Source organism: Diadema setosum, chromosome 16 (genome assembly GCF_964275005.1).
Source record: "Diadema setosum chromosome 16, eeDiaSeto1, whole genome shotgun sequence".
Classification (NCBI taxonomy): domain Eukaryota; kingdom Metazoa; phylum Echinodermata; class Echinoidea; order Diadematoida; family Diadematidae; genus Diadema; species Diadema setosum.
The window spans coordinates 10,694,432-10,982,789 of NC_092700.1; the positions used below are offsets into that span (position 1 = coordinate 10,694,432).

General features: G+C 38.5%; 9 protein-coding genes across 9 annotated transcripts; 3 read left to right on the forward strand and 6 right to left on the reverse strand.

Moving 5' to 3' along the window:
- Positions 1-20,410: 20,410 nt before the first annotated feature.
- LOC140240316 (prolyl endopeptidase-like) lies at positions 20,411-42,498 on the reverse strand. Its single transcript, XM_072320099.1, has 17 exons — positions 42,365-42,498; positions 39,568-39,695; positions 38,518-38,613; positions 37,459-37,627; positions 36,347-36,448; positions 35,099-35,241; positions 34,205-34,320; positions 33,316-33,461; positions 32,486-32,590; positions 31,640-31,744; positions 30,833-31,027; positions 30,051-30,199; positions 28,414-28,530; positions 27,084-27,179; positions 26,262-26,363; positions 25,250-25,475; positions 20,411-23,330 (listed from the first exon to the last, which is right to left on the reverse strand). Exons 1-17 carry the CDS (start codon positions 42,425-42,427, stop codon positions 23,265-23,267), a joined length of 2,124 nt encoding a protein of 707 aa, XP_072176200.1. The 5' UTR covers positions 42,428-42,498; the 3' UTR covers positions 20,411-23,264.
- A 3,113-nt stretch (positions 42,499-45,611) lies between these two features.
- LOC140240007 (uncharacterized) lies at positions 45,612-55,085 on the forward strand. The gene is made up of 8 exons (XM_072319817.1): positions 45,612-45,795; positions 49,316-49,385; positions 49,957-50,065; positions 51,029-51,107; positions 52,280-52,362; positions 52,958-53,014; positions 53,742-53,879; positions 54,521-55,085. The coding sequence occupies exons 1-8, from the start codon at positions 45,772-45,774 to the stop codon at positions 54,735-54,737; spliced, it is 777 nt and encodes a 258-aa protein (XP_072175918.1). The 5' UTR covers positions 45,612-45,771; the 3' UTR covers positions 54,738-55,085.
- A 4,821-nt stretch (positions 55,086-59,906) lies between these two features.
- Positions 59,907-65,544, reverse strand: LOC140239534 (uncharacterized). Its single transcript, XM_072319369.1, has 6 exons — positions 65,503-65,544; positions 64,297-64,524; positions 63,426-63,780; positions 61,830-61,877; positions 61,272-61,400; positions 59,907-60,184 (listed from the first exon to the last, which is right to left on the reverse strand). Exons 1-6 carry the CDS (start codon positions 65,542-65,544, stop codon positions 59,907-59,909), a joined length of 1,080 nt encoding a protein of 359 aa, XP_072175470.1.
- Positions 65,545-67,540: 1,996 nt separating this feature from the next.
- On the reverse strand, positions 67,541-71,103 carry LOC140240291 (uncharacterized). Its single transcript, XM_072320074.1, has 6 exons — positions 71,035-71,103; positions 69,792-70,202; positions 69,487-69,490; positions 69,081-69,215; positions 68,312-68,455; positions 67,541-67,794 (listed from the first exon to the last, which is right to left on the reverse strand). The coding sequence occupies exons 1-6, from the start codon at positions 71,101-71,103 to the stop codon at positions 67,541-67,543; spliced, it is 1,017 nt and encodes a 338-aa protein (XP_072176175.1).
- Positions 71,104-80,059: 8,956 nt separating this feature from the next.
- LOC140239999 (gamma-2-syntrophin-like) lies at positions 80,060-199,590 on the reverse strand. Its single transcript, XM_072319807.1, has 18 exons — positions 199,454-199,590; positions 113,270-113,410; positions 104,257-104,286; positions 103,001-103,057; positions 99,306-99,363; positions 97,871-97,914; positions 93,079-93,120; positions 92,362-92,446; positions 91,313-91,401; positions 89,688-89,842; positions 88,189-88,318; positions 86,501-86,539; positions 85,305-85,421; positions 84,130-84,201; positions 83,104-83,256; positions 82,225-82,317; positions 81,358-81,468; positions 80,060-80,809 (listed from the first exon to the last, which is right to left on the reverse strand). The coding sequence occupies exons 1-18, from the start codon at positions 199,460-199,462 to the stop codon at positions 80,687-80,689; spliced, it is 1,548 nt and encodes a 515-aa protein (XP_072175908.1). The 5' UTR covers positions 199,463-199,590; the 3' UTR covers positions 80,060-80,686.
- Positions 199,591-210,152: 10,562 nt separating this feature from the next.
- LOC140239490 (transmembrane protein 18-like) lies at positions 210,153-218,641 on the forward strand. The gene is made up of 5 exons (XM_072319324.1): positions 210,153-210,287; positions 211,573-211,690; positions 212,641-212,695; positions 214,048-214,141; positions 215,232-218,641. The coding sequence occupies exons 1-5, from the start codon at positions 210,216-210,218 to the stop codon at positions 215,376-215,378; spliced, it is 486 nt and encodes a 161-aa protein (XP_072175425.1). The 5' UTR covers positions 210,153-210,215; the 3' UTR covers positions 215,379-218,641.
- A 5,742-nt stretch (positions 218,642-224,383) lies between these two features.
- LOC140240292 (uncharacterized) lies at positions 224,384-233,725 on the reverse strand. Its single transcript, XM_072320076.1, has 2 exons — positions 232,702-233,725; positions 224,384-224,653 (listed from the first exon to the last, which is right to left on the reverse strand). The coding sequence occupies exons 1-2, from the start codon at positions 233,723-233,725 to the stop codon at positions 224,649-224,651; spliced, it is 1,029 nt and encodes a 342-aa protein (XP_072176177.1). The 3' UTR covers positions 224,384-224,648.
- Positions 233,726-241,261: 7,536 nt separating this feature from the next.
- On the forward strand, positions 241,262-257,285 carry LOC140239454 (26S proteasome non-ATPase regulatory subunit 14). The gene is made up of 7 exons (XM_072319290.1): positions 241,262-241,317; positions 245,229-245,397; positions 246,397-246,516; positions 247,595-247,816; positions 250,663-250,845; positions 253,103-253,228; positions 254,896-257,285. The coding sequence occupies exons 2-7, from the start codon at positions 245,275-245,277 to the stop codon at positions 255,055-255,057; spliced, it is 936 nt and encodes a 311-aa protein (XP_072175391.1). The 5' UTR covers positions 241,262-241,317; positions 245,229-245,274; the 3' UTR covers positions 255,058-257,285.
- A 1,787-nt stretch (positions 257,286-259,072) lies between these two features.
- LOC140240293 (solute carrier organic anion transporter family member 4C1-like) lies at positions 259,073-268,496 on the reverse strand. Its single transcript, XM_072320077.1, has 10 exons — positions 268,358-268,496; positions 266,548-267,114; positions 265,859-265,955; positions 264,723-264,844; positions 263,578-263,838; positions 262,830-263,028; positions 261,560-261,800; positions 260,910-261,103; positions 259,824-259,888; positions 259,073-259,278 (listed from the first exon to the last, which is right to left on the reverse strand). Exons 1-10 carry the CDS (start codon positions 268,494-268,496, stop codon positions 259,073-259,075), a joined length of 2,091 nt encoding a protein of 696 aa, XP_072176178.1.
- Between the last annotated feature and the right edge of the window lie 19,862 nt (positions 268,497-288,358).

The window sequence follows — 288,358 nt, forward strand, 5'->3', positions numbered from 1 at the left end:
GAAATTATTTTGAATGGAAAGATTTTGTATATCACTATGACGCTCATCTATGGCTCACATCCAGCAATAGAAACATTGTATATGACTGCCAAATTCCTATCTGCAGCTGATGTCAAATCGACTCGGAGAGAGCAATAAAGATCGATTCTTCGTGAGCACAGGTAAAAATCGTTAAGCTACAGAAATCGATTAGGATCTCTCCTAAGACTGATCATCTCAATCTCTTACAAAACACCTTGGCCCATTGGAAACCTCTTCCTTCAACAATGACGTCTCTCCCTCTCTAATATTTCCTTCATGGTGCTTCCGTCAAACGAACAAACTTACATACTCAGGCAAAACCTCAACAACGATAAAATAATTTTATTGATCATATTCGCTGATTTCTTACAGATCGGAGCAAATCAAATATTGGCCAGCATAATTATGCTCAACAATCACAGTCAGTCGCCTTGCGATCCGAAGAGGTTCGGCCCGACAGATCGTCTCGAATCGTACAGACCACATTGTGACAAGCGCCAGGTGGCGGATAGCCGAGATGTCATACAATCTCAAGAGGATATCCGGTTTCAGGATCCGTTTCTCAGCTTGTTTTGTCCCACATTTAAACCGCTGGGAAGTTTTAGAAATGACAAAGTGTGCTAAATGGGTCAAAGTAGAGATGGTTTCAAAAAAGACGCGGAATCGGTGCGACATATGAACACCACGGCACCCTAGCCACCGGGGCAGCGGAACAATGGCTAGATCTGGTGTCATCCATTGTGACCAGGACAGGAGGGACGGTCTCAACCCTGACCCTATAGAACCACTCTTTCTTTCTGGAAAGTAATGCAGAGGGTGTTTGACCGCATGTAACTCAGGGACCGAAATTAGCTCACGTAGAATGTGGGTTTGTATGTGAATTTGTGTGTATCGCCCACTCCGTATCAAGTAGATTCAAACAGAAGCTTTGACAATTCTAGAAAACGCCGAAATAGCTCTTTTGTGAATAGGTAGTCCGACCACATCTTTCATCGAGTAAACATGCACATACTATTTGTAACCCTATCACATGAATAACCATAAGCTTTCTAACAAATCTAAGGTTAGTCCTAGAGTTGAACATAATCTTGAGGCAACTGAGTATCTCTTCTTCGGCGAGCCCACAATGATATGATAGAAATTACAACCAAATAAATAAATGAACGAGTACAACATACCTACATACATACATACATACATACATACGTACGTACGTACATACATAAACCCTGCATATAGGAGCCTATAGATAAATACATAAATAAATAAATAAATAAATAAGAAATTAATGTAAATGAATTAATATAAATGAATAAATAAATAAACCAATAAATACATTAATAAAGACAAACATAGATGAATAAATGATAGTTATACGTCAAACACATTTTCAAATTATTTATGACTCTGATATGACACCATAGCTTCTTATACAAACTAGACATCAATCCAAAGGCCACAATAAGAAATTGGGTATCTCAAGCATTAAGACCATGAGATGCAAAAGGGCTTTAAACATGCAAAGACGGAAAGTATACACGATCGTCTTCGAAGTGGTCCCGACTGTACAGACAGTTTTGATATCCACAGTCGTATAGCCTTGGACAGAGATGCAGGTAATATTGAACCTTGTACGTATAGAATGAATCTCCCATACCAGGAGTTTATACTATACATCCATTTTGGAGAGGAAACAGAGTCTGGAACTGAATATAGGGCAATAACATGCCTGCGTTCAGTATCGACCTAATCGCATACAAATTACAGAGTGATAATTATGTGGTGTGGTGTTCGCATTCAATTTTGCGTTTCTGGCATTATATACTTCTTCTTCAGAATCTTACCAAGGGTATATTGACAGTGCAGGATGCCATTTAATCAAAGGTGTTTTAAAAGGGAATGGAAACCCAAACATACGGCTCGGGTGAATGCAAAAATATAATGAAGAGAATCTGATTCCCTTTTTTAGCATATGGAAAGATAACTTTGCTCATCCTTTATAGAAGGGGAAGGGGAAGGGGAATGATAGTACCCATAACACAGATGACGTATGTCAGTATATGGGGAGGAATAATGCGTGTTTTTTAGAAAAAATGAATAAATTTTGTGCAATTCTCTGCATATTTTCTTTGTACGACTGTTTTTCTTGACTTCTTCTTCTTCATCCAGCAATGGCGATATATACGGAAATGCGACAAATGTATGAAGTTTTAAATTTTGAACGGATTGTCCGATTTTTCTCACACTTTACTGACAAGTTCTACTGGTATCTGCATTTACCTAATCAACGTAATATAGTGTATGTTTTTTATTCCCCTTTAAGTATCGTTGCTCATAAGGATGAAAGACGAATGCCGAACTTCAAATCTTGATCCAAAATGATTACCAAATCATTTAAAATGGACCGTGAGAGGGACAGAAAACGAGGAAGAGAGAGGGAGAGAAAGTGGAAAAGAAAAGAAAAGAAAAGAAAAGAAAGAGAAAGATTGAAAGAAAGAAAGATATTGAGGGGGAGGGAGAGGGAGAGAGAGATCTAAACGTATCAGTATTCCCCATGGTGCCAGGTGTCACAAGAAAAACTGCCAATCGAATTCTTCCTGAAGAGCTATCCACATTTCAGCTCTTACGGAATTGCTGTGGTAGGCATATGTCCTATAAAATAAATGTTGACGAGTCTATGATATGAATACCTAATCATCTTGATATACTAGGATATTTCTGCGCCCGCATATTATAGGAATTGGCGTATACTTGATAACTTGATACTGCAAATATCAATGGGGCGATAACTTTTTACTGTAACAAAATCAACAGCCTCAACGCCATAGTAGAACATTATAGGGTTCAAGCGCTTCTTCGTATTTTGAAGATATATCTTTACACCGCACAAGATGTTGAAACCACCTATATACCTACGAGGCTTCATAATTCAAATAACAAAAACACACATGTCATTACCGCCAATCACATGAACTGAAAATGAACAAATAGTTTGAAGCACACATCATGGAGCTATTATACTTGTGGTAACTCCATGAGTACACATACCTGCAATGAAAGTAGACGTCTCAGTAGACGCCAAAGACAATCTGTTGATATGCGTCCATTTATCCCTTTTAATTTCTGCAGATGGCTTCCTGCAATGCTCAACGATATCATTCCCAGGTGAAATGGTAACGACTCGCCTAGCAGAGGAGAGGAACACCCCTTTCCACTGCTTCCAAAGTTATAACGGTTCAACCAGAAGAAAGCTAAAGCCAGCTAAATCAGTAGGGGGCTTGTTTAAGCGGTGGATAATCGGGACAGATCCTCCTTGACTTGAGAAAAGCCAACACGCCCTCGTATTCTTTTCGGGCGAAACAATCATGACAATGCTTCCATCGAGGGTCAATCAACGTAAACACTCTAAAGCAAACCCATTGTTGAAGCCATCTCAGCTTACATGCAATGAGCACCGCGGGGCCATGTAACCAATACTCATTGGACAAATTTGCCGCGCAAAAGAACATTGTAAAGTGTCAAGGAGCATGGTCTGTTCTTCTTACAAACAGTGGAATGAAGGGGAGTCAACCGTATTCTTAGTCATCTCATGTGACTGTTACTATTGTTTATCAACATGTGCACGAGGTCCTTGTCAGAAAGCATCGTATATCTCTTTGGGTGGGACTGAAGCAACGTACGATATCGATCTATATTATAAGCCGGAATTTCGTGTTGTTGTTCCCCTTTAAATCAAACCTCATTATATTGAGTTAATACGTTTTTGTTTCTAGACAGAAATCGTTATGATATAACTACGTATATGATGAAGAAAATATTCACATTTTGTATACTGTATCTTCACCTTCGTGTCCGTGCAAAGTCGATAGATACACTTAATTTCTGCACCCCAATCATTGTAAAGGATCTACAGTTTGCTTTGTCCATAACCACCCCTGTAAAGATATAGTTCCGTGAAGTTTCGATGTTTAGCCCAAAATAATCTACACTCGCTAATAGCAGGTGGGCAATTGATTTTAAGTGTTCTTACTTGGAAGAGCTAACGATTGCTGAGCAATGTTGGCTAAACAACCGATAGAATTGGAATGCGAAGAAGAATACAGCTCACTGCTTCCTTTTGTTTCCTTTTAAACGCTGTGTTGGTCAATAAAATCTCGAGGGGTCGGATTATTAAAGCGAGACAGAAGATTATCTCTCTTGTTGGTCCACGTAGGATGAGCTCATTCTTGGTGAAGAAAAGGATCTAAATGGCTTGGATAGAGAAAAGAAGGATTAAGAAAGGGGCGTTGATGCCTGTTTGGAGAAACGCTCTGCTGTCCATGATAATGCCCGACGAAAAAAAAAAGTAATAAAACGGTCCGTGAACACGTTTGTATTAGAATCGTCTTTCTCCTTGCCAGGAAAAAAATCGATCCGCAACCACCTTATGGTCAAGGAGGTAGACACATCCACATCCCTGGTACCAAGGGGTACAAGGAAGAACCACCTCCCTGCTGGTATGGCCCCAATTCCCTGTGGTATGGCTAAACCTATCTCCGGAACCTTCCGGAGTTAAGAGTTAGGTTTGTCACATCTCATAGATCTTGGGCCAAACGACGGGACGCCTTTATGCAATGGGGGTTCACTTTATTTCCTTTACTGCAAGTTTATCACGTATATATTTTTGTTGTTGTTATTGTTGCCGTTGCTGCTGCAGCTGCTGCTGTTGTTGTTGTTGTTGTTTTGCATAATGTTCTATTGTATAATACTGAATGTGTAATGATTGCATCTTTAACCTGTGTGGACCCCTTTGAAAACCAGCCTTTGACTGACGAGAGTGTTCCACCCCATGAGTGGTTTGTTGTTTAATTATTCAAGTTCAATGCAGTATTAGAATAACATGTATACAAATAATCAGGTCCATCGTTTCATTCCAAACAAGTGGCAGGTAAATAGGGGTACAAAAAAACCTGTTGAAATTACATTATTGAAACACAAAATACATACATACCATATCATACACAAACTGTTAAATATTCCTAAACCAATCAATATCAATAATATTACTGCGTTCCAATAACAACAGTGGTATAATAAATCTTCCATCATATTTAATAAAAAAAAAGTGATGATAAAATGATACGAACATGTAATATATAAACCGTATCATCTTCATCATCATCATCATCATCATCATCATCATCATCATCATCATCATCATCATCTCATCACATCTTCATCAACTTAATCTTTATTTGACTCTGTGCCCCTACCCCCCACCCCACAACCACCAATTAACAATCAAAACCCATCTTTGCAGCTATATCATAAGACATTTCAACATAGAAATTGAATTGAATTGAATAAGAGTATATTTACCATCATGTTCACAGATGCCGTGAGTATGGAATATACGTAAGAATGCATATCACATGTATTAGTATATGATAGAGAAAGAGGCTTGAGAAGGGAAGGTAAGAAAGGAAGAGAGGGGAGAGATAGAAAGAACGAAGAAAAGGAAGAAGTATATAGAAGGAGGAGGAGGAGGAGGAGGAGGAGGAGGAGGAGGAGAAGAAGGGGGAGGAGGAGGAGGTGGTGGTGCATAGTGGTGGTGGTGAGGGAGGGAGGCCGGGAGGGACGGCGATGGGCGCCAAGGGCCGGAAGGATGAGGTGTCAGTAAATATACTGCTCGATTCCAAATTGCGTGGATTCCCTCCTTGGGAATTGATCATCTCTGTACACTGTCTGTGGAAGACGCTCGAATTGCAATGACCTTTTTTTGAGTGAGGTTGTGTGTGAGATGGAGAGACAGCCGTACGAGTACAAGCATCCGATTTGTCGCGCCTAACGAGATTCGGAACTATAACAAGATTCCTTACGCATCGCACTTTCATCCAAGTGAAAAAAAAAACAACAACAAAACAAAACAGAGTGGGAGAGAGTGAGTGTATGTATGTGTGCAGAGATCTGAGATAACACTGCGCATACGTCAGTACGTATTGACACATTGTCGAGACATACATAATATTTTGAAGTGTAATTCCACGCGTTTAAAAAAAAAAGATAGTGAAATTTGCCCACGGTTCAGTGAAAGACTTAAGTTAATTGTTAGCATCATCACTTCCATTAATGTGCATGTGGTTGCTCCTAAAAGCACTTTGTAGTGAAAACATGTATAATCTACAAAATTCGGAGTTGTTATGTCGTTGTTTTATTAGTAACGAAGTTTATCTAAGCCTTCTCCCGTTCTCTTGTTCTAAATTCATATTATTTATGTAAAACCAAGGAGGTATCTACGTAAGCTCGCCTGGTAACTCCTTGGTAAAAAAAAAAAAAAACAAAACAAAACAAAACAAAACAAAACAAACAAACAACGGGGACATGGTGTTGAATACAGCAGTGACTGACCCGTTATCGATCAACCGGAAATAAAGGTGCAGGTGACAGCCTGTTTGGCAATATTGTATGTACACCAAGTTTACTCCTTCTTCCTCCTAGACAGACAGACAGACAGACAGACAGACGGACGGACAGACAGACAGACAAATTGGTGGACAGTCATCTAGACATTTTTTTTATCAAAACAGGGAGAAAAGGGGTGAGGAACTGTTTATACAAGAGTAAACATGAACGAGCATGATAGGACACTGCGCTGGAAGGTTCTTATAAATATGATATCGTGACGAAATACGACACACATCCATAGAAACCCCACATAGTCGTCTATGTGAAACATTGTGGACACAAATGAACTCACTTTATATGGAAACACTGTTAGAACACTGTGTGGGACACTGTGTTCTTTCTACCAAGGGTAGGCCCTATACACGCGCTTTCGTTTGTTTGATTGCCTGCTTTTTGTGAGTTTCTGGTATTCTCGACGGAAAATACGAATTGAATCACTATCTAGACCCCCCCCCCCAAAAAAAAAAAAAAAAAAAAATCTGCATGGTCATTATCAGAAATTTAACAAGTATTAGTTAGGTATGGTGCATAGAATATTGCCTTATAATATTCTTGCTATGAGGCAGAATATCATTACGATGAGAATGTTGATGATGTTGACAATGCTGAGAACACTTAAAGGACAAGGCCACCTTCATATATATGGGGATTGAGTGAATGCAACAATAATTAGTAGAACACATCAGTGAGAGTTTGGGGAAAATCCGGCAATCCATTCCAAAGTTATGAATTTTAAAAGTATCTCCGCAGTCATTACTGGATGAGAAGAGTACCACAGTGTATGACGTCACATGCGTACAACTACATAAGGAAAATAAAAAGAGAATTTCACAAAACTTTACTTTTTGAATAAAGTGCACATTTCTTCCACTCGTTACTGATGACGAAGGCATGGGAATATCATAAACGTATTAAGGTACCCAAACAGAAAATGGTTTCCCACTTTAAGTAGAAAACAACAACAACAACAGACACTTAGATCGTCTTACTTAAGCATAAAATAATCATGACCGTAAGCTTCATTTGAGCGAGGTCGATATAAATAAAGATGCATGAACATTCCTTCACACAGGAATAGTAAGATGATGCGGGCAATTTTGATCTTACGAAATGACTTTAATGGACCGTGATGTCATTTGATGGGATTGAGGTTCACGCTTGTTTGATCTAAGTACATATTTTGGTATCTCTAATAGGCCTACGATTCGCGCTATAATAGATTGCCCATATACAGGACAGTGGAGAACTGAACTTGTTATCGGCATTTAAGTCGTCTCCGGAAATATCGAATAATTATTGATCGTGCAGAGTGGCCTCATTTTCTGAAGACTCATAATGATTTCGTACAGTAGCCCGGGAAAGTATAGTCCTATATAGATTTAGTTCAAGAAGAGTCTTAGGCAGGTGCAGTAATGTTTGGTGTTCATCCTTTGGCATGATGGAAAAATTTAATCATAGAAAAGTCAACTAAAATGAGAATATAGTTCAAGCAAGAGAGGGGGTTTAGGCAAAAATAGAGTTCTACAGTGAATAAGTTAAGATCCTCATTAGCGATTTATAGATAATTAAATGTAAACTCTGATGTCATCTCCAGCATGTCTAAGTACACTGCAAAAAATAAAGAGAAGGAGGAGGAGGAGGGAGGAGGAGGAGGAGGAGGAGGAAGAAGAAGAAGAAGAAGAAGAAGAAGAAGAAGAAGAAGAAGAAGAACTGATTAGAATCTCATTGGCATAGATGCAAGGCTACGCTTGATATTCTCACTGGTTCTCTAACCTCCATGTCAACAACCTTACAATTGATGTAAAAAAAACCCCAACCCAAACAAACAAACAGTAGTCCTCAAAAAAGACCTTATTTATGCGTGAAACATTGTCTTCTCACCTATACATATTAGATAGAGAGGGACAATGCTGTTGCCATTGCAATCGTATCGTTAATGCCTGTAATATATAATTTAAAGAAATGACGAGAATAAACATTATATTTCTTCAATTAATGGCATATCCCAGTATAAGATTAGGATCCAGCACTGTTTTATGAATGGATGTAGAATGTCACATCCTGGTCAGACTTTCATTCAGTGAAGACCCCCCCCCCCCCTCTCTCTCTCTCTCTCTCTCTATCTATCGATTTATCTATCTCTCTATCTATCACTCATAATATCTCCTCTCTCTCTCTCTTTGCTACTGTGGCTTTCTCTTTTTTGCTCCATCTCCGACTGGGAACGCATCTTCCTTCCTCTGTCTCTCTGATGTGAAACTATTGATCACCTGACACCTTTCAGCCCAGCCACTCGCGTCTCAAGTGATTTCATTCACACTGAATTCTCCGCTCGTGGCGCCCTATATATTTCTCTTTTTTTTTCCCCTATAAAATCTTCTATTTTTCTTTTTGGTTTGTTTGTTATTCCCCCGTCTCGTCTCTGCCAGGAATCCAGTTTCTCACGTAAATGGAAACACGGCGTGGATTGCACGGTGTTGAAAGATCTCAAAAACCTAAGAATAACTCCTTGAGAGTTTCTTTTCACAATCATTCGTTTAAACTCTTTTCTTCTGCAAAATTCCATAAAGTCGGACTGGTAGATATTTTAGCGTTGCTAAGCCGCAAGGAGCCACGGACAATGATTCAAACTAACCTAAAACTATGCACAATGGTGCTATTATTTCTTGTTAATCCATTAACATACAAAATAAGGATTAACTCAATTAACGTTGATCGTTTAGATGTGAGATGTAAATGCTATATGCAACCAGTTTGATGTGAAAAGGAAGCTCAATGATCCAAGACAATTACAAACAATAAGTGAATGGTGAAAAACTAAAAAGATAAATGTGCGAAGGTGCAGAATTTCTAACGGGGAAATGGTGAGGCACTCTGTTTAACGAGGTGAAATTCAGTGAGTTAAATATATACAGCGCCTCATGTTTCACCAAATTCGAATTCGTGTATAAAGACCATTCATTATTTGTTTTATACAACACCTCGGACGGTTTATCGGCGTTGGCCGTGCCAGGGCAGGAGCACAACAACAGCCACTGCAGAGCAGGGCGAACGGGACACTGCGAATTTGATGAAGAACCCATGGGAGTCATGTGATATTACTTACATGGTTGATGACGTCATTTCGTGCTATCCACGGCTACTCGACGGCATTTGCGCGCACTCTCTGGCGAAATTGTGCGGCGGTGTTTTTGCTTTTTAGCGAATGATCACGTGATAAACAGTATAGGATAGAAAGGATCTTATCAGGTGTCGTACAAATAGAAATGGTTGATCGCAGATATTGTGTGTGACCAACAAACCATAAAAAAGATATGACATTTTTTACCTGGAAAATATTTCTTGTCCAATCCTAATGAATGTTGAAATGAGCGAATTGATGATGTCATGCTCTCACAAACTTTCATGTATGGTATATACATGGCATTGTGAATGGCTTTAAGGCAAGTTTTATATTCATACAGCTGAAATATGAGACTTTTGTCATTTCTGTATATATGAAATGAATAAGAAATTGTGAGAGCATGACATCACCAACTTGCCGATTTGAATATTCATAACGACTGGTCAAGAAGTGTTAAAAAAAATGAAATTTCAGAATGTCATAACTTACTTATTTGTTCTCCGATTTTGATCATTTTCCATTGTTTCTGCGGAGATTTTTTCCTCATCCTCATGAAATTGGTAAAATTCTGGAGTTGATTTCTTCTTTAAGATGGCAGACACTGTGTTGTGCATGATGCCAAGCTCCAAATGCAAAGTAAAACGGGACTTCAATCCAGTCAAAAATAGTTCAATATCTTAAACGTCCTGGCCAGGTATAAGAATACAGACACAAAACTCATTTGATGCATGTTGGTTAAATCATTGTTGCTCCATGGCATGGTTGTATGTTTGTGTGTGTAGGCCCAATACATGTACATGTGCGTCTGTTCGTGTTTGTGTGTGTTGTAAGTGTGTGAGAGAGGAAGACATGTGCGTGCAGGTATTCAAACACAACCTGCTGAAATAAGCCCTTTTAGATTACTAGTAGTTTCTTTCTATTTCAGCATCGAGTACCATGAGTCTCTGTGTAGGGTTGTGAGATGTACTCTCCACTCCCTCCCTACGGTGGTTTTGGGTGTCGTCTGCGATATCCCCACAGAGAATTGGCGGGAAAACTTGAGATCTTCAATGCGGGCAGCATCAATGGGCGAACTCCTTAAAAATAGCTCGCCCTGAACATTGCTGGCCATTGTGAATAATGCGGTCAACTTGCATTGGTCACTCTCAGATGTCACGAAAGGTCACCGATTGTTTGCCTCCACAATCGGACAGAAAGTAAAAAGATCGAATTTTTCGAATCCTGCCTTTTCGCCGTTATTCTTAACACTATTCCTAATTGCCTAAAGGGTGATGAATCTGCAAAACAGAACAAGAAATAAACTATTATAATCTAGAATTATGATATAAATGTTTAATATAAGAATTATAATGTAAAATGTATCTGCAAAACAGAACAAGAAATAAACTATTGTAATCTGAAATTAACTAAACTGGGACTTTAATGGCTAAGTTAACCCAAACTAGACCAAACTTGGCTTTCATAACCTACCTGAACTACCGAAACTAGTTTGGGCCGAACCAACCCCTGTTCAACCTGGTACCGCTATAGATGCAAATCACTGATAATTATTATATGCAAACCTTACGAATTCTTCCATTTCATGCAAAATGCATCTGACGTACGAGTTTGCGTCTCCATCAAAGTCACGCATTAGTCCAGGCTAGAAGGCACCCAACCTTGTTTTTTGATATATACAATGTTTTTTGATGGGTTCTTGTCAATTCGAGGGTGCTGATTCCAAATCCGATTGATGCCACTCGCGTAACCTTGAGCATTTTCGGCAAAATGCACAAATCCAAAATGGCCGCCAGATACGCTAATTCGACCGTGATAAACACAATAATGTGCATTATATGACCAATTATTCCACCAAACTTTGTACATTTCTGTTCCTAGAGTTACTCCATCTGCATTTGCAAGCGAATTTTCATTTCATATAGGTTCATTTAGCATTTAAAGCTCATTTTTATTCAAAATGACCGCCATTCCTATGCTTATGTACAATATGAATGGCAAAACATCTGCATGGAAATATAGAACAAATTTACTGTATTTCCAGTCCCGTACCTGCGCTATCATAAAGTGTTGCATGTGCAATATGTTGGGTGTCACTTACAACATAAGGGGGCCTACATATATGAGCATTTGATATTCATAAACCTTACGATGTTGAACACAATTTCTTATATATTTCATTTTGTCTCAACAAAAGTCTCAACAATGTAAGTTCACTAAATGTCTCGCAAGGAATCAATATACCATCATACATTATTCTACATGCCGGTTGAATATAAAAATGTAATACTAACACAATATATTAAGGAGCCTAGATACATGGTATTTATCAAATAATGTTGAAAATGGAGGGGTAGCTAGAAAGCAAAGCTTGTAATATGCATTCCCCTAAAACCATATTAACAAAGTACCGAAAAATACAGTAAGTGCAGAGATACATGGTTGCAGACAAAAACACATCGGACATTAATGACACAACTAAAAACCCTTTACATTGTAAGGAAAGGAGGGAGCAGTCCTGCACTCTTAAAACATCCGAGTCAGAACTGACCCGGAACTGGGTCCGTTGGAGTCACACACCGTTCTGGGTCAAAAATGACTTGGAATTTGTCATGAAGACCATGAATGGGGTCACCCTGACCCAATTCATGACTCTGAATGGGTCACATCTGACCCCATTCCTCGTCATTTCTGACCCGGAACGGTGTGTGACCTCAACGGACCCAGTTCCGGGTCAGTTCTGACTCGGATATTTTAAGAGTGTGAGGCGAGTTCGAAATGGATCATAACCTCCATCACTTTGATATGATTTAATTTAGAAGTGTCGCCTTGATTTATCGAGCAAACCTGAATGACTTGGAATTTGTCATGAAGACCCCGAATGGGGTCACCCTGACCCAATTCATGACTCTGAATGGGTCACATCTGACCCCATTCCTCGTCATTTCTGACCCGGAACGGTGTGTGACCTCAACGGACCCAGTTCCCGGTCAGTTCTGACTCGGATGTTTTAAGAGTGTGAGGCGAGTTCGAAATGGATCATAACCTCCATCACTTTGATATGATTTAATTTAGAAGTGTCGCCTTGATTTATCGAGCAAACCTGATTTTCTTCTTGAATTAAAACAACAACAAAAACTGTTGAAGGCATAAACGAAATGGTCCTAATGCAATACCGTACAAACTATTCATTAAACATCAACCAAGGAGCAATGTGAGATACCTCTTTCAGTTCTCTCACAGTTCCCAGGTGTTGATGATATACACTTTGACATCATGATCTCATTCAGTCTTGTCTTAAAACTAAAACTGTCATTTTTATTGTCTTTAAAGAACCCTTTAATTGTATGTTTAGCAGCAGGCGACATCAGCCCCAAATTTGCACAATTCTCAGGTTAAAGATGCATATTAGTCCTGCAATTGTTTTAATTGCAACCACATCTGGTGATGTTCAGCACTTCCTCAGGGGTCAGAGGGCGATTATTTGCCATAGAAACAGGATGAAGACATGAAGACTTGCTTGATCACAACCCGTTGAAGCCCTGCGGCTTTGTTGCCAGGCCAGAGACAGTGTTGTAGGTAACTTGGGTGGTATCAGAGATGACATCAGACCAGCATCTGCACCAACCTGTTTTGGGGTCAAAGCTTTCAAGTTACAGGAGGGAAATCTATATAGGCTTGTGGGATTTCAGGCGCATTGATGGCAGGTTGTTCAAGGGGGCATTTCATGAAGTGTTTTGTCAGATCTTTTCTTTTTGACAAACTGTTATAAGCTATTAAATCCTTGCATATGATTGGCTGAGAGCAAATTTGTCAGACAAATTTGTCAGACAAAACGCTTCATGAAATGCCCCCCGCCCCCATGCTATCAGTGACGTATGGAAGGTCAGGGTATGCGTTGACGGTACTGGTGACACTTGCCATCCTTTCCTTCCAGTGTGAGGGAGAGTGATCGAGTGCCAGTGAAGGAGGGTGGACTTCCTTAGCCTATGCTTGGAAGGCTTGCCACAGAGGGCTACCTTGAACATAGCGTTGGCAAGATGGTTACTAAGATGGAAGGCATGGGTGTGATGATAATCTAATAAAGGTTGGGGCAAAGTCTCCAGAAGATGAAGTACTCCACTATTGTCTTGAGATGGGTCGGTACTCGGCTCATGTCATCCAAGGACTTTCTATGAGACGTAAAGGCAAGATCATCTGCAAACTTCCTACGTGAAGTGAATATAATGTCACCACATATATGTTAAAAAGACCTCTAGTGGAGTTAGTTTACAGCCACCATTTAGGATGCCATCATTAAGAGTCCTAACACAGCTGGTCTGGTTACCGAGAGCAATCCTGAATCTGCAAATGCTGAAGATTAAAGTAAAGCAGTGTGAAGTTGTTATAACACTGCTTTCAGAATGAGGCAACACTGTACAGATCTCAGAGTCTCCCTCGACATCATAGGCCTGAACTGAAACACATTCACTCCGAAAAAAAAAAACGGTGGTAAAATTCATCTACCATATATAATTCATCTGGGTTAACATTAAAAACTTTGGGGCATTGTTTTCATTTCAGAGATTTGACAACAGGAAGTGAGGTGGTCCCTTTTTCCACTTTCCCCTGCCTCATGTTCTTTCTCGGATGAGGGGACTGAAAAGTTTGTATAATGTCGCTTTTAGATAATGTAGAACAGGACAGTTATAATAATCGGAAATTTCATTTGTGTCATCATCTAGGATTCAGCCTTTTAATTCAGTAAATCAGAATTAATATTTTGATGTTGAACATCTCAAGGCAAGTAAGTATCAAATGTTCATATCTAATAATTCCTGATAAACGATCTTGATGTTGGCGTCAATTCAAGTTTTGGTGGATTTTTCCAAATACCTATATGTTATAGGAAAAAAATTCAGATTGAGGTAGCAAATTTGGATGTTTGCATCAAAAAATAAAACAGCCTTTGTTAGTAACAACCTTCTGATTTATAATCAGCACACAAATTGCTAAACAGTGTACCTGAGTGACAGAAAAAAAAAGAAAATGTGTTTATTTCACACGCTCTGCCGTTCATATTGTGCAGGGGTATATGAGTGGCATCCATTTTGAAGTTTTGTATTAAGAAGAATATGATAAGCCTAAAAACAATAAACTTTCTGGTTTTTTTTTTGTTTGCTTGTTTTGCTAGTGGCACTCATCAGATTTGCATTACACATGCAAAACTTGATAAAAGCGTAGGTATGTGACTGAAAATTCGTCTTCTATTTCCATGCATATTTTTTGCCATTCATATAGTACATGAGTATAGGAGTGGCGGCCATTTTGAATTGAAAATAAGCTTAAAATACTAAATGTACCTCTTCAAATGAAAATTTCTTGCATGTGCAAGTAGAATTACTCAAGGAACAAAAATTTAAAAAACTTTGATGGAATAATTTGTCATAAAATTGACATAACTGGGATTACCATGGCCAAATTAGCATATCTGGCGGCCATTTTGGATTTTTGCGTTTTGCCGAAAATGCTCAAGGTTACGCGAGTGGCATCATTCGGATTTGGAATCAGCACCCTCGAATTGACAAGAAATCATCAAAAAACATTGTATATATCAAAAAACAAGGTTAGGTGCACTTTCTATGGAGCCTAGCCTGGACTACATGGTGAGATGATTATGGGGCGGGATCGTAATCAGTCTTTGCCAAATAGGCCTAAAAATAAATACTTAAAAAATGGTTACAGTTCGTTATTCCGAAGGTTCGTTATTTCGAAAATAAAATAAGGTTCGTTACTTCGACGGTTCGTTTATCCGAAAATGAAAATAAGGTTCGTTATTCAATTCCGAGTGTTCTTTTTTTCCGAAGGTCTATTACTCCCAAGCTTCGTTAATCCGATAACGCAATGAGCACCGATGAGGTTCGTAATGTATTCTGAAGGTTCGTTAGTACGCACCTTATTTTCGTTCTCGGATTAACGAACCTTATTCGCAATAACGAACCTTATTTCATTTTCGGATTAAAGGGGATGGCTAGTAACTGATCAGTAGAAATCAGTCGGAATTCTGGAGGATGATTGTTCCAATCCTTGTGGGATTCATTTAAGAGTACATTATATATCTATTGTTGTGTGAAAATATTATTTGCTTCAGAATGGTCTCATATTCAAGTAATGTGCAGTTTAATGTTTCCAGGTTAGCGTGCCTGGTCAGTGACGGGGCATTAATCTGCACATTACTTGAATATGAGACCGTTCTGAAGCAAATAATTTTCACACAACAGTAGATATATAATGTACTCTTAAATGAATCCCACAAGGAGTGGAACAATCATCCCTCAGCATTCCCACTGATTCCCACTGATCGGTTACTAGCCATCCCCTTTAACCTTCCGAATAACGCCATGATATTTGGATTAACGCACTCTACAAATTTTCAGATCAACGAACGTCTAGGTATGGGCTATTTTCATGTGTTCCTGATTAATAAACCTTCGGAATAACGAACTTGGTATCATTTTCGGATTAACGAACCTTCAAAATAACGAACATCATCCCCCCCTTAAAACAAAAAGACTGAAGGGTCGAAATCGGCGGATAAAATATGGTGTTCTCCTCGAGTTGTCCACATGATGTGGAAAATTAGTCTTTTCTTATCAACAAAAACAAACAAACAAACAAACAAACAAACAAACAAGGATTACCGGAACACTCTGCGAATGGGAGTTACACAAGCTAGCGACGCCGTCTTTCACTACAACATTTTGCGTTCGATATCAGATTCTGTCCCATGCAAAGCGTGCCTCATATATCACGGCGATATTAGCCCTACATTTAAAGTAAAACTGACGGTATAGTCGTTGAGCTTCCAAGAGCGGATCCACAGTTATCTTTCAACGTCAGGATTTCCTTGCACAAACTCCAATGCAAAGAATGCCATCGCCCGTCCATTCGATACTCGGAGATTTTTCACTGACCGCCTTAAGAATGCCGGAAAAAGGGGAAAAATCTCACGGCCGAATTTATAAGTGTCGAAAGAGAGAGTTTGCGTCTTTTTTTACAAGTGCACACGCAGTCTTTGAAAAAACAATTTCATGCTAAAACCCATAAAGAATAGTATAAAAAGCAACAAAAAACAAACAAACAAAATAGGCCCTAACTCTATGAAAAAAAGACAACACGTCAGTGTTGCAGCAAATGACATGACTGAAATCGCACGAAATTACACATCCCAAATCGTGAGGCGACTGTCTATACAACCTGTACAACTAAACTATTTGATTGTTACGAGTCACCCTTGTGAGGGATGGGATGAACAATGGTGAAAATTGGGTGCAATTAAGAAATACTATAGGACTTTATTCAGTTGTTGTTGTTGCTGCTGTTGTTGCCGTTGTTGTTGTTGTTGTTGTTGTTGTTGTTGTTGCCGTTGTTGTCGTTGTTGTTGTTGTTGTGTCTGAGCGTGTGTTTTAAAAAAAGTCAAAACATTTGAGTGGCGAAAACTGGAGTGAGATACAGGGCAAGAAGCCCGGGCAAAATTCAAGCAAGAAAGTTACTAGTACCACAGCTTGAATGTTGATAGGTCGTCTGGTGTACGAGGACTGACATTATTTACGTAGAAGTGTTCACTTCTTGTATAACACAAACACACCATTGATAAATTTACCTTAATATGTGTTCACGAAGGAATCACATCTCTTATTTAACAGGTATTCGCATCATCATCAATAAACTTTACGTATCTCCTGCTGACTTAAAGAGAAGATGGTGACATTTTGTTAGCGACATCCATTTTACATGAACTCAGACGGACTAATCTCCTAAATGACGTCACAATCACGTGACAAACTCCTGCAAGAAGTCTATGAAAGTCAACCCAGGCACGCAGACAATTCTTATCTGTGTTTTACGAGAACATCAGCAGAACGACAAATTGCTCGCTTTTGTGCCTTCTTTCTGCTGCTGTAGTAGTAGTAGTAGTAGTAGTAGTAGTAGTAGTAGTAGTAGTAGTAGTAGTAGTAGTAGTAGTAGTAGTAGTAGTAGTATAGTGCATGTAGTAGTAGTAGTAGTAGTAGTAGTATAGTTGTTGTAGTTGTTCTTGTTGTTCAAATATTCTCTAATCTATTCTTTGAAGCATCATTGAATATGTTACACATGTTCTCTAAGAGGAGCATCCTGTTCTGAAACTCAAGTAGACTGCACTTGTCACTTTCTTCTTTTTTTTTGGGGGGGGGGGGGGTGAAGGAACAGAAGAAGTTGCTAAAAGGGCAAAGCAACACAAGGGCGTCACTTATAGATTCGATATCAAATAACATGGGTCAAAATAGACATAAAGTAGAGATTCTTCGTGAGATGAACCACATCACTCATCCGTAGAGACAATGGAAAATATACTAGAGTCGAGTTTCACAGACAAAACCAGTCAAAGACTCATAACTGCACGTAATTCTTTTTTCTTTGTATTCTTCTTTTTCATCTGAGCCGAGAGCGGAGAGCGTTTGTTATTTCAGTGTTCTCCACAGCTACCTTCCAACAGAGTAGGCCTACTACAACAATTCGATGACTAAAACAGAGATTTGAAGTAGAAGGCGCGGTAGGCTCCCATAACTCTTTACTATGCTTGTTTTGATTGTGTTTTCCGATTCGGTTGTACTAGCGCAATTAGACAAAGTTTCGGCTTATTTATAAGGCCAACTCAAGACCGACTTTCGGCCAGCATGAAGCCAGCGAAGATCATTAAGGAAGTCGTTGGCTCCAACAGACTTACACCGGCTTGCGATGCTTGTGACGTCACGTCCTAATCACAATCCTCAGCAAACTGTTCGTTCTCCTTTAAAGGGGAAACTCCACTACTATGTAGTAGTATTAAGATATGGGGTAAAAGCCAAACAGAGAAATTTTTCCTTCGATTGGACAAGATAACAGCGTTATCGAATTTGAAGTCTAAAGTAATTTTCTCAAAGCGGTTATATTGATCACTGTCACAGTGTGTATGGTTACAGCTCGTTATTCCGAAGGTTTGTTATTCCGAAGGCTCTTTATTCCTAAGATTCGTTATTCCGAAGGTTCATTGTTCCGAATTTCATTTTCGGATTAACCAGTCTTCGGAGTAACGAACCTTCGGAATAACGCCACAAATTTTCGGATTAACGAACCCTTTTTCATTTTCGGATTAACGAACCTCTAGGTATAGGGAATTTGCGTGTTTCGGATTAACGACCTTTCGGAATAACGAACCTTCGGAATAGCGAACCTTCGGAATAACGAACAGCACCCGTGTGTATGACTCAAGACGATATCTTGACATTAACTGGAGTTTAAAATTCTTATAACTTTCTCGGTTTTTTTTTCCGCTTCGAATAAAACTTGCGGTTTTTGGTACTCTCCAGAATGGTGTACATACGATGTATTGTAATAAAAGTGATTTCTTCGTTTTGCTTGCAGAAGTTCCCTTGCAGATGTTTCCCCACCAGAGTTTAAACATACGCACACAAACGTAATCCTCGAAAGTTTCATTTTCTGAGATGTCTCATCTAACTTTTTTTTTTTCATATAGATCAATTTGATACAAGAGCTCAACGTTATGAAATCCACTTCTATAGATATTCCACATTATTCAAATATATAATTCTCGTAAATCCATCTTAATTATGGTAAATAATTTACCTACTTCCCCTTCCCCCCCCCCACCATTCCCATGAAGTAAGTTCGTTTGTTTGTTTCCCAGATTTACGCAAGATGCCTGATGTATGAAGTATGAACATTGAGATAACATTGCCAAGGGATTACAGCGTTTGGATGTACATACACAGTGTCAGCAGGGCAGGTATTTTCGCCTTTTCCAAAGGCCTAGCTAAGAGTTAGCAGAAACCAGAGGGAAAGGTTGACAAACGGACAAACAAGAAAACGCAATCGACGCGCATGAAACCAGATTATCATTGTGAAATGAACTCTGTCAACGAGCCCTTTCACGAATCTCGAATTTTGCGCCGCTTCAAGCACTAAGAGAAAGATATCGCGTCGACCAACCCGCACTAATCAGACGGCTGTAAGCCGACACGCCGAGCGAGGGCGGCTTTTACACCGCTGCCAATACGAACGTGGAAGGACGGGGAAGTCATTTCCTGTCCTTTGCGTATATCTCCTGCATCTGAAGTTTGAAGTTTCCAGAGGTGTAGCTGTATGATAAGATTGGTCAGACTACAATGAAAGATAGACTTGAATTGAAGCAAAGCAGACAGGAGTTACATTTCATCCTAAACCACAGGCCAAGAAATTTGCGAGTCACTGATTGATAAAATCAAGCAGTGTATATTATACATGTACATGTAACTCCATCTTTGTTCATAATTATGTGCTTTGTATGAAATGGTTACTCAGAAATGCGATACGGTGATGACGGTGCTTCGTTTTAGACTCTATGCACATCTACAACACCAAAGTCAGGCTGAAAGATTCTTCCACCCTATTTAACGAAAAAAAAAACAAAAAAAAAAAAACAACAACAACAAAAACAAACAAAAAATCAGCTGCAATGGTCTCCATACCAACAGAGGAGCAACTACATGTAATGTGTAACCGCAGCTGTACAAAGTCATAAAAAAAAAAAGTTATAAATCCATGAGATTCTGTGAAGTTTCCGTACTCCATATTCCACATACATTGTACGCAGATGATAGTGTTAGACAAAGCAAAGCAAAAAGGCATTCTGTTCTCAATTTGTTAGATGATTAGATGATACATGTACTTGTTCAGAGATATCCGACTCTTTGACAGTATAATTCTCCAAAACTTGTGCATGTTCCCGTGTTTCTTTTTGCTTTATGTCCTGGAAATGGAGCTAAAAAAATGTGAGTAAAAAAATGTGAGTGTCTTTGCATGATCATTTGATCCAATGGGATCATCCAATGACACACCCAAAAACACACACCCAAAAACGACATCAGAAAGTCACCAATTGTTATTGTGTCGTCAGAAAAGTGTACAGTGATTTTAATCAAGGCGGCCAAATTGGCCAAAAACAAACAAACAAACAAACAAACACGCAAAATACAAAAAGGTGACTCGTCGTCACGATGGTAACATCCACACAAGGAATACGGTCTTCCACAAAAATAGAGACAACCACATTTGTGTTAGAAAGGACGTATGAACAATGATTGCTTTTATGTCAGTCTCAGCATACTTCTCTATATTCCTATAATACTCTAACATTACTGTGCTACTAACAATTTTTTTTTTTTCATTGTACTTACACCAAGTAAGTGTAAGGGGTTACTACAAGTATTTCCATGTGAGAAATATGAAAAGAAATTAACAAAATGAAGTGAAAACAATTTTCTGGTAAGAGCATTACGTGGAGTAATCAATTGGTTGATAGTCAATATATTTGCCTTGAGTGTAAATTTTCAGCCATAAGTCAACTACACAGCCCATTGATTTTTAGGGACTATACTGACCTTAGCGTAATTAGCAAAATATACCCGTAAACATGGTGGTTGTGCAGTGACCATTACAAGAGTGAGTGACCAGCAGGTGACCAAAACAACTGGACAGAATTCATGGCAGTATCTAGGAGTAGGCAAGACGTCAAACTTACTTCAAAGACGCATTGCATGTATGAATACAATTACTGTCTTCTCCTACACAAAGGAAGTACATTGTACCAGTAAATATTCACACATATCTTTGCCACAAAGATGAACCTCGGTACATGTACAGTATTAGTACCAATGCTTATGGAGCAGAACTTAAACACGTGGATCACTAGTGCCAAATTGTTATAGAGATGTGACCTGATTTATTGAAATGTGTATCCTTTCAGGGGCTGTCACAGGTGAATTATGGCTGGTCTTATTTTTCTGTGTGTATTCTAGCTGTACACAAATTTGATTTCTAGGGTATTGGTATACTTAAGTGCTCCAGGTTAGTGCGCAACAAAATTCCATATAAAATGGCCACAGACACAGCCAGTACAAAAGTGGGACACGGTATAGACCCAGAGTATACACAGGACATATTATGATCACTATCTCACAATCTTTGTTTTCTTATTTTATTCACCCAAACTACTTGTTTAGAGTAATGTCAAGGAGTTGATGGGAGTTTTTACAAAATTTTGCCACGGGAACAGGACACTCCACTGTTTCATGATGTTGCGTTGGGAAATTAACCTTTGACCCTCTACACCTTCATCAAAATGAGCGTCATCAGCAAACACGCTCGATCAGAACACATTTCTGCACATGATCGGTGGGTTCCTTTCAAAATCGGTCTTGAAAAGCACACCAAGAAATAATCAAATCATAATCTCATCAAGACTGATACTCAACTTTTTCTCTGCTCTCCCACACTAGGCCCTAATATGGATGGTACACAATATACCATTAGAGGTGGCCACTATCTTGATGTGGTGGGTCAAACTCTGGACATTTTAAAAGTTTGCTAAGAGAAACACAGAATATTGTGCAAAGACTTTGAAATGTTCTAGGAGCACTCGACTTAAAGAGATTTTATATATTAACCTATTTCTGAAGAAATATGCATTATCCGACAGAATTTACTAACATTTACCATACAAAACTAAATCCATTCTCACGCCGAATGCACATATGAATCTACAAGGAAGGGAAGTGTTAAGTTATAGAGAAACAAAAATGTAAAGCATAACATAGCAATCACACTCGCTGAACACATTAGTATGATTTATATTGGATTACTCGCCTTTAAGTAGAAACTCTCTGCATGTTCTTCTCATATTCTATTCATATAAACGTGAGGGTATCACGAGTATCAAAATAATTATTTTTCTCTTTTAAGCTGTTGAGGACGGTTTGATTTTGCTACAACACGCATTTCTCATAGACACCTGCCCGAGTATACTCGGGACTCGTCCTCAATGGGATAATCTGAGTTCAAACTGCATAGTGAATTGTTCAATTGATCCATTACATTACAATAGCAAAATCTATAAGAAACCGCTATCAGTATTATCATCATTATTATCACTGTTATATTTTTCTGCAGTCCCAGATGCAACGTCTCACTGCATTATTGCAGATCTCCCTTTCTTTCTGGTTTCTTTCAGCCAATGAACTGAAGGGATGATATGTGTGAGATCACTTGACATGTTTGGGAACAATATTTGTTCTATATTCCATTTTCTCTCAACTTCTGTTCCTGTTCTGTGAGGTTTCTCCTTAACAACCTCACCCTCCCAACCCAATTTCAAACAATGCAAAACTCACAGAACATATAATTTATAAGGACTCACAAAGTTCATCCATAAAGTAACCTTTACAGTAATCTTTAAGGCTATGGCTTTGACTGAGTCTACCTACAGTTGCTCCCATGCACACCACAAGTATGACTTTGGAAATATACTGTACACGCCCAATATTTCACGAGGTGTTATTTTCACAAATTTTGCGGGTTGGTTGCTATTCGCAAAAGTAAAGACACGCTAAAATATTGACTCTGATCCCGATATGAATGTGACATGCACGTATACATTTCTCCATTCAGTAGTGTGCTGCACGATCGCAAATCTAACCACTCGCAAAATTGTCGGGAAGTCCCGATTCATGAAAATTTAGACTCGCTGAATATAATGTGTATACAGTAGATTGCCTCCAGTGTGAACGTGGTCAGACAGAACTGGCCCATGGGTCATCGGTCACGATTTGAAAACGTCCATTACATCCTAGTCCTTCCATTTTAGCTTGAGAGCGGACGCGATGAAAGCATAGATGTCAGAGTACTCCTCGATCTGTGAGAAAAGCGGGGATGGGGCGCCCATTAGCACAGGCACAAAATATGAGAGTAGAGGGAGGATACAATACACTCGTAAACTTAATGGCTTCATCTGAAATCAGGGCTGAGCATTTCTTGGTATCACCACTTAATAGTTAGTAGTATACTGCCCCAATCAAGGTCAAAGCAGGGAATGTGAGCTGCAAAAGGATACTTAAGCAGTAGCAGGACTTTCTGCTGGTTGGTGCTTAAATGGAAAGTTAAACTTCCTTGACTTGTTGGTGGCTGTTCAAGGATAGTACCAGGAAAACTAGCCTCAGGAATAGACAGTTTCACACAAGATCCTGATCACTGCAGAAATCGTGACACGTGTTGAGTGTTTTCGTTCATTTTGTCACAATGTCACAAACTCCGGGTTTAATTCATTTTGCGTTTTTTTTTAATTTGATCTTCTTTGTTAAATTGACATTTTACACCAGTCCTCATTAGTGAGTTGCTATGAAAATAGACTGGCCTACAGATGGGAAATTACTTCATTATTGAGTGGGCTCCCACAATAATGCAGCATGATTTCAAGATGGTCACATCATCAGCACTAATATACTTTTCACAATTTTCGCCATTTGATATCATACAATTCTTCATCTTTCAGTGGGGCAAACTGAGTAGCTAAATAGAGTTGATATGAGGGAACTGCCACATTATTTCTAAAATAACTGAAGCAGAACCTGGTGCAGTGCAGGTGAATTGTGCCATTGAATGGGTTATGTTGTAAGTTTGCACAATTTACGCCAAGGAATTTTGGGTGGAGGTAAGGCAGTTAAGTTTGCAACAAATGAAGTGACCATTTTGAGTGGTATTCAATTCACCCCATGCACACGTTTCGATAAATGATGGGATATAGTGGTATTATTGCTTGCTATTTTAAACAGTGCATTTTCGGGCAAGTGACAAATATTCCTGGAAAAGAGGGTATTGTGGCATAGTACATAGACTCACAGCAATATTCCAAATCGAGGAAAAAAAAAAAGTGGCATAAAGACAGCACCCATGATTGCAGTTGCTATTAATACTGGCTCATATGAAATGTGATTTTGATTGTTCCATCCCTGTATTAATGATCAACCTAAGACATGACCATCACTTGCAGCAACCGGACTCGTGTATGATGAAAAAAGGTTGTGTGAAATGTACATATCGTTGGTATGATAACCAGGAGAATATTATTGTGTTCTAAGATTTGAGTGTAAAAAAACGAAATGAAAACAATTTTCATGGAATAAAAAGTTAATTTGATCAAAAGTGGGCAGATCCAAAAGCATTGTTCCAAACATTGGGTAAAATAACATCCTTGTGGTTTTGGTTTCTAACATTTTTCTGAAAATCAAAATGATTTAAAACTGACACCATAATGCAGAGAAGATCGGACTCTACAATGTGATACCAATAATCTAAGACCCCCCAAATTTGTGATTACGCCCTTCTGGTTCTCAGCTGACGATGTTTATGTGGAATACCTCCTACGTAGGATAATTTCTGATACTGCCTCCTCTAACCATCAATGAAGCATCATGTTTTCTTTTGATCATGTTCTTTTAATGTCATGATGCCTTAATTTGTTTCTCAATTGTTTAGAGATGGATTACATAACATCATCCAACGAATCCAACATTTTTTGCCCGACTCTTTCTCCCATCAACACTCTGCCATGGGGTAGAAAATTTGAAACACATCTGTCATGCATTAGAATTTTCAAGATTCATTCTTTGCTCTCCACCTCCAACCTTTATTCCAACAAACAAAGGATATGTTCACATTTCTTGAAAATCCCCCCTGAAAAAAGCAATTCAAGTGAGACACAACTGTAGAAGGTAAAAAAAAGGGCAAAATTTGGTCTGGGTATAGGTGGTGAGATGTAAGGGGGGTTTGACATACCACTTTCTCTGTTGGCTTGCCAAAGCCATGGCCGGACTTGGTGTCTACCCTGATGAACAGCGGGTTGGTCTGGCGGCTCGCTGAGCCAACAACCTCCTGCAGGGTGGCGATGTACTTAAGGGAGTGGAGGGGAGAGACGCGGTCGTCATGGTCACCCGTTAGCAGGAGAGTGCTGGGGTACTGGGTGTCACCCTCCGGGAGCTTGATGTTGTGGAGCGGGGAATACCTGGGGAGAGGAAGGGTCTCCATGGTTACGATGGGCCAGTGTATGAAAGAGCTTTCTACGATGCACCGGTGAATTTAAGAGCTTTCTACGATGGACCAGGGCATTAAAGAGCTTTCTACCATGGACCGCAGAACATCAATCATACCAACACATGGTTGGACAATATTGCAACAATTACTGCTTCTTGCACTTGCCCAAACATATATATTACTGATGCTGCTACTTCTACTTCTTCCACAGCATCTACTACTCATATTGATGATTTTAATGATATGATTATTACTGCTATCATTACTGCCAATACCACTACTACTACAGTCAAACCTGCCATATCGACCACCTGTGCCGTATACCGCCCCCCTCCTCCCGAAAGAAAGGCCTTGTAAACACCACTGTCTATAGTGGCTACCTGTCTACAACAGCTACTTTTTTGCCTCCCTTGGGTGGCCACTATAGACAGGTTTGACTACTACTACAACAACTACTACTACTACTACTACTACTAATACCACTATCACTGCTACTACCATCACTACCAATACTGCTACTACTAGTACAACTACTCCAACCACTACCACTACCACTACCAGTTTCACTACTACTACTACTACTACTACGACTGATACTACTACTACAACTACTACTACTATGACAATGACGATGACGACGATGATGACAACAACAACAATAACAACAAAGTCCATCATATGAATCAACAGACCACAAGGACTTTGTGTCCATGTGTACAGGAAGCTGGTATTCAGTGTTCCTGGATTTCAAACTCACTTGATAAGCCACTCAAACTCCTCCTTCTTGTCCGAGCATCCAAAGTCCGTCGTCCAGGCATGACCAATGGTGAACTTGTGGAACTTTAGCATGTCCATCACACTATTGGACACACACAAAAATAGGAGGTAGACAAAAGTTATTGCAGCTGTATCAGAAAAGTATGAATTTTCAATCCAAATCCAAATTTCAAATCAGAAAGCTCACATGAAAGACAATGCACATTTATCAGGCTGTCTCCATTGTACGATTTTAATAAAGATTACTGGAACTCTTGCTCAAGGCAAGTTTCTTTGAATGTGTATCAAAACTACGAAGGTTTCATCATGGACAGGGAAGGCCAAAGTTCTAATAAAGGTATCTTTTTAGTATCCAACATAATTTAGTAGAGGTAATTTCTACATCATGACTCTCTAAAGGAAATTAGCTTTTTGTTGTTGATTAATTTAGAATCATCGCTCTGAAAGACAAATGTGGCGGCTGAAAGTTTTGCTGTAAACCTTCATGAGCTCTGTCTGCCAAAGACAGCAAGGACGTTCTGAAGTAAGTGGTGAAGAACAGGAATCAAATAAGATTATTTAGACCTACTGTGTACAAAAGCCTTTACCTCGGTCTGTAAAATTATTTCAAACTGCTTTCTCCAACTCATAATACTTAGTGCGCCTCTTTGAATAGAGTGCCTCTATCTTTCACCTCGCGCGAAATCTTGTACCATCGCACTCGTGACCATTCACTATTTGTATATTGACTGAGAATAGGGAATCAGTTCTCCCCCTACACCATACACACAAACGGATGGGGACTTAAAAGTCTAGAACTTACCCCACTTGATTGATGACACAGCCAAAGAGATCAGGCCTTTGGTTGGCACACGCTGCCACCAACAGACCTCCATTGGACCCACCATTGATGGCTATTCTGAGAGGAAGGCAAATGAAACAATGAAGAATATTTTGGTAACAAAGTACATTACAAGTAACAAGTAAACTACTTAGTGCATAAAAGGAAAAGTTATCTGAGCAAGCCTGGAAGTGTCCTGACATTTAGCACTGAAAAAAAAAAACACAACAAAGATAATAAAGAACGTAAAAAAGTAAAAATAAAATGAAATAAAATGTCCTGACTTTTCATAAAAATTATCCTGAGTGACACAAAGCGAGTGATAAGTAGAATATGTGCCAATTATTTCACAGTTCACTGAAAGTTTGGCATAGAGAAATAATCCTTTTTGCTTTCCTGTCAGAGTAGTTGTATAGACGTCACATGGTTACTAAAATTAGATTTTGATTCTTTCTCTCTTGCAAAGATTTCATTATGACTGATTCATACAGTGACGTACAGGGATATTGTGCAATCATGAAATACTATACAAATGATGCACAGGATAGAGTGTGTTAGTGAAGGTGCGGCGCGCTCGAGAGTATTGACAATGGTGCGACATGCACGAGGCGCAGCCGAGTGCATGTTTGCAACCATTGTCAATACTCGAGAGTGCGCCGCACCTTCACTAACGCCACGAAATAATCCTGTGCATCATTTGTTTTATAAAATGGGTCGAAAACTAACAGCATTATTCACGTACCTTTGTGGGTCAATACCAGTCAGCTACATGTAGCACGCGCTCAAAAGTCAAGATGTCCGAAGATGTTCGTCCCAAACATTTACGCACGTCGCACTCGGAAATCCCGCACATAAGTACTGTACGTACGTATAAGAGTATACGTACGCCACGTGTTATGCACAAGAAAGGCCGCTGGCTGTTGTGGCAGCCCGCGGCCCGAACTAGAAGTTGTTTACAGGATTGACAGCGCGTATAGTAGCGCGTGACGCACTTGTAACAACTGATTGAGTGCGCACTGCTAGTGTAAACATTGTGACGTACGTCAGGCCAGGGAGGTGGAAGAGAGACTCTTCTTAGTGCATTTACTAAGAAATTAATGCACGCACACGTGACTCATTTCAGCGCTTCCAATTGGCTACATTCTTGAACCCATTTTATAATGCCAAATAAGGTATCCTTTGAGGTGATTTCCCAAGTAGGCCTACTGAAATTGTTAACTCCAGCTTAGAAGAGTGCACCACAGGTGAAAGACGAGCTAGCAAAAGATTCTGAAAACATCAGTATGCCATTTCCACTCCACAAGATACTTACTTCTCTGCCGCAGTGTACTTGTTGTCTATGAGGTACTTGGCTGCGTACTGGAAGTCATCAAACACGTTCTGCTTGTTGGCCAGCATGCCTCCCTTGTGCCACGTCTCACCGTACTCCCTGCAGTGCAACAAATCAGACGTAGCAGTATATGTTGTCACACGATCAGGTCTCTCAAAAGATATGAACTCAGCTTGGCACTTGTGCTAGGATCAAATTTAACACAAAGGGCTGATACAGGGCTACCAACATTCCCACATCAAAATTAGGCAGATTCCACAAAGTAATCACGGAGGTACTTGTGTGTGTTCTATGCATCTTAACAGGTGATGATTATTTGCAAATCATGCAAGGTTTTTGCCAGGACATTGAGATAACTCTTATTTAAAGGGACATTCCAGACGATTTTCATAATTTCACATCATGTAGTACATAAATCGACAACTCCATGTATAGATTTGTGGAATTTACTGTGGTTCTTGAGCAGAGAAACAATACTTTGAAAAATCTTCAACAAATTACACTGAACAAGGATGATGACATAGGAGGTTCACATATTTCAGAAATGTAGCAGTGTAATTCCATTACAATACCGCTTGCTTGCGAGTTCACCTGTGTATAATTTATGCATGCCTTCTTCTTTTGTTCTGCTTCCTTGAGCCCCAACTCATGCGTTCTTATGGTGACTCTGCCATGTCATCATCCTTGTTCATTGCAATTTATTCTAAATTTTGAAAATATTCTTATTCTTCATCCCAGTCATCACAAATTCTGAAACTCTGTCCTCAGTATAACTAATTTATAGTTGCTCAAATGTAAAAATCTGAAAAACGTCCGGAGGTCTCCTTTAAGGAAGCCTTCTGCAGAATCAGGGACAGACCTCCCAGCTCTGTTGGCATCCAAGCAATTATGTTTCATTTTTTTTCTCTGTTAATTATTTTCCTTCAAAGAGACCTATCAATATGCTGATAGTCACTCATAATAATCAACTAATATCAATTTGTTTTCACCCTTACATGCTAAATTTCAATTTCAACTGTGTAGAATTCGCCAATCAGAGAATGCCTCACTATTCCCTCACCTTTGAAAATTGAAGGGAAGAGATTTTGATGTTCGGAGTGAAACAAGTGAATTGTTTTAAAAATAAATGTGTTATCTTTACTATCTTTTCTACCTCAATCACATTCTTTTAACCTTGCTTCTTCATAGCCTCTTTCAAATACGTCTCTTCAATCATTTATCTGTGGTAATTACTCAAAAGTAATCAAAGAAAGAATGAAATTTTCAGGTCAAGCTCAAAGACGTCAAGAGCTGACGTAACAATCGGTCGTTCTCTGGGATCCCCTCCTCCATGGATATGTAAGAAGAGGGAAAGACCATTTGTTGAGGATGGACATTGGTCTTCAGGAGATGCAAAACACTGCTGAGATAATGAAAGACAAAGACTGCTGAAAAGAACTTTTTTGTGGATCTCATAAGTTTTATCCAACTTGATTGATTGATTGATTTGACTGACTGACTGATTGATTGATCATTCATTTATTCATTCATCCATCCATCCATCCATCCATTCATTCATTCATTCATTCATTCATTCATTCATTCATTCATTCATTCATTCATTACTCTCATCCACTCACCCTCCACCTCGTATATTTGGCACAGCCAGGATGCCTCCTAGATGCTGGATAAAGACAAGTCGGGAGACGCTGAAGCCTGGAGTGATGGAGATGTTGAATCCTCCGTAGCCATAGAGAAGGACAGGGTGGTCTCCTGTTTTCTCCAGACCCTGGACAGATAATACAACATCAAAGGGAGAATTGATTAACATATCTTGTGAGTGTCTGGTTAGTGGGGTAGTATAGTGGACTCCTATTATAACAAAGTCCTCGGGAATGGCAGTTTTCTTTCATTACATCGGAATTTCGTTATAACCAACCAAATAAACAATAGAAGAACATTGAGCCGATAATTTTGCGACCTGGATTATTTCGTTGTAACTGGAATTTCGTTATAACTGTGTTCATTATAATGGAAGTGCACTGTAGTTCTGTTTTGCATAGAACAAATTATGCTGCACATAATGCACAGAATCCTCTTTTCTGACTGGTTTTCAAGACTAATAATGCATACAGTGTTCCTGCTACTTCCTGACAAGAGGTAAATAAATGCTTGTAAGCAAGTAACCATAAAAGTTTCCCTTAATGTCCCCCCTCCCCAATATGACTAGCCCATGGGAAATAAAAGTCTTGCATGAGAGTGCTACTGGCTGCTGATGCCACCAGACTTAAAATTTGGGGCTTCCAATCTCAGATCTCAGATCTTGAAGAAGTCTCCACACATCTGCCGAAATTCACAAGAACACACACTCGTACACATCCCCAAAGACCCAATGCTACAGTACATAGAGAACACCGTTTACCTTTTTGTGAACCACAAACATTGGAATCTTTGTGCCATCCTTGCTCTCGTAGAACAGCTGCGTGGTCTCGAAGGCACTGGTGTCAAAACCTTTGACCTTGATCTCGCGGAAGACGGAGGGTTCAAGGGGCGTGGCCGTCAGGTCACAGTGGTAGATGATACCGGGGGTGAGGAATGAGGTAAACTGGTAGAAAATCTGTGTAAGAGACAAATGAATGCATGGAAGAATAAAAACATGCATGAATGAATATATAATGAATGAATAAATGAATTCATAATGAACAACAGACTGATTAAATGAATGCCAGAACCAACTAATGAGCAAATAGATACACAAAATAATAAAGATGTATGACTAGATAAAGACATCATAACGATGATAGCAGCTCTTTATACATCTACTCTGGACAGACCCTTCTCGTATTTGTACAACTGTAGCTTTAAACAAAAGCCACATTTCATGTTCAATCACAATCGGCACGGATCACTAAGATCCTTTCTCAGAGGTGTAGTTAATCATGTTGGATTCCAGAAATGACTGTCCATAGTAAGGGCTACGCCAGTTGACAGAACTCACAGAAAACCTTATCAACATGATAGGACAACCCACATCTAACCAAAATTTGCATATTTTTTCGTACTGAGCTGATAGAAATTGGTATCATTTCACTGGATTTTAAGGCAAGGTTTGAAACAACCTTACCACTCAAAAGTCCTGTGCTTTAACACGAGACCATCAATGAGATGATGATGTAGGGCAATTTGTCAATTAGTTACCATGACACCTTTAGTTCTGATCAAGACTTACTGCACTGTCTTTCTTTTTCCCTGAGTAGCCAGTGATGGTGCCCACATCCAGTGGGAAGGTGGTCACTTTCTGACCGTTGGAAAGCTCGTTCAGTTGGAGCATGTTCTATAGAAATGAACAAACATAACACAAGGCTAGATGCATGCTATTAAAAAGTCAAATGATGTGGCATACACATACATGTCATCATACAAATTATTTGCAAACAGAATGTTATGTGCACAGATCAATGTCTGGTACTTTCATATACCTCCTGGAAGACACTTTCTATGATTTAATCATTTAAGTTGACATTTGATATATTTTCAATCATGATCAAATAATTTTCACCTGAAATTGACCACTGTATATAATAATAGTAAATTCCAATTTATATCTAACTTTGGGTAGCTGACAACCATCTGGAAAATTAGCTATTACTTCAAATCAAACAGTCAAAATCCTTCCACGTCCATTCAAGTCTTTACTTTTCATCATTATAGATTATGTTGCAAATACAATACTGTATAATTTGTGTGGAAATCTAAAACTGTATAAGCTGTTATTTTCGCGAGGGTTTAATTTTCGTGAATTTTGCAAATCGCAGTTGGATCGCGAATTTAACGACACGCGAAAATGTCACCAGATGCTAGAGTAATAGTACATTTACATTAAGCTTTGGTGTCAATTTGCGAAAACAACATCTTGCGAAAATGTCTGTAACCTCCTCGTTCGCAAAAATAACAGCGTGTAGAGTAAATGAAATTAAATGAAATAAATTGAAGTCTACCATACATCAGAGACTGACCACAGTAAACATGATTCACTGGACACTAGTCAGTAGTCCTTTAATCAATATCTGCCTACCTTGACATCATGGAGATAGCATACGACCAGCTTGTCCTGGTTGACACACGCTGCCCACTCCAGAACGTCCGTCTCGGACTCCGCTACCAAGTCTTGCCAGTTAGCCTGTTGGGTCAAGCAAAGGTCTAGGTATCACTTGTTGTTGATATTTGTGGTAGCTGTGGCTGCCACCTCAGACAAACACTGTCTGGCAAAGTTCTTCCAACATAGACCAACCAGCAACCGATAAAAATTATTTCACATTTAGATCAAATTTCCCTCTTCTTTACAAAACGAGAAATTTGAACAGCATCAGGACAGTAACAGTTTGATAAATAAATAAATAAATAAATAAATAAATAAATAAATAAATAAGTAAATAAATAAATAAATAAATAAATAAATAAATAAATAAATAAATAAATAAATAAATAAATAAATAAATAAATAAATAAATAAATAAATAAATTCTTATAAATAAATAAATAAATAAATGCAGTAAATACAAAATAGGCCTCTACAATCAATAACAAGAGATTAGGTGGACCAACCAGAAATTATCCCAGCAGAAACAACTTGTCAAGCATCACTTCCAATGAGAGCAACATACACTCATATCAATAATTTGCACAAAATATAATTAGTTGCTTTCTTTTTGCCATTGACAATAGTAAAACATAATAATCTTCTGACTTCACTGTTGAATCACTTTTCCACTGTACTGATAGTTTTAACACATTCAAAAAGCTTTATAATGACTTCCTTACAATGATGACGAGACGAAAAATGAAAACTTTACATCAAACATTAGAGCAAAGTGTTCTGAGTTTGATGGTGTATACACTGCCTACCATCTCTGGTTTACTGAAGTCAATGTTGATGAGTTTGTATTTGGGTGAATTGAGGTTGGTCTTGAAGGTGAAAACAGTGCCCTCGTTGGTGATGTATTCATACTCTGCATCAAAGTTATCAATCAACTTGACCCACGGTAGAACGCCTGCACAGGAAACAAACAGAATTTAAATCAGACACTGTATACACAATAACTGTTCTGCAGTATTTATATCTTCATAAACTTTAAAAGTCAACCACTATCAACAAAATCAAACAACTTACACAAATTAGATTGCCTCCAGTAGCACACTGACATGAGAATCAATCAAGCATTAATACAAAAAGGGATATTCTATATTTCTCCTTCCTATGCTGTGGTTCTCCACTATATATTCTATCACTCTTGTAACTGTCTTCGAAGTCCCAATTCATTAACTATCAAACTTGCAAAATGGATGATGGCATAACCAGTAGATGTTGACTGGCGAAGGAAAGACTATAATAACTTTATTATTACTCTGCGAAGTACTGCTTGTACAGCAGACCAAAGTATTGCCTACTCCCTTTCTTTTATCTCAAAAGAATGCATGCCACATAAGGATAACCATGACAAAGGTCAACCTCTTCTTTCAAGAAATACTGAAAAATATTGCCTCCCTCCCCACCTTCCCGTCACTTGGCAACTATGATAACCCCTCCCCAACCCCCTCTCAGCGCACAATATCAATACACACCCCGTAGATTTAAATACTTCTGCTGCTTTTATCATCTTGTACCAAAACAATGACAAAACAGCAGCAAATAGTCTTTCAAAACCTCAAGGCAGAATTGCAGGAGGAAAAAGAGAAAAAGAAGTGATATTCAAGTACATTGTACTTTAAGAAGGCATATGCCCCATCTATTTACCATTGATGCCATTCTCCAGTGTTTCTATGTCACAGTAGTACAGTCTGTTGACCGGATCACATCCCTCAGATATCGTCAGGAGAATGTATCGGCCATCGTCACTCACCTCAGCTCCTCTGAAGGGAGGATATTCAATTATATAATTGGTAAACATGTACAGAAGATCAGTGACAGCAGCAATACAGACAAAAACAGAATAATTTTTGAAGCTAATGATAAATTTCTGTGAGGCAAGCAGGACTGTAAGCAGGTTTCATTATCTTAAGAAAGGATAGGGGGATAGGGGTGGAGAGCACAGGTTTAAAAGCCTAGTTTCATGCAAAATTCAGAGTATTTTGCTTCTGGACATGTGTCTCATATTTGTGACCAAGCTCCATGATGAAGCAAAACACTGAAGGATCATGTACAGTCCGACCTATTTTATCTGGCGAAGTTGGGACGTGTGCCCATCCGGATAAACAATTTGGCCACATATGGGAGAAACCATGTTCATGTACAAGTACATGCAGCTGCTCGGCCCAGTGGTAGGGTAGCTAAGTAGGCTGTACAAGGCGATATCTTTATGGAAATTGAAACATTTTAATGTAAAATTCATAGCATGTTCCCATTTGGCCCAGCATAGGTAAATTTTGTGAGTTTTATAGGAGTTTTAATTGAGTTTGAAATCACTTTCTTTTTTTGTTCACTGTGTGAACGTGTCTTGATGACAAGTTGCCTCCAGCAGTCAATGCATAGTGTAGACAAGATCTTTAGCGTGCATTTAAATTTTGCGAAACTCGGCTCTCGCGAAATTCTCGAAATCAAAATGCACGCAAACATTCCTCGTTTTACAGTAATATGCCAGAGCAAACTGTTCCTATATGAAGACAGACTCCAGAGGGAGCCCTGACTCACATGATCCACTTGGGATTGTCAGGGAACTCTGCACACATGACGTCCTCTGATTGGTCAGTGCCCAGGACGTGGTAGTAAAGCTTCTGGTTCATGTTGGCTGACGTCTCAGTCCCATCTGCCTTTGATTCAGAATCTGGGAAACGCTGAGAGGACAGGCAATTTTACTCACAAATTAGAGCAGAGTCCAAACTGTATTGTACCAGCAGAGCATGGGGGGTTTTATCTGAATGGAACCATAATCACTAATCCGTTTTAATCATGGAAGTAGCATAAGTATAACATTAAATGAAAAGAAAGAGAGAGATAGATTAGGATTATCATTACAATCATCGTCATCATTTATATCTTTAGCACCAGTCATAGTCGCAGTAATATTACAATGTACTGAAGGGATTGCCACATGTGGTAGTAATGTAGTAGCTGAGTAATACCACTATTGTTCCAATGAAACCTACTGATAAAGCTATCTGAGCGAAACGGCAAAATGCCAATTTCATGAGCAGGTGGTCTTTACACACAGGTTCAATATAATAAAGTATGCTCTGAAGGAAACAAATTTAGTGGTCTTTATAGATGCATGGTCACTGAAGCAGGTTTGACTGAAGTACACCTAGAAGCACCTCCATTATTAGTATCATACTCATTACAATCATCATTCAGAGGTTTTGCATCACTAGCACCAGTTGAAAAAACTGATGAAGGGGAGAAAAAATGCACAGCTGACAAGAGATAGATAGACAAATAGATAGATAGATAGATAGATAGATAGATAGATAGATAGATAGATAGATAGACAGATAGATAGATAGATAGAATAGGTAGATATATAGATAGATAGATAGATAGATAGATAGATAGATAGATAGATAGATAGATAGATAGATAGATAGATAGATAGATAGATAGATAGATAGATAGATAGATAGAATAGGTGGATAGAATAGGTAGATAGATAGATAGATAAAAAGATAGATAGATAGATAGATAGATAGATAGATAGATAGATAGATAGATAAATAGATAAATAGATAGATAAATAAATAGATAGAAAAATAGATAGAAAGAAAGATACATAGATAGAAAGATAGATCGACAGAAAGATAGAAAGATAGATAAATCAATCGATAGATAGATAGACAGACAGATACTTCTAGATAGGAAGATATGCCACCATATCCTGCTGGGGATGGAACGAAGGGCAAAAAGCACAGTAAGTGTGGAAGCATGATCATACGTGTAACAGCTTACACTGTAGAAGAAGCCCTTGTTGTCGTGAGTCCAGCCGATGCCGCTGAACTTCACCCTCTCCAGAGTGTCTGGAAGCTCTTTGGCGCCCTCTACCGTCATGGCCTGGTCAGGAGCAAAGAAACAAGAACAGGGTTGCCAATAATCACATATGAAACACACGGACATTTCAAAGAGCTATCATCTCACATAAACCTCAGAAAGTGGCAGTCATTCCCAAATCAGTGAGGCTTTCCATGTGCTTATGTAGAAATGTGTAGCTGTCTTTTTAGGAAGTCTTCTTCAGAATGTTGGAGGCTTGGCAGATCTGCAAGTACTATTCACAAGTCTATATATTCTGCATTCCCAAAAAGTTCTACAAAGGAAAACCAATAACACTCCTACGAGATTCTTCTTTTCAGTCACATTAGGTCAAGAATGGACAACACTCCTCTTTGAAGTTTAAAGAATCTACCAAAGGTAATTGCACTACTTACAATGTGTAGATCATAGAAATTGCATCGTTTCACTGCTTTTCGGCTCTCTCCTTACACAGGGCATATAATCTGATTTCTACACTGTATATTCCGGCTCTGTCAAGTTTTAGCTAAGTATTAAATTTTTTCACTTACAGCCTAATACTAAATTTCACTTTTATAAGTTTGGTTGCAAAATATCTCCCTGATAGCTTCCACATTCAATTGATGAAATACTGGCCCAACCTTATCACATATCATATTCTGTTTCTCAAATTCTTGCCAGTCCCTTTTAGTACAAACTAGATAGCTAACTGTAACTGTCTGTGAGAACTATAAAGAATGTATGCATTTGTGTCATCATTATGATAAGTAAAATACTTATATAAGCCCTGTTTCAGAGAGTACAGTATATGATTAAAGTTACAATATGACAGCGGCTTGATTATGGCCATCAGCAGTGCAAGTTTTGAGTCATTTTTCACAGAAACTGCAGTTATTCACGGTTTAAGTTGCAATAAGCTGTCGTAACTCCAAGCACACTTTGAGTGCCAGTTGGCACAGAAAACCCCACTGCATTGTACATACTGTCCAAAGCCACTGACACAGAAAGGGTTAGAAAAGAAAGAGAGAGAGACTAGGATTGTTCTTAGGACTGACCTTGATGGTGACCCAGTCAGAGCCACTCTTGCTGAGGCCATAGGCAAAGAACTGACCATCCTCGGAGAAGGCCCGGCCCCGTAGAGCCACTGTGCCATCGTCGGACAGCTTGTTTGGGTCAAGAAACACCTGAGCCTCCGAGTCTAACGTGTCCTGCACATACATGACACTGGCAGGGAATTAAACGCAGTACTGAAATCAGAATCACAAGCACCATTCCAGCAAATTATCTGTAGATATCCAGTGATATCAAGTGGCTTGGTAGGTAAAACCATCAATCTTCAAGCACTGTACATTTCTGATTTTGAGTTTGCTTAACTAAAGAATTTGAGGTATTCATAAATATCATAACGAGCTCCCCAGTGGAGACCTAATGAACTCCTTTGTGGAGACAATATGAGCTCCCCCATGGAGACTTAATGAGCTCCTTTGTGGAGACAATATGAGCTCCCTCATGGAGACTTGGTACATACACATATATATCTAATAATCTTGTTTATTTTTCTAAGATTATAATGTCTGTTTTATGTTAAGTGCTGTCTGGGGCAAATTATTTGTATAGGGCCCCAGTTTTCTCTCTCTTCTTTCTTTCTAAAAAAAAACAACAACAACACATTTCTGATGCCTGATATAACCAATATAGAAAATATTTGTTTATGATTTCTTTTTTTCTGAATCCTTTCAATTTTGATCTCTAGCAAGCAGAAATATCAGCTGTCAAAATCAACATATTTTCTTTGTTTTCCCTGACCTAGTCAATGACATTTCATTCCGTAAATTATTCAAAAATAACTGCTTCAAAGCAAGTACTGCCAATGCTTAAAGGTCCTGTTTACCTTTGGGAGCAGTGATTAAAATTTTTTTCAAGATATCACATTTGATGCATAGGTGTTGGTCTGTTGTGTCACAAAACATCTTTTTTCAATTTTTTACTGGTCCATTCCTGAAAAATTACTGGTCCTGGACGGTGGGACCAGTGCCAGTGTGCAGTGGTGTCCTAGTCTACAGCGAGTTATCAAATGTCTTTTAATACAAATTTGCCCTTTCTGGCAACAATACCTTTGGTTCTGCAACCCTGTGTTGTAGAAGTAGAAGTAGCGGGATCCTCGCTTGAAAGGGCAGCCATACTTTGGAAAGTCCCACAACTCTTTGAGTCTGTAAACAAGTCATAGATCAACGAACAGAAATAAAGTAATGATGGTGAAGAATACTTTTTTCAGACAAATACATGTATACATGTTGTGCTCAACAGTGTCATCTCCTGGTTATCTATATCAAACTGTGGCAAAAAAGAAGAAAAGACTAACAAGGACTATCATGTACTATGTCAAATGGGGCCTTTTACAAACAAGCGCGATATGATTTAATTGGTCTACACACTCTTACATTGTTCAATTGTCACTTTTTTTTATATATATACAATAATTCTATGTTACATGGCAATAAATGAAATGAAAATGAAATAGGTACATACTAGCTGAGCATGATTGACATTCAATGCATGTTTGTTTCCCGCAACATTTACATGTTGAGGTGGGGGAGTTGCCTTATGACTTCACTATCTTTGTTTTTCCACATCATTTTAACACCCTTCTATGGACAAAAAGTGTCACATCTTGAACAAATGACTAAAATACTTTTGCATGATGCACAAATGAACTTAACATCTCTGTGATATGAACCTTGAACCCAAGTTTCCTTTATGTGTCACAAGTTAAGCCTAAATGTAGGCTCCTTTTGCAATCGTGCAATATATCAGAGTAACCCATTGCAAAGTATTAAAGCGATGTGGATTCATTTATATAGTCAATTTTTACATTTTCTTCATGGCAGAAAAAAAAGAGTAATTTGCATGCGTCATACATAACTCTCTACGCATCAACGACAACATCATTGTTGCTTATTAAGCACACACGTCCCTTATTTATTTTTCCTTATATTGTGACTCCGAATGTAAGCGGACAGTCCAGTACAGGGGAATTGAGAATCCTTGTACGTGAACCCTACCTTTAGAACTAGATAGCAGATTTGCACTGTAATTGTTCTGATTGGTTGCAAAGGAAAAAAATTGTCCTTCACAGGAGTCCTGACCGCCTGGTTTGTGATTACCTGTCATGGAATGGTTGCCTTATGTTCACTTCCTCCAAATAAGGCATGGTGATCTTATTCTGAGCCTCGACAAAGGCCTTAGTCTCATCGCTGTCTGGATCCTCCAGCCATACATAGGGGTCAGCGACCTGTATGATGTTCAGGAAAAACAGGCTGCCTGAAAATGCTCTTGTATGCTCTCATTTTGTAAAGCATTATCTCTTGTGTTGTGGTATTTTCACACAAGTGATGAAAAATATATGGGGCCTTGTTAAAGCAAGCTGCCCATAATTCAACCACAACACCATCCAAAATTTGACCGCTTGTTACATCTACATGTAGAAAGTAAACCTATGCTTTTGTACGCAGTCTAATTTTGGCACAGGCGGTCAAACCTTGGTGCTGGTCTATAAAAAAGCTAGCTGCCCATAATTTGGTTATAACGCCATCCAAAAATGACAAAATTCATCCGCTGCGCCAACTATTCCATGGCCTGCATGGCCCTTGATGGGCTTCATTGTAGATACTTATTACTTGAATAACCCTTTCCCTGAGGCTGGGGCGCTCCTTCACACAGTTCTTTGGATCGTGTTCGGGCTGGTTGCAGTTATTGAGTCTAGAATTCTAGTAGTTTCAAATGATACCACATAATTTTACTTGAAATGCTTTTGTGTACAGTTAAATTTTGGCAAGGGAGGTCAAACCATGGTGCAGGATTTTTATATACATTGTAAATCTATTGTATACACACTACACACTTGCACACTATGTCTGTACTCTTGCACATAGAGGTCTAGCCCGACCAGACACTGTTAGTACGCTGTACTGTGCGAATCTACGCACAGCAACTGGGCTGTGTATAGTTAATAGAGGTCTAGATCTCTAGGTTAGAGTCTCTAGACATTCTCTATTTCTGTTTAATTTATGCATCTACCATCTAGCGGTTAGGGTTGGGGGTACCACGTATCGTCACCCTAAGGATCTGTAGCTTGTTTATTCTAAAAATATAATACAAATCCGCCTAATTCTTACCTCATATATGACATAAATACTGCAGTTTTGAATGTCGTGACCGTCTCGTTGATTGTGAATCTCCGTTTTAAAATAGCGCAATTTTAGTGCGTGCGTTCCGTTTTCTTCGCGCAGAGAAAAAGGGAACCTTGCCGCTTGCGATCGGCACCCCCTCCCCTCCATAAATATACAAGTGAATTTCACAGCATAGGTAATACACGTGAATTTCACAGCCATGCGTCGTTACTGAGCGGATGTGTAATTTTTAGCTTGGTTTGTTTGAGTTTTATTTTCGTTTCTTCGTTTTTATTGTTTTTATTGCTAATGACACTTAATCCCGCGCGTACTTTTTCGTTCTATACGCAAACAGCCATGATATACGCAGGGTGCCGATGGGAAGGTGCCCTGGCCCTGCCGATAGGTGGTGCCCCAACCATACAACAAAAATCAATGATCAACATCTCACACAATGTCAATGTCACGACATAGGAAAGACTTCCTTTTGAGACAGCCACCCCAATCACACTAATACTAAATAAGTGCAGATCTATACAACTCTACCTAGCCTAACCTTGCTTGCGATACGCACGGATGCACGCACTCACTTTTGGGTGGCCGTCTCAAAAGGAACTCTTTCCCACGACATAGAGTAAAATATCCCGTTTGCGGCAGTTTAAGCATTGTTAAGAGTTTTTCCAACTTGTAAACAAATCAGGCAAATTATTTTCAACCATTTCATATATCATAGATAAGATTATTCATTAACGCAATTGTTTTCATGAAAGAAATTTACCATTGACCAACGCAGTTTTCATGATTTACCATGGCAAAACCCGGCACAATTTTCGCCGATAAGGGCGATTTGCGACGTAGTATTTCTGCTTGCGGCACGATGTACAATCCCTATGCAATACGCGCGTGCTCCGCGATCTTTAGCTGAACGCCTTCACATGTATCGCGAACATTGCGTAAGCGCCAATTCCCATTGCGAAAGCACGTGAAAATAGCGTGCGCACATGCATTGGCCGCAAACAAGATCGCACTTCTGGCGGTGCTGTTGATGTCTTTCTCGTGTTTTTCTCATTTTTTTCGATGGTAACATCCACTTTCTGAAAAAAATGGCGGCCCACATCGGCTCGCGAAAATTCTATTTTACGTGAGGATATGTTTTCAAAATCCATGAACATCGAGAAAACGAAAAAAAATCCAGTTTCTTGGACCATTGTTTCTTAACTGTTATGTTAAGAAGTATGGAAAATTTCATTTTGGATGCGATATGTTGTCATTTAGGTGAGAAAATTTCACTTTCGTCAGAGATCGTGCCCATTTTATCGGTTGGTTTTTGTTGATTGCTAGTGTGTTAGTATATGTGTAGTGTGCATGTAACAGTGCAATGCTGTGTTTAGCTGTATATTACCGTGTATGTTGTAACTGCCGCGAACGGCTGCACGGCCGCTTACTGACGCAGTTACTCTAGACCATGTAGACCGTCTAGTTTACTCATGTCATCGTTTTCCTATAGTAAACAGCCCTTTGGCATTCTACAATTAAGCCACACTTTGACCTATAGTATATGTTGGTACCATCAATTTAGGATGGTGATGAAAGTAGACACTTCTAGAGATTAGAAAGTAGCAGTAGATCTAATAACCTGCCCGCTGAAAAAAGGTCTTCTTTGTTTACACAGCACAGGCGTACACGTGTGGGACTGACTCCATCCGGGCGTAAAGCGCATAGAAATCTATTCGGTTACAGAGCTGGAGCCAATAATCCAGCGACTCAAGTTAACTATCATGAAATCACATACCTTTTGACCATGATAATCATCGACTGCAGTTTCGTCTTTACGGAATGTTTGGTACTTGAACATGTTTACTTTTAGGTGCCTTAGTTTTACGCTGATTTTTTCAGGATCTGAGGGAGTCCACTAACGGTTACAGGCCAATTCCACGATACAGACACATGCAGTTATGTTACAGGTATACAGGCCACGCACAGCTACTCACGCCACTGATCTGTATTAGAAGTATCTGGATATCTCATTGGCCCGTCAGGGCTGTGCACGCTGACGTGTCAAATAAATGAAGCCACTGTGCCGCCATGTTACCACACAAATTCTATGGGGACGTGCACGCCTTTTCCAGCAAAGTGAGACTGTCACCTAGATCACGCGTTGCGTACGCACAAATCTAAGATGGTGTAACAAGGGCTTCAAAGTGATTGACCAATAAGATATCTAGGATTCTTTGCATAAACATCAGTGAGTCACGCGTGTGAGTCGTGCGGCGAGCTGGAGCTTCCGTGGACGCTCGACGCCATGCCACCGTTCTCTGGTCGAACGGCCAACGAGCACCGGCATAGAATATAAGATAGGACACTGGTCTGGTATCGGAGACAGTTTAGCTATAATGTTGCAAGAGCATACTTTTCAAGAGAATAACCGAAAACAAAATAGCATCGCGAAGACCTCTTCAACATGTTCGTTTCGTTTTTGGTATATCCATGCATGTGCGTAGATCATTGTTGTTACTACAGTACTTCAAAAGTTTTATCATTGGGAGGTCTGCAACGGTCAGCTTATTCTATAACAAAGAAAAGATATATTATGCGTTTGATCATTATTTACTTGTAGTACCTTTGCACTTTTATTGCTTGCGTGAAACAGCTTCAGCAGTTCATGATTTCGCAAGATATACAGTATGTCCCCCCCCCAAAAAAAAAAAATACAATCAGATTTTTGCATTGATAACACCCTATAATGATTAAACTGTCTAAATGCTACTTCAAGGTCTTAAAACATAACATCTTAGCTCTATTTTGCAGAAAACCCCATTCAATTTGGTTAAGCGGTCACAGAGAAATGTGGATTGTTGTAAAACATGTCATGAGTCTGATTCTTCCAATTTAAACACTTCGATGCTCTTGTGTGTGAATACAATAGACAAAACTTAGAGGGAAGAGATTCCTGACATCCTCTACAAAATTCCTCATTTCTCTTTGACCACTGAAGCAAATCGAATGGGATTTTCTGTAAGATGTGGGTAATGAGTTATAGTTTCATACCCTGAATTTGTATTTGGATTGATTAACTATTTTAAAAGATATCATTGCGGAGCTCCCGTTGTAATTTTTTATTGGGGGACAAAATCATATACGGTACTTCTAAGTGTGTCGGCCTTGTATTATCGGCACTATGAATTACGCCGAATACTATCCTATACAAGATGACATTTATCTAGCTAACATTTTATAGGTCGGTTGATATACTGAAATAAACAATATTTGCCAAAAAGAGCACTTTCAGCTTCCTTAAAAGTGATCGAAAGTCATTGTGATAACATAAATGAAATTATCCAAGTAAAAACTTAACCAAAATATGGACATCCAAATTCATGAAATCCGTCGAGGTTTTTTCATTGCAACTGATTGACAAATCTTATTGCCCTACAGTACATCGACGTAAATAAGCATTGAATTGATCAGTGTTTTAGTATTTACGTCGATGTAGGGAAATTTGTCAATCAGTTACAATCTGGACATCCTTTGAAAGGAAAACAAATAAATATGTGAGATTCCTTGACACCTATTCAGACGCACTCAACATTTTGAAACTTAATTCGCTATTTCTTAGAGAATGTATTGAACTATTTAAAGTGTGTCTATCGCAGTACAAAAACATCATAATCCCATTCTTCACGCACTGAGCGCTTAATCTTAATAGATTTAAAACAACCATTTTGTTAACAAAGTTAGGTACAGTATATCTTTTATTGTGTTTTATTGCACGTTCTTGACCAGGTGCAGAGTAAGAACTATACGCCTTAATGGAGCAACACAGTTTTAAGGGCCCTAACATGCTGTATTGCCAGGTTTAGATTCTTAAGTTGTAGGGAAATATTTCCTAAAATTCTGACGCTTATGTTATATCTTCCTTCTTCACTTTTTTTTTTCCATGGCAGTTTTCATGACTTTCATACTTCAAGCCAGTTTCATTTTAACGTCCCGTTTGAACGAAGTTTCCTCTTCTGATGATATTTCAGTCCTGTGAGTCGGGAACAAAAACAAACAAACAAACAAAAAACAAAAAAAAAACGACCCCCATGTTACTGCAAGTCAAATGTGATGCACAATCAGAGTGTCTTCTGTCTCATATTAGAAGAGCCATGACGCATTACGTAAATATAGAAGAAATAGAAGTAAAAGAAAAATAGGGTAACGAAAATTGAGAAGATGGAGAATAGAATGACAGTATGGTATACTGGAAATTATAGAAATAGTATACAATGTATAACAGAAAAGTCTACATGATATCTTTGAAATGAAGTGGGTGTAAACTCAAGTAAATTCCATACAATAAAGGAACATCGGATTTATTGAATATCCATTAAAAGTGAACACTGTAACTTGTATCGTATTCATCATGAACATTATTGTCATGACATGTAACACAAATGTAAATAGTTTGTATGTTTGTTTTCGAGATCCATCACTTTATCTTTTAGTTTTAAGTTATGCGAATACATATTTGACCAGATGATCACCTGTAAAGGGAAATAACTCTTCATCAGCACACCCACGACACTCCAAGTATCATGTTCTTTGTATAATCCCCCACGCATACCCACAGTTTTCAGGTTTCATGTGACGGCGGTAGCTGTCGTTACGGGCAACCTTAATTACTCCCCTGTGCAAAATTTAATATGTGACGATAATGCATGATTGAAAGCACAAATTAACACGCGCATGTGATCTCAAAATTAATTGAGCTAAGGAAAGTGGTTAATGAGCCAAACCAGAATACATAGAAGCTATAATAAGCCGGTAGTGGCTAATAGGTCAAGAGAGCTCTTTGCGCTATGTGTATGTGGGGAGTCAGCGGGGTTGGGTAGCATGCAAGCAGCTACTGAAGTTCCGCCCGGATTGATTATAACAACTTGTCAATGGGCGCGCCGTTGCTATGGCGCTACCGCTGCTATTGTTTACGTCGGCATACACGCGCACCGGACCTATTCACCACAGCAATGCTAAATCACACGCATCGCATGTAGGGTAATCTCACTGGAACTTTGCCCCTGTTTCGCAGCATCGTAACGCAACTTTACCCCTACCAACAACTGCAACAGGTGCACGAACCCGGTATATCTTGCAGTTTAGGAACACGATTTCGAGGTGTGGACAAATAATTGCATCGTGTCAGACGGAAATATCATAAACATGTCAGATCAAGAAAAAGAAGAAGTAAGTAGGGCTTATTTCTTTGTCTCTACGCACTTTTTTTCTTTGTGAAGTTTCAGAGTGTTCGTATGTGGAATAGACGGTCCGCAGTTCTTGTGCTGTGTAGCTTTCTGTTGTATAGAACTAGTGAATAGTGTATGAATGAGTTATCCTGCTCACCAAGTAAACAGAAATAAGTGGATAAATTGATGCTTGATTGCAATGATTACTTATCTAATAAAGAAGCTCAAAAGTACATGTACAATTTAATGTATGCCATGTTCTTCTTAACATACAATTGTACATGTATATTATGTACTATTGTGTAAATATCATGTCTTGCATGCACCATCACTTAGTGGCCTCACACATGTCCCAAAGTTCAAATACACGCTCAATCAACCAGCTCGTCAAATTGATACTTTGCTGGAAAAAAAAAATGGGTATGGGTTTAGCAAGTATTTCTAAAATGACACATGTGTACCAATTGTTTTACTAATACCAGCATGTATATAGGAATACATGTAATATTTTAGATTGAATGCCCGGTTCCAAACAGTGTGCACGTTTACAATTGTGCTACATGTAGGCTACCACACTTCTTTTATTATAAATACAACCTGTATATTAACTTGCACTTTTGTGTATAGTATTGCAGCATGCTGGTCCCAATTGCATACATACAGTGTACCAGTATAATGTTAACATCACTGAGCATGTTCTGTATAGTGATGGGTCTATGTTTAAACAGAAAATGGGTTCAGGCTGAGATACAGTGTACTATGCACCTGTGGAACCCTTGATGCCCAATTGAGGTACTGTAGCTTAAAGAGCATGCATCCATTACGTATGGAAAGTACACATTTTGAAGCATTACTATTTATAGCAAAGAACCAAGATCAGCATGAAAAAGGTAAATTTTGTATCAAAGTCCAACAATAAGGAAAAAAAAAGTGTGACAATCAATCACAACCTTGTACTTCAATTCCTAGCATGACATTAAACACTTGCAGAGCAACCATTACTCCTATTTATATACACTGTATGTCAGCTGATCATATACTACATAGTATTAGTGCCATCATTTCTTCTTCTTTTTTTCCCCCCAAATACTCTCGAATATACACCTTTGTAGTTGTATGATGTATATTAGTATATCTTGTTTCGTTACATTCCAGCCATTCTACTGCATATCAACCAAGTTAAAAATGTTCAGAAGAACTAATCATTTGAAAGGCATAATTTACCATTTGCAGATGAAACAAAAACTCAGCATTAGTGCTTCAAAATAGTTCTAAAATGTGAGTTTGGGATAGAAACAACCAGTGTAAAAAATGAACCAGTATAATCGATGTTAAATATTGTTAGTTATACAAAATGTGAACAATAGTTACAATAAAAATGTTTCCAGACTAAACTGTCAACATCAGTTAGAGATCAATAAAAATAGTGATATCTCCATATTTTAGGCTTTATTGCAAACATTTTATATATGGTAGGATGTTTTGTGATACAACTGACCTACAAACTGTACACATACAGTTGTATGCATCAAAAGTGATATCTTGAACATTCTTTTAAATCACTGCTCTCAAAGGTAGACAGGGCCTTTAACTGATAGAATGCATTGCCATTGACAAACCATGAAGCGTCCTTTAAGTACGGTATGGGTGTTGCTTTGACAGTAATCACTCTTAACAAAGTGAGAGATATACACTTACAGCTTGTACACTCGTACATACTGTAGTCCGCACAGGTGTGAGAGAAGAGTACACTCAGTCATCACAATCTATTATTAAGTGAGCTTTTATAATGGGGGCTTGATTACGTGTACTGTACTTATAATGGTATATGTACTCTTTCTAATCGGTTAATTTGCTTATCCACTTGACTTCCAACTGTATTGACAGCAATTAAAGGTACATATCAATAAAGAATATATGTGATCACTCACGAAGGGATGGATTCCCAGGTTAGCTATCATCTCTGACACCTGCCATTTAAGCGATTACCAGGATCTAACAAGATAAACCTCATGGATACACTGCTATAAATTTGACAACACTATGCTTAACATGGGAATTCTGTTGTGGTTTAATGAATGAATAGCTGACTACGGTCTGTAGCAATGTTTTGAATATAATAAGTCTCATAGATTTGTACAAATGAGTCTTTTCAATGATGGATACGTATAAATTTACTTTGTGCAAGTTCATCAGCCATTGTTTTCCCTACACATACAATACATTGTATGTACAACGTAGGCCTACCATCAATATACAATATTACATGTACAAATTTTTGTACTGTATATCCAAAGTGCACATTGTACATAATGAGCAGTCCCAGACTACACTAATAATGCTTTATAGTTTTGCCAGTTGTATGTTTAAAGAAGGCATTAGATTTTGATTGAATTATCTCATTACCAAACTTTGCAAGGGAATTATTGAATGAAAAGTGAATTCAAAGTGGATAAGATAGGGCTGTGATTTTTTTAACAGTTATTTTTTATGTAAATCAGCGACAAAATATTGAATAAAAATTGGTTGGTCGTCGTTCTTGTATTTCTTCTTGTCCTTTTTCTTGGTGACACGACATTTGCGACAATTGCTCCGGTCTTATTTTCTCCAAGGACTTATATCGTAGGGTTAAGGTTAGGGTTAGGCTTGTGATAGGGTGTCAGGTAGAGTTTGAGGTGAGGAATAGGATTGATGGTTAGGGCCATGTTTGTGATTAGAATTTATGTTTGATACATGTTTGATATTTCATACAATGCTGTACATTGTAGGAGCAATAGTTGCAGCTGCAAATGTCATGGAACTATTTTCCTTTCTTTTCTCTATGTTTGTTTTATATGATTTGTGGGATCTCTTCCTCTTTCTTTCTACAACTGAGTCACTGTTCCTCTTTCTCCACTATCTCTATTCATCATCTGTTTCCACTGTCTGTCTGTCTGTTTGTCTGTCAATCTCATCTCATATTTAATGTAAGTCTCATCAGCTTGCTTCTGTGGTGTTTGACATTTCATGTATCATTAGCTGTCACACTATAGCCATGTACATCCAACAATTAGTAAAGGCCATGACCGTGTTTATATAGTAGCAAAGCACTCTCAACTTTTAACTGCAGCATGCAGTTACCATAACGACAGCAAGACAACAATGGATTAGCTGTGTAGTCACAATAGATGCGACATGTATTCATGCACTATTAATAAAATGCACAATGTACAATTGTATGATAAAGAATATGCCCCCCTCTCTCCACTTGCTCTCCCTCTCCACCTCTCCACCCCTCCCCCTCCCTCTCCTCCTCCCCCTCCCCCTCCCCCTCTCTCTCTCTCTCTATCTCTGTGTACACTCCTGTACACGATTGAGTCACGACTATCCTATCAAAGAAATGTTCAAGTGGGCCAACTGTTTGAAATGAACTCTTAATGCATACATATGTAATAATAAGAATCCTGATACCATGTTGGTATATAAAATGTGCAATTGTACAGTCAGTCAGTGTATGTATTTTTTCAATGTTTTGATTTCAGGTTTCATCAGAACAGCAGGCAGAGGAACAGCCTCCAGCAGAGAAAGAGAAGAAAGATGAAGGCGCAAAAGGTGAGTGAATTCTTTATTTGATCACAGTGAAACTCATTCGGTTATGCTGCCAAGTGCTCTAATAATTCGATAACTTTGGTATGAAGTTTCAAAAATTAGATGGAACTGATAGTGATACAAGTCATTTAATTTGCTCAAAATCAGAAGCAAACAGAAAGATTTGCTGTATATTGCAAAAATATATCTATTTTCAATCATCTAAAATGTATTACCAGTCCATGGATCAGTTATGAATTTCAGGATTTTACAGATTTTTGATGAAGTGTTCCTTAACTCGTATGTTGAGAATGAGAAGGGCGTTAAGTTGTCTTGAACACTATGGGTTTAGTGGCAACTTAACGCCCTTATCATTCTCAACCGACGAACTTAAATGAACAGTGACCCGTTATATGACCAGAATAGAGCTCAATCTCAAATATTGACATTGGATCATAAAAATCATAAAAGGAAGAATACAGCATGAAAGCACAGATGTACAATGTATGGTTGCTCAGATTTGACAGGTTAAATATGTTTAGTATTTGACTAATGTTTCCATTTAATTGTTTTTGTTTGATCTACATGTAATCAGATGAAGCCAGCCCAAGAGACAAGAGGAATAAGGCTTTCATTGCAGCAGAGTTCAACCGTCTTCGTGACAGCCTGGATGTGGAGAAGACGAGGATCAAACATCCCGAATAGTGAGTCCCTTTAATTCTGATTGCTAGGGTCTAACTCAACAGGTCCACTGACTTGTTTATGCCTGATATCTCATACGCAGGAAAAAAAAAAAGAATCAGTGAATCTAAAAAAAAAGAAGAAGAAAAAAGATCCATTATCCATACTGATTTGACACTGGGATAGATTCAGGGATTCCTAAAGGGCTGAGTGCAAAGCAGTTTATATTTCTGGTGCCACTAAGCAAAAAAAAAAACAAACAAACAAACAAAACAAAATAAAACAAAACAAACCTTGACAGGTATTTTATCATACCACTTCCGGAATTAATCACCTAACAAGGAAAAAAAAAAGGCTTAAGTGCAATAGAATTGGCTGTCCAGAATGGTTTCTTTAAAAAAAAAGAACACAAAATTATAGGGGCACATACATGCACCCCTTTATTCTATTTCTGTTTATTTCTTTTGTTCAAAAACAAATCTAAAGGGGGGGGGGGGCACGTATCCAGTGTGCCCCCTCCTGGATCCGCCACTGTTTGACATCTAGTGGGTTGCTTTGGTGTTCAAAGTAAAAGGCTGCCCATTAATCATGTGATCATCTGGTTATGACATTTGACTCTGCTTCTGATTTCTGACATTGAAACAAGAGAGGTGTAGTCATATTCAGTGTCAATGTGATTTTTCTCGTAATGAAAGATAATCATACGATATTAGTTACCCTTGAGCGAGACATTGAAATGTTGCCCTGCCGTGGTCCATATTGTGGTAGTAGAAAATGAGTGCAGGATATTGTCCTCAACAAAGGCAATAGAACTCCTGCATCACCTAATAATGGCCTGCCCATATTAGGTTGATATTTTCTTTCTTTTTTTTTTTTTTTGCTCAATAAATATACTATATTTCTTGATATTTATCCGAGTCTTTGTAGTTCAGAATGCAAACTTTTACAGATGTCCAACATTTTATGTTTTCAATTTTGTCTTACAGCAAGGAATACACCCCCTTCATCTGGACCAGCTTAGAGCCCTACTACAACACATACACTGTCAGCTTTCTACTGGATTATGTGAGTAATGTGTCATTTGATGGGCTGAAACCTTAAAGGGATTGTATAGTTTTGGTTAAGACCTAATTTCAGGTCTCTAACATTTTTTGCTGTGATAATGAGATACCTCTTATGAAATATGAAAGAGCTTGTAATTCTATGAGGAATTCAACGTTTATTTGATGAAAATTGGTTTTGAAATGGCTGAGATATCCAAAAAAGAGCGATTCTAATAAAGTGTGGGACCGACACTTTATTACAATCAGTTTGTTTTACTTTGTTTTTGGATGTTTCAGTCATTCAAAACCGGATTTTCATCAAATAAACTTTGAATTCCTCTTAAAATGGTACTTTCTGTACTATATCATAAGTGTTTTCTTGGTATCTCGCAAAAAGTTAAAGCCCAATTCTCATCTCCACCAATACTGTACCATCCCTTTAAAGAGGATTTATATCCAAAGACCCAATGCAAGAAAGCTATCCAATATGACTGTTAACCCCACCATGGTCTTAACGAACAGTATTGGCATTTACTCGTAGCAGGGGAACATTACATGTTCTTTGGAGTTTTAGAGGATGCCTTCTTACTTCAGAAGTTGTAAGCTAGAAATGAAGTACAAACATACAGCTTTAATACTGCCAATGCTTCAACCCCTCCTAACATTTTCAGTGTATTATATTTTATTGTCTGTTCTGTTCCATATAGTCTGTTAACAAAGAATTGTTTTGCATTTTCCAGAATTTTGCATCAGTGTGCCATGTACTGGAGTTAATGAAAGTTTATCAGCAGCTTTAAACAGACCTGAAGCCATATAAAATGTATTTCATTGATGTTAAATTAAAAAAAAATGATGCATCACCAGTGTGACACTCACAATTTGAAGCAAAGTTTTGAGATAGACTATGCTGCCTGTCTGTGTAGTTTAGTGCAGTTTGGGATGAATATCTAATCCATTTGAACTGAAGACTACAAGTGTACCTCAGACCATCTGTACCAGTATTTGCAGTTTCCTGTCTAGCAGTGTGCGGTTGAATTTGGATCCCATTTTTATTTTTATTTTGCTATAATTATTTTTTTCCCCGGTTGTTGGTGTCTAAATTGAAATCAGGAAAAACAATAAATCATCAAAATTATGTCACGTATCTGAAGGATATTTGTAAACGGAATATATCCAATTTTCCCCCATTTTCAGCCGGAGCATGTTCGTCATGGCTACATCACTAGGAAGACAGCGATTGGTATTGTTGATCCAGAGATATCCCACAATATGGACGAGTGAGTATAATATATAGATACCCTTGCCACAATCATATTTTACTTTTAAAAGTGGCCATGCAGTCACCCACTTCACTTGCTCATCATCATACACACAAACAGATTAGGGAAAAAATATCACAAGAAATGCCGTAGGCTGCTTTTATTATATCATGAAGCAAGGTTTTACCTGCATACTGATTCAGATCAATCCTCATTGGGTTAATCCCTTGGAAACTTTTGGACTTTGCTCATGTGTGATGATCAACACGCACTAAACAGCCAAGGTACGAATATCGATCATTTTGCATTTAAACAAAAGAATGCTGTTATTCAAGTAGGCCTACTGCACATACATGCACACCCTATACATTGTAGTTCATTTCTATAAGCCTGTATAATGCTTGTGCATATATAGGTCATTGTTGAGCGCACATTACCAGTATAAGCATAGACTTTCCCCATGGTACTGTAATACATCACAAGCACAACTTTAATAATGTCATCAACCGTTTTGTTCATCATCCAATTGGGACGGATCATATGTCATCATACCATTATCTCCATAATAGACGATATTATTTAAGATGATGTTCTCTCTGTTGCCATTCTACAGGTCCCTGGATGCAGTACCAGTTTCCACACCCAGGTCTCCCAGGGAAGAACATGTTGTGTGAGTTCTATGATATACACAGTATCTGTAGATTGTATATACAAGTTGATAGGCAGGACAGATGCATAATGTTTGATTAAATGATGATGATAATGGTAATGCCGATGATTGTGATGATGATGATGGATTGTACAAAAATTGATAAGCAGGACAATTATGATAATGATAATAATGGTGATGATGATAATGATGATGATGGTGGTAGTACTGGTTTTGGTGGCACTGATATTGTTAAGGACAAAGATAATGTGAGTATTTATATCTACCTTAATGAGGACGAGTCCCGAGTATACTCAGGCAAGTGTCTATGGGAAATGCGTGTTGTAGCAAAATCAATCCGTCCTCAACGGGTTAAAGCTGGGTGCTCAAAGTGCCTTATTACAGTACAGTTCATAGTCAAATTGCAAGAACAAACTAACAATAAAGAGCAGCATGAAATAAAGTAAAAACAAGTGAAAAAAAAACAGGTAGAGCAAAAATAGAACAAATGTCACAAATATAATTTCGGATTTGATATGAAAAAAATAATCCTAAAGATGGACCACTTCTTATGTACATGTATGTGTATGTAGTCAAGTCCAAAGATATGATCTGGAATGTGCAACTTATAAGTGTATGCATGACCCTAAATAGCAGTTGTATATGCAGAAATATTTACTGAATCAAAATATGATATATTGTGTATGTGTTAATGGAGGTATCCCCGGTGCTCTGACTTTGATTACAGTCCGAAGATAGTCCGTGGAGAGAAGGCCCGGGAAGCCAAGGGGAGCACCAGGCTGCCCAGGTGGCCAGTGGTCAAGTTCAACCGACCCCAGATGGCAAAGGAAAGACAGCTGAACTGGGGGGATGTCCCCAAACTGAGGTAAGCCAAATGGAGCCACCATAGAGACAGTCTTGAAAATGTTGATGATTGATACTTTCTGTAGAATTTCCATTTCCCATTTCAACTATTGAGTCACAATTTGGAACATGGTATTACTTCTTTGAGATCAATTGTAACCCGGGAAGCCAAAGTATAGTTGTAGAACTCAACTGGAAAATGCTTGTCAAGGAATAACAGATTATAGGCACAAGCAGGGAGTCAAATAGGCCTGTCTGATTCAAATTGATAAAATGCTATCCTGTGGAATTCAAAGAAATGTTTGAAAATGGACCAGTATTTCAATGATTTCATATATAGAAAGTATTAAAGCCCATGTTTGAATGGTGTTCCTTATTGTGAAGCTTTTTGGGTTTTTTTTTTTACAGGTGTTCTGTTTATTTTATTCATTCATCAGTTATTTCTAATCAGTGCAAATACAAAACAGTACAAATGTAACTAGTCCGGAACTTTTAAAGTAGAATGAAACAAGAAAAGCATTAATTTCAGGCGATTATCAGGCTGATTATGGACAGCCTGATAATCGGCAGGTTTTAATAGCGCCAAAAGTCCAGCAACAAAGAGCCATAAAAGAATAGATTTTTAAGATCTGGATTGGTGTTTGATACTTTTGACCACCATAGGGAGGATCTGCATACAAAATACAGCAGCAATTCCCAGGACAGGCAGAAGTACGATGCCAACCGCACCAAGCACGACTGGTACCGGATGGACCTTGCTCAGCTAAAAGACATCAATGAAGTCAGCCGAGCCCACATGAAGATCACTTGCCACGCCTACCTGGGCACCTCATCGGGCTCCAAGAAAGCCATCTCATCTTTAGCTAAGGTCTTAGAATGATGGACATTCCATATCCAATCAAATACATGTATAATGAGAACTGTTCATAAAATATATATTTGACGATTTCCCATCGGTTTCATCCTGTACATAGCAAATGGCAAATTCATATATCGCTTGTTTGTGTAACTATACGTTTAAATCTCAATATGAATTCTGTGCTGTGCTCAGAGACAAGTTTGGGATGTCTGGCAGTTGTTTATTTGCTTGGAGAGTGATGGTGCAGCTGATGGGAGTGCCAGTGATGAATATAGCTTTGCGTTGCTATGGGATACAGAGTGGGTGTAGCACGGGGCATAAAATGGGAGTGACTTTTGTACTGTTGCTTTGTCACAAATCCGTCCATATGTTACTACCCTCTCTGCCTTCCCCCATATATTAGCAAAGCTTCTCCATGTTGAGAGAGCCAGTGAGTACATTACAGGTAAAAGTGAATTGAAACACCCTTTTTTTTGTGTGTGCTCTTGTATGGGAAAAAAACAAGTGATTGCACACACATCATACTACAATCCACTTTATTTCTCAGTCATGCTTTTTGTTAAGCGCAAGGCAAAAATAATGCAAGGATAAAGTAAAAGGAACTGTGAGGATCTTAAAATGATCAGTGGCATCACTCCAGTAGAGTTTTAGGCATTCTTTTGACTAATGATGGAAGGTACCACAAGGAACCGATCCTTGTTGGATTTGTCTTAGAAACCATGTGTGTGATGAGACTTCTGAACCCCACCTTGGATGTAATGTATATCATAAGTGTTTGTCAGTTTTCAATCCGTTTGTCTGTCCACCCATTTGTTGGCGATGTCAGTTGTCTGGTAGGTAACTGAATAAATATTAGATAGATTTTGCAATATAGTATCAGATATGATATGAAGCAGAAATAGTGACAGATATGGTTTTGAAATATGACATGCAAGTGTCTGAAAGGGTAAAGGTCAGACTGTACCATTATAAGGATAGTGGAAGTCAAATTAAAGAATACATAGGAGTTGATATAGTCTGCATACTTATGGACATGGGTTTGTGCCTTTTTTGACCGTAACAGTATCAGATTACTCAAATCTGGTAGTGTATATTCAGAGAAAAAAAAATTCACAAATGTCCACACTTTCATAGTATTGTCAACCAGTATTAGATATGTCAAGTTGAAATCAAGAGTAAAGGTGCTTACTTTTGAAGATATGCTCTACATAGCTTACATATCTGTCCTCTTTTATCAGGACAGGTTTGTGTTCAACAATAGCAATAATTGGTCTATGCAGGGTCTACCACCAACAGGAAACATATGCAAAAGTATGAGATCCAATATTTGTGATTTCATATCCCCCAAAGCCAGAGAAAATGAATAGCAGATTATATTTCTATTACTCTTTCTATTTGTCTTTATGTGTATATCAAAATAAGTGGGGTGTGTAATGTTTGCTACCAGTATCAGAAGAGTAACTGTTTGACTTAAGGTGCTTCCCATGTGGTACTGTTTTTGTTGTACAAAATTGACTTTACAAAAACAGACATACATGTATTTTTGTGGTGTAGTTTGTGCATACTGTATACCCAGAAAGAGTAGCAGATACACAGATTTGTGCATCCAGCTGCATATATAGATAGGGTCACTTTAATTTTTTAGCTGCAGTGACCATCCTCAAAAACAGTTACATCTGAGAATTTAAGTTCAGGATTTTTTAATACAAAAATACAAACATATAGATATGGTACTTCATGTAAGGTACACAGAACTTATAAATAAGTTTTTCAGTCAAGCTTGTTTTATTTCACTTTTTGCACTTATACAAATTATAAAGTTCCACAGGCCATTTAACTGAACTTAATACAATGAATCAAAGACAAAGCAGTATGTAGTGAATTGTGGAGCAAAAAGTCTCATGCCGTTTTTAACATGGCAGAATATTGTAACTTGACTACAATAATGCTACGTGTTTTCTTTTCCTTTCAAACCGTCCATAAGCGTTTGGTGCTTGTAACATCATACTGTGCTGAATTTCTTTGACTTCCAAAGCGATTATGTTAGTCAAGCAATATACAATATCTAAATGCAAAGGGATGAAATGTTTACATTGTCACATTAAAAAAAAATGTCAACACATACAGTCTTGTGTTTACACCTTGATGGTTCTTAGTTGACAGACTATAATTTGACTGTTGACCTGTTGATGTATGGTCTATAACCTCTTGAGAGTTACAATGTGACAACTGTTACATTCCTAGTGGTTTAAAGGTACACTTCTGCATTTAAGTTATTTGGGCATCACTTGTCAAAGGTGGTTTGATATATCATAATGAATTTCTAGTCATATAAAGGATGGAATGCATGGCTTAGTTCTTCAAAGAAAAAAAAATGGTATGTACATGACAGCAATCCTCAAACTGACATTCTCAGGGTGTTGCTTCTTTCAAACTCTCTATTATATAGATTTCTTTGGCAGTTGGCTCTCTCTTGCATATTAGAATGTCATTACATGATCAAGATTGTTTTAGCTGGTGAGTCACATTGTTTGCATTTCTAAATTGATCAAGTGGAAAATGAGATGCAACTACGATGACTATTTATCTTTTGAGTTTGAATTGTATTCAAAAAGCGCATTGGAATCAAATTTTGATACATCGATTGAAGTGATATATGTCTGAGTTGTGCTAATTTTTCACATCAGTTCATCATTTTCTAAGATTTGATCAGAGTTGGCAGCAGGTTGCATAAGGTGGTGAGCATTAAACATTGATGACAACTTCTGTGCAGAATAACATATCACATCCATTATCTTGGTGTAACTGTAGAGAAACTGAAGAAAACAGGAATAAATGACCATCTTGTTACTGTTACACATAATATACAAATAGTGTGTCAAGTTAAACATGGATGCAGGTCACAATTCACCTCTTACTACAATACATAAAGTACCAAGTCTGCAGCTACTCTTTGTTGCAATCTCACAAACTTGGGCACCAGCAACCAGTTGTACGTCAGGAAAGTTTTGTGCTGTGTACCAGCCCAGATTGGAATGCATCAGATTAAGTGTTACAACTGGTTTTGTTTGTTTATCATTGTTTTTGTGTTATGATGTTATACCAAGTTTTAAATCAATAATTTATGGTTCAGAAGCAGAAAAGCATTTGCCCACGGAATTTTGTACAGTAATAAATGCTTTTCTGGTTTTGAAATTTTTAAATAAATACTGCATATATACATTCACTGTATACTTTCACATGTGTATTCATACTGGCTTTGATTGGTTTGTATAGCTTGTATCGTGTACGATGATGTATAATATTTTTGAGTGTTGGAAACTAGATGAAATGCTACAGCAGCTTCTGACATAGCACTGGAGAAACATGCAGAGACTCACAGTTATTTACCTTTTTTTTTTCTTTTAATTTGCATCAAATAGCAAAGGCATGAGCAGCCTCTAGATGGAAAAACAAAACAAAAGCATGTCACACGGAATATTTGACAATTCCACACTAAATTTTTTAACACGTGTAATATCACACAGTTGAAAAAAAAACCAAGCCAAACACAATCATTTTCATGTTGATAGCTTTTAGCCTGCGAGGTCTAAGTATTTAGTGTCTGAAATCAATTTTTCTTTGTAGTTTGCATGGTACAGTGAACTTTTCACAGAACAATCATCAATTCTGTACTGTAAGACAAAAGACATCACTGTAAATGTACCTTGGCTCGGGAGGGAAAGGAGGAGAGATATTTTAAGGAATAAAGGAAAAGAGATAAAAGAAAGAAATATAGTATATGATTTGTAGAAAGAAAGTGAGAGATATGATATATTGAGGTATATATATATGAAGAGTTTGTTTGCAAAAACCGATAAGTCCATTTTTTAAGATTTTGAAGTACGGTCTCTGTCATAAAGTGCAAAATAATACCTTTTAAATGATATATTGGTCACTACATATAAAGGTACATTTTTGAAGTTATGGTCAAAAGAAGCAAAAATTTTCTTATTATTCTCTTTATTTTTCTTGACCTTCAATCGCAAATATCTCCATTTGACAAATATGGACTTATCGGTTTTTGCAATCAAACTCTTCATATGTAGAGAGAGAGAGGGGGAAAGAGATGAAGCATGAAAGAGGGAGGAGAGTAATACTACCGTCTCATCTATCTATCTATCTATCTATCTATCTATCTATCTATCTACCTATCTATCTATCTATCTATCTATCTACCTATCTATCTATCTATCTATCTATCTATCTATCTACCTATCTATCTATCTACCTATCTATCTATCTATCTATCTATCTATCTACCTACCTATCTATCTATCTATCTATCTATCTACCTATCTATCTATCTATCTATCTATCTATCTATCTATCTACCTACCTACCTATCTATCTATCTATCTATCTATCTATCTATCTATCTATCTATCTATCTACCTACCTATCTATCTATCTATCTATCTATCTATCTATCTATCTATCTATCTACCTACCTATCTATCTATCTATCTATCTATCTATCTATCTATCTATCTATATATATATATATATATCTATCTATCTTTCTATCCATGTAATTATATGCATATATCTAGATAGATAAATAGGGCCTAGATAGGTAGATAGTATATAGATACATATCAAGAGGAATAAACACTTTTCTGGAGAGAACAGTTTTAACTGGAGCATGCACTGAAATCTACATGATTTAATCAGGGAGAAGTGAAATCTACATGATTTAATCAGGGAGAAGTGAAATCTACATGATTTAATCAGGGAGAAGTCCCATCTCCCTGATTTAATGAAAGTGAAAATTTCAAACAGAACGCTGTGATAGAACGAGAGAATGAGAGGACAGAGGGCTGGAAAAAGACAGAAAGAGAGAGAAATAGAGAAAGAAGAGAACAGAAATGAGTATAATATGCTGTATCAGTCCTCCAACTCTTTTCTCCTCCAGGACTTCCTCCAAAAGAATATCGATTGAATAATAATGATGACAATACAAGGCCCGAATAAATCAATTTCGAGCGGACCCCACCCCATTAAATTGTTGACCCCAAATACCATTCAATGCAAATTACTTAAGCTCAGTCAGATAATGTTTGTCTTTGCGCGGTGTGATTTTTAATTTCCTGCACAGTGAGAGATATATTACGTATATCATTATTATCTCACGTTATTCACCTGCGAATATTACGCCGGGCAGCTAATAAACAACATGTCGTCGCTGATAATGTCCGCCCCCATAAGTGTGCCCGCCACTGTTCGTCCATTCCGAGTGTCGACGCACCAACAGCTCCGATTATCGACAGTACACTGTTGTCGCAGCCACAGTTTTCCGTCCGCCTGGCACTGGGGGATGTACCCGCAGCGATCAGGGTCGAGTCCTCCTCGAGTACACGACTGGTTGAAATTTTCGCGTAGATTTTTGCAAGAAATTGCCCTTTCCACGGAGAAATCCAATGTGGGACCTGTTGAGTATTTAGAGGGCAATAACATGTTCAAAATCAAGTAAAGAAAAAAAAAAAAACCCTCAAGAAAGAAAGTCAAATCTGACAAATAGAGTCCATAACTGAATGAAGTTTCAACCGAAAATTCGACTTATAGAATAATGGAAGTCATTAAATGTTATGTTTCAACAGGGATATCGGTAGCATTCTTATGGATGGGCTAAGGATATGAAGTAATCAACTGAAGAAGTGTATGCTCTGATTTCGAAAAATGTAATATGATGTTTGTGATTGAAAGCCGAATAAATAATAATAATAACAATAATAATAATAACAATAATAATAATAATAATAATAATAATAATAATAATAATAATAATAATAATAATAATAATAATAATAATGATAATGATAATAATAATGATGATAATAATAACAATAATAATAACTTACTTTCTGCACAGTGAATGTCATTAGAATCTTGTATCTTTTTAATAACAACTATGCTCTATTTCCCCACAAGCTGCATCACGACAAAGATTTGAAGCGAATGATTTGTTGTTGTTGCTGTTGTTGCTGACATTTACTGTAAAACGAGGAATGTTCGCGTGCATTTTAATTTCGCGAATTTCGCGAGTGCCGAAATTCAAGAAATCAAAATGCACGCGAAAGTTTCATGCCGCGAATATATCGTGTTTTACAGTATTTCATATCAACAAGGGGAACATAGAAAATGATTTGTGTGCTAGTCAATAGCAAGCTTTCGATTCATTACTCTACTATAATTACGCGCCTGCTATGCCGGATTGGATGACGGTCGAACTCGACTGGGAACAACCAAAGGGAACAACTCCATGGCGCATTTTTTTTTTCTTTCTTGCAGGCGCGTCGTAAGATTAGCGTAGTGATTCGAAAGCTCGCGCAATTTGAGACTTTTGAGATCACGACATTATTGCGTCATCTAATTTGCATATAAGGCTGAACTTTCTTTCTTCTTTCTTTCTTTCTTTCTTTCGTTCTTTCTTTCTTTCTTCTACTTCTCCTTCTCCTCCTCCTTCTTCTTTTCTTTTCCCCGTTAATGACGAAAGTTTGTAGGTCTACTTCTTACCGTCGCAGTCTCGTTCGTCTACAGCTGTCGAGCAGTCCAGCTCCCCGTCACACCGCCATGAGCCCGGGATACAGTGTGACGATTCGGTGGGAGAGCCGCACCAGATTTCATCGGCAAGGCACGTGTGCACTGGAGAATGGAGAAAAAAGAAGAAGAAGAAGAAGAAAAAAAAAAAGATTGTCAGGACACGCGGAAACGGATAACGGTCGGGAAAAGGAATCCAAGAAATTGTGACGCAGTCTGAAGATGGAAACTTTCCAAGCCAATTATCAATCCGAAGAACATTAGTTTTTCATTAATATCTCCCGTCTTTCGTTAGTTCGTGATAATAACGGCCAGTTTAAAAAACAAAACAAAAAACTACATATAACACCTTTCCCAATGTATTACACTAATCACAGTCAAATCCAAGTGATGAAAGTTAGCTCGGTGAGCGTAAATCAATAATTTACAAAACGGGTAGTCACATGCAATGCATGCCTAACATTTTCGAAAAGTGGACAAAATGAAATTATTGTACAAAACGAAATGAAATACAATATTGAGTTATCATCTTACTGGTTTCCGTAGAAGACGAGTCGACAGGCACTTCTTGAGCGTTGTGAACTGATATGAAACAATCATGAGCACATTCTTGTCAGGTTTTAATCATCAAATTTGCAGTCAATTCACAAGGATTTACCCATATATATATATATATATGTGCTGTGCAATTCTGATGAGTTGCTACCATCTTTGTCAAAATTACGTGAGAACTGGAGGTTCAGCATGAAGCTGCCACTCTGAGAAGAGCGCCCTCTAATGTTCAGATAACGAGACTGCAGTCACTGCTTGTAGAGATCATCTATTACAATAAGTCAAAAGAATAATGAGCGCTGTATCTATATCTCAGTTGACCTTTCGTCACCCCTATGGAGAATCAGAACTCTCGGTCAATTGTAACGCTAACCCCTTCAAATTATCTTTAATCAAAAGGGCGATATCAGACACACAGAATCAAAGTAGTTCTATGAAACTTGGACAAAGCAAGAGAGTCATGAATATTCAACAGTTTCCCCTCCGAACGAAGCCATTTTACACTACCATAATACGGTCATGATATCTTATACAATTTAGTTAAATCATGATGTCACGAACTCTCACCTCCCAGATCAGTTTGTGCACACGAAGGGTTGTTGATAAAAAATAATAATCACACTTTGGGTAATGAATTAACAACTATGAACATTTCCTCACTGAAAATTATAATTGCTACAAGATTATGGGAACACAACATTAATCTGACGCAAAGGATAAACTTTTTTATTACCTTTTTGTTGTATTTTATGTGACAACAAAAATAATTAAGTGAGATGAATGTAGGTCACTGAGAGAATTGGGTTTCTACGACGTCATCATCTTATCTATATTTGCATTAAAAATATGCGTTTACAACTACTGTCACTCTTATTAGAACCTTTAAATGGAGGGTATAGTATTGCTGGAGGTGATGATTCAGCCTTTAACTTTTGCAAGATGCTTATAAACCACTCTATGAAATGCTAAAGAGCATATAATTCTAACAGGAATTCAAATTTCATTTGATGAAAATCGATTTTGGAATGGCTGCGATATTAAAAAACAAAGTAAAACAAAACGATTTTAAATTAAAGATGAGTCCCACCTTTTATTAGGATTGCTTTGTTTTCGATATATTAGCCATTTCAAAACCAAGTTTCATCAAATAAACTGCGAATTCCTCTTACAATTATAATACTCTTTCATATTTCATAAGGGGTTTCTCATTATCTAAAAAAAAAAAATCCTCATCAAAACACATTGGAAACCTGTGGCCCCATCTCAACTGAATCTGTAGCATCCCCTTTAAGTTCAATAACTTTCTTTCGGTTAATTTTGCAGTTTGGCATCAAACCTTATCTATTCATTAAATCTATATTGACCATCGTGTGGAACTGAACTTAAAATTAAAAAAAAAAGTCCTTCCTTCTTAAACACAAGGCGCGGTGTTCACAAAATATTTGAAAGCAGCAAATTTCGTGGAGAAAGAAGGCATTATAATGAGTAAGATTTCGTTCCTGTGAAAACACTGAAATCAGCGTTCTTTCAGCATCTTTACATCTAACTATACATGTATATGAGGCCAACCCTACCTACCTGCGTGGTACGTAGTCAAGAAAACAAGTAAGCCGCACACAGCGATAATGAAGATGACTAGGATGACGACCACACAGCATCGGTTGAGTCGATTCCCCTTTTTGCATACAGCGACGTCATCATCGTCCTCGTCCTCGGTTTCCTGACTGTCGACGACCTGGCTTGTGTCGTCATCCTCCCCAGCACCCTGCCGGGCCTTGAGCGAGGCTCCGCGCACGTTGTACGACGACCGATTCGAGTTTACCCAATGCATCCAAGACCCCCTGTGTTCAGTCGTTGGTAACTCCACCAATTCGACGCCGAGGCGATGGGATGAGTCGCTGGCAAACCTCTGCAGGGGCATGTCCTCTCCTTCCTGGTTTCATATCAAACAAGAAATCGAAATTCAGGATCGAGTCGCGTATTTCAGCTCTCTTTTACGTGACGTCAGGAATAGTTTGCTCATCAGTCTCAGTGTATCCCAACAATGGTCAAACACAAAGGCAAGATAATAACAATTATGTCTTCTTGGTTATAACGCAGTATCATCATGCATGCATTACTATAAAAGCAATACAGAAGTTACTGTAAGTGAGTGCGTAAGCGAGTATATAGCCCTGTTGGTTAGGCGGTATGAAAATGGAAAAAGGAAAGAAAGAAAGGGAACCCATATAGTTATATCCGGATATCTATAGCATCTGCAGTTCTCATGATCATTACCAATCCACGTGTGACAGATTGACGGTGGTCTACCACATCTGGAGTCGCTCCACTGTCCCTTCAGTTAGCAATCATTAACAGGTGACATTAAAAAGGGTCAAATCTGCCTTTTGAAATTTGTCATGCAATAGCAATAAGACCAGGTAGAAGGACTGCGTAGCAGACAACAAACCTTATTATTCGGAGAAGCTTCAGCGAGGAGCGAGTTAGCCTGAGCCTCTCCCACGTCGATCCGTAGCTCGCCCGGTGGCTTGTCCTGCTCGAGCCGCTGCGATGCTCGCTGGACGTCGTACGACGACCTCTGCCGTGGGCTGAAAAGTTGCTTCAACGAGGTCCGGTGTTTCGATGTCGGGTCTTCGTGCATCCCGACGTGGAGTTTACCAGGTTCGGGAACAGAGCCCTGCAAAATGCAGAATATTATTGATATCTATTTTAAAGAATTAACACTGACAGTTGTGCATCATGGACGAGAGTAGCAGTATACAAAATGAGGAGCATTATTATACAGGTATGCCTTTACCTGAAAAATAATTATTGAACGGAAACTCTGTATCTACATGTTTGTTAATGACATTTATTGAAAGTCTTTTTATTTAACAATTTTTCAGAATTCCTATACCATTTATATTGTATATTTTGCAATGTATGAATTCAGTAACAAAATTTGACTGAAATTTCAAGATATGCGAGGCCAAAAAGAGATCAAAATGAAACACACACACACACACACACACATACACACACCCGGTACACGTATGTAAGAACTCATCGCGGCCTGATGGGTCACTGTTACACTGCTCTTATATTTGAGTGACTAAAATAAGTAGAGCTTAAGGTTAAATCTTATGAATTACAAAAATAAAAATGTCATAATCATTGATGTGGAAACTCTTGCCCGAGCCAAGTCTTTTCAAACGAATTTGTCTCAACTTCTGGAAATTATTAGTTTTTGTAATAACTTCCGTCTATAGAATCTTTGGCAGGAAAATTAACCGTCATCAACCACCGACTAATAGGTTCGTTACGCCCAAGAATAGAGTCAAACCCGGAATCCACGCACTACCTTAACTTGTCACTCCGAACAGAGGACTGTGTGTCAAAAGTCTGTCTTAATTCATCAATCGACCAATATGCTTGAATCGTGACTCCGTATAGTCATAATCTACGAGTTCCTATATATTTGCTCATGTCTGAAGTGGAATTGAGAGAATTGCTCATAATGTCGTCGACAAACCAAGAGAGGGTAAAATACACATAAATTTTGATGCTGCAAATATTGACAGCACACAAACATGGCAAGTTCAAGGACCACGCCTTGCCACTGTGAATCGGTACTATACATGACTTTTTATATCACTTTGAATCAAGGCGAACATACCTTATTGGAAATTGTCTTCAGCTCTGTGGAATCCGAGTCCATACTGTTCCAAGCCGTTCTATAAACTTCACGCGGTAACAAAGCGGTCGTTTTCTCCTGTTACAAGGAACTGTCGCTCGTATGATATCTCACCATTGTATTTTTGCTGTTGCTATATTCACTGCCGTATTCACTGAACTTAAATGGTCAAGTGTTCTCGCAAACCCACGTATAAATTGAACAGCGAGAGGTGTGATATATCTATAAGTATATTTCAAGGAAGCGCAACACTTCCTACACCCTGCTCTGTCCCCCCCCCCCTCTCTCTCTCTTTCTCTTTCTTTCCATACTAGTGGCATTTTCCCCTCTTTCCGCACTGTATATTTTGACACTTTTATAGAAAAGCAGGATGGAACAATAACAGTCTGGTGTTCTGTCGAGAGACGGCGTATTGTTAACATCCAGATAGCCTCGCTTCAAAATGTCCTCTTATTTCATTGCTGTATTAAAAAAAAAAAACCAATAGCATTCTAATCATATTTTATTCCATCCAACTGACGTAAACATTCTTTTCAATATCTTCTCCAACAAATCATTTTCTCTTAAAGCCCTCAATAATCGTATGATAAACTAAAGCGATCAGCATAGTCTAAGGCTGTTGAAATTCGACTCTGAAGCCGACAACACCGTGTTTGCGTTTGCACTGCGTTTGCAAGTTGCACGGACTTGTTGAAGAACAGCCTGTGGCTGAAACAAGTGACCGTGTGGAAATAAAATGAATGTATGAATGAATGAATGAATGAATGAATGAATGAATGAATGAATGAATGAATGAATGAATGAATGAATGAATGAATGAACGGACAACCAGCTGGAAGTAAGGCTAAGATAGTTGTGACGACACCATAATTGATGAACCCTACTTTAATCGAGGATTTCCCAAGCTGTCCATCCTGTCAAAAATACATGTGCATAGATTTTGTAGAAAAACCACGAAAACCACGAAAACAGAAATGACGGACGATAGCGTTTTACGCGGGAAGAGGAGACACTGTGTTTGTAAGTTGCACTCGACGTGATTACACTGTAACCAAGGCAATAAGGACATGAAGGAAGGAAGAAAATGAATACAATAGCACCCTGTACAACATACTCAAGCGTTCAGTGTACACATCAACCTTTCTTACCACTGCGCGAGTGTTTGCAATAGACGATGCACAGAGTAATCCGTACGCTGCATTCTTTTTATCTTCAAAATATATATGTTTTAATTTGCCACATGAATTGTGCCATTTCATGCCTTAGCCTACAGGGTAAAATTCAAAAGTTTCGACCAAGTGTCCTTTCTAAACTTGTGAGAAGAACAAGTAAACTGGACTAATGCTAGCTAATGCTTTTATCTCTTCAAAGAAAGTACAATTTGTGATAAGAAATGTTTCCGACCTGAAAACTGTTTAGGAGTCTAGACTTGCCTTCAGATGTTTAATTGTCATCTGGAAAAGAAAACAACAAATATTTTCAATAGACATCGATGTAACATACAATCATAAAGACGCGAGGATGAAGACACTAGGTTAAAGTATTTGACGGTATGGAGAACATGATTTTCCTAGCTTCTTCTCTGGCCATTATATTAGGCCTATGGTTTGCTTTTCCGTCATATCCCCTGCCATGACAGAGCTTTCTCTCCAAATCCACTTTTTCCTATTCATACAGCAATTTTAGCCACTCGTACAAAAACGAACAACATTGACTAGGCGCAGAACGTGAGTCACAGCAGTGAAAATTAATTCACTCATTGTTCCATTCTCCAAGGCATGTCCAGGATGATGCTATAAAGCACACTGAGTTTCGCGACTCGATGAAAAGGCAGTATATAGAAAATATCTATCGCTGCTATATTTTAGACTTTGAAGCGGGACCGATCATTACGTGTCGAATTTCAGTTTGATTCCTTCCTTCCTACGCAAAATCCACTCTTCCTGCTAACTTCCCGGTTTGTTACAGTCACCATCACCGATCGGTTAACGAATGGTGTTTGTCTAATGCACGTATAGCTTTACTGAACAAAGTTCGCGCAGTTGAGAACTTCATTGTCCTCAATGATATCGACGCCAGTGAAACTTCCGGTGACTGTGCGTCCGCTATCTGGTTCCACGCACCAGCACGTCAGTCGGTCCAGGGTGCACTGCAGCCTCGTCCACTGGATTCCGTCGGGCTGGCAGGTGGGGACATAGTCGCAGCCGTCACACGATTGGTTGAAAGTTCGTTGCCAGGTAACGCAAGTGAGCGATGTATCTGGCGTAGCGGAACCTGTTGAGAAATCAGCATGATCTTTAAATTTTATTTTTTTTTATGGTTGTCACAACAATAACAATTCCATTCATTGTGTGTGTGTGTGTGTGTGTGTGTGTGTGTGTGTGTGTGTGTGTGTGTGTCTTTAAATGGAATCGCTCTAGAATACTGTATTGAGTCCAACTTACTATTTGCTTGATTCAGTGCCGCTTGCGACACAGCATTTACGTTTTCTAGTAAACCTATGCATACAAGTGCGGAGAATAAAGTCAGATACGTATACCAACAAAGATTACATATGAACAAGTCGCATAGTCATGACATTGTGTTGACATGCTTAATTCCCTTAAACAAAAACAAAAAATCACTTTCTTTTCTATGACATGACACTCATGTATGATGTATAGGGAAGAATAAAAGTACCTTTTGATGAAAGTCACGATCATGTATAATGTTTAGAATTGTGAAGTAAGTCGACTTTTTACAGATAAAGTTTTAATCGATTTCCAAATGGTGTTGACATCCAGACGCTTACCACCACAATCTGCCTCATCTGCAGCAGTGGAGCAGTCCATCTCTCCGTCACACCGCCACTCTCCCGGCACGCACTCTGCGAGATCTCCGGGGGATTCACACCAAAACTCGCCTGGCTGACACTCATGTTTGAATGGTGCACCCTCTGTTCAGCAGCGGAAAGATTTTTAAAGAGGCTATGCGGTGCGAATGCATGTTGACTTGCATCGAACCTTAATACCCTGTTCATCACTTATGTGAAAAAAAAAACACAACAACAAAAACTAAATATGCGCTACATATTTTATATCATTTTATATTAATTTTCTTCAGATTACTTGGATATGCCCACAAAAAATCCAAGGCAAGATTTTGTCAAATTTTGTCAAGAACATCATCTGTCAATCATTGATTAAGTTTTCACGTGATTATCAACAGATAACAATTGGAATGCTCCTTCCCTATAGGCTGAGAAAAACTCACACGTTTCGCTGCAAAGTCTTTTCTTAATCGTATATTAGTAACATGGAAACACGGACATTCTCTAATGTAAGATTAATTACGAATGTACCGAAATTCAATTTCAGAATTCAATGGATGTTCATATCTATAGGTCTCAAACTAGCTATGGTGCTAATCTAAGAAAAACTTTCTGAAACCAGAACGTATAGGGAAAAGGAGTCGTCAGAAAGACATATTCTCACACTATTACGAACAATTTTAGAACGCTTTCAGATCTACGCTGACATAGATTATTTTTCTTTCAATGCTTGGCGAAAAGCACTGCTTACCTGTTGAGCCAAAAGTTGTTATCGGTGCTGTGGACAATGACGATGTTCCGGACGGTGGCGATGTTGTCGATGGTGACTGTGTCGTCTTAAGAGCTGGGGTTGGTTCGCTGGTCGATGTCGAAACTAGGTCGTTTCCTTCATAGATCACGTGACAGCATTGTCAATGAAAAGAAAGTCAAATTGAATGTGATGGTATTATGACGTAGTTGACGTTTATGATGTAATGGACTGTAATCAAATATAATCATATAATGGCATATTTTCATAGTCAGTAGTTCTCTTTTCTTGTTTGTTTTTCTTGATTTTACTGCAGAAATGGTCATTGACGTAATATTAAAAATCCGACGCTTTTTTTTTTGCAAGCCTACAATAATATGTAGTTTTAAATTCTGGCTTTACGACTTACCTGACTTACACGTAATACCATTGTTTTCCTCTATGTTGTCACAATCATCCAATTGTTGTGATCATATCGTGTCATATCTTGTCTCAAGAAAAGAATAATTTTCCCAAAGAGAAAACAGTTTTGACAGAATCAAAGCTTCTACACACAAACAATCTAAGAGATGTAACTACATAGACATGTGCTGATGCATTATTGGTTTGTTCAGTCTTTCTAACGGTAGCCTGTTTCACAAGTGAAGTTGTCTATACCAACGAACAATTCAAATCTGAATGAATATTGCAGAAAACAGGTCGATAGACAAGCACTTCCAGCCGTTCTGTCTCCACACCATAATACTCACTCGACAACAAGGACACGAGGAAGAAGCCACCCGTGCCGAGAAAGGCGACGATCATGAAAACGATCACGATGATCATGCAGCATCGAAGGCAGCGCCCGTCAGTACCCGCCGCCGTCGTTTTCACGTCGACCTTCTTCGCGTCGTCGTCTGCGATGTCGGTGGCGAGTATTTCCATGTGCAAGTCGTCCTCCTTCTGTCGCTCCTTCAGGGACGATCTGCGCACGTTGTACGAGGACTTTCTTCGTTTGGACCCCGGCTTCAGCTTGCTCAGTTTTCGACCGGCGCCGTGCCACGATGAGGAACCACTCTCCACTTTGATCACGACTTCGCTGGGGTTGCTGGAGTACCGTCGCAAGGGGCTATGCGTTTCTTGCACCTGTTTTGAAAGGAAAGAAGAAATTGCAGTGGGGAAGATATACAGTGTGAAAGATTGCAAAAGACAGGGAGCTGTAGAAAATAGTAATCGATCTCTATCGTTAGATTCAGGCTCTGCAAGGCGATTTGCCATTCGCTATTTTACATGAATGTGAAATAATTTTTAGATGACACTGGATAATATGGAAACGGCAAGTTAAAGTGTTATTATTTTAGGGAATACACAAATGTGTAAGAATAGCTAACAAATCGAAGTAGAAGGATACGGAAAATAGTTAACACTGGTTAATGAAATCATATGCATGTGCTTTGCATATTTTCAAAATGTATATTCTTGTTCGTGTTTGTCATATAGCCCTATATGTATTTCAAGATATCTTTGACGTTCAAGAGACATCTCTGTCCGTTGCAAGCAACAACGGAAAATGTAATGTTTCCTTAGTGATTGCGGGAACAGCCAATCAACTTGCAGGATTTACAGCGGCTGCCATGGTAGTTACAATCCTTGTGGGTCTTAATGAAACTAGTTTTTGAGTGTCTTTGATGAATGTTTATTCATATAGGATACAAGCCAATGAGAATGAAAAATGAAGTAACGACGTATCTTTTATTCATTTGTTTATTATTGTTATCATTATCATTATTATTATTATTTATTATTATTATTATCGTCATTATTATTATTATTATTATTATTATTATTATTATTATTATTATTATTATTATTATTATCATTATTATCATTATTAACATTATTAACATTATTAACATTAAGAATATCCACCCCTTAAATTTTCTCAACAAACAAAAGATGATAAAGTGCCGTATCATACCATGTCGTCATGCTCACGATGTTGATTCTTGCCGTTCAACGAAGAGTCCGCCGTTGCATCTTGCTCCATGGTAATACAGAGTAAAGTCCCAACGATCCTTACCAAATACACCAAACACACCAGCACACTTTCCAGTGACTTGTGTGACTTAAATTAGGACTTTCATTGACTCTAAACGACGCGCAATATCGAAGTCTGATTTTGTGCTTTCCTTCAGTCCAAAAATGTTTCCGCCTTCCACTTCCGACAGGGAATTCAGGGATTAAAACTGTAAACTAGATTCATTGGCCTAATACATGTCACTTCCTATCGAATGAACGTCGAACCTTTCGTCAGCAAGAGCTTTTGCTGAACATTATTTCGTAGATTCCGAATGAGGCATACAAACATTTGAATCCCAGCATCATGACGCAAAGAACCCCTCTAATATTCGATCTATAAAGTGATAACTTCTCGACTTCTCTGAGCTGCGACCCACAGAAATATGACACAGAATTATGGGAAAATCTATTGTCAAAGTTGTCACAATTTGGTCTCCCCTGCCACATCGTAGGCGGTGACTGATGTCATTGGACCTTGCTCGAAGCCTTTCATCTACTGTTCATGGCGGAATAATGCCACCAAACTTGCCCAGGCAAACAAAGCGTATATAGGCACAAAAGGCTGGTCTTTCTTTTATTCTTTTCTCATTTTCTTTGACTGTTCTCATAATTCTCTCAATATTGACACCGTTTCGCGGCAATATTTGCGCAGAACGGATTGATATCTATGGAGAGAATGAATCCAGGAAGCTCAATGTGGATGCAGCATGGCGCGAAGAAAAAAAAAATGTCTGAATACTGAAAAAGGGTTTTAAAGTTACTCACGTATCATAATCTTAAACAAGGTTCAGTCACACACCTTGACATAAAAATAAGCTGCAGAGATATCATGCTTCCATTCCCTAACAATTTTCAGTCATTCTTGGTATCTGTTAACACTTCTTGGAACTTACATCGATATCTCAAGCACATTCCTCTAATGTGTATATCTTGTGTAGCCTTTTGACTTTGATGAATGATGAAAGATGACTTATAGCATTCGTATATCTCGACAGCAAAAAACCAAAAAAAAAACCCCAACAAAACAAAACAAAACAAAACAAAAAAGGGGAAATAATACAAACTTTTTACATAAGTCTCCTGATGACACGATGCAAATACTTTAATTCAAAATGCCAGCGAGAGTGAAAGCATCAGAGCAAAATCAAAATGAGTAAATACCGCAGATGTTTTTAAGCACTCTCTTCCTCTGTATATTTAGTCTGTCTGTCTGTCTGTCTCTTTCTTTCCTTCGAAAATTGTAGTTCAGAAAACGATAGGAATTTTGTGAGGAAAGGCATAGTTTCTGATAATAATAATAATAATAATAATAATAATAATAATAATAATAATAATAATAATAATAATAATAATAATAATAATAATAATAATAATAATAATAATAATAATAATAATAATAATACTAATACTAATAATAATACTACTAATAATAATATTAATAATAATAATGAAACACCCTTTAACTTACCTGTAATTCAGTCACAATTATTTCATTGGGTCGTGTCAAGAATGGAGACTTCAGAAATGTTATCACATTGGTGGTTTCAACTTGCCAAGTGACTGGGAATGCATGGTGTGTACACAAACATTTTCTAAAGGCTGCCTCTTCCACGGAGAGTACCGGCAAAATATCACTGCATTTCCTTTAATCATAGATGGTCATCTACACGAGAACTCACCTTTTAAGGTGGGTTACATACATGTGTATCTAAAAGCCCTAAACATGATGCACTCATATATCACTTATACAAATCAGATATATTTAGAACAACTTCACACAGAAATAAACAGTGGGCAAGGCAAAGTTCATGTCATGTTTCAAAACCTTTTTATCTTTTATTAGATTGAAAAGTTAAGACCAAAGCACACAGTTAACAATCAAATTGCATGTTTGGTGCAATATGGTATCTATAAAAAAGAATGTGATATTCACAAGCACATGAACACTGAATATTGTCACATTATTGATAAGTACTATCATATGAAGCTGTTATGGTACCCTTCAGTAAAAAAAAAAAAAACAAAAAAAAAACAAAACAAAAAAAAAACAACCCCAAAACAACCCACAAAATCGTATCCAAGTACATAAAAGTCGAGCATTTAATACCATAGAGGTAAGAGTACTTTTGAGAGTACTTCTACACGGTGAATAGGAAAAGAGACTTAATGCTGTTCCTGTAAGTACAAGATGTCAGGTTTTTCTGCTCCAATCGGGGAAAGCATACATGACTGAATACAAGGCGATGACGTAAGGTACATTGTATGTATAAACCCTAGGCCCAGAATTGAGGCAATACTGGAGAGGCAGTCTTTTCATCTATAACAGTTCTACGTTTTGCATGATTGCTGAATGCAACCTAGCCTGCAAAGAAAAAAACAAAACAAAACAAAACCCCCCACACAATATTTATCATCTGGACATATTGCCATGAAACTATGCAGAGAATAATGTTGAAAACACTGACATTTAATGTGAGCAAAACTGATTTCAATTCAATAAGAAAATTTGTACTTTTCATTTGAAAAGACAGATAATTTGCAATCATTTCCAATTGCAGTGAGTTGCTTCTTATTCTAAATTGAGTTGTCTGCTTAACCTATTCATTGCTGGAATAGAGTGTGGTATACAAATACTATTATGAATCACAATTTCTACGAGCAGCAGGTCTGTATGATCATAGATTTTTGATGTGTAATTGTGGGTTCCATAATCCGCATTAAGCATTATTGCAGACATTTTTGGGGGATCTGCACACATCTTTGAAATCTTTCTGAGGTATAAAGATTCATGTACAAATACTATTTTCCCAACATTTCCTCACCACTGTTATGAATGATAGATAGTGTGTGCAGTGTGTGTGTGTGTGTGTGTGTGTGTGTGTGTGTGTGTGTGTGTAAGTGTAACTGATTGTGTTCGACTTTTCTTTTCCTGGGGAACTACTCCCACAAGTATCTGCTTTCATATAGGTTCCCCTGCATATGTGACCATGCATCACAAAACGAACAAAAAGTCGCACCCCTTGATTTCATGTGAGGACTCAAAAAAGGTGAAACGGGTCAACCAAGTCAATATTGAGTTTACCCTTCTTCTACATTATTCTTAAGTTTGGGATCATAAAATGAATGTGAAAGTGCATTTTCAGTAGTTTTTCTCCAACCCTTTTTTGTCAAGTAGTGAGATCAGGTATGTCTTAGAGGCCCCTTTTCATTTCTTGATAACCCTTTGCACACTCTTCACTTTCAAGTCTGATAACTTATGAAGGGATAACGCTACTGCTTTGAAAGTTGGTGTTGATCATGGACAGAACATGTTAATAGAGCAGGCTCAATTTCAATTTAATCTGATAATCCCGTCATTGTTGTTGCTCCAGTGGTTTACATCCTGTTTTTTGTCCCATTCATCCCACAGCTAACACGGATTGGTAAATATTAAGCGCTTGAATAGACAGATAGACCCTGTACTTCAGAGCCTCTTTTCTCAGTTCACACTTATCCAGAGTGTCAGCTTTCTTTCCAATATTTAGATAGGTTAGGAGAGTCCATATGAATTGAGTTATACATCATTTTAAAGCTTAGAGTCTGCTCTTTCAGAATCTGTCCTTAACTAAATATCCATGTCTGGCGACTTTTTGTTTGTTTTGTGGTGCAGGGTCACATATAATCATGAATATCATCCAATACGAATGTAACATACTTAAGACTGATTACATTTATTTTGTGTCATGTTACAAATACAACACTGTATTATTTGTGTGGAAACTTATTAAATGATATTGAATGAAATGAAATTGTGTAAGAACAAATTAATACAAGCAGGTGACTTTTAAGAGTACAGAAAGTGTTCTGAAATTGTAGTCAACAATGACACAATGGGGGTGTTAACTACCATCATTATTGGAGAGAGGTCTTCATTTTCCTTTGAAGAATTCTTGGTGCATATTAAGACTGCCAAGTCACCAAAAATAGTATTACGATGAAATGAGGGATAAATGAAATGTAAAGATGATTCAATATGCATTCTTGTTTAAACATTCAACCACTAACACAGCCTGTCATATACCTCCTTAGCATGTTCCCACCCCTCTTGATTACACAGTTACAATACCACGGATGTTTTATAACATTATTGCCCTGTAAGTCTAGCATTCATGCTGGAAATACCATGACCGCAGAGTGCTAGTGCATCATATATTCCGCGGGTGAAACATACACTAAAATAAACAAACATTACATACACAAATGAACATAAACTGACTACTATACAGTACAATCGTTGAATAATACAAATCTACAGAAACTATAACGTAACATGTGATAATTTGGTATATTCATCGCGTAAAGGCTGATCATGGTAATGAAAAATACAAGGAAACATAGTACAGTGCTCACTGAGCTGGTTGTGTACAGACCCAGCCAGCTTTATGTGGGCTAAATAAAGGTTATAGAAAAAAATGAACATAGTAGTGACAAAGCTGAATCTACTCACAAACATAATCATAATACTACGTACAATATACAAGAGTATACAGCATAAAAGGGAGCAGTTACCATGAGTTCCTTGAAAGATTTATACGTACATCAGGTACAGATTGGAGTTTGCTTTTTGCTCACTGTAATTCTGTCTGTCTCTTCATACTATATCTTCACTAATTTAGAGAACTAGGAAATAACACTGAAACAAATCGTAGAGTATTATCTTATGTTTAGAAATACTACATTCTCTCCCCCAAGAAAACAAGCAAACATGTATTTCAAAAAGAATGAAATAGAGTTGATTTATGTTGACAGTTGCCATGGCAAAATTTTGAAATAATCCTGAGTACCAAAAAAACAAAGCATATCCACTGATATGCAGTAACACAATGACATGAAAAAATGACAAGTATTACATAGACATTGCAACATATTACATTAAACATATTATACAAAAACACAGTGACTTCAAATATAACTTTGACAGCACAACTAACATGCTGTAATATCTTTCCAGTTTAATTGCACTGTGTTTCCTTGGTGGGTCTTAAAGCAGGTGGATTTTTCTTTGTCTTTTTCTTCTTGTCCTTTCCATAATAAATGATAACAACAAATACAATTTGTGAATTCATTGAGCAAAACTTTTATACATGATTGATCATCCCTGCTTCAAATCTAAGTGACGCAAATGGAGATACAAGAGAGATAGTAATGGTAAAAAAAATGATGACTATCTCATGAAAAGAAAAAGAAGGATCTTTCCACATCCTCAGAGTGATGAAAAAAATTTAATAACTCATCAGTACATCATTGAAACCTAAACTTGGTCTCATATCAAATTTTATACCAGGTATAAGGCAACCCATCCTGTATAGCTAGAATTTTTCTTTTTTTTAATGGAGGTAAACGTAACTAAGCAGTGTCAAATATGAAAGAACACATACATTACAGTAGCTATGAATACACACATTATGATTTCTCCCAAGCAACTTCTAAGTAGCACTGTTTGTGAATAGCACACTGCAGCAAATATAATATCTAATAAATACTGACAAAATGAAATATAGTTATATGAGAGGTAATGTATTTCTTTCCAATTCCAGTATGAGGTCATTTTGACACCTAAATATAACCTGGGGAAAAATCTGGATAAATATATTGACCCAAATTCATGAAAGCGGATTTACATTTAGACTATGGTTTAAATTTGAAATGGTTTATTAAGCGTGAAATAGGCGTACCTTTGACAAGCGTGTATCGACGCACTTTGGTACTGGACGTCTGTTGGCGTGCACAGTCTGTCAATTGTATTTACGCAGAAGAAATTTTCATAAACCATCGTCTAAATCTTTAACCATGTATGTGAATTCAGGTCATTTAGTGCATTTCTGCATCTTGTAACAGCAGGATATGTATGCTTGTACTGCCCCTACACACATCGGTGAGCATTAGACATGGATATAAGGGGAAAATATCGAAAATTACAGAGAATAAGCACACAGTTGTCATGAGAGTAATCATGGCCTCAAATAGAAATAAACACATGTTCATTTGCAATGAAAAGTGGACAATATGCTACGATATGTACGGTGTGAAAGACAAACCATGTACCAAAAGACTTGCAAACACTCGTGTCTTGGTATTCCTGTGACCTTTTTGAGTCAGAGGCTCACCAGAATTCATGTGTCAGATTGAAAACTACATGAGCTGTTTAAGTATATTGCATCAATTCTCCTCAATCTACACAGCACAATGAAGAAATCCACTTTTGGTTCCATCACATGAATTTGATGATGTGGGACTATTAATAATCACAAGCTTCTCTCAGAGGTGTGTCACAAATCCGCACTAATATCATCCCTATACTCATTATCATAGAGCTAGGACAAGAATTAAAAAAGAGAGAAGAAACAGAAGTATTCATTCAAACTTTTAGATAACATGGACTATCATCAGTCAGTTCCTTAAAAAACAGCAGACAAAAACAAAAATGGGTTTGGAAGTTCGATGAAAGAGGATGTGAATACTAGTTATGTTACCATATATATATTTGACAGAAGATTCAGTTTCATTTGTTTACTTCCAGGTACCCCTTGCATATCTCAGGTTGTCGTGGTAAAAACATGGCTAAACTGTACACAAGTGACGACACAGTGTGTGTTTTATCAGCAAACTTTCTTTACTCGATGTGAGTGGAATATACACATATGTACAACATTCACAACAATGTCATGATATATACATCCATCCTAGTTTATTGAGATGTCTTTCTTTCTTTCTTGTTAACCAATGGATAGAATGCTACACTGTCCAGCTGAAAAAATATTTCAATCAGTATTTCACTCAGTGGAGCCTTGCTCTACTCCAGAGTTTAAAGAACAGCCGCTTAGATGTGAATTTGCAAGTCATATGCAAATGTCAAAACTGCAAATATTTGTCAATTTGATTAAGGCAGATACAGCAGAGATATGCACTAGTATTCATAATAGGTACAATAAAAGTGTTTTTTCCCCTTATGCTCATTCACGTCAAGTCTCGTAAATACTTTTTGGAGATCAATTGAGTACATAATCATTAGCGACTGGGATGAAATCTTGCAAAGAATATTTACAGTCATGAATTACAATTACAAATTTGCAAATTAATACAAAGCTACAAGAGGCCTAATACAAAACTACTGATGTATGGTAATAAAACTTGTATCAAACCACCCACAGTTAGCAGCTCTCCCTCGTAGAAGAATCAATATCACAGTTTTTCTAATGAAATAATATTCAAGGAAGATTGACTAAAGGTAATATTTGTTGACATTTCTGGTTATTGTTGTTGTATGGCACAGAGGAAAATGCTGAAAATCTTGGATAGCACACAGACCTTTGTAAGAATACTAGTGATGTATCAACAAATCATATCGTGGTTAATCACGCTATTGTATTTTCCTTGTCAAACTCAGTATCACACAATGACCAATGGTAAGGACAAATGAAGTACTTATGGACTGTGTTGAAGAGAAATGTGCATTACACCCACTTCTTTAGGCACAAAAGAATAATAACTCCAATAATATCACAAGATGTAACTTGTATACTGACAACATTTTAACCAAAACTCACATACCGGCATTCATTTGTGACTGCATGAACATATTATGTGTGCCAAGATTCACTAATCTTCCGCAAGTAACAAGCAGAGTGCAGAGTTTGAGATGCAAGAAATATTTTTTCCCAATTTGTCTTGGTCTTTACATAGTTTTACAGCTTCTGTTTGTGGGGCTACGTATTCCTGATAAACAAAAGAATGACTTTCCTTCAGTGCCAACATGAACATGGTTATTGCTGATTTATTGTCGCAAACCTGAAGATAAAGTAACCTGATGACGGGGTAAAAGGTTTCCCATAAAAATGAACCTACAGGGTCGTGTGACACTGAAAAGTATGATAGCATTTCTTTCTCAACGGCCAATTCCGCTATTTTAGTTTGGGTTAAAGTTTGTTTGCAAGAACTTCAACCCATGAGTATAGTCTGGGTTCAAGTCACAGTTTGTTTGCGAGAACTTCAACCCATGAATTTAGTCTGGGTTCAATCACACTATGTTTGCAAGAACTTCAATCCATGAGTATAGTCTGCGTTCAAGTCACAGTTAGTTTGCGAGAACTTCAACTGGACAAAGTACCAAAATGAGCCAGCAGTCCACCTCTGCCAATTAATCCTTGGCAATGGCATGATGTTTTGGTACCTAATTTGTTTAAAGTGCAGACTAACAGTTTCAGGGTATGATGTGCCATAAAAACTCAAACACGCATTTCGTTAACCCGAGTGCATATTGTCCGAAAGTGGACCCATTAACTGGTGCAGAAACAACACTCTCCCAACAGATGACATTGTGGCAATTCCTACACAGCTTTAAATACTAGTTGTCTGTCCCGTTTCATTCGCAGCATGCTGTGTTGTGCACTAAATCCAAAGCAGCAGTAATACAGTTCTGGCTACATGATGACATGATGAAAAATGTTATCCCCACCACCACTGTCCTGATCAATATGATAATAATATTCATGGTAGTAAAGTTCATAATACTGTTTTCATTTTTCTCTTTTTCTACTCCTCCAATTCATTAGTTTAACATTAATCCCATAAGCTTAACTGATGTGTTACACCATGTTATCCTCCCATGAACAACCTGTCACAAAGAATGATAAATAGGAAATATACATATCACTCTAACTTCTTAGAACAAGGCAAATCTTGTTGCGGTTTTCACGGGAAATCATGAGATTATGTGAGCAAGGAACAACTATTCACACTTCCTATAGAAATCTAGGAGGTGCTGCCAAGGTGACAACAATATCCTGAACATAGGCTAATGAAAATATTTCGTTCCCGGTCAAAAAATGTGACACATGGATGGCAGTTTTCACTGCTAGTCAGTTAAAACACACCACACAAACACTGGAATAGTATGCAGTGTATCCCTTAATACTGCAAAGCTTTTGTGAACAGCTTTGACAAATTTTCATCTTATTTTACCAAACAAAGTCAGCAGAATCGGACTGGCCTGTGACGTTAATCGATGTAAAGAAATGAAGAAACACAGAGAAAATGAGGAGGTAGGGGTAATCTATACAAGGAAATTCCTTCACACTATATACTTGTAAGTTACAGGCAAACCTAAATGCACACATTGTTAACAAGAAAGCCTTCTATGTGACCTTGTGAAGCATAAAATCCTCTTGTCTTTAGGTGAGTTGTCCGTGGGTGATGGCAGGAACGGACTTCAAGCCATCCGCCATAGGAGTGCAGCTGCAGTAAGATGTACCTATCTAATCCCTTGATATCCTCTGTGAGTTTCTCTCTCAGTTCCGTGCAAGCCTCTATTCTCTGCAAAATGTTGTAGTCTTGTGAATTTGTAATAGAGTATAAAAACTTTATCCAAGTCTCTCCATAACGCAAGAATCCAGCCAGTAATGTGAGCTGTCCATGGAGAGCTTTTGATGACTGACAAAAACGTCGAAAACCTGACACGACGCACACCAGAGGTGGGGCTGGATCGGAGGCTACACCGTCAACGCCCGCCGGTGTCACGAGTCGCACGGCAGCTGAGTCGTGCTGCGGAGAAAGATGGGGTCGAGGGTCGCCAGCTTGCTGGCGAGGAAGGCATGGGTGCAGTGGAGGAGTTTTCGCAGGTTGGGACACTCCAGCTCCTGGCAGGGTAACGGGGAGAGAGAAGAGAGTGACACAGGAAGTGATTAAGACAAGTTAGGGTCAACAACTGCATCACAAATCATAGCTTGCTGTAAATGCCATCTGTGTGTGTGTGTGCATGGAAGTTTAGGGTCCTTCTCAAAATGGCTTGCACCAAAACATATCTCAAGTTCAGCAAGTCATGATATAATGTATCTCTTGTAAGGATTGCAGATCAGGTGCAATGGATTTCATCAATATTCCTTCCTTATAGATCTTGACCATAATCACTTAATCTATCATCATCATTATCATCATTGTTTATCATCATTATTTTTATGATTATCATCATTATCACAATCATCATCATCATACATGTATCATCATCATCATACATGTATCATCATCATCATACATGTATCATCATTATCATCATATCATCATTATTATCATATCATCAAGAATAATAATGATGATGATGATGATGATAATTCATTTCTGCTATTATCGTCATCATCACCATTACTTGTGTAATCCATACTGTAGTTACTACTGTCATCCCACTAACCTGAGTCTCAAGTTGTCCCGTTGTGGCGTTGGTGAACTGCAGCTTGGCCTTGGCATTGCCGTCGTCTGAGGAGTTCTTGAGTTGTGAGAAACGATATCTCCACAGCATGGCCTGGGAACATCAACAGAAGATAAATTTAGATTGGGGCACACTGTAACAGCAGTCTACTTCTTCGTACGATACAATGTGCCTGGTTGATACAGTTTGATGACTGTTGCTAGTCATGGGGGGGGGGGGGGGGGAACCACGCAGGGCTAGCATCATTCACCCATTTCTTGGTTTGGGTACCGGTACCATGGCATATGGGGCAGACCATCTCACTGGGGTAGCACTCTGCTCTTTCCAAGGGAGTGAAGTGGGACCTTTTACATGCATTGAGCGAGTTGTGATTCTCTTACACACAGGACCTCCATTTTGTGTCCTATCATGGGACAGTGCTTTTGGCTCTTACACTAGGGGACGGCATGATAACAGTGCTCAGCTAGACTCACTGGGAATGGAAACCGAGCCTTTTGATGGCATGGCAGATGTGCCACAGACTGAGAGACATCAAAAAACACTTTTTCAAGCTCTATCTCCACTGTGCCTCACAAACAACTTAACCTGTTTGACAAGACATTCTGGCAATCAAAAATAGAAAATCAAACAATGAACAAACTGAAGGAGAACAATAAGAAAAAGCTAGGATCTTTGGAAAGTAACGACTGTGGTCTTAACCCGTTGAGGATGGAATGATTTTGCTATATCATTTTTCATAGACACCTGCCCGAGTATGCTCGGGACTAATCCTCAACGGGTTAAGATACCATACATCTCCCAACGGTGATGTGTAGAGCAAGGAAAAAAAATGCTTGAATCTTCTCTCACCTTATTGTGTGCATCAAAAAGAGTGAATCCCGTTGCCAGGTCAAGGGTCAAGCCAACGACTCTCTTCCTCCATGTACAGCCGTATGTTTTAGTCTTTAATAGAAATTGATACAGTACACTTATGAACAATGAATGAAAGTATTAATTTGAAGGTGTAGACCTATCAATAAACCCGTTCACATTAATAGCGCACTAATGTGGTATATTGCAATATGAATGCAAATACAATGCAAAATAGATCACAAATTACATTTCAAAATACATTGTATATTTAGGATGGTAAATCAAACTTCATATGAAATATGCACGCATGCATTTCATGTGAATCATGTCACAATATAGAAAAATACTGCATTGCAGGTTACTTCTCAAGTGACCTGACATACTTTCCGTAAGAGATATGTGTATGTACAGTGCCTGCCTCAGAGAGGTGGAGCTTTGGGAAAAATATCACGGTATTTCATGAATGAGAATCGTACCAACTAAAATACCGTGGTATCTATTACATAAACCATGGTATTTTGCCAATAAGAATGGTGCCAACAAATTACAGTGGTATTTGATACCAAGGTACTTCTACTGTGGATGCACCTAATGTCAAAACAAAAACAAACAGCATATCGAAAAGCACCCTTAAAAAAAAGATTAAGGAATAGATATGAAATTAAGAGTGATGCAAGCCAAAACAAACATGCAAAATGGTGCGAACAGGAGCTAGAGGTACAATACTCACTGTCAAAAAGCTAGTAATCTAATGTGGATTTTCCCCAACTCACTATTAGAAATAGCACATCAACAAAGAGGGGTCTTGAGGTCCTTTTGCCATCAATTTCTAACAATCACTGAGGGTTCCCCGAGAGCTGCCAAATGTCAACTTACACCGAGTTTCGTGACGGCCGTGTGCGTTGCTCGGAGCACGGCGCTTTGCCAGACGTTGAGCTCGCTGCGGTTCTCCACGCTGAGATAGTGGCAGTCATCCGCCCCGGACTGGAGGAGGAAGCAGTGGGCACGGTCGTCTTGGAGCTCGGCATCCTAATAAGAGAGAACATTCATTTATCATCGATCTTTCCATTGCGACAAAAATCAGCACACACACATTGCCCATGACATAATCTAAACATCCGTAATATTTTTTTCAAATATTCTCATTTATGTTGAATTGTACTAATTCATACTTCTGTATGTGTGACATCAGACTATTTGCTATAGATCACTAAATAAAGCTCCAACAAGCAATTTTTTTGTGTGTACATATTCCTTAAAGTGTCCTTAGCAAAAGAAAGTGGAAAAAAATTGTGCCATAAAAAGAAAAAAAAAATAGGTATTTTATTTCTTTTTATTTCTTATGTATTTCTGTTTTTTGACTCTTTGTTTTTCATTGTTTTTTCAACGAAATTTGTCAGCGATATTGTTGCAAGCATGAAAATATGTATTAATTGATAATTGATTTTTATCAATAAAAAATAATCATGCCTTTTAATATGAAATTTGACTGTATGCACATTGCTGAATTTTCCCTCTTCTGAGGGTTTTATTTCAGAGTGTCTTGAATTAAGTTGGTGATTAGTGCAGGTCATCATTCTGTTGCATCGGTGGATGTTGCAGTTCGTCCTGTTTTGCCAAATTCTGTTCAGTCATCTGGAATCTGCAACTGTTTCTTTTCCAGTTGTTCTAGAATTACTAATTGGTAGCCAAGATTTAGATGTATTCTTCTAAATGCATTTGTATCGTCTTAAAAGACTTCCCATTTTTCGAGAGCCCTGATGTAGGAATTTGGCCGCGGAAATTGCTCGAACAACATGGGTTTAGTTTCACTGCAGACGTGTCTGATAATTGAATTTCTCATGTAACATGATCTCAATGCCGGCGTTACATGTCCAACTGCTTCCAGTTTTTTCGTCTTACCTTGAATATTCTTGATACCACTTCATAGAGCTTATAGCTTCTTTCACAGCGAGACCAGTCTCTTGTATTTACCTGTCGGTAAGAGGAGTAAATGTGATTTGAAAGTCTATTCAATTCAACAGTCTAAATTCTGAAGAGCCCTTGAATATTTCAGCATTGTTTCACCAAAATCCTTCGGAAACAAGAAGTTTTGTAGACTCTGGAATTCCTGTATATTTGACAAGTTACAATGTACATTGTAGTGTTTGAGTTTAAATATTTGACATTCAAGTAAATTATTGTAAAATTGGAAACACTCGCGGCATGAAACTTTTGCAAATTAACACCACACTAAAGCAACAATCACAAATACTGTATAGGTCATACATTTCATGAGGATAGTTTGCAAATGTAGACTTGCATGACAGTTTGGCTGGTGATCAAACTGGCTAAGAAGCACCAAAGCAATCATACAAATTTTTGGGTCCTGTTTTCCAAGGGTAGCCTCTTCAGTGTTGGTGCTGATCTTCTAGCAGGCCCTGGCATTATCACTACCCTCGCATTGCCAGGTGCCCATTTATACACATGGGTCAAGAGGGACATAGTGGGTAAAAGTCTCATCTTGTCCAAGAATGTAAGCACTTGGCGGGATTCAAACTTTGGGACATCCTTTAGAAAATCATGAAATAAGTATTATCCCTCCCCCCCCCCCCAAAAAAAAAAAAAAAAAGTTGTTCCCCACTGTAGAGATGATGCAAATATTTATGTTACAGGACAGCAGTATCTTTGTACAATGCTCATTTTGGCTAATGCCCATCACCTTGCAAAATTATTGGAAATACAGTCACCTGGAAATATTTGGTGCATACAATAAACACCCACCATACGGATTGTAAACAAAAGACTTGTAATACGTACTGTATATGCCATATATTTAGCAAGTCTAATCATTTTTCCCAAATCTGGACTAACCATCATCGCGAGTGGTTAGATTTGCGATAGTGCAGCACCACATTATCACACACTTTGTTTCTGAACCGTGTCCTGCAATGTTGGCATCAGATTTAATATCTACATATATTCTTAAATTCGTGAATAGCACCAAACTCGCAAAATTTGTGATAATAATATCCCTGCAAAATGCAAGTATATGGCATATACAGTTGTAATAATGAATCCACAGAAAGAGAACTCACAGGAGGGGAATCAAATATGATGATATCCGCCCCTCTTATTGCTAGGAATTTAGGCTTCCACACGTTGTGATGTGAGTTGCTGGCCAATCTCTCCTCCACCCAACCAAAGTGCATGATCTGCAAAGGGTTCGAACAGAAGAAATATAAAGATTGCATCATAAAGAGAGGATTAATCTTGTCATTTCTTTTATTTCACAGCTAGAAGGATAATAGCAACACATCTAACATCTTAAATATGTCTGTGGTTCATGTGGCATGTTCAGACTGGGTGCTCTGTTCACTAATATCCTTTTGTGGTCATGCAACAATTTTCAAATTTGTAATCTGCTCTGCATGTAGTGGGTTGAGAGTCCGTCTCAGAGAGCTACTGGCTGTGCACACATCCCCACATTGTTGGTTTACATAACACAGACAACCGACAACAGGCACTTCCTTCTCCTCCAGCAAAACATGGATTCATGTAACCTTCATCAATGGCATGTCAGCAAACACACATTAGAGGCGGAGTCACACATTCCAAGATACAAAGTGTCATTAACCCATTGAGGATGAACTGATTTTGCTACAACACACATTTCCCATAGACACCTGCCTGAGTATAAGGGAGTTCACGGTTGTGATTTGCGCATGTGCAAAACAAAGGTCAAATGAGAATGTCTGTGTATTTGCCACTGACTTTAAAATGTAAAGAAGTCTCAAGCAACTATAAGAATCTGGATTATGTCAGTACAATGTATGTGTTTCGGACTAAATTAGAATGTACAGGTGTAAGTCATTCATCAACACTGTTTAGCAAAATCTCTCCATGCCTTTTATCAACATTGATTTAATAGAAGATGCCATGCTTCAACAAGGAATTCTTGATCACAACACATGTCCATGCTATTTCAAATTCTGTGGTGTAGGGGTCAAATGAGACATGCGCTAACCATGAACTCCCTTATACTCAGAACTTCATTATCCTCAACGGGCTAAAAATGCTAATCTTTGCCCTTTCAGTGTTGTGCATGCAGTACAGACAGAGACAGTTGTCTCAGACAGAGATTGAGGTTTGAGTGAAATCAAGTCTTGGAAAATCAAAATATGCAACAATATTATAGGCTCTCTTGCTAATTGTTTCATTTCATTTCATTTCACTTTCACTAGAACTTGCATGTTTTTGTTCATCAAAACTGCTTTAATTGCTTTCTGCTTACCTGGTCGGCAGGAGATAACAGGTCATTGGACAATTTCATCTGCAACACAAAAGAAATCAAAATCAAGTGGAGTTCTATACTGTGGTATAGACAATAATAATTTATACATTTCTACAGATTATGTTTATGGGAAAGCAAAAAAGAAAAGAAGTAATATGGTGAATTATCTTCTGTAGTACAAAAGATTTATGAGCAGTTTTGATGCTGTGTTCCCACAAACAAAGCATTCATTCATGCCAGTAGGAGATTTCAAACATACACAGAGACTCCAACTCTCCCGTTTTCGACGGGAGATCTCCCGCCGAAAACCCATTTTTGCAAAATCTCCCGTTCTCCCGCTTGAGATTTAATTTCTCCCGCCCTGGCTCTGTGTCTCCCGTTGGAGAGGATTTTTTACTTATTGCTATTGTATGTTGAAAAAATAAGCCTTAGATAGCACCAGAGAGCATCTAGAACCATAGGAAATTCGCGCTTCGCACGCATCAACTTAGAGTCTCCCGTTTGCTAGGGGTTTCGGGCGGGAGAATCTCCAGATCAGAAGGTGCTTGGGGTTGGAGTCTCTGCATACACATGTCCTTCCTCAAAAGTCTACAATGAGGCTCTTTGACAAATGAGGAGAAAGGGTGCCTAACTGGGTACTTGAGTGTTTTGTTCTTCACGTAAAAGGCCAAAATATCACCAAAGTAAAGTTTGGGGTGTTTGTTGTATAGTGTCCAAAAGTGATGATGTCTTGGTCTTTTGTTCTAGCTTGGGTTGGAACCAGGTGTGCACATAGACATTCAGGCCAGGTGAGGTTGTTTAGAACCAGTTTCCATGGCAATGAATGGCTATGACATCACACTTTGATACCCTACGGGGTTTGCAGGTAGGGAAAGGGAGGGGAGGGGGGATGGAGGGATGGGGGTGAATGAGCTATAGAGTGGGTGTCATTTTGAATGTTACCTTTTTGAATGTTACCTTGTGACACATTCGCTATTTATTGAGACCAACTATTCAGCAGTGACAATGAAGATACCAAAGCGCCTCAGGCAATGTTTCTATCACTTATACCTCCTTGCTCAGACTGAGACTCTTATGGCAAGGAGGTGGGACCTCCCTGCTCATAGGCAGTCAATTAAAACCATAGCAAATGATCACTCTTGTCACCGACTGCACCCGACGGCAAAAACGCGCACAAATCGAATCATCAGTCACGTTTTTGTTTGTTTCTAACATCACAAGAGTTGCGCCATACGCAAGAAACAATGAAAGTTTTAATTCAATTCAATTCAAGTTTATTTCCACAAGTACAGTTCAAAACATACAGAGAGACATATCAATCAAATACATACCAAAATTATTTCAGGCAAGTACAGAGTCATAATTAAAAAGTGTGTGATGGAGATTGACATAACAATTTGAGTAAATGGTGGTGGAAATCAGCAGTAGGCCATTGGCCGTTTGAGGCTGATCCCATAAAAAAGTTCACAATGTTAAAGCTGTATGTCATTATATCATAGATCGGGAATCACATAAAAAACACACAGATTTGCAATGAATAAGGACAAGGAAAAGAACATCCAAAAGAAAGGGACCCAGGCATACCAAAAACAACTACAAGGGAGTGGGACAAATGGGCCAAATCATAATTAATTGTACAATGTAATTAAAAAACAATTTGTGCATACAATATTCTGCTTTTTGCTTACCGACTGAGCATTAAGCGTTGCCACACCCGAGTTGATGACTTTCAGCCAGTCCATGAGCTCGGTGGAGCTCTGACAGAGAAGGCTGCCGGAGGACACCCCATCCACTCCTATCACCTCAAAGGTATTCGGCCTGCAAGGACAAGGTAGTGTCAGATGCTATCTTTACATACAGGTAATTTGAAATGCTTATGACAAATTGCTGCAGGGATGACAAAAACCAATAATGTCATATGTTCAGGACAGTGAAAAAAAAAGGCATGGCAGCTAAAGCTCTATAACAAATGGATTCCTTTAAAATTTCCTTTGACATGCCATGGTGGTTTCACCTTAGGGTACGACAGAGCCCAGGCTTTGGATAGGACCTCATTTAACTGATTATCTGACAATTAATCAAAATGAAGTGATTTCCATCCAAATTTGAGATATCACGTCCTGTCACCTCACCAACGATAACAGCAATAACAATTACAGAAATAGTAATAACAGAAAATGCAGTAAAAACGGTTAGCAGTAGACATTGCAATTAATCTACTAAAATGTACTATATCACTACTAGTCCTGCAACTATCATGCATAAAATTACAATACACGATACTTCAACTGATGCATAACATGCTGGTAAAGACAGAGATTCAAATACACTGTATATGACAAGGCATTTAGGCACAGTATTTCTTAGTTGAATACACTATGTCCCTGTCATCAAAACTTGAAGGATAAGTCCATGTTCACATACACATGGATTAAGTGAATGCAGCAATATTAGTAGAACACATCAGTGAAAGTTTGGTGAAAATCTGACAATCCATTCAAAAGTTATGAATTTTTAAAGTATCTGTGCAGTCACTGCTGGATGAGAAGACTACTAGAGTGTATGATGTCACATGCGTAGAACAATATAAGGAAAATATAAAGAGAATTTCACTAAAAAATTACATTTTTTGAAAAAAGTGCAGATTTCTTCAACTTGTCACTGGTGCATGATAAGGGTAATATTACTCTCCCTGCCCTCTGTAAGAACCAAGTCAAGTGTTCTTTTATTATGCAAGAAAAGTGAAAATATGTTGATTTTTCTTTATTTTTTCTTTACATCATTGTAGACATGTGACATCACAAGCTGTAGTAATCTTCTCATCCAGCAGTGACTGAGCAGTAACTAAAAAATTTGTAACTTTTGAACGGATTGTCCGATTTTCCTCAAACTCTCACTGATGTGTTCTACTAATATTGCTGCATTCACTCAATCCACATGTCTATAAAGGTGGACTTGTCCTTGATATGCAAAGATAAATCCTGTTGAGGATCATTATGCCATGCATTATCAACACTTTGGTCCATGAATGAGGCAAGCCAATCAATTTTATAGGTGATGAACCATTAAAACCTTCACTGGGAAAATGAGTACGCAATCGCAATAGTTTCTCTGAGAAAAGTAGTATTCATTTTATTGTTTAAAGTCACCACAGTCCACACAAAAACATAAGGATAGATCAACTCACCTGATTTTGTCGGTCCCACTTGCGTACCTGGTGACCCGGGCCATGAGCAGCGGTATGGAGAGCATGTCCACCCATCTGGTCTGAGTCTTGGGCTGGGGTGAGGGTGACTGGGCTGGGCTGTGGACGGTCGCTGTCGTGGAGGAAGCATTTCTTGTCTGCATGGCAACAGTAGCAAAGAGAAGACACTCAGACCGAATTCACGAAGGTGGTACAAATTTTACCCATGGTTTATGCAAATTTAATCTGTGTAAATACGACTGACAGTTTGCATACGCCAACAGACATCCAGTAACAAATATGCATTGATACATGCATGTCAAAGGTATGCCTTTTCACACTTATTTTAGACCATGGTCTAACTTTGCAACATGGTCTACATTTAAACCAGGTTTAAACCACCTACTGTACGTGAATTTGGACCTCAACGTCTGAAACGGGGCTGAATTCATGTGCACTGCCAAAGTTTATTCACACTACTACTATTACCATGCATGACATCAACACATATGTATATCCTCCAGATTTGATTTTTGCACAGAATGTCGTTTGTTTTAATAGAAACTTGTCATCCTCTTTGCTGGTGGTTTCCTTTTGGTTGTATAAATATGTATATAATGCAGACAGCACCTTACATTCTACAACATATGCAGAGGCAGAGAAAACCACTGTCTCACTGTCTGAGAGAACCTTGTCAGTCATATATGGTGTAAGGACAGATATATGATACTATGAAAGAGATATCACAATAATGTTGTCTAACCATGGTGATTCATTTCAACAACATGGGGGATTTCACAATGTCTGATGTGTATCAACATTTGAATCAATCACAACAATAGTTCACACTCATATCTTGACTCCATTCCTATTTTCAGTTCTGATGCCAATCAGTCAAATTTTGTTTCCATAACAACATTTCCCAGAAGAACAAATCCTCCCATGATTAATGCATCATCATAGTATGTCTGAACATTACATTCGATGAAAAGTCACAAGATTTTTACAAACACAAACATAGAGGAAGAAGGATAGATATAAGGTAGATAAACAAGTAGATTATATATAGAAACATATTCATATTCTGCAGATGAATAAGAAGGTATGATGATACATGTAGAGAAGAACAGAAAGACGCAAGCACATGTAGATGGACATACAGATAGAGAGATAGATAACAGATTCACAAACAAACAGATCAATACATAAATACTTATGTGAATTCCATAAAGGAATGAAAAGAGAAATAGATAGACATACATTGATAGACAGATACATATACTCTATATAGCTAGACTGTAGATAGATCATTAGATAGATGGATAGATAATAAGATAGATAGATAGATAATGAGATAGATAGATGGATGGATGGATAAATAAATAGATAGATAGATAGACAGATAGATATGTAGATGGAAGGATAGATAAATACATAGATTGATTGATAGATATATAGATAGATGGATAGATGAATAGATAGATAGATAGATAGATAGATAGATAGATAAATAAATAGATAGATGGATGGATTGATAGGCAGATGACTACATAAACACAGATTGATACAATTCCAATAGAGTGAGAGATAACAGAGAAAGAGTGAGAGATAGGAGAGATATAACATACCTGCCAGGTGTCTCCACCGTTGGTCAGACTGTTTTCTGTGGTGGCTGTGTTGTTATTGTCTGGTGTCCTCCCCCTGTCTGCTAGTTTAGCTGGAGTGCAATAAGACATAGAGTCACGTCATGAGGAATCTATTTTCATCCATGTTGCCATGGCTTCACGCATTCTAGTAGCCTTAAAATTTAACCATCTTTTGGTAACCTTACACAGATTTTTCATTTTTTAAAACTTTTTTATATGCAACCTCTCCAGTGTGACAACAACTCAGAAGGAATATCAGTTATTCTTTGGCTCATTAAAGGTAAAATATTCAATCACATTTTTTAAGGTGAAATGAAGTCCAACCTTGTGTCATACATTTTTTTTTTACCTCTATCTCTTTCTTTGAATTTAATGCATTTTACCTTAAGGTGTCCTCAAATGTTGGTACAAACTTACAAATTGTTAGAAAGCATCCTCAGGATATGTCAATTCTGCTCTGGTTAACAGGAAATATTTGAATTTGGTTTTCTATCTTCTTCAGTTTCTCATCACAGGAGGACAATCAAAACAACCACCTCATCTCACCCAATATATCCATTTAGCCTCTCTGGTGATTGCAGGAAAAAAACAACAAACAATTAAGGTCTCTTAGAGCTCGTGTGTCCCTTTTACAATCCTGAAAACAGGATTCCTTGCATAGGATGCTATGTTGTAGATGCAGTTGATTGAGACCTTCTTTAGAATAAAAGAAGTGAAAACTTCTGATGAATTTCTTCGGACCCTGAAAAAAAAAGATCTGTTACTCTCAGTACAAAAGGGGAGTGAATTCTTGAGTGACAGGGGATAAGTTTTTCTGTTTCTCTTTTTAAAAACCCCAAGGTGTATTTCCGTTAAATTACACTACGTTGGGAGACATCATTTGTCAACCATGCAAAATTTCTTGACTTCTGCAAAGGGGACATACAATCTTTAAATACCAAAGGTAGTCTGCACGCCTCCGACAAGTCCGAAGATGACAAATTTCTGTGGGTGAGAGAGAGGGAGGAATGTCACCAGGTACATATACCCACCTGCTTGTTTGAGGTAGGGCGTCGCTGCCCGGAAGTGTCTCACGGTAAGCTCAACCTCATTACCGGCATTCTTGAGAGCTATTACCTGGGGCGAGGGAAACAAAAAAAAAAAAAAAAAAAACATCCTCTTCAGTCAAAGCAAAGGTTTTTGCACCTGTAGGGAGCAAGATTTAAAACCTCATCATGAAATATACTTCTTCATGATATGCAACTTCTTTTCAATATCAACCACATCTTCTGGAAATGAGTAAAAGTGCATGTAGTGGCTGGAACAATGCATACGTTTACAGTTCGCTGCTCAAGGTTTGCAAACAAAGAGCAGCATATAAAGATATTGCCCAATTGATTCTACATGAATATTAACATAATCCTGAATTACAATACATAATCCTAAAAACTGGTGAAAAAAATAGAATATACTTTTTAATAGTATATTCAATGATTTAGTATCAAACTATAGCACCTCACTAGGTGTCTACATGTATGTTAAAAGATCATACAGGTGTACAACGTGTATGTACAGTGCTTGGATTTTCACATAAAGGAATCAAAACAATCCTAATCACATATTCTGAAGGGGTGTTAAAAGTTTCAGATAGTACAGTGTTATCCTGGCATTTCTTCCCTACCTACATGTGCATTTTTATATACAATGTGAAAACTTGTGCACTGTACTTCCAACTGACTATCACCAACATATGTACTGATCATACTTACTGCTTCATCATGAGTTGCTCTTTCGATTGACATTCCATTGACCTTTGAATACAATAGAATACAATTCTGAGTAAGATTGTGAAGAAAACAACATATCCAATAAATATTGCCCTACAAAACTGCAACAAACTTGCTGCTTAACAATGGATATCTCTTTAAATGTATATACACTGGGTACTTTCATATATTTGAGTAACCAAGAGAACATTACCTAATTAACTCCACACACAATTCAAGATGAGATCAAACTAATAAGATAACCTTTGGATATATTTTTTGCTCCTTTGAAAGCCCTTTAACCTTTCAGCACAGTACAGAGGTTCCTTGTAATATCCACATCTGGTGTACTCAGTGAAGGGGATGCTAAATTTCACCACACTGTGCATGGTCTACACGATGGTCTACACAATGTAATTATGTATCTATGGTGATTAGATTACAGAGTAGTACATGTATGATGCAGAGATTATATGATCCAATCAAAAACACACACAAAAACCCCAACAACAACAACAACAACAACAACAACAACAACAACAACAACAACAACAACAACAACAACAACAACAATAACAACAACAACAACAGCAGCAACAACAACAACACATATACATACACACACATTTTCTCATCACATTGCAAGCAGAATGACACACACACACACACATACAGTGACTGCTAGGAGCAGTTCAATGATTTTTAGGACGGGCAACCGCTGGGGGTTTAGGGGCTAGAGGGTTACATGTCAAACTATTTTATATCCTATGATGCCTATACACATCACACAAGGATGTGCCTCTCTTCAATCAACCTGAGCAGCTTCAGAAATAATTGAATTTCTCTTCAATTTCTCTGTATTCTTAAAGCATCATTCCACCACCATCAGATCTATTTTACAAGGTGTATATTACGCTGCACCAGTAGCCCGTTGCATAAAAGTTACTATTATAGTAACTTTGCCATCTAATGGTAACTTCCATGGAATTCCTGATTTTGACTGGCTGTTGAGTATTGTTGCCATGGTAGTTACCATTGGATGGCAAAGTTACCACAATAGTAACTTTTATGCAACAGGCACCAGGTTTTCAATGAATAACTAGGCCTTACATCTCTAACACTAATTGACATCTTTAAGAAATTCAATTACTTTTGAAGACGAGTCCAGAGAATACTCAGGCAGGTGTCTAAGGGAAATGCGTGCTGTAGCAAAATCAGTCTGTCCTCAATGGGTTAATACAACAAATGAGTAACATTTTCTGCATTCGAATCTTGTAGTAATCTGTTGCTACTGACAAAATTACAATGTACATCTTCCTTACCAGGAACTTTACTGAACAGCATGCCCCTCATAAAACATTGCTATGAATTCGCATTGTATGTCGTCATAGCAACCGGTGATTAAAATGATAGCAAATGGAGTACCGTACTGTGGTTTACAGAGGGACAGTCTCTTTGTAAACTCATTTTACTGTATCAGAGTCTATCCACACAATGGCATTGCCCTGCACCTAGTCATAACATCCTCCTTTGCATATCTTAACCCATTCCATAATGAAATCTCCATAGACTTAATCAGTGGCGGATCCAGGGGGAAGGGCACCGGGCGCGCCCCCCTTTATTTTTTGTTGAAACAAAAGAAATAAAAAGAAAAAAATGGAGGGAGGGGTGCATGCACCCCTTTTAATTTTGTAAAGGCGCCTTCTCTTTACAGAATTCCTGGATAAATCTCTTTTAATACACAGGCCACCGGGTTCCCGTATGGAACAGGTTAAATGATATACTGTGTAAGTCACTTCTACAGCACAGAGTAAATGGAAAAGAAATGAGGAGAAAGAGATAGAGAAGGAGAGAGAAAGAGAGAGAAAGAGGCAGAAGAAATATGATATCCAGGGTCATCTCTTAAACTACACAAAGTATGTAAAATAACTTTGCAAGCAATAGCCTGAAATGCTGAAACTACAGCTAAATGTTGGGGATACAATTTGTACCTGTGGAATAATGGTTTACAAAAGGACTATCCCATACGTGCTGAACACATTCATCACCTGACTGCACCCGTAGTGGCTTCTCCTTTTCATTCAGTATTCCCAGGGCCACGGAAGTGATTTAGAATCTCTCTAAATCTCATAATTGGGGGGTTATTAGATTTCCCACTCAAACCTAATCCCTTCCTGCACAATGAATTGTAGTCGATGACAGTACCACTTCGTAAGCATGAAGTCATTCGGCGACACTTTTATTACAAGACTTTTATCTGCTGATTGATTAATGTACATGAAATCTCTCCCTCTCCCCCCCCCCCCTCCATTTCTCTCTCTTTCACATACTGTATAAACTGTTATTTTCGCGAGGGTTTAATTTTCGTGAATTTCGCGAATCACAGTTGGACTGTGAATTTAACAACACACAAAAATGTCACCATACGCAAGGTAATAGTGCGCTTATGCAGGCCTCTGTGTCAATTCGCGAAAACAACATCTCGCGGAAATGTCTGTGACCTCCTCATTCGCGAAAATATCTGTACACGAAAATAACAGTGTATACAGTACACTCTTTCTCTCTAATTAAGAACCACCGCCTTAAAGGGTGTGTACAGTTCTGGTTGAGGTGAGGATTTAGCTTTTAACGTTTTGCGAGATATTCAGAAACCACTCTATGAGATGTCAAAGAGCATGCATTCAAAGGGGAATCAAAAGTTTATTTGATGAAAATCAGTTTTGAAATGGCTGAGATATCCAAAAACAAGGTGAAACAAAGAGATCCTAATAAAAGGCTTGGCCTGTCGCCTTTTATTATTACCACTTTTTTGGATATCTCAGCCATTTGAATACCAATTTTCATCAAATAAATGTTGAATCCTTCTTAAAATTACATGCTCTTTCATATTTCATAAGAGGTTTCTCATTATCTCACTTAGGAAATGTTCAAAACATGAATCCCCACCTCAACCAGTACTGTACAGTCCCTTTAAAGCCCAAAACCTTTAATAAAGCTGGACATAATGCAAGAGATTACATAACACTTCTTTTTCCTTCACCTCCCATTTATCTTCCAAAATACTAGTATGCCGCACCAACAACTTTTTGGATATGAATTTCAGAAGCGTTCTCTTTTGCATACACACAATCCTTCACAATGAAAAAAAGAAAAAGAAAGTAAAATGTGATATAAGGTCCCAGAATGTTGGAAAGCCCAACTGCAGCTTGATACACCTCGCTAGTTAAAACCCACCATGCCACCTCAATGCACACTTGGTCTTCCTTGTCATTCTTTAGAGTTTCTTGGTCTAATTGGTCTTACACTGGTCTTTCAATCAGAGGGTTTGGGGTTCAAATCTTGCCATGGCACTTGCATCCTTGCTGGCAAAACCTTTAACCCATTGAGGATGAGTCCCAAGTATACCCGGGCAAGTGTCTATGGGAAATGCGTGTTGTAGCAAAATCAGCCCATCCTCAATGGGTTAACATCCACAGTGCTCCTCTAGATCCAGTTACATAAATTGGTGCATGGTGGAAAGATCAATTCTATCAAGATTAAAGCTGGGATACATACAGCATAAAGTGAGTCCAAAGGAATTACCACCCCTCAATACTTTGAGCTTGGGCATATTAAATGTTTAGTTCAGAATATCAGAAAATATTCTCTTTTACATTCTATCATTAGGGTTCAGCACGAAAATTTGTTTATCATAGTGCAACAGATTTTGGTGACATTTGCTAGTCTCATGCTGATTGTATGAGAGCAGGCAACCTGGGAAAAGCCACTTGAATTGTGATTTCTATTCCAGTGACTGGTGTAATGATGCATTGTGAAGTGTTTTAAGAGCACCATAACATTTTGGGAAGGTGCACTGTAACACCCACTGATCTTATGCTACATTTAAACCATGTTCCCGGCGGCCACGACAGCCCCATTTGCCCAAAACACAGTGTGCTGTGGGGTAGATGGGACATTCTCCCGTGCTCTCCCCCTTCGTATTCTAGTCTTGTTCTTCGCAGTCTTTACTCTGGTGAACATGTAGCTATCAGATGCTGTTCTCACGGCGTCTGGTCAGGCTAGACGACACAATATTTTCCCACTATGGACCGCCTCCAAATTTTGTTATGGTATATTAGGTGCTGTTGCATTTTGTTGTGTTCACCCCATTTTATTAAGGTTTAAAGGTTTCTCATTAACACCTGGACTGCTATGGCAAATTTTTTGACTGTTTAAAGGTACAACACCGAATCTATGGCAATCACAGTCTGTCACGCTTGCCTATCCCATCCCACCACGTTGTCTCACATCCATCCCATTTTGTCCACAGTGGCCTGAAATGTGACTGCCGTGGCCGCCGGGAACATGGTGTAAATGCAGCTTCATTCATATTACCCCCTTCATATACAACCACTAGAATCTTGCAGGTCTACGAACAATAAACGGCAGGACTACTCGTAAGTGGTGGTTATGGAAGTTAATACTCTTCATCCATTGATCAAATAGAAAGAAAAAAGGCCAACTGAAGAGAAGGTATATAACAGCTCGCACTTCACATCAGCCATCAGGCAAATAACTTCTTCTATTAGGTACAGTTCACTTGCACATGGAGTTCAAACTAAACATGTAAAAATGCATGCTGAGTACCATCATTCATACATCTTTGCACAGCATTGCATGCCACAGCTGTATAAACACATCTTCATATGCATATATACATGCACCCACACACCTACAAACACACACATACATACAAGGTTATACCATTAAGGGCTTCGCACTTTTTAACCTTCATTAGGAGTTAACACACACATACCTTGAGAATGGCATCGCCTACATACAGTTCCCCGGTCTGATCAGCTGTGGAGTATGTAACAGGAGTTGAAGTCGGCGGTGGGGTGGGGAAAAAGGGGGGCATGGGAGTGGAGGGGGTATTGGGGTGGGGTGGTTGGGGTCGTGTGGGTGGGGTAATGGGACATGAGGTGGAGGATGAGATGGACAAAGACAAGCAGATGGGTAGAAAGACAACAGGCAGAGAAAGAGAAAAAAAATAGAATTTACCATCAGCACATGAGACTATCAAACATTACAATATTTTAGGTTTGGTAGGTCAATGTTCATTGAATATTTTTGTGAGAGCCTGAAAATATTCACATCACATGATCATACGTATGTGGTCAATATGACAATAACTAATATCTAAATGATTTAATAATGGAAGATGAAATCCAAGTATGTATACTTGACATCTTAATAGCCAGAAATTCAGAGATGAATAAAGAGGGAAAATTTGAGGCCATTGACATTCTAATAGTTTCACTGCTATTTTCTAATTTCATATCAAAGGTAGATAACTCTTTCAAAGCCTATTTGTTGCATACAAATTTGTATGCAGATTTTTTTTTTGTTGAAGGCAAAACCTTTGCTTAAAAATCATCTGTTGATTTGAAAGGAAAGATATGACAATATACCTTGAATTTCTGCATGGTATTCATTATTGTTTACTCTACCATTTCTCATGTTCATTCATGTAACATTGATTATTGTTTCTCCCTGCTGAAATCTGTACTGCAAAACCAGAAATTTTTGCGTACATGAAATTTTCATGAATTTTTTTGTGAGGAACAAAGATTTGCGAAGGTAAAATGCAAGCAAAAGTGTTTGCATGTTGCATTGAATATCAGGGGCGAATATCATAAGTTTCACGCCCCCAAAATTGCAATTGGCTACAATTTGCAAAAGTTTGATGCCGCGAATATTTCTGGTTTTACAGAACTTGGACTGTATTTGGATGGTATACCTATTTCTGACAGTGTAGAAACAGTAAACCAAATCAACTTTCCCAGACCAAACCAAAAGTGCCATCAGTTTCATTCAGTAATGCATGCCTTTACAGGTGACTTCAAGTGGAAAAGACACATAATGACTATTCATTTATGCATTCAATTTCTACTCTTGGGAAGTGGTGCCCTTTCAGCACTCACTACAGGGCTGACTTTCAAAGGGGTCCTATGAATGCTATGAATGTTCACCACATGAGAAAGAATCTTAAGCAAGGAGAAGTACATTCGTCCTTCTAATCTCAACAAATTTTGGACACTGTTCTAAGTCACAGCTATTAAATGAACATTCCCTTCAGATAGCACAAGATTAGCCCACTCTGTATGGGAACCATGGGTGCTATGTGTTAAACCTATGGGGAGTGAACATAACTTGAAGTCAACGGGTAAAAAACCGATGATCAGACCTACCTGCTTGGTCCTTGAATATTCTTGAAACTAAGATGGGGATGTTATGTTCTGCTCCTCCCTGTATGGAAACCAAGCAGAATAGAAACATGGCTGCTACACATCTTGTAATTGAAACTTCAACTGGTTTAAAAAGGGAGTACCTCTTTGAGAGGATATGTGACTTAACTAATTTGGTTATTAAAACAGGCTACGCTTACACATCAGGTACATGAACTTCACTCAGTACGCAGATGACTTACCAGGTAGTTTCTGAACTCCTTACCTTTAACTGGCTGGGCCGCTTCATTGGGAAAACAGTCTTACTCACAGCTTGTTGGGGTTGAGCAGAGGTGACATTACATGACTACCGTAAATTGACTACAGTAAAATGGAATATTTTCGTATGAGTCACTTTTTGCACTGGGCTAAGATGAGTTTCACATGTTTTTAATTCGATGGAACCAAGGTATCAACTAACTGGAACATACGACAAGCAAAACTATTTTGTTTAATGTGTGCTTTCATTTTTGCGATAGTTTCAACTTTTACAGTATCCCGAGGTGGCATGCAGTGGGGAAACCATTTTGTTCTTTATTGTCTGAACATTTCCACGGTAGGAGGGCTCACCTCTTTTGAGAGTGATTTATGGTCCAATCATGAACAAAACCAAATTCTTTGTCAAAGATGAGCTTTAGCTTGAAAAAAAAAAAGACCTATGCACCCTAAATCCTACTCAGAATGGGCAATAGATTCCTGATGACGATCAGAGCACATGGGAGAAAACATTAAAGGACAAGTTCACCTTCATTAACATAAGGATTGAGAGAATGTAGCAATATTAATAGAACACATCATTGAAAGTTTGAGGAAAATCGGACAATCCTTTCAAAAGTTATGCATTTTTGAAGTTTTTGTGCAGTCACCGCTGGATGAGAAGACTACTGCAGTGTATGATGTCACATGCGTACAACAATATAAGGAAAATATAAAGAGAATTTCACAAAATTTCATCTATTGAAAAAAGTACACATTCCCTTGACTCGTTACTGACATATGTTATGGGTAATATTATTCCCATTGCCTTTAGAAAGAGGCAAGTGAAGTGTTCTTTTATTATGCGAAAAAAAATGAAAATATGTTGAATTTTCTTTACATTTTCTTTATACTGTTGTACTCATATGACATCACGAGCCTTAGTAGTCTCCTCATCCAGCGGTTCCAACACAAAAATTTTAAAAATTCATAACTTTTGCATCGATTGTCCAATTTTCGTCAAACTTTCACTGATGAGTTCTACTAATATTGCTACATTCTCTCAATCCTTATGTTTATGAAGGTGAACTTGTCCTTTAACCTTTTGCTTCCAGTGTCAACTGGCACAGAAAACCCTAGACAGTGTTGTAAATACTGTCCAAAGTCCCTGGCATAGAAAGGGTTAATTGAGTAGGACTTTTTAAGGGGCACTGCTCATTAAGAGAAGAGAGTATTGTACATGGTTAATCCCTTGGCTACCAGACATTGATAGGTTCCATGAAGAGTCTATGAGCATCAGTTAATCTTGTCATGATTGAGTTACACAGTAATCATACAGAACTCATCTCATTCTAACTTTATAGTAACATTAAAGGGACTGTACAGTACTGGTTGAGGTGGGGATTCATGTTTTGAACATTCCTAAGTGGGATAATGAGAAACCTCTTATGAAATATGAAAGAGCATGTAATTTTAAGAAGGATTCAACGTTTATTTGATGAAAATTGGTTTTCAAATGGCTGAGACAGCCAAAAAATAATAAAAGGCGACAGAAAACGCCTTTTATTAGATCTCTTTGTTTCACCTTGTTTTTGGATATCTCAGCCATTCCAAAACCGATTTTCATCAAATAAAGTTTTGATACCCCTTAGAATTGCATGCTCTTTGACATCTCATAGAGTGGTTTATGAATATCTCGCAAAACGTTAAAAGCTAAATCCTCACCTCAACCAGAACTGTACACACCCTTTAAAGAGTGATCTTCTTTGTTCGTATTAACAATATTGAGAAATACTATGTGCAAATGCTAATACTAAGTGCAATGATTGGAATTCAGACTTCTCTGTCGCCGATATGACTTCATGCAACTCAATTTGCTGAGCGATTCTTTTTGGAATAAGTCGTCACGTTAGCTGTTCAATTCACCCATCCATATTGCGGGATTACGGGTGGTATGTGGTCAAACACAATTCAGGATCAAAGCAACCACGCTAAGTATGCGGGATATCTCATTAGCCGGAATCCACCGCATCTAATAGGGACAACCGCACCGGGACAACCATCCTGGACTAGGAGACTAGATTTCCATCAGCACAACCAATCTCCCTTTGATACTCCTTAATCTCAGTCAACAAACATCCATCACTCTTGGACAGCCCTTCATCCTTCTTCCCCGTTTGAGGCAGTCTCATGTCTCACATGTTCAGCCCAAGACAGACATTCAGCTAGCAAAGGACCCTTTCACATGGAAAATATGATTCTGATAACCAAAGCACACAATGAAAAATCATTACAATTAATGGTGTTAACTTAGAATACAAACATTTCAAGCAACAAACATCTTGTGCCTTAAAATCTGCTAGAATAACACTTTTTCCTTGGGCAAAATAAGGAAGATATATATGGGCAACATAAAGAATTCTTCACATGATCATTGCATTATATGAGGTAGTCATAAACATCTGTTCATTGAAGATGGAAGTTTGCTGTTACCACAATTTGTTTTGTGATGTTAAAAGCGGCAAGAGCCATAACGTCTCAGTGACTATTGAATATCAATAGTGTCACCAGTGTGACGGAGTGAAAACTAAGTTTATAAAAGAATGTATAGATACATATACATTGTATTAATATATGGGGTTCCCTCCCCCTTGCCCTGTTCCTACCCAAGGGAGATGGGTGCCTTACCAGAAATCAATATGTGGAGCTCATTTCACTTGTCACCCAAGCAGTGTTATGCGGTGCACCCTCCGAACGGCTAGGACAGACAGGAGAAGTAGCTCCCACTACAAAGCTAATAGGTTGCTAGGCAACGCATCTTTCGGAAGCAACCACCTCCACATTTCCACCATCTCCTCACACTTGGGCAAACCAACACATCAGTCACTCTTATGACACACTGTACTTCAAACATTTTAGCCACTGATTTCAATCTCAATAGCTCCCAGACAATGTAAACAAGAAAGAGGATTCTGACCTATCTACTTGTCACATTTTGAGATCCTTGGCAACTTTGAATGAGCTTTTTTCAATATGATACTAAACCACAGAAAATGCTCTTATATTGCCATACACAATATCTTTCTTCACATTATCTTTAAAATCATTCAATTCATTTCATTCTTTCAATGTTACAGAAGTATTGAGAGCTATCATGGGGAGACAAATTCTGTGTTATCTGTCTCAGCAGTAAACTGTGCATTATTTGTTTTATGAAACAGAGGTGTAGAAATACTATGGTCCTGCACATGCAAGAATGAATCCTACCCTTTGTGTAAAATGTGCGCACTTCTGTCAAGGCAAAACATTGATATGCTACATATATGACTGGTCACTAATAAAATACCAGTCCATCGTTACATAGAAACTTGTGCTTGCGTGACTTGGCTGACCACATGATTAGAATCCCAGAGACCATCGTATAGTTGGCCAGGATGCTGGTTCGGAGCCCTCACCCAGCTCACCTTAATACTGAGTCCCAGTCCACCAACTTTCTGCCTCCTTACTGTCACTGTCCGCTCCTGTGGGGTGATGAAGAGTAAATCACATCGGTCAGACTTCAAAAAGTCAGTCTATGGTCAAGAAGTTCTCATACTGTACGAGCTGTTATTTTCGTGCACAGATATTTTCGCTAATGAACAGGTCATAGACATTTTCGTGAGATGTTGCTTTCGCGAAGACACTGAGGTTATTGTAAGTGCACTGGTAGCCTAGTGCATGGCGACATTTTTGCATGTTGTTAAATCGGTGGTTCAACAGTGATTCGTGAAACTCGTGAAAAATAACAGCTTATACAAAAGTTGTGATTGTGGAGTCTAATTACAAGAACACAAGAACAAGTCAACTACATAATGGATTTTTCTTTAAATCTTTTTTTTTAAGGGGGGGGGGGGACACGCTTTGACGGAAAGGGGTGGGAGATGTTGTCAATGTCCTCTAAAAATGATCTTGTAAAATTCAAACCATGGGACCAATGAAGTTCCCTCCAAAAGACCAGGACCTGAGGATAAAGAGGCACCCCCTATAAGGACACAACTGCTGCTGACAGGGGGCTTGAACCAGAGGCCTTACAACTTAGAGTCCTCCATAATGCTCTGACAATATCACTAATGACAGGGTGCAGTCTACTGAGTCCTCGATTACTTGAAAAAAAACCCATACATACCTATTAATTTTCTATTGACCAAATACGTACTATGTACATACATGCATTGAAGAACAAACTCACAACCACATAGATATGCACACACCCATACCTACAGCTGTACATAACTAGACACATATTGGTAGTAAGGGTAGTGATTCATGCTCACTGCTATGATACACAAAGTTTTGACTACTCGTATCTGGCTGCATGTAAAAAAAGACTGAACTGCCTCCAAGCCATTCAGAACTGCAGTTTGAATCACACTATTGATTGCATCTGATTCTATTTATATCCACTGGTATTTGTTAGATATATTCAGCAATGACTACTGCAAAAAGATTTGTTTTTTTCCCATCAGTGTTTTGTTGCATGCAATCAATGTAAAATGAGCTAGTCACTGCTGTGGCTTCAGGAATTGTTACATTCAGTATCACTAGTGATCACAGCCAACCATTCATACTGTAATACAACAATCATGAAAGATTAAAAAAAAAACCCTCAGGGAAGAAAATGAGACGGTTTCCTGTTACTGAGATAACACACACGCCAACATAACACAGGGAGCAAACTTACCCTTGCGGAGTCCACATCTGCTCCGTTACCCTGCCCAGGAGAAACAGACACAGAGGAATTTAATCAGTCACCTGAGGTAGACAGTTTGTGATAGACTGGACATGGGTCAAGATCACTTCTATTATCCTAGGGGTGGACATCAAAGTGGCCATTGGTATTCATGACTTACAACCCAGAAGTAGACAGGGCAGACATTGTATCAGGCTGACAAACTGGGACAATAAGAATTCCATTGTGTAAACCATGAAGTACAGATTTGTGTGGAAGAAGAGATATTAAGGGGAAATCCACTCCAAATATAAGTTAGTCCGATAAGAAAGAGTAAAATACTATAAGTTCAATGGTAAAATTTTGATCGAAATTGTGTGTAAAATATGGAAGTTATGACATTTTGAAGTTTCATTAATTTTTCAGGAAAGAGTTCTTGAACAGTCAATATGAATATGCAAATGGCAAAGTGAGAATGTCATTCCCTCACAACTTGCCATATAGTTTGTACATAAGATTTTGAAATTTCCAGTCTTTTTATTCAAATGCAATTATGCCCCAGGCTCAAATCCTGGTATATCTAACTGATCACTTTTCTGAAGTTATTTAACCAGGAATAACATCGTGTTTCAGGCTTTCATGTCAGAAAAATGGAATGTCCATAATTTTTTTTTGCACACAATCAATGGAAAATTGTGAGGTTATGAGTTTGTTAGCTCACTCATTTTCATATTGATATCCACTGTACAAGAGCTGTTTTACAGAAATTAGCAAAACTTCAAAATGTCATAACTTTCTTATTTTTCATCTAATTTTACTACTGTCAAATTTTTACTGATGAAGATTTTACTCTCTTTTATCAGACTAACTTATACTTGGACTGGATTTCCCCTGTAATCTTTAAAGATGCATATATGTGACCCGCTGCAACAAAAGGATCCTAAAGTCGCTGAGGGGTGAGCCGAGAAAATCGAGTTTGAAGTCAGATCACCAAAATCTGTCAAAACATTCGGATTTCTGTTTTTAACGTAATTTTGTAGTCAAATGTATCTTCTATCATCTGCCGAAATTTCGAAGCTAAATGATTGAAGGAAAGGCCTGAAAATAGCATTTTTCTGGGCCATGCTTGGCTCGCCCATCAGCGACTTTAGGATCCTTTTGTTGTAACGGGTCACATATCAACTCTTAGCAAGCCACAGGAATTATATCCCAATGGGATCTGTGTATATTGTGTAGTGAATGATTGTGACTTTGGCAGGTTAAGAATTAAGGTCTGAAGTGCGTGTATGTGTGTGTGTGGGGGGGGGGGGGGAGGGGGAGGTATGACTCTTGTTTTAGATAAAAAAACAGCCTTCGAAGTCTCCTGTGTCCTTTCATTGTGACAAGTATGTACTACGCATAATTATCTGTTTTCATTATGTCATTTGTAGAGGGAGACAAAAAGAAAAAACACACCTCAACCTTCACCCTTCTGATTAATATTCTCTTGCAAACAGTATTATATCATGTATATTGCATTTGTACACTTGTCACCACAACACATCATCTTGATCCTTTATAGGATAGGCAATGCATTCATTTTAGGCTGACATTCTCAAACCTCATGGAACAAATTAAAGGATTCTATAGTATTGGTGGAGATGAGAATTGGTCTTTTAACTTTTTGTGAGATACCAAGAAACCACTTATGAAATAGTATAGAGCATACCATTTTACGAGGAATTCAAAGTTTATTAGATGAAAATCGGTATTTGAATCACCGAGACATCCAAAAACAAAGTAAAACAAAGCAATCCTAACAAAAGGTGGGTCCTACTTTTTAGTAGGAATGTTCTTTTTTGGATATCTCAGCCATTTTAAAACCAATTTTCATCAAATAAATGTAAGATCCCTCTTGGAATTACATGCTTTTTCATATTTCATGAGAGGTTTCTCATTATCTCACCAAAAATATTAGAAACCTGAAGCCATGTCTCAACCAAAACTATATAATCCATTTAAAACAGAAGAGCTTTGTTTGGTTTTCTTTCTTGGATAATGAACACAAATGAACAAAATCTTGACTGCATCCTGGCAGCTAGTGACAATGTGCAAATCATAATTGTGTCAGAACCGCAAAGGTACAGCTCACTGTCAAAAAGTTTCTGCATGGCTTACATGAACTTTCACATACTGCAGGGGCGTAAGATTGGGAAAGCCAGCTTGAAATTCATGTATTTACGCTGTATTTACTTCTCCGGGGTTAGTTTTAAATAAGGCCCATTGCCTTCTCACTAACCCCTTCACCAGATATATTTGGTCGTTCGTTTGCTTTGTTTGTTTGTTTGTCACATTGTCATGTTATACCATTGTCACATTTTATGTATGCATGTTTTATTCGCGTGAAAATAAATGAAATGAAAAAAAATAAATAAAGGAGTTGATAAAAAAAAACCACCTGTTCAAGACACTAATTATCTAAACAAAATGTCATTGCTTTATGCTTCTAAACTTTAAATTTGCACTTAAATCAAGGGAAATTGATCAAAATTATTGTAATTTTCAGACCCACTGTAAAAAACAACTCATCCAATCCCCTTACCTTTGCCTGTCATAAAATAACATTTTAGAGGCTTTAGCTTTGTAGTGATATTGCAATATGTATTATTCACCGACACCATTATAGACTCTAATAACTTGAATCACTTTTCCTCTTAATGTTTTAAATTGCACATTCCTCTCAGGGGAGGTAACATTTTGATTACAAAATTATCACCCCTTCATCGGAGTTAATGGACTGAAATAAGCTCCATTTCTCTCAGCTGTTACTGTATCTAATTGCATCTCTGATCAAATTTACATCCATGCACCTTTTTTTTCTCTCTTTTTCTTTCTTTTAAACCTATTATAAGAGCGCAGTTTTCTTGTTGGAAATGACTGAAAGGTTAGTAAAAAAAAAAAAAAAGAAGAGAGAGAAAGTGCCTGTAAGTATCGAATAAGAACTTAATAATGGGGGAAGATCGGCGGAGGATCTCTTATGGTTTGATGCGAGCCATAAATCAGGATGCTTTTCCGCGGCTCAAGGAGAGGCGATGCGGGGACTCGGGGGTAGAAACCAGCTGCGAGATGCCATCATCTGGCGGAAAAATGTGATTATAGTCCGATAAGAGGGGAAATTGCACCTCCAGTCACCGGCTAAATTGGCTGTAATAGGTTGGAAGATTGCCGGCAATCACGGGTAAATCCATCGACGGTGTGGGGAATGACTTAACTTCACACCTACACAAAGCAGGACACAAGGAACGCTTCACGGCAGTGACGGCACGCAGCTTGCGAAAAAAAAAAAAATCGCATGATCACATAAAGCTTCCATTACCCTCAATTATGTTGATTTCATATGGTTCATTTCTCCGCTGCAAAAACTGAGAAAATGTACGAAAGTTTGATCATCAGATACTTGATCATTGTTTAATACTCAGCTACAAAGGAGAAAAAAACATACCAAAGATGTTCAAATTTGCTAGGCAACAACTTGTTTACTGCACATGGAAAACGGTGGACAGGAAACCCAATTCTGAAGTGCTTGTTTGTTTGAGAACATTATACTTCACCTTCTTCAGTTTGGGGGCATTGTTAATGGTTGAATTTCAATCTCTAGTGAAAATCTCCACTCTGTTATTACATGAGTCTCTGACGTTAGGCGTCCGGAAGCATGGGGGGGGGGGGTCATAGGAATGGTTGCCTTGATTTCTTCCTGCTCCTATTTTGCGAGCAGCAGCAAATTGGATCTGCACAATGTAAACCTACTTAGAAATCTCCACGGCAACCATATCCATGTTTTTCGTTTTTTTGTTTTTCTTTTGTTTTGTTTCCACCCCACTATTGTGAGTAGTACATCTCAACCAAGAGGACTTATGGTGTCTTTTGTTTTTGTTCTTTCTGTAACGAGATTCATCCCAGTGTAAAGGGGCCTCGTTGAGTTTGTTTACTCCCAGACAGAAACGACTCTCAAGCGATCATCACCATCCAGACAAAACTGAAGAATGCCATTTGCCAATGACCACAATTTCTGCTGCAGCTATTCAGACATGCTTTTGAGCTGATGTGAGGTTTTTTCCAAACTAAATTGAGAACTTATTGGTTAGCCTCACTTATGCCATAATTCTTGATGCTGCTCACATAAAATGACTCCAGTGCCACTACACGGCAGACTAGAAAGTGAAAGACCATCTAAAAGGCAATTTCTACACAAAAAAAACAACTTCATTTGCATATCATCGCAAGGCAGATGCTGCTATGCTTCATTTCAAAACATATGTATTTTAAGACAGTGAATCAAAATAATAGGTAGAAGTATCAAATCTTCCAATTAAGTTTGTAGTCACTATGAGAGATTACATCAAATGCATTGATCAATTTGTCTCAGGGAAACTTGTCAGAATATCACTTATTCATCTAGGAAATAATTAGTCAGATTTCTCCTCACACAACCACATGGCATTTGGGTAAAAATCTATAAAAATATGTCACAGGCTTTTCTGCTCCTTAATGCCATCTGCAGATGGATTTGTGTTAGGATGGCTTGCATCTACCTAGCCTTACTACTCTCTACACACAGTGATGACCAGCGATATGCTTTTCCAAGCGAGGGCAGCATTCGGTTGAAGGCTGCAGGCGCAGGGCCAAGTAGGTAGTTTTAATTGGCCTCCGCCATTAGCCGCATTCCTCTCAATTAGAAGCAGTCCGGGTATGCGATACCACAGCCCGAGGAGTAGGGGTACCTAGTCTTCGGTTTCAAGACACCACCATCTTGTAATTACGGCTGATGAAGATTGAAGGCTGCTTCCACTTTATTTTTTCCCATCCCATCCCCATCCCCTTCCCCCCCCCCCCCCCAGCCTCATGCTCCAATGTCAAAGACATTTCATCTGTATACAGCTATGGCTATCAGAATAGTGTGCGTTAAACCTCGAGGTCAAACATTCCATGCTTTGATGACGGAATTGTGCCCCAAAGTCCACTTTCGTTTATAAATTCCATCACATCTTGACCACAAGAAGATTTCATTTCCCACTCTATCGGTAATTGAGCTTTCCTAATTCTGATAGAATATCAATTACATATTTTGAAGAGCTGAATTTTGTTGAATAACTACAGGAGAACATAATTTTGGTAAAGGTGAATTCCATAAACAAGAATGTCTTCCATATTGGTTAACTTCCTTGCGGCATAAATTCAAAAATAAGTATATTAGATTCAGTTTCATGATTCATTTAATGTGACTTAAGTTGAGAAATAAACATGGAGAGTCTTTGTCAGTTTAAATTTCCTAAGCACTACACAAACCTTAAAATCCAAGTAATTAGCTCCATCTTCTAATGGGGCACTAACTGCTGACGGAGATTAAACTGGACTGAGGTAATCCATGGAAGCGTGTCAACAATCTCTTCCATGTGGAACGTCGTCTAGATTGCAATGTCTCTATGTTTTTAGCAGCAATGACCTGCATGTAGAAACATGAGGGGAATTCCCCCTGCCCCTCCCCCCTGCCCCTCCCCCTTCCCCCTATCTCCAATCCCCGCAGGAATGCAATGAATGACGTACTATGTTTGCATAGACTACATTACCTAAAGGCAAGTGTTTACCACACTATTTGAAGCTCTCTTTGTTTCTAGCTGTGTATAATGAACTATCAATTCCTCTCGAGAGCTGTCAATCTTGATCTGACAAATTGAAACACACTAAACACTGGAAACCGGAATTAACTGAGAGCAAATTGTTCTGGGAATTAATTGGTGCACTTGCTTAATGTCTTTGGTCTGAATTTACATCCCTTCTTCCCAGAAACACCTTCAAAAGACACTGCTTACTTTGTGGTGGCTTGATTTAAGAACCAAATTTAAGAACTTGGCCAAATGAATGGATGGAATGACATAAACCATACAAGAACTCAGAAATGCATGCATTCTAGAAGATGCCAGCATGTATGAACAAATATTGCCATCCAAATTAAAAGTTTCTGAATGAATTGCTCTACTAATTACTTTTGTCAACAGGGAAATATTTAGTACAGTGGCAAATCTATTCACTGGCAAATCTATCCACTGAGACACTTTAACATCTTTAAGCATGAAACGTTTTCTACCACTTCATTTCTAGACAACACCAGAGACATGTGTGACAGGAGGGACCACGCAGCCCAGATTTTTCAAACTGCAAACACTAATAAACTAATGGATGCATTTCACTTTTGAAACTCACATTTATTGTTGTGCTTCAATGCTTGGTTTAATTCCTCAAACATTTCACAAATAACATGTGGGCAGGCTGGTGTGAACAGTGGACAGGCATTGTACATCTAGTTTTAATATCAAGGGCGATCCATCTGATTTACTGAGGTTTGGGCAGATGAAGGCTCGCCAACTATGCACGGCAAGGTTGGTCACATTCGCGGAGCCAGATTTTGATGCTGCCAAGTTGCGTGCCGAGATGGAAATGCGCACGTAAATGGGTCATAGTTTGCAAACAAGAGATATCATCTTTGACAGTTGATTGTCGGCCTCTCATTCACTGGGATTGTGACGTATCCACCAATGACATGGGACAATTCATCTTCATGAAGTGGAATCTTAACCCACTGAGGACGAGTCCCGAGTATACTTGGGCAGGGGGCCTATGGGAAATGTGTGTTGTAGCAAACTCAGCCAGTCCTCAATGGGTTGAAGGGAGATGGATGCAGGATTTAAGAGGGAGCTCCTGCATAGACCTATGCTTTAATGAGCATCTCCAGTGTTCTGAATGTTCCAATGAAACTGATTTGTATGGTCGAAAATGGTCAATGAAATGTCAATCTAGATTCATGCCCTGAACCAGCTATTGTTCTTGGCTGGTTCAGCCTACTACATACTGATCCTTCAAAAGACAAAGTTTGCTTGCGACTTATCTAGTTCAGCCACAGAAACTTGCACATAAATATAAATGTAATCTACTTTGATAGACACTTAACTGGCTTCGCATTGTCAATCTTCGTAATAAACATGGTGGCGATCATAGTAGCGCCCTCTTAAGAAGAGAAATACCTGCAATACCCCCCACCACCCCCCCCCCCCCAAAAAAAAAGACAGTCAGCAACTGAAAATTAAACACAAGAGACCGGCGGGTCTAGCGCTCACCTGAGTATCGCAAATTCACCTTTCACGCAGTCACTAATCTAAATTATTCACAGCTCTACCAAAATTTGACCAGGCATTCTCAAGTAGAAGATGAAAATGTACAATAAGGGCCCAAATTTTTTAAGATTCCTTAATTATTGGGGATTGGGGCCCCTTGGGGCCCTCTGGGTGGGGCATGGTGCCAATTTTGATAAATTTAGATCCTGACCCCCTAGGGAAGCTACCTGCCAAGTTTGACGAAAATCCATCATGAGGTTTTCAGGAAGAAGATGAAAATGTACAATTCAGGCCCCCATTTGGACCTTCCCAACCACCCCCCCCCCCCCCCCCCGCCCCCCCACCCCTGCCCCCAAGAGGGGCACCCCTGGATCTCCTATGAACAAACTCAAAACTACAGTCATTAATGTACTCACTCATAGTATTATCTTAGCTCTATAACTTCTGATTCTAGAGAAGATTTTTAAAGATTCCTTCATTTTGGGGGTTTAGGCGCCCCTGGGGGCCCCTGGGTGGGGCATGGTGCCCATTTTAACAAATTGAGATCCTATCCCCTTAGGGATGCTACCTGCCAAGTTTGGTAAAAATGGGTCATGGGGTTCTAAAGAAGAAGATAAAAATGTACAATTTAGGCCCCATTAGGACCCCTCCTCACCCCCCTCCCCTGGGTCCCAAGGGGGGCACCCCTGATTTTGCCATGAACAAACGTGAAACTACAGTCATCAATGTACTAACTCATAGTATCAACTTAGCTCTATCACTTCTGGTTCTAGAGGAGAAGATTTTTACAAATTCCTTAATTTTGGGGGGTTTGGGCCCCCTGGGGCCCCTGGGTGGGGCATGGTGCCCATTTTAAAAAATTGAGTTCCTAACCCCCTAGGGATGCTACCTGCCAAGTTTGGTGAAAATGGGTCATGGGGTTCTCAAGAAGAAGATGAAAATGTACAAGTTAGGCCCCATTAGAACCCTTCCCCACCCCCTCCCCTGGGTCCCAAGGGGGGCACCCCTGATCCTGCCATGAACAAACTTGAAACTAGTCATCAATGTACTAACTCATAGTATTAACTTAGCTCTATCACTTCTGGTTCTAGAGAAGAAGATTTTTACAGATTCCTTAATTTTGGGGGGTTTGGGCCCCCTGGGGGCCCCCAGGGTGGGGCATGGTGCCCATTTCAACAAATTGAGTTCCTAACCCCCTAGGGATGCTACCTGCCAAGTTCGATGAAAATCTGTCCTGGGGTTTTCAAGAAGAAGATGAAAATGTAAAAAGTTTATGCACGACGCACGACGGACGACGCACGACGGACGCCGGACGAAGGGCGATCGCAATAGCTCACTTGAGCCTTTGGCTCAGGTGAGCTAAAAATTCCACTGTCCCTAATTAGGACAGCTGACCAATGCCCATTTCATAAAAAGTTGATATGGTAGCAACTCTTGCTGGGATGGCAATTGTCATGGCAATTACAAGAAGCCGGCTTCCTGATTGGCTGTTGCTAATGGAAATTGCAATTCCAGCGAGAGTTGCTATCCTGACATCATTTATGAAATGGGCACAGGTGTCACTTGGTCTTGAACTGATAGCATGATATGATAGTGATGAAGGAAAAAAGGGGTGGAAAGATTTCTTCATTTGCAGAAAATTCCCTGCAAATGGAAAAGTATTTTGTATTAAAAGCAGGAAGAAAAAAATCATTAGATGCCTAAAAGATAGCTAATGAGGACCATTTTATAGGTACCCGTAATTGATATATTAAAGTTCTACAGACGCACTTAGGAAGAAAAAAAAAACAAACTTTCTCTGTCATGCAACCAGCCTAATCAAACTACTACGCTTCTTCTCTTTAACCAATGGTCAGTTTAGCTGTGCGAAATCTTACCTCATGCAGACCGGAGGGGTCAACAGGATTGACCACATACGTCTCCTCCTTTTGTAAGGTCAGCGTCTCAGTGGACAGCTGGACTCGTACTCTCTGGGCGGTCTTGGGACCATTGCAGATGCTCAAAAACCCCGTCTTCACCTGTGTATTGAAGGAAAGACAGAAAAATGATCACAGCTCTTGCCATTACAGCAGTCACTTAACCCCATTGAGGATGGACTGATTTTGCTACAACACGCATTTCCAATAGACACCTGCCAAAGTATACTCAGGACTCATCCTGAACGGGTTAAAGGGATGGTATAGTATTGATGGAGATGAGGGTTTTAACTTTCTGCCAGATACCATGAAACTACTTAATATGAAATAATGCAGAACATACCATTCTATGGGGAATTCAAAGTTTATCAGATTAAAATTGGTTTTGGAATGGCTGAGACATACAAAAACAAAGGAAAACAAAAGTGATCCTAATAAAAGGTGGGTCCCACATTCCAGCACCATCATCACCATCTTCACCATCATCATCATCATAAAAATCAAGCAGCACCAGCAATGTAACCCTCATCACCACTATCATTATCATCATCTTTACCATCATCATTATCACCACCATCATCACCATCATGATCTTCACCATCATCAGTGACATATAGGAAATGCATCATTTCAGTACTGGTGACACAACATTTCCTCCTGCGATTGTTGCTCTGGTCTATTTTTTTTTTAATATCTATTTTTTACGGTTAGGGTTTGGGTTGTGGTAGGGTGTAAGGTTTACTTTGGTGCGAGGATTAGGATTAGGGTTAGAGTTATGCTTGTGGGTAGTATTAATGTTTGGCCTAGCATGCAGATATTTCATGGGAGCAATTGTCGCAGGAGCAAATTGTCATGGAACCTTCATTACTAGAGGAAAACACACAAAAAACAGAAACAAAATCATCAAATGTTCTCATAAATCAGGTTATATTTTTCTTCATCTAAAATATTGCAGCACTCTCTACAGCCTTGAATATATGGGGCAGTATCCAACATATGGTGATAGCAGGAAAAAAAGGAAATCATTATGATGCATGTGTTCATCTACTCAAATGGTTGCTAAGCACTGACACCTAGATTCTCCTCTGGTAAAAGAGAAATTTGTAGCAAAAAAAAAAAAAGTTTGCCAGCAGAGATTTCTTGGCACAGATACTTCTTTCTTGGCCACCAGTAAAGTGGCAACAATAAACACCCGTGTGCTGTATATTGTGTCAATTTATCCTCGCCAGAAATCAGGAAGCCAGATTGTTAACACCCATTTGGCACTAGAGCATTGTTTGCCTACTGAGGGAAAAGTCAACAGACGAAGGACCTGGGCGCACAATGCAGAAATAAATCGTGGGCATCTTCGTAGCATGCAGCCAGCAGAACAGGAGAGAAAAATGTGCGTTCCTTTCAAATCAGACCAGTGACAAACAAAATAAAGGACAGAGTAGATCGTGTGTGATCATCTCTTGCCAGATCATAAAGCTTGGCTTCCTTTTTTCATGATGATCTTTTTTCAAATTACTAATATTATGATTACATATAGTAAAATTTGTGGCCAACAGTTATATAAAAACATAGCATACATTCATCTTCAGACACTGCTACTTGACAAAAACAAAGTCACATAAGCCACTAAAGCAATCAAGAATTTGTAAGTTCCCCCACCCCAGCAAATGTGGGACCCACAGACCTTGCAAAAAAGCAGCACATTGCCACTGACAGATGTAATCAACCCGCTGAGGATGGACTGATTTCGCTATAACGCGCATTTCCCAGACATGTGCCCGAGTATTCTCGGGACTTGTCTTGAACGAGATAACTGGTAAACTCAGATCTTACTGAGAAGTCATTCTGGTGTTTATCTCTTGTCCTATGTTGACAAAAAACTCATCACTTACCACGACCATACTGATGAGATGCTGACAAAGTTAAGAGTTCTCAACTGGTGCCAAAATGATGGACCATTTTCACACTGATCGCCAAAAAAATGACAAACTAACCCACGATTGTGCTGACGAGTCCACCAGTCAAGCTCCGAAGGATGCAGATGTATCGGTTACAAATGAGCACATTTCCAAGGAAGCATGACACCGTTTCATCTCGGTTACACCTTGTCGAGAAGCGTCGTGACAAATGAAAACAGAACGGAAGCCTTACAAGGGTCCCTCCTGACCTTAAGGCTAAGTCAGCGAGGCGGTTTATTTTCTGTGCCGCTGTCGCAACTAATCCCCTAGCTCATGATCTGGTTCTTCCTCTATCATCACACTAGAATGAACCCCTCTGCTGACTCTCCGTGATTTGGTTCCACAGGACACAAATTTGGCCTCATTGATGGTAACTGCCCTACCTTTTCTTCGAATGACAATGCGATAACAACATACAGAACGAATAGCCCCTCAAATTTGTTTTTGTGTCTGTTCATATCTCACTAGTCCAATGGTCACAATCCTGGAGTGAGTTTCTTTGATATGGCCTCCACATAATGGTGCTTTTATGGTGCTTAATGATTTTAAGATGGCCCATCAATGGTCACCGACTGGCCATCAGTGGTCATCAATTGACCAGCACGCAGAAAAATCTACACACTGTCCCGCAATGTCTGCTTATTGTGCAAATTGCACAACTGCACTTAAGTCCACCGTTTGTTAATCGTGCCACTTGTAAACTTTCACATGCCGTCCAACTCTTGAAACTCCACAGCAACTCTGTATCATTGTGATCGTACATCCCTTATCTTTGAAGTGATGTGCTGGGCTCACTATTTGTGCTATCAGTACAAATACCCCACAAAGTAGCCATCCTCACACTGCAAAAACCTATTTTCTCTCTGAGAAAACACACACACATACATTATCTTTCCAGTGAGACAGGACTTCATGAATAATGCCAAGCTATGAGAAAAAAAAAAGAGCATTCTGTGAATGAATGAATGAATGAATGAATGAATGAATGAGTGAACGACTGAACGAACAAACAAATGAATGAATTAATGAATGAGTGAACGACTGAACGAACGAACGAATGAACAAATGAAATGAGATGTATACAGACTTCTGCCTCTGTGCCCATGAGCTCTTTTCTACTTTTCGTCCACTTTTGTACCTCCCCACTCATCCCTTTCATTTGCCTCCTCTTGACTGTGTACACTAGAATTGTCATATGGTGAGCCCTGCACCCCTCTTAAAGTACCCCCGTTCCTTCCAAACAAATCTTCTTCGTAAGGACTGACCAATAGATGGAAGAAGAAATGTTTACTTTGGACACTTTGAACTAATCTTTTTGCTTGTTTGTCTCTATACATACTACATTCTTTAATGGTATTTCTCATAATGATAATGTCCTAGCCACAAACACCATATAATTCTGAAAACAATTTTCACAAGGCCCTTCAGTTTTCTAAGATGCTTCCAATAGCACTCTTGTACCAGAATTATATCTGCAGAAAGGGTAATTGTATTCTAGTACGAATGTTAACAGACTTTAAAGGGACTGTACAGTACTGGTTGAAGTGGGGATTCATGTTTTGAACATGCCTAAGTAAGATAATAAGAAACCTCCTATGAAATATGAAAGAGCATGTAATTTTAAGAAGGATTCAACGTTTATTTGATGAAAATTGGTTTTCAAATGGCTGAGACATCCAAATAATAATAAAAAGCGACAGGAAACGCCTTTTATTAGGATCTCTTTGTTTCACCTTGTTTTTGGATATCTCGGCCATTTCAAAACCGATTTTCATCAAATAAACTGTTGATACCCCTTAGAATTGCATGCTCTTTGACATCCCATAGAGTGGTTTCTGAATATCTCACAAAATGTCAAAAGCTAAATCCTCACCTCAACCACAACTGTACACACCCTTTAACAGCATATTACATCAGCACTGGCAAAAGTATGAAATGTATCACCACGTCAGAATAATCACAAGGCCATAAAGTGAAGATTGAATCTGCATTGAAATAGCAAAGAGTTAAAATCTAGGTCTTAGATCTTGCCCTCATTGAGGATTCCTTGAATAGGGACTGTGTATTGCTGACGTTATGCCCATTCACACAAAATCAGGGTTCCCAGCATTTCGAGAAAACAAAATTCCCTGAATTTTTCCCTGATTTTTCCCTGATGAAGTATCAAATTTCCATGATAACCATTTCAACTCATTTCCAGTTTCACATCCAATTTTCATCCAGTTTCATCTCTTGGATGTTCTTTTGATATGCAACAAAATATAACAGAATCTGGCTGTCTACTTTCAATTTTTGGGCCAAACAAAATTCCCTGACTTTCCCCTGATTTGAGGCATTTTTATCAAATTCCCTGACTTTTCCCTGACTGGAAAAAAGTAAAATAATTTTCCCTGATTTCCCTGACGGGCTGGGAACCCTGAAAATGAAAATTCAAATTAATTTCACTCTGCAAATCAAGCAAATAGGACACATCAAAGAAAAAGAGATTCCTGAATGTCCACTCTGTTCACATAGACCTGAAGCATAAAAGAATTGTGATTCTTCTAAAAAAAATGCACTCCTCACTGAAATTTGAATCTCGATAAGAATCTCTGAAGCATTACTTTTTTTTTGTCCATACACAGAAAAATCAATGTTCTCATCGCAATTAGAAAATTGATTTTTGATTTTTTTTTTTATGTCACTTTCTCCTCAGCGAGTGACTGGGCGGCAGCCTATTGTTTTCCTACTAGTTAACTCTTTATGTGCCATGGTGGAAACCCCCTGTGTGCCACATTATTCTGAGACACAAACGTAGTCATGCTTTGAGAAAACATTCTATTTTTCAAATCTGTGTAACATCTACATAGATTTCTGTTAAGCTGGACATGCAGTGCGCAAAGTCGTACAGGAAATGCCAAGCTTTGCTTTGATGTAAATTGTATGACAAATCTATGATTGTTTTTCTTTCAAATGCTAAATTACTGTAAAAGCATGATTTTTGCACACGAAACAGTGACAGAAACTGAGAATTTACACATAAATCCAGTAGGGAATACTGCTTGCTAGTCAATCACCACATAAAATGTACTTTCATTGTACTATAATGGCATTTGGCATTTGACACGCCGTCCACTGAGTCGGGTGTGCAAACGTGGCACATAAAGAGTTAAACTTCTCTCTGTGACAAGGTACATGTACATGTATCTCAACTTTATTCAGTACTGGTCTATGACAGGAGAGGATGCAAAAAAAAAAAAAAATGCCTCCCAATTACCATCCTCATAGACAGCAGTTTGTCTGGCATGTGAAGCTTCTTCCTGTTTATTTCCCCCTCACATTAAGTCTTTCTCCAATCTTCTGCAAACTGTTTGCCTGTCTTCACACAAAAGACCTGACAATTTACTGATTCTGCTCTGACATAATTTGTATTGGAAGTCATGCATGAGTTTTCATCATCCTTTTTCCTGTAGTATGTATTCTGAATTCAAGCTCTTTATTCATACATTTCTTTCTCTCATGCAGTTTGAGTTTGCTTGCTGCATGTGGTAAGTGATATAAAACCCCTTTCTCCTGCCCCCATACAAATCTACTATCCTTTTTGTGTGAAGTGCTTCTCAATCCGTCAGATCCCTTCTTTCTTTCTTTCTTTCTGTCTATTGTGCTAATTTGCCCTGTGTTTAAAAGCATGGCACTGTTCACACTATGAATCAATGAACAAATCCTAATTTGAAAGCCTCTAAGCTGCCGGGCATCGTTTGACAAGAGTTGCGGTAGACCAAGTTTGGTTGGCGAGCACTCGACAGTGAGAGTCACGCATATTAGCAGGATACAAATTTTGCGATTTGAATCATGATCGAAATCTTGAAATTTTTGCCCGTGTGAACATCATGATCGAAATCTTCAGATTTTTGCCCGTGTGAACATAAAAATCCCACTCAATAACACGACAAGCATCGGGATCCAATCCAAAGAAATCATACAATTATTTCTGAATCTTCACAATAATTTGAAAAAAAAAAAAACAGCACAATAATTCATACCCCAAGCCTGTGTGTGAAGGCTGGAGCGAAAAATCTAAAGATTCAAAACAGCGCGTGAACACAGGTTTAAGGGCAAGGGTCACCATTTTGGTAGATTTCATGCATGTCCAGTTTGGTCAACAAATAATCCCAATTGGCAATCATTGGGAAATTTCTGCCCATCTAAACTGGCACAAAAAAAAATCTTGAGATTTGGGATAACGATCTCTATCCCGCTTTTTTGTCTGTGTGAATGTGGCTAACATCTCTGCTCATGACAGGCTAGAAGTCTTTGAGATGAACGACTGGTGTCTCTGAGTTCATTAGCATGTATACTGTAAAACGAGGAATGTCTGCGTGCATTTTCATTTTGCGAATTTTGCAAGAGCCAAGTGTCGCAAAATGAAAATGGACGCTAAAGATCTTGTCTATACTATATACATCGAATGTTAGAGGTAGCTTGCGAAAATTTCATGCTGCGAATAAGGGCATCTACTGCCATTCGTGAAAATTTCATGCTGCGAAATATTGTTTTTTAGGTGATCCGAGAATCCTCTCGGATCACCTATTGTATCTGTACGGATTCTTTCTTTCTTTCTTTCTTTCTTTCTTTATTTCTGGACAAAAGTTGTGCAGAGGTTAGCTCAGAAAGTGCAATGCCTATCAATGTCAAACTTATACCATATATGTATCATGTCCCAAAGACGACAGATCTAATAAAATCATAGTGATCAGTCGACCGTGACGTCACTATGACGTCATTATATGAAAACACATTCTCATTCATATCTCATTAATGGAATGGAATTTTTCAATGAAATTTACGTCACATATAGTTCAAATTAAGCTAAATCTACTCATGTTTTCAAAATTCATCCATACCCTTAAAACGTGCGCGTACGCGCGCGTTGAAATATTTGTATGCTCCAATCGAGCTCAAAAAATTTTTGCACACGTTTCAGACCATTTAGAGCATTTTTTGAAAAATTGAAAAAATCGGACGGACGCGTACGCGCGCGCGCATATACGCATGCACAGCTCATATGCAATAGAAATTTCCCGTTTTTTTACTTTGATCGGATGTCTGAAATGTCAAGGAATATGTCTACCAAGTTTCAAGTCAATCCGACTCAATATGACGTCATACGGGGCCGTCAAATTTGAAATTCCGCGCGCGCGTCAATGGCGATATACAGTGCGACTATGCCAAAAAACCGCCAATTTTAAATCCGATTTTACTCGTCAGGATGGACCGTGACCCCCCATTTTCTTTACATATTTTGAAAGCTGATGAGTTGTTCATGTCATTTCATGGGTTGGCGATGCTGAAAAAATGATTAAAAGATATCAAATTTCTTAATAAAATAAAAAATGTAAATTTTCAAAATGACGTCATCAAATTTCAAGTTTACTCGAGCGTATCTCTCTTATCCTTTGCCGATTTTCACCCAAATTTCATTATGTTGTAGCTTATTAAATGGTCTTTCATAAATGTAATAACACAATTTTGATTGGATGACGGCATCACCTCGTAAAAATGGATTGAAAGTAACCTTGTCAAATTTGACCAGTTTACGTGTTATCTCTATGGGAGTGCAGTTTTTCTGGGAATGAAAATTGACATGACTGTCCTTTTCGAGCACTAGCTCACTTATGCTTCAGTGAATTTCTTCCAGATTTTTGATATGTTGTAGCTGAGACTTTGGGCTATCTGAAGTGTGCCCTTCGTTTTTTCATGCGATGTCGGGGTCACGTCCAAAAACTTGGTTGAAATTAAAGCTTATCTTCGATGTATTGGAATATTTCTTTCTTTCTGCAACTTTCTTTGCAATAACTCAAGAAAAACATACCTTATCACCACCATAATTTGCACATGTTTAGTTCATGTCACGTACATTATTTCATAAAAAAACAACTACTTGATCAGACGCCATCTTGGGTATGTAAATCAGGGTCAAAGGTCATAAATGTTTCATCCTGTATCTTGGTGAATACATGTCCTATCTTTCCCATATTTTGCACACGTAAAGACCATGTTACAAGAATCATTTCACAAAATAACCACTTTTTGCTCAGATGCTATCTTGTCTGTGCAAAGTGGGGTGAAAGGTCATATGTACTTTTTTCGGTATCTTCGTTTTGACGTGTTATCTCTATGGGAGGGAATTTTTCTAGATGTTAATATTGACACGATTGTCTTTATCGAGCACTAGCTCACTTACCCTTCGGAGAATTTTTCTCAGATTTTAATATGTTGTAACTCAGACTTTGCGCTATCGTTATGTGCCCTTTTTTTTCCATATAATGTCGGGATCATGTTAAAATACTTGGTTGAAATTAAAGCTTATCTTCGATGTACTGAGATATTTCTATGTTTCTGCAACTTTCTTTGCAATAACTCAGGAAAAACAATCCCTATCACCCCCATATTTTGCACATGTTTAGTTCATGTCACGTACATTATTTCAAAAAATAACAACTACTTGATCGGACAACATCTTGGGTATGTAAATTAGGGTCAAAGGTCACAAAAATTAATGTTTCATCCTGTATCTTGGTGAATACATGTCTTATCTTTCCCATATTTTGCACACGTAAAGATCATGTTACAAGAATCATTTCACAAAATAACCACTTTTTGCTCAGATGCCATCTAGGTTGTGCAAAGTGGGGTCAAAGGTCATATGTACTTGTTGCTGTATCTTCGTTATAGTGTATACAGATTTGGTACCAAATCTAAATGAGAATCCAAACATCACACGGCCAATGTCTCTGAACACAGATGAAACCTGCATGGTCATGCCTATTGCGATCAGGACTTGAATCATTGATTAAAAAAAAAAAAATCGGATCACCTTAATTTGTCAGTGATGACAAATTACAATCTCTAGTTATAGTAATTACAATTCAAGTGAATATGGCCATTCAATTGCAGTAAAAAAAAAATGATATAATGTCCCATTTTCAATTTCCATAAGCTTACTTGATTAGTCTACCTTCTCTGAGCTTTTGCTTCCTTCAGCTGACTGTCACTGTGCTTTGTTCAAACTTTTACAAATTAATTTCTCTCTTCTTTTTTTCCTTACAAAAAGAAATGACAAAATATGTAAGTCTCTCTGAACTGCTGATTTTCTAACCTAATGGCATAATATCTTGAAATCAATATTTTCATAGTGTTATTCTAGAGAAATTATGAATACTGGATATATATTTGGATGTGTCTCGGGGGTACTGTGGGGAATAAAGCAGAAAGTGTATTCAAAGAAAGAGCATCTCCCTACCTGTATGCACAACTTGTTTATCTGAACTTCCTGCTCCTGCAAACGTCATATTACGAAATGATTTACGATCTTTTCATGGAGGCCGAAAATACTACGGGAGAAAGTAGCCATATGGGCTTTTTTTTTTTCCTTCTTTCTGGTTTTGCTGCCTGCTATTAATCTCTATAGGCCTAATTTAATCAATGCCGAAAATATATGAATGCACAAAAATGACTCACATCAACCAAACGCAGAAATTGGATAAATGAATCGGTATAAGGGGGATGGCATTGGGGCGCAGTGGTAGCGCGGTGAGGTTGACGTCAACCACGGAAGATGCCGACCATTTCTACTCCTCCGCTTGATGACTCTTCCAGTCAAAATGGCAAAGAGGATGGAAAGAAGAGAGGCTTATAGAGCTAGAGAACCAGAAATCCATCACAGCATTTTCTCTCTCTCTCTCTCCACGCTTTTCGACTTAATAACATGATGTAAGTTACATTCACAAGCTTGCCACGCACTTCTGGCATTGTTGGGGGTGCGGTGCTTTTCAGCCAGCCCCGAATGTATGACTTTTTTTTTGTATTTCACTTTCCGTCTTCCTTTTTCCTTTCTTTTCATCTCCTCTATTTGGTCTTTGTTGTTGGATGAGAAGGAGTTATGGTCAACACGATTCAGGTGGCATTTTCTTTTGTGGTGAGAAAAGCTGCCTTGCTAAAATTACCCTACCTGCGCTTGAAAAGGAACCTATCTTTAGCAATATTATTGATAGATGCAGAGCAGTTCACAGTGAAGGTATTTTAGCAATACAGCCATGCCACTGCTGTCAGTTAAAAAATTTGTCATGATATCAATTTCTAAGGTGCAGTCTGGTTTGGACACAATGTTCTGTCACCAGATCAACACATTAAAAAGATTGCACAGTTCCATGTCTCCAAAAATAGCAAGTGACAGCAAAAATGGTATGCAAAATTTTTCATCATGGAATTTCACATATTGACAACAAGTGAAATTTGCCATGCTCATATTTCTGCATGGCAAAATTCATCTATTTTGAATGCATGTAGAGTCTTTCAGCTGACTACAAGTATTGTGCATGTGTTATATCATTACTACAAATCAAATGTTCAGGTAAGGGATGAGGGAGTATAAAGAAGAATTTTCACTTTAAAACTATGTGAACACATTGAGAACATACTGTAAACACACTGCGAACACAATGTGAACAAACTATGAACACACTGCGAACACACTGTGAACGCACTGTAAACACATTGTGAACACACTGTGAACACAATGTGAACACACTGCGAACACACTGTGAACACACTGAACACACTGTGACCACACTGCAAACACACTGTGAACACAATGTGAACACACTGTGGACACAATGTGGGACACTGTGTTCTTTTAGGCAGGGATACTTCTCAGCACTAGCACCACGAGGCAGCATGTGCATGTGTGTAAGTATATACTTGTATATATATATATTTTTTTTTTTTTGGCAATCAATCTCACTCAAAGAACCCCCCAAGAAAACATTTGTAGCAGGTATCGGGGGGGGGGGGGGGTGGGGACAGAGGGAGAGCAACAAAGAAAGGAAGAAAAGGAAAGAGGGCAAGAGGGGAAAAGACAGACATCATTCATACTACAATCTTCATTTTCATTGTAATTATTACAGGATTGTCACAGCATCATTCTTATCATTATTTGTATTATTATTATTACTATCAATTATCAATTACTACTATTATTATCATTATTATTATTATTATTATTATTATCATTATTACTATTACTATTATTACTATTATTATCATCATCATTAACATCATTTTTACTATTCATTTATTTATTATCATTATTGCTATTATCATTATTTTCATTTATCATCAAGATTATTATTATTAGTGCCAGTTCTTATAATCATTATAATATTGCTGCAAATTCATCATTATCATTATCACCATTGTCACTGTAATTACATCATTGCTCATATGAGTCAACTCAGAACCTGGTTACTATTTCATAGGACTACATAGGGAGGGCATTGAGGCAATCTTCTGTCATGAACAGTTGTGAGAGAAAATGTCATACATGTACTCACAAAAATGAGTAGAAATGAGGTTGACTACAGACATGTACGTAACAAAATTACACCGAAGCAGAAAGCGAGCTCCTAGACACATGTCTCAACGACTACAAGTGGCACGCCTTAAACCATTCCCAGGTGAGACATACAACTGTGTTTAGTTGAGACATTAGGGAAGACGGTGAAACGGCACGTTTTGGCAGCGCACATACCCACGACAAACAGAGGCAGAACGTGAGAAAGAAAGAAAGCAAAAGAGACCACTAGAGAGATCTATGAAAAAAAGTTGCCACTGCATACATGTACTGAATTACGAGTTTGCATCCTTTTGAAATGTAATTGCTCCACTTTCTTGAAATATATCTGCGGTTGTCACGGCAACGTGTCATTGTTGCAGCCCACTTTTAAACACTGCCATTCAGAATCAATTTCTCCGGAGAGGACGCGCTGCATTGAGTAACTGGAGCTGTAGTCTACTCCCCCCCAGACCCTACCTGTTTGCAGCATAAGGTGATGAGATCTCACGTAATGCAGGATTTACACACAACCTTTGAAAGACTTTCCTTTTGAAACAAAACCAACAACAATAAAGTCAGAGATTATTAAGCAGAGGGGTGTAGATATGGGGTATGAGATTTCTTTGATTTGTCTCCCTTTGTACAAATGAAAGTTGTAAAATTGCAACTGGCAGTAGATGACAGGTTTGATTCCTGCTGGTTCCCTATTTCTGACACGTATGTTTAAAATGTCGATCAGCAGGTGCGATCTTACAAATTTCATTTGTACAGAGGGAAACAAATCGAAGAAAACTCACTACCATACAATAAAGTCATCTGCACATCATAATTGCCCTGAAAATAATCTTGTCAGATTTCATTTGCCTTTTTTTTTTAATGCTTAGGCAATGTTATGTGCAACTGGTCATTAAATATATGTAGTGTTTAATAAACCTATCTTTCTCACTACGAGTTATATGTAAAAAATGCCAGTAATGCTCAGATCTCACCTTGCACATTACCCTTAAGGCCCCGACAGACTGGAGCAAATGCCCAAATGAATACCCGATGAATTCGAAAATTTGAAGATACGTTCACATCCATTGCTAATACTAGAGTACTTCGTAACATGTTTGACGTTCTTTGTATTCGTTAGCTGGTTGAAGGGATTTGCAGAGATACGCTGGAGACGTTGGACATGTTCAAAATGAAAAATTCACCTCCAGCGTATCTTTGCGAATCCTGATGAATAGTTTGAATGCAAAGAACATCAAACATGTCAAGAAGTATTGTGATATAGTATTAGTAAAGGATGCAAACACATCTTCATATTTTAAAATTCGCTGGGCATTCATTGGGCACTCGCTTTAGAGTGAAGGGGCCCTAAACGCTATAGTACACACTGTTAGACGTGCAAAACGTCTTTATGGCTATGCAATTATGCATCACAAGTCAAACTATGCGAAAAAAAGGGTGATTCTGAAAAATGAAATTAACACAGCAGTGTCATATATCACATTAAATTTGCATTCATGACCGAAACTTCAGACATTTATTGGAGAGCAGGCTATTGAGTGAATGCCATTTCATATTATTCTGAAGTCAGCAAGCTCAGGATTCATGCCTCTTTCTCTGTGCAACCACATACTCCTGGGTCATTTAATTTTTATAGAACCTTCAAACTGCATGAGATGTAATGAAATTGAATAGCTTTCATAAATAGGAATTTATATATCATACTTTCAGAGGGAAGGCCACTATTGAAAAAGATCTGCTACCTAAGCATAGTGCTGCTACACTATGAATGCAGCACCTGCACTACTCATTATGAGAAGTAGTAACTGCTCATCAAAATTACATCATCTTCTCATTACATGAGAAGTATGGAGTTAACTGCTCACAAAAATTACACCAAGTTCTCACTGAATGCTGCCATGACATTTTTCCCCTGTTAGAAAGGAAGGCTTCCTTAACTCTTTATGTGCCATGGTATAAACCCCCTGTGTGCCACATTATTCTCATTGGTAAAAGGTTCTGTTTTTCAAATCTATGTAGCTTTTATAAATTTTTGTTACCCTGGACATGTAAGGCTCAAAGTTGGAGAGGAAATGCCACACTTTGTTTTTTATGTGAATTGTACGACAAATGTGTGATTGCTTTGACCAGTAGCTACATTATTGTTAAGGCATGACTTGTGTGCACTATTTAACAGTGACAGAAACCTAGAATTTACTTGCAAATCCAGTAGGGAACACCCATTGATAGTCAATCATCACATAGAAAACAAGCTACATCATTGTACATAAGACAGGAATGGAATCGCAAGAAACTTTCATTGTACTGTGGCATTTGGCGATTTAACAATGAATTTGGGCGGGATTGTGCGTTTGAGCAGAATATGCAAAGTTGGCACGGCATCGACTTAGTTGGGCGTGCGAACTTGGCACATGAAAGAGTTAATTTTTTCAGTGTCCAAAAATTTGATGATTTTCTTCCAATCCCTTGGAGGCTGTTTGTAAGAAAAGCATAGCCTGTGCCTCAACAATAAAAGATGATTTCTCATTTGGCTGCCAAGTAACTTTATCTTTGACTGCAAACATCCCCGCCTCCAGATGCAATCAAATTTTCATACTCTGTGAAGAAAAACCTGAGCGATGCACATTTTTCAATTTTGCAAACAGTACTGACACTGTTCAAGCAAGGCAGTGAGTCCTATCAGTTTTTTCCATATTTTTTTCTTTCCTTCTAATGCAGTTTTGCAGATCTATTTAAACTCAGTGATATTTTCAATGTGGCAGCCACTAAAGGAAAGAAATCTAATTAACTTGTCAACTATCATGTGCATCTGCTTAACAACTTTCAAATGACAACAAAAGCTGAAAACATATAATTTACCTCTGAAATAGCATTGTATACCATTACTCAAACCTTTGGGAACAGTGATTTACAAAATTTTCAAGGTATGACGTTTAATGAATATATGTAGGTGTGTTGTACCACAAAACATCCTATCATATAAACTTTTCGGAATAAAGCCTAAAATACATTGTATAAGGAGATATCTGTAATTTTCTCAATAAACCGTAACTGTAGACGGTTTAGTCTGCTAATTTTTTATTATAACTATTGTTCACATTTTGTATATTTAACAATACTTAACATCGATTTTACCAATTCAATTTTTACTGTGGTTGTTTCTATCTCTAACTCATGTTTAAAAACAATTTTAAAGTATTAATGCTGGGTTTTTGTTTCATCTGCAAATGGTAAATTATGCCTTTAAATATGATTCTCTAATATCCCCATCCATTTGAGTAGTACAGAGGGAGGGATATGGTGAGTCCATTACAACAGAGCAGAAAAAAAAATGTTGCCCAAATGAATTTACATACATTAACAGAACAAGCGAGACAATGTATGAAATATCATAAACAATGCACTGAGATAAGGATTCATTGTGGTATTTTTTTATTTTCTGACAGCGCAGGCAAAGATGAGTGTTCCAAATCCAGATGATTGGGTTATATTAAAAAAGTGATGAAAACATAATATAATCACAACCAATAGAATACCAATATATAAAAAAATATATAATATTTCTTTCTAACACAAAAATAGAATATTGCATGATAAAAATGTGAAAATGGCACCATCAAGAGTGGTAGAAGATATGGCATCAGTGACAACATGAAACAGCATACCACAGCCAGCAGCAACAAAGTTGTAGCATCAGTAACAACAGGTACAACATTAACTAAACACAACAAGCAGTGTCAAAGACAACATTTCCTTGCCATTAACAAACACAAACAGTTGCCAGCAAAACCAGTAATATCACAGCTTCCACTCACAAGGACAAACACACACACATGTCAGTAAATCATCATCGGCAACAAACAACAGCATTTCCCTACTACATCAGCAACATAGCATCAACAATCACTAGGACATGTAGCGAGAAAAAAAAACAACTAAATCACAGGGCAACAGCATTAGACAATAAAACAGAATCATCTTTCAATAAAGAACAAAAAGCAAAAGACACAATAAAGAGATACACAATACAACATGGCAAAAGCACATTATCCACCACACCCATGACAACACCAACAATAAGAACAAGGTCTATTGGATTACAATAACTACTGGTACACTCTCGCAGAGAAACAGGTGCAATCAGTGCAAGCTTGACAAACACTAGAACACAAGTAATTACTTACTACACTTTCTAGTCATCCTGGCAGCCACTTGCACAACATCACAACCATTCACAACCACTTTCAACATCCCTCAACTCACACAACATCACAACCATTTTTCCACATCCCTCAACTCACACATCATCACAACCACTTTTCCAAACACATCAACTCGCACAACATCACAACTACTTTGCCACATCCTTCAACTCACACGACATCACAAGGATTTTTCCACTCCCCTCAACTCATACATCGGAAGCACTTTTCCACACCCCTCAACTCACATCATATCACAAGCACTTTTCCACACCCCTTAGCCACCACACCCTGATTCTCACCCCATGTGCCAGCCACAACGGCTGCCTTGGCTCCTGTCGTACCACGGGCAAGTTGCGGCTGAGTCGCAGCACGTAGGGCTCGAGCCCCACCGACAAGATCAGGTTGTCGAACCACAGCGTCATCGGCCGCGAGCTGCCGCAGCGCACTGCGTCCCTCTCGCGGAATATCTTGTGGAGGCGGTGCTTGGTGCGGATCCAGCGAAGCGCGCCGATTCTCATGCTGCCCCGAGTGCACGGCCAGTGGGTTGCGAGTGTTGCAATCACGAAAAAAACATCTTGGTGGCAGCAGGCAGGTCCATTGTCAACATGGCAGGCACGCTTGCATACAACTTCAAGAAACACTTCCGCTTTCTTGTTGTTTCATTCCACTTGTAGAGACAATCATCTAAATCAGATACCTTAATTCATCTCATGTTGGTATTGTCACATCATCGTCATCCCAGGTAGGGTAAATATTCCTGCAATGTGATCGCCACAGATGTCAGCAGTTGATCCTATCCACTGCACAGCAACAACACAACATTTACACGTGATTCAATTTCTGAAACAAACCGCTTAATAAAGCTGCCATTGCACTAATGCTTACAAATCTCATGCCTATCAACACTGGTATACCTCCACTGTTGACAAATACAGTATTGCAAGTTACAAGAACATTTATACTCCATCGGAAGTAACAAACGCATAATTTGGAGGCATCTCATGCTCTCTTCTTTGAAATGACCATCAGGCAGATAATATGTAAATGAGACGACACGCAAACAACGGTCACTCAAGCTGAAGCACCAGATGAGAGCGCTTGAATGACGGACAACTGTCGACAAAAAGAGCTGCGTAATTCTGGGGGGAGATTTGACCCAATGCCTGAAGACAGAATGGGATCCAAGGGATGAATGGGAAGAGAGCCTCAAAAAGGGACATAAAAGGGACAAGACCGGTGGAGAAAAACGGAGCAGAGCTGACTGAGAGAAGTGACGTCGAAGGCAAAATCACTCAAACTGAGCTTCTCTGGGCATCCACATACTCTCCTTGGTGGCAAGGACGGCCGTATTGTAAACTGCAATACAGAGACTTTTCATGAAGCTGTTTCATCTGGTAAAACAGCAACAACACCAAAAGAACAAAAAGATATCCATTTCTGACGTGGCACACTCCCACATCACTCACGTTTGGGTTTCTACCTGCTTCCTTTCTGCAGACCACAGTCAGGCAGTTGCGGATCAGCGGTTGCGTTATGTACAATGTTAAACTTGAAAGGCTTGTTCTCTTACCAGATGTTCCTTAATAAGATAAATTTATCCCTCAGGCCTCTCATTGCTATGCCTATTGATAAAACTGCCCATATCTCGCAAATTTCACAGATGTTCATTTTTTAGATGTTCTTTAAAAGTCTACTACATATTGTGTTTTCTCTTCCTCAGACAAGTAACTTCTACATATCACTGTAATTCAATTTACTCTCTGCTACCTCTCCAAACTTCATGAGCGCAAAAGGAGACATTAAGCCCTGGATATAGGCTGCACTTAGCGTCTGCACAGCATACGGCACAAATGTTTTTTTCCGCACTGGATGCATGCAGCATCCAGCAGGACATATTTATGAAAACTAATAAACGAGTGGTAACATTTTCCGCCCTGATTTTTCCTGCAGTCACGGAGCGAGGTCCTCTTGCTTCTGTTAGGGAGGACTAAAAATAGCCGGTGCTGCGAGTCGAGTTTGACCTCAGTATGGATTGCTGGGGCACTTGAACTCAAGGGAAGGAATCGATTGCCTCCAGTGAGCCGCGTTTGACCTCCAGGACGGAAGGAGAAACAAGAAAACATGACGACTAATTTTCGTGCCCATATCAAAAATATCACATTCAGAAATTGCCACTTGTAGAGAGGCCGTGTAGTATCGTCGAGGTCTTGCATTTCGCGAGAGACTATCGTGAGTTCACTCTGTGGAGTGATGGCCCACTTTTTACTGTGCTATGACACAGATTTTCAAACAGTGTGAATTACATGGATCAGATTTAATCTCATCAAAATTGTATCACCTTGATGAGAGCAAGTAACTCTACTCCACCCCCCCCCCTCAAAAAAAAGGAATGAAAATCATGACAGATTTGTATGGAAAGGTACAATATAACACTTCATATTGCTAGTATTGTGTGCTTTCAGACAACACATACTATATATAAGTTAATAATACTTATCTTGTGACTATCCAGACACCCTACTTTCATGCAAAATAGCATGTTTGGTTATTGTCATCCTATCCTAATTAATTTCATTATGATACATCATATGATATCAACTTGTACAATGTGTTATATTGCCCTGTGGTATGTAATATACCTGTATTCTACAGACTTTCAATATATTTAGTGTATTATGAATCTTAGTGATTTTCATTGATTCAGCCCTCGGTTTCCTCTAACAATTCTGATAGACAGTGAATAGCTATTGGGAGCTTTGAAGTTTAAAGGGATGATACAGTATTGGTGGAGATGAGAATTGGGCTTTTAACATTTTGCAAGATACCAAGAAAACACTTATGATATAGTACAGAGCATACCATTTTAAGAGGAATTCGAAGTTTATTTGATGAAAATCGGGTTTGGAATGACTGAAACATCCAAAAACAAAGTAAAACAAAGCGATAGTAACAAAGTGTGGGTCCCACACTTTTATTAGAATCGCTCTTTTTGGGATCTCTCAGCCATTTCAAAACCAATTTTTATCAAATAAACGTTGAATCCTCATTAAATTACATGCTCTTTCATATTTCATAAGAGGTTTCTCATTATCTCACCAAAAAATGTTAGAAACCTGAAATTAGGTCTCAACCAAAACTGTACGATCCCTTCAAGTTGTTTATATTCCCCAATCCAAAAGTAATAAAGGGACTGGTTAATGTGATGTACACAGAGGACAATATTAGCTAAAATGAAAATATTAAGGCATCTGTTGTAATTATATGCTAGGTAATTTACAGGTGACCTTATTACTTTGTAACAAACTTATGTCCAATGATTACACATGTGTCATGAAAGACAAGAATCATCAACCACATTTGTCAGAGATGAAAGTGAAAGAGTAAGATTCCAACACACGGCTAAGAATTCTAGCAGCATTTTAATCATGGCTGCGATAGTGATACCAAAACAACAGCAACGAAGCAATGCCAAGTGTTAAAAACAACCTTCTGATAACCCAATTAAATCCCATCAGGTAAGATGAAGCATGCGCTGCACACTGACTCACAGTAGGTGTAAGGTGTATTCTAAATCGTAACAATGTTGTTTTGGGCGGGCTGGCGGGGTTGAAGAAAACAGAGGAGCATGTAGTGACCAGGGGGGTGTATGTGAGTGCGAAGACGAGAGATGTGAGCGTTGGCCCGGTCGAGGGGTGGATGCGGGGGAGAGGAGAGAAAAAAAGTAATATCCTCGACGCCTCTGGGCGCAGATGCCGATACACTAGACAAGAACAACTCTGCAAATGATGCCCCGGCGAAAAAATGATTGATTAAAACAGATAATCCCAACACCAGTGAGAGGCCACTCAGGTTGGCTTAAAGGGACATTTCCACGGTTGACTGAAAAAAAAGGAGAGCAAATAATGTAAGACTTGATATTTGACTCTAAAACCCACACCGGGAAAACTGTCTTCGCTGGTCATGCCTCGCCACCAGTACACTTCACTGATTAATTCTTCATCAAATTTTCTGTACTGTGAGTTGCATAGAATTCTTTGGAAATTGATATAGTCCTCTGTACCCATAACATATATATCAGCAACAAGTTGAGGGAATGTGTACTTTTCTTCAAAAAATGAAATTTTGTAGAATTCTCCTTATGTTTTCCTTATATTGTTCTACACATCTGACATCACAAATCACATTTAGTCTTCTCATCCAGAAGAAGCTAAAATTCCTATCTTTTGAACAAATTGTCCTATTTTCCTTGAACTTTCACTGATGTGTTCTGCTTTGTAAATATTGCTGCCTTCACTCAATCCACAATGTACATTAAGGTGAACTTGTCCTTCAAAGGGTGGTACTGTGCAGGTGCAGGGATTTTCAAGATGAGTGGGTGTAGCGGGCTGGCTGTGGTGCCACACAGCTATTAACCCATTGAGGACGGGCTGATTTTTGCTACAACACGCATTTCCCATAGAAACCTGCCCGAGTATACTTGAGACCCGTCCTCAACGGGTTAAAGGAAGTTTTACACCCTGCCCGTTATCTCTTTTTCTGCTCTTGTCTTTAGTGTGACAACCTTAGAAGTTAATGCTATATCACTTCATGGATAAACAATCCTACAAGGAGTTAATTAGTATGACTTCATATCTACAGCTGATGACTGAGTGGGTTTCCCACCCCTGGGATTATTGCTACAGTCTGTATACTGCATCAGTACATGGACAACGGATGATACAGTCGACTCTTGTTCTAACAAAGTCCTCGGGACCAGCACTTTCTTTTCTTATACAAATTTTGTTATAACTTAACAAATAAACGATGAAGAATAGAAAGAGGATAATGTTGGTCCCTGAATTTCTACTTCGTTGTCAGCAGAATTTCGTTATAACTATGTTTGTTATAACGGGAGTACATTGTATCTATAAGCATTTTCTGAATTCATGTTGTACATTCAGATGAATAACTCTTTGGTGGGTTGAAATTATCAGGCAACATCATTTAAGAGAAGCCAAGTACTCTCTTGAAAACCTTCACTACATGCTGAATATTCACAATCACAGGGACAATGATGGTAGTACCACTTTTACTACTACCAGGAGAAGTCATTGTTACCAGTAGTAACACTACAACAAACAGTCACAATGATATATCAACAATGATTATATTACCACCATTACTACTGCACTAATGGCAAAAACTTACGATACATCCAGACATTGTATTATCCGACACCACGGTAATTCCAGTTGTGTAAATATCTATATCTGTCATTCTATACGCATGAGAACTACACAGACCTATCTCACTGAGTATGGGCAAAAATTGCCAAAGTGTGACACAACAATGTAGTAATGCTTAGTACCGATAATTCACATTTTACCTCAGATTCAGATCTATCAAAAATTTCACTGCATAAATTATTTTAAATGTTCATGTTTAACTTTTTACCATACAATACAATTTTTTTTTCCTTGTTTGTCATTATTCTCTTTGTCATCTACTCTGTACAAAGATGTGCTGTGAATTATGTGTATGAGTAGGGAATTTAATAGTCAAAAGACGTCACTTATTCCATTATGAAAATCATGCTTGGAATTACAACATGATTTTGCAATAACTTTTAGTGGACGGGTTAGCTTAAGGTATATTTTTCAAATATCAGAGAGAAGAATTCACATAATTTTGCAAAATTTGTAATTTTCAGGACTTTTTGCTATTTTCACTTGAATTTTCATCCTCTTGAAGATGGAATTCAGAGCAACAAAAAATAAGTGTCGGGTAACGCAAAAGATTCTCTCTTATACTTATGGTGATAATATTCATTGGACTCCTGAGATTCTAAAATCTACATTCCCACTGGTATCGTCTGGTGAGGGTTCTTTTCTGAGATGACCTTTTCACTAGATAGTCATTAAAGCTCCTACCTAGTGTAACCATGGCTGCATTTAGCACATTTACAACTTTAAGTTCATTCCACTGACAAGCTTGTGATTATGATTTCTGACAATTACTCACTATAAAACACCAAAAGAAAAAAAGAAAGAAAAAAAGCCCCATCCAATAACCAGATGTACCGTATGTCCCCCTAAAAAATTTACAATGGGACCCTCTGCCATAATAACTTTAAAAAGAGTGAATCAATCTAAATACAAATTCAGGGTATGAAACTTTAACTCATTGCCCACATCTTACAGAAAACCCCATTTGATATGCTTCAGTGGTCAAAGAGAAATGAGGAGTTTTGTAGAGAATGTCAGAAATCTCTTCCCTCCAAGTTCTGTCCACTGTGTTCACACACAAGAGCATCGAAGTGCTAAACTTGGAAGAATCAGACTCATGACATGCTTTACAACAATCTACATTTCTCTGTGACCACTTAACCAAATTGAATGGGGTTTCTGCAAAATAGAGCTACGATGTTACATTTGAAGACTCTGAAGTAGCATTTAGAAGTTTAATCATATTTGGTGATATCAATACAAAAATCTGATTGTAATTTTTTTGGGGACATACTGTACGTACACAATAGTGCAGTTGAACCCATGACCTTCATAACTCTTGAAAGATAATGGAAACAGAACGAGAGAGGGAGATGGAGGGAGAGAGAAAAAAAAATGACTGAGAGAAATTCATCAGGCCAGCTTAAGTGGTAATCCGGCCAAGTTCATGCGAATTTCATTTCAATTGTGCAGATGGACTTGAGGGGAGCAATTAATTATCCCCGTGCCTTTATGAATGCATTAAACCAAAATGAGAACTGAATAATATATATTCACACTCACTGAACCCAAATGAAAACAACTCTGAGCCACAAAGATACAATCACAACCAGACTCCAAATAAAGTTGCTTAGCAACAAGAGGAAATACGACAACATTCCTTTGTTCTTGAAATGATTGATATTAGACCGTGCAGTGACTACAGGAAAAACTTCAGAACCACATTTTGCCTCTTTATACGTTGCAAGCTTGCAACATGCTAGCGATCAGATGGTGATGAGCTTGCGCCAAGATTGACAGGGAGCTTGCAGCAAGCTGGTAATAAGCTTGCAGCGAGCTCGCAATTACATCAGTTTTCTTGCACCCTGATTGGCTGGAAAGAAATTAGAAATTTACATTTTTGAAACCACACCTACTTGCAACAAGCTGGCTGCAAACTTGCTGAGCGCTCACCACTCATAATTTTCAATAACATTGTGTGGTGGAATTGCTACCTTCATTGCAGCAAGCTGGTAATAAGCTTGCAGTGAGCTCGAAATTACATTAGTTTTCCTGCACCCTGATTGGCTGGGGAAAAAAAAATACTAATTTACATTTTTTGGAACCAAACCTACTTGCAGAAAGCTAGCTGCAAGCTTGTTGACCACTCACCACTCATAATCTTTAACTCTTTATGTGCCATGTTCGCACGTCCGACTCATTCGACGGCGTGCCAACTTTGCATATTCTGCTCCGCCCAATCCAATCAAAAAAGCGCCAAATGCCGCGGGACAATGAAAGCGTTTCTCGTGCTTCCGTTCCTCTCACGTATAGCTTGCATTTCATGTAGTTATTGAGTATCAAGAGGTGTTCTCTACTGGATTTGAGAGTAATTTCTAGGTTTCTGTCACTGTTTTGAGTGCAAAAGTTATGCCTTTGCAGTAATGTAGCTGCTGGTCATGTGAAAGAAATACCGTGGTACAAAGATAGATTTGTCGTACAATGATACATCAAACCAAAGCTTGGCACTTTCTTTACAACTTTACTCACTATTTGTCCAGATCAACAGAAATCTATAGAAGTTACATAGACTTGAAAAACAGAATGTTTTCTCAAAGCATGAAACCGTTAGTGTCTCAGAATAATGTGGCACAAAGGAGGTTTCCACCATGGCACGGGAAGAGTTAATAACATTGGTGGAATTGCTCCATTCATTTGCCTACTGCCTCCGTTGCAATTTGTTCCTTTTCACATACTACCCATGTGCACATCCTATACATTTCTACAGCTTCACAATTTCATCTCATTTCACTTATATTGAACAATATTCTTTTGATATACAGTCCACTTTGAAATTAAAAAAAAAAGGCATACTCTACGGAAGAGATGAAATCCAATCATAATAGAAAAGCACATCGCCAACACACAGAAGAAAAAAAAAGTTCACAGGAAAAATAATGTGATTTTTTGGAATAGTTTCACAAACAGCAGAGAAAGAGATTGTGCTCCTAGTTTTTCTGTGTTGGCATGCCAACATGCTTTAGGCAAAGGGGAAAGAACTCCATTGCACACAACTAATCATCAATCATACACATGTCTTGACATGTGGAAAAGGCATCGACCCAGTCAACAGAAAGGGCACATGCAGTGCAGGCTAAACACTGCGTGCCACTGGAGGCGTGAATGTGAGGGTAAGCACAGCGGGGCAAATGGCATTAACGCCCTGGGTGCTCAACCATACAGACTGAAACTCAACCTGCGTGGACTCTAGGAGTATAGGAAGGGGGGGGGATGGGGAGGATGAGGAGGGGTGTAGGGAGGTCTGGAGGAGGGGGACAGGGAAAGAGTGGAGGGGATGGAGTGAGGGGTAGGGTATCTAATCGAAGAAAGACAAAGGAAAGGTTGGCAGAGAGAAGAGGGTAAAGAAGAAATAGTGAACAGAGAACAGGAATAGGGACATTGAATGACAGATGCAGCAGGGGGGGGGGGGTTGTTACTTGTGGGTATGACAATTATACACAGTGAAACAAAAGCATATTGTAGAAATCTAGTTGGCAAGACACAGCATCAACAAGGTTTTTTTCCCCATTACTGGAGTGGTAATGAATACTGGCAATGGTATGGAAGATTGAAAAACTGGGCATGAACTCCACTAAGAGATAGCAACCTTCAATGCGACAAGTCGATCCTTTTAGAATCAACCATTCAATATAATACACCTCTCTACATGTCTCTGAAGGAATTTACACTGTTCACATATGTGTGAAAATGAACTAAAAATGCATTAGATATGCTGCAATTCAACATCCTTGTGAAAAAAAAAAGATAGTAGACGGAGGAGATATAAAGGAACCGCTTCAGAGGAAAGGTAATATTTCAAATGATCCTTCCATTTCTTCTGATTCAATATGTTTCGGCAGACAGATGGTAGCATAGATTTCTTTCCATATTCTCTTTTCGTTTTTCTTTTTCAGGGATTTTTGTTTTTGTCTTGTGGGGCATTGTTTCTGAGAGGGGCTGATATTGATCTACGACAATCTGCCTCAATGTCATCAGAGTGATTAGTTTCTGGAAATAGCAACTCGTGCGACGCACCGTGAAAAATCATGAAAATTGCAGCACACGTGGCTTGCCTGCTAACTCATGATATCTGATATCAGATTTGTATCGCATGGTGGTATTATCTCTCATTCCACTTCGCTGTCTAGACAAATAAACCATCAAAAGTGCATTCTCCAAACATTCTCCTCCCCTCATCTGAGACAAAATGTTTCTCATCTGACAGAATACTGTAATAACAACTATACCATATCACCAACACATAAGGAAAGATATTCTAAAGTTTCCCTAAAGGCCCTCATCATTTCAAAAATATCTCTAAATGAACCTTACACAGGTATATTTGTGCATATTTAGCTATCCATCTAACTATATATCTGAGACATGTATGTGTACACACATTACTGTATGTCTCCATACTGGAGGAATACTGTGATTTACAGCTTTACCATATCATTAACACCCAAGGTAAATATTTTCAGATGTTCCCCTAAAGGCCTGCATATATTCTAAAATATTCCTAAATGATCTTTACACATTTATATCTAAGAATACTGCAAAACAAGGAATGTTCGAGTGCATTTTGATTTCGCGAATTTTACGCGAGCAAAGATTTGCAAAATTACAATGCATGTGATAGTTCTTGTCTACACTATACGCATTCAATGTTAGAGGCAACTCGCAAAAATTTCATGCTGCGAAAAAGGCTGTCGGCTCCAATTCGCAAAAATTTCATGCCGCGAAAATATTGTGTTTTACAGTATATGACTAGCTGTTCATCTATCTATCCATATGTGTAGAGTCATACATACATGCACATATTCTATTTTTTTCATTGCATGTTATCAATCAATAAATTCCCCTCTGCTCTACAGTCAAAATGGTAAAATGGTCAGAGAGGCAATTTTACTACCAATATACCACACATCACTTTTGCCCTTGGCTCTCTTGTGGCAGACAGCGCAATCCTACAATTCTGGAGTCACACGTTCAGAGCTTCCTACTCAGCTATGGGTTGCCGTGGCAACAAAGCGCTACCATCAATAGTTTTCAACTGCCAGTGTTTCTGATCAATCCTACATATTGCATTACATGGAGGCCATTATGCTGTACTGCAGGAGACAGACTTGAAAAAAAAAGACAGAAAGAGTGGTGTTCAGTTCATACTTGAGGCAATACAACCACAGAGTCTTATCTCAACAATGAAGAGTGTCTACTGGGAAAAAAACAAAACAAAACAAGAAAAGAGCTGAAATCCTACACCATTTCCCCCTTACACTTTGAAAACTATAAATACATTTGTAAGTAATGATTGATCAGGTAAATGAAAAAAGGGTAGTGATTGATAATGTAAATGGGAAGAGGGAATATGAGTAAATGTCCACAATGGTTTGAAGCATTTTTTTTCTTGATCAAATATCTTTTTTTTTCTGATATTTAAAGAGATGATGAGCTGTGACATCGTTGTGTGAGTTTTTTTTTTCTTTCTCAAATAACATTCATTCATTTTTCTTTAATGCAAGCCACATATGGAGGTCTCCTTTTTAGCCAGTTTGACAAATATGTATAGAGATTTTCCTGCTCTCACAGTATCAAGTTTGTACCAACGAAAAGCAAGCACTGAATGTGGGCAGGAATCAGCCAGGCATATCGGGCATAGAAGTTAATAGCTTGTTATGCATACGTATAGAATGTACCCCCCTCCCCCCATAACAAGAACAGAAGAAACTGTGTCTGAGTGATAATAATATGCAAACTTGGCACACAACTGAACAATTCAAGTGTGTGAGTGATGAATGAACATCTCTTTTGCCTGTACACGCCCACAACACATACGACCTTGGAATACGACATTCTACTGAAGGCAAGCGCAACGATAAGGAAAAGAGGAGATCGTGAGCGAGGTATAATATTTCACAGGTCTTCAAGGCAGAAGAACTCAAGAAGACATCTCGTGTGTTTCTCCATTAACCCTTTGCGTGCTTTGAGAGTCAACTAGCACAGAAAAACCAACAGTGTTGTTCACACTGTCCAAAGTCCCTGGCATGGAATAGCTTACAGAGGGCATGCATCAGCCATCTGAAAGATATAATTTTATTCAAATAACACAACGACAGACGCTACTACTGAGGAGAGATGCTCTCGCAAAGCAACATGCATGAGCCTCCTGCCCAAGACGACGGCGGGCAAAAAGTCATTCCTGCCACCGTAGCGGAAGTAACATGCTACATGAACTCGTCTTCACAAGAGTTTGCATGAATGAAATCCAAGGCTATGACGGGAAATACTGTCAACGCTTTTACTGCTGGCTTCTTCTCCTTTTCATAAAAAAAAAAAAAAAAAAAGATGAGGGAAATATTTATGGCTATTAGGACTTTAAAGGCTTTGCTTTCCTTTAAAGGGATTGTATAGTTTTGGCTGAGACGTAACTTCAGGTTTCTAATATTCTTCGGTGAGATAACACGAAACCTCTTATGAAATATGAAAGAGCATATGATTCCAAAAGGAATCCACCATTAATTTGATAAAAATTGGTTTGGAAATGGCTGTGGTATCCAAAACAGAGTGATCCTATTAAAAAGTGGGACCTACCTTTTACTACAGTCACATTGTTTTATTTTGTTTTGGGATGTCTCAGCCATTCCAAAACCGATTTCCATCAAATGAACTTTGAATTCCTCTTAGAATGATATGCTCTATACTATTTTATGAGGGATTTCTTGATATCTAGCAAAAAGTTAAAGGCTCAATGCTCATCTCCACTAATACTATACCATCCCTTTAATCATCAAATTTCATTCACACATGGCATTTGCATACATTTCATGGTCCACAGATACATTTATGAATAATACTTGCATAATGCAAATGTGAAAACTTCAGCGGCATTACGAAGTTGTAGTTATCTTACATTTCATGTTCATACTTCATCTTTCTTACTTATTTCAGGTTGTTTGTTTGTTGTTGTTGTTGTTGTTTTTTTTTGTTTTTTGTTTTTTGTTTTTTGTTTTTTTTTTGTTTTTGTTTTTTTTTGGGGGGGCTTCAATACTTCTCTGTCTGATATCATGAACCTTATGACAGCAAAGACTAAATGGTACTTTGCAAATCAAACACATTTGCTTTAATGTACCCAGGCATATTTTGTCACATTTCTTACATATGAAGAGTTTGTTCGAAAAAAATTGATAAGTCCATTTTTGAAGATTTTGAAGTACGGTCTCTGTCATAAAGTACAAAATAATACCTTTTAAATGATATATCGGTCACTACATATAAAGGTACATTTTTAAAGTTATGGTCAAAAGAATCAACATTTTTCTTATTATTCTCTTTATTTTTCTTGACCATTAATCACAAATATCTCCATTTGGCAAATATGGACTTATCGCTTTTTGCAAACGAACTCTTCATATATTGTAACGATATTGTTTCACTAACCAGTTTGTCCATCATATTCAGTAGGAGTATTCTATTCCATCCATATGTTATTTTGAGGTATCTTCATTTGAGAAATATGAAATCATGTGAAACAAAAAAAAAAATGAAGTGATGTGAGGCTGAGTGGTTCACTCAATAACTTGTGGTTATTGGGCAAAACAAATGTAAATTTGAATTTGATGAATTCTATACTGTCGGCAGCAATAACTCTTCGATGATTCTTGGAGGATGCTCCTTCATGCTTGTGTCGTCCTTGGTGAAAACTTTTTTTTTTTTTGGAGCCAGAAACTCGTCAGACCCGGCCTCTTGCCTCCCTGAGAGACAAGAGTACTTGGGAGATTTGTTTCGTCTATTATGGCAGCTAGAATGGCACTCACGAACAGGCTACTGATGACATAACAAGAACCAAAGCCGCACGGCTCGAGGCCCCGATTCGTTACTGCCACTCGTACGCTTCCCCTTGCGCAACTCTAATACCGGGCACGGTAGATTTACCTTCCATCAATATCGCAGACAAACACGTGCACAATACGCCGAATTGGGGCACCTCTTTCGCAGCGCATTTAGCAGATGAAATTGATACGGTTGCAGAGGGCAGAGAAATAACCCATGTCCACGTGGAAAAAGCAATTTTGCAAACCCAAATATTCACTGGAGCCTCAAAAGCTGGTGAGCAATATTTTTCTTAGCATCCGCAAGGATTCTGTCCATTTACCAAAACAAACAGTCCATATTTGGGGGACACACATGGCAATTCAACTGTGTGTTTTTATGTGTGCCAGAGAAATGGGGGGGGGGGGGGGGAGGAGGAGGAGGGAAGAGGGGAGGGTGGGGTGTGTTACATTTAGAGCAATGAATATGGCTGTAGAAGAACTGGACTCCTCATGACAATCTTAACAATTTGTCATACCACAGCTAACCATTACAGGCATTTTACTGCTGAACTGAATGAAGAACACGGAAGAAGAAAAAATAAAGAAGAACAAGAAGAGGGAAGAGAAAGGAAGAAGGGAATGATAAAGAAGAAGGATAAGAATACAATTTTGTCTATCATGCATAAACATCACTAGGTTACGTATCTCACATATCGATGAGTTCACATCAGCATTAGATGATAAACACATGCTAATTTTATATTACAAGTAACAATTTAGCCAGTGTATTATCTCCCTTTAGAAGAAAAAAAAAATTACATTATATGTGTTTTGATGATAATTTCATGCTGCAGATTACTTCAACTTGAATTATAATGTTTCCTGAAAAAAAATGATCCACATATATATAAAAAAAAATAAGAGACAATATTCAGAGTGTGCCATACAAAGAGGCTTGGTAATAAATGCAGTTTGTGATCAAACATGCAGCATGACAACAATAACAACTCCTCAACACAAAAAAAGATAGAAAAACATGTTTCATCTAAGCCCCATCCTCTTTCCAAAACTGTATGACATCTAAAAGACTCTGCAACACACATCTCTTTATTAAATTTTCTAGAGAGCACTTAATAAGCTTACTAAAAACAAGGACTCCTGGTTTCAGTGGTGCCCCAGTAGTACTACTAGCCTACTTATTGAATTGATCGACCAACAAACCCTCACCATCAGACCCAACCCCACCACTACCTCCCCTCCCCCCTCCTTTATTCTATGACTAGTAACCAACCTAGAGCTTTTTAAATCTAAGCAAGAACACCTTTGCAAACAGTACTGTGGGCTTGAATGTAGCAACAGGTCTCTACAGAGGGGTCACTGTGAAATATGTAGACCTGGTTTTTCTGTCTGTATACATGCATGCTTTTGTTTTGATATCAATTTCAGTTGTTCCTAGTTATTCCATTCCTATACTGCTTCTTGTTTTTCTTATTGTACATGTGTAAAGTGATGTGTGACTACTCAATGGCCTTCAATGCAAGGCCATATCAATGGCATTTGGCTAATGGAATCAGGCAAGTGTATATTTAATGACTCGCGACAATAACGGCAACAACACGCACGCCGACAGACGCAGAATCATCCATTAGACATCCTACGACCCTGACAAACTCCGTAAAGTGAATTGGCCGCGCTTGATTGCGAGAGCGGAATATCCAATTAACAAAAGCGTTGGCTGGTATCAAACATGCTTCATGTCGTACAGACAATATGTCGGCATCAGGTTCTGCGATGTAGGTGGTGTATGTGGTCATGTGATACCAAAGGGCTGCAGTGCTTTGCTTGTGTCTGACAAATCAATATGGCGGGCAAGTTTGATGTTTCTTCATGTCTCCAAAATCATTGATGCTGGCCTCCAGGAAGTGAAATGCTTACCAAGTCAACACTGCTCTCCCCCGACACACATATTCTAATCTTTTTATCAATTCTACGCCAACATCTTCACATTCCTCAAACGAGTAGTCACATTCTTTACAACCAAATTAAGGATATAAACAGATAAGACTTTATAGCATGGATGATTCGCCAATCTAACTCAACTGCCAGTGCATACAAGACTAGTACACTGAATCCTCACACATCTGTCTATAAGGAGGCATACACAGAAAATATGGAGTACTGTATACGTCATATATTTACCAAGTCTAATTTTCTACAAATCGGGACTTCACAACAATTTTGTGAGGGATTAGATTAATTTGCAATCGTGGAGCCCAGCACTGAACAGAGAAATGTATGCGTGCACATCACTTTTATGTCACGCTCAGCATCAATATTTTTGCATGCTTTTGAATTCGCAAAAAGCACTCGTCTTGCAAAGTTCCCGAAATTAAAAACATCACAAAATATTCAGTGTATACGGTATACTGAATCTTCGAGCAACTGTCCATGAAGAGGCTTATTACAGAAGAGATGGAGTATAAAAATTCCACTATGGAGGAAGTAATTAAATGCCAGAGTCCCATTTTATCAAAAGATATAATCGATTATAAATTTCCTTACCACACAGGCTGCCATAGACTTACCATAGAAATCAACTGTATAATCAATCATATCTCTTCATAAAACAGGACCCAGGACTCGCTAATTGCATGATGAGAAGCCCTACATTGTCGGCATTCAGAACACAAGTCGATCTCATGGAAATCTGTGCACAATGGCCTGTCCATTTTATGTGTCGAGTGTTTACACCACCTAACTCTCGTCTGGAAGTCCTGTGCAACCGAAGTGACACAGATGGTACATTATCTGAAATCAACACCTTCCAAGACAAATCTGGCGTGTTTGAGGATTTGAAATTACCCACCCGAGTGCAAATATTGGCCATTCACTTTGCTTTCCAAAGAGGTATATAGATGTAAGATGTGCGTGAGACTGGGAGTTCTCTACAAACATGCCCCCATCCAACCCCCCCCCCCCAAAAAAAAAGAAATGGAGAAGATTTTAATGCGCACAAACCAAGACAATGACAGAGTTGGAATATCGATGCACCTGCCAGACAGGCAGCTGCTCCAAGCAGAAACAGTTTAACCATTAATGTGCCCACTGAGCATTCAGACAGAACCTAAGGGCTACCCGGTATTCCTCTGGTGCCGACTTTATTTGGATGGTCCTCGGGATAAATGATTAGCAGTTGACACAAACAGGGTGTAAATTCCTTAATGCCTTAAAGTGCATATACCTTAATCTGTGCTAGTTTAATGTATGAGCATCAGCACAAAATGCCCTCTATTTTTCCACTTACTAGTACAAGTTTATCAATTTTTATGGAGGGGGTGCAGGTGGAGGTGGGTGTGTTAACTCTTTATATGCCACGTTCGCACGTCTGACTCAGTCGACGGCGTGCCAACTTCGCATATTCTGCTCAAACGCACCAATCCACCCAATCCAATCGATAAATCAACAAATGCCATGGTACAATGAAAGCATTTGTCGTGCTTCCGTTCCTCTCACATATAGCTTGCATTTCATGTAGTGATTGATTATCAAGAGGTGTTCTCTACTGGATTTGAGAGTAATTTCTAAGTTTCTGTCACTGTTTTGTGCGCAAAAGTCATGCCTTCGCAGTAATGTAGCTACTGGTCATGTAAAAGAAAAACAATCATAGATTTGTCATACAATGATACACCAAAGTAAAGCTTGGTATTTTCTCTACAACTTTACTCACTATTTGTCCAGATCAACAGAAATCTATACAAGTTACCTAGACTTGAAAAACAGACTGTTTTCTCAAAGCATGAAACCGTTAGTGTCTCAGAATAATGTGGCAGAAAGGGGGTTTCTACCATGGCATATGAAGAGTTAATACACCACTGTAGGAGTGTATTCTGTACAGAATGACTGATGTCAATACGGTGAGAATGCCTGCATGGTGACTATCAGGTCAACAGGCTTGGAGAAATCATGCAATCAGTCGGAAACATCACCTCTGACTAACCACGACTCCGTTCCTGACAGACACTAATTTGATAAGTCACTTCTATTATGACAAATATATTTTCGTTTTGAACTCCTCCCTGAACTTTGAAAGATTAAAAGATCATTGTTACCTCAACATAATGCATCAGTAAGCATATATTTACACATTCATTCATTCATTCATTCATTCATTTACTATCTCACTCATTCATTTGTTCATTCACCAACTCATTAATTCAATCATTTACTCAAAAATTTGCTCATTCATTTACTCATTCATTTGCTCATTCATTTAGTCATTCATTCACTCATTCATTTGTTCACTTATTCATTCATTCACTCATTCTTGAACTTTCTCTTCCATTCGTTCAGTCTTTCATCTATTGGTTCACTCATTCATCATTGGGCTGAAATACTGTGATGGGTTGGTATCATGGGTTGGTATCATTCATAAAAAACAAACAGAAGAAAAAAAAAACTCTTCGGCACAACTTTCTTCAGCCACTTCCGGGTTTCTTTAGCTGACAAGCAAAAAGGAAAAAAACAAACAAACAAACAAAAAAGCCCTACACTTTTGTACCTGCACTTTTTCTACCACTTTAACAAGAAAAACTTAACCAATTTTTTTTTTTTCTGGTGCCACTTCCCTGGGTAAAGAAACTGGGGGGGGGGGGGGCCTAAGTTGTTAGACCCTATGCATTCCTATGTATTATCCCCCCCCCCCCCAAAAAAAAAAAAAAAAAAAAAAAAGGTCTCTCAATGGTGCACCAGACACCCTATCACCAGTCCTGAGCCACCCACTGATCTTGGCTAAAAAAAATTATGAATATGCGAAAGATGGCCAATATCAAGCATTTTGATAGGACATGCGTATTTTAGGGGAAACAGAAGATAACTTGAATACTCAAATAATAAGGCCAAGGAATTCAAGAAAAGTTTTTCTTCCCCTCCAGCAGGACTGGAATCGAGATGTAGTTCAAACTTGCACTTCATAAGAAAGCAAGAGTAGGTCACAAGTGAGTGGTGATATAGCATTTTTAGTTTGGTGCTTCTTCGGGTGGTGGTTCTTAATTGTTATTTTCTTGGTCGCCACCATCCATCGTTTAATGCTTGCCGGAGGGAAGGAGCATTGTTCCATAATGCATAGACTTCCAGGGTTATTGATGCTTAATGACCTAAAAAGGTGAATTTGCCAGCATGTATCGTAAACTTTATGCATACCTCTGATATAAGAGGTTGTTCCTGAAATTCTGAAAGCTCCCCGGGGCTTCTTCCTCAACGTAGGTGAGACTAATGCATGCAAACCGAATCGGAATTTCAATCGAGAATTGCGTGCAAACAAGTCGGCGCCAAGTCATAAAATGCATCTTGCTGGAACGGGTTATCACCTTGCTCGGTCCCCCCGAGAGAAAATATCAATAAATTTCCATAAATTTTGATACACATATGTGCATTAGAAAAATGACCTACACTGGCACGAAAAATAAATGAACCACATTTTGAGTCACATTGCAAAAGGTTGCCCATCCACCAATACCCCCAAAACAAAGCTGCAGGCCAAACACTGCTGACTGATCTCCGCAATACTCAGCAATAGGGTTCTGAGTCGCAATTCCGGCCGGTTTGGAAGCATACAAATGAAGACGGGTCACACACACACGTAAAAGTAAATGCATGGAGCTTGTTATTCCCCTCAGGTAAACAAAACCCAGCAAAAGAATCTTCTCCGTTTGCAAAGTTCATCCCATCTGCAGGTACGTGCCGCTACGTGACAACCCCAACCGAGCGAAATTTACGACCGCCAGGGCCTGGGCCCACAGCGAATCTGTCCCTTAGTGGGGTGGGGGGAGAAGATGGCAATGGAAAAGAATTGATCCTAGTTTTCCCAGTGTTTACTAACACGACGGGGGCGGGAGGACAACACTACGTCTCCCTCCCAGGATTGATAACCCGCCGTCAGGCTCTGCGAATAGAGACGGATGTCGGTCGTTCCTCGCCTGACAAATGAGTATCCACCCCTGGCTACAGGTATAAACACGGATGCATTAACAAAGGTTACGTAGGGGGGCACGACTCAACAGACAGACAGACAAACAGATGCGACAAGGCAAGGCATTCAATTCAAATCCACCCTTCATCTCGCTCCGGCCTCGTCTTTTTGATCCCACTCATCCTCATTCTCATTTCTGACAACTCTCATGTCGGGGGATGCAAGCCAACAAAAGCTTGTCTAATACTGAAAGATACTGGCACAAGGTCAGAGAGCAGTTGACAAATCTTATTCAATATTGCTTTAAAACTAGTGCTGTTCTCTCTTCCATCTTTTCTGTCTTTTCCCTTTGTATCAGGGAACGCGAAAAGGTTTGGAGATGGGTAGAAATCGCAACATCACTTTCTACAACTTGCCGTTCTCAACCTTAATTTTCAACCTTTTTTTCTCATTACAGTTGTCTACAATTTTGACATGAATTATTAAAAAAAAAATGTTTTGGAGAAAATCAGATTTGAAGTTTTAATGTAGTCAATCATGCAGACATTTAGGCAGTTTCACAATATACCTCAGTTCACCCAAAATAAGTTAATTCAAGCACCACAGTAACATCTACTTCGTAGATTTCTATCCTTATAAAATGTTACTTTACCAGGGTAATGTCCATGAGCACCACATTTGTTTTTTTCATATTTTGAATTTCTGCTTTCCACAATTCATTCTTTCTTGACATAGAGACTCCTACATCATAATTTTCGACTTATGAACTTTCATAATAAAGCAAACATTTTTTTTTTTTGCAGTTAAGTTATACCATAAAAAGTAAGTTTAACTTCAATGAAGCATGCTCTTGGTACCACTTTTGCACATTTTTCATTTGATTACAAACAATTACGACCCAATTTTGTGATCTACATTAATAAGATACAATATGCTTCTTCGAAGCCTAAATTTCTCTTGAACCCATAAGTCCTGCATTCTCATGTTTTAAAAATTTGAAACACCCCTGTCAATTTTGTAAGGAACCATTCTCACCCCTCACAGGTCTTTTGCATCTAACACCCCCACATGCAGAATGGTGCTGGCTCATCATTTAATTGTCTTTATCCTTGCTACAAGACCTCTACATTTTTGCAGGTCTTTCTCCCTCTCACTCTCTCTCTCTATTTCTCCCCTTTTGATTCTTTATCTCTCTTCCACACACATACACATAAACATGGCCACACATACAAACACAAACACACAGTCACATCTACACACACACACAAACACACACACATGAATAACTACATACGGCATCCCCCCCCCCCCCGTCTCTCTCTCACACACACACATTCACATACACACACTCAATCATTATAGCCACATACATGTACTACACACACTATCCCATTCTTTCTCTTTTGTTCACACTGTTATATATTCTCTCTAATGTGGAATATTCATGATTCTAATGACCAGTCAGCTGTGTAAATATCTTGTTAATGTCTTCCCACGAAATCTACTACGTGCCATCCCTGTCTACTCTGAACTGACATGACACAGCACAATTTGTGCTGTAAATTCCCTCTGATCACAGAAGCCGGAAACTGCCAAAAGTGACTTAAAATGCACAAGTCACATCGGTCAGTTCTGCAATGCACAATTGCACCATAACAGCCAATTCCTCTTTTGCCCGTGCTAAGAGAGGGAGGTGTAGAAGTCATTTTGAATGAAGTCTCAACTGAGTCCAACATCAATGATGTAGAAATCTATAAAAAGCACTATCCTTTTGACTACTTACACTATACATGAATGGAATTATCACTAGCAATGTGTCATGGTCAATAACTTGGTGGAAAGATTTTGAAAAAAAATCACACATCTACAAAAAAAAAAAACTGTCAACAGAAGAAATGCTTCAACACTTCGAGACACAATGATCACGTTTCTTAAGATGCCATATCTTTCCTTAAGAAGCTCACATTAGACATATTTACTCATTTCTACAGTTGTAATGAAGCTTTGTTTTATTTCAAGAGATATAATTTCATCGATTTGGTGTATAGGGCGTATTAGGGCTATTAAGTTTGAAGTGTGACTACGCCATGCACAGAGCAAGATTGTTGTTGTTTTATTCTCTTACTTGGATCAGTTCTATCTCTGCAAAGAATATATTGTCAGAGTTGTGGGGCAGTAGCTCTCAGAGCTTTCCCCCCAAGTCTCGGTCAGTGATTGATGGAGGACAGATTTCTGACCTCCATTAGGAACTACAATCACCTCCTCTACCTCATATAATGCTTCTTTAAATCTCAGGGAAGAATCATCAATTTGCGTAGTTTTTCACTACACCTTTTTTGTGACCGGGGGGGGGGGGGGGGGGGGGATGATAAGTTTGCATAATATGTTGTTACAGCAAACCTCCCTTCCTCATTAACATTACCAATACCATGCAAACTTTCAAACAACACATACACACACAGATAAACACACAAAATAAGGAGTTGTGACATAACAAAAAGAGAAAGATAAGAAAAAGACCCAACTAGGCCTATTTGAATCCAAACATATCTATTATACTTGCATTACAGAGAACTTTTAATGTATTGCTTCCTATTTTGTTATAAGTCATTTCTTACTTTAGGACTTGATATCTGATATAAACTATAACTCATCAACATGGCCATCGCCTTTGTTTGAAGAAGAAAGTAACACAAACCATGTATCTCCAATCTCAAACAGACAACACTGAATCACCTTTAGAACGTAAAAAGGATGTTTGCTCTGGCAACCAACTCCACCGCCAGATACCGAACTAGCCGTGTGCGACACACATCCCACGCAATTACCCTTTTAAGGATCAAATTTCTTCCAACTTCTCAACCCTATCGCATTTCTTGTATGTATACATTTCTACCCTCAAGTCACATACACCCATATATGCACCCATATGCACTTAGGCACAAAGACACAGTGGAACAGCGTATACACAGATACACAGATACACACACACACACACACACACACACACACACATTTATGATTCACACGAATACACGGTGCACATACAACATGTTGTAACCACTATGTGGTTTCAAGTGTCAGGTGACCTGGTACTAGGCTGGTTACTCTGCATCACATGATCTCTAAAGGATAGGGAGGACTAATATACTTCTGAGGGGAAACTGAGATTTCCCTAATGAGCTGCAAAAACTCCTCAATGGTCACAAAACTATCTCATTCCACCAAAGATCAATACCTGTTACCACCACCATCACCACCACCAAAAAAAAAATAAATAAAATGTATGTATTGGAGTGGACACAGTTCTAGAATAATTTGTACTCTTGAGAAAAGAGAGAAATAAGAGATATGGAAATACAGGGGATACTTCCTGTTCATTGCTTGGGTCTGTAACCTCCTTTCAGACTTGGAAATACTTCAAAATAAATTTGTGTCTTCAAGTGGTAGATTATTCCACACCTCTGCAAAGACTCCCTGCCCCTGTCTGCCCTCCCCCCTCTTCTAACACTCCGTTCCGAGCCGAGCCGGAGTTAATAATTTACGGTGACCCTTCCCAAGATTTCCGACCATTGAGAACATGATGGTGCATGTTACTCGGGTGTGCAGAGGTTGTTTGCCCTTGTAACGCCACACTCCACTGCTCCAACACGCCACTCTCAGAGACAATATTTGGCGAGCAAATCTCCCCCGCTTTCTTGAACCCCCCTTTCTCTTGTATTTCCTTCTTTATGGTTACCCCTTGCTGGAGCTACGCACACATGTGAACAGCAGGAGTTTTAAAGCGGCAAGCCGTGGAGGGTGTATTTGCCCGTCTTTGATATGTTAGTACAAGGAAAAGGTGAGGGATTCAAGCTTTTGAGCGGAAGAGCAGAGACGGATGATTGTAATCAGACGAGAAAAAAAGGAGAGGTTTGGCTCCACACGGATCCCATTTCAGGCCCGAATCTTTTGCTTGCACTCCAATCCCAACCAATGCAGGCAACAGAACTTGCAGGCTTGATGATCAATTCATTGATAAATAGCAACAGATCGCCATGCACAATAGCTTTTAGAGGAGATTTCAGCAGCACAATACTAGAAACTTTTTGTTCCTCATTTCAGATTGAGAAAATTCTGTGCCGTGAATACAGATGTAGAGTGCAAGTTCTCCACTATTGCAGAATCTTTAGTGTATGTTGCAAGGCAAATGAAACTAAAATGAACAACAAAGGAAAAAATTTATGTTCCTAATTTTACCTTGTATATAGGAACAGGATATGGATGTGGTTTACATCATTATGTAAAATGATTAATATATTATGTTTGCGTATTGATATCACTCCAATACTTTCAGTGTAAATCATTCCTATGTTAAACATTTGGGAATAGTTTGTATAAAGCACTTAAAAACCTCTGTGATGATGATGATGATTAGAATAATCACCATTATTATTGTTAATCATTATCACTGCTATCATTATTACCATTACTCCTTTTTACATCTACACCTGCAATGTTACTGATGATGACAGTGACAATAGTTATTTCCAAACATGCAGTGGTTCTCAAGGAACCTTACAATATCTCACAAGTTGATTTACCCCTTTAAGAAAGAGTGGAGAGGGAATCTAATCAAGCTCCTCAAAGCATCAAGCATGAACGAAGCAATTACTCGAGGTACCACAAAAGTACAACTCAGATTGCAGCTCAAAATGAGCATTGGTTGAAGTAAGCAACACACTTTGAGAGCTGGTGGGTTTTGATGGTTGAGGGGATGCTCAATTGTACCCTTTCCCCTTTTCAGTGCTCTTTAAGAATGTCTTTCTTCAACAGGGAATGATCGTAGCAGTTAAGGATCAGTGGGATATCAAATTCAAAGCTTACGTACCATACCGCAATAATCAACAAGTTAGCAAATGGGAGTTTCTTCCCCACTCACTGAGTCAAGTGAGAAATTTTACACAATTTGGCTTGCATTTATGAAAATTTGTAATGCATTTATCAAGATCAACATGCAAAGTACAGAGAATAAAATCAAGTGGATGATATTCATACTATTCCACACACACACACACACACATACATGTGTAAGGACATTTGCACGCAGTTCAGTGAATTTTGAGAGGGATAACCCAAGGCAGTTGAACAGGAGTTAGAGGTTTTACACCTCCATGGTTCTTATAGCTGACAAGCAAGGCTTTCCTTAATTCCAGGCACAAATCTAAGGCTGATGTGAAACAAGTAGAATATCAGTTTTCTTTTTACACACATACTTGTTGTCTTCCTGACACAAATCAATGCGTTTGTTCAAAAAAGGATCTCAAACCTGAAGTCCATCCATTATCATGAAGGAATCATCTCCAAGATAGGGTCACCACTCTGATGTCCATTCATTCTAAAAATGAATTCACTGCTTACATCTGAAGTCTATTCATTTTCATGAATAAACTCATTTGAAAAAAAAAAGGGTCACCACTCTGATATCTATAGTTATTTTCATAAATCAGTTCACCATGAGAAAGGGTCACCACTCCTGCATCTAAACTGCTGAGCATCTTTACACATGACACGTACACTACCAAACAAAATACAAATAGAAAATATTATATTACCAATGGTATGTCCTTGTAACTTGATGGCTGTCAAAAACTGTAATTTGATCCAAAAGTCCACAGCATCAGCTCCTACACTTTCCTTCGTTTCTTTTTCAGGTCATCAAACAAATGACCCAGGGGGTAATTTAATAAAAAGTTAAACAACAAATGTGATGGGACAAATACAAAAATGAGGGCAAAATACTTGATTTCTCTTTCCTGAGTCATGGAGAAATTCATATCAAAACCTTTCAAACTTTTTCATGGCAGAGTGGCATGGGTAAAAAACAAAATAAAAGAGCTCAACTTTCACCTTAAAGAGATCCCTTGGAATCATTTCTACAATATGCAATTACCTGGACCTAGATCAAGAAATAATTTTCCCTCTTCTTCTCTCTTGGATGTCCATTCTCCTTTAAAAAAAAAAAAAAAAATCACCAAAAAAAAAATCTCACGGTCACTTAACGAGAACCCGTGGCCATTTTAGCCAGCTCTGTGGTCTTGCATTGTTTGAAGATTCAATTAGAGAGTGGTGCACAGCAGCCAGCTCTGATTGAATTCCTATTCTGTTCCCCAACACTCACCCCCTGTTCAGACGCAAGCCAGTTTATACCTAACCTCAATAAAGAAACGACGTATAAAGAATCATGGTACAGCCGACAGACCGTTCAGACGCTAATCTTGACTGCTCTGGAAAACGTCGGATAGATGTGCTGCTTCACACTGCGCATGCTGTTATGGTGATAGTGATAGTGATAGGATACGGTCACCTTTTGTGTGCGCTCCCATTAAGCTCCACCCACTTAAATCGTTCTATGGTCGCCATACGTTTAGACGCATAATGGACCTGATGGAATGCTGATTCGTTATCGAGTTCTAGTTCGAAACGATGCTCTGACCGTCATTTCGCTATACGTCGTTTCGTTAGTCAGCGTTCAGACATATAAATTTATTGTATAGCTATACTGTTTTGGTATAGCTAGTATAATTTTTTTTTTTTTTTTTTTTTGCGTCTGAACACCCTGTCACTCACATTAGGGGGAGAGGGAGCACAAGCCAAAGAAAGCCACAATCGAATTTGGAGTCTATTTTCTTTCACCCCTGTCAAGTCGTCGTGTAGGAATGAAGAGAGAAGTGCATGGGTAAGGAGAAATGTTGTTGACACCTTTGGACACTCTCGCTGCTATCAATCACGCAGGTTTCGTATTTCAGAGAAAACTTTGGGGAGACGGTATTTACGATTTGATATACACGCTTACAACAGTGATTCTTTTTTTTTTTTCTTTCCTGAGAGGAGGGGGAACTTCCTTTGAGATTCAGCATTCACTCTTAATTTCTAAGCTATACGTCAAATCTTATCAACAGACAAAGCCCAACACAACTTCTTTCAAAAGGCAAAGGTGGGTGACAATTCATTTCATGACTGAACTACAGTACATTGCCACTAACAGTACATGGTCACTTCAAATTTTCATGAAAAGAAAAAAAAAATGAAATCGTATGGGGATATGGACATCATTTTTATCTCCAAATCACAGATATGGTGGTCATTTCCCAGCCTTTTCCATCACTTTCAGGACTGAAGAATTTTAAAGGGTCTGTTTACCTTTGGGAGCAGTGATTTGAAAAATGTTCAAGATATCCCTTTTGATACATATGTGTAGGTCAGTTGTATCACAAAACATCCTACCATATAATTTCTTTTTTTTTTGCAATAAAGCGTAAAATATAAGGAGATATCACCATTTTTCACATTAAACCTTAACTGTAGACGGCTTAGTCTGGAAACATTTTTATTACAACTATTGTTCACATTTTGTATATTTAAAATACTTAACACCGATTATACTGGTTCAAATTCGTACATTGGTTGTTTCTATCCCTAACTCGCATTTTAGAACTATTTTAAAGCACTTATGCGGGGTTTTGTTTCATCTGCAAATGGTAAATTATGCCTTTAAGAGAAACATATTGCATCAAATACTCCAATCGTAAGTACAGGTCATTTTGATATTTACAGACTAGCATTCCACTTCATTTTCTAATGTAGCAAAGACACAGCTTGGAATTCCAGGATAACCTTTGAAAAAAAGAGGAGGAAAAAAAACAGCTTGTAAACATCTATGAATCGGAATGAGTGAGAGAGAGAAAAATTTGTCTTTGCGGCTCACAGCGCAAGTCGGCGTGGCTCTCGTGGTCAAGGGAGCAACGCTCCGCCGCACCATTACGCCACTCGTGCGTGATAGTGCAATGACATTCGGCAACCTCCCCCCCCCCCCCCCCCACCTAACTCCTGTTTGCTCCCGATTCTAATCCGCTGGCTTCAACGATTCAGCACACGAGGCTAAATGATCTGAACGGAGCCGACAACTCCAGCGACAGCCCACTTCAAAACTCCCTCACTCATTTCCAAGGACGGACAAGGAGGGAAAACAGACATTTTCTGCATCTTTTTCCCCTCATCCTCAAAGATGTATCTTGAAAGGAAACATCCAAGCTTAATTGAGCTCATGGTTACCAGTTTCAATGAACATGAAAAGCTGCTGTACAATGTTCATCAATTCAAAATAACATAACCCTTTGAATCCCTGGCTTTTTGTACATTATGAGTTGCAGTCTTCACAAGAATATGTTCTCTTAAACACATTTCCTTTACAAAAACTTATCAAGAAATCAAACTGTGTTTTCAAGTAAAATTTTCCATTCTAATTATTTCCTTTTTATCTTCTATGCTGTTGTATGAATACAAGCAGGGGTTAAAAAAACCTAGGCAGCATTTCATGAAACTTGTCAGCCAGAGACTACTGTTTTAAAGGGACTGTACAGTACTGGTTGAGGTGGGGATTCATGTTTTGAACATTCCTAAGTGAGATAATGAAAAGCCTCTTATGAAATATGAAAGAGCATGTTATCTTAAGAAGGATTCAACGTTTATTTGATGAAAATTGGTTTTCAAATGGCTGAGATATCCAAAAAAGTGCTAATAATAAAAGGCGACATGCCACAACTTTATTAGGATCTCTTTGTTTCACCTTGTTTTTGGATATCTCGGCCATTTCAAAACCGATTTTCATCGAATAAACTTTTGATACCCCTTAGAACTGCATGCTCTTTGACATCTCATATCTGGTTTCTGAATATCTCGCAAAATGTTAGAAGCTAAATCCTCACCTCGACCAGAACTGTACACACCCTTTAAGCTACTGGAATCCTTGCATCTGATTGGATGAGAGCAAATTTGTCAGTGAAATTCACAGACAAGACACATGATTAAATCCCCTCCCCCCCCCCCCCCTCCCATATGAAAATTTATAGCAGAAAACCTATTAAACCAACCCAATGAGTTCTTTCATAGTTTCTTGGCTGTAACCAATGTGAAATTCTACATCTGGGAATTCAACAGTCTCCCTTTAAAGTTTAGAACTGGTATATTTCAGTACAACCACCACCTCTTGAGCACTAGGCTGGCTCTGAAGGGGGTTTACACAGACAATAGCCAATGGAAATATCCCACTTGACAGCGTGGTTTGACGGGGCTCTCAAAAGGCAGCGATGTGTAATTAGATACAATGCACATAGTTATTAGGGACGTTGCACTGTAAGGGAAAGCATTGTTCGACATTCCTGTGTGTTCCCCTTTTGACATTATCTCGAATGAGGGTTCATTAGAAGACCAGTCTGTCCAGTCAGACTTCATACTTCCCTTTTGTTTTTTTTTCTCTGTGCATGCACAAGTCTTCTGCGGTTAAACAGTAAGTAACCAAATTAAAGAAGAGCAAGTGACTACAGACACTTTACAGCCATCTCCAACTTTGCAGGTAAAAGAAAATGGAAGGGGCAATTATCCGGACATCTCAGAAAGAATTATGATTAAATCTCGCGGACAAGAAAGGAATATAGAACAGGTCTTGTAGACAAAGACTATAAATGGTCCCTGTATTAGCACACTGGCATTGCCTATATACATGCAGTAGCTCTTAAAACTCGCTACTGAAACAAAGGCTTCATTTTTGCTACATACATGAAATACCTTTTTTTGGTAACATATGAAGAGTTTGTTTGCAAAAACTGATAAGTCCATATTTGCCAAACTGAGACATTTGCGATTAAAGTTCAAGAAAAATAAAGAGAATAATAAGAAAATTTTTGCTCCTTTTGACCATAACTTCAAAAATATACCTTTATATGTAGTGACCAATATATCATTTAAAAGGTATTATTTTGTACTTTTTGACAGAGATCGTACTTCAAAATCTTCAAAAATGGACTTATCGGTTTTTGCAAACAAACCCTTCATATATTCCAACCATGCCTGAGAGTGATCCCATAAAAGCGCATTGGGTGTAACCTTAAAACATTTTGCAAAATACATGTATGGTACAGTCTCTACACAGGTGTTTGCAAATGAATGTGAAATAATCTCCTATGAATCTATATCTACTCTATATATTAGATTAGACAAAAAACAAAAAAAAAACAAAAACATAAATCTACATTACGGTACTTCAATTTTTCCTTCAATTAAGGACATCTGTCTTCAAGAACATAGGAAAGTATTTCAACAAGTACATTCACCTACATGAATGCAGGATTACTACAACAATTTAAACAAATCTTTAAGCAAGAATGAGGAGATGGTGATCCTTTTCCAATTTGTATTGCTTAAATGCACAGGAGCTGCAATGCTCTAACCCTCCACCCCCCCCCCCCACCCACCATAAAAGGAAAACCATCACTCTTCTGTTGCATTGGTTAATTACGTTGCGGAAAATCGTAAGTCCAAATATGCCCACTTTTGGTTGCCGTACAGGATGAACAGTACCAAAGGCTACATCTTGCATTACAGATGATCGGTTCATTTTCATCACTTTAACCCGTTGAGGACGGACTGATTTTGCTACAACACGCATATCCCTTAGACACCTCGGGACCCTTCCTCAACAGGTTAATAGTGACTGCAACTTTCAAGAAAAAAAAACAACCTATGTCCCAAAAGCAAAGATTTAAAAGAGATCTATGTTCAAATGTGACACTAGCAATAGATACAAGGAACAGTCAGCGGGGCATCGCTGATTTCACGTCTTCTCAGAAACGCCATGTGTGTAACGACTCCTGGGATACTCCCCAAGTAACGCCAGCTAGCCAGAATTTTCTGCTGCGAGATGCAAAAGGAGAGAGGTTGCTGCGGGGAAAACGATTAGTTTCAGCTGGACCAGCCACCTGTAGCTCACTGGGATCACTGTCCGATGAGGTATTGTACCTGACAGGGGGCGACATCACGCCTGCCCCTTTCATACTCGACTCTATTTAAAAGCCATTGACTCCCAGCCATCATCTCCCCGGGTAAATTCTGCTGCAGCTGCTACTGCTGCGTCATCTTTTCATTCTGAAATGGATTCCTCCAAAATTTCACTACAAAATACCTGATATTGGATGTAGATTACTGCACCTGGTAGAAGGAACTACTAGGTAAATTTATTGAATCTGTACAAAATCAGAAAGAAATCAACAAAAAGTTGCCAATTTGAGACAGGATTAGGAACATCAGTCTTTTCAGGTGTGCTGCCAATTTACAAGCCAAACATGAATGCGGCAAATTGGAAAGCTATTGAAAATTCTGTAACCCAAGCAAACAACTATGTATGGAATAAAAATGGCTCAAATGAAATGTGGTGTTTAAATCTGTATCTCTAGAAACACAGACACTGAATAAAATGAAACAACAGAATGTGAAAACACAAAACAGTACCACTAAACCACAGAAATTAAGTTTCTGGAATGCAATGAGTTACAGATTATAAAAGACTGTTAGTTCTACATTGAGTGGACTCAACAAAAGCTCCAGAATTTAGTCAAGCATGAAAACTCGTTTCCCTGCAGACAAAAACAAACAAACAAACAAACAATCTAGACTTTAAATCTACAATAACTGACAAATTAGGTGATGTGTTTCATTTGTGATCTGGATCAACAGACCATGTAATTTCTGACATGTTCATTAGAGCACATATATTTAAACTTGGCATCTTGCAGACGAAATGCTTCGGGTTCTGCTCATGCATGATGAGTATTGCACAAAATCTCCGTAAATTGAAGCCAAAGTTTCAAATTCAACTACATTCTTAGAAATGATTGCAACATCCAACAAAACTTATAGACCCAATTGCTGACATCTACCACTCATCAGCTTTCAGAATTTATAAGTAAAAAATCTTCTTGAGCTCAGCCTGGTGTTTTATCTTTAGCTGGCAGGTCTAAACAGGGCTCAAGATGGTGCAAGATTGTCAGCTTTTCTTGGCATCAAATTGGCTACCGATTGATTGGTCACCGGTGCTGTCACAAGCTCCAATGAAACATGACCACAGAATGGCATGGCATGGGGAATTATTTGAGCTTGTGGTTGAGGGAAGGGGGTGGTGGGGGAAGGAGGAGGACAATTTCCACACTTAGCAGCAGTCTTACGTTGCGTTTACACCATGTTCCCAGCAGCCACAGCAGTCACGTTTCAGGCCACCGTGGACAAAACTGGATGGTCTTGAGACAACGTGGTGAGACGTGATAGGCAAACTTGACAGGTTGTGATTGCCGTGGATGCCGTGTCAGATTTTTAAACTGTCAAAAAAATTGCCACGGCAGTCCCGGTGCTACTGATAAACCTTGTATGCAGTAAGAAAATGGGGTAAACCCAATAAAACATGACAGCACATAATAGGCCGTAACAAATTTGGAAGTGGTCCGTAGCAGGACACAACACAAAATATTGATAGTCTAGCCTGACCAGACACTGTGAGAACAGTGTCTGACAGTGTCTGACAGCTATGTTCAGCGAGGCAAGGATTGCAATAGAAAAGACTAGAATACAAAGAGGAGAAAACAGGAGAATGTCTCATCTACCCAGGGGGCATTACGTTTTAGGCAAACGGTACTGCCGCGGCTGCCGGGAACATGGTGTCAATGTAGCATAACTTTTCATTCCATGCTGGATGGCAGCGAAGGGGTATCAGGTAAAAAGTTTTGCTTGTAAGATGTCTCCTAAACCTCATTACGCTTTGCTCGGCGATTAGCAAGAGCTCTTGAGTGCTTTCTTTGCTGACTGGAAAGGATATGTTCTGGAAATTTATTGTCAGTGGACACAGATTTCCTAATCCATCTGATCCCTGTTATGTTTGATACCATGGCTGCCTTGTTGGAGCAAGGCACATTGCTACACACAGGGAAAGATTGTCATCAAATCTTTCTTATGATTTGGTTGGAGCCATTGAGATCTTCGGAAATCTACTGCTTATTTGCAGCTGTTTTCATTCAACTTTACAGATCAAAACAATACTGTGACAGGAATTCTTCAGTTGCTTGTATCACATCTTTGGTAGATGTTGAAGTATAGGTAACCTAATTCTAATCTACATACATATGCACATATCTAGACGAAAGGCAAGAAATCTCCCAGGCTGAAAACTGAGCATTCCATAGCGTTATTACCTGAAAAGGGTAGCATACAATATGATGGTACTGAACCATTATCAGTGCATGAAGGCCGTGGGTAACTGTCCGTAACATGCAATAAGCTGATATCCAGTGTTTGAAAGCCCAGGAAATTACGCACATCAAGCAAGGAAAAGTATAAGTATCTGTGACATCACACAGCGACCCCTCCCCCCCCCCCATCCCTTGGTGCATACACAAATGCTAGCGGGAATCAGGGAGACCCCCCAAAGTCGGTGAGCGACATTCAAATCACAAAACTAATTCAAGGAGTGTTGACGATCTCGGGGAGAGCGCGATGAACAGAATCAGTCGTGCACTGTCGGGCATGATGCCGGGAAATCGATGGCGTAAGCACATGGTCTGATCGGGCGGGGGCAGAAAGCACAAGGTTCGTTACTTTCTGGATCTCATGCAATCCCTTTCTCTGGCCTTACAACGAGGCGAGAACAACGCCATTCCTTTCCCTTCAGCAAAGAGGAAAAAAAAATATGTGGAAAAGGCAAACTGATTCCGTCATTGACTGAGTTACGCACAACACAGATGCCTCGCCATCCAGCTACACTTGATATGTTTAAGAAGCATGTACATGTAACACAACTCCATGTCTGGTTACAGGCATTCCTAGATTAAAGGAAACACTTGTTTGTTAACTTAAAGGAACTAATGTTAGCAAGGTGGATTTCAATGTTTTCCTAGATAGTCAAGTGTAGTGACTGTGCATCACAAAACCATCAAAGGTTGCAAACACTAATTTATGTGAAGACTCAAAACAGATGCAATGGGTCAACCGAGTCAATCTTATGTTATTCAGTGTTTTCTGACAGAGCAAATCTTCCTCTACATCATTCTAAATTTTGGAACCATAAAACAAATAGGAAATTATAATTAGTAGCAGTCTTTCTATTAAAACATGTTTTTGTAAGATAGTGTGACAAGGTATGTCTTTACATGCTCTCCACTTTTAACTCCAATAACTTTTGAAAGGAAGATGCCACTGTTTTGAAAGTTGGTATTAGTCATAGATAGAATGTGTTTATAGTGCAGGCTCAATTTTCAGCTTAATCTGATAATCCCTTCATTGTTGTTGTTATGGTGCTTTACATCCTGTTTTCTATCCCATTCATCGCACAGAGCACGACTTGGTATGATTATGTGCTTGAATAGACTCTATTACTTCACAGCCTCTTTCTCCATCAATACCACTTTTCCAGAGTGTATGTGACTTCTGTCCAATATTTAGGTATCTAGGTAGGTTAAGAAAATTCATTTGAATTGATTTATACATCATTTTAAAGCTTAAAGTGTGCTCTTTCAGAATCTGCCCTTAACTAAAAATCCACGTCTGGTGACTTTTTGTTGGTTTTGTGATGCACGGTTACATATATACAGCATTGGTATGATACTTTGTACATTTCTCCATTTGTCTATACAACAACTATTTCACATTTGGGGAAGAAATCAAAACACAAACTTTAGAAATGAATATTTACTCTACCAAGAAAATACAATGCATGACTTAAACTGGCGTTACATATTTTGTGATATTTTGATTGAAATCTCCCTAAAAATTATCACACTCAATACTTTTTGACTTTCAATAATTTTTAACATGACATTTGAGAGGGAGACCCAAGTAGTAACTGACATCATTTCACTATGACGTCAATGGTATGCTACTTCTGAATTGTATAATGTCTGAATGTCAATTCTGAAATATCTGAATATGTAAAATTCCATGTCATTTGCAATGAAAACACTATTCTCAACAGATAACTGCCGCAACTTTATGAAAATCAAGTCATAAGTTCTACATGAATGTCAATCTTGAAAACAGCACTGCAGTTTATTTTGAAAGCTAAAAAGGTATATTCTCTGGTGGAAAACAGTATCTTTTCTTTCTTTTTGCAATCTTCATATCATATAGCATTGCACAATTTGGCAAACACAGTACATTCCTTGATAACTGCAGTATTTTTGGGTGGGAAAAAAAAACCCGAACAAAACATTGCCCTAAAAAAAAGAAAAAAAAATCAAACTGCTTGCATCTCTGGTATTAAGAAAGACTGTTTGACTTTTCTCTTCTGACTATGACAGACTAATACAAGACATTAAAAAAAAAAAAACTCCACAGAATTATTGCCTTATTCGGACAAAGAAAAGAGAGAAAAAAAATCCAAGGCACTTCACAATTTAGCTTATACGAGTCCTCAGTGATGCAGGTGCTGTATGACTGACAGCATAGAAAGAAACTAAATGGGAAAGCAGAGAATGCACAAAAAAATGCCTACTCTCCATACACTACACGCATTAACTCTCCTTGCATACAATCTTAGGCTTTTGTTTGCATACGTAGGCACGCAGCCTGGAGTGCTTTCTTCCAACACATAATAAAGATGTCTGAAAAATAATTGTCAGTGGATAAAGATTATCCATTGATAAAGATTACCTAATCCTATTTTATGTCGCCAAGGCCTACCTGTTAGACTGACGCACATTGCCACACCTGAATAGGATCGCAAACTTTACAACCAGGTCTGGCTTGGATTGAGTCCCTAAAAAGCTTGACAAGGTGATACATGTGCCCTGGGCACATTAAAGGGATTGATTAATCTTGTAAGCACAAAATAATGAATTCCAGATCTTTTATTGCTCCTCAGATAAACTGTGTGGTAGAAATACACTGAACAAATCTACCTTCCGTTAATCACTGCACTGGAAAGTGGAATAAGGGGGAAATTTTCACACTATTTTCGATGTAAATACTTCATTCTATTAGCATTAGTTTCATATGCATAGCTACCAGTCATGTCATACAACTCACAACTGTATCAGTGACAATTTTAAATAACCAAGGTTTCCTGCTAAAAGTTTCATAGCAAAGCATTTGTGTCAAAGTTCAAAAATAGTGCTTTCTCTTTGGCACGTAATGGAAAAACTATCCTGCCAGATGACCATTGCAAAGGGTTTTCACTTAAGCCTGAAATGCTGCAAAGGAACGAGTGAAATGAAAACTAAATTGCAAAAAACATCATTTATGATGAATATGTTGTTTTCGTCAACTAAAATGCCAGCAAACTTCCCCCACACCTCCAGTGATTGTGATGAGGCTACTAATCCAAAAATGTAATCAGACACAGCATGAGCAAGGATAAGAAAGCGACACGCCCTGTCATCGGAAGACGTACCTCTGGTTAGGGATGGTCACCCATCTGAGAAAGCGAGATTAAATCAACATAAACATCCCACAGAGAGAGACACACAACTGGACTCCAAAAAGCACTCATCAAACGGGTGAGGAGAGAGAGATGGCTACCACTAACTTCCAGCTGCTTACTCGCTCTCTCCCTCTCCCTCCTTCCCCGGCGAACAGCGGGCGAGTTTCCCCCCCACTCAATCCCAGCGAGTTTTTATTGACAGGCTCAGCGACCACCGCTGTGTGGCCACTAACCTTGCTCCCTGCCACCGATCCCGCACAGCAAGCGTGCAGACAGCTGATGTCAGGTTTCAAAAGCTCTCCTAAGTATTCCTCTCGTTTTTTACTTTTTATTATTATTCCGAGGTGTGGGTCCAAACGCTCATTCCAGAGACGGACAAAGCGAAAAATCAATCGGCGAGTGGTGGCGGACACCAGGCGCCAACTGCTTCCACGAGCACCGGCGAGAATGAGACGAATCTCAGTCTACATCACATCGCGAGGAGCTAATCCAGTGTATGTGTCTCTCTATGTGTGTGTGTGCATCAGGCCAGTTAGGGCAGAGCTTTAGAAATGTCCGTCAGCTCTCTCCCATGGTCGGCAGAGTAACTGAGCCTATTGTGGAGGCAGCTATGGGGAGAGGAGCAGCCACAGCCTGTTGGTGTGGGGGAAACTGATGGGGGAGGGGCTGAGATGGAATAGAGACATGAGTTGGAAAGTGAGAGAAGGGGGGGGGGGGGTAAGATAGAGTGTGGGGAGGAGCTGAGTTGGATGGTGGGGAGGGGCTGAATTTGGAGGGTAGGGAGGGGCTAAGTTGGATGGTGGGGAGGGGCTGAGTTGGAGGGTGGGGAGGGGCTTACTGTAGGTGGAGTGTGGGAGAAGAGCCAAGATGGAGTGTTGTTGAGGAGCCGAGATGGAGTGTTGGGAGGGGCTGAGATGCAGCGGTGGGAGGGGCTGAGATGGATAATGGGCAAGGGCTGGGATGGAGTGTTGTTGAGGAACTGAGATGGAGTTTTGGGGAGGGGCTTAAATGGAATGTGGGCTGTGGCCAAGATGGAATGTGGGGGAGGAGCTGAAATAGAGTGTGGGAGGGGCTGAGGTAGGGTGTGGGAGAGGCTAAGGAATGTGGGCTGCGGCCAAGATGGAATGTGGGGGAGGAGCTGAAAAAAGAGTGTGGGAGGGGCTGAGGCGGGGTGTGGGAGGGGCTAAGTTGTTGTTGTTATTTTAAAGATCGAAAGAAGAGAGAGAGAGAGAAATGGGGCCCTATACAAATAATTTGCCCCAGACAGCACTTATAACATAAAACAAACATTATAGATCTTTAAGAGAGGGGCTAAGGTAGGGGCTAAGGTAGAGTGTGGGGAAGGGTTCTCATGGAAAATGACGAACTGAGATGTATTGTGGGAGAGGGGTTGAAACAGAACATGAGAGTGGGGATGCATGTATGTGGTGTATCTATTTGGCACTAATTGATACTCTTCTCTCATTAAATTATATATTGGTATAACATAATGGCAATCAAGGTTCTTAATTGTGAGCTTAATGTTTGAGGGTTTATTCCTTGATTTAAGAAAAAAAAAAGAAAAAAAAAGATATGGACCAAAAACTTATACATCACAATTTGATCAATATTCCTTGTTGTATTTTGTCTTTGTTCTAGTGGCACTTAACTGACTGTTTTATTCATCCAACTGAGATACTCTGTCCATTGCATTTATTGTTGTATTTGTAATGTCTTATACATATTCTTCAAAACTGCTATAACGATATGAAAGATACTAATAATTGGAGTGTTAATCATGATCGAGAATCGGCATGGCTGCATAGATATCATGTAATATTCCAAGGCCTCAAGATATTTTTCTCCCTACAGTATAAATCACATAACAAAAGTAGTCTGCAAGACATTTTGCAATGTGGTTTTGTCCATCATCATTTCCCTATCCTCTGTCCCCCTCCATCTCTTTCTTCTCTCTCTCTCTCTCTCTCTCTCTCTCTCTCTCTCTCTCTCCTGCTGTCCATTTCTTTCTCTCTCTCTCTCTCTCTCTCTCTCTCTCTCTCTCTTCCTCTCCTTATATCTCTTTCTCTTTCTATCACTATCTCTTTCTCTCTCTCTCCCTCCACCATTCTCCTCTGGCAATAATGTCTTTCTAGTTCTCAAACAAACATCTCCTCTTTCAGCATCATTGTAATGCTAGATTGCATACGTCACAACAGACGTAATACCTCCCATAAACACTATTCATCGGCCATTAAAAGATTCCTCCATTTCCCTCCCAGCAATACAAGCCGTGTCGCAATATATATCCAATTCCGACCACAGACTGCATTCAAAGGTCATTGGTCAATTTGTTTGTTATTTTTTCCCCCAGAAATATTGTTTTGATTTAAATCAAACTCTTTTGCATCATAACAGGAAAATGTATTGTTTGCATCTGAAGGTGGAACACATGATCTCTGTCTCAGCCCCTACTGTCTTTGGAATGCGCAAAAAGCCCTCTGGCACATTGCTAGCATTTGGAAATAAACTCCATTTACCAGTAGAGACCTTACACCAAGAGATTCATGAAAATGACAAATAACTTTTGCGGGGCTGATTCCGTTTGATTCACGTCACTGCACAGTCATTCTAACTGGGCTTGAAAACTCATGGAGTTCGGGTGAAAGTTGCCTTGTAACTGTACCTAATTCCACTGGAAACTTTGCCTAAAGAATCATAAGCTAGATTGAAATTTTTTCTAACTTTGCAATGTATTTGAAAATGGGAACACACATACAGCAGAAAACTTGCGATACGTTCATATGATTTCCACATCCGCTCTTCCTTCAGCATGCGACAATGAAACACGCAAACAGCCGTACTGAAGTTTCATATCGGCATCTGCGCTGTACTGTCTGTAGAATTGAATACATGTACAGTACTCCTGCACTTGCAAGTTGCATTGGATCTAGTTGCTGAACTGAGTTAACTGGGCATGTGCACTTCTTCCAGACACTTTGCTGTTTTTCCGTGCAGAGCTAACATCATACATTCCCTGCATAATGAGGACATGCAATGTAAAACATTACAAGTTTGCAACTGATTGACAAATTGCCCCACATTGATGCAAACAAGCAGTGAATTGATCAGTGCCCCAGTAGTAGCCATGATAAAAGAAATCATGGGCGTACATACTCAAGCAGGAATTTGAACCTACGCCTTCCTGATCTCCAGACAGGCAGCATCTCTACTAGACCACAGAGCTTCCACCGACAGCAAGTGTTGGTTGTGATCCCTATTTCTTGATCAGTCCTTATGAATATTCATATGAACGAGTTGATGATGTCATGCCCTCACAATTTTTAATGTATACATGAAATAATAAAAAAAAATGTTATTTTTAGCTATTACAGGTAATAGCATATACCCATATCAAAATATCAGAGGTAACAGTTGTTCTTTTTTATTTTGGGTGGTTTTAAGGCAAGTTTTACATTAGGTGAAATATGAGATTTTTGTCATTTCTGTATATGAAATGAATCAGAAATTGTGAGAGTATGACATCATCAACTTGCTGATTTGAATATTCATAATTAATGGTCAAGACATGTTTTCTGAGCAACTTTGAAATTTCACAATGTCATAACATCCTTATTTCTTATCCATTCTTGATTTTTTTTTTTTTGCACTGTTCGCCAGGGAAATTTTTTCTCTTTCTTATGAAATTGATAAAATTTGGGGATGGATTTCTTCTTTAATGGTTCTTCTGCTTTCATGATACAGTTGAACCTCTCGTATCCGGACAAGTCGGGACCGGGGCTCATCCGGATAAGGGATTTGGCCGGATACGGGAGACTCAATGCTTTATACATGTATATATACATACACATGTACTGATGTAGCCCATTGTAGTACCACATGTAGTAATGTGTATACTGCAACCTGTTCATTGTTACACTCAGTAACAGACCCCAAAATACAGGTTCGTGTTTGCAAGAATGAAATCATTTTCTTTTATAAATTCTTGGGATGACTTACCTAAATAATTATTAAGAAATGTATCAAGTATATGTAATTCATGTGTGTTTGTGTAGGAGTTCTCAAGGAGTTGGGAATCCCCCTTTCCTCCCGTAATTCTTTAAAAAAGATTAAAAAATCACGGCGAGATTGCGTCCGGATAATAGAGAGATCCGGATAAAGGGAGGCCGGATAATAGAGGTTCAACTGTACCATGTCTCTTAATCCCCTGACCCCTCCCACATTCTCTCTCACACACACACACATATCAAAACACTCACATCAATGTCCTTTCCCTGCAATGCCCCTCCTATTACTCAGTCATTTCTCCATCTGACGACGGTAAATTTGATTTCTCCGTCTGCCCTCCGCCTTCCACCATTAGGAGCAGGAATCCAGCTCCCTACTCTGCACTCCTACTATGAACTTCCTACACATCTTCCTGCTTATTAAAGGCACAGTTTACCTTTGAGAGCAGTGATTTTAAAAATGTTTAAGTTATCACATTTGATGCATATGTGTAGGTCAGTTGTATCATAAAACATCCTACCATATAAAAAATTGTCAATAAAACCTAAAGTATAAGGAGATACCACTATTTTTCTCAATAAACCATAACTGTAGATGATTTAATCTAGAAACAATTTTATTATAAATTACTATTGTTCACATTTTGTATATCTAACAATACTGTAATATTGACTGTCTTGATTAAAATCTTTACAGTGGTTGCTTCTATCCGTAACTCACATTTTAGAACTATTTTTTAAGCACTAAAGCTGGGTTTTTTTGTTTCATCTGCAAATGGTAAAGACTGTCTCTGTAATGCTCTCACTGGCAACCTTCAACAGAATAACGGCTCTACACTTTGCAGGTATTGAATTCAATTCATGAACTTCAAATTAGAGTCATGTGTTTTAAGCTCCCTGCACTTTGTTTGCCAACTGGCAGTCACGCTCGAGTGCTCTCCTTTACCAATTGACAAAGATGTCTGGAAACTAACTGTCAATGAATAGAGATTAGTTAATCCCTCTAATTGCTATTGTGCCACCACGGCCTTAATTCCTGTTGGACTGAGACACATGTACTGCTACACCTGAGCATGCTTGACAACTTGATAACGAGACAAAGTTAGATGGATTACTGAATACTGATAAAAAATGTACCTTTACTGAATTTATTTTAACATTTATTACAGCATGTGGTCCACTGAATTATAGTTGAACAATATAGCATTTCTGCATGCATTCCATTGAATTATAGTAGTTGAACAATATAGTTCAATGGTGTGGTTTTTCTCTATTACTAGCATGATTAAGCAACTGTGCTAGTAATGATGGTGGTATGAGAATGGGAGAGCCGAGTACACTTATGTAGAAGTGCCTTTCATATATTTGCAAACACAACATTCTTTCAGCACAATTTCCTGCAGACATACACTGCTGTTCAATGCACGTATTTGCTGTTACCACACACTAACTGCACCTCCTATTCTGATGGTCTTGCAATAGTACAGAAGTGTACAGGCAACATATCGTTGTGTGCCCGGGAGAACGACGCAAACGCATGTTATTCACAAAAGGTGTGCCCAAGGAATGGCGCGAATGCACATGATGAGGCACGTGTTATACTTACGGTGTATGAACCTCGCCAGCGTTCACGTTGTTCTCCTAAACACACCATTCCTTGAATCTCGTGCATTCGCATTGTTTTCCAGGGCACACGACAATATTGAGAAATACCATATTTACAGGCATTTTATGATACGTGTTTTAATGTTGGCCACACTGCTAAGAAAAATTTTCTTACTTCACACATGCAATGTATGACATTTCCCTTGCACCACTGAACTGGAATGCTCATGTGTGTGGATAGTTGTTGCTAGGTGGGGCAAGTCTGTGGCAAGCTTTGTGGTTATGTCATGGATGACCTTTACACAAATCTGCATTCTGAGATTGAATGTATCATGAATATCATATTGTCTTCTGAAAGTCTGAACAGACTAGCTAAACCTCCAGAAATCCTACACCTTCTGAAACTCATTTACTGCTCTTCTCAAAACACCTCTTAAAATTCTCAGCAGTCTCAAAAAGCAAAGGCTCCGTAACATTTTGCAAGGATTTCCAAAGTGGGTCCATAGCTAAAAATTGCTTTGCTTGGCTCTGTTTCTCTAAATTGTCCACTCATACAGCAAAAAGGCTGGCAATAAGTGCAGATATCATGATGATGAATAATCAAACAACACATAAAAAAATGACTGCATAACTGCATTGCTGACAAACTCGCACCCACTGCAGTCATTCTGTGCACTTTGTCAACACACATACACGCATACACACAGACAGACACACACACATGTACAAACACAACCACAGATGCTTGCATGAAGAGAACCACTGAGGTGTGAAATGACATAAAATAATATCATTTAACATCATTTTACACGGCGACAAATGTTGAGCCTGCAGCACATTTGTAATGGTCCGTGAAACCCATCACATCTGAGAGAACAATTGATGTGTAGGGTACACGTAAACCTTCACGGCTGTAGCTGCCTATGATACCTTGGCACAATGCCAGCACTATGTACAATGAAATTCACCCCGTGGATATTCACGTACATGCAATTCTCATTTAGAACCTTTAAATACGTAATTCATCATGCTTACAAATATGCACACATGAGATACACACTCACCATAATACTCGTATACTATAAAGACTGTCTTGTTCAAAAACACATACATTCATTATTAACACTTGAATTGACCCTTCATACCTGTTTTCAAATTTTGAATTCTCAGTGCTAAAAAGAAAAAAAAAGTGCTGACTGACAACGTACTGTCAGGATTGATGAACCATGATCAATGTTTACAGTCCCTGCACTCATGTTTTCAAATACTTCAAAGATATGCCTTTATTGTAATCTCTTAGACATGGCAAGAAAGTATGTGGACATTACAGACTGTATTTTCCACCTTTGCTTTTTCTTTCTCTCAAGCAAAAAAAAAAAAAAATGTTTCCTTGTATTATTTTGGAACATTTGCATAGTAAAAAGATGTCATGAGACATTCATCATGATGGAGATGAGGTGTAGTTTTTCAAATGATTTAATCTTTTGATTCTGGATCTGCATGCTGCATGATATGATTATCTCTATTCACATAATCAAGCAAAATTACGATGCGAAAAAGGTTCAAAAACTCCTCGTAAAAAGTACATGAAAATTGTCAAATGCTGTCAAACCATGGAGGTGGGAGGTCAAACAGCTTTTTACTTGAAAAAGACCTAAAAAAAAGACCACTGATGGAAATTGTTAATAAATTCTCACAATGTACTCTATCAGGTAAAGAAATGAAAGTGACTACATAATGGTAAAAAAAAAAGATAAATCCGACACTGTATTGACATTGTTTAATAGAGCAAGACAAACAATGTGCACCAAAGTTCATGAAATAATGGAAATAAGTATGATACTTGATACTTGATAAGGTAATCCCTCGTACAATTCCACAAAGCTATACTTCCATATTACCATGAAATAATGTATCCTTTTGATCAGGAATGTGTGGAAACTGTAAATCATTTCACGCATTCTGCAGGAATGCTAAAATTATAATGTATGGATCATTTTGATTGAGGAAGTTTTGAACCTGTTAACACATCACACAGTCTACAGAAATGCCAAAATTGCCTGAGGGCAAATAGTAGAAGATATTTTAGAAGTAACGGTAGGAACGACAGAAGGGAAAGGGGGAAAAAATCCATCTGATTTTTGGGCTGCGAAGGTCAGGATTGATTTTTTTTCGGCGGCAGAGTTGGTCTTCGTGGTGTCTCAAGGGTACATGCATTGTGGACACTGCACGTGGACAAGAGAGAGACTTGGCCGTATGCAGGGGAAATGTCAGTTGTATTTTCTTTCTCTCAGAGGCATGAGAGTAGTGTTGGGACCAGCGACAATCAAGTCACATTTCTAATCAAGTTCCAGCTCTGTGACACGCTGCATCACCTCACTCTAATCCTAGCAAATGATATCCCAACGCTGCCAACCTTTGGAAGCACAAAGTAGTAATTCAGCACCTAAAAAAACTCAGATGTTTCCAACAAAATTCTTATTTCTCTTCCACTGTAGCCTATATTTTTTTTTTCAAACCAAGGGTAATTATGTGTCATAGCATCTCTTCCAGTGATCGGATTTGTGTTTATTTCTGCTTGAGCGGAAACACAACAGAGGAAAGAGCTGGCATTAACGGTTTCCCCATGAAATCACTGTGGAGACCCTGAGGAGATATTCACGAAAGTTCCGCCACGTGTCAACTCATCGCTGCGGCTCAGAAAATCATCACAGTTTTAGCGGGGAAGAAAATAAAAATCAACAAGTGTCAGAAGATATGATAAGCGGCAAAATTCCGAAAGCGGCCGGTTCAATGACATTTTCTTGTCATTCAGGGTTTCCCCCCCTTTTTTCACTGATATCTTCTCTACTATGACGCAAAGCATGAATGCACATAAGATACGTGACAAACGGTAACTACCACACCCAATATGATATTCTGAAGAAGCATTTTTATTGCAGCCATTCAGACTGTCTGCCATATTGATCAAATTGATATGAACTGAAGGGGGGGGGGGTGGAGGGAGGGATGCCATCTCAGTAGAAATCATGGTTTTCTCTAGTCTAGATTCTGGACTCTTTTCATGATATTCTTATTTGAGCTGCTAAACCTGTACGCGCCAAATCGAGTGACAGTGCAATCCTGAGAACCGGAGAAAAGAGTCCAGACCGACTTGCTCTCGGCTGACAGGGGTTAAAACTAAGTTCACACGTGTGTAAGTCATGCATACATAGCTCCCTCAAAATTCTGAGGGAAAGTGAGGGAAAGTCATCAGCACAGAGGAGTCAGTCTGGACTCTCTGTTTTTCTTCTGGTTATCCAGATTGTGCCATCACTCGACTTGATGCATGTACAGGTTTATCAGCTTGAATGAAGATTATAACATTAAAAGAGTCCAGAATCTGGTCTTCTCTCACCTTAGTCAAACAATACTTCGGTCACTGAAAGAGAAGCTCAAAGAGGGTTGCTGCACAGAAGTCAATGCACCAGTCATTGAAAACTCATCCAAATTCCTTAAATTTACTGCTTCAAATTACCAACTTTAGGGGTTGAGCTCCACTTGAAGAGGGTTATGCATGCATCGATCCTGCACTTACAGCTGTGACTGGTGATTCCAACAATTCCATTGGCCAACGAGACTAAATGGTCAGTAGGATTTGTACATAAAATTAAAATCTTTCCTTGCTCACAAATAATAACATCTGCCCATCTCAAAAGGCTCATGCGCTGTATTGCTCAACTTTAGCTATTTGGCTCCCTTCACCCCTGATCGTCGATGTTAGCAAAGCAGTATTAGGGTCTTGAGAGAGACTAAGTTTTCTCTTGTTCTCTGACTTGACTGGACAGATTTTATAGAGCGACTCCAACCTGATCACGAGTCTCCTTGTCAATGAATGTGATTACCCCATCATACGATACCATTAACATACTTCACGGCAGAATGTCGACATGAGTGCCAATACCAGACAGGATAAATTTTCTGAATTCCTTGCCTCTTTACTTATTTGTCCTCAAGTCTTCATCAGTATCACTTGCTAAGAGATACACACACACACACACACACACACACACACACACACACACACACACACAAATATAATACAGCAAGTACGGGGAAAAGAAAAACGTTTGCATCTCTTGACGTCTTTTAAAAAACCTCTTTTTGCTCTCTTAACACAGATCAATCTGCAGTTCATGAATTAGATTCTTGATGGGCTAACCATGTGTGTCTCTCTCTCTCTCCTCTCTTTCGTCTTTGCGTCGTCATGCCGATATTTACTCAAAAGCGGTTCCTCTGTCTCCGACGACGGACGCTTTCTCGGTATAAAACTGGAGGAAAGGAATCATTTATTGGTTCCACACAAAACATGAACATCGCTCCCCGGCAGCTAATAAATTGCTTTCTATTCATCTCCTCACCGGTCGAGGAGTGGGAAGGGAGGGGGGAGGGGGAACTGATAGATGTGGTATTGTTTAAACGCTTTTGTGGAGGTATGGCGCCCCCAAGGTCAAACTTGCCGATTTCAAGAGCGCAGGAAATCCTCCATCTTCCTTCTTCTGTCCTGCGCAGCAGAGCTTTCATCAGTGCTTCAGATAGAGGGGTGGTTTAATTGGGAGGCAAGAATATTAAAGAGTAGCACTACAAAACTCCAGATATGTGTCTTCTAGATGTGCTATTACAGCCTGTGTGTGTACATACAGGCATGCGCTTGTTTAATTTGTTCCTGGTATACTCTATCTATCTATCTATCTATCAATCAATTGATTGATCCATTAGTCTATACTATCTATTTTCTACAAGCATTGAGTATGGAGAGAAACAGTACAATTGTATTATGGTGAGATGTGCATGTGGTTCTGTTTACTCTCTCTCTCTCAAATATGATAAAACAGTAAGCAAATTTTGCAAGTGTGCACATTTTCTGCAAGTTTTCCACCATGTGCAATTTTGTATTGAGCATGATGATTCCATCAACGGTGAACTCAACTCCAAAAGCTCCATCTGCTCTTCATCAATCTCCTACACTGCAAAAAGTTTGGTGTTAAATATGAGACACCAAGCTGGTGTTAAATTTCCATTGCTCACCATTTGTGGTGTTAAATTAATACCTCCAGGTATCAATTCAAAATATAAAACTTGTTTTTTTTTTTAAATAGGCAATTAGTTACTGTTCTTCTTGTTGATTTTGAACTTCACATGATGACCAAGAGCTTTCCAATAAAGTACTTGATTTTTGAACAAAAAGTTGTTAACACATTTACACCAGAGTAACACCAGTTGATGTGGTCTCCTATTGAAACTGGACAGGTGTTATACCGTTGACATTAACACTAGCAATATCAAGTCAACACCATGTGGTGTCATTGTGGAATTAACACCAGCGCAGTGTCAAAAATATGTGGTACCAGCAACATTGTCACATTAACAACATGAAGTTCCGGTTAAACACTTTTCAACACCATCACAACATATACACCTGTCGGCGTGGTCCTCTATTGATACTTGATGGGCATTAGATTTAACACCATGGATGTTGAATCTAACACCAGTGTTTTTGCAGTGTAGTTTGAGCATGAGGAAACTGTCGTGGCTCTCCCCAGGCCATGACTTGAACCACAACCTTGACTGTTTGAGGTGTTGTATATAAACCAAACAAAGTAAAAAATGTAAATGGTCTCCATTCAATCGTTAGACAGAGAAGGGCTTGCCATTTGCTGAAAGATGAGACGCTCTATTCAATGCGTACTTGCACTCCGCAGTACCCTGCATCTCATTTTTCGTCTCCTGCAAAGTGCTAGTACTGCATTCATGTCCATCCACTACTTGTTTACTCATGTAGTCCGCCTGTCTACTGCACTCACACGTCACCAAGGCAATCGATAGTAATATCAAGTTTCCCAAAGGTTTCCCTGACATAGCAACAGCTACTGTTCCAGCTGTACAGACAGGACGGAAAGAAGAAATTGAAATAAAAACTGGACAGCGCGCAGAACCAGTACATCTACAAACTGAAATAGATGGCAAAACTTGTCATTGATACTAACATTGAAAAAAGTAAACATTACATTGTTTCATCTCAGTGGTGGACATCAAACTTCCGGAGGCCAATTGTCAATATATCCTCAAGGGAATAAAGAAACAAAAGTAAAAACCAACTGCATGTCCACTCAAAGCAAATAAATAAATAAACAAGTCACAAAGACCATGTGTCTCAATGAAGGGTTTAATCCATTGAAGACGAACTGATTTTCCTATAACATGCATTTCCCATTCACCCCATCCGATAATACTTGGTGCCAGTCTTCAATGGTTTAACTTACACTCTCTTCGGAGCATGAGTATCCCTAATGGATACCAACAGGATGCTAAATCAAGTTGTGACGGAACGTGATGGAAGAAAAAGTTCGCTCTGGACGAATTAATCAGAATGAGTAGTGTACACAAACATGGGTGTTTGCTCAAGGGGCGATTTATCACACCCCGTTTGACTGGCTGCCAATGTAAGGTTGGTTATTAATGCCATTAGCAGAAGCACCCCATAGAGTGATAACTGGGGGTAAAGCATTCTTGAGTCAATAGGTGGTGCATTTACATTTGATTTACACTGGTATCACAATGTAATTACCACACTAATTTGTGGGCACAATTTTTATTGGCAAAACATCATAGCAATACAGGGCCAGTGGGACCAGGGGGCCCGGCACCCCCCCCCCCCCCACACACACACACACACACTTTGTTTTTTTACCCTCAAAGTGGCATCAGAAAAAAGGGGTGAATTTTGTGTTGTACCAGAGGACTTAAACAAGTAAGGCCCGTTTTTGTTTGCTTGTTTGTTGTTGTTGGTTTTTTTTGGCTTGTCAGCTGAGGAAACCTGGAAGTGGTAGTAGAAAGTTATGCTGAATGCCATGTTTTTGTTTTTGCTTTGTTTTTTGTTCGTCAGCTGAGACCAGGAAGTGGCACCAGAAATATGAACTGGGCCCACCCCCCCCCCCCCCCCAACTTTTAAAAACGTGGTGCCAACCATGTAATAGATACCCAGATCAATCACTTGGTACCATTCTCATTCAAAAATTACCATACCATGTAGTTCAATTTTGGCTCAAAAGTACACCTCTCTGAGGTAAGCACTGCTCATGTGCATATCGCCCATGGAGAGAAGACGAAGAGTGTGTCAGGTCAAGTAAGAAGTGTATTGCTGTACGATTCAGACTCAAATCTTGCTTGCGTATTTTGTAATTATCCCGACATGTCAAGACCGGCGCTCATCCGGATTATAATGGATTTGGCCGGATATGGGAGACTCAATATTTATACATGCAGCTGCCTAACCAATGGTAGCTACATGTACATGTATCAATTTTGCATGAGCATGTCACATCCTTGTCAGCTTGTCTGTGTTCAGAATTCTTTGATAATTTGCTCAATGAACGATTCTATGCCTTGATTTGATGCAGGGCTGCACACTAACCCAATTTTTCTACTGGTACGATCTGTCTGCTTGGACCAGTAGTTACCCAGTTTTCACTACTCTGTACTGGTCCAACAGTTTTTACTGGTCCTGGCCCGTCAGACAAATGCCAGTGTGCAGTGTTGTTTAATGAGAAGTTTTCTGTCCATATTCCTGCAGTGATCTGAGATAAGTGAATGTCTGAATGCATGCTAACTGTATGAGCTGAAATTTTCGCGTACAGATATTTTTGCAAATTGCTATTTGGAGGACACTTTCGCATGTTGTTAATTTCGCGGTTGCGAGGGTCTAACTGAACTTAGTTATTGGCGTGTTGTTATTTTCGCAGTTCAAAGGCGATTTGCGAAATTCACGAAAATAAAACCACCGCAAAAATTTCAGCTTGTACAGTATTTAGATGAAAATTAAATGTGAATGTATGTTAATTATGTTGGGAATAATATGTAATTTATTGTCAATTGTGTAGGAGTTTTGTTTGAGTTTGAAATCCACCTTTTCCCCATAATTATTACATTGACAAAAAAAAAATAAATCACGCTGAGATTGCATTCAGATAACAGAGAGATCCAGAAAAAGGGAGGCTGGATAGGAGAGGTCTGACTGTATTTCACAATGTATTCTGTGGAATATTTTGTGGTGCGTGTTTGCATTCACATTTCCAATAGCTGTACAAATTATGGAAATACATCACCATGAATGTGAATGCACCTAATAAGTTACTCCTGAACAATGGACCTGATGGTAAAACCTTTCCCCTTTTAGGGATATGAAGATGGTTTAACGTAGTCATCGTTTGAAGTGGAAAACCTATGTTTTTTTTTGTCTTTGAAGTCCCTTCTAACAAAGGTATAAAATTGATAAAATGTTCTGACAGAGCTTTAAAAGGAAAGAAACACTGTATTAAAGGGAACCAGAACAGTGTACACAGACTCTTTCTATTACACAATATCTAAATAAATCATTGTTTACACTATATATGTATTGCACACCAATATGTATCCATGCATCTGCAAGAAGCTCTAACAAAGACCTGTTACAATTGTAATGTTTAACCCTTTGACACAGTGGGCAACTGACACAGAAGGACAAAACACTCGATCAGCGTTCCATTGAGCATATTCAAACATGCACAAATGGCTATCGCGAATATTGTACTAAAATTCACTAATTTACTTTCATTTAAAAAAAAAAACAACAACAACAATTACGCACAAATAGAAATAAACAAGGCATTCAGCAGTGGCTGACTCTTGACAGCACGATTCCAAAGGCCGGTGTGGCAACGAAAAAAGGTCTTTAGCCGTGCAGACGTAATGATTGGGCTAGTGAAAATTTAAGCCCTTTCTCTGCATACGTGCTACGCTGACTTGCCTTTATTCCTAAAATATCCCCATCGACAGCCGAAACACCACGCACGCACCCCTTTGATGCCAAAGCCCATGACTACACAATGACCACCCCCCTGGCTTACAAGGCAAGCACTAAAGATTCGCAGGGCCTGGAAATTGATTGGCTGACTGCTTAAAATACAGCTATTCAGTGGCAAAAAAATGCCCCATAGGGGGGCACAGAAGGCAGTCACTTATCCTAAGATGGCGCACACAGCAAGTTACGATCAGGTGCGCAAACAAAATTGATCCAGTGAATCGTTTTATTTCAGAGGTGAGTCAGTCAGTCTTTGATTGACTGACAGCATGGAGATATAATGTTATATTTACTTTCCCATTATGTAAACAGAAAAATCACATTGGTCCTTACAGTAAGTATATTCAAAGAAATCATTCATATGCTGAAATATTTCCTAAGGGGAAACCTTCCAAAGGCTACTGACTTTATCCATGATACATGGAGAACTGCATGGCATAAATTTGTACGTTATAGCCACAAATGCATGGCAGATCAACTATATACACAATCCATCACAATTCTTATGGAATAACTACACATATCTGTTGTCATGGAAACATGAAATCATTTGTGAAATCATGTTACAAAACATAAAAATTCCTCACGTGAATGTTGTCGTATTTTATTGAATGTTGAAGGGGGCAGAAAAGACTGCTATAGGAGGACTTAGGGGAAGGGGAAATATATGATGGATCACATTTATATCACTTTAAATTCAGCTCAGTATGATAAAATACGAAGCTTTGCATGTAAATAACAATCTAAAATGCAAAACATGATGATATACAAACGTTATGACACTTAACATGGTCACATTCAAAGTCCTATGAAATAAATTTGTGCAAATGGAGATGAAGCAAACGATCTGATAGCAAATTTCCATATAACAAAATCACATGGACCTCTTCAACCAAGAGTTTGATCATGCCATGGGTGTTTTATTATGAAAGTAATGATAATATGTGAACTAGCTCAGAGGTGATCAACTTAAAGATTAAAGGGATCGTACAGTTTTGGTTGAGACCTAATTTCAGGTTTCTAGCATTTTTTTGGTGAAATAATGAGAAACCTCTTATGAAACATAACAGAGCATGTAATTCTATGAGGAATTCAACATTTATTTTATGAAAATTGGTTTTGAAATGGTTTAGATATCCAAAAAAGAGAGATTCTAATAAAGTGTGGGACCCACATTTTATTACGATTGCTTTGTTTTACTTTGTTTTTGGATGTTTTAGTCATTACAAACCCGATTTTCATCAAATAAACCTTGAATTCCTCTTAAAATTGTTTGCTCTGTACTATATCATAAGTGTTTTCTTGGTATCTCGCAAAAAGTTAGGAGCCCAATTCTCATCTCCACCAATACTGTACCATCCCTTTAACCTGTTCCCTACTAAATTCTGAAACCCCCATAGACATAATACACAGGCCACCAGGTTCCCGTAAGGAACGGGTGAAGACCCTACAGTTGTCAACATCCAAAAGTGAAATCAGTGTGAAACAAGTCGTCAACATGTGCACGCCATGACGTCATCTACTCAAGATCTGAACTTACTAGGGCTAATTATGTCCCATATATTGTTGAAGATGTTGAATGGATGGATGAATGAAAGAATGAATGAATGATTAATGAATGGACAGAAAGAGGAAATGAAAGAATAAATAATTGAACTTAAATGAACGCATGAATCAACAAATGAATGAATGATTGGATAAACTGAAAGAATAATGGCATGAATGAATAGACAAACAAATGAATGGATCTATAGACTAATTGATAAGAATAATCTAACTAATAAAAAATGAATCAATAAATAAACAAATCAATAGAAGTAAAATGATGAATAAATCTATGCATGTATGTACAAATGAATGAATGTCTCAATGATTTGATGAAAGAATGAATGTACTCATCAAATCCTCTGCATGATGCTAACATCTCAATTTTGACTACTGTCCAAAAACAATAATTGGCAACATTTCCGCAGTCTGTGAGTTAGGCTGGTATCATCTGCCATCATAAAGGAAAATTCATGGCCCAAAGCAGCCCAGACTCATCCCCGAAGCAACATCCTCGAAATGTCTTCAATGTGGCAGAAGGCCAACTTCAAATATGCATTGTATAAAATATAGCCAGAGGACTGCAGTATGTTTGGATAGCCACCGCCATGTCGGGGTACAGTGGGCATATGAGCCAAGTGCTTGAGGTCTTCTTCTTCTTCTTCTTCTTTTGTACACACCCACTGAACAAAGGTGATGTGTGCCCGTGATAAAGTGAATACACCCTACATCATAGCCCTGGGGAAGATATAAGTCATATTTTCTGAACACACATCCCAATGTTTCTGAGACATATTCCCTAAGGTCTGATACCATGCCTGTCAACTATGCCAGCCCTGCAGCATTAAGGAAAGCTCTCCTAGTCTTAGAGGTTTGGTATAGTTTGGGTTGAGATGGGGCCTCAGGTTTCCAACGTATTTTGATGATGATTTTTTGAGATAATGAGAAACCTGCTATGAAATACTAGTATAAAAGAGCATAAAATTCTGAGAGGGATTCAAAGTTTTGAAATGGCCAAGATATCCAAACAAAGCCATCCTAAGAAAAGGTAGGACCCACCTTTTATTAGGATTGCTTTGTTTTACTTTGCTTTTGGACATCTCACCCATTTCAAAACCAATTTTTCATCAAATAAACTCTGGATTCCTCTTAGAACTGTATGCTTTTTATCATTTCCTATTAAGATTTCACAAAAAGTTAAAAGCTGAATCCTCATCTCAACCAATAATATACCATCCTTTTAAACTGCATGAATGAGACCTTAGACAAGGAAAAAAACAAACCCAAATGTTATCATTTACACAACATAAACAGCTCTCCATGCCAGCAGGTTTCTCATTATTTCTACCAGCATATATTTTTTCCACTCTATCTCTCTCTCTCTCTCTCTCTACTTCATTTTTCTGCCTCCATTCTTCCTCAGGAGAGGGGATTTCCTGGATCAATAGAAGAAAATGGCTCATATCCGCTTCATTAGGCCAGAATTATAACCCCCAAAAGGGTTCGGGTGGATGCAGCCACACACCTCCAAAGTTATGAGCATGCACGGTAAATAGTCGTCGTCGCCCGGCCCCCCGCGCCTCCCTCCGATCCCATTCCCCTCACGAATATGCGACGAATAAAAACTTTGCAAACTCTCAGCAGCTGTGGCCGGTCTCTCCCTCCCTTTCTCCCTCTCTCTCTCTCTTCCGCTCCATCTCGATCGGCCCCCTCGGACGTGCTAAATACTCGCCGCGTCGCAGACTCATAATCTGTGATATTAGAAATCTAAATTGAATGAGGTTCGCAACTGCTCCTTGCCCCCCAGGACCACTGGAGGTGTATCTCCCAATCCCTCCTTCTGATCTCTTCTTCTTCTCATTCTACACATAGCTAGGGTGTTGTTTTTTTTCCACTTTCTGGGGTAACGACCGTAAGAACAGCAATGCTCTTGGGGGGTCATCCACGTCAACAGCTGAGCTGAGATTCATCAATGAGCAAAGGAAGGCCGAGGTGAAGGGGGATTTTCTCAGAAGCATAAATACAAGACATACTGCTAAATTTCAATCACGTCATGTATACAAGAAGACATTTGTAATCTAGTACCGTCTGCGGGGAAGATTGTTCAAATAACACCAGAAGTGGAAAAACAAAAACTGTGGTGGATATCATCAGAAAATGCATTGTTCATTGAAAGCCTATCTACTGTATTTAGTTTTACCTGGAAAAAAAAAACATAAAAAGAGTTGGTGGTTTTTGTGTTTGCAGTTACATCAGTGTTACTAATGGATGCTGATGCTTTAATTGTATACAAATTTACTAAAAAATAAGAGGAAAGATAGTGTAGAGTAATCTGAATGATTTCTCGAAAGACTCCAGTCAACCAATCTTTTAGTTAACCATTTTGAATAATGAACCCAAAGCTAGTGTGTGCTCCACCCACCGATTTCTGGTCAAATTCCCATAAAACAATCTTTTCGGTTTAAATACCATTTTGGAAAATGAAGCACCCAACAGACTGCCAAGTTAAATGCTAAATACAGCTCAAGTTATATATCAAAGCCAAAGAACACAGCAATGCAACACAATGCCGCACTGTAGGAGAGTACGCCTTTGCACTAAAAGAAACCACAGAAATTTTCAATGATACCACTTGTAAATGGGATAATTCTGACAGCGTACTCTGAAAGAAGCGAGAGCTCTCTGAAGACGCATCTGGGCGGTAATCATCGAAAATCCCCGCTCCTCGGACTGGATGTTCCCCCCAAAGTGGGTCGACTGCTGTGCAAATGAGCCCCTGGCTCTTCTTCCTCTACGCCCTCATACATTTTCATCATCATTGATTTCACTGCACAGTCCTGCGGTACTCCCACACATCTCCTGACTCCAAAACTTGGGATGAGGATTGGGGGGGCATCTTCTGCTTTTTCTTCTCCTTCTTCCTTTGAATACTCCAAAATACCCCTCCTCACATACATACATGTCACTATCCCATCCTGAACCCAAGTGGGTGGGTGGGAGTAGTCCTTCATTCAACAGTAAGCATCCTGACAGTGATTTTTATAAACCATTATACCTGTACTATCAATGCTCTGCCGGAGGGTTGTGATTTCAAATAGATTACACACATCAGCAATTCATTTCCTGTTGGTAGTGGGGATAAATGACAAGATATTGCTAGGGGATATTTTTTTAAAGGGATCGGGTCAATTATTCAACCCCCAACTCTTGAAACATCTTTCAAAACAATGCTTTTCACACTCCACATGTGAAGGGGTTGGGCGAGGTAGAAGGAGGCTGGGTTTAAGGGGGGGGGGGGGTGAAATGGTTACTGTGCCTCCATAAACCTGCCATATAAAGCCCTAGAAATGCACCATGTAATAATGAGTGAGTGAGGGGTAGGAGTCCTGCTAATGCCAACCTTAACCAGAAAGCATTTAAAGCCAAACCCATCCCATTCCCCTCCATATAAAGCAGGGATAGGGGTTTGCCAGTTTACCTGCTCCCCCCCCCCCCTTCATACCAAATAGGGAAAGGGATGGCTACGTGTAGTCTATCCCTTTCTTTCTCCATTCATACTAATCAGGGATATGATTTGCCAGTCTACCCCTTCCTTCCCCCATTCACACCAAACAGGGAAAGGGGTTTGCCAGTTTACCTCTCCCCCCCCCCCCTTTCCACGAAACAGGGCTATGCTTTGCTCACCACCTCCTCCTCCCCCCCCCCCCCCATTTATAAAGAACAGGGATGGGGATTTAGAAGTCCCCCTCCCCCTCCCCATTCATATTGAACAGGGATAGGGTTTGCCAATCACTGCCCCCTCCATCCTACCTACAAAGAACAGGTGATGTACGGGTTTGCCAGACTACTCCCCCCCCCCCCCCCTCCCTTAAGTCCTCAATACACCACTCACACCTCACTCCACCAGAAGGATGGAGCGGGCATCATCTTAATAGCATCATTTACACCCTTCAAGGGGAGGATGTGGGATCCGTACGCCGCCCCTTGTCTGGGCCTGAGAGAGAGTCTGTGGATAATCAATCGGGTCATATGAAGTGTCCACTTCAATTTGTCATAAATACGGCCCCGAGTGGCCTGGCTGGGACGCCGAGGGGGTCGGATGATGATGCCAACACCTCGTCCGACAGCGCGGGGAGGGCGGGCGTGGGCAGATGCGTGCCATCGGATTATCACCTCCTCGGCAAGGTATGGATCAGGTGGGGGGGGGGGGGGGAGGGGACATTCACCGAACTCATCTCTCTCAAAACCTCAAGTGATATCCATCTGACTGCAAACATATGCAGTGGCGAGCATTAAAGGGAACTTTCTTCCCGGCATACCGTCTCTTAATATAAATTAGAATCCTCATAAGAAGCAGCATATCATTATTGAACAACAACCTAGTAGGGATTTATCAAAATGAAAGCATATTAGAACATTTGAGGGTTGGAATGTTTATTGAATGGCAATTTTCAATATCAATTATGCTATCTCAACTGCCTTTACAGCATAACACAGAGCTTTGGTTGTGTAACTATGAAAAATACTGCTTGTACTCCTCCCCACATTTGATCGAACGCAAAGCCACATACAAAGCCACAAACAAAGCCACACCCTGAATCAGGAGTCTGAATTTCTGTTGAAAAAAAAAAGAAAAGAAAAAAGGACTTGCGGAGTGTTTCCCATCTTGAAAGATACATACTGCATGAATACAAGGTATACTGCACAATACATCACCAGTAGAGTCTTGAGTGCATTTTGTCTGTCTCGCAAAAGGATAAAATTAGCCACACTGAACATACAAGGAAACTAGGACGCCACAATTGTGTCACCATCGTGACTTTTACACACAATCACCACTAGCTCAATCTTTACCCAATCTGGAATTTTTTTGCCAAGTTGAACAAGATCGACAGTCCAACATTGAGCAATTAAACAGGTTTCAAGCAAATCATAGACTAACTTGTGGCAATACAATATTCAAGCTGGTACTTTATCAGAGAAATCTTTGGCACATCAGTACATACAAACTTCACAAAAGCTGGGAATTTCAGCGCAGCAATATGCATGCATTGACACACTGTATGTGGAAATCTTTAAATCCTCAATATGCCTTCCATTCCTGATATGTTCATCAACAGGGAGTACCTGCACTTCTACAACCCTAAAATTCAAGTCCATTTGCATCAAATGCTGGGTGACATTTTCTTTCCAGTCACCTGGAGTTTCTAATTGATCACTTCAATGTCACATATGAACAGTAACTCTAAATTTGTGGTGATTTCACCTCAAATGAACTATACAAGCAGCCATCCCTACAGGCAAAGACAGTGACTTGTTAATGATGACCTGAACATGGGTTTCTGCCTTTCAAAAGTGAAAACCCCCTCCCCCCCCCCAAAAAAAAAAGAATGAAGAAAAGAAAATGTGAAAGAAGTTTTCATTCCTCCTTGTCAAGTAGAAGGGAAAGAGATGAAGAAGCAGAATCTGGAATGATACAAACGCCGCTGCGCTAATGCCAAAAGACGACTGCAGATGAAATGTCAAAGGACATGGCATGGGCGTGCGAATGAGGACTGCTTACAACACATATCATTGACACATCAAGATATTGCTTTTCACTCACACTGGGCCATATATTATTATAGGGCCTGGAGCAGGCCACATATTATTATTATTATTATCATTATTATAACAGGGCCTGCGGCAACCTATTGGTCTCATTCCCCTAATTGTGGTTGCTATCACAGCGATTCGCGATTCAAATTTCCGAGAGCCTGAACGGGAGGGCACTTGCAGCGCTTCGTATTCCATGAATTAGCGCAGCTTTCCAATGAATTAAAAAACTACAGCCATGCTACTACGGGTGATTGCTATTGATACGTAGAGAGAATGGAATTGAAGCCTAGAGCAACAATGAATGAGCGTTCCTTTCTCATTTGTATTGCAAAAGAGAGGAAAAAAAGATATTCTGTTGAGATTACAAGCAAACAAATTGAAGCAATTAAAATGTGAGAGACAGCTTGCATAAAACATTGTTGAAACAGGAAAAGTAGACATTATTTGACACACTTTTGCAATGAAACGCTTGTGATACTCTGCTCACATTACATGTACTATCGATCTCAAGAAATTGCTGTCATAATGTAATAGACCACACATCATGTTTTGTGAAGAATATTTACTGTATCATCATAGCTCTTCTATCATAGAAAGTCATATATATCTTACTGAATTTCATCCAACCACTGAACTTGTCTACAGAAGAAAGAAACACTTTTCTTCCCTTCCCCTACCCCCCCCCCCAATAAATTTGAGTCCCATTTGTATTTTTCTACTTATCTTTGCTGATCTTTATTGTACTCTAATAATTATTGAGCAAGAACATTACTTGCTGAGAAATACATCATCATACTTTGCACAAGAAAGTATGTTGACATAAACATTACATTCCATTCTCATGGAGTGTTTTTCGTCATTTAAACGGGCAGGGGAACCATGTAATGAAAAGTTTTTGTTAAAGTGTTTTCAAGTCTGAAGCTTGCTTTTCCCACCTTACAGTCCTTTCACTTGGTGGGACTATGGTGCTAAAGCAAAATGCCACAAACTATGTTTATAAAAGTTGACTTCACTACTTAAAAAGGAGTAAAGTCACATGAAGAGGACTGCACAAATCTCATCAAAATCAGGCACAGAATTCAGTTTTTCAGTAGATGTATAAATGTTAACACTGGATAGTGAAATGAACTCTATCTCATCTTGAACAAAATGTGGAATTTCCTCTTTAAGTTTAAAGACCTACTGGAGATTCAGTACCAGGAAAATTTGGAAGCATGAATATTTTCTAATAAGTATGGAATAGATATCATAAGGAGTTATGTACTTGCAATGTAGATCAGGAAAATACGAGAAATGATTGTACATCTACTTCCATGTTTGATCCCAGTGGATCACGCACTGGATGATAACTCCGACGCCGCAGATTTTCATCCTGGAATGAAGTGACTCCAAGGATGAGCTTCCCATAGACCACTGCATTGATGTGGGATTTGTTAGCAGAGATGGGAGCATCTCAGCACAGCACAGGTGGGTTAGAGTTTAGTCTCACTTCCAGGCACTGTGGGCTATTGTCAACAAATTTGAGGAGTTGTAGATAGCTTCAATTCCAGACTGTTACAGACAGTGTAACTTATCATCGGCAGATTGCATTTCTGTAGCTGATGAAAAATGACCTTCAGGTGAATTTTACATAATTTTTTAGAGACTGGTTTTACTTTACAAAAGTCAATTAAGTTTTGCTTAACAAAATATCAGCACATTGGTGGTGACGATGCCGTGTTTGCTACAATGTGGGCAGTTTTATTGGCCATTACAAAAAACAAACAAACCTCACATTGCATTTGATACTTGGATAGGAAATCAAATGCAAGTCTTTTCAGCAATGCACTTACAATTCAATGCAAAGTTGCATGCAATTTGAGGGACCTGGGTGTGATTTTTCAAGTTGCATTTGTATATCACACATGATTACTCCCTTAGAAAAGCAACCCTAATAATTATCCTTAAAAAATTAAAAAATTAAAAATAAAATGTATTCAGTTCAGGGATAACTGCCTTGGAGTTAATTGTCCTGGCAGTAACTGTCTGGGTAGCAGTAATTACTGGCATGGGACCTGTAGGTGTAATACTATACATATCTGTTTTTGCCAAAGAAGACGATGGGTGGTATTCTGTATACATAAGAAATAATGAACCCAGAGCCTTGAAGGCAGGCTAGAGAAGAGCAGGTGATGCTGACAGAGTAGATGTATAGAGGTGGTATAGTGGGAGATAGGCATGGAGAGAAAAGATAAAAAGAGATTGAGAGGTAGAAAAGAGAGAGAGAGAATGAACAGAGATATGGAAACCAGCACTGCATCATATATCTGTGTGATATGAACAAGCCCTGTTCATTAAAGGGGCATTCCAGAAGACTTTCACAATTTAACATCATGTAGTACATAAATCAACAGCTCCATGTATAGATTTGTGGAATTTATTGTGGTCCTTGAGCAGAGAAAGCAATACTCTGAAAAACCTTAAACAAATTACACTGAACAATGTTGATGACACAGGAACCTCACATATTTCAGAAATGTATAAAATAGCAGTGTAATTCCATTACAATGCCACTTTAATACATAATAAGCTGACCTGTGTAGAATATATGCATGCCTTCTTCTTTTGTTCTGCTTCCTTGAGCCCTAACTCATGCATTCTTATGGTGAGGCTGCCATGTCATCTTCCTTGTTCATTGCAATTTGTTATTTATGAATTTTGAAAACATTCATATTCCCTATCCCAATCACTATAAAATCTGAAACTCTGTACTCATTGTAATTGAAGAGTTTGTTGGCAAAAAGCGATAAACCATTTTTGAAGATTTGAAGTACAGTCTCTGTCATAAAGTAAAATATAATACCTTTTAAATTATATATTGGTCACTACATACAAAGGTACATTTTTGAAGTTATGGTCAAAAGAAGCAAAAATTTTCTTATTATTCTCTTTATTTTTCTTGACCTTTAATCGCAAATATCTCCATTTGACAAATATGGACTTATCGGTTTTTGCAAGCAAACTCTTCAATTATTTATAGTTGTTCAAATGCAAAAGTCTGAAAATCACCAAGAGACCTCCTTTAAGTGACAAAAGAGAAAGATAGAGGAATGGAAGGACAGAAGGAGCGAAGGAAGGGAGGGAGGGAACAAAGAGAGGGAATGAAATAACACCATGGAAACCAGTACATCATCACACATGTCTGAGACAAAAAAAAAAAAAAAAATAGCATCCTTTATCAGCAATCTACATCTATGTAGCCTACATCTACACCAAAGGACCATGTGTGACAAGACATAATATTTAAAGGAAGTGCATGAAACTGACTGACTTAAAGGGGATGGCTAGTAACTGATCAGCGGGAATCAGTGGGAATGCTGGGGGATGATTGTTCCAATCCTTGAGGGATTCATTTAAGAGTACATTATATATCTATATTGTTGTGTGAAAATTATTTGCTTCAGAACGGTCTCATATTCAAGTAATGTGCAGTTTAATGTTTCCAGGTTAGCGTGCCTGGTCAGTGACAGGGCATTAATCTGCACATTACTTGAATATGACCCCGTTTACAGTGCGAGGCTCGGCCGCGGCCAGCCCCGCTTCAGTGTAAACGCGCAAAAGGCCAAATGCGAGGCCAAAATTGGCCTCGCATTTGGCCTCGCTCTGGAGGTGGTCTCGGCCCGGCCTCTTCTTGGTGTAAACGCAAACTGGGCCAAATGCGCGGCCAATTGCGCGGCCAATTTTAGTCTGGCTTCCAAACCCTCTGCCTGTATCTTTCGCTATTCAGGATATTAACCCCCTCAACGTCGAAAACTAGTATAGTTTAAGGTGGTTTTGTCCTGCAAAGGATTTTTTCCTTCGGCAAAGGCCTTTGCCCGAACGGCGACTTTGTCGCCACGGAGTTCATTTGGCAAAGGGTCTGAAAACCAGACAATACCAAATTGCGTTTGTTTACAAGCAGAGCGCCACTACGACAAAATATTGAAGGTTTGAATCAAAAGCGCGGCCGAGCCCAGCAGTGTAAACGGACAAAATTGCGAGGCTCGGCCGCGGCCAAGCCGCGGCCGAGCCCGGCCCCGCACTGTAAACGGGGTCTATGAGACCGTTCTGAAGCAAATAATTTTCACACAACAGTAGATATAATGTACTCTTAAATGAATCCCACAAGAATTGGAACAATCATCCCTCAGCATTCGCACTGATTCCCACTGATCGGTTACTAGCCATCCCCTTTAAAGGGGTGATATAGTTTCAGTTGAGATGGGGCTTCAGGTTTCCAACTTTTTTTGTGAGAGATAATGACAAACCACTTATGAAATATGAAAGAACATACAAATACAAGAGGAATTCCACATGTACTTAATGAAAATTGGTTTTGAAATGGCCGAGACATCCAAAACGAAGTGATAATTATAAAAAGGTGGGACCCACATACACTGTCGGATTGCTTTGTTTTACTTTGTTAATGGATATCTCAGTCATTTCACAACCAGTTATCATCAATCAAACTTTGAATTTCTCTTAGAATTGTATGCTCCTTAACATAATGTTGTTAAGTGTTTTCTAATTATCTTGCAAATACTTAAAAGCCAAATCCCCATCCCAAACAAAACTATACCATCCCTTTAAGGGGCATTCCATCCTGATATCATGTTGCATCATAATATGAACAAAAAAAAAGCAAAATCAAAAAAGGTAGATCAGTGAAAATTTGGGGGACAAATAGACACAAAAAAAGAAGCTGTGAATTGTTAAATTTCAGACAACCAGACAAATCGGCAACTCTGTGTGACATACATGGTAAGCCCCTGAAACACAAAAAGTCACAAATTGTCATTTTTCTCACAAGAAAATATTCTTCAGATATGTCATTGGTATATAACAAGAGATTATACATTTTTGCATGTCTTCCTCAGCAGATATGTTCTGCCTGTGCCACAACATTTGAGAAAGATGAAAATTAGTGAAATTTTGTGATGGAAAAAAGTAGCAAGCTGTTAAACTCCTACGACACACACACTTGCCAATTTATCTCTCTAAACTTTATGAGTTCATAGCTTTTTTTTTTGTGTGTGTGTGTGTGTGTGTCTGATTTTTCCAAAAATTTTCACTGATGTACTTCTCTGATTTTTCTGTTTCCATACAAAGCATCATTAAATATCGGGACAGACTTTCCCTTTAAAGTCATAGTTCATTCTTAGTGAAACACCAGTTTCTTTTCAAGTAAAATTATAAACTATATCAAGTGGACAAAAAGGTTTAAGCACAAAAGTCATCCTGATGTCTGCAGGAACCTGGTGAGTTTTAAAAATCTTTCAAAGAAGAGTTTGGTTTGCAAGTGGAACCTTGCCTTGGACTACAAAGTATTGGTGACAAATATAGGCCTAAATGTGAACAATTATGACAGTGATTTGATAAGATCATGATCCATAGCTGTTTAGCTTTGCATGTTTTCTAAATGTCTTCTATTTTTGTTTTTCATCATTTTGTCACTCCTAATTTATAATAAATGATTAATGGCAAATTGTGCCATCACCCAGTGAGAACAAAGTGCAGGCAAGTGCTTGTGATTGGAATTGTCTTCCCTTGATAAACACTGACACTTTGCAGAGAGCTTGGAAAAATGAAGCTTAGGAAAACCAAAGTGCTCTTCAAAGATGACAGGATAAAGAACCTACATCGCCAACACATTTTCATTAGTGAGAACAGAACGGAGAAATTGCTAAGAGGGGAACAAACCATTTGAAGAGGGTGAAAAAAAAAAGGAGAGAGGAGTTTTACAGGGAAAGGGCTATAAATTACGGCAGCCATTTCGGGCAAGCGGAAATAAACAATATCAATCAATGTCATATCTACAGATTATGAAACATAGAGTGTGAAGTCATACAACAACTAGACCCTTGATGGAACATCGCCCCTGAGGTAAGGAAAGACATGCTCAGTTACTCATGCGGGATCATAAATCACTTCCCCACCACTCCAGAGTGACACGGATTGCAGATTAATCATCTTCATAAACGCCAGCACTGTTTGACTTAGCACGATTCCACAAACCTCGGTAAAAAAAAAAAGCCCTCTAACATATCCAAGAAACACTGGCTATACATAGGAAAGTAATATGTTTGTTTCCTTCATCCAAGGAAGAAAGATTGATACATGTGTACAGAGACGGGTTAAAAACATGCACACACACACACAAAAAAAAAAAAAACATTATGTATCTTTTTGGGTGAGAACCTAGCTTAATTCTAGAGGTAAAAGATCTTTGAAACATCCATATTAATCTCACAGAGACTCTTCCCACTTCACCGTTAATAAATAATGCTAAAGATAATGACTGTTTCCAATAGATGAATGATATCAGACTTCACTCTCCCAAAAATGACTGACATTTCATAACATATCCTTGCAAGAAGACTACCTCTGCAAAGTCTCACCATTACTGGCCCAATCAGTCATTGAAGCCTGAAGGAAAGGCTAAGCTCCAAAATTACCAGTAAGTAAAAAGTAAAATCATGATGAAAAGTCCTACTTGAGGTGAACAAAAAAAAAAAGTAAAGGTTTACTACTTAACACAAACCTGATAATAGGCAATCTGAATAAATATATTTAAAAAAATAATCAGTTGCTATCATGGTGCAGCATAACACAGAGGAACATTGATCCTTTGTGTAGTTGCATGGACTTTTATGTACGGGGTCAGTTGGACCAGAGCTCACATGCTCCATCACAATTTCTGTTCAATTGGTTAATTAAAATGTCATTACTTTCTTGTTCTTCTATCAAAATGTGGCCAAACTTTGTTCCTCTCAAATTTTTTGTAAATATTCAACAAATTTAATTTCAGGATAAACAGTTACCATTAATTCTTTTAGCCTTGTCGGCAACATACATCATGTATGCTGTTACTGTAAGTACACAGTTTTACTCCACTGTCCAGCTACAGCATGTATCAATTTCCATTCCACGCAAAACATTTGTGAAGGAAATCTGGGTCTCCATGCCTCCTACTTCTCACAAGGATGGACAAGTTTTGAACACTAGAGGGCACACTTCCTTTACCTGCATGAGGCGCGATTGATACAGTTGATCTATCTCCAGGGCCGGCATGTTTGCACAAGATGTCACTGCGAAGGAGTTTAATAACAAACTCACTTGGCACTGGCAAGTACCAGTAGGTGGTCTTGAGTTTCAAGTGCTTTAAATAATAAATAATACATGTATGTTTCCTTTGTCTTGTAATAGGGCAACAATACATTTCTCATTCCAAATGTCATGTCTTCCACCAGCTGCTGTTTTTGTTTTTGGTTTTTTTTTTTTACATGGGGTGGGTGGTACAAAGTATTCAAGTTCAAAATGATAATATACACTGTACATAATACTTTATTCAAAGTTTTACATTTCTGCAGCAAAAGTTGTAATGTGTGGTACATGCTTGCCACTACTATATGTCTTATGCTTTCACCTCCCTGATGCTACCGAGATATTTCTACTCGCTGACTTGACAGCCAATGACTACACAGAGCTCTGTAAACCACATTCCACTTTGACATTGACATGAACCTGCCTGTGTTTGTGAAAAGAAATACCACATGCAGCAAATTAGAAGCGCACGAATTGCCACATATTTCACACTTTCTCCCTTTATCTGCATTTGATTAATGACTACACAGTAAAAAATTAAATGAATGATGTTATCGCAGAGTACACTTCCAAGAGTTCATCAAAGATATGTGCTTCAATCTTCCTTTTTTGGGATGGCAATGTTGTTTCTGAATTCTTCACATGAAACATTCAATTTTGTGCAAGTCTCCTATGAAATATTCAAAATGTTACAAAATCGAAAGGTTAGATTTATGAGTCACATCACATTTATCATGCTAAAAATTTCAAACCTAGGGACTAACGGTCTCAAAGACATGTGACTATGTACACCATAACTATGTTATGTGTACACCTATATGTCAACAAAGAGAATTTCCTGATGGACAATAAATGAATCTGAATCTGAACTATAGCTGTAAATAAATGGTGACACAGTATGTTGCTTCAATACTGTCTGCTATGAACCAGCTTGTTGTAGGAGTAGGGTTAACCACCAAAAATCTATTCTACTTGAAAGAGAATGAAACCCAATTATACTTGTGGATAGAGTGAATGCAGCAATATTAGTAGAACACATCAGTGGAGTTTGAGGAAAATAGGACTACCCCTTCAAAACGTATGGATTTTTAAAGTTTTGGTGCCACCATTGCTGGATGAGAAGATCTCAACAGTTCTTGATGTGACTTCAGGACAACGATTCACAGAAAATATACGAGAATTCCACAAAATGTCATTTAAAAAAAAAAGAAAAGTACATATTCCTTCAACTTTTCACTGACATATGGTAAGCGTTATATTCCCCTTGCTTTCTGAATGAGGTATCAAAGGCAAGTGCTCTTTTATTAGTCTAGAAATGTGAATATAGTTTAAATTCTCTCTAATAATATTTTTGTAATATCGTTGTCCTGCAGTGATGCCAAAAATAGTAGAAGTCTTCTCATCTATCGATGGCAGCACTGAAACTTTAAAAGTCCATAACTTTTGAACAGATTGTTTGATCATCCTCAAACTTTCCTGATGTGCATATTGCTGCATTCCCGTTTGAAGCCTTTTTCAACTGTCTTTTAAAGCATGCACAGTGGCCAATGAAATTCTCGAAGAAGTCATCAACTACTGCATATGCCATGTATTTCGTGAAGTTTTCATTTCTGCGAATTTCGCAAGTCGGGTGTTACTGTTATTTTCCAATTTAACAAGGCACGAAAACATCTTCTCTGTCTACTCTGTTCCTGATATGAATGCAATGTGCACACATACATTTCCCTGTTTGTTCCTGTATTACACAATTGCAAATTTGACCACTCGCGAAATTCTCAGGAAGTCCCAATTCACAAAAAGATAGACTCAACAAATATATGGCATATGATACCTTATCATATCTGCGTGCATTTCATCACCACAACATCAATTATGTTGTACCTAGAGATCAGATAGAATTATAACCATTCTTGTTTTTATAATGAGAAGACAGAACCAGCTGATATATTCTGGTCAAATGAAAAAAAATGTTCCCATTAACTTGGAATGTAAGAGTTGTCATTATCTCCATCCCCCCCCCCCCCCCCAATCATCCCCCAATTCTATGACCGTTCATCTGGCCTATCATGCATTACCAGGCAGTGCAACTCTACTTCACAATGATGACCAAAACACTGATCACTTTACTCCATCTTCAAATGATTGAAATGACCATCAAGAAGTGTGCCCTAGTTGCTTAATGGCTATCCCAGAGTCCACTCTGACCCCCACGCAGAGCTTAGTCCTGCGAAAATATTCACCTCCCACATACTTGCCTAATTGCTTTGAGGATAATGACATGCTCTAGGGGCAGACTAAATATTAACCCTTTCTGTACCAGACACTTTTAATAGACAGTGTTAAAACTAAAACATACTTGTGGTACTCAGAAAGGCCCAAATTCATCTCCTATAGATGATGAACCGTTTTGGATTTGCTTGCAATATATTCAAAGTCTCTATCACAAAATTTGTCTGGCTGACGAGATTTGCCAGGATAATAAATTGTTTTGCAGTATTTTGGAGATCAAACGTGGAATAAAAATCAGTATGCCTGACTTTTATTCCTTATGTGCCCTCCCTATGCAGTAGTGGGTATATAGAATGCTGCTAGTATATGATGATCAAATCATGTCTGGACAGTAAGCAGTAGTATTGAATCGCATGCGAAACAAGCTGCAGGCAAGTCACTCTCTTGCACAATGGATACCCCAATGTCTCGATATATTGTAATCTTGAAAGTCATCAATATCATTTTTTTTTTTGCTAGTACATTGCTTTGTTCTACTAACTTTTATCACTATATACTTCTTTCAAACAAGGCGCTAGTTGATACTGATAGTTGATACATGTACAGTAATAACATACTTAACCTACTTTTCTTGATTAGTTGATTCATTAATGAATGAAATAATGAAAATTAATTCCAAAGGAAACTATACTAGAGATAGTAACCACAGAGATCTCCTATTCTAACACATGCATGACTGCCTTCCAATGTTCCAGTAGGGAACTGTTTCACTGCGAGCAAAGCAGACTTATAAATCAGCTAGAAAAGCACACTGAGAGTCCAGACCTCCGCCAAGCAGCTAATTTCCATCCATATACACATCAATGCAGAAAATTGTCCAATCTCCCAATAATCTAAACTTTTTGAAAAATGTCATCAGCTTCTAGCTGCACGGCACCTTGCCCGAGCAGAGCACGTGCTTCAGAGTGCGTACATGCAAACCTCAGATTACACGCAGCTTAAACTCCAAAGTTCATTGAACCCTATCTGCAAAAATATTTTAAAAATCCTTCAAAAATCCACAAAAATTCCCGCATCACTACCAATATTAAATCATCTGTTCCTTTGCCAATGGGCCATAATCAACTTTTCACAAAGTTTCATCCATATCCGTCCACAACTTTCGGAGTTATTTTGCACACAGACAAACAAACAAACACACAAACTCCAATGAAAACATAACCTCCTTCCTTGGTGGATTGATAAAATGATTGGATGAGAAGAAGGCACTCTTTTCATTAACATGACAAGGGAGGACACCCCTCCTCTTGCCTCTAATACATGGACACATTACCTACATCTTCCTTACTCAATAAATCATTTCTTACAGTGTACTTTCATTGGATCTACTTCCTGAGGTTTGACTCTTCAAAATTTCCTCTGTTTGCCTAGTGAGCAACATCCATCATTCATAAACCAAAGTTTTAAAATGGTAGCTTCACAATACCTACGAAAAGTGCATTATACATACTATAGCAACCAGAAGTATGCGATCTGTCTCTCGTTATACTATCCACACTGTCTCTTGACTTGACCTATGAGATTTCTGATAACCTTCTGGGTACTATGTCATCAATGTGTCTCATTTGATTGTTATGTATTATAGTCCATATTAACCTGTTGGGGACGAGTCCCAAGTATACTCGGGCAGATGTCTATAGGATATCGATGTGTGTTGTAGCAAAATCAGTCAGTCCTCGAAGGGTTAATTTCTATGTACATCTCTCAACTATTCACTCTGCCTTCGTCCCTTTTTCTGTCCTTGTCCTTATCTCTGTTTCTTTATCTTCATCTATCACAATTCTATATATTTACATTCTGTAGGCCTACATTATATTCACTTATGTTAAAGGGAAGGTAAACCCAAAGAGCAATGTGGATTGAGTGAAAGCAGCAACATTAGTAGAACACATCAGTGAAAGTTTGAGAAAAATCGGACAATCGATGCAAAAGTTATGAATTTTAAAAGTTTTGGTGTTGGAACCGCTGGATGAGGAGACTACTAGAGGATATGACGTATGAGTGGACAACAATACAAAGAAAATATAAAGGATATTCAACAAAATTCACTTTTCTAGAATTATGAAAGAGCAGTGGACCAACCGCTTTCAGAAAACAGGGGGAATAATTGCTACCCTTAACATGTATGTCAATATCAAGTTGATGGAATTTGTAATTTTCATGAAAAATGGATTTTTGTAGTATTTTCTTTATATTTTCTTGATATTGTAGTCCACTCATACATGTACGTCATAACCTCTAGTAGTCTCCTCATCCAGCGGTTCCAACACCAAAACTTTAAAAATTCATAACTTTTGCATCGATTGTCCGATTTTCTTCAAACTTTCACTGATGTGTTCTACTAATGTTGCTGCTTTCACTCAATCCACATTGTTCTTGGGGTTTATCTTCCCTTTAAGGGCATGCTTACAAAACATTTTTTTCTTCGAAATAAGTGTTCAAAATGATCACATTGTTGTTTGTAGTTACTCATATTTTGTTTACTTGAATAAATGCCACTGAGGTGAACTGATTGTAATGAGAAATGGCAGCGAGCAACTGTGTTACTGTATGTTTTGTAGGCCTACATATTTTGACTTGTGTGCAGGAATCAATTGATCAAAATTTCAGATGTGTTCCTGATACATGTGCAGCTACCATCACATTTATGGTGAACAATATTCTAAAAATTATATAATAGCATTTTCTTTTTGAGTGGTTAAGAAAGCAGCTCTAGATAGTTTCTGTTTGATAACCATGTCTATGTGAGACATGTATACATACAGTTTATGCCCAGGATCAGGTACAGTGCTGTTGCCATCCACAGCAACAACATTGGTGAATAGTCAGCATCTGCTCTGAGCATTTATCTGTACACAATGGGTGATTTCAAGTTTGTTGCTTATAAATGCTAGTGCTAGTGCTATCTCCCATCCAATTACAATAAATCGAGCTCCAACATTGACGGTAACGAAGTGATACCATTGTACCAATCACAATTATCGATCCCTAGCACTAGGTGTTGGATCACAGCAATGCAAAGTCCGCAGGGAATGGCATTATGCCGAAAAAGGTGACTGCGCATGATTACAGTCAAAAATACAGCCATGACTGAGCACTTATATAGTTTTAGGGACATAATGAAAAGCCAGATTAAAATACCAAAAATTTCATACCTTTTTGGAAACACGTACTACATTATCTTAATTTTGCTCCAGGGTTCAGATAATATAGCCATATCTAGAGTGTTTGTGGCATACATTACATGGGCGACTATTGCATTAGCATAGACTTTGCACGTAAAACGTGCATTTATTATGGAAGTGAATGTGGGTCTCGCATGACAACGCTAACACCAGCATCGAACTTGAAATGACGAAGATGATAATCCCCAGCCAGGGGCTAGTGTTGGTCAATGGGGAAAAAGCATGTGAATTGCTATGCAGTATGCTATGATAAACACAAACGGTGGAGCTCAGTTCAGCAGACGAGCCCAGCACCCGGAATTATGTCCAATAATTTTGAGGTCAACCTCCCAAAACCGACTGATATCAGTTCAGTTTTATTGCCAGTGCTAGTACTGAGATAGCTCTAGCACTGGCAGCACCAAACATGAAATCACATGATGTAGAGTCTTTGTGAATGATGCACACTGCAGATTTTTAGCATCACCCTTACTGGCCAAGAAAGATGAGATCGAGTTGAGGTACTGTAAGGTATACATTATTAGCAATACAGAGAAAGTGATCCGTTTCTGCTAGTGTAGGTGAGTAAAGTTTATGTTTGTCAATACAGTATTGCATTTAAATATCAACATGGTCAAGCGTTGAGATCTGTGATCTGCAGTCATGCAGAGAATGTGGCATACCTGTGCGAGAGGCGTATCTCTAAGCTAATACAGCTACAGTGTGCTACAGCTTATCATCGCTTCATTTACAGCAACAGCAGAACATAGGGAATAAAGCAAAAGGAGGGATTTCTGGGATTTATAGCATCCTCATCATCGACGGCATATTTATGATAGAGACGGCACGCATTATATATGAATGACGACGACGACACAGCCAAGATACAACGCGAGTCGCTGGACCTCACGTATCCACAATGACGGCGCGCTGACATGATCCAGCCCGACGGATCCCCGCCCCCATACCCCTTACCACATCACACAGAATATCAGTTGCACCTGCCATCATGACACAATCCTTCTCACATGATATTACACACATCACACGCACAAATAAACAAAAACACAACTGAATATGTACGACTTATACTGTACCTCATCCATGTTTATGTCCAGATTTCCGTCCCTTGTACGTATTACCAGCGACTATCTGCGGAGGGCTCGGTGTTATGACTGCAAATCCTTTCAGATTGTAAAATTCTCGCTCTGTTTTTCCCTCGATTCTCCACTGTCGGCGGCCAATGGCTTGGATGGGTGCTCAGCTCTCCCGTTCGGAATTCACTGCACGTTCTATAGCGATACGATGCATGGGAATCTACGAATCACGCACAACACACATGCGTGTATTCGGGAGGGAGCTCGCCAGCATCGCATCACGTATGACACAATGAATGGACCGAAGCCATTCCATCATCGCTGGATCTCCCCAAATCGTTTTGTACAGAGGAGTTGAATAACCATCAAATTCACTTCTTTCTACCGGGAAATTATTTATAATTAACAGGAAGCCTCGCGTAAAAGAAAATTAAACAATACTAACATTGTAAGAATCATGGAGAGTATTACACTTCCAAAGACTTGTTCGAATAATCCCTTTTAATTAGGTATATAGATGTCTATAGCGATGACCTAATTAATTTTCGTTTTTACAGATTTAAACACGCAAAGTAAGTCACTTCAGCGCAGAAAAACAAAATAAACATATGCATAAAAGGTGTGATTTATCATGATAATTTCTGTTGTCAATAGAACAGCGATTACTGATGGCAATATTAATGTTAAAGATAACAGCAATAACAACAATAAGATAGTAATGAACTAATAAAAAAAGATAATCATAATGGATCTTATGCATTTTTATTTTGGAAATATAAATATTAATATACATACATATTTTGCCTTCAGAGTTTCTGGTTAAAGGGATCGTACAGTTTTGGTTGAGACCTAATTTCAGGTTTCTAGCATTTTCTTGGTGAAATAATGAGAAACCTCTTAAGAAATATGAAAGACCATGTAATTCTATGAGGAATTCGACGTTTATTTGATGAAAATTGGTTTTGAAATGGCTGAGATTTCCAAAAAAGAGCGATTCTAATAAAGTGTGGGATCCACACTTTATTGCGATCGCTTTGTTTTACTTTGTTTTTGGATGTTTCAGTCATTCCAAACCCGATTTTTCTTGGTATCTCGCAAAAAGTTAAAAGCCCAATTATCCCTTTAAAACTAAAGGCAGAGGTGACTCCACTTCAAGTCCTACTCACTGAGGGGCGCATCCCCGAAGTGAAAAGTGCTTTTATAAGGAGGCACCGAAGCCACCAGCTGTCTGAAACACCTCCTCAATTCCCTCTTCCGTTTCCTTGTTCAGCGTGTAGGCATCCTCTTTCTTTTTTCTTTTTTTCCTTTCTTTTCTTCCATTCTTTCCATCTATTCTGTCAAGTCACGTCATGTTGTTGTTGTGTTTCTCCTGTTTTGTTCCGTCTTGTCTTAAATTATATTTGTGCTAAGTATTTGCAAATACATGTAAGTATTTCATAAGATTTTCTCTGAGTGGTTCACAATATACAAGCTTGCTTTTTAGTGGACCTCTCAATTCATTTTTTTTTCTCACCTGAAGCATAAATTGTATTTGTTGCCAGTATGCACGCATATCTTTATCTGTATCATTCAATCCTTTGCATAGTCGAATTTATATGTTTATGATACGATTCCTTATCTATTCTGTGTTATGTTTTGTTGGAAAAAGAAGAATGAAATAAATGAAATGAAATGAAATGAATCGGATTGTATTATAGTTTTAACCAGAAACTCGAAATAAAGCAGATGATATTTGTTTTATATTTGGGATCAAGGGGAAATATGATACTGGGGGTTCCAGTGACCGCAGGAAGCAGGGCGCGATGTCAGATTTGCTTTGTGATGTCACAATATATGAAGAGTTTTATTGCAAAATGAGCTAAGCGCCATTTTCAAACATTTCAAAGTAAGTGAATCATCAGACAGAGCAAAATTAAACCTTTCAGTAATACCTCATTTGTGACATATAACAAGCAATATTCTCGAAGTTATGATTTAAAAAAAAAATCCTGTATTTTGTTATTACTTTACTTGCGAGTATTTGGGGGGGGGGGGGGTTACCTCAACTTTACAAGAATGGAGTTAGCTCGTTTTGCGATAAAACTCTTCATAATAAATGTTTTGTTACATTTCACAGAGCGGCCGTGCGAAGCAGGGCGCGATGTCAGAATTGCTTTGTGATGTCACAATCATGTTGTGTTACATTTCACAGAGTGCCCATTACACGAAGCAGGGCGCGATGTCAGAATTACTTTGTGATGTCACAATAATGTTTTGCTACATTTTACAGAGTGGCAGTACCGGAAGAAGCAGCGCGCATTGTCAGAATTGCTTTGTGATGTCACAATCATGTTGTGTTACATTTCACAGAGTGCCCATACACGAAGCATGAAGCAGGGCGCGATGTCAATGTATTTTGTGATGTCACAATAATGTTTTGTTACATTAATTTTTACAGAGTAGCCGTACCGGAAGCGTGTTTTTTTTTTTTTAGACGGCGCAGATTGGGGACCCTAAAAATCTATTGGGGACTCTATCCCTAAACCTAACCCTAATCCTAATCCTAACCATCAAACCCCAACCCTAACCCTAACCCTAACCCTAACCCTAACCCCAACCCTAACCCTAACCCTAACCTTAACCCTAACCAAAAACCCTAACCCAACGTTTTTCCCATAGGTTTAACACGCGCCATGCCCCAATCTGTGCCGTCTTAAAAAAAAAAAAAAAAAAAAAAAAAAAAAAAACGCGTACCGGAAGAAGCAGCGCGCAATGTTAGAATATTGCTTTGTGATGTCACATTAAGTTAGGCCTACTTCACATTTTTCACAATGACGCTGTGTGCGACGTCAAAACTTATACTAGTACTTTGTGATGTCTCAATTACTTCGTTACATTTCACAAATAACTGATACAGTGGACTCCCGTTGTAACGAAGTCCTCGGGACCGGCAGTTTTCTTTCGTTATATTGAAATCACGTTATAACAGAACAAATAAACAATAAAAAACATAGAACGGATAATGTTGCAGCCTGAATTTTTACTTCGTTGTAACCGGAATTTCGTTATAACCGTGTTCGTTAGAACGGGAGTGCACTTAGTGCACTACTTGTAAAATGTTGTCATAAAAAGTGACGTCACTTTCCAAGTAGATCTAGTTCGGGCATACTATGACTATGGAGTGTCAAACAGGCCAACACTCTGAAATAGTTGAAAATACCACGTCTTTCGAGCAATCACCAGAGGATTAATTTTTGATCCAATATATGATTATATGCGTGTATTTTCAACTTATTTCAGAATGTTGGCATGTTTGACACTCCATAGTATACTATTTGGAAAGTGGTGACGTCACTGTTTATGACAACATTTTAGTAGTGCGCTATTTGTGAAATATTCTTTATCTTCTTATCCCCTATTTATGCCTGCTTCATGAAACAACGATTATACATTTTAGACATATTATGTTAATTATATTGAGAAGGGGGAGAGAGAGAGAGGGTGATCTATTGACAAAGAAATTATTACATAGATAATACAAAATGTTTTGAACTCATAATCAAAGCACAATTTCTCTGCGCGTTGTATAATCTATCGATAGGGCCTGATGGTTGAAAGGATCTGGTTTAATAAAAAAGAAACACACACACACGATTTCACATGAGTATTAGGAATTGATATGTGCAATCAAGAGTGAAATAGAGTTTTATTGTCGTATTGATACTTTTCGTAAGTTATTTTACTGGTCATCAATACACCATGACTATTGCTGTAGCACTTCTTGACCTGTCGTTTTGTTCCTCCTCTGTGTCCTGTCTTCTTCTTTTTCCCTTCTTTCAAAGAATAACTGTTGCTTATGGGACTGACCAATCAATGACAATGACAGCACTATTTTATATTGGAGGCCGACAAAAGTCAATGGTAGTGTTTTATATACTATACTGCGACCCCTTCTGTTTGCTGACGAGACTAACTATACTGATAATGGGAGTATATAGGCCTATAGACCAGAACCTTCTTTGGCGTCAAGGAAAAAATGAAGGGAATCTCTCTGCTACATATTTGAGATGACTATAAAAAAAGAATAGGGCCTATGAATGACTGGCAATCTACAAAAAAAAAAAAAAAAATATATATATATATATATATATATATATATATATATATATGTATATATTATATATTTGTATGCATAATTGTTACAGTGATAACGGCCTATACCAACCACTGAACCCAAAGAAAAATGTGGATTGAGTGAAAGCAGCAACATTCAGTAGAAAACATCAGTGAAAGTTTGCGGAAAATCGGACAATCGATGCAAAAGTTATGAATTTTTAAAGTTTTAGTGTTGGAACCTATGGATGAGGAGACTGCTAGAGGTTATGATGTCATGTGTGGACAATAATATGAAGAAAATATACAGGGAATTCCACAAAAATTCATTTTTTTCATGAAAATTACACACTCCATCAACTTGATACTGACATATGGTAAGGATAGAAATTATTCCCCTGCTTTCTGAAAGCATTTAGTCAGATCCTCTTTCATTATGCTAAAAAGTGAATTTTTGTGGACGATTTAGTCAAATATACAAAGTAGGCCTAAATTGCTGTCGCAAATTTGATTTGTCATCATAACTTTTTACCTTAGCCACTCTTCATTGTTTAGTCTCTTTCATTGTCTAATTTTTATTATATTGCATTATTATCTTGTTCATTGTGTACTTCATATGTGACTATCATGTATCTCATGGGGGCATTGCAAATAATGTATGTGCTACATTGTCCCCACAGTCGTACCACTGTTCAGATATTACTTTTGTTGTATACATTTTTATTTGGAAATATGAATGAAATGATACAAGAAATGAAAACTCGAGACATCTTTGAATGTAATGATACATAGGCGATACATAGGCGTATACATTACATGATTATAGACAGGTATAATCCAAAAAAGTTCCACAGGTATATCGAATCTCTTTGCTCTAATTACTGAGTAATCGCCTTTTTATCACATCGTATGTTATAGTACAGTCTACTATGTCGAAATATTGGGTCCCGTGAGATTTTCGTGCCAAAATTGATTTTTTTAGCTAACCTGGTCAATTTGGGGGTGCTGAATCCAAAAAACTTTGGTTCCATTTTTCCGACCACGTCTTCAGTCGCCATTTTGAATTTCAAAATGGCCGCCATAGCAAACTGTATTTTGACCCAATTTGCATAATGTGAGCATCATAGAAGCTTCAGATTTGATTCAAAAAGCATGTTTGTGATGTCAGACATTCTGATACACCATTTTCTAATATTGTAGATAGCTTTGATACATTTTTTAGGCAGCCATCTTGAAATTCAAAATGGCCGCCATAGCTAAACATATTGTTACCCATATCTCAGGTTGTAAGCACTATGTAGAGTATAAATTTGGGGCAAAAAGCATGCTTATGATGTCAGTCATGCTAATATGTACATTTATTTATTTAATGATGGATCATTTTCCTTAGCGGCCATCTTGAAATTCAAAATGGCTACCATAACAAATGTAATTGGACCGGTATCTAATATCGTATGCATTGTGTAACGTTCTAATTTGGGGCAGAGAGTATGCGTATGTTGTCAGACATTCTGAAACATCTTTTTCTGGGTGAACGATGGTTCATTTTGATATTAAAGGTGGCCATCTTGAATTTAAAATGGCCGCCATACCAGAATGTATATTTTGACCCATATCTCATGTTGTACGCAATACAGACAGTTCACATTTCAGGCATAAACCGAGCTCATAATGTTGAATATTCAGTTGCACTTTTCCCCTCCCTAAAAATGCAGATAGGCCTAACTTTCACGGCTGCCTTCTTAGAATTCAAAATGGCTGCTTTTCAGCTAATATCTCTGGTTACAAGCAACTTTTAGACATGGTGGCTTACAGTGTACATTCTTTAAACACACACACACACACATAGGGCCTATACATTCTGTAATAATGGATTATTTGTATTGGTCGCCACTCTTGAAATTCAAGATGTATTTCGACCATATATTGGTGCTGTAAGATCTTTAAACTGCAAACCCAAGCATGGTGAAACACTCATGTATAAGTCAATCACTTCAAGTGTTTCCTGTCCTGTAGGTACACTGTTGTGTTGAAATGCAAAAATGCTGCCATGTGAAACATTCCTTTAAAAGCATAGCATTTGGGTAAAATTTGTGAATGGGAAATCATGTGATTTTGATGTTAAAAACAAATGACTTTCAAAAAAAAAAACTCTCAATAACTGTGTCTGACTGACTAAATAATGCCCCATTTAGACGATTTGGTTGTAAGAACTTACAATATTAGCCCTATATACTCTAACAATTCATGGGATAGTCACTTAGATAATTAAATGTTTTCTAGGCTCATTCCCTGCACATGTTTAAAAACAGCACTCTAAAGCTGTACACAGGGGAGAATTAGTTCTAAATTCTTCCAGAAATAATGACTTTTGCATTTCTTGCTTTTCAGCATGATAATGAATTCTGTGGCTACCGTTGATGTAGGAAGTTCGAAGCATTTTATAATAATTGAACAATTTATGCATACCCTTTCGAAATATCTACAATCTAATATATCATATTTATATGTATTAGAGGCACAAATTAGGTTGTGAGAGTTTACGAGGTTCGTTCTCTGGTTATATCGTCAAGTCTCTACGAGGGTAAAGCCGGAAATTGTCCTGGTTGAAGTCATCCACGCCAAACTTCTGGAAGGCACGGACTGTGTCATAGCACATTCTACATGATTCAAGGTTTAGATACTTCTTGGTCCATCTGCTCTTAGAGACATCCTCAAATTTTCAACTTCAGCCAGCACCATGAAAGGCATTAAAAAGCAGACCTTTACCTGTTCCTGTTTTTTCGCAACAAACTGCAGAGCATAATCTCTCAAAATTGTCAATTGTACCTTTATCATTTCCTTTTCCAGTGATGGAGCAGACAACATGCAATGCAGTAAGTGAAGCAAACCTACAAGATCCATCAGGATAATTGAAATGTTAGAGTCTACGTAATAATCATCAATATCTCTGATTTTTCTCGTTGCTCTAATACATACAATGGAATGAGGCTATCTCTTGTGAGTGACGGGTGACAGTAACTCCCATGGCATCTTTGATGAACTCTTTTTTTTCTTTCCATGGTCTCTGTGTCAGATGGAATTGACTGCTCAGTATTTCAACTTTCAGTCTTATTATTTGGCTCAGTTTTGTGAGTTTCTAAGGCATTCATGGGTAGGAAAAATGAACCTTTAATAGGGAGAATGAGGAGAAGGCCATAAAACAATGAGATGAAGAGTGATTGTGGAATTGCTTAGAACTTATACCTTTCAATAATTGTATCGTTCAGCAATGACCGGATAATGACAGGTCTACATGTATCAGGCTGTAGAACCAGTAGAAATGTTATGAAGAATTTGCGATTCCTTAAGCTTAATGACTTTGGATCCAATCATACGTGGTGTTTTTTTTTTTTTTCGCACGAGCTGAATGTCTGGCCTTTCTCACAATATTCCAGAGATTAAAATATTCTAATTCTCGCAGATACAAATTCTTAGTACAAAACATTAAAACTGCCCTTTTCATCTCTTTCTAGAGTATCTCCCTTGAATGTTTCTGATACCTGACTGTCAAACACCACATTTATCAGCTTCAAGGCAGTGTCAATTTCTTACATTACCCTCGTGTGATGATCTTCTAAGTTGTGGAGGAATTCTGATGGATGCAAGCGCCACAGAACTGAGCTATCATTACTCCTTTGTAGTTTTAGAATAATTGGCTGTACAGCAATAAGAATCTTGGAAGTCTTGATAATTGAAGATGACTCACTCAAGGGCAATCAGAAAAAGCCTACTTATTCCTTCTTCATTCTGTGTTATTCCAGAAATAATTATATCTATCAAACCTTAAGTGTTTCAGTTTATGGCCAACAAACAAGCTTGTGAATGGGATGCCTGGTAGGGTGACCATAGCATTTCTTGCCATTGCGAGACTTTTCCTCGTTTGTCTTCATTCTCTTGAGGCAGCATCAAGTTTTTTAAGATCACCTTCAATTGCATCAATGCTTGCTTTTATACAAATATTCATTGATTGGGATTAAATGTAATCATTAACGAGGTTCCACAACGCAAAATAACGTGTTCCCTGAGAGGCAAAAACGAATCGTTTTAGCGCGCAGTTTGCAAACCGCATACCCGCCTGGCTATATGGGATGTAACGCTTACACGCTTGCCCACACTATCGGACAGTGGTATGCCCCCTCCCCCCTTACGCAGTTCTTGCCCCTCAGCATCTCTTGATGACGTAATTAGAACCTCATCCTTACATGTTGAATTTATGGCGGCCATTTCGAATAGAGATATGGCTGTCATTCTGCGTGAACTGGAAATAAATTCAGTCTAACTAGGACAATTTTGGCACATTCATCTAAGGCGCTTACCACAGTATCATAGTTATGTTTTCTATGGCGGCCATCTTGAATTTCAACATGGTGGTCTATCTAATGATCCACAATTAGGAAACAGCTGTGCTGGACCATTGAACACCACAAGCATGTGCATTCTTCAAAAAATTGATACTTCTACAATAATTGCAAACAGATATGGGTAAAAACGCTATGGCGGCCATTTTGAATTTCAAGATGGCGGCCTACAAACTCTACAAAGCAATCCACAATATCAGAAAATGATATATCAGAGTGCTTGACATTATAACGATGTATTTTGCACCAAGTTTGAGGTTTCTACAATGCTCACTTTATGAGATATGGGTAAAAATACAGCTTGCTATGGCAGCTATTTTGAAATTCAAAATGGCAGCCTACAAATTGTATCAAAACAATCCACAATATCAGACAGAGATTTATCAGAGTGTCTGACATCACACCCATGCGTTTTGCACCAAATCTTAATCTTCTACAATGCTCACTCTATGAAATATGGGTCAAAATACGAAGAGTTTGTTTGCAAAAACCGATAAGTCCATTTTTGAAGATTTTGAAGTACGGTCTCTGTCATAAAGTACAAAATAATACCTTTTAAATGATATATTGGTCACTACATAATAAAAGGTACATTTTTGAAGTTATGGTCAAAAGAAGCACAAATTTTCTTATTATTCTCTTTATTTTTCTTTACCTTTAATCGCAAATATCTCCATTTTGGCAAATATGGACTTATCGGTTTTTGCAAACAAACTCTTCATACAGTCTGCAAGGGCGGCCATTTTGAAATTCAAAATGGCGGCTGAAGACGTGGTCAGAAAAAATGGAACCAAAGTTTTTTGGATTCAGCACCCCAAAACTGACAAAGCGAAAAAAATCAATTTTGGCACGAAAATCTCACGGGATTACATAGTAGCCTCTACTATTATGTATGCACGTTACGATGGATGACGGTCCCTGACGGGCCGCGTGTTTTTTTTTAGACGGCACAGATTGGGGAAACTAAGTATCTATCGGGGACCCTATCCCTAAACCTAACCCTAATCCTAATCCTAACCCTAACCCTAACCCTAACCCTAACCCTGACCCCAACCCTAACCCTAACCCTAACCCTAACCCTAACCATAAACCCTAACCCAACATTTTTCCCATATAGGTTTAACACGCGCCATGCCCCAATCTGTGCCGTCTTTAAAAAAAACGCTGACGGGCCAGGGAGGTGTATGATAAAGTAGCTGTGCAATAATTATTTTTCAGGTTTGCCATCAGGTGGATCATGTTTGTTTGGGGTGTTTTTTTTTTTTCTTACTCTATCAAAAAGGTTTTTAAAATGGAATGAACGTCTCTGTCAACAGCTAGGCGAACTTCTAAGACGGAAACATCAACCTGCATAAAATCAGTTGATTCGTGCTCGCCTGTCACTGGTTTCATCTGGGGCGATGACCGGAGTGATGACGAAGGCAAAGTGATGATGGTGATCACGGAGTGACGCAGACTATGCATGCGTGTGTATGTGGACAATTTAAGGAGAGGTTATATTGGCATTTGCCGTGGAATAGATTTGCAGCTCTTGAACGTAGGCTTTTGTGAATCTGAATCAGAGCAGGGGCCGCGGAACAGGCGGGGGGCTTCCCCCTCCAACACACACACACACACACACACACACACACATATAACGCCTTATTAAAAAAAAAAATCTGAAAATAATGATAAAAACACACACACACACAACAACAGCAACAACAACAACAACAACAAAATCCACAAATTTGCGAGGGTCCCAATCCCGAGTGTCTTCAGGGAGGGAGAAGAGAGATATCAATTTCCCTTGACCTAAGAGCATTTCCCTTGCTTCCACTACCAATCCCCCCACCACCACCACCTCCACACTAGTACTTAGAAAAACAAACAAAACAAAACTGCCACTCTATCTAGAGAAATTGAGATTTTTTTTGAAAGATACCCGTATACTACTACATGTAGGGCCTAGTGTACTAGTAAATTTTGTATTCCAACGTCTTCGACATAGGAAATGCAGTGTGGTTGTTGTTCGACGAGACATGAAAATAAGAGTCTGTCGAAGATTTTTTAAAAAAAAAAGCAAAAATATAAAAAAAAAATAACAAAAAATAGTGTTTCCTTTTGGCTTGCCATAACCTTCAAAAGGTAAACTGAAAAGACGCCACGAAGTGATTGTACACGTAATAATTCGTACGCGCTTCTGCATGTGAGTTTTACTTGTGGTGGCGTACTGTGTTGGGCGGTAATAGCTGAGTAAGCGAACAATTCTGCTTTTTCCAACCATTGCAATGGACAGCGACGATGGAAAAGATTCTGTTAGACTTGGGGAAATAGACAGCATGTGGTCATTTATCAAGCATGTAAGTTGATCTTTGGTAATTAAATCTGTAAGCATCGGTCTGGTTCGTGGTGGGCCGTGGGGCAGCTGGCAGGTCAAAGGCACGGGTAGGCACCGCTGGCATGCGCTGCACCCCGACTCTTACGGCGCGGCTGCACTCCCGGCTCTGGCACACTACACACATACATGGTCACTGCATGCAGTGCTAGTAGCATTCGGTTCCCTTGAGTTGTCCTGCGAATTAATCTCTGTGACTAGGACTCTGTAACACAAAATGGAATTAAGAGAATGCAGCAATATTAGTAGAACACATCAGTGAAAGTTTGAGGAAAATTGGACAATCTGTTCAAAAGTTCAAAAGTTTCTGCGCTATCACTACTACTGTACTGCCTGAACTTGTCCTTTAGATTTCGTTTATATTTTCAACTTTACTTTTACACTCAGTGTATACATGTATGCTTTGAAGCAAAAAGGGAGTTCTGAAGCCTCCTTTAGCCTAAGTAGCAGCCTAGCACGAACAACCTTTCAAGTCAATATAAACTGACAGAATTCAGAAAAAGGAGGTGCAGTCGCGAGTCGGGTCAGGTTCTGAGGTGATTTCAGAGACTGCTATACTGTACAAGCCTCGAAGAGCCTTGGCTGCTGCGTAAATGCTTGGGGGTTCGAGAAGCCACTCTTGCCGGCCTAGAAGTTATAACATTGTTGTGTGTTGTTTATCAGTCGCGGTTGGTCAATCATTGACCAACCGCCACTGATAAACACCACACAACTTGCACACTTTGCACACTCAGTCATATTTGCAGTTATGTAAGAAATTCAGAATCCCTTGCTATGTATTTGGAGGGGAACTTTGTTGCCATGAAAACGGAGCCAGTTGGGCCTGCTAGGGCCTGCTACCTAGGGCTTGCTTTGGCCGAAATCAGCTTGTGCAGTATGAAGAGATGAGAGACCACTTCTTCAAGCGGGTTTTCGTACCTCCACGAAGAGGCTTGAAAACTCGCTCGCAGTATAAACAGGGTATTAGTTTCAGTTTTAAGTTTAGAATTAATTTACACACAGTGTGCCGGTATTGATTCATGCAACTCTATTTGTGTGTGTGTGTGTGTGTGGGGGGGGGGGGGGGTGATAATAGTCCTAAATAGGAATCATTCCTTGTGATTCATGAAAGGGGTAATTAGTCATCATTCATTTGAACAATGTAGAAATATGTATGTTATTTTAGTTTTGGATACTATCATTGTCCTTTGCTTAAAGTGCAGAGTATCTAATGGTAAATACCATTGCATTTCTCTCATTGTTTCCCACAGATTGACTGGACTGAGCCCTGGCTTCTCTCGCTGGTTGCATTTCATCTCTTTTGTCTCATCATCACCATTCTCACCAGGAAGTACAACAACTTCCAGATCATTCTCTTCCTCATTATGTGTAAGAAAATCTTATTTTTACTCCCAGTATGTCTTCAAATCTCACAGCAAATTAATTGTACGTGTACAGCATGTACACTACAGTATTATACTGTAGGGTTTTGTTTGTTTGTTTGTTTGTTTGTTTGTTTGTTTTTTCTCATGTCTGATAATTATTGATTCAAGCTGTTAGAGGGTTATTTTACTTTGCCAAGTCTTCATGAGAGTGATGTCATACACATAAAAGTATATGAAGTGAGGACTTTAGTTTGTTGTTAATGTTGAACCAGCACTACAACAAATTATGCATTATCATTTTAAATAGGATAATATATGACACTTGTGTGTATTTCCATTTTAGTGCATGTTACTACAGAGCTTCATGCTATCATATTGTAACTTGATGCAAGTTTCAAAAGCAATAGGTTATAAAAAGGTCAAGTATTACATGGCCGTTCTGTCTAGATATAGAGTTAATGTTCCTGAGGATCTTGGGAAATGATAACTTCAAATGAAGGCAATACATGAAAGGAAAAATCAAGTGCATGTGTAAGAAGTTTGCCTATTTTTTTAGGGGGGGGGAGGGAGGGGATTTTAACAGTCTGTAATAATCATATTAAAGAATGTCAGCATTGATTCTTTAATCAATAATCAGCAGGTAAAAGTGACAATACTTAAAATAGTTCTGAATATGAGGCTACAATTACTCCCAACATTGAGTTGTTTTTGCTACCTTTGCATGAAATGTAAAGTAAATCTATAGATTCAATATTTTGGGAGCATTTGTTTGCTTTGAACATTTCATTGTTTTGTATTGGATAAATTGTAGAATGTGTTTTTGTTGATAAAGTGTTTAACAATTGATCTATGATTCAAATTGTGGAAGTTTCAAGATTTGCTCATAAATGATATGTTATTTTATCCTGGTTGGTTTGTAATTGTTTATGTTTTAATTTTGTTTTGTTCTGGCAGTACTGATGATTTACTTGTCTGAGTATCTCAATGAGTATGCCGCCAAACATTACAGGTATGTCATCCGCATTTTGTTTCAATAAATCTTTTTTATGCTCCTTTTTCAAAAACCTTACCGTGCTTATCTTGCCACTCGACGTGTATCTTGAAACAACATGCCAATGGTACTAAATTCCCTTAGTCCCTATATTGTGTCACTATGACCTTACTGTTGAACTGAGCCACAATGAATACCCATGTGGCTGGCTGACTGACAGTTAGGTCAGGTTTGGAGTAATGAATGAATGCTGATGAAAAAGCATGGGTAAGTTGAATGTACAGGGCATATAAAAGATTCTTCAGCAAATTTGGAGGATTAACAGAGACTCCAACTCTACCGTTTTCGACGGGAGATCTCCCGCCGAAAGCCCATTTTTGCAAAATCTCCCGTTCTCCCGATTGAGATTTGATTTCTCCCGCCCTGGCTCTGTGTCTCCCGGTGGAAAGGATTTCTTACTTATTGCTATTGTGTGTTGAAAAAATAAGCCTTAAAAGCACCAGAGAACATCTAGAACCTTATAGGAACCTCGCGCTTCGCACACATCAACTTGGAGTCTCCCGTTTGCTAGGGGTTTCGGGCGGGAGAATCTCCACATCAGAAGGTGTTTTGGGTTGGAGTCTCTGGATTAAGGCAAATTGTATTTGTGCCATATGACTTCTATTGGATACGCATCTTATGTTTTGCTGTCATAGTAATAAACATCGTCACAGCATGGCGTGATAAACCTGTGTTTAGAACGATTATAGATGAGAAGTAAATCAAGTGAAGCCAAGTCATGGCCGTTAGTAACATCATGCTCAGTTTGTGTTGTATGTTTTGTACCTGGGAGCTTCTTTCTTGTTACATTTCAGTTGGATTTCTTATTACAATTACAGAGGGCGGCATGTAAAAGTTCTACACAATTTATATGTGGAAGATTGTCAGTATTCAATTTTGTCAATGCATTTAAGTATTTTAATGTGATACCAGTGTCAGAAAAGCCATGAATTGAAATATAACTTGGATCTTGTCAGTTCTGCACAGCACACTATGGACAAATATAGTGCTTGTGTTTATGTTGAAATCTCTCCAGGCAGAATACTACAGTAGTAGCTCTGGCTTTTAATTTTTTTTTTTTTTTTTTTTTTTTTTTTTTTTTTTTTTTTTAGGAGGGATACTATAAGGATATAGTCTTTCCCGACATTCCTTTCTTCACTACTTTCTCATCTCAATTTACCAAGTTGTGATTAGCCCTCCCTACCAAGGTATTCTTGCATGCCATGTATTAAAGCATTGTAAAATTGACTGTGCAGAGGCATACTTGCACTCAATTTGTACTATATACTTTGTAAATTCTAATCATGATGAATTATCTACTTTCCTTCCAGGATGTTTTCAAGATTACAGTACTTTGATTCCAGTGGGCTCTTTATATCTGTGGTGTACAACATCCCCCTGCTCATAAACTGTTTAGTAATGATTGTAAGTACCTGCATCTGTTCACCATATAATACTGTGTTTATTTTGTTAAAATATATTTTGAATGATAGCCTCATATTATTTGATTTTATAACATGGGCTTTAGAATCTCTGCAATCTGATTGGCTAATTATCATGTATTGATTTTTACTGGTCCACACTGAGCCATGCGTCCGGTAAAATCCGAATGCATTGCTCAAGTCTTGTACAGTGTTGTAGGTGTACCGGACACATGATGGGGAAAATGGTTGTATTTCATGAATTTACGGCCCATTTTATAACACAAATGATGCACAGGCCTATTTCGTGGATCAGTGAGAAATGGATGCTCTCGTTTAACTTTGGAACAGTCTAAAACCCACTCGCTGCACTTGTGGGTTTAAACAGTTCCAAAGTTAAACTCGCGCATCCAATTCTCACCGATCCACTCTGTCCTGTGCATCAATTATATTGTCTAAATGTTCAAATCCTAGAGTTTCACTGTCATGGTAGTATGAATTAGATATATCATTGTGTCAGGGTTTGTACTTTGTAGAGACATTGTAAAAAGATCAGTGGATTCTAATGTGTCACGATTGATTTTTGTATAATGACCTGAAAGTCAGATACCAATACTCATCATAAAGTGATTGGAAAATAATGTGGGTATCAGAATAAATCCAACCAACCAGCTAAACAAACAATTAAGGGAAACTTGTTTTAATGCTTTCTCCAGGCATAGGATTGAAAGTGTTCTGCATAAATTTTGACATGAAGCAGGGTAAATTTGGGTGTAAAGTATCTGTGATAAGAGGGTTTGGAGGCTGGGGTCACAGATACACAAAAAAAGAAAGCTCTATATATGAAAGCTATGCTCCCCATTTCATTTTGTTTCTTGTCCCAACAAGGAGAAAGCAAAAATGCAGCTGGGCAGTTACATGAGAAAGTATTGGAAATTGTTTGTGTAGGTGTTCAGATGACCAGGCTTGCACAAAGTCTTCCAAGAACGTTGTAAGAGAAAATACAATGGTCTTTTCCCCAAGACTAGTCAACACGTTGTGGTGTACCATTTCTCAAAAGCCTGTCACTATCAAAAAATACCATCTCTCCTCAGTGCATCTGGCTCCATACGGCGGCACACATGGTGGTGACGGTGAAACGAGGGCAGCTGAAGGAGAGGCTGCAGGCGCCGATCGAAGGTACGTCGGAGATGGCGGGAACGCTTCCGGAAAAGAACGATGAAAGCAAAAAGAAAGACTGATGCCTCTGACAGCGAGCTGAAGCCGCAAGTGCCCCGACTTTTGCATTCCCCGAAACTGTCACGATGTACCGATGCATGTTGCACAACGGAGAGAGGAACATGTGGATCCTATGGAGTTCACATTGATTTGTTTTCTTCTCACTGCCTGACTGTTCAGACATCAAGAACTGTTCAAAGGGTTCACCCAGTGGCCAATGTTCTAGTCTTGTGGGAAGGCAACTTGCATCATCTCTTGTAGGAAGCCCCTGGACAATGTGCGATTGGCATGGACTGTGGTGCCATGGTGTGGAGAAAAAATAATCCTTTGGTGGTGTCAGCTTGTGTTGGCCATCTTGTAGACCCACCATTCATTGTCATTCATATTCACTGTTCATGCCGTACTTAACTTATTTTCCAGTCTTACTTTTATGCTGTTTATATGATAATGGATGACAGTGAATGGGATACCAGGGAATGTTGGCCCTAATGAGTACAATATTCCCTGGTATTCCATGAAATGAAGTCATCCAATATGATCATTATTGTCTATAATCAATTATCCAGAGAAAGCATAAACTGTAAAAACTAGTACTACTTCTACTAAAATTCGAAGTAGACTACACTATGCACACACACAAAAAAGGATGACTTGCACTTGTAGCAAAAATTTTGTGCACTTAGCAAGCATTCACACACTCAGTTTTTGCACAACCACTTTACTACAGTAGCCTATGGAGTATTCATACTTTAACCTACAATGTATATGTATCATTGAATATGCTCTCATATTGAACTTGAAAATGGAGCAAACAGCAATTTATGCATATATAATGCCCTGCTAAGCTGCCTTATATAGCTGATTGTACTCCACGATTGCAATTGTAGCCACTCCTGAAATACACTGTATATATGGTGTGTACTGTGCATTATGCATATTGTGGCATGTTAAATGTTTTATTCATTGGCGTTGGTGCAGAAAGTCTTGTTGGAAGGAAGTTAGTCAAACTAAGAGGTGAATTCATGTAGGAGTTGACATTCACAACCATTTCTCATCTTTTTACTTCTCTTTCATGGCAGTCCCTAGGGGTACTGTAACAATGCATCTGTACTCATTATGTGCCATGATCATGTAAAAAAGTGTGAACACTGTATACGTTTATCTACTACCTATATGTGTATTAACATCGTTATTTATGACTTACTAGTATGCTAGCATTACTGTCTGGACAGCCGTGCTAGTTTTATTCTGTTAATTGTTTTGTTTTTCTGGTTTTCTCTTTGTTTTTCTGTGTAATGTATAATGTGTAAATGTAATGTTGATAAAGGCAAGTCTGACTTTCGTTTGTGGTGTATAGCCCAGATAAAGCAAAAATTTAATACTTTTAGGTTCAAAGGGTATGCTGTAATGATCTGCAAGATGTCTGCTGCAATAGATAATCATTCCTTTTCCAGTGTGAAGACAGTTTCCTTAAACTACTGTAGTTTATGTGCACCTGTGATGGATGCACATAATTGTTACATTCTACAAGTCCTAGGACACGCATGCATGTAGGTAGAGGGTACTCTTTTTCTAAGTGCTTTGTTTTTCTCTACAACTGCATGAATAATCTTCAAACTTGTGTTAAGTTGTATGTCTGAAACTTTTGAATAGATGGAGAAAGTTGCTCTTTCGCCCAAATTCATTTCCATTTCGTTCTCTCTGCTTGGGGATGAAGTGTTAGATCCTTTACAGACCTTTGACCTAGTGAAGATATGTTCATTTTAACTGATTTTACATCTTCTTCTTTCCTCAGTTTATTAGTTTTTATTTGAAGTAACTATTTTGATAAGTTCTTAGTTATTAATAATTCATTTGAAGTAGAGATATTCTCATGTCCCATGGATCATGTGATGAACTTTGCCAGCCCCTTTACCATCACATCAAGTCTTCCTTAGTGATCAAAACAGTGTGCATACAGGCAACTCCAATCATAACATTGTCCTGTTGATCTGCAGTTTTTGTCTGTTACAGTGTTTATCAAAATATCATTACACTGTATATCAAAATTTTGTTATAGCCGAAGAAACCATGTATGTAAAGATTATTATTTAGGCCTATGATCATAATTTTAGGACCTGAGTATTTACTTGGGTGTAACAAAATTTTTGTTTTTAACCGTGTTCATTTTAATGGGAGTTCCCTGTACATACATGTATCATGACTACATGTATAACATTTTCCACATTGTGAAGCTATGAGGTCACACCTCGTGAAACTGTAAGATCACACCCATGCAGGAGTGGAGAGTGCTATCACATTTGCTGTTTCCATTACAGCCTGTACAATGATGGAATTGTATTACATTCTAACTCTGCTTTGAACATACACCTTAAAACTTAAGTGCAGTGTATTATAGGTGTAATTATTGCTCAAGTGTGTAATTTGGAATACCCATTGTGCAGGAAAACCTCGTCATAACGAGGACCTGAAAAATAAAAAAACATGGCAATTATATTGTACAGTGTATCAGGTTTCTTGCAACATCATGGTACATTGTACATAAAGAAATATTAAAGAGTCTGGACCAACAAAATCACCTTGTTAAAGGGATCGTATAGTTCTGGTTCGGACCTAATTTCAGGTTTCTAACATTTTTGGTGAGATAATGAGAAACCTCTTGTGAAATATGAAAGAGCATGTAATTCCACGAGAAATTCAACGTTTATTTGCTGAAAATTGGTTTTGAATTGGCTGAGATGTCCAAAACAGAGCTATTCTACTAAAGTATGGGACCCACACTTTATTACGATCTCTTTGTTTTACTTTGTTTTTGGATGTTTCAGTCATTCCAAACCCGATTTTCATTGAATAGACTTTGAATTCCTCCTAAAATGGTATGCACTGTACTATTTCGTAAGTGTTTTCGTGGTATCTTGCATAAAGTTAAAAGCCGAATTCTCATCTCCACCAATACTGTACTATCCCTTTAAAAGAGTGTTTTGTTATATCCAACCTCTATAATGAGATTGTACTGTGTGTGATACCTTGCATACATGTTCATGAAAGTGTTGTGGTCTTGTGGTTTGCAGAATTTGCTGTCAGGAGAGGGATTCAAGGTTCAAGTCCTAGCTTGGTTTCAGTAAAGCAAACTGCATCATATTTTATTACAGGGTACAATATCCCCTTCTTTCGAGGTGTTTAAATTGTCATCTGTAAGGAAATTGTGGGTTATTGTGTTTGGAATTACAGTGCATTTTGTAGCATGCGTGGCGGTAAATACATGCATTTTCCAGGCTACAGAAGTCGACTCTGACCTCAGCAAGTGAGGTTAGCATTAGTCGAGATACAAGTTTGATTTCCCAAACAGGGGCATTATTAGCGCATAGGCCCTACTATTTCAAGTTTTCAGCACACAGAAGTTTCACACTGTGTCAACTTCTACTCAGTCAAGGAGAACAAGCGGTAGATTTCGCACACTTTCATTGAAGTTTAAATTGAAAAGAAACATCCACATTTCCACGCACCCGGTCCCACACCGGTACCCCCCTCCCCCCCCCCCCCACACACACACAGACACACACATGCAGAAGGGTATAGCCACGAGACGTTGTCATAATATTCGAGAGATCGTGGTATAGTCCATGTAGGTTCTGGACGTTTTTCTTTCTTTCTTTTTTTCTTTCTTTCTATTTGCAAAGCAATAGATGCGATGATTGACGATATTTTCATGCCCGTATCGCTCTGAAAAATACATACACACAAACTAACAAACAAAGTTCAGAGCTAGGGCGCTTTTGCATGCATATAAAGATCCAAACAAAATCAGTCAAAAATTAAATGTTAAGTCGGGTATCAGCCAATGAGATTAGAGTACTCAGAGACTCACTGTTTCGTAATTTTGATGGTGATCAGTAGGTTACCGAGTACAGCTGTATTATCAAAACAATCGAAGTGCATTATACAGTGTAATACATTACATGTATTTTGTTTGTTTACTATTGAGAAATACATGTACAACATTCCGTGCTCATATTATTTTCATTGTAACCCGATAATGAGAAGTATGAAATGAATGGAATGGAATGGAATGGGATTGGATTGGATTGGATCGGATGGGATTGGATTGGATTGGATTGGATTGGATTGGATTGGATTGGATTGGATTGGATTGGATTGGATTGAATTGAATTGAATTGAATTGAATTGAACTGAATTGAATTGAATTGAATTGAATTGAATTGAATCGACCTGATCTCAATTTTTTATGCAACAGGGCCCTGGACTAGTGGTTTGGATGCAAAAGGGTTAAACACTCCGATCATCAATAGAATTGGTGGGAAAGATTGCTGCAGAAATCGAACTCCAGTATCATTATTATGACCTTCCCAAGAATTGAGTGTGTTTGCTGGGAGGATACATGTTTGCTCTCAGGCATGCCGTAATCTCGCTATTCAACCTGAGAGAACAAAAGATGAGTAATTCGTTCTGTTTGCTTTGTTGAATTCGATGCGCAAGAAATATTATAAGAAGGCACCAGTTTCCCTTTGAACCTCTTCCATGCTTTTGTCTGAAGACGAGTCATGCTACGTACACTGTACACGTGCCTTTCAGTTCTTAATTCAAATTATTAAATAAATGGCGCGCAAGTACAAATTAAAGTGTACATTTTGAATGTGTACTAGAATGACTCTTGACAAAGAGTCCAGAGTTGATCATCATTATTCTCTTTGTTGATTTTTGTTAGTTTTCAATGGGCCTCAGAAAGAGGCTGTGCAGTTCAAAGATACTATACATGTACTAGTAACTGACAGAAAGGCTCTCGGAAGGCCTTCATTAAGTGTGTTCGATTTTTTTTTTTCGTCTTGTGATAAATCAGTAATTTCAGCGAAGTTGCCGGTTTTGAGAATTGAGGAACAAAAAAAAAAATGAACCTCGTGATATGTGATTGAATGAAAAAAAAAATCATAAATCACCGGCTGTCAGTAGAATCATTCAGGTCAAAGAAAAATTGACTTTATCGTGTTTCTATAGTTAAACAAACAAAGTACTTGGAATGATTTTTAGGCTTTTGTTCACTGAAATTGTCAACAATAAATTGTAACATCATTCTACTCTTTAAAAGTACGTTTCCGTTTGATGTTGTGATCAGAAGCAAGTTAAGGACTGGTATATGGCCGTTGAGGTTATACCAGGAATATAGGAGATACGACAGCTTTAAATAAGCAGGCTTGACACTTTAGGCTTACTGTGTCTGCCACGACTATTTAAGAGGTACTCATTCTCTGTACACAAAGCTCGTGTGATGAAGTGAGGTCCATAAGACCCACTTAAAGAAATAAAGGAGTCTATATCCAATTTCCCTCTGTACTTTCCTGTTTTTTTTTTTTATTTGCTTTAGTTTTTCAATACTACTGCTGCTGCTGCTACTACTAGTTACACTATTACTGCTTCTACTATAATAATACTTTTTCTTCTTCTACTACTACTACTGCTACTGCTAATACTACTACTACTACTACTACTACTACTACTACTACTACTATTACTTCTACTACTACTACTACTACTGCTACTGCTACTACTACTACTACTACTACTACTACTACTACTACTATTACTTCTACTACTACTACTACTACTACTACTACTACTGTTAATACTACTACTACTGCTACTACTACTACTACTATTACTATTACTACTACTACTACTACTACTATTACTACTGCTACTACTACTACTGCTACTACTGCTACCATTACTACTACTACTATTACTACTACAATAATTGCACAATTATTATACTACACACTCATTATAGACGCGCATTAACTATAAAAAGAAAACGTGTATTCATGGAACATTTTAGCCTGTACGCATTGTAATCTTTTTTCAGAAGTGACATGAATAAGAGCAGAGAAGACAATATAGCATTAATTTCACATGTATATATTTTTATTTCCCTGTGAAGGAAGCGTTGTTCAATATTTCCATGAAAAGTGCAGAAGTATTCATCGAAATATATGAAATGATGGATTACATGATAAGCCAGTTCGTATTATCTCGTTGTGTTCATTGGTTCAAATTAAGCCACTTCATAATTAGTTCATTGTGTTCATTGGTACAAATGACGTCTTTTTTGGGTCTGTTTTAAGAAGACACTTCATTTGTTCTGAAAGCAACACAATGCATGAGCTTGCTTGCACGACGTTACAATCTATTGAATTCGTGTTCAAACAAGGAATAAACTCGCGGAATGCAGTCGACCAGAACAATCTGTCAATTAACACCTTGAAAAGCCACATTTCATTGTTTTCCATTAATGTATCAAGATTATCATTTCTGTTGATACTGTCAAATACCAGGCTTACTGTCTGGTGGACGCAAGCACTATTTGTAAGGATCACATAAATAATCATCACATCACAGATGCTTATTGCAGTGAATTTACAAACCAACGTGCCTGTTGGTACAAACACCTTTTTCCGCTCATGCGCAAAGTGGAATTACGAACTGGTCTATTACCTCTGGACAGGATCTGAAATAATCAAGTGACATTGACAGTATACCACGCAAGATGTCTTCGTTGCGTAAGAACTTCAGTTAGAGAGATACAACAGAGCAATTTATATATATATATATATATATACATATAAAAAATATGTATGTGTATATATATATGTATGTATATATACAATCATACATAATAGGTATCTCAAGGTATTGAGGAAAGGCACTTCATTAATTTTGACAGGCACAGGTCACACACATGATCAGTATGGGAATAGAATATTCATGAAAATTAAACCCTTGTCTTTGCTTAAGAGTGCCGATTGTCACAGAAAAAGTTAGTGGAGTTGCTATGAGTCAGAAGATGAACAATGTAGAACAAAATATCTATCATAATAAAGTATATTGAGATCCGTATAACAAACAGCAATATAAAGAGTAATGAGGCAGGAAAATGTTCTACCACAATTTAGTTACGTCTAGAAAATGTTTTAATCATAATGTGTATAAAGCTATATGTCTCGTTATAAATGTACTACACTATCATAATATAAGTAATGTTTTTGCAAGATATTCATGTACCGTATCATTGTATGAAGATAAACTCATTATATCTAATGAGATTCGACATTTCTTTGCAGCATTAGATACACAAGGTAGAATATTAGTCAGCTCTCTCGTATTTACAGTTTGATAGTCAACAACAACAAACATGTTTCTAACCGTTGTTTCCATAACCGTGAAAACAGTGGACGAGGTAATAATATGACTGGTATGCCATCTAAATACATGTATTCAATAAACTGGGATGATGTCAGTTTATTAATATATATATATATATATATATATATATATATATATATATATATATATATATATATATGTATATATAAGACTTGGAAGGTATACCCAATTATTATGCAATACACATCACTTTCTCCAGTATGGTATTTCAAGGGTATCTTCAATCGCTCGCAAGACGCAATTTCAGGAATTTATCGTAAATTGGTGTGCAAGATAACATGCCATCACCTGATAATCTTTTTTTTTCTCATACCCGAGTAATTGTGGCAACAAACCTGGTAATATTCAGAAATATAATATTGTGTATGCTGCACAATCTCCTCTGTCATATCTACTGTTATTTCAAAATGTCTATCGAAAATGCAGTAAATACTTAGTCATTATTTAAAGACATTCACGAAATAACATCTCTCTGACAAAGTTAGCATTATACATACATGTACATTATTTCAAAATACGTGTAACTATCCCCTGAGACTCCAACCTTTCCAAGGCCATTATGCAATGTATCTTACACACAAATAGCTTAACATCCTGTAAACATCATGAGCGGCTCTGGAGTCAGAAAATACGAATTTCCAAACAGGTAATTTCTTTTGGATTATGACTTTAAGCCTGGAATATATACCTTTACTAAATTTACAGAGCTATCATTCTGTGATAGACGTGGTAGAACAGTAACGTTTCGAGAAAAAAAAAAACACAATTAATTTGTCCAGTCAGACAATAAACAATAAAAGCACTCAGAACACTACTATAAAACGGATTGGATTTTTTTTTTTTTTTTATAGTTTAGACCGTTTTCAGAAACTGTTGTCCAATCAGAACGGCGACTTATTGATATACCTTGCCACTTTGAAACGGAGATTACGATCTGACAGGTAGAATCACGGTTTGGTAATATAATCAAATTAAATGTTGATGCAACTCTTGACAAAAATAAATAGCAACAAGGTGAACTGAATATTGAAATTTTCTTTAATTCACTTAGTTGCGTGGATGATATACACACAAATAAGACTCGATTGGTCGTCATATAGAACCTAACTTTCGTCATTTTATAGGTCATGCATATCTCGCTTGAAGTGTTTGACAAGAAACAACCTAGCATTTTACTGACAACTTATGCGTATAACAACATAAATGAATATTAATGATAATGGATTTTTCATGGAAATTTGTTTTGATATAATACACTGTAGTTAGGAAATGTCTTAAGCGTGAGTATGACACTGAATGAAGGTCAAAGGAACATAGAAATTGATCTTTCTCGCATTTCATTCCTCTCCCTGTATATGTTCCTCTCTTCTCTCTTTCTTTCCCCCTTTCTATCTCTCTCTCTCACCTACTCTTCATCTCTATCTCTTCCTCTCTCTCCCTCCATCACTTCCTCAGGGTTCATACAGGTCATGGAAAACCTGGAAAGTCATGAAATTTGGCCTAGTCTTTTTCCAGGCCTTGAAAGTCATGAAAAACTGATATTTCCATCAAAATGTCACGGAAAGTCATGGAATTGCGAAAATTATAGAAGTTTATCTGTTGTTTGTGTGAGATGTGTGTGTATTCCCTAAAGTTGCTTCGCTTTGATTTGAGATCAAATTTTCAGTCTAATGTGTTTAAAAACAAAAATGTGTGAAAGCATGGAAAGGTCATGGAATAGTGGCTAAAAAGGTCATGGAAAGTTATGGAATTTAATTCATGAGAAAGAGTTTGAACCCTGTTCCTTCTCTTTTCTCTTGTCAGCCCTTCATCGAAACCGTATTGATACTGAGGCAATCACAACACGACATGTGGTGGTTCGTTCGTGCACACCATCGCTATGAGACCGACCCCGTCGAGCGTCGTCACATCCTGTTCCTCCTGAACGCGGCTGGCTGTCGGGTCGCGATCATCTTGACCTGCAGTATGGCTGTTATGGCATTGTCCGATCTGCCGTGGTTGGCTGCCCGGCTGGTCAGCACCACTGGACTATGCGATTCTGCAGCTCCGTGAAGCTCTTAACCTGTTGTTGTGGAAAAATAAGAGCATGTTTCAATACACATTATGATCAGAGCAAGTGTTTTAAAGTAGATCCACTCATTGCCAACGAAAAATGATCAACTGTGTTGACGTAAACGTATTGGTAATGCTTGCATCTCACAACGCAAATGCAAGGCAATGAACAATATGTCAAATGAAGGATAATAATATTTACAAACGAACGAAAGGAAAATGAAAGGAAACCAATATTATTTTGTTTCTTTTCTTTTCGGGAGGAACAGTGAAACACCCATTCAGAGTATATGTGGATTGATCAGTATTTATTTCTCTAACTGACTGAAATCCACTGATTTTTTTTTTTTTTTTCATGCGTTCTTTGAAATCTTCGCGTAAAGAACTTGCAGTGCATTATATTTTTTCGGTTTGTTCGTCAGTGTGATATTCTGCTTTTTCATCATTCGTCATATTTTCCCATCGGACCTACTGATAAGTTATATAAGGCTGGAAAATTTGCAGTATACAAACAAGATAATTTCTTGAAGAAAATATTTAGATGGGTTAGGACAGTTCATTTGTATAGAATTATTATGGCACTGTAAAGCTTCGAGTCAGCTCTTACAGTGTCTTAACCAAAGGTCCATGAATATGTATGACAACTTTTTGTGAGGCAGGAACTAATCTGCCTCGAAGAAAAAAACAACAACAACAAAACAAGATATCTAAGGATCCCCAACTGGTTAATGAGAACCTGAGATGTAATACCTTGGGAAAATGAGATAGTGTATTGTTATAATCTTGAATAATTTAAATACAATGCACACTAAAAGTGCACCCAAAGAAGAGTATATTAGTCGAGTCTGATATTTCATATCAGTCGCGTCCTATAGATATAACCTTATTCTGATTTGTTGCTGAAGACACGTCTTAAGATGATGTGGTTATCTTTTGATATCGTCTGAGCAAATATACTTCCTTGGTGTTTGTGGACAATCATGAACAAAATCCCCTGAATTGGGAGATTTGTGGAGAAATCTCCAACGCGAAAATGATATTGAAAACAATAAAATCAGAGAATAAGGACCTTAAACATGACGTCAGGATCCAATGTTTATATAAAAATCTTCCCTCTCTTTATTTTTCCCTCCTTCCCACGCTGGCGAGCAGAGGTTCACTTTTCGTTCCTTTCTTTCGTGTTATAATGTCCCTTCTCGGTTCTCGAGGGACATTAGTTCAATTTACAGTAATTCAGCACAGTTTGGTTCTACTTTTCTGTCGCCTCTCGATCTTTTGAAACATTCTGTCCTGTCTTTTACGTGAGTGTGTGTATGTGTGTGTGTGTGCGTGTGTGTGTGTGCGTATGTGTGTGTGCGTATGTGTGTGCGTGTGTGTGTGTTAGCTTTAATACGTAAGACGGACCATTTGATTTCACGGTAACATCTCACCTCATTAAATTCTTGCCATTTGAACTATGCTAGCATGGAGTCGTGTATAGGGCAAATCTTTTATCCAGACAACGATGTTCAAAGTCCATTGCATACAGGTATAATGCGTACTATACTTGCGTGTAAGTGAAACCAGTAAGTTTTTAAATAAGAGGAACCCCAGAATTCTCCGTATGAATTATCTTCAATGTTTGCCTCGTCGGAGGGGGCTAATCCATGGCCATTATATTTGCTGTCGGCATTTCTAACAGCTCTGATTTCTCTCTTCATGCATGGTTGATGGCCATTGTTCACATTGAAGACATGAAATTTGTTCAGCTGCTGCGCGTGCATTGTGACCGCAAACGTGTGTGAACGTAGCCAGTTCGTAATTAGCTCATGTACACAGCGTTTTCACATCAGCCCGATGTTTCGAAATAGCGCGCTATTTTCTGACTTGGGAAATTAACCCGATCACGAAATAGCGCGCTATTTGATAATGTGAAAACAAATTAGCGCGCTAAAAAATTGATTGAGAAAATTTCTCGAGTCCAACTCGGGAAATTTCCGAAATAGCAGGATAATTAATGCGAACTTATATAGCGCGCTATTTGATAATGTTCGGGCTGATGTGAAAGGAAATGAAATAGCGTGCTAATTTGCGATCGCGAAATATATCTCGAGCTTGGATTTTTATCGGACTGATGTGAAAACGCCTATTGGTACAAATTACCTTTCTTTCTTTTTTTTTTCTCAGTTGGTGAGGCACTTCACTCGTTTTCAAAGCGGTATAATGCATACGCTTGCCCGACGTAACAATGTATGGAATTCATGTTCAAACAAAGAACGAACTTGCGTTTAGATCAGGTGATCAGAATACTCTATCAGTTGACAATTTAGCAGGCATCCATTTCATTGTTTTGTATTGAATGCAATAACAGTCTATTTCCTTTTTTTTCGGCGAAATACCATTCTTGCTGTCAGGTGGATGTGCTGGCAAGCACCATTTATACCCCGTTCCCACTGCCGATCAGATCAACTCGATCAAGCGAGATCAATCCCGATGACCTATTTTTACCAGAGCAATCCCGACCAAATGCTCGATCGTCCTTCAACACGATCCCTTCCCGACCGCTATTCGATCTTGTACGATCCACACCCGACCATTCTCGACATCTCCAGAATCTCTCCTCGACAACCACATAGATCTCTACTCGAACATCCCGATCTACACACAATCAATACACGATCGCTACACGGTCAATACTCGATTTCTACTAGACTTCTTAGACCAGCTCGACATGACACGATCTGTGTAAGATCTTGCATCGAACGGGTCGGCAGGTTCGTACAGTGATCGAGTGAAAGAAGAATTGGTTACAATTATTCGTTTGGTTATATGAGACAACTCAGTATTTATACCTGCATACGGCGTGGCCCAAAAGAGTGCTATAAAACTGACTATTAATTGCAAAAGCATGAATGAACGAAAGAAATGATTATCTTTGGTATAGGTTTTCCCGGCCAATATTTCGCACTTTTGTCAGGCCATTTGATAAAAGGTTCATTCAATTTAGCGAAATTTTCGTCACTGCACATTCTGTCATTCAAAATTGCAAGTTGCTCGTTCAATTAGCATTCCGATCCATGAGATTTGTATAATGTGCCTTTCGAATTCGTAAAACGGGCATTCAAATTGGCACGTGCTCTTCAGTCATTCAAAATCGCCAGCACTGGCGAAAGGGGTACATCAGTCATTTAATTTCGCATATGGGCAGTCAAATTCCTAACATGCTCATTCAAATTAATGTCATGTTTTTCTTTTTTGAAAAGTTGATAACATTTAAACGCGTATTTGTATGTGACTTATTGTTTCATCCACGCACTGTTAAGCAGTAAAAGTATCGTATTTTTGACCATTACTCGAGTCTGCTGTTCTGTAACGCCCCTTTTCTTTCATACATGCCATTTTAGGCCTACATGTACCAACACTATTATATAGTTTAACTTTATCATCTTCCAGTCATGACGGCACAAGTTAGATACACATGTATTACAATTTTCTCAAGGGGACAGAAAAAAGGTTTATAGGAATATTTGATGATCATAACCTTAACTTCCTAGAACTGGCCGACACACGGAATAAAGCGCTCAACGGCGAGATAAGTTGTGGCCATGCACATGTTGCATTATCTTCGGACTTGAAGAGTCACTAAGCACATTAAAGAAAAAAAAAAATGTTGCCAAAATGTCTAAAATGAGTACGAAAATATGAAATGTAATGACGCTTGGAAAACAATAACTATGTTAAAAAAAATAAGGAAAGAACCAAACCATAAACTTGCGTGCTAAATTGACTGCAAAAGATGTTAAATTGATTGCCAAAAATGAATTTGAATGAACGAGAGCAGCATGCCCGTGATCACGTGACTATATCATTCTAAACTGAATGAACGAATAACGAAATGGTGCTTGTTTTACGAATTTCAATTGAAAAAGTGTTAATTAGAATGAGGCTAAAGGTAATTTGAATGCTCCAAAATGCATTTGAATGAAGAGATCATAAAATTGAACTACCGAACATGTCATCTATGCTATATTTTGCTAAATTGAATGCAGCAATTAGGAACTGGACTGACAAAAGTGCGAAATTGGCCAGCAAAACCTATAGTTGATAGAAGAACACTTCCTATTTTGAAACCACAATCATCAATTCTCGCGCAGGTGTTTCGATTCTATAGTCATTTTTCCTGAAAAACGATGATTAAGACTGATCACTCTGTTTGTGAGCCACTCAAAAAGGTACCAAAAAAAATGCATTCACTTGCATTCATTCATTTTATCCGTTTTCAGTCGTTATTTTGGACGCATTCGTTATCAGTTTTTACGGCTTCACTATCGCTCAGTCAAGGAGGATATCAATGCCCAAAAGTTACAGATTTTGTAAATCACAAATTTTCATGGAGATCAAAGCGCCTGCACGAAGATTGATTATCATTGTGTCAAATAGAATTTGAGGGTTTTTTTTTTTTTCCTATTGAATAATGTAAAGATTTCATTCAGTCGCTCATACATTTTTAAATAAGAGACAGTTTTGTAGCACTCTGTCTGCCGGGACACCATATTTTAATAGGTTCATTCATATTATACATTCAATATTTGTATTGGATGTGAAGAATAGTAAATCAAAGTTTGATATCTCATTAAAAAAAAAAAAAAAAAAATGTTACACCGCCACGCTTCGTAAGTGCATTACATATAGGTGGGCTGAAATTAATTTGGTCTGAAATGAAACATAGGCCTATATGCCCATAAATGCACCATTATATAGAGTTAAAAATGACTGTTCTACAACCCTATTGAGTCGTGTTATCTTTGTCATTGTTGTTCTCATTATTTAAGAATGAAAAAGTGAATGAAAAATATGTATGTATTCATTGATAAAGTATAAAAGCCCAAGAGTGTGTAAAAGAAAATGCATGTATCACATTAATTTATAAATTCATGAAGTGTGCTGATATGTGGAACAGAGTACATTATTATGAAAATTAAAACAATACAACATTTTACATTAGCAAAAATGATGAAAATCTTGGTTGTTTTTTTGTTTTTTTTTTTGTCAACTCATCCCAGCCAATGGATATCAAGGTGGACTTCAAGCAATGTACATACAACTCTCAATAAAAAAATAACATTATTAAGCGAAGCAAAAGTGTAATATCTACGTAAATAAAAGTAAAGTAAGTCACTGAGCATTTATGAATCGAAGTTACAACTACTGTTTTGACACGTCAGCGTAAGAAATAGATTTTATATCAACGTAATCAACTTCAACTTTGAAACAGACAAGCTAGCAAAAGAATTCAAGAAACAGTTTTCACATTACAGTCATATAAGCCAGTTCGGAGTTCCACTTTGCGCATGAGCAGAAACAAGGTCATTCGGACCAACAGGCATGTTGGTTTTTAAATATACTGGGATAAGCATCTGTCATGTAATGATTATTCATGTAATCCTTATAAATGCCGCTTGCCAGCACATCCACCTGTCAGCAAAAGTGGTATTTGGCAATATCAATAGAAAGCGATTGTCAATACATCTAATGCAAAATAATGAAATGGATGCTTTCTCAAGTGTGAATTGACAAATCATTCTGCTCATCTGGTCTACGCAAGTTCATTCTTTGTTTGAACGGGATTGATGAATCCCATAAATTGTTACGTAAAGCTTATGCATAATGTTGCTCTGAAAACGAGTGAAGTGCCCCTAACCAACTGAGAAAAAAGAAAGGTCATTCGTACCAATGTGCCCATGAGCTAACTCCGAACTGGCTTATTGCCAGAATACCGAATTTTTCTCAGTTTCAGTCGTGTTTCCTTTCTTTCTTTTGAAATTGTTGTCTGGAAAGTCTAATTCTGCCATGTCTGCTGTTTAGGATTTGTTGTCTTTTCTCTCTTCGTGGCCCTTTCCTTTTCTTCAGTGGGCCAGGAGTGGCTGAAGATACTGACGACATTTAACTTTTTAACGTGACCAAGGACTGCTTATATTTTTCATGAACAATAAATGAGTGTTAAGACAGTACGTCTGCACCTGCTGCAAGCACTGTCAAAAAGTGCTCGGTATTTGATCGAGTGCCGGTCGAAGCATGATCGAGTTTAGTCGAGTATCAATCGACAGCAGTCCTGTATCGGTCGTGTAGCGGTCGAGTTATTCATGAAACTGATGAATCCTGGATCGAGATGATCTGAAATCAATCGTGTAGCATTCGAGTATAACTCGAGATGATCGGGAACTGAGCTCGGGGAAAAATCGGTCCCGACCACACTAGATTTCTATACGACCGATTCCCGATCAGCTCGATCTCTTCTCGATCACTACCCGAGCTGTTGGTGTTCGGGCTTCCTACTCGAATATTTTGGACATGTCCAAAATTATCGTGAAGGAAGCAGGAGCGATGCCGATCAAGGTAGATCGACCCCGAATACCAATGCCGAGCGAGCCCGACCAGGCCAAAAAAGCTTGATCGGGATTGGTCGAGTTGATCTGATCGGCAGTGGGAACGTACCATTAGATAAGGATCACATGAACAATCATCGCATCACAGATGCTTATCTCAGTGAATTTACAAACCAAAATGCCTGTTGGTACAAATGACCTTTTTTCTGCTCATGCGCAAAGTGGAATTACAAACTGGTCTATAACATCATTACCACAGATTTCATGTGACAGACTGAGAGATCAAGAGCACTACAAGATCCCATGACATTTATAGAGCGTATATATAGCATCGCATTGAAGCAGTTACTATAGAGCTTCATGCAAAAGGGACGTTTTCCTCAGCTCACAGACCTTTGGAATGTTAAGTCCCCCAGATCAGAATAAACTTCCCTACAAATATTTCCCCATAATTGCAGAATTTAGATCTAAATGACCGTAACTCAGAGCTCAGAGATAATTAGACAGACGCTAATCTAAAATGCGTAAATTTGTTACCAAGTAAGGTTGATATTATCAAGCGATTCACATGATGTTGCAAATGGACAACTGTGCTCGAAAATGAAACGTTTATTAGTTAGGCCACTATGTGCATAAGAATACATTGTGTTAGTTATGTGATATGATTTGTTTTAATGCAAACATTTTGTTTCATTTCGATTATTTTGTTTCATAATTGATTCTTTATGCTCATTTTTCCGGTAATGATTGATATGATTAGTGTGACAGCGATGGGTGTTTCATGAGTGTGCTGATGATAAAAACAAAACGAATGAATGAATGAATGAATGAATGAATGAATGAATGAATGAATGAATGAATGAATGAAAATAGTGATGAACTTACCCCCAGGGACTTATCCAAGTTTACCAAAAACTTTCGGCTAGAATGCGCGCAACGCAACGTATGAGCGTTGATATCATTTGAATGATCATGTAAACATTCGTAGTTTAACACAATACACTGTACACGTATTAGGATATAAATTTTGCAGAATATTCATGTATGTCAGGTCGCGCCTTTTGGCTGATATTGATAATTTGTCACAATCGTTACCAAAAGATTTGACACTACATATTTTTAGAAATAGAATCCTCTGCTCGCCAGGATCATGTCAAATGTTTACCAGTTTTATTTGTTTTGTTTTTCCCCTCAGTGATCAATGCAATGAGATTTAAATGAATTTTAGTCATTCGTTTACACCATAAGGCTCACAAACAGTCATTTTTTTGACTTTTTTTTTTCTGGCGTATCTCATGGCAAGTTTTATGATAGTGCCCCAAATCAAAACGTACGCATGCAAATAAGTTCATGTCGCGATTCTTCACATACAATAACAAGAAAAGTTTATACATTGATGACATTGTTTCTCATTTCAGTGTAGCCACCATTGTTATTAATCATGACAATGGACAATTTATAGACTGTACTGGAGAGAATACGAAGAGGGAAATGTTTTGGACTGACGTAAGATTGGTGAATTTACAAAGATATTAATTGAAGCACAAGATTAAAGCAATGAACGTTAATTTGGCTTCATTTAAAACTAATGAGGCAGGCACACATGATAGTGACATCGTTACACTGCACGTGGTTTGTTTTGCAATGCATTTAACTATCATTGGCTGATTGAATAGAAATAAATGTAGGATACCTTTGGTGACGATGACGAGGGAGATGATGACGGCTGCCACGACGATGAGCAGGACCATGAGGAAAGAAATGATGATGATCATATTCCGCCGGAACCGCCGCTTCTTCTTCAGCAGCGCGGTTCCCGCATCCAAGTCGGGATCGGTCGGCATCGGGGCACGGTCTTCGTCATTGGCGGCGCCCTGGGGCCCAGAAGCCGTATCCTCAAGAGTCTTCACGTGCTTGAGGGTGATGCCTGCAGTGTCAACTTCATCCTCGTCACCATCATTCTCTGGGTTGAGATCGACTTTCTTGATGAGGGTCACCCCGCCGCCGTCTTCGTTGTTGCTGGAACCCGGCAGCTTCGGCCGTGGCGTAGACGGAATCTCCAGACTGGCGTCCAACCGCGTGTGAGTTCGTATCGTTTTGGTGTGTTGCTCTGCTCTGCCTTGCGTGGGTCTAATTCCTGGGCTAGGTAAACTCGATGCTGCGGTTAATGGAGATGTTGGTCTGTTCACGTGTTTCCTCCGGGCGTTGTCGCCCCGTGAGCTCACATGCGTTGATACATTTTCATGGTTCCCTATCCTTGAATTTGGCGTCGTGTTAGATGCATCACCCGAAGAACCAGGCACTGTTCTAGTGTCTTGTGAGTCGTGAGATCCTATCCGCTCAACGCGTTCGTCCTCTGAATTGGTGTGGGCGAGCTCAGCATAGATCGGATCTCGGGGCTTCGATCCCTGAGTTCCAATCACAGCTTGTGACGACGACGACGACGACGACGACGCTCCTGCTACTGCATTCGACGTTGGAGGTGCGACACCGCTCTCCTCCTCCTCTTCCTCTTCCTCGACAAAGTTCGCGGCAGGAATCCGCGCATACGGGTTGGTCTGCTGTCCACCTGCCGCGGAGTTAACTGGACTTGTCGGAGGAACATTCAGCTCCTTCTCCGAGGCAGGCACCATCAGCGGTAACTGCAGGCCGGGGGTCTCGGCGTAGATGTGCAGCCTCTTGTTGTATTCATCGGGCGGCAGCTTTGGGTCCCTCATACTTCTGGAATCGAAAGAGAAACGTGCAGTAGTAGCCATCATAGATTAATATTGTCCGAAGTACAAAGCGTTCGGAACTCAGGAGTGTATGATTACGATGAGAATTTGATGATTAATTCTCAACAACACCTCAGGTAACGTAGGGCCTATACTACGGGTGGTGGATATAAGTATAACGCTTCATGTCTATCAAATATAAACGCATGCAGGAAGTTCGGAACGATCTGCAATGGTCTACGAACCAGATACTAGTACCTTAACTGTATCTCTTGAACTTAAAAAGTTTGTCATAACACTGTGATGAAATCTTAATCCATTTCTGAAGAGTGTTCAACAGGATAAGTCCAACGAGACGTAATGTTCAAATTACCGACACTGACTGCGCGCGCGTTGCAAGGGACTAATTGAAATGATTGGCCGTTATATTCTTGGGTGCTTACACGATTTCCTCGCACAATCATAACAAAGAGAAATCGATATCGCTTTTCAGAAGGTCTTGCTGCTGTATCTTGACTTGTCTGTTTGAAATGTCTGTAACAAGTAAGCCCCTACCAGAACTCGTCTGGAAAAAGAGGAAGCATATTCGCGTAAAACTTCTCCGTAAGGTAGAAATGTTTAGTGATAATATGAAGGGTCGTTCTCTTTTCATTATCAATATTGTGAGATGATTGGATGAATATTTGAGGTCATTTTTCGCAAAATGCGTACACCCTATTTAGTGTATATTTTCTCGTAATTTATGCAAACGCTTCTAATAAAAAACAACCTAGGAGACCAGGGAGGTTCTTCTCGCCTCCCTTAGTATACATTCAAATTCAAATCTTAACTTTTCTTTTCAGTCCACGTGACAGTGTGTAGGCCCTATAATAGGCAACTTCTCCTTGTAACTATTTTCTTAAAAGCTAAATATGATTTTGTGCATTCTTGTCTCTTTTCGAAACTTCGGCAAGTCCTGCTGATAGAACCACATATACTCGCACTAGCAGACAGTAAGAGATTGCCAAATCAAATTTTAACCCTTTTGTTGTTGTTGTTGTTGTTGTTGTTGTTGTTGTTGTTGTTGTTGTTGTTGTTGTTTTGTCCCCCATGACAGCGTGTTTCCCAGGCGCCTTGGGATAAACATAGTATTAGTGAGCATTTCACATGTTCAAGAATTAATAGATGCAGCTGTTTCAATCAATATACTTCACTGAATAACTAATGGGAAAGGGTTCCTGGTGTCCCTAAATTGATGATCGCCAATGTGCGTTGTGCAAATCTATTTTTATCCAAAAACTGTCCCTATAGAAATTCAATCTGAGTGTGATCTCTAGATCACTTCTGCTGAATAGAATTTAATACAATAAAAATAAAACTTCATACTGTGTACAGCGTATGAAGCTTTTCGTCTAGTATACTTGACCGACTCCTATACTGTTAAAACCATACTAACTCAACCCCAACTATCCCTATACCCTATAGGACTCGGGAATATACTTCCCCCACTTGAAAAGGTGAATATGTATTATGTGCATGTATATAACTGGTGATTTATACTATGTTCTACATAACATATATGATAATACTGAAACATAATATGATAATATATTGATGTATAGTACATAGAACGATACTGATAACAATATTTGTGACAGGTATGTTATCATATCCATGTTCAATGTAGTAGGGCATAGTGTAGTTCTCTTTCCCTCCTATTATCACATTTTCTATTTTGAAATATTTTGTTAAACTTGGTTTCCAGAAGGGTTATATTTCGCAGACTACGTCATTTGCTCAGTGTAAATACGCCAAACTGGAGATTCATTAGTTCAGCAACTTGCTCATTGTGTCTTGTCCTGATCCAATATCCCTTGATTCAACAAAGACATTGTCAGTTCAGGTTGCCATCTGACCTGGCACAAGGTTTGTGGTTGCCTTGCCTTGCCTTGCGTTCACTGTACTATACTATGAATGGCGGCGTTATTGAAGGTTGGAGAATAATGGCGTAAACTGAATGGAAACCCACACCCGATACGGTTGAAAGCGCCACACTATATATAACATAGGCACACAAGCGATTTTAGCAAGCCTGTGAGCTGTCCTGCGCCCGATGAAGCCAAAGTAGACTTGCGCACAAACCCATGAGACGCTTTAAAAGCTATACCCACCTGCTTCGCAAGTCTTTCTATCATACTCTGAAGAATGTCTCATATGAATAGGCCTAGCAGAATAAAACAGAATCATATCCCAGCACTTTTATCATGCCCTGAAATTCAATGAGCGTTTCGCCCATTCTGGTGACCACAGAGAAATTTGTCGATTGGCTTATTTCGTGCGTCGTCAATGATATTTTGGTCAGTGTAATATGACTATCTCTGTCAAATGCAACCAACGTCGATGGTTTCCAACATGAGGTTGAAATATTCACGTGATATTATCTTCAACAGTGTTTATCTATGGGCATATCGATAGAAAAGAAATTGTACCCAAATACACCTTATTGCAAAGCAAGCACCACATCATGTGGGCGTGGATATAATGTAGCCGAACCCACGCATCCTTGCCATGCGTTTGTGATGTGGGCATAGTAAAGATAAAACTTGTCATGTCAAAATTGTAGTATTACATACGTTTGAGGGACGAGGTATTAATTTTGTTGTTTGATTCACGATGATATTAGAGAATGTGGTTATAAGCAATAACTATGTAAGAAATCTAGTCCAAATTAAAAGACTTGTATAGCTGTTGTACATTATTTCTCGTAAAACTATAAAGGACTTGAATTACTTAAAGATAAAGGCAAGAGTTAATCCCGAATTCATCTCCTCTAAACTCACCTATCACTTTGCCTATTCTCTTTCATGTGCGGTCCTTCAATACGACATGGTTAGTTATAAAGCATATATGTAGATACTTCTATATACAACATTTATAGATGTATAAAATATACTCACGCTAGTTGTGGGTGCTCTGACTATTACGCTGGAATCTCGTTCAGTCTGATATGTGGAGTGAATTCCTCATGTGTCACCAATAATGGTCGCTCATTCATTGCACCGTAAACACGAACGACGCCGAACGGATTTACATGATGTCTTTCGGCTGAAATATTATGATGTCTGTGATATGTGTGATTCAACACTGCATTCCAGCTGCCGTCAGCACTCAGTTCAGACGAAGCAAATAGTTACCAGAATGGATTCCTGCGCTCAAAGCGTCCGTCGTAAAACAAACGCTCAGTCTTGGCAATGACGTCGTTCAAGCGTCATGGTCACAACGTAAATATGAACATGGATGGTCCAGCTCCTCCCCCTTAAAAAAACATAATGTACGGGGACAAGGCAGTATCGATAAGACGTGGCGACACGACGTCTGCTACACTCTCACGCACACATGCACAATATTATCTATCTCCCATTTACACAGAGAGAAAAGGAGAAAAAACTTCGAATGATGAGCTCGGGCTGACCTGATCAGTGTAAGACACGACCTGTCTAAGTGAGGAGACACTACGGATAAATCGCTGATCTAAATGTGCGGTCTATTCTACATCGAGGTATTGATCTAAAGCGTGATCCAAAATGGTACTTTCAGGTGAAGCATTGTAGGAACGCATTCACCCGTACTGGTCGGGAAAAATATAGAAAGAGAAAAGGGAGTCTCTCAGTCGGACCCTCAACCGTGCCTCCAGAATGGGGTGTATTATTAAAGGGCGTTGTCTCCTTTTGAGGGTAAACTTACGTAACAAACTAGTGGTTGGTATAAGAATGAGGTATACGCATACCAGGAAAGACCGAAAGAGGGTTGGAATAAGGTACATCGGGGTTCGAAGATTTGCTACAAAGCAAAGCCGAGAATAATAATGTATACTACAACTTTGTGTGCGTGTGTTTATCTTTCTGTATATCATTTTACTGTAATAGAATTAAATGGCGAGGGAAATGGGGGGGGGGGGGGTAACCAAATTACTAATTTTACAGTGACAACCATTCATACGCATCGTTTCCTTTGACAGTTTGAGTGGGCCGGCCATTCAGTCACAACACAATTGAAAGTGTATTTGAAAACATTAAGTAACATACAGTAATTATACAATTACGCATGTGTTTTGTTCACATATCTATGCCACACGAAAGAATAAGCACGAGGAATTTTACATGCATATAACAGCATAAAGCTGTTTGGAAAATCCGAGGTAAAGGCAACGATATCACCCATGAAAAGTTTCGAAGATTTAGTTGTTATAAAAAAAAGGAAGTCGAAATCATTTTATTACTCATTCACATATCTTTTATTACGCATTTTATTACACATTTTCATGTTATTACACATTCACATTCTTTCCAGAAACATGGGGCATAATCCCAATAAAAGCAACACAGGCTAACACTTGCGAAAAAAGTAAAATCAATTATATTGTAATATTAGAAATGGAATTAAAATATGATGTTGCAAAGCCAAGAAACAACGACAAGAAATACAAACGTATACGTACATTTTAAAACTGAGAACATGTTTGTTTGTTTTTTTTTTTTTTTTTTTTTTTTTTTTTTAGATGACGAAGAAGGGATCATTCAGTATTCTCCGGATATTGTATTGACAAAAAATGTATGAGAAACAAGCTTTGGCTGTGTGTGTCGGGTACTATTTTTTGTGTGTGCTGCAATCAAAACAACCAAAAGTCAGAGGCTGCTCTTAATGTCCCTTGCTGACATTTGTAGATGAAAAAAAAAAACACTTCGGTGCTTCAAAATAGTTCTGAAATGTTAGTAAGGGACAAGAATAACCAACATGGAAATGTTGATCAAAATAATCAATGATCAGTATTGTTGATATAAAAAAATGAATATCAAAAACATTATCTAGAATAAATCGTCACGGTGACGGTTTGTTGAGAAAATAAGTGATATCTCTTTATATTTTCTGCTTTATTACAAACTTTTGTTCGGTAAGACAACTGAATTATGCATAATAATATGCATCAAATGTGACGATTTAAACATTTCTAAATCACTACTCCCAACGTTATCGAAGTAGTGGCTTTGACATAAGAACAGTTTTATAAACTTCATTTAAAAATCTTGCTGAATCAAGATGCAGTCAAGAGCGCCAGAAAAAGCATGTCAGCATGTGCAGGACATGTCGGAAGAGCAAACTGCATCATACATTTGAAAGTGGAAGCGTAACAAGATAACAGGATCCTGAATTTTAGGAAATAATTGTGATTGCCATGGGTTCAATCTGAGCTGAATGGATGATTTTGGAGAATGATCAAATACGGTTGGCTAGCTTTGTTATTACCAAAGCAAAGGCTGTTTTCCACAATCAGAAAGCTTGTTCGGTAGCAGTCTGGTTTCCAAGTGTTTGTTTTTTGAAAGGTGCATCTATGACTGAAATATCAGTTACCAGGTCTGCAGTGAAAAAAAAAACCAACAACAACAACAACCAAAGACTGATGTCATAGATACGAATCTCTATGTATAAGCCAGCTTGTTGATCCCTGGCGATGAGGACACTTTTAAGGTTTGCCAATACTAAGTAATTGGCTATGAAAGACGATTCCCTGCATGGTCCCAGCGAAGATCAAGGATCCGGTGCGTGTAAAAACTGCAAAGAAGTTAGAGAAGAAAGACTTGGAATGGTTTTAGATTGGTTGAGGGGCACACCAAGGGGATGTGATGTTCCCGAGTTACATAACCTTATGCTCGAAAATCATCCTGAGAGAAACATTGGAGAACTAACCTTGTCTGATGATGATTATTATGAAGTGGGCGGAGAGACTGTATTAGGCTCACAAATTCTAGCTCTTCTGAATGGCCCAAACTTTTCAAACTATAAAGGATATCAGAGTGATTTTCTTCAAGGTATTTTAGCATAAAGAAAAACAAATGTTAGGTCCTAATCAATAGACCTGTTCGGTTAGGGTGAGATTGTTTTGTTTTGTTTGTTTGTTTGTTTGTTTGTTTTTTAAGGTTAGGCTATTTCAAGCCATAACTGGGGGAGGGGCGGGGGATTTTTAATAATTATGCCAAACAATAGTTGATTTATGCACTGGCATAGATGCTTCATAACCCATTGAATCACCTTTTCTTCTTTTTGGATGACCCCTTGCCGGTTATGTGTTTTAAACAAAATTCTGTATGTCATATACAGAGATAATGTGAGTGAAGGGATTTCATTAATGAGGAGAAGACTGAAAATGACCAGGATTTTGTCTGTGATCAGTATGACAGGTAAACAATGGCAGCCTTGACATACTGGGTTCAAAGTTGACAGTGACGGATAGCGTTGTCAGGAAATATTAAAAAACAAAAAACAAAGACAGGGACATATAGGGATTAAAACACATTTTTGTTCTGAAACAAAATTTCTGAAATTGTTGTACTACATACCCAGCAGGACTCATTGACAATGTTTAAAAGGACCAAATTTGAAATTGTGTCTCAGCTCTGAAGCGTACTATAGTTTCATGCGATGTTTCTTGTTTTGGTTTTGGTTTTTCATTGATAAAACATTTTCTACTTTTGTTGTCATTTTTCTTTCGAGGCTCCGGGAAGTTCATTCAATAAAAAGTTATTTACCTTGTCTGTGTGTTGGTTGATCTTTGTATGAATGGAAAAAAAGAATCGACTATAATGGTTGAAGTTAACTCTATACAATCATTATACAAATTCATATTTTGGAATTAAAGTAGGTGCTTGATAAATATTGAATGAATTATTTACATCTCACTTCCATAGCTATTTTACCTTCAAAGTGAAAGTACAATGTATACCTCCTTACAACCCCCCCCCCCAAAAAAAAAAAAAAAAAAACTCTTACCAGAGTTATAAATCTAGAAAATATAACAAAAATATGCCAGGTGACATTAGTCTGTTAAGAATTTATTGGGTGTGGTTTATGAGGGCTAATCCTTTAGCAAAATGCACTTCATTCGGAGGCTGGACAAACTACTTTCTTTCAAAATCACTCCCAGATAATTATTTCGGTTCCAATTTTCGGCGTAGATTCAGCTAACACGTTTGTTTGTTTGCGTCTTTTTTTTTTTTTTTTTTTTTACGGTGATACCATCATTCTTCTAGGACCTCCAAGTGGAGTTTGATCATTTAAAAAAAAAGCAACAAACAACAACAGACGAACCAACAACAACACAAATTCGAAGACTTGGGTGTACTATTAGCAAACGAAAGACACTAAAATCTTCGGCGTCCTCGTGAGAGTGGAGTACAAAGGTGTTTGCTACCCTCAACGTCTTATCCATTTATGATGACTTTGCCTTTAAATCCAGGTTTTCTTATATTCTACTTTTAGAAAAGAAAAAAAAAGTGATTTCAAAAAACATATATAGAAGAATTTTCCATATTTCAAATAATGAATAATTTATGTAGAACTGCAATTTATTCTACGTATTTAGTCTGTTTATTTGTGCAAGCAGATTTTTAAACAACAAAAGTAAACAATTACCTGGAAAGTAGGCTAGATGCAGCACAAGGCCACACTGCGATTGTGCTGTATCATTTGGTTCGTGTACATTATGTATGCGTTAATTGTCTGCACACAGGTTCGTTCACACGCTGTGTTGTGCAGGCTTTATACTATACGGGCACTAAAAAGTAAGTTACTTCTAATGCTGTTTTCCTTGATGTGTTGTGATATTATTTCATGTTTGCTCGGTTCATATTGTCATACCGCTATTTAATGGTTCTCTTCACTGGCAGCGTGTTTGACTTTGGAGAATCAGGAGTTCGAGTAATTTACGAGTCGAATGCGCCTGTGCTGTGTGTGTCTGTGGAATGCTAACGAGGCCAGGGCTGTGAATGTAGTGTAAAAATACGACGAGATTAAAAAAAAAAAATGATGAATGAAATCAGTCGAAATTTAAGGAATCATTTGCAATATGGTTGATCTTTTTGTCTTCTGCCTTGACTAGTTAACAGCATCAAGAACCGTATTATCCTAATGTAAGACTCGGTAAATATGTTTTATTTGATGAAATGTCCCATTTGCAAACTATTACTGCTTGGTTGATGACTGAAGAGACGTTGCAGGGACAACTCTCACAGAAATAATTACATGTGGGACTAGGGCTACTATAGACCATGTCCTATATGGTAGCTTTCTGACCCTCGGTGAATTGAATAGATTTCTACTAGTAAGCACAATGTGTGTGTTGCCACTTGCACCAGGGAGGTGGGAAGAGTCTCTTCCCACCTCCCAGCTGCTTGCACCCAGGCTATATTGTGGTATGTATCATGCCAAACATGGCGCAAATATTCATATCTGAATGACGCGCCTCAAATACAAAAAAAAACAAAAAAAAAAACCAAAAAAACACAAAAAAAACAAACAAAACAACATCATTCACTGCCATTGCTAATCTGATATCATTCATGGCATGGGGTAACTATACACAGCCCAGTCGCTGTACTGGTATACTGTAAATAGCTATAGCGACAGGGCTGTACTGTCGTGACCCACAACACAAAGAGCGCTCAGCGATCGCATTGCAATCGCTTTGAGTTTTGATACTTAGATAATTTTTTGTCACCTCAAACTCATCTAATGTAAATCTTCATTAATGAGACTTCATATCTATGCTATCAATATTGACATGTACACATTTTACAACTTACTGAAAATGATGATTGTATGCAGCATGTGCAAACGGTACATCGTCTTTCATGCCAGGCCATTTTGAATATCGGGAGTTCACGCAATCTGAATGCACTTTTTAAAGGTCACGCTGTCGAGCGTGCTGCTACCAAAGAGCGCACGGACGCAATAGATCGCTGCACTTCCAGCCACGCACGCGCACGCATAATTTACTGAGTGGTCAATGCGCCATTTTAAATTCTGCAACGATGAACCCGATGGTCGGGGATTGCGCTAGAAAGTGCCTTTTTTTTTGTCAATGGATTATCATGAAGGTTCTCTTGGACTTGTGTATCTTCTGTAATATAAGCATGCACTTTATTTGAGTAACGTACAAATGTCTATAAGTAATGTATAAATTGATATAAGTTTTGTAGTTGTGTTGTGGTTCCCCACTTTGATGCAAGGCTTCAACTGTCAGATGCTATGCGAAGCACAGCGTCTGGTCGGGCTAGGCATGGGGGTGTTTCACAAAGAATTCAAGTCAAACTTAAATTTTAAGATTGACTAAAAATTATAGTAGAACACTTCTTCTATGCTGTATGTGTCTTCAATGTTGCTCAACTTCCAAATGAAAATGAAGATTTTGGAGAGTGTTTTCATGTAGCCATTGATAATACAAGATAGAATATTATAGAATTGAATTGGTGTTAAACTTTTGATCTCAATACAAAATATTTACTTCCGGAATTTTCAGCTGTAGATTCCAGAGGTAAATATCGTGTATTGAGATCAGACGTATAACACCAATTTCAGTTGAATTTCCAATACAAATGAGCTTCTACTCTAACAATGGTATTATTCTGTAAACATTAATGATAATTTGAAGTGGATGGTGGTTGGGCTAAAGAAATTGAACAGGGAAACCAGTGGCATACCATAATTATTAGTCAATCTTAGATTATATTCGACTCTGTGAAACACCCCCCAGAAGTAATTACTGGATGCAATGTAACCTTCTGGCTTTATGCCATCTTGTTGCGAACCACTTTCTAATTGTTTTGTTTTGCCTCACTCCAGGCGCGGTGGAGCACCCCAATTATCTCGCAGAAATCCATCGGCAGCCGAGCCTCATTTGCATAAAGTAAACAACATGTACTCGCGTAGTTGAGAAAAAGTAAACAACTTCTCAAGCTAATAACAATTTAAGGAAACCTATTTTCGGATTAAAATTGAGTTAGTTTGAATTTGAAAACATGTCCGAATATGCACATATAACATATTAAAGGATTTGACAATGATAAAATGTGAAATTTTAGCGAAAACCTGGCGAGCAAAATCACCAAAAATATGCCTCGAAAATCATCCTAACATTCACGAAGTGTGATTGCGGAACCAAAGCGCCATTCGAACAAAGTACACCTAAATTTATTTATCTGCTTGCATTTTAAATTTCATACCGTAATATTCCCGGCCATGGTTGTGTCGGAAAAAAACAGAAGGTGATGTCAAAAATGACACGAACGCAAAGCGTACAGGTCGGTCCCATGTATATATAATCGCGTCACTGTATAGCGTTGCATGTCACAGCCACAGCACACACAACGCATTGCTGCATGCAGCGTGCGCGGCAGCAGCTCAGCAGTCACCGTACCGCCGTGCGACACTCAGCAAAATTGACTGCGTCACATGCAAACCAACTATCATCTCACGTACCACGCATGCCCATTATTACGGGAAAAGAAATGACGTCATTTTCAATTGTTTGGCTGACTATAATTTTCTATTCCAAACCCTGTAGAAACAAGTTGATTTCTCAAAAAGTACAGGTGGAACCAAGCGAAAACTTTCACCATATATGGATTGAGGCCTGAGTGAACTTATGTTGCCAATTTCGGACACATTGGAGCCCGGCCATAGTCCAGTCGGAAAAAAACAGAGAGCATGTTTTGCGAGAGGTGATTTTCAAAACGCTTTAATATCTCAAGTTCTAGTGCAGCAAATTTCACAATTTTTTCATCAAAAGGAAGGTTTTTAAAAACTTAGATAGTGTGGGAAGTTTGAGTTTACTAGCGGCACGCATAGCGGCACAAGAAGAAGGTAAAGATTTGACTTTTTCATGCACACAGTTTCGGGCAGCCGTGGATGCCCGTTGGAAATTCAAATAGAACGGGGCGATAATGAGATGCAAATTGGGGTGCTCCACCGCGCCTGACTCGGCCTTCTTGGAGCTGTAAAATTTTACAAATATAAAAAAAAAAAGATGAAAAAAATGAAAAAGCTGTAACGTTACAAAAGTAGGGCCTACTGAGAATAGATACGCTGGTAGGCACAATAATGAAAAAAACAAAAACAACGTAAATTATGAGATTTGTCACCGAATCACCTCAACCTGACAGAACTGGACTTACAGAATCCCAAAGGGTAGTGCTGTGCCACTTCCAGGTTTAATCAGCTGACAAGCAACTCCCCCCCCCCCCCCCCCAAAAAAAAAAAAAAAGACAAAAAAATTTCTGGTGGCACCTCCAGGATTAATCGGCTGACCAAAAAGAAAAAAAAAAGAAAAAAAAAAGGAGACTTAAACCTGCATTTTTCTGATGGGGGGGGTGGTGTCAGACCCTATGTATTCCTATGAATTATGCACCCGCAGTTAGTATACTGTACGAGCTGAAATTTTCGCGTACAGATATTTTCGCGAATTGGTACTTCGAGGACATTTTCGCGTGTTGTTAATTACGCGGGTGCGAGGGTCTAACTGAACTTACTTATTTGCACGTTGTTATTTTCGCGTGTTGGTATTTTCGCTATTCAAAGGCGATTCGCGAAATTCGCGAAAATAAAACCACCGCGAAAATTTCAGCTCATACAGTACATATTATGTACGTATGTGATGCACTTCAGTGTATACAAATTGTATGTTTTATCAATGCAGGTGGAGAAAAACAGAGGAAGCCAAGACCTCATAGAAGTGAGACACCATGGACAGGTTGCTGAGGCTAGGGGGCGGTATGCCAGGTTTGGGTCAGGGGAGCACACCCAGCGACGGTCCAGTGGTGGACACAGCAGAACAGGTCTACATCTCCTCTCTGGCACTCCTCAAGGTAGGTTTCTAAGCTTCAGTGCTCAATGTCACCATGCTACTGATCAAAAATAAACTGTGAAAGTGGAAATTTTTGCAATACCCATACACACATGTCATTGTAGTTACTTGGATGTACTTGATGAGTTACATGTAAGACTACGTATGCTGTCTTGATCATTCTTTGTATACCAAAGTTCTATATACAAAATCTCAAAACCATCATATTATAATACTCCGGTTTACATAATGTATAGTGTCAGTCATGCTTGTAAATGTTCACCTCCTTTTGACCAAAAGTAGAGAAATTAATATATTTATTTTTATGATCATTTAGCATTTTGATGGCTTGATTTAAAACACCTCTACTGTACCAACTGTTCTGTTTAGTATATTTGAATGTATGAAGAAACACTCAAGCCTACAGAAGTTTTGAAAATTATGCTATCACTATCACCATATGAACATATATGCCTACTAGTGTTCTGAAAAGGTGTATTTTATTTACTTCTTGGAAAAAACTATGAATGACTGGTCACTTCCAGATTTCTGTTTCCTGTACTACTAGTAGCAAAATAATAGTGATCATTCGGCGTGGTCAGACTGGCAAAAGATCAAGAAGTTTAAGATCGCGATCTTTAAGATCTCAAAGTTTTGCCAGGGTGACCGCAAACTTCCCGCGAAACTTCCTGCAAAACTTCTTGATCTGTTTGCGGACGGTGTCTCCGAAGCATGAGGTCATTGTCATTTACAAATGTGCATTGTTACGTCACAATCACTAGCCATCGGACAGCACACTCTTTCTTGCGCGCATACCAATGGCCCAAGCTTCGCGATCTTAAACTTCTCGATCTTTTGCCAGTCTGACTGCGCCTATTGTTAACTGCAATCATTTTATATAATGAATGGATTCAGTTTACTCCAAATCTCTTACATCATTAGCATACATAGCATAATGCAGGTCAGATTTATCACATTGGAAAGATTATAAAGCAACACTGTTAATGCGTTTTTCATTCAGATGTTAAAGCATGGGCGAGCCGGTGTGCCCATGGAGGTCATGGGTCTGATGCTTGGAGAGTTTGTGGACGACTACACAGTCAGAGTTATTGACGTGTTTGCCATGCCACAGTCAGGAACGGTGAGTTCGTAGGGGACACACGCTGCTCTTATTTCTGCTTCTTAATTATTTCTACTGATGTGCTCATTACTGTTTACAGACAACTGTGAGCAGTGTCTTTAAAAAAAAAATCTATTATTGAGACTACATATTCTGATTGAGTGGACTTCATTATAAATCAGTCGATTTGTCACTGTTTGATTTGTTTTTTATTTTATTTTATTTTTTTACATTTGCTTGTCCAATGCTAAATGTTGTTCAGAAGGCTGTTTGGGCAAAGATTTACTGAAATAGATTTTATGGAGGAAGATGTTTATGTATGTATGTAAACATGATCACTTTAACAGACCTATGAAGATACTGTATTCTCTTGACATACACTCACAAAAACAAACGAACAGCAAAACAGTGAGGGAGGGGGTAAGTAGAAATTACTGGAGAAAAGCAATAAGCAATATGTGACATAAATTGTACATGTACTCAAAAAGCAATGAAAGAAGATATACTGACAAATGAAAATAGTAATCTAGTTCTTGAACTTAGGCTTTCTGTGAATGTTGATTGTGGATAACCCTATGCCAATTTGAGATGGAAAGCATGTATGCTGTATGTGCCAGCGTGCTTATATTTTTGGATTTTTTAAATGTTTTTTCAAAGTTGTGATATTATGATGCATGGGACACTGTATGGGAGTGTTTTCCACTTCTCTTTGACAATGCTGATGTTTAAAAGGTTCAAATGAATTTATTGCATTTCCTGATACTATAAAAGTGGAAATTTTCGTGGTTTTGAAACTAATGCGATAATAAAAGCACGCAAATGTTTTTGTTTGCCATATGTTCAAGCAGTTGATGACTTGATTCTGCGGAATTAAAAACACGCGAAACTCTTCTTACCCTGCCGAGCGTGAAAAATTAGTGGCACGAAAATATCCACGTTTACAGCAGTAGCATGACCATAAACCCTCACATCACAATGATATCTAGTAATGAACTGGTATATCTTTGTGTGTTTTGGTTGTCTCAAATGTCTTGATTGAATCTACAATGTATACTTATGCTTTCTTGGAAAATATTCTTTGATATAATCTTTCCTCCAGGGTGTGAGTGTAGAGGCTGTTGACCCAGTCTTTCAAGCAAAGATGTTAGACATGTTGAAACAGACAGGGAGACCCGAGATGGTTGTCGGGTGGTACCACTCCCATCCCGGCTTCGGCTGCTGGTTGTCGGGCGTGGACATCAACACCCAGCAGAGCTTTGAGGCGCTTTCAGACAGAGCAGTGGCCGTGGTGGTAGACCCCATCCAGAGTGTCAAGGGAAAGGTAAGATTAATATATGTGACTGTTCCTTGACATCAAACATCGAGTACCTTCATGCATGTCTGTTCATGGAAACAGGGTGCCATTAGGGCTGCAGCTCCCCATCCTGTTGTCTTGTCAAAAAAAAAAAAAAAGGAGGAAAATGCAGAAGAAGTTCATAACCCCCATGGATTTACAAAGGTTCTGCCCTCACATTCTTCCCGTCTAAATGATGGGGTATCGCTGACCCCCCCCCCCCCCCCCCCCCCGTAACGTTCCACCGCCCATGTGTTGCTGCTGCTCTTAACAAAGGAGCATATAGTTAGTGAAGAGAGTGTGTTAAATTTGTATACTGTAAAAGTGGAAATTTTTGCGATTTTGAAGTTTTCCACGCATTTGGTGCAACCAGAAACTTGTGCGAAAATTAAAAGCACACAAATAATTTTGCGTGCTGCATGTTCCAGTAGTTGATGTCTTGATTCAACTGAATATAAGATACTTTTTTTTTTTTTAATTCAGTCACTCCAAGAATCACTGCTTTGTGTGCTTCTTGGGTTGCACTCCAAGAAGGACACAAATAATTTTGCATGCTGCATGTTCCAGTAGTTGATGTCTTGATTCAATGGAATATAAGATACTTTTTTTTTTTATTCAGTCACTCCAAGAATCACTGCTGGGCAAGTAATACGAATGAACATTAGTCTTTAACAAAAAGTATAGGGCCCCCTGCCTAAGTTCTCATATGGCAAATGGGAGGGCTACATTATATCTTTTGTGATGTCCAGCACTGCAGTGGCAGTGTATAGGGTGTGCATTTGTTGAATACTTAAAGGGGAAGTCTGGACGATTATCAGCCGTTTCCCGTGTAAAGAACAATATTTCATGAACCTATTACCCTTTTCCCGACGAGAAAAGACCGTCAGATACATTTACTATGATTTTTTTGAAAAATAAGATAATTCTTCATTTTCGAATCTGTCGCGAGCAGCCCTTCGTACTATCTGTCCCAGTATGCATTGCGCATGACGTCACAAACTCACTTTCCTCAGTGGAGCACCGCGAGCGCAGCCCAGCTACGAATCGATCTCCCATTGCACTGCTGACTGCGGCGCGATATCTGTATGCCTGCTGAGGTCTGCCTAGTTGGCGCTACCGCAGGAGTCCATACACTGTTTTAGGAGTGCTGTTGCCAAATGCTGTATTCCTTTATTCAAATGATCTTTGATATATATCTATATTAAATCCGTCAAAGATTCATGTAAAATAATTGCAATGTTATAACATTTTCATTTTATTGAAATATCATATATATTGTAATATTGCCGTACTTATTAGTGTCCACCCCATCATTTACAATTCATTGGCTATTGTTGTCATCAGAGTGATCAGGCATACATGTACGTCTGCTGCTGCCAAATGCTATCACAATCCACGATCGTTTTTTTTTTCAACTTCTGAGTGTAAACAATCTGAAATCAGTCTGTCAATTTCAGAATTATTGCCTCTCTTGTTGTCCGAGACTGTTGAGTATGTCTGACGGTGGTAAATTACTACAGTATAACTTAACCGCGGAAGAAACGCCAGCGCCAGCTTCATCATGGTACCACCGCCGGTAACTGCGACCAGCAGCCCCATACACATAGCGTAATGGGACTGCGTACTGTAGCATTCAGGATCATGATCGGGTAGCATTGCGGATAGATATCAACTTAAAATCGAAATATTTCTTCAATTTGAAGACTTAACAGTAAAGTTAAAGTATTGACTAGAGGCTTTGGGCAACGTTTGGTTCTGCCAATAGTCTTTTTCTGTTCAAATTGATGACTTAATGTGACTCGGTCGAGAGGAACCTTGGAGAGCTACACTGAATTATTGACGGCCAGCACAGGCGCACACACAGAGACATCTCTGTGCGCACACATCTCCGGTTATGCGCTGGCCGTCAATTCAGTGTAGCTCTCCCAGGTTCCTCTCGACCGAGTCACATTAAGTCATTAATTCGAACAGAAAGGGACTATTGGCAGAACCAAACGTTGCCCGAAGCCTGTTGTCAATACTTCGACTTCACTGGTAAGTCTTCAAATTGAAGAAATTGTTTGATTTTAAGTTGATATTTATCCGCGATACTACCTTATCATGATCCTGAATGCTACAGTGCGCAGCCCCATTACGTTATGCGTATGGATGGGGCTGCTGGTTGCAGTTACGCTGCCGATGGGGAGTACGACGAGGCTGCATCGAGTAGTATTTGTAAGTTTTGACGACAAACTTGTCAATTAAAATATTGGAGAGCCATCTTGCACACCTTTCCAGCTCATTTTCTGGGTTTGGAATGGCAAAAAACTCTTCTTCTGGCCATCGCCCGGTTTATTAGAACACCCAAATGCTCACACATCGGCATTTTCGATCATGCCGCGTGTATCCGCTGCGTGGCCGGAACCACGTGGAACGCTACCGCTTGCTCGGCCCGTGTCGCCGTTACTCAAGCAGGGCTCCCTGAGCCAGCTGACACTCCAAACAAAAAGCAATGTGATTCTAATACGTCACGCCGTCACGTGATCTTTCTCGCCGGCGTACAGAAATTGAACAGTTACGATTCAAAATTAGTGATGCTAAAAAATCGATTGTGACGAGTTGGGAGGGTATTTTTCAATGAAACTTAGTCATTATGGTCCTTGATTTATGCAGATTATGGTGAAATTTATTCAAAATCGTCCGGACTTCTCCTTTAAAAGTTAATTACATAATAACTGATTACAATGTCAAGAGCAGTGTTGTACACTAAAGTGGCAGTAGACACATGTGAAGTGGTCATCACTGTTAGTGCCGTGGGAATTATGATTATTTTACTGCTGTGTGTGTCTATGCAGGTTGTCATTGATGCCTTTAGGTTAATCAACCCAAATATGATGGTGCTAGGCCAGGAGCCCAGGCAGACCACCTCAAACCTGGGCCATCTCCAGAAGCCTTCCATACAGGCCCTCATCCATGGCCTCAACAGGCACTACTACTCTATAGCCATCAACTACAGGAAGAATGAGCTGGAACAAAAGGTAGGCATTGCCAATTTAAAATGTTTATCGTCGATGGGGTGATTAGACCTTGTATCTAAAATTGTGGTGAAAATTACTTTTTTTGATTAATCGTCAGATAATCAGTTAAGTGATGTCTTGTCCAAATCCTAGCTGTCTTACCCCAAAAATGAAGCCACCATGGCATGTCAAATGAAAGTCTGTCCCATTTGATATTGTGCTTTGGCTGCCATGTTTTTATGCTCTCCTGAACATTTGGCATTTTGTATATGAGGTCTTGTCGCCCTAGCAACGTTATGCTTCAGATGCTATAGCCTAGATTTCATTGTCTCCAGCTTAATCAGCTGCTCTGAAATGGCAAAATCAAACCATTTTTTTTTTTTCATCAAGTTTCTGGTCACACTTGGTCTTGTGTCCAGTGGAAAAGTGTCTTGAAAAAGATTCTTACTGGGAGACTTACTGACGCTAGACTGAATAATGTGAATTAAAGTGGACACAAAGTAAAAAAAACAACAACAAAAAAACAAAAACAAAACAAAACAAAACACCAAACCAAACCAAACCAAACCAAACCAAATCAAAACTCTGGCATGATCATTTGCCAACTACCCATTAACTGTGAAGATTCCGAGACTCGTCTTTTAAGTAAAGTATAGTTTCTACTGCACATGATCAGTTTTCACAAGGAGGCTGGTGAATCCTACAATTTGTGAACTTTCTGGTTCTCAGCTGACTATATGCAACATCAATGAAGGAAATATGTTAGCTTTAAACTGTGATGCTCCTCCTGCCAGGGTGCTACAAGCCCACTTACCCACTGTTACTTGGGACAGCTAAAGTTAAAGGTAGGGAATCCCATTTGCATGCCTTAAATGAAGAGTTGTATAAACACACTGGTATGTTGAAGAGAGTATCATTTTAGAAACTCCCATAAAGTATTGAAAGTGGAAGGTAACATTTAGTACATTTTTATTGACCGTTAGATTTTGAATTGAATTTTTTTCGGGGCTCACCGAAAATTCCAGTACATTACTAGGCTACCTTTGCAGACCCATGCACTGCATGTGTGCCCATCATGTATATTTTGTGAATAAAGTTCATCAAAACTTACAAACATTTCTATATGCATTCTTGCCACACACTCTATATGTTATTACATCAGCTCTTATACTTTTAGATTTGTGTTTATAGATGAAAATACAGAAGACTGCAACAAAAAGGCTTAAGTGTGGCTGACACACAGAACTACTGAGTAGTTGAGTTTTGTGCATTATTCAAATTGTAGATAACTGTTGACTTCCAAATTTCTAAGCAGTGGCCTAAACAAGTCCCCTGAGGTTCATATTTAATGTTTTGCTGCATTTAATTTGGGAGTTCTGTAAGGATGTATCCCTTACCTTTAAGGGATCCTGTCTGGATGATTTTCATACTTTAGCACTTGAACTTCTATAAATTGGTTTTACTGGGTACAGAGTTACAGAATTTTATAGTGATTGGAATAAAAGTAAGAATGTTTTCAAAATCTATTTCAAGTCACAAAGAACAAAGATGATGACATAGCAGCTTCACAGGAGAAGGCATGATTGAATGCTCATGAAAACTAAACAGAAGAAGAAAGCATACATAGATTCTACACAGGTGAACTTGTTAAGCAAGTGGTTTTGTAATGGAATCATAATTGCAACATTACTGGAATACATGAGCCTCTTATGTCGCCATCCATGTTCAGTGTAATATGTTTTGGGTTTTTCAGAGTATTGGTTTGTCTTCTCAAGGACCACAATCAATTCCACAAATCAATACATGGCACTATTATTTATGTATTGCATAAGATGAAATCATGGAATATTCCTCTAACTGTTGGGCAAGTAAAATTATTAATAAGTAGTTGTCTGCTGAAAGAATTGACCATTACTCAATATGCTATTTCTTTATAATTCAAATTCTTACATGCATTGTCTACATGTTCACAGAAGATTGCGTTAACAACCACAAAGCTCCCATGAGGCTTGCCTTACCTAGGAACAATTGATGAATGAAAAGTGAATTCTTGCCTAAGAAACTGAATTGGTGGGAGCAGATGAATAAACTAATTCAATAGCACCCTTTAGGGCTGTAAAAAGAAACATCCTTGAATTTGAACACATTACGGAAATGATCTGATGCACATTTGAGCACTATTTGTAGTGGTACAAGGTCTGCAGAATGGATATTCCATGGTATTATTTGTACTGACTTCAAGTTGCATGCTGTATTTCTTTGTGTGTCTGGTGTGTAGATGTTATTAAATCTGCACAAAAAGAGCTGGATGGATGGACTGACATTACATGACTACAACGAGCACTGTAAGCTGAACGAGTCTACGGTGAAGGAGATGCTAAATCTGGCCAAAGTCTACAACAAGGTGAGTCAGAGGTGCCATGACATTTGCTCCTGAGAAAATTGCTCCCATGAAATATCTGCACGCTAAGCCAAACATACAAACTACCCACAAACATAACCTTAACCCGTTGAGGATGAGTCCCGAGTATACTCGGGCAGGTGTCTGGGAAATCTGTGTTGTAGCAAAATCAAACCGTCCTCAATGGGTTAACCCTAATCCAAATTCTCACATCAAACTAAACCTAAAATCCTATCACAACCCTAACCCTAACCCCAAGTCCTCGGAGAAAATAAATCAAACCGTCCTCAATGGGTTAACCCTAATCCAAATTCTCACATCAAACTAAACCTAAAACCCTATGACAACCCTAACCCTAACCCCAAGTCCTCGGAGAAAATAAGACCCTAGCAATTGTCGTAGGAACAAATGTTGTGACACCGAGTCAGATGCTGCCGATGATGTGGCTCAGTAGATAGCACACCTGCCTTTCAGTTAGACAGACTGTATGAGTCTAGCTCAACGATGCTGTGTGTAATTATAACATCCCTTCTGGAAAGGGGCAAAAACACTCTGTCCCTTTGGTAGGACACTATAAATGGGGGAGTGTGTGTGTATAAGTCACCACTTGTGCATATAAAAGATCTTACTCACTTCCTGGCAAAGAGCAAGGTGCTATAAACGTGGTGAAGTGTTCCACACCAGGAAATGGGTGAATGATGCCGATCCTTTGTGGTTCGTCCCAGGTGACTAGCAGCAGTCGGCAAACACTATCAACCAGGCACAATTGTGCCATGCGAAGAAGCAGAAGAAGAAATGTGTCCAATCCATTTAGCAGGGACAGTCATGTAGAGAACCACATTTTTTAGGCAGGGCAGGATGCCGTTATAGGCTCTTCATGCTTTTACTCCCCAGCAAAAGTGTACTCGCCACTCGCTAGTCGAATGCCAAAATTTATTCATATACTTTTCATGATACACGCAAGGAGTGTGATTGCACTATACACAATGAACACTATACAGAAATTAAACTAGTTATCAGCTACCATTGCTTTGTCGGTGCTATAAAAAAAGCCCCTAATAATTATTGTCATCCATAGTTTTAAATGTAAGAAGCAAATAAACTATTGAAGTAATTCACTTCTAGTGAATATTTGATTCATTTTTCATGACAGTATAATGCAATGTACTGATATCAATTTATAAAGTGCAGAACCTATTTACTTGTGCTTGTATTCTTCTGTGCTGCAAGAGCTTCTGTTATGCGTGACAATTATGCAGAGTTAGATGAAAAGTATAAAAGTGCCTGGATCCAGAAATATGATGATAAACTGTTGAAAAATCAGATTTACTCTGTGAAATATAATTTTACTCAATGCTTTGTTTTTGTTATTGTTTTTCTTTATTCTACTTCCTTTTCTGTTGTTACTGTGGTTATTACTGTTGTTATTATTTTTGTATTTATTTATTGTTATTGCTGTTACTCGTCTTATTATCAAGTATTAAGATGGTCATCATTACCATCACCAAATTTAGAAGAAGTGGAGGTATTAATACCAGTTGTAGTGACAAGTTATGCTGTAAGTAGTTACAGTACATGTAGTAGTAGCTGATCCATTCTGAATTCTCCCAGACATGATATCGGATGGTTGATCTCCTCTTCTGCAATTTTCCCCCTTTCCTACTCTGCAGGCCGTTGAAGAGGAGGACAAAATGACGCAAGAACAGCTGGCCGTGAAGAACGTCGGCAAGCTGGATCCAAAGCGCCATCTAGAGGAGAGAGTGGAGGTCTTGATGACCTCAAATATTGTCCAGTGTCTGGGCGCCATGTTAGACACGGTGGTTTTCAAATAGCATTTTCAGACATTGCTTTAGTATGTGACCTGTATATATATGAGTAGGTAGTATTTTTATGTTCCATTGACAGACAGGATAAAATGTTATTCTGTGATGTGGTAAGTTCCATATGTTTATAAAACATGTTTGACACTTGTTTTGTGTCCTATCAATGCAACAAAAGGAATGGAATTTAAAAGGGTGATCCCTAAGTCTTTATCCAATTCATACTCAATGATGAGTATGTAAAGCATCTCTCCACATCCCAAATGATGGTTCGAAGCTATGATTCCAAACTTGTCTAGACCCATGCAGTATTTTGCCTTATCATCAACCACACTCTGAGATCTAGGTCCGTGGGAAGTACTGTCATCAAAGAACCACCATTTTATGAATGGACATTTTTTTGGAGAAATTAATGTTTAGCGCAGAGCCAATGTCTTTGGCCGATGCTTGCTTATGATTTTTCCTATTGAATGTATTCTTGAGAATTACATGGTCATCTCCGAAAGGATATGCTTGTCATTATTCTTGTGATAGTTGATTGGAGCCAAAAGTTTTCAAAATATCAAAGTCAAACTTCAAAGTCAGTGATACACTGGATGAGAATGTGCAGAGAAAGCCCAATGTGAGTTGCTTTGTGAACCTTCTCAAGGGAGAGTTTGCCCTTGGGTTGTAATAGGATCCTTAAGGACATTCCTGACTTGTTTAATTTCCAATGATTGGTTTAATACCATTTCGGATGCTCCAGGCATTACACCTGTAATGTCTACGTGTATATCCTTGTCTCTAGTCCTAATCTGTATCTGAGGCCAATACCTAGGGGTCCTAATCGTCATTGTAATCCACAAACAGCAAGTCTTTATCTTGCAATTTGAAGAAACAGACAAATTGAGAGTAAATTGAATGTTATTTCACTTCTTTCATCCAAAACACAGACATATGTGTCTCTCTCTTTATTAACAGACGTGGCACTGTGAGTTGATGTGACATTTTTCGTGGTAAAAATCAAATGGAAATACACGTAGGCTATATTGCTACAGAATGTCTATTGAGATTTCAAGCAGGAGAAAAAATGGCTGTTTGGCCAGTGGTACATCAACATCACCTTTTTTGAAGATGTATGCCAGCCGAGGTATAGGTAGCAAAACAGCCTGCCGTGTTCTTTTCGGCTCTGGTATGCTTGCTTTCTACCAGTATATGCCTATTGTTTCTTCTTGTGTCTTGCTCTAATATGCTGTGGTAAAAAAAAATATGACTGATTACTAACGAGAGTATAAGTTGACAACTGTCACATTTCATGGTGAATGTGGCTGACTTGTATGTTAGAGGTGTGTAAACACACTGATATGCTGTTCAAATGTTCAGGAGGTTCATGGTATGACACTGGTACATGGTACATATGTATATCAGATGGGGGTGGGGCAGAAAGAAGACACCTTTGCTACCTTTGGGGTACAGTGGAACTCTCGTTATAAAGAGGTCAGATATAGCGAACTGCGGTCAACCTCGCCTAAGTTAAAGCCAGTGGGACTGGGCAAAATCAACAGACTTACTGTGAATTTCGACTTGTACAAAATCATCATACGTGTATGTTTACATATCCATCCCTGGCACAGAATTTTTTCTCCGCTCAGCCAACTTTTTAGCTTGTGCAATGTCGACTTTGGGTTGGTTGACTGTAACTGATATGACAAGGTAATTTAGAAAGTTCCATTCCTTTTATATTCTTTTGTTTTGATGCCAATATAACGAGATACCCAAGATAAGGAAATTTCAGTGGTCCTATAAGTAGCATGTCGTAAGGGGTTTTCCGGTACAGTGTATAACCTTGAAACCCTTTTAATTATGACTGCAGTCTCAGTTATCTGGCTACACTTCTCAGGCAAAAAGTACTGTTTCATCCCCTTTTTTCCTCTTTATTCCCATTAGTCCAAATATCTGGTTTGTCATACCACTTTGTTACCAAAGCATCGTAGCTGCTGGATGAAAATAAAGAAAAGAAAAAGGGAACATGTACACATTGTATTTAGTAGAAAATGAATGGACAAGTGAATAAATACATGTAATATACAACCTGAAGTGTCGTAAACACAGACACAAAACTTGCAACTGTATCAAGTTGTAATAAATTAAAAATATTACATCACTTTTTTCATGGAAACAATGTTTCTTTATTTCAATACTTGCTCTTTACTCTACTGTTGGTTGAAATGGTGTTTTCATTCAGTTTGAGTTAGATGCCATGTGTTTGCAGTTGTCACTCATAGTCTTCATTGAAATACCCAACATACCAATTTGTTTTGTTTCCAGCTTGTACACTTTAATAGTCATGCCTTATCCTGGTGTTCTGCAATATTCATCCGTAACTCTTTCATCTCAAGGTCGGAACAGTTCATGGAACAACGAGAGACCCTTATCACACCTCGTAGGTTTTTTTTTTTTTTTATCATTTCCTGTATTCTAATATTTTTCCTGTCTCTATCTTTCAATATTCACAAATTCTACTACTCCTGCACACAACTTCTCGTGTTGCTATGCAACTAAGTTTATTCAGCACTTTGTACTTGACTCAAGTGTTACAATAAATCATTTTGAGTGTTACACCCATTCCTTGAGAAAGTCGTATGGCCAAAAAATCAAAAGATGATAGTTTGTTTCTAACGATTTGCCATTTTCTTTTCATTTTATGAAGTCTTCTACACAAAGTACATTTACAATTGTAACATGCATCTACCCATCAATGAAATGATACTCGGTACACTGTATGCAGACTGAATAATCTTCTTTATGCGGACTGACCTTCAGACAATAATTCATGATATAGAGTGCATTTAAATCAATCTAGAGCTTATGACATTCACATTGGAAAATTAAGATAATGTGTTGGAAGAAGTTGCAAAAGAAAAAGAAAAGGCAGATAATTGTAAGTCCCCAGAAAATCATGAGCTTCATGGGGGGGGGCCCCCCCCCCCCCTGACGTTTTGCGTGATTATTCCGCAACGCGTGATGCTCTAGCCACAACATTTTATTACTTTTTTCTTGAAAGTATCGCGCAACTTTTGAGACTAAATTTGTTGCTCCCGGGCATACTGTTCTGAATCCACGCCCCTTTGAATCAAATTCGTCGACCCAGAAATTGCACAAAAACATGATTTTGTGTACAAATCCAATGTAAATTGTGTTTTTGCAATTAATTCATATGAAAATAAATATTTTTACTTTCAATTGCTGGTAATGATTTATTTTATCCTGATTATGCTTTAAAAAGTTTCTGCGACAAATTTTGACGAAAAAAAACAACAAAAACAAGTAAAAAAACCCCAAAGGAATACATAAGAATTCAATAAACAATAAAATACATAAGAAATAATTATGAAGCCGAATTTTTGCTTCAATATTATTGTTGAAGATATTGAAAAGAATATGTTCACCAAATATTAAAAGTCTTGGAGCTTTATTTTTTGATTTATAGGCAAAAAAAGACATATTTTGCATAAATTAGCATAAATTAATTAATATAAGATACATAAATCCAAATTGGAAAAATCTAACTGTACAGTCTTGTAGATTACATTGGCCTCTACCTTAGTGCAAATTTTCGCAAGGATCGCGCGATCCACGACCGAGATCTGAAGGGGGGGGGGGGGGAACAAAAAGCCCCCCCCCCCCCGTGGTTTCAAGTCCCTCAAAAAACCCGGTGGGATTAGGGTTAACACGTGCATTCAATCAAAATCACAGCAGAATACACGTACTGTACTTCGCAAAACGTGTTAAGCGCCGTTTTAAAGGTTTTTAAAAACTTTTAATGTAAGTCTGTTACATTAAGCTAGGTAGAACCTTACAAGTAATATACCTCACTTGTTACATAACAAGGAATATTCTTAAAATTTCTACAGCGTATTAAGAATGTCCCTTTATTTCTTAAAGTTTTAATTGTTCTTTTTTTTTATAGCAGCTTTAATCGCAAAGTATCTCAAATTGATAAAAATGGAGTTAACTCGCTTTGTTATCAAGCTCTTAACTTCTTATTTCACGTCGTTGGCTTGTAGAGAACCATAGCAAGGATGTTGCAAAGGCAAGAGAATATTCTGGAGACCAAGGTTATTGCTGCTAGTCTCAGTGCAAGGCTCCGTGTGTCGTAGATCCAGCAGGAGCCCCTGGTACCACACGTCTGCTGCCACACTAGGCATGCTCCGTCGATGACTGCCCCGAAGATGATGGGTCCTGGAATGGCACCTATGTTTTTGAGCACAGGCAGCACAACTCGTGTCAAAAGTGAACTGAGGAAGTCATGTCACTTTTATTCTAGGAGGGGACCTATGTATAAAAGGATCAGCCTCTTTTAAGCCTCATGTTTGTAAACAAATAACTAAGATATTAATGTCAACATAAGTAATCGACAGAGTACATTCTCTCTCTCTCTGCAGAACTCGAGTCCCTATAAATTACATACGTTGGTATGCTCCTTGCTTACACATCAGTTTACGAGTCATAATACACACTTCCATTGCTGCTTCAAAAGTGTCTCTGTTTTATCACAAATACTGAGAATTCATGAAAATTAGTAAGTAGGAAATTTGTTGACCGCCATGCATGATATCATACTTTCAGTGCACGTCAATTACAATTAGCCATTACGCCACACCAATACACACACGTATCATGTCAGTTTACACCACGTTACACCAGTTTCAAAACTATAAACTTTTATAATGAAACATCAATTATCACACATCGGTATCGATAGCGATTTGCAGTGCCTACAGCAGGTGTGTACTTACCTAGAAGTCGGCTAATGAGACTGTTTAAACCAAGAGACATTGAGCGTTGCGTCTCCGGTACACAGCTGCGATTGATTTGAAAACAAAGAAAGAAAGAAAGTTAAATGTTGGAAAAGATAATAGAATGATGGCTCAGATCCTAATTAAATAATGTGCTGAGACCGGCATTTTGCCTAACACGTATATCTGCTTATCAAATATGACCAGTTTTTAGCACTCTCACGTCGCGATGTTGGAGTTTCAAATTAAAATTATTTCGGACCTTTCACGTTATTGGCTTAAAAGTTTATGATGGAGGATCCTATTAATAGAGGTAGGTAAACATTTAAAAATGTAGATCTACAGTATAAGTAGACCAAACACTTGAAGTAGAACCCATTTTGCCCTGTTTAATATCTATCGTTGGATCTAAGTTAGATGTAGACGTAGTAACATATGAAATGGACTTTGAGATGATGGTGATTTATCAAACGAATCATTTTCATTTTATAAAACAAATTATGCACATCATTTTGTTCGAACAGGGTACTAACATTTCCCACACTAGGCATCTTTGAAACTGTCGGCCGTCACCTAGGATGTGTTGCAAAGGTACATGCTTTGTATGGGTAATTCTTACTATGTGCAGCCCTCAATGATGTGTATTAGTTGTATGATAACAAACGATGGACTATGGATGAAACTAGATAGAACTCAGACCTCACAACGTGGAACACCTTGCAAATGGTTGAATGCGTCTGTGTGTATGTGTTTGTGTGTGTGCGTGTTTTCTTTTTCAATAGTCCTTTGTCTATTATAAGCGGGTGGTACTTTCCCGTGGTAATGATTGTGTGGTATCATGAGGTCATGTGCATTACTTCATCATTCCTTGTAAAATGAGAATTTGGTACTTCCATGTGGTAAGGTGCTACTTGGTATTAATACCCCAACATGTCAGAAATAACATGGTCTATCTTCATGTGAATTGAAACATGGCATTTTCGTAATCGAGCATAAGGGGACGACCAGCTTTTTAACAAACTTTAAGAAATCCGTGTTCATATATCAATGGAAAAGCAGGAAGATCAAATTGTCTGTCGGTATTACCTCAGTAAGACCTTGATTGTCGAAACAAAGGAGGAGAATGTTGCTATGGCGATGAATATGAAGAGAAATGTAACAATGTGCGGATAGTAGCTGCAGTCTCTCGGCGTTTGGCAACGGCCAGATACGGTCGTCAGCCCGTCAGGGACCCACGGAGACGACCCCGCGTACCGGAGGCAGCTACAGTCACCGAATGTCTACGATTGGTGGATGGTAAATCAAATGCGAAAATTATTTTTTTTCATGTGCAGAGGAGACTTTTGTCTCGTAAGATTTGCCTGTATTTGTGAAGCAATGATACGTGATACAAATGCAAAGTGTGAAGGACAACGTTTCCTAATTTTGGTTGTATTTGTGGTTGTTGTTTATAGTATAGATTGCATTCGTCGTGATGTCGTTGCTCAACAACATCAATTACTTCATGGCTCTTCAAAACTCCTAGCTCCAACGATTATGTAACTGCACGTACTCGGCTTTTATCACAAGCATATGTTTGCCGCATATATTTTCATGAAAATAATTGTTGTTGTAATCTACAATCAAAACAATATCTCAATCAGGCATGGTGGAATGCAAGGCTCAATAGACACCTAAACCCTTGATGTAATGTTTGAATCAGCTTGTCTAACGTGTCCAATAGATCAATTACTCACAGGCCCACTCGGTCTGCCCTGGCCTATACCCATGGGTTTTTCCCCCCAATGCTTGGGGTCATGTAGGCCGTTGACCCTTACCCCATTTCCGGTATCCAGCGAACATCCAGCATGGCACGGGGAAAAGTATTCTATGGGACCGTTCTCTGTCTGTGCGCAGACTGGAATATATTCATCCACTGCGCATTGACAATTCTGATTGCACGCCTGTGTCAGGTTCACATCAAAGGAAGGTGCTCTTCTGGGGAAAGAGAATTAAAAACTTGTTGATCGTAAATATCTCGAGAAAGAACGAGGAGGATCAAATATGAGGAAAGGAGAAGATCAAGATGAGTGAGGACCAAGAGAATGATGAAGAAGAAGAGTGAATGTAGATATTTGCACTCAAATTTGTATACCTACATTACGTCACTGCTGATATTGTCCATGTTAGAGATGTGGCGGTAGATCGCCACCAACGTCAAATAATTTTTACACCAGCACATTTATACTTTCAAATAGGGATATTTTACAAACCAGCACATTTACTTTCAGATACGGTAACTTATAATTTCTGCATTGACTGGCAGTTTTATGAAGCGACGTGTTTCTCATCGGTGACAGTTATTGGGTGAGGACGGTGACCGTGCATCACAAAACGAACAAAAAGTCGCAGCCCTTGATTTTGCGTGAGGACCTCAAAAAGGTGAATTAGGTCAACCAAGTCAATCTTTAGTCTTCCATACTTTCTGAAAGAGCTATTCTTCATCTACATTTTTCTGAAGTTTGGGGTCATAAAACGAATTGGAAAGTGTGTTTTCAAGAGTTTTTCTATAACCCCTTTGTTGTAGAGTAGTGCGATTAGGTACGTCTTTAGAGGTCCCTTTTCATTCCTTAAAAATCCTTTGCACACCCTTCACTTTTAACGGTAATAACTTTTGAATAGATAGCGCTACCGCCTTTAAAATTGAAATTCATTATGGAGAGAATGTGTGATTAAGCATGCCTAATCTTAGCTTAATTTAAAGAAATAATCCCTTTATTGTTGTTGCTACAGTGGTTTACATCCTGTTTTTTGTCCCATTCATCGCACAGCCAGCACGGTTTGGAAAGATTAAGCGCTTGAATACACCCTTTATTACTTCAGAGCCTCTTTTTTAAGCTTAGAATCTGCTCTTTCAATACCTGCCCTTAAATAAAAATCCATGTCTGGCGACTTTTTGTTGGTTTTTGTGATGCAGGGTCACAATAAAGAACTAGATAGAAATAGAAAAAAAAGGAAACCCCTAACTCAGTGCCGTTGTAAGGTGCGGTCACCCCAGCGATGCGACCCTGGGGGCAATAGAGCATGGCGCAGATGACGAACATACACGTGACGAAGTTTCCAGCTAGGGTCATCTTCAGGAGTCCGCGAACCTTCAGTTCCAGCCGTCGCATGAGGATGCCACCGATCGCGGCCCCAGAGATTCCCCCGACCAGTACGGCAATACCTGTCGGAGAAGACCACACAACGATTAGTAAGTGTGCTATTCGAGGCCATATAAATTATCCCACCTATCGGCAAGATCGCATTCTCTTGCTGATCGACGATCATCACGGGGATACTCTTTGTAGCAGACACCTTGATGTGAGAAAGTAATCTTCAATGGGCTAATACGATTGTATCGATTAATATACTGATAAGTTTTCCGAGGTACAACCGATCGACAAGGCGAGATAAGTTCAAGCTGGCAACTTGGCGATCAGCCCATTCTTAGTTGGTTTGCTTGTTTCTATAAACCTATGCATTTCATAGGGGAAAATTGATAATAACAAGGAATACCGGCTTCACAGAGATAGTTGACCCTTGTTACTTAGAATGAATCCCTGCACAAACTCCATCACATTTGCTTTCGAATAACATAAGTGTCTTGGTAAGACAAGCTGGTTCAAGTCTTACCTGGAATGCAAAACACGTTTAACCAGCACTTCATATCTTCTATTGATTTCGATATTAACACGCGTGTCTACACAGAAAAATATTTCCCCGTGACCCTTACCTGCAAACACATTGGCCATGCTGGTAGAAGTGCCGAACTGGTTGACGTATAGCTTCGGTAAAAAAGCTCCCACCGCATTCCCGAAGAAGGCGTCGCTCACGCCCGACAGGCAGGTGAAAACGAACGTAGGGTTGACCAGTAGGTATCGGACCGCTTTCGGGAAATCCCCGGGCTTCTCGCCGAACCCGGGCTGAGTGGTTTCCAGGAATCCAGAGTTCCTATGAGATTGATTGGATTTCTCTGCGCGGATTGCGGCTGTAGCTATGTGCATAACAAATATACAAAATAGTGATAATGATCGTATTACCAATGACATGAATGATAAAAATGATGGTACTAACAATAACAAGAATAACAACGTTATATTAATAACATCAGGGAATTGGGGCAATTGTAAAGAAAGCGATGAAAGAAGCTTCAACATATATAGGTTGCTTCGTTACATCTTGTAATCATGGTGTTAAACATTGCATTGCACTGTTATGACCCTTACAATATTATTGTTTTCAAGATGTTTTAAGTATCTAGTCATGCAAATGCTTGCAATCAACCAATCTTTTCTCATTGACTTGAAATCGGTCAGTTTGCTATTACAGTGCACTCCCTTTATAACAAACACGGTTATAACAAAATTCCGGTTACAACGAAGCAAAAATTCAGGTTGCAACATTATCCACTCTTTGTATTTTTATTTTTTATTTGTTCGGTTATAACGCAGTTTCAATATAACGAAAGAAAACTGCCTGTCCTGAGGACTCCGTTATAACGGGAGTCTACTGTACTATCCTTTAGTGCAAGTTTAGAGAGTATTCCGCAGATCTGGGGCCCGTTTCATTGTTATCAGTGGCAACTGCCACATTTCTATGACAAATTTGCTCTCAGCCAATCAGATGCAAGGATTTCAGTAGCTTGTCACATCTATGACAACTTGTCACTGATGACAAGTTTTATGAAACGGGCCCCAGGTGTCACTTATGAAAAACTGAACATGTACCGTAATAGAACCAACATCTTGGAGCTATTGTGGATAAATGTTTCGGTGAATAAGTTGTCAATATTATAAATCAAACAAATGTCAGACACTTTCTCTCCAGTAGTGTCGTGGACCACTACATGATATGAGATCTACTGCTAAAAAGGCTTACTTGGAAGTTCGGACGGAAATAGGCTGAGGAGTATGGCGACAATCACCATTGGAACGCCGCACACTAAGAACCCAATCCACCATGCGCCGACCCATCCGGGGTCTTCCGGTGATAGGTTCGTTCTGATACAGGAGTGAGTTATTAAAATGTTGCAAACGTGAAATTGATTTGCAAGGTGATAAACGTGTCATTATTTTTTTTTTTCAGTCTGTCCCAGGTTCGAAATGTTTTCTTGAAAGTACTCCATACCTTTTATGTTGTGTTTGTATTTCATCTCCCTTTATACATGGTGGGTTTTTCTTTTTGTTCTTTTTTTTTTACGCATTTTCAATCCGACCACAGGTCTTGTTAGACACTGACTGTATTGTAATGGCAAAAAAAAAATATGAAATCAAATTGATATCAACTTGACTCATTGCGGACAAGATTCTGACAGGATCATATATACACTTTGCACATCGGGCAAAATAAGTTCCTCTGTTACAGTCGGAGTATATTGACGGAATATTTTACAAAAACGTAAGATATATCTCATCATTCTATCAAAAACATTTAAACTATCGTTCTTGTGTAAATATTTGATAATCTGTCTCTAATTCAAATGTCCGTCTCGTGAACGTTTTTATAATGTTTCAAACAGAATAAAATACGAAGATGAATAAATATTGACACAATGAATGTAATCATGATGGGTTTTGCATCATTTACTGTCAGTGTAATCAAGCATTTTTCTCATTTAGCCATTGCTACTTAAACAACAAATTCATGAAAATATATTATGTAATTACTGTTATTTTTTCCATTTCATTGCTTATTTCATCTTTTTTAATTGAGTTGCATTGAGTGTTCATTACATTACTCTGAGGAATTCTGGAATTAATCTCTTCGGCATGAGCTCAAAAAACAAAAAAAAAACAACAAAAAAAAAAACAAAAACAAAAACGGTGCAACTCATTTCTTCTCTACCAAGGTCTATACAAACGGGTGAAGTCCATATCTGCAGGAGTAAGTAGACCTAAATGTAGATTGTGAAAATTCATCCTTCAGTATCACTGTATGTAGAACGAGCTGTTTTGCCTGGCAGGTTTTCATTGCATAACCCAGTCCTAAAATAATGTTCAATGACCAGTCCTTACCCCTCTGGTATCTCTAGCTCTGTGAACATATCCAGGAAAACACCAGACAGGAAGTAACCCACGGCGGGCCCGAGGAAGTAAAACGCATAGAATATACCTGCGTATATGAATATATATGAACAAATATATGAATATGGAAGATATGGTGTATACTATAGGGCGTATATATATGGTAATGAAAGCTACATAGCAGTGTATCAAAAAATCTACTATAGAGCTATGAATAAAGATTAGGAGATTGAATAAATTATTGACTATTTCTAGCCCCATTTTTTCTCTTGCACCCATCCACCCCCCTTCCCGGCATCTTCATCGCAAGCAGTGATTGAGGACAACAATTATATCTTAGGATAAGGAAAGTGACGGAACCTTGCACAAGATAAGATAAATAATTGTTATGATGCTGATTTTTTTTTGGCCCTTTTTGTTCGTTCTTCGTCGGTCGATACAATTTTTCCACTATTCAATATTTTGATACCTTGTTCCTGGCAATATCGATGATATCTACTCTACTTCAAACAACATTACCTAATCTCTATATTTAAAAGAGTTTCCCCTTTATGAAACGAATCCATTAATTTTGTTAAATCTTTGCATGTGAACATTAATAGATGTTACATTGGCACTTAGCATTACTAGGACTTGAAATCGTAATTATCAGAAATCAAACAGCCTTGCCATGTTCGTACCGAAGTAAACTCCAAAGTTGGCATCTGAAACGGACTCGTCCAAGGTCGGTATGCCCAAGGAGAAATACGGCACAGAACCAACGGATGCGATCAACATGGCCACCACAAACAGGTAGTAATAGTTAGACAAGGCCTTGACCTTTGAACCCTCGTCAGTTTCCACACATTGGTCATTAGTCCCATTGCTGTTGATTCTGCAAACTGAGCCGGTTTCAAGGTCGGCGTAAGAGTAAGCTTCAGTGGTGAAATGCGGCAGAGCAAACAGAAATGATGCGACACCAACCAGTATGCATCCGAACGACATCCAGCGGAGTTTGTGACCACGCCCACCGATGTAGGCAACGAACACGACAAGGACCACGTTGACGATGTCATAGATGCTGTAGAGTAGGCCCGTCTGTTGGCTCGACAGCTGAAATCGACGCTCGAGGGACGTGAGCGAGCTCGGAATGAGACCTGTAACAAACATGCCCTGTAAAAAAAGAAAGGATGCAGGTCTTTGAAAGAACGGGTTGGTGATGCCATGATCATGATGTTGAAGGCAACGATAAATTTGACGTTGTGCATCTTTAGAATCGGTATCACCCAGAGATAACAAACGTTAAAGGCTGAGAATTCTCTTGAACAGAATTAATTTTTGATGACGAGAAACTTATCGAAGTTGGACAGAATTAATTCTTGACGACGAGAAACTTATCGAAGTAAAGCGGGCCATATGAGCTGGAAAAAATCATGATTTTCTGTCATGCTAATTCGTAGGTTATCCCTTCAACCAGTATCTATAACTCTTCAGGACACACCACATGTACTTAAGGAGATGACAGTGGCGCTGGCACTGTCATGTGACTCCATGTCAAAGTTATTATCAGCTATTGTTTTCAAATGGAAGTATCGTTCTTTTTTCTCGAATCTTGTTAATATTAACGTGATTAAAGAGGCCCTATGTTGCCATATTCTGGCATCACTTAAGATCACTTCAATGGGTTTAAATGCTTTTGAACTGGTCTACATGTTCCATTTCAGAGCTTAAGCACATTAGGGGCTCTAGTCGTTGCTCAAGGATGTATAATGTTGATTGTTAAAGCGTTATTCTTTATACTATAGTCTAAAGCCCTTGCTTCTCAACCGTCGGGCTGCGAAACTCTCGTAGGTGGGCCTCGATGTCGATCAAAAATGAAATAGAAAGATTCATTAAATTATTAAGTCTAATATGGGCCTTGTAATAATTATGTGGGAGCATCGGGTTGAAAATGTTTGAGAAAAGTGGTATTAAAGGACGTTGTTTGCAGCACAGTTTTTCATGTCTTCAAAGTGAAAACTCCATGTATTTAGCAGCTTAGGATATGAAATATGTAAAGAGACATATTAGAATCGACTTTCTTGTCAACAAGATCAACTTACAACTTATGAAACACTAGAGCCGCGGTTTGTGATTGCGCACACTTGCATTAAAAGATTAGCTGGTATAACACAGAGAATACGGATGCGATCCTTGCGTGTACGCATTGGTAAGTGAGCGTTCTACATCAAGGTCCTAGAGAGATCTCTACGAAATTTCTAGGTAAATTTCTTTTTGGTCTTTCGATGATTGGTCAAGTTTTTTTTTTCCCCTTTTCTTCTCCCATTCCATATTGAGACTGTCTTTATCAGGTCTTGTGGGCTGCTGAGGGATCTTGTCGAGTAGGCCTACCTGTCAAACACATACTAATCAGGCCTACCTGAAAAATTGCGCCGCAAGACATCACCGCCAGAAGAGCTGATGCCTTGTTGCATGATTTTTGCATGCACATTGGTCGACATCCGAACCAACCGCATGACAGATCCCGTGTGTCGACGTCGATATCGGCTTCGTCGAGTACAGCGTTGCACTTCTGGCCATCACGTCGAGTTTCGTCGAGAGTTTTTACGGGATTATTGCTCCCTACTTCAGCGATATGTCCATCATCCATAGCGTAGCGAGACAACTGTATAAGATCACCTACCAGAATATGAAATAGGCAGGGGTTAAATTGGCGATTGGTGGTAGGACAATTCGGTTACATTTCCTTATTCCGGAGGTTCGTTAGTCAATTTTTTTGGTTGATGAATCTTCGGAATAAAGAACCTCGGTATATCATTCTCGGATAAACGAACCTTCCGAATAACGAGCCTCACCATTTCGGATTATCGAACTTTTGGAATAACGAACCTTATTTCATTTTGGGACTAATGAATCTTCGGATTAACGGTTACAGCTCGTTATCCCGAAGGTTCGTTATTCCGAAGGCTCTTTAGTCCGAAGATACGTTATTCCGAAGGTTCGTTATTCCAATTTCATTTTCGGATTAACGAATCTCCGGAATAACGAACCTTCGGAATAACGCCAGAAATGTTCGGATTAACGAACCCTTTTTCATTTTCGGATTAACGAACCTCTATAATAGGTATAGGGAATTTGTGTGTTTCGGATTAACAAACCTTCGGAATAACGAACCTTCGGAATAACGAACCTTCGGAATAACGAACAGCACCCGGATTAACACCGCAAACAATGACATATGTTCGGATTAACGAACACTATTCCCTTTTCAAATTAACGAATATCTAGGTATAGGGAATTTGTGTGTTTCGGTGTTACGAACCTTTGGAATAACGAACCTTCGGGATAACGAACCTTGTGGAGCCGGGAAATGTGCAAACGCCAGGAATTGTGCAAACGTCTCGCCGGGAAATGTGCAAACGCCGGGAAATGTGCAAACGTCTTGCCAGGAAATGTGCAAACGCCGGGAAATGTGCAAACGTCTCGCCGGGAAATGTGCAAATTTCATCAACGGGAAATGTGCAAACGTGACGCCGGGAAATGTGCAAAAGTTCAATTTTGCCGGGAAATGTGCAAAACGTCGCCGGGAAATGTGCAAATCATTTACTTTAGCGATATTGTGTATAAAGATAGTAGATAAACTCCACATCAGAACTGCCCATGAACTTCCGCCATTTAGATTTTCTTAATGAAATCCTTGACAGATTTTAAACAAAATTGGCAGGTAGCACGATTATGGCAATTGGATCTCAATTTGTTTATATAGTAGCCACCCCCCCCCCCCGAAAAAGGGGAGGGGGGCTCAAAGTCCCAGAACTACGGTATTATCAAAATTCTTCTTGTATTATATAACCAAATAAGAATGAGCTAGGTTGGTTCTTTAAAGATATTGATGACAGGAGTTCACGTTTAATGGCAGATCCAGGGATGCAGGGCACGGGGCCATAAGTGGGGAGGAGTCTTCAAATTGAAGCATCAGAGTCCCTAAACTAGTGCTATGAAGACATTAATGACTGAAATTGCATGTTTGACTATGACGGATCCAGGGGCGTCCGGATCGCGGGGGGGGGGGATGAGGGGAGGAGAGGGATGTTCTACATTGTCAGTATCTTCTTGAAAAGTCTAGGACAGATTTTCACTAAACTTGTCAGATAGCCTCATTACGGTGATATGATCTTTATGAATTGAGTAGCCCCCAATCCCCCCCCCCCCCACCCCCGGCCGAAAAGGGGGGAGGAGAGTTGAAGCCTCAGAGTCCCTAAACTCTGGATTTTTTAAAAAATCTTTTTCTGTCGAACAAAAAAAAAAAAAAAATAGAGCTAAGTAAGTGCCTTGAGGACATTAATGACTGAAATTTCATGTTTGATTATGGCGGATCCAGGAGTGCCCTGATTGGGGGTGGGGGGGGGGAGTGATGGAGAGGAGGGGGATTGTCCACATTTACTGCATCTTCTTGATAAATCTCAAGAAGGATTTTCACCAAACTTGGCAGATACCATCTTTACGGTGATATGATCTTACGCATGTATATGGTAAAATCAGCCCCACCCCTCCCACCGCCAAAAGAGGGGGGGGGGGGGGAGGAGAAGTTGAAGTTTCAGGTCCCTAAACTCTGGAATTTTAATCTTCTTCTGTTGAACCGAAGAATATGGAACTACGTTATATGAAGACAATATCGTTACTAAAATTTCAGGTTTGATTATGACGGGTCCAGGAGTGCCCTGATAAGGGGTGTGAAGGGGAGGAAGGGGATTTTCCAAATTTTCTGCATAGTCTTGTAAAATCTAGGACGGATTTTCACCAAATTTGGCAGATAGTACATTTATGGTGATTCGATCTTAATTTGTTAAATTGAATCCCCCCCCCTCCCCGCCGACGAGGGGGGGGGGGGGGGGGTTGAACCCTCAGAGTCTATATTCTCTTGTTTTTTTGTTTTTTTTGTGTGTTTGTTTGTTTTTTTTTCTTCTGTCGAACCGAAAAGGTTAGTGCTGTAAAGACATTAATGACCGAAATCTCATGTTTGATTATGGCGGGTCTCGGGGTGCTCTGATCGGGGGTAGGTGAGGGTGAGGGGGAGGGGTGCTCTTCGTTATTCCGAAGGTTCGTTATTCCGAAGGGTCGTTAATCCGAAACACGCAAAGTCCCTATACCTATAGAGGTTCGTTAACCCTCACTTACCTGGGGGGGGGGGGGGGGGGATAATGCCCCCCCCCCCCCCGACGAATTCCGCGACCATTCCGGCGCGTAAATTTTTTTGACCGCGCCGTTAGCTGACTTCTTAATTTCAAGTCTCGCACAACTTTTGAGACCAAATTTGTCGCGCCCGGGCATACCTTTCCGAACCCACGCTCCTTCATAAAATTTTCGTCAACCCCAAAATTGCTCAAAAACGTGATTTTGTGTACAAAGTCAATACAAATTGTTTTTTTTCAATTAATTCATATAAAATTCATATTTTTAATTCTAATGGCTGAAATCAATTTATTTTAATATAACTATGCTTCAAAATATTTGTATGACAAATTCTACTGAAAAAACTGCAAAAACAAAAGTTCGAAAAAACAAGGAAATATATAAAAAATTGATAAAACAATAAAAAACATAAGAAATTAATTTTGATACTGATTTTTTGTAACGCACAAATGTTTGAAATGTCACTAGGAATATTTACACCAAAATCAGCATTCCATAAGCTTTTGTTAGCCAATTTCAGACGAAAATGTGTTTTTTTTTTGTATTTGCATAATCAATTTATCTAAAATAGAAAATGCATTTTTTTTTGAAAATTTAACTAAACAATCTTGTAGATTATATCCGGCTTTATGTTCATGCAAAATTTTGCGGCGATCGCGCGATCAACGGCCGAGATCTGAAGGGGGGCATAATGCCCCCCCCCCCCCCAAGAATTCAAGCTCTCTAAATAGCCCAGGTAAGTTAGGGTTAATCCAAAAATGAAAAAGGGTTCGTTAATCTGAAAATTTGTGGCGTTATTCCGAAGGTTCGTTATTCCGAAGGCTCATTACGGATTAACCAGTCTTCGGAATAACGAACCTTCGGAATAACGAGCTGTAACCAGGGGGAGGAGGGGGATTTTCAAAATTTTCTCCATCTTCTTGAAAATCTATGACGAATTTTCACCAAACTTGGCAGATAGCGTCTTTATGGTGATAGTACTGTAAATACAGTTAATGCATGATGTAGGTTCAAGTTTACTATGACAGATAAAGGGATGCCCAAAAAGGGGAGTGGGTAGGAAGGAGTCTTAATTTTCACATTTTTTGTCTTTTTCCTGAAAACTCAAGACGCATCCCTCGGATAGTAAAATCATATATCAGCTTTAAAAAAAAAAAGCCTATACAAAAATGATGGAGCTAATAGAGTGCTGGTGCCTGTTATTGTAAGTTAATTCGTGAATTAATGTTAAGTGCGGCGGAGGCGGATTTGTCACATATTCAGCTTCTTCTTGAAACCCTTATAGATATTTGCCAAGCTTGAAACGTAGCGTAGCGTATTTATCTGGTAAAATTACCTCAATTTGTCTAGATGAGCACTGCCCCAACCCCTAAGGTGGATGGAGATGGACCCCCCACCCCATCTCCGCCCCTTGAACTTGAAAGGGACCAACACGAGGGGGTGGGGTCGTTCGGGTGGAATACAGAATTTTATTGAAAACCTTATACATATGAAAAAAAAACCGGAATACATACTTTTTAAAGAAATTTTCTATACAACCAAGAGTAATAGAACACATTCTTATCACATTTTTAGAAGGTAGATCTATACTTTGATGAAATTTCACGTCTGCTTACTAAATGACGTGGGAGCTACCCTGGTCGTATCCCTATATAGCTTTAGGGAAGGGGAACAACTTGGACTTGTTGCCCCTTCGAACAAAGTGGGATTCTATCACACTAGAGATGCTGCCTCCCACGTTCGGTGAAAATTCGTCAAAGATTTCTCAAGAGGATGCAGAATATGTGAAAATCCCCCCTCCTCCCCCTCACCCCCCCCCCCATACGGACACCCCTCGATCTGCTACAATCAAACGTGAAATAACATTCCAGGCATTAATGTCTTCATAGCACTAACTAAGCTCTCTTTTCCGGTGTGACAGAAGAAGATAAAAATTGAGTTTAGGGACTCCGAGGCTTCAACCCCCCCCCCCCCTTAAGCGGTGTGTGTGTGTGTGTGTGTGTATGGGAGGGGGGCTCATTTTAACAAATTAAGTGCATATCACCGTAAAGAGGCAATCTGCCAATAAGCCAGTTCGGAGTTAGCTCATGGGCACATTGGTACGAATGACCTTTCTTTTTTCTCAGTTGGTTAGGGGCACTTCACTCGTTTTCAGTGCGACATAATGCATAATGCATAATGCATAAGGTCAATTCACACTTGAGACAGCATCCATTTCATTATTTTGCATTGGATGTATTGACAATCTCTTTCTATTGATATTGCCAAATACCACTTTTGCTGTCAGGTGGATGTGCTGGCAAGCGGCATTTATAAGGATTACATGAATAATCATTACATGACAGATGCTTATCCCAGTGAATTTAAAAACCAACATGCCTGTTGGTCCGAATGACCTTGTTTCTGCTCATGCTCAAAGTGGAACTCCGAACTGGCTTATTTTGGTGAAAATCCGTCGTAGATTTTTCAAGAAGATGCTGAAAATGTAGAAAAATTCCTCTCCTTGCCCTCACCCCCCTCGATCTGGAGACCCCTTGATCCGCGCCATAACCAAACATGAAATTTCATTCATTAACGCTGTATCTTCATAGCACTAACTAAACTCATCTTTATCTAAACTAGTCTTTATCGGTTTGACAGAAGAAGATTAAAAAAAATCCAGAGTTTTGGGGACACTAAAAACTTCAACCCGGGCCCCGCAGCCCCACCCCCCCCCCCCCCCTTCGGCGGTGGGGGAAGTGGGGGGGGGGGCTCATTTGAACAAATTAAGATCATAACTATTACCATAATCTTGCTATCTGTCAAGTTTGGTGAAAATCCCTCATAGATATTTCAAGAAGATGCTAATGTGGAATAGCCCCCTCCACCCATCACCCCCCCCCCTATCTTGGCACCCCTTGATCGGCCATAATCAAACATGAAATTTCATTCATTAATCACATTAATGTCTTCATAGCACTAACAGTGTTACTTAGCTCTATTTCGGTTTGACAGAAAAAGATTTTTTTAAAAATCCAGATTTTTGGGATGTTAAAAGTGAAGCTTTAACCCCCCCCCCTTCCCCTCACTCCCGATCAGGGCACCCCTGGGTCCGCCATAATCAAACATGAAATTTTAGTCATTAATGTCTTCATAGCACTAACTTAATTAGCTCTTTCTTTTTCGGTTCGACAGATGAAGAAAAAAAAATCAAGCGTTAAGGAACTCTGAGGCTTCAAGTCCCCCCCCCCCCCCCTCCTTAGGACTGGTGTGTGTGTGTGTGGGGGGGGGGGGCTTATTTTGACAAATTACGATCATATCACCATTAAGATGTTATCTGCCAAATCTGGTGAAAATTCGTTGTAGGGTTTGCAAGAAAATGCTGAAAATGTAATTAAAAAAAAACAACAAGACAGATGGTCGCTAAGACAGGTGGTAAAGATGGTAATGGTTCGTGCGCAGCTTTGATTGAGAGTTTCTCTTCCATCTCTACATAATATAGGTGAAATGAATGGTTTGCACATTTCCCGGCGACGTTTTGCACATTTCCCGGCAAAATTGAACATTTGCACATTTCCCGACGTCACGTTTGCACATTTCCCGTTGATGAAATTTAGAGATTTGCACATTTCCCGGCACGACGTTTGCACATTTCCCGGCGTTTGCACATTTCCCGGCGAGACGTTTGCACATTTCCCGGCGTTTGCACATTTCCCGGCTCCACAAACCTTCGGGATAGCGAACCTTCGTGATAACGAACCTTCGGGGGAAAAAAAAGAACATCACCAGGCCATTTCGGACAAAAAGGGGGACTGTTGAAATTCAACCCGAACACGTTATACTATATTATGACTCTGAACACAATTCTTTCTAACATCAGTCTTTATAAAAGTGAAATAATCAGTTCATGGGCAGTGAGTTGGCTCAGTCGGTATAGCGCGTCTGCCTCACGATCGCGCAGCCCGGGTTCGAACCCAAGTCTGGACCGAGCAATGTTGTGTGTAATAAGTCCCCTCTAGCAAGAGACAAAACACTCTGTCCCTCGGATAGGACATAAAATGAAGGTCCTGTGTATGAGAGAGCAACAACTCATGCACGTAAAAGATCCCGCTTCATTCATTCATCGCAAAGAGCAGGGTGTTTAACCCGGTGAAGTGGTCCCACCTCACATCCAACTGTACCCATGGAAGACCAGCTTAACGTAGCTGAATATGGGCTATTCAGCCATCTTCTCAGATGGAAAATGAACAAACAATGTTTACACCAATATTACCAGGGCGATTCTAAAAATGTTGAGGTTTGTCCGTCTGCTCGACTCCGACTATATAGCTGGCGAACCATCTACGTAGGGTGTTTTCTCTATTGAGACAGAGGCGTCTACTACTGTGAGCTTGGTGCAAAAGATATAGACTGTTATACAAAGGTTCTGAAAAAGCAGGGAGGTGATCCTCTCACCCCCCTGGATAAGCTATTGAAGGATTTTCCGTACCGAATTGTCTTGCTTTCCCAGACACGCTCTATTCAAGCCAGCTATATAACAGTGATCAAGGATAACAGTCTTTTTTTCTGTGTTCAGTGACACATTTCCGTGCTTATGTAAGACACACAATTGTCACTGATTGTGATAATGCGATCATGTAGAGAGTATCACTCTCTTATATATATATATATATATATAAATAAATAAATAAATAAATATATATATATATATATATATATATATATATATATATATACGCTCTATTCAAGCCAGCTATATAACAGTGATCAAGGATAACAGTCTTTTTTTCTGTGTTCAGTGACACATTTCCGTGCTTATGTAAGACGCACAATTGTCACTGATTGTGATAATGCGATCATGTAGAGAGTATCAATGTTATGCATATTAAAAAATGCGAGTGTGTTTGAGTACTGACTACTCACATCATAGCCCCCTACATGCACGCATGAATTCTTAATACGCAAAAATCGCGTGCTCTATCCTATCGGAGGATCAAATGCGATTTTCTTAGGAGACACAACGAAGGTCCTGATGTTATGTTGATGCTTTTACTGGAGGTCAATCACGCAACTGCCATTTTCTTTCTTTTTTTCCCTCAAACTGTCGCCAAGCCACATATAGACAGATTAGTTGATAGCAAGGTTAGGTAAAGATCCAGAAAGAAATGTTATGCAGCATTCACACACAGCTCATGCACTCGATAGCAAGTTTAAGATTTCACTAATCATCGAAAAAAGGGATGATAACAATAATCGTTAAGTTTAGTGCCTAGGAGAAAAGTTATTGTTTGCTCAACATGACTTGTTTTTAGTTTTATCATGGTTTATATAAATGTGAAAAGTAAATGAGGCTAATACCAAAAAGGAAATATCCTGTGAAATTCTAAGAATTGCACAGCATGCACATTTGGGGATTTTGCTTTGTAAAAAAAAAAAAAGATTTATATGATTCCTATTACCATATCGTTCGTAAATCAATAATCAAAAGTGTGCATGAAAACTTTCATGCATGTATGCCTTTGCACGGCAGGTATGCATTCATGTAGGCTTACAAACAACAGCAGCAACAAAAACAACATCTTATATCAGTAATGTACAATTATACAATATAATACGAAAGAGAGATGTTCATACTATATCATTTCCAAGAATTTCTGTGAAACAATAAGATAATAATGATGTAATTATGTGTGTGGCTTAACTGCAATACTCTAACTGAAAGCAAAGGTATACTTTAACGTTCAAGGGCAGATTACATTATATTTAAAAAAAAAAATGCATTGAAAACGCATGCTAACAACGACTTTTCAGAAAGCCAAAGAATAGTACATCACACACACACAGACACACACGTACACACCCACATCCGCAACACACACTCATGATATATATATATATATATATATATATATATATATATATACATATATATATGTGTGTGTGTGTGTGTGTGTGTGTGCGCGCGCGCGCGTGTGTGTGTGTGTGCGTGTAGGTATGTATAAAATATGAAATATAAAATTTAAAATTTAAATTTTAAAGAAATATTAAGTAAGATAAAAAGTCTTTTAGGATGGTGGAAAGAAAGAGATTTAACACTTATGGGAAAAATACATCTTATGAAAACATTCGCCTTGTCAAAATTAAATTATGTAGCATCACTTATTGTTGTTCCTCAGTGGGTATTTTCAGAAGTCGAAAAAATTACCTTTGATTTCTTATGGCATGGCAAAGACCGTATAAAGAGAAATATTATGTATCAAGATTATGAGTTTGGGGGTTTAAGAATGACGAACTTTCGGTTATTTGTTAAGGCACAACGTATTATGTGGCTAAAACGCCTTCTATATGGAGAAAAAGAAGTTGGGTGGAAATTATTTTTTGACTTCTGTTTTAGTACTGTAGGAGGTAGATTCCTGTTTATGTGTGACTTTGATTCATCTATTATGACAGATAATGTACCACCTTTTTATTCGGAAATATTGAAGGTTTGGCTCGATATCTATAAATATAGACAATTGGAAAATGAGGTTGTAAATCCAATAATATTCAATAATAGGAGTGTACGCATAGCAGGTAGGATGTTTTTTTCATAGAGATTTATTTGATGCAGGAATAATTACAATACAAGATATATTAGATAACGGTCATTTGAGATCTCAGTCACATTTTCAAAGCTTGGGTCTTGGTTTTAAGGTAGAAGAATTGCTTAAACTGAATGATATATTTAATGCTATACCCCAGAAATGGAAAGACTCTATGAGAGCAGGTACACTTCAGCAAGTTGATTCCACAAACTTTGACTTAAAATTGATTTTTTCTGGTCAGAGAGTAAATTTGCAAGTTTTAAAATCGAGAAAAATATATGAGGCTATGGTGGAAGATTTACAGTCATCTTATGTTTTACAAATTAAAGATGACCACAGTAGCTATGATTATACAAACAAAGAAATAAACGATCTTTTTATTAAACCGAGTAAGTGTACATTGATAAGAAAATATAGAGAATTTCAATTTATGATGTTACATGGCGTAGTTTACACTAAGGAGCGTTTAATGAAGTTTGGTTTTGTAACAGACAGCCTTTGTTCCTTCTGCCAACATGAGCCTGAAACTTATCTGCATCTATTTTTACACTGTGTTAAAGTGAAACCGTTATGGGAATTCATAATTAATTATTTCGATATAAATGAGTTAAGGAATATGGATTGGAGAGATATATTTGGGGGAATCTCTGGTTATTCAAATAGATCAAAATGTGTAAATACTTTGATTATCTTAACAAAATACATCATTTTTAAATCTAGAACGGGAAATAAGTTACCCACTGGAGAAAAGATGCAAAAGATTATTGTTGAATTGATAAATGAGGAAAAAATCCTGGCGACCAAGGCTGGGAAGCTACATGTACATTTACAAAAATGGGAATATTTTGAGACTTCGTTGAATAAACCAGTCTGAAGCTACGTGCAACGTCTGTGACTTTTATGAAAATAGAAATGTTTCCATAGTATTCCACTCTTTCTTTTCTTCATTTTTTTTTCCTTTCCTTCATTCCTCCTCCTCTTCTTCTTCTTCTTTTTTTTCTCTTGTGTTGTTTTGTATTTTCTCCCCCTCCTTTCCCATGCGTTCCTGTCAGCCTGTTGGCGGGCTGATTATATAACTATATTTACTATATTGCGATGTGTAGGCAAGAGCAGTTAACCAAATTAGGTGCATGTGTATGTGTGTGTGTATGGGTGTGTTTGTGTGTGTTTGTGTGTGTTTGTGTGTTGCATGTGTACAGATAGGGGTGGGGGAGGAAACAGGAAGGGAGGGAACTGGTGGGGGTGATCATAGGGACTCAGTAAGGGATATGAGTTAGTAGGTGGGCGGGTATTGGTTGATAAATAATATGGTTCCATTATTTATTACTGTATAATTTTGCTGCATAATTCATTTGGATGATTATTAAGATTAATGCTAGAAGAATTGAATTATCACTGTTAAATTTAAGCAATTTTTTGAGAGCATAGGGGAAGTGACTCTAGGTAATTTGATAATTGTTCATGAAAATGTAATTTTTGTTATGTCATTATGTACAGCAATATCAAATTTGCTATTATGGTCACAAATGCATATTTTCGTCATTTCAATTGTAGCAAATGAAAATTGTTTTTTTTTTCTATTACTTTGAATGGAACAGAATAAACATCGTTGAAAAACAAAAAAAATGTATAGATGTATGGGTGCATGAGTATGCATGCCAGTGTACTCGTACGTGGTCGCAGTGTATTCAGGGAGGTGGGAAGAGACCAACCTCCGTGGTGTGTACGGACTTCTTGAGCGCACATTAATTGGCTGGAATGCTATTGACCAATGGCCTAAAGAATCTCCCTACTCCAGCGTTGAATTCATATAAATGTGTATCATAGTCACTATGATATTATGCAACAGGAGACCAATGCTCATATTGGTCCTAATTCTACTTGAGTATACATGCAGCACGTTACTCGTTGACTCGTACATTATAGCTTAGAACACACGCTTAGCACCGCTGGGACGTCAGTCTACAAGCGTGACCCACAGTGTTGGGTAATACTGTACTAGAATATCTGTATGTCATAGCACACCAATGCCATATTAGTCGTAATGTTCTACATTGACCCTACCAATCGCCTACTTGAAGCTGCACAGTGTCAACACTCTATAGCATGCCAACACGAAATTAATGTGTCAACTTACGGTAACGTACCTTGATGACGCCGAACTGCACACGTGTGAAGGTATAATCATGGATAGTACACTCATACTCAAAAGTTTCAATATGTCGACCTACACGCCATCAGGAGGGAATATTACGTGCACTCTCCGATGAATGTCGTTTCTCTTGTCTACAAAAGGACTATAGTTATCAATCGTGAATAAGTATTCTTTTTATCCTTACAAGGGCAATGTGAATCAATGGTGTGTTACTGATCACTTGAGTGATTTACAAAGATGTGTACGAAACTTCGGAGGGCAAGTGGAAGGAGGTGATAATAACAGTGGTGGGTGCAAAAGAAATTGGGGTGCGTATTGCTTTATGGTTATAAATTATGTCAATAAATTGGTTACACTGGGTGCAGAGTTTCTGAATTTGTAGTGATTATGGGATGAGGAAGAGTGTTTTCAAAATTTATAACAAATCACAATGAACAAGGATGATGATATGCAGCCTCACCATAAGAATGCATGAGTTTGAGCTCAAGGAAGCAGAACAAAAGAAGAAGGCATGCACAAATTCTACACAAGTGAACTTAAGCATGTGGTATTGTAATGGAATTACATTGCTACATTTTTGAAATATGTGAGTATTCAATGTAATTTGTTTTGGGGTTTTCAGATTATTGATTTCTCTGCTCAAGGACCACAATAAATTCCACAAATCTATTTATAGACATGGAGCTGTTGATTTATGTACTATGAAATTATGAAAATGGTCTGGAATGCCCCTTTAATCACTCATTATACGTCGTCATTCTGCAACCATCGAAACAATGAGGGAAGAGCGGCAGAACAACGCAAACCACGTCAGATTTTCTTTAATCATATTCATATTTTCTGCCTTCGTCATATCCCTCTTGTTCTTGTTATCGAATTTCTTGTCCGTCCTCTTCTTCATGTTCATCTATTCCTATCATTCCTTCCATTTTCAGGCCAATGAATTATGAGATAAGTGGATAAAAAGATAAAAAAAAACACCACATAATATGATAATATACGCAAACAGGCACACGCCTATGTAACGATGACAACCATGCATGCCTACATACGTCCATACAGCGTTGTATGTCTTGGTGACATTTGCCTATCTATCCATTTATATTTTTTCCAGTTATATTTCTGCAGAAACAAAACATAATGTGTGTATCACGGGTATTTACGTGTATATTTGAGTGTGCCTTGTGTGTGCTTGTGGGTGTAGACCATGTATTTGGATATTTTGAGCAGGATAACTTGACCTGATAAACATGTCGAGTTCTGCAGGCGTGGTGCGATATAGATGGTCGTGACATTGTCGAAAAATAGAATAAACTTTGAATTGAATAATTGAATTCGTTTTTCATTCATTCACTCATTTATTGTTTCTGCACGGTAAAAATCGACAAATCACTTTAGAAAACATATACATTGGATCATCATTCATCGTGGCTAACTTTGCACATTAGAGATAAAGAAACCATCCTTAGCGAATACAGAGATATAATAAAGGAAGACTCCAACAAGATGAACTATGAGCAATATCAATCAATGGCATCTGAACTGAAATATTTGATAGCGCCCTCTGTTGAACCCTAGTTTCTGTGACAAACAAAAAAGTACACGATTCAACCTTTTGAGGACATAGTGCTGCAATTTAGTAACACTTACAATGAGGAATGTACTGCTCCATCTATTTGATGTATAGACATAAACGTTATGCAGGGAGATTGTATGTAGGTACCTACATGCATTCATTGATAATAACATTACATTGGTCTGTAACGTATTCCACTGTATCCATTACTCATTGTCACTTGATGTCTAGTATAGAAATAGATTATAAAGAATGGTTGCTGGTAGATTCATCATTCGAACGCGTTGATCGTCGATAAAGAAAATCAACAGAAATGGTCATTTAAAAAAATCGAAACATTACTAAGACCCAAAAAAACCAAAACATGACCGCTCCGAAAAAAAAAGCAAACACAAAACAATAACAAGACAAACGTAAACAAACTCAGACAAAAGTCAAATGTCAAGCAAAATAAAACAAACTCAAAGGCAGATAAATGTCATAATTCAGAGTATGAATGTATCATAAAGACAGTGAAAATTTCCACAATTTTTTAAGGTATTGTTTACCAGAGGGAGCAGTGATTTAAGAAATTTTAAAGATGTCGCACTTGATACATAGTGTAGGTCAGTTGTATCACAAAACATCCTACCACATAAAAAAAAAGATTTGCAATAAAGCCTAAAATATAGGGAGATATCCGTATTTTTCCTCAATAAACTTTAACTGTAGATGGTTTAGCCTGGAAATATTTTCATTATAACTATTGTTTACATTTTGCATATTTAACAATACTTAACATTGATTATACTGATTCAAACTTTTACATTGGTTGTTTCTATCCCTTACTCACATTTTAGAACTATTTTGAAGCACTAAAGGTGAGTTTTTGGTTCACCTGCAAATGGTAAATAATGCCTTAAATGTCATACAGTGATTTGCATTCACAAGGAAATTCACAAGGGAACATCAGCTAAGTGTGGGGGAAAATAGACAATCGATTCAAAAGTTATGAACCTTTAAGATTACGGTGCCGCCGTCTCTGGATAAGAAAACTATATATAGTTCATGAGATTATATGACTTATTCAGAAAGTTTCCAAAGTTGCTCTTCATTTCATTTCATTTCATTTCATTTCAAATTATTTCATGTCCTTTCACTTCTGCATTTCATTGGCTGGACGGTGCTAAGAAAGCTAACAAAGTGGCAGCATAACAACAATAATATGTGTACTGAAGTATCATGCAGTATAATGCAATACATACCTACGTGAGAAAACATTGAAAGCTAATGCCATGTTGAATCAACGCACAGTCAAAAAAGTCAGTTGAAAGACGAATCGCTTCAAAGCAAAGACATGGAAGAGAAAACAATTTGAACTAAGCTAACTGTCTCTATAAGCACAGCTTCACTATTTAAAGCCCTGTATTAACAGACATGACGACTTCAAGAGAACAAAATACCTCGCCTCGAGAAATAAGACCGGAGGAGAGAACGAGGGGCACCGTTTTAACAGACACACACCAAAAAAAGTTCTGCAGCCCAGAGGGTTTTGATCAACCGAACGAGCGAATATCTGAGTAGTGGGGCTTGGCACCATGAAATGTGGCTCCAGGACAGGTTATAATGAATTTTGCTTTTGAAAGAAAACATTTTTTTTTTGTTGAATGATCCCTCCAATACTTTTGTTTTCCTTTTTTATTCATTGAACATCACGACGTGTTACATTGTAATACCAGCATAAACTATAGCTGAAACAGATGAAAAACCGATGTTGAGTGAATAGTTGCGCATACCCGCACTTGGTTCAAGCATAAGAAATCTCTCCTTATAACAATAATAACATGGATCTACTCTCCATGAGAAAAAAAAAATTATACAAGGAAACAATATAAAATGAATACAGCATCTGATATCTGTAATCATTACACCTTTAATGAATGAGTTCTTAAAAAAATTTCTTTACACTTTATTTTTCATCCGGCCTTTAATGAGTAATTTTCAATTTCATTTTATTTCTCATATTTCTCAGTGAAAAAATACATGAAATATAACAAAATTAAATAATACATGATATCCAGCTAGGAGACATACATACTATTGCAAACAAATAAAAGATAGTGGTCAATCTATGAAAGTTGGAATCTGAGAATGAATGCTAAAGAAATATGAAGGAACCTACTTAAAAGCAAGCTTGTCGAGCGTAGGTCCCAGTTAAAATCGAGCTACAGATTGAGATGAGCAGCATGGGTACAACAAATGACCGAAACAGAGAGAAAAAACCCACAAACACACAGAGATATAGCAAATTCTTCTCTAATGCAGGTTTAGGGGCAACCACCAATATCATATGTAGCTAAATTATATATCAAATTATCTAAAATATCTAAATTATATATAAAAGTTTCGGAGGAGTTTCAGAATATACAAATTCACCAGGTCGAAAATGTCGATATCATAATTATCTGTTCACCCCCCCCCCTCTCTCTCTCTCTCTCGCAGGGACACATTGCTGAAATAGAAATTATTCAAGAGAATTAATCTGACAAAGTGGCCTGTTGCAATTTTGATGGAGCTTAATAAAAAGACCAAACAGGAAAAAATGATAATTGCTTTTCAAAGAGCAACTACAACAACAAACAAAGCAAATTTCCCGAGAAAATGCACCATTGACGCCCTTGACGGTACTAGGAATGAATTCAATCGTACTGTTTGTGTTATGTCATTCCACTCGGTTATTAGATTCTTTTATGGTCACACGACCTGAGTAAGTCTTAATCTGCCCCCAGCAGCTTTTCTTCTATCGATATAATCTAGAATGATTGTGTACGTTAACGAGTGTAAGACTACGCTCTTTGTGTGTTTGTGTGTGTGTCTGTGTGTGTGTGTGTGCGTTGAAATTCGGAGTTTTAATGACTTAGTTTTTTTCTTGTTTGATTTCAGTTTATTTCGGCACATTTTTCAAAAATATTATACACAAACGAAAATTCAAATACAAGAGGGGTAACACCTCCCTGGTCTACAGGTCATTTTTCCAAGGGAGAAGGCAGGAGTCATTATGTATCGCGAGAGGTCAAAAATCGACTAGCACAAAAGCATGAAAGAATGAATTGAATGTACCAAATGTACCAACAGACACAGACAAATTCACATCACATAATATCGCACATTAAGGTATAGACTAACGGAGTCCTGTTTGAGGGAAGCGGTGCATATGATGTTAACCCATTAGTATAAACTTAACCGCCCGAAACCGCTCGTCAGATTACTGCCTAAACGGCCCGAATCACCCGTCCGCTTTTTAAAAATAGTTTTACGCTTTACTATTTCATTGTTTTTCATATATGATACATAATTACGTAATTTCAAAGAGGCCAAAGGTCAACAAAAACATGTTAGAATTATTTCTGTTACACACAAGACTCTTGGTTTAGGCTTAATGGGCTTTCAAATAAACATAGCTTGTAATAGACAAAAAGAGACATGCAGTGATCTATTTCGCTTAATTCAAGAAGTTGTCGAAATGAGAATAATGTTGCTGTGCCTTCCAGGGAACAACAGGCCATTATGTATGGACTCTATACAATTGTTAAAGAGTTTTTTCATAACAAGTTTTCACACGTTGTTACGTCAAATTGTATATTTGTGATTTTGCAGAAATATTCATTACTTGATGATAACTTGGGCTTCAAATACGTAACTACAAAGAATATGAAGTCATACACCGTTTCTTTAAACGACAGGGAGAGAATGATCAATGGTTGCTTTTCTTATCAAAAAAAAAAAGAATAGCAGCTGCATTTCGTTTCACAACATTTATTTCAATTTTTAATTAAAATATAATTATAGTTTGAAAATTGCACCTTTTCCTTATGTTCATATGAAAGCGAAGCAGCTCATTGTTATACATGTATATGAAAGAAAATATTGTGAGGATTATGAGATAATGATGAGATACACTGCATAATTTTTAATGCTTTTCTTTCAGTAGCAGCCGCCACGAACGCATGGACGCCAACACAGCTAGCCCCTCCCCCAGACATACACAGATTCACATATTAGGCCTAATGTCACACAGTAAAGGTATTGTTTAAATTTGGGAGCAGTGATTTAAAAAAAAGTGTTCCAGTTATCACGTTTGATACGTAGGTGTAGATCAGTTGTATCACATAACATCCTATATACCATATAAACATTTCGCAGTAATGCCTAGAATACAAGGAGATATCACTATTTTCTCACTAAACCGTAAGTGTAGACGGTTTACTCCACAAATAATTCTAAGTATTGTTCACAGTTTGTATATTTAACAAGACATGTACTTAATGTCATAATGATTTAAAATTTTACATTGGTGGTTTCTATTCCAAAATCACATTTTAGACCTATTTTGAAGCACTCGAGCTATATAGGTTTTTTATTCATCTGCAAATGGAAAATAATGCCTTTAAGATTAACGGAGTCATTTCGGAGAAACAGATCATGTGATGTTAATTCATACCAAATTTCCACACAGTATTATGATTGAATTTTGATGCTATGGTGATATCAAATGGGATACTTGATTTAACATAGATATTCATTACGTAATGTTAACCTCTCTTTACGCCGTCTCTTTAAACAACAGATAGAGAATGATCAATGGTTGCTTATTGAAAGAATAACAAGTTTCATTTAATTTCATTTATTTCATTTCCCATACAAATATAATTGCATTTTGACATTTGCAACACAAATTTATATGAAAGCAATACATCAAGGAAAAGTTGTGATGGAATTGCTAAAAGCTTGGCTTGTAATTTATAGTCCCCTCATTGTTAATAACTATTACTCTAGCAACAAAAGGAAGGCAGACAACGTTTGTTTTCGTGCTCATATCATTTAATCACCAAAAGGGTATACTGCCAGGAAATTCAAATGGTGCTCTTGTTTTTATTTTACAGATTATTCAGTTTTCTTTTTTTTCCCCTATATGTCACAAAACCATTAAAATTGAGCCATTCTGCCTGGCGGAATGACTTTAAATCATCAATTCCTGCGTCGTGCGTTCTCTGATGAGAATTGCCATGCTTAGATGAATTCACATTGTGCCTCGGTTAATTCGCTATCATCTTCATCGCGCTTTATTTGGCTATTGATATTTAGTTTCTCGTTGTGAAGCTTCCATTAGAACAATATGTTTGAAAATGAAAGGTTTGTGTGGTACGTGTTCACGATTGGACGAACAGGAGGTCCAAAAAAATCGACTTGCGCAAAATTATGCCAGTATAAGTGAAAATTGAATGCATCAAATGAGATACATTGCATATGCTTCTTTTTCAGAAGGAGCCACCCCCACCCCCTACAAACGTACACAATCACTGTAACACAGCCACCCCACCCATTTGCATATATACACAAATTCACATCACATAATATCGCACATCAAGATACAGATTGACGGTCTGGAGTCCTTTTTTGAGCATATAGCTTATTGTGGTGTAAATTCATACCAAATTTTCACACGGTGTTACGATTAAATTTCAATTCTATGTTAACATCAAATGAGATATTTGCGACAGTACAGAAATATTCATTATTTAATGGTAACCTGGGTTTCAATTAGGTAACTACAAAAAAAAAGTATGAAGTCATAGACCTCTTTTTAAACGACAGGGAGAGAATGATTAATGGTTGCTTTTTCTTATTTAAAAGGAATTGCAGATTCATTTCGTTTCATTTGTTTTATTCAATTAAATTGCCAATAAAATATAATTACAGTATAACATTTGCATTACATATTCATATGAGAGCGATGCAGCTCATTGCTATAATTGAAAATTTTGAGAGGTTAAGAATCTCGGTGAGTGTGAATACATCAAGGAAAAGTTGTGAGAGAATTGCTGAAATCTTGGCTTGTAATTAGCAGTCCCCTCATGAACAGTAACTATTGTAGCAACAAAACTAAGGCAGACAGACGTTTGTTTTCATGCTCATAACATTTAACCACCAAAAGGGTATACTGCCAGGAAAGTCAAATGGTGCATTTCTTTTCATTTCACAGATCATTTAGTTTTTTGGGTTTTTTTTTTTCAGTAATAATCTCGCAATGCCAATTGAGATACTTTGGCTGATATGGCTTGAATCATTAATTTCTTTGCAGTGTCCCCTCCGATGAGAATTGTCATGCCTAGATGCATTCACATTTGTGCGTCGGTCAATTCGCTATCTTCTTCACCACAGTTTTTTTTTTCTATCGACATGGAGTTTCTCATTGCGAAGCTCCTATTAAAACAGTATGTTTGAAAGTGAACGTTTTGTGTGTGTGTGTGGTACGTGTTCACGTATTAATGAATAAAAGTCATTGTTTGCGAGAGGTAAAAAATCGACTTGCGCAAAATGATGCTAGTAAAAGCAAAAAATGAGATTCATTGCACATGTTTCTTTTTCAGTATAATAGCAACCAACCCCACACATAAAAGAACACACTCACACTAACACTGCCACTCCCCCACACATACACACACACACACACACACACATTTACATCACATAATATGGCACAATAAGATACAGATTGACTGATGCCTTTTTGATGTCCGTTCACACCAAATTTTCAAACGGTATTGTAATTGAATTTCAGTTCTATGTTCATATCAAATGGGAAATTTGCGACTTTACAAAAATATTGATCACGTAAAGGTAACTTGGGTTTAAAATAGGCAGGCCTAACTACACAGATTATGAAATTAAAGCAACGTCTCACATACCCCCCCCCCCCCATCACACAATAACGTTTAAAATGAAGCGCTTCGGCTGATAAAATGGCTTGAATCATTAATTTCTTCGCAAAGTGTCCTTTCATCAGAATTGTCATGCCCAGATGAGTTTCTTATTGCGAAATTAGTATAAGTGCAGTGTGTCTGAACGTGAGTGTTGTTAATCACCATGGGAACGTTGAATGATTTATTTTTAGATTTTCATTAGTTTTAGCAAAGTGTCAGTCACGCACTACCGATCATCATGTTTAGTGGGCGAGTACGGTGTACGGGGGAAGATTTTGGAGT

What these genes read in the sequence shown, in the direction of transcription:
- LOC140240316 (XM_072320099.1), bottom strand. Translation starts at nt 42,427, where the DNA reads ATGTTCAAGTACCAAACATTCCGTAAAGACGAAACTGCAGTCGATGAT. An exon ending in CTGACTGGGTCACCATCAAG is followed by an intron (nt 36,449 to 37,458) that starts GTCAGTCCTAAG and finishes GCTCCTGACCAG; the next exon opens with GCCATGACGGTAGAGGGCGC. An exon ending in TGTGTCATCAATCAAGTGGG is followed by an intron (nt 26,364 to 27,083) that starts GTAAGTTCTAGA and finishes TGTGTCCAATAG; the next exon opens with TGTGATGGACATGCTAAAGT.
- LOC140240007 (XM_072319817.1), top strand. Translation starts at nt 45,772, where the DNA reads ATGTCAGATCAAGAAAAAGAAGAA. An exon ending in GAAAGATGAAGGCGCAAAAG is followed by an intron (nt 49,386 to 49,956) that starts GTGAGTGAATTC and finishes ACATGTAATCAG; the next exon opens with ATGAAGCCAGCCCAAGAGAC. An exon ending in TCAGCTTTCTACTGGATTAT is followed by an intron (nt 51,108 to 52,279) that starts GTGAGTAATGTG and finishes CCCCATTTTCAG; the next exon opens with CCGGAGCATGTTCGTCATGG.
- LOC140239534 (XM_072319369.1), bottom strand. Translation starts at nt 65,544, where the DNA reads ATGGACTCGGATTCCACAGAGCTGAAGACAATTTCCAATAAG. An exon ending in AAGCTTCTCCGAATAATAAG is followed by an intron (nt 63,781 to 64,296) that starts GTTTGTTGTCTG and finishes ATATGAAACCAG; the next exon opens with GAAGGAGAGGACATGCCCCT. An exon ending in CTCGTCTTCTACGGAAACCA is followed by an intron (nt 61,401 to 61,829) that starts GTAAGATGATAA and finishes TCCATTCTCCAG; the next exon opens with TGCACACGTGCCTTGCCGAT.
- LOC140240291 (XM_072320074.1), bottom strand. Translation starts at nt 71,103, where the DNA reads ATGGAGCAAGATGCAACGGCGGACTCTTCGTTGAACGGCAAGAATCAA. An exon ending in AACAACTTTTGGCTCAACAG is followed by an intron (nt 68,456 to 69,080) that starts GTAAGCAGTGCT and finishes GCTGCTGAACAG; the next exon opens with AGGGTGCACCATTCAAACAT. An exon ending in AGATGAGGCAGATTGTGGTG is followed by an intron (nt 67,795 to 68,311) that starts GTAAGCGTCTGG and finishes ATTTCTCAACAG; the next exon opens with GTTCCGCTACGCCAGATACA.
- LOC140239999 (XM_072319807.1), bottom strand. An exon ending in TCATATTTGATTCCCCTCCT is followed by an intron (nt 84,202 to 85,304) that starts GTGAGTTCTCTT and finishes TCTTACCGACAG; the next exon opens with GTAAATACAAGAGACTGGTC. An exon ending in TGGTATCAAGAATATTCAAG is followed by an intron (nt 83,257 to 84,129) that starts GTAAGACGAAAA and finishes CTCTCTTATTAG; the next exon opens with GATGCCGAGCTCCAAGACGA.
- LOC140239490 (XM_072319324.1), top strand. Translation starts at nt 210,216, where the DNA reads ATGGACAGCGACGATGGAAAAGATTCTGTTAGACTTGGGGAAATAGAC. An exon ending in CATTCTCTTCCTCATTATGT is followed by an intron (nt 211,691 to 212,640) that starts GTAAGAAAATCT and finishes TTGTTCTGGCAG; the next exon opens with TACTGATGATTTACTTGTCT. An exon ending in TATGCCGCCAAACATTACAG is followed by an intron (nt 212,696 to 214,047) that starts GTATGTCATCCG and finishes CTTTCCTTCCAG; the next exon opens with GATGTTTTCAAGATTACAGT.
- LOC140240292 (XM_072320076.1), bottom strand. Translation starts at nt 233,725, where the DNA reads ATGAGGGACCCAAAGCTGCCGCCCGATGAATACAACAAGAGGCTGCAC.
- LOC140239454 (XM_072319290.1), top strand. Translation starts at nt 245,275, where the DNA reads ATGGACAGGTTGCTGAGGCTAGGGGGCGGTATGCCAGGTTTGGGTCAG. An exon ending in CCTCTCTGGCACTCCTCAAG is followed by an intron (nt 245,398 to 246,396) that starts GTAGGTTTCTAA and finishes TTTTTCATTCAG; the next exon opens with ATGTTAAAGCATGGGCGAGC. An exon ending in CCATGCCACAGTCAGGAACG is followed by an intron (nt 246,517 to 247,594) that starts GTGAGTTCGTAG and finishes TCTTTCCTCCAG; the next exon opens with GGTGTGAGTGTAGAGGCTGT.
- LOC140240293 (XM_072320077.1), bottom strand. Translation starts at nt 268,496, where the DNA reads ATGGATGATGGACATATCGCTGAAGTAGGGAGCAATAATCCCGTAAAA. An exon ending in ACAATCAAGGTCTTACTGAG is followed by an intron (nt 259,889 to 260,909) that starts GTAATACCGACA and finishes AATCAATCGCAG; the next exon opens with CTGTGTACCGGAGACGCAAC. An exon ending in TCTCATTAGCCGACTTCTAG is followed by an intron (nt 259,279 to 259,823) that starts GTAAGTACACAC and finishes TCAAAAACATAG; the next exon opens with GTGCCATTCCAGGACCCATC.